General features: G+C 39.7%; 1 protein-coding gene across 1 annotated transcript; it reads right to left on the minus strand.

Annotated features, from left to right (window-relative positions):
• Window positions 1-75,732: 75,732 nt before the first annotated feature.
• On the minus strand, window positions 75,733-217,353 carry antxr2 (ANTXR cell adhesion molecule 2). The gene is made up of 17 exons (XM_062981465.1): window positions 216,539-217,353; window positions 209,663-209,734; window positions 204,893-204,964; window positions 198,538-198,619; window positions 197,514-197,621; window positions 197,331-197,399; window positions 195,045-195,125; window positions 171,441-171,501; window positions 169,489-169,584; window positions 166,848-166,917; window positions 147,510-147,588; window positions 145,098-145,193; window positions 140,303-140,350; window positions 137,551-137,646; window positions 133,607-133,777; window positions 132,245-132,325; window positions 75,733-78,937 (listed from the first exon to the last, which is right to left on the minus strand). Exons 1-17 carry the CDS (start codon window positions 216,685-216,687, stop codon window positions 78,899-78,901), a joined length of 1,470 nt encoding a protein of 489 aa, XP_062837535.1. The 5' UTR covers window positions 216,688-217,353; the 3' UTR covers window positions 75,733-78,898.
• Between the last annotated feature and the right edge of the window lie 41,982 nt (window positions 217,354-259,335).

Consider the following 259,335-nt stretch of genomic DNA (forward strand, 5'->3'; position numbering starts at 1 on the left):
GATAGATAATCGAGGGGAAAACAGACAATTTTGCTACTCCGTTTCATACCCATGGGGCTCATGCTGGATAAACTCTTGGCCTGTATTTGTCTCCCATATTCCTTTGAGACTCTCCCAGGAATAGATTGCTCACAAGATGCCTATCATCGGTCTCTAGTGGATTGTGTGTGCTTTTTAAATCAATATTCTCACACCCCAGGGTTGAATCTAAAACCCACAAAGTTGTCCATAGAAACAATATGGAGGCTTATGACCCCAAAACCCTCCAAAGGGGTATAATTCTTTGTTTTATGATTGGGAAATAGAATTGGGGGTGCATGGTGGTTGGCAAGAAGTGTGGTTGTTAGTCCTCTATGTCATCCTCTAGCATTGTTATGATACTACCTATATAGACTCTTTCTCTTCTGCACTGCCCTTCCCCTTTTTCTTAGATGTTTAAATCCCTATGTATGTTAGCTCTATAGGCCCCTTTCCCCTGCATTTGGCTTCCCATAACCTTTTGTAGGTTCCTTTTGATAAGCTGTACAATTAGAGATCGCACAATCTAAACACCTTTGCATCTGCTGCATTGCTGTGTTAAACTCACTACTGAGAAGAAAACTTCTTTCCCCGAGGGAAGAAATCCTCCTTTCTCCTAGTCCCAGAGGCAAGAATTTTTTACCACTCCCAGCCTGTGAGCTTCACTTTAGAAGAACTGTATTATGATGGGGTATATAATCTCCACTATTTTAGGTATTCCTCTATCTTCATGCTAGAGAAAGAGCTGCCTATTCTTGTTGTTCTTCTAGATCCTATGATCCAGAATAGGGTGCCTAGGCAAATCAGGACAGTTGGAGGGGATGCCTTCCCTACCACCTAAAAAACCATGAAATGTGACTGTGGTTCTTTGGCTCTGCAGACTTATATCAGTATGTTTCAACTTCAAGGCAGCAGTCTAGGGAATCCTGAAGTCAGTGGTTTTTGAAGCACTATAGCAATCTGAGTCCAAATGCTTTCCCTAAACTATAAATACTAAGATTATATAGGATGTCACCACAGTAAACACCACAGGTTAAACAAAAGGTTAAACACAGAGGGAATATCACAGGGGTCTTCAAAATGAGGTGGATGTGGCTCCCAAAACCCTTTTGTATTATGACCGAAGTCATACAGAGACACAGAAATACATTTTAGTGGTTAGATACTTTGTATCCACCATCACTGCATCAGAACAATTTGTGGTTAACAACCCTACCCATCACCACTACGATGTCCTAGAGGGCTTTTGAGCTCTGATGTATCCACGAGAGCATCTCCAGCAAGTAGATGTAATATTGCTCTTCTCTGGATGCCAAGAGATACCCGATTGCCAAGTTCTGATGGATAATCTCAGAGATAGTTTCCTCCTTTGATGCCAGTGTTTGAGGTCCAGCTGTTATGTGGCAAATATGCTCTTTTGATCTAGCCTAAAATCAGCAATTATCTAGGACATATTTTAGAGCTTGTATTCAGTGAATGGTGCAATCTTTTTTTCAGAAAGCAAGAGTGGGTTTTGGAATGAAAAGATGGAATTAGGGTGGTTATGTGTCCTATTTCATAGAACCCGGCATTCAATTTGAAGTGCCGTCAGGGTCTAATCCTCTGTTTGAAGATGAGCTTTATTTGAAGAGTTGCCCACTTCAAATTCAATTTAAGCATAATGAACCAAATGAAGACACATCAGAAGCCTTGATGTTGCCTATCAACATCACATGATAGTCTGAATAGACAGGCACATGGGAAATTTGTTACAGGGTTTCCTGAGCAAACTCAATATGGTGCAGAGGTTTGGGCAAATTGCTCGGAATCATCGTTAATCATAATAAAATTGTATTTATTTTGGGTTCTGAACGGGGTTCCGAGGTGGTTTGGCGATTTGGAATTAACCTTCCAAATCAAAGAGTTAGAGCCCATTTATTTAATGGCCTCAGAAAACCTTCGGATATATGAGAAAGAGTTTTTAATTCAACCAAACTTTGTTTGCAGGGAAGAGCAGCCTAGCCTGGGGTTGCCTCCTTGCCCAATCAGTGCTGAGTCTTGGCAGAAAGGGAAGAGCCTTTTCATCCAGGCTTAAAGACAGCTCCATAGAAAGCAACCAAGTTCTGAGCATTTTCCCTCCTGGCTGGGGCTAGCCACGAGCTTAATGGCAGCCCCATAGAAAGCAACCAGGTCCTGAGTGTTTTCCCTCCTGGCTGGGCCTAGCAGCAGTCAGTTTTGAGACAGCATGGTGTAGTGCAGTGGTTTGAGAGTTGGTCTACGATTGTGGCTTGATTCCCCACTCAGCCATGGAAACCCACTGGGTGATCTTGGGCAAGTTACACATTCTCAGCCACAGAAAACCCAATGAAACAGGAAATAACACTTTCAAATCAGGAACAGATTTTTGTTATTATTTTAAAAAATTATAAAAAACTTAGAAAATTCGGCAAAAAACTAAGGATATGTCAAATGTTGTTAGATTTGGTGAGCTAACATTGGTAAATGTGTTCTACCACTGTAGCAAGTTTCATTAGGCTAGCTAAAAATGAGGGAGAGAGAAGCCCTTCAAGTTTCCCAATTGACAATAAGGTTTTCCTTCATGCGCATGCACATCCACCATTAATGAGGTACATACGAAGATTCAGAAGTTTCAGAAAGTTTTGAACTTTTTGCTTCAAATTTCGGAAATGACTTTAGAAACGAAGCGCCAGCACACCCTACTTTCAAAGAGAGTTTAGAACCATTTTTTCCTGGATCGCACATGCCTAGTTTCTATATAACTCTGGGAGACCTGGGTTTAAATCTCCACTTGGCCATGGAAAGTGACTGGTGAACATGGGCAAACCTCAGCCTCAGAAGAAGCTAAGAGCAAACTCCCTCTTAATACATTTTGCAAGAAAACCCTATGATAGAGTTGTCCTACAGTTGCCAAAAGCTAGAACTGATCTGAAGACCACACATTCTGAGAAGAATGGTGAGATATGCTGTATTACTATTTAAAGTATCTGTTTATGATTACATTAATTACATTAATTCACTTCTGCAAAAGTTATGCAAATCTGTTTTCCATTGTTCTCTTTGTTGACGATGCGCTTCTTCTGTTGTAGTGATATTGAAAGCAGTCATAATAGACTGAATAGCATTTGGAACAGAAGATTCCGTTGTATTCTTACAAATGTGCTTGATGGTGCCTTGAATTAGAAAACCTTGAATCAATGACTCTTTCTTCTAGATTTGCAAAATACTATATTGGAAGGTATATGTATTCAGAACGTTTGTTGCAACATTTTGAGCCAGATGAGATACTAAGGATCAGAAGGTCATATAAAATCTCCAAACCATGTTTGCGACCTCTAGGAGACTTTTCTTTTTTTAAAAAAAATGGGATTTAAATGGAAGAATGACTCCTTTAGGGGACACAAGTCCTTTCAGAAACAACTTCTCCTCCCATACCCTATTTTAGCCAAACACAAAAAAACAAACCTAGAAACTTCTGTCCATTTCTGCTTTGATTTCTGTGGGCTTTGGTGTGACAGAATGGTCAAAGTATTGAAAATAGTGTTTCACAATGGTTTGATTTCACAAGGATGTGTACTGACATACCCTGGATATACAAACATGTTCTCCTACTTGGTGCTGCAATTCACAAATCAGGCGATGGTGTACAATTCCATTATGTTCTATTCAGGAGAAAAGTGGAGTATGGATCAAACAAACAAACAAATAGGATGTGAAGTTTCAGTCTGTCTTCTTAGCTACACTTCCCCATCCCAGACAAAATGGGAAAAATTAGGTATGCCCAATGTTTATTTTGATTTCTTGGTTGGAATCCTGTGGATTAGTTTCAACTTAAATTAGACTTATTGAATTAGTTGTTTGATGGTAAATGAATGCAATAGGCATATCCAACTGATTCAATCGTACTACTCTATGAAGACTTACAGTAGTTTGTAAATCCTTTTGTTATGTTTAGGGAATCTAGAGTGGATGGTACAGATCTATTTTGTTTGCCATTGTACCATAATGGGATGGAATATTACCGAGTGGTTGAATATTTCTAGTTTTGCAGTATCATAATTCTCAGGACAATGAATACTGGCTGACACTCTTTGGCTTCTAAATCCCCCCCCCATTGCTGGATAATTACTGAAGCAATAAATGCATGAACCAAAGCTTATTTCTTTCACTCAGATCAGAACAAAGCCTACCAATCAATTTACAATGAGGTCTAGTTAAAGGCTCAGTCTCAGGCTGTCGGAGATGAATATACAAATTTCCCTTCTCAATTCAACAAGAAATGATAAGTTTTTTGAAAATGACAAATGAATCAATAGCTGAAGTTGATAAATGTATCAATTAAGTGAGCATTAATATAGCATATGACTTCATTAGCTCTGTCTTTCCATCTTTCATATAGAATAATATATTCACTTAGCAATAAAAATGAAAGGGGCCACAGAGGTCATCTTATCCAATCTTTTGTGATCTACTGAAACCAAAGGCAGAGTGTTTTCCTCTGAAAGACTAGTTTCTAATCACAGTTCGTAATACTAGTGAAATATACGCAGGTTGATAACATGTCACATGTGCAGTTTCAAACTACACCACAGATAAGAGAAATTGGAAATCTAAAAAGTTGCCATATACTGAATCAGACCATTGCCTGGCCCATCTAGTCACTTCTAGACTGTTTATGTTTTGGGAGGTGCCTAAAACAGACCTGGGGACAAAAGACAAACAGTCTAATCTGGTAAAAAGGAAATTTCTGGTGTTAGAATAATAGAATTAGAAGGAGCCTCATAGACTATTGAGCCCCACCCCCAATCAATGTAGGAGAGCCATCTGGAGCAGCCTGTTATTGAGAGATTGCACCCCAAATTAGGAATTATATAAATTACATGAACTGAGAGGTGCAACTCCATTGGAACATACAATGAGTGCTAATGCCTATGTCATGTAGTAACCCATTTATAAATTGTCTCTGGAATGTTGGCTAGCATACCCTGGATCCAAGGAAACAAACCCTTAAATTATCTTAATCCTGGAAGATAGGAGGGGAATGCACACTGAACTTGCATCAGTGCCCAGGGTCCTTTTTTGTTCTTACCTGATATGATCTGGGAACATTTCCTTTTCCTATACCCTAAGCAAGACCAATTCTTGCAATGCCCATTGAAATGTCATCTCCCTAAAGCACCCATTGTATATCTGGACTAATACTTTCATTTCTACCAAAGACGTTAAGCCCATCATGAGCCCACTGCCAATTGCCACACTGTATTCCTTTCCAATTGCAACCCTCTCAGGGGTGGATCAATAAATGGACAGACACTTCAAAATGCTCCAATGACAGTTTATTAAAATCTCCTGCCAAATCAAGAACCAACCGTGATGATATCAGAGGGAAACCCAGAACAACCACTGTGCGGATTCTAGCTGGATCCTTATTGGACCAATCAGAAGTCAGTGCAGGAATCTTGAATAGTTGTCAAATGTCATAAATATACTCTGTTTTTGCAATTGCAGTGTCAGTTCTTTGGAGTATTTTCTGTGCTGATATCTTCTTTGGCCATTGGGAATAAATCTCTGATTTTGCCTTCTACAAAGACTGTGTCTCACTAAGCTTATTGGGAAGCTAGACATGCCAGGACACAAAACCCACAGTTTTAGTGAAGCTGAAATCACATATCAATCCTCACCCTCTTTTTAAAGTTGCCCAGAAAAAGACACCTTGCTACCTTTATAGGGAATTGGTTTCTTTGCTGAACTGCTCTTACTGTTAAGTTCTTTCTAATATTAAATCCTATAACTTAAAATAATTATTCCTGGACCTAGTCTCCGGGGCAGCAGAGAACAAACCTGCACCAGTTTCCCTTGATGTGTTTAAAGAACGCAATCAACCTATATCAGGATGAACATGTCCAATTTCCTCAAGCTTTCCTCATGTTTTCTTTGCTATGTCTCTTATCATCCTTGTTGCCCTTATAAAACACAGGGGTTTCTGGGCTCCATTTTCCTTAAGAGACATCAGAGTATTGTCATATAATGTGTCAATGGTTTCTAAGATCAGCTCCTCCAGTAGTCTAGCCATGAGGCAAAACAGGAACAAAAAGTGTTGTCAGTGAAAAGGACGCTAGTATGGTTTAGCTTGAAAAATGGTTATATCCCTTTAGGAAAACAAACTGATTCAGCACATGAAGGATTTTCAGACAGTGAGGAATGAGGACTGGGTTATTTATATGACAGGAGACCACGGATGGCCAACATGATGCTTGGTCTGAATGTTAACTAAAACCTCGATCAGAAATATTACCTTGATAGACATTTACTGACACATGCACTTTACAGGAGGGACTTCACAGCTTTTGGAATACTACGTTAGAGTATATGAGCTGTAAACTTGAGGTCTCATTGTGTTCAGATTCTGGTTTTCAGGAAGTGAAACATGAATGTATTTCTTTCAATCAAGTTGGATCTTTGACTCAACAGCATGACTTTTTAATTTGTCCTGGTATGGCCAGAAGAATCAAGTCTCCTTCATCAGTACATAGAAAGGGTGTTTTATGTTATCCATCAAGGAAAAAAGAAGTGACCTACTGAGTCAGAATAGGGTCACATATATTGCATACAACATGACCAATAATTTTGTACTGGTGCAAGGCTCTTTGTACCTGACCCATCTCCATTTTGAGCCTCCCCCCATTTCATGTCTACACCTCTTTCTTTGCTTGCTTAAAAAATCCTAGGTATTTAGAAAGGCAAATACAGTTCTTCCTTCCATGATAAATTCTGAAGTATGATTATTATATCTCTGGTTTAATCACTATTGAGTGGCTACAACTTACCCAGCTATAAACAGAATTCTGTTGGCTTCTAGGTGACAAAACTCATCATTTGAAAGTAGGGAAGATAAAAATCTAAGGGTGGTAAATTGATTTAACTCATAGCTCTCAAATTTCATGCAGCTGCATGTGTGACATTTAATGCAAATTATACTGGGGAACTGGTTTGCCTTTGCAATTTATTTTCAGGGGAGCATAAATTTCTGTGTGCTACTAAGCCATCACTTGATATTTGTGCTTGAAGTCACATTTAAGGCTTTGATCTTAACATGCTTCAGTGGCATTAATTCCAAATCTCTAAAACAATACAGACTTTGTATTTCACTTTAACACACTCTGGAATGAACTATTAGTTAAGTGATTAAAACGACAACAGAGAAGTCATGCCATCACACGCCCAACTGCATTTATTTTTTTATATGATAGTGTTCGAGTTAGAAGCTTTGTATACCTATACTCACAAAATGCTTGCAGATATTTTTTGCTTTATCACATTTACTCATTTCCTATATCACTCTTTCCTCTCCCTTTACTATTAGATAATGTATTTGTAAGTAGTTTTTAAGCAATGTTACTTTCATATTTTTTATGAAAAGACTAAACTCATTTCTTTTCTTTGCTAGGTCCTACATCTACGCACACAGTGGCAGATTGTTCATTGTTCAGCTTCTGCTTTGCCAAGCAGGTAGTAAGAAATCTCAGTACAAGGAAAATTCAAATCTTAATATCTCATCCATATAACATAGACTCTTTGTCAATATATTGGACAATTACTAGCTTCCCTAACTCTAAATCATAGGTATGAGGTACATGTGATAAAAATATGAATATATTATGTGTGGGTATGAATGAATTGAATGAAAGATGAATGAATGAGATCTAAATTTTTAAGACACCATTCAAACTATCTGCTTGCTGAATTGTAATTAAAACCTGCTAATGATAGCTGAAATAGTTGACCTGCCTGGTAAACTGTGATAAGAACTGTGACAGTGATAAGAGAAATGTTTACATCAAGTTAAGGAAATGTTTACAACTGTTAAGAAGGAAGTCTACACAAGGCCAACACCAATCAAGAAGAATCAACATCTGGTCCAGGAAATTGAGATGAAGCCAGGATATTTCAGGATGGAAGACATCTATCATTCATTTACAGCTTTGGGACAACATCAGCAAAATATTGCTATATAAGTGACCTTATGGCAATCCAGAAAGTGTGACAGACAGTAATGCTGTTCACCCACCATGTTCAGTGGAGATAGTGTATGGGAAAGTGTAAGATTTGCAGGGAAGCAGTCTGGTCACTGGGTCTCCTTTTCTCAAGGGAAGAGGAAGGAGTGCATTTTGGAGGGTCATTCATCTCCGCTTTAAGAAAGAAAGCAAATTATTTGCCAAGCTGCTTTCTTAGCTCTTTTGCTTGCTATGAGGTGTACGATACATCTGAGTCCAGCCAACCAAATAGCATTTTAAAAAATAATAGGTAATATATGTTTTAGACCACAGAGACCAAAGGGTTGATAAGACCATGGAGACCCAAAGTTTTCTAAAACTAATGAGAACCAAATTTCAAACATCAAGTCTCCCTTATATTTTTTGTGTATAAATGACAAATACGTTCATATTTGGAACAACTAACCAACTGAACCCAAATGACCTGTGCAGTGAAGAATCCCAGTTTATCCCTTTTTTCCACCAGATGTGAGAAGACATTTAGCCTCACAACTAAGTCCTTTTCCACACAGTTGTATAAAATCCACATTGAACTGGATTATATGGCAGTGTGGATTCAGATAATCTAATTCAAAGCAGATTATCTGCCTTGATATTTTGGGTAGTATGGCTGTGTGGAAGGGCCCTAAGTTTCAAACTCTTCACACAGCTCTTTGGGGTCATGTGGATTTTATACAACTGGTGTGTCCCCCCAAAAAACTCTGGGAGGAGTGTGGGTGGGGCCTTCCATGCGTCGTATGATGGTGTATACCAGGCCTCGTCCAAGCCACAAAACAAAGTGGCAAAATGGGGCTAAAATGCCTCTTGTGAAGAGGTCCTTAGTTCCTCAGTAATCTCAAGTGAGGGGGAAAGGATTTGAGATCCAAACAAACACATAGTTTTCCCAATACAATAAAACAGATGGCACCAATAAGGGGCATTGAACATACTAACAGTGGGCACCATTTTAATACACTTGAAGGTTAAGTACTGGCAGAAAGAAGGAAATAAAGAAAGAAATTAAAGGAGGAGGGGATCCTGGCTGCAAGCAAAATTTGAAAGTAAAATGCTTGGACTCGGTTAAAAGTGAGGGATGAGTTTTTGGAGGAGACTATTCAGCCTTTCAAGAAGGTGGCTTTCCCCTCTCAAACACCATCTTAGACCTATCTTGTTGCGTGGATGTTCAAGTCAGATGTTTGAACATCTGTGTTTATTTTGCATGACAAAATTGTTCTTGGGTTTAGACAAAGCCTGTGCTGATGTGGGACTTGCCAGTTTGCAGCTCTTCCACAGGCTTCTGCAAAAGCTCCTGCGGCTGGCCTTTCTCTCTCAATATAATACATATTACATGATCCCCATCCATATTTAATGACAAGTGAGCAATAGTTTTTTAATCTTTATAGCTTTAATGTGAGCGAGCGGTTTTAATAATTGGCGCTGCCATAGTGGCCTCTTCCCAGAAATACCCAGCAAAACTGCTATGTTTTCAAACCTCCCTCAGTGGTGGAAGGGTGGGAGGAAATGTAATAGAGTTGGCAGCTGTTCTTTGCTCTCTGAACATGCCAACCTGTAGCAATAATGAAAGACAGATGTGTCGACAGTTTACAACAAACTTTTGCAAAGAGTAGAATCCAGTCTTCCAGCTCAGGAAGAGTAGACAGGAGCACATGGTCAAAGAAGATTACTCATATGTACTGTGTTGTGTTATTTTTTTAAAATTACAGTAGAGTCTCACTTATCCAACACTCGCTTATCCAACATTCTGGATTATCCAACGCATTTTTGTAGTCAATGTTTTCAATACATCGTGATATTTTGGTGCTAAATTCATAAATACAGTAATTACTACATAGCATTGATGTCGACCGCGTTTCTAGGGGATCGGGCCCCTTAAGGAGAGAGCCGATCCGGTCCTGAGAGAACGGACCTTGGCGGAGCCAATAGGAGAATATGAGCCGCAATACAACCTGGAGCCGAAATGAAGAAGGTCCGCCAAAGTTGAAGGAAAATCCGCCAAGGAGTCTTTATTGAGCGATTCAGCTGAAAAGGACACTAGTAGCGATCATTCAGTCTACTAGCGTATCATATATTCAAAATAAAGCCATATTTATACAATGTTTCGGTCTGACAGCCCCTTGAATTTCCCGCCCCGCTCCCCCGCCCATCTGATCGCGGATAGGCTAGAAGGTTGAACGAGGCGGGCTTTCGTTTCCCGCCTTGCTCTGCTGGCCCAATGGGGAGCCGCTTTTTGTCCCCACTCGGGCCAATCAGAGAGGAGAAGGCGGGAGCTATTGAAACAATGAAGTGACTGAGCAGGAAGGATCGGATTAGTTCTTGTCCGGCCGAATTCTAAAGGGATTAATGACAGCCATCAGGGGTTCCTGTCATGTACACTGATTTCAGATATGCCTTGAGGTGTCGGGGGGGGGGGAAGTAAGGATGGGTGGCAATGGGCTCAGCAGGGCGTCTTCCTGAGACGTCCTGGTTTTCCCTTTGGAGGAGATATGACAATGTTTGCCTTGAGGGCGAATCACCTTTTATTCGGCGACTCAAGCCCTATATTGTCCATGCAATCTGATTCTGATTAGGTTATGCGGCAGCGGATTAACCTTTTGTTTTGGGGAAGGTAAACCTGGGTCATAGGAGCTGGGGTTCATGTTGGGGTCAAAATATTTCCCATTTGATTTCATGATTTGACAATTATATGAAATAAAATGAAAAATAAAATAAAGTTGGAGCGTAAACCCAGCTGGGAAAAACACATATTTTCCGGGGATCCCAAAGAGTACAAATACATATGGGCAGATAGATAGATTTCAAGGAAGTAAGGGAGAATCCATAGAGGTGGGTTACATTGCATAAAGGGGAATCATGGATGATATAAACAATTGAAAACATTTGATAAGAACGAGGTTTACAACATCTGGGGAACCCAATATGGAAAGTCATAGAAGTGGAGTTCTAGCAGCATGATTTCACAATTCATGAAGTTAGCCCAACGATTAGAAATTCATACAACAGTGGGTCATGAGGGTGTCCAGGTACATAGAATATGAAAATTCACGGATACATGAGGAAAAGAGTTCATCTGTTGGTGGAAGGAATTCGTAGAGATGGCATGGGGAAGAGGCACATGTGGGTTGCAGTCTTTTGAAGTATAAGATTTCATAAGTTCAGGGGTAGGTCTGGGGAAGAGTGTTCTTCTCCTTCATAAAATTATGAAGGTATGAATGAGACGTGGAGGGCACCCGTCCGGGCACCCCCTGGCAGCTGTAGAGAGGGTGAGGGTCCTTGGAGAACTATGTCTCCCCAGCGGGAGAGTGATCCCCCCATCCCCAGTTCACAGAAAGGGGCTAGGGATCTCCTAGAACCATTCCGCGGGTCACGGGGAGAGGAAAGTCCGGGATAAGGCTGGAGGAGAGCAGTCCGGCTTGAAAAGAGCAGTCGGTCCCGTTTGACAGTCAGCTGTTGAGGTGCCGAGAACCGGACCGATTTTGGTTCCGCTGGTGGTCCTTGAGTCAGGGGCCTTAGAAAGGGTTAGGACTAAAAGATGAGTGTGCTAGGGGTAATTTTGATAAAGATATGAGCCAATTTGTACCGTCCGCTGTATTAATCTATGGCGGAGAAGCCTCCGCCAGGGTTTAAAGATCAGACGGGTTAGTGAGAGGGAGAGGGAGAGAGAGATTGCATGCAAAGGAAGGAGTCAGAGAAAGACACAAAATAACCAGATAGAGAGTGTTACTGTTAAAATAAATGCTACTTTTATTGGGGGATTTGTTACATAGTTCAGGGAAGGGGAAAGTGAAGAAAAAAAATCTTTTAATAATAGTCTGCTGCGGTCCCGCTCCGTTCCTTTGGTGATGGATCTGCGGAACTCTCCGCTGCGGGTTCAAATTAATTTGAAAGCCGGGGTGACGGTCATCAGCATTACTGTGCATTGAACTACTTTTTCTGTCAAATTTGTTGTATAACATGATGTTTTGGTGCTCAATTTGTAAAATCATAACCTAATTTGATGTTTAATAGGCGTTTCCTGAATGCCTCCTTATTATCCAACATATTCTCTTATCCAACGTTCTGCCGGCCCGTTTATGTTGGATAAGTGAGAATCTACTGTACATGCAAAAATCTACAAAATGTCAACACAAGGGCCTAGTTTTCATTGAATTGCTTGTTTTAAACCTACTGAATCAATTTCTGAATGGTTAGTTAACACTTACAAAAATCCCATTGAGTTTACTCCAGTTGGAGCTATCAATATGTTTCAGCTTAAGATCTGTATCTGTTGTTAAAATGGAATATAAATTGAAGCAAAAATCTTGCATTGAGGAGGTTCTGAAAGGTTCTATTGCCTTTGTTCTAATTAAAGTCATGCTATCCTTGAGGAATGTTCATACAACTCAGTTCTCACAAGTCCTTGAGATGCCACCAGAATACAGGCAACCCTTGAGTGACATTCGATTTAATAATGACTCCTAGTTGAGAATGGGGGTGAGACAACAAGAAGGTAGAGACATCTGCCCCGCAGAAGGGAAATTCACTCCTGAAAGAGTTATTATGGGGAAAGGAGTCTCTACTGAAACTTTATCACCAATCCTTGTTTCCACAACAAGATAATTTTTTCAAAATCCAGTAATCACAGGGACAGAAAGTGAGGTGAAATCTTCTGACTGGGGGCACAGATAGCAAAACAAACACCACAGAGGTGTTAACCCTTCTCTATGCCATCCAAAGTTTATATGTAGGCCCTCCAGGTGTTTTGAGTCCCCTTCGAGGGAGCTAAAGCAGAGTAAAAATAAATATAAATACAGTTTTGGACTTCAATTTTCAGAAATCCCACCCAGCTAACTGGCTGTTAGAAATTGTGGAAGTTGATGTCCAAAACACCTGGAGGGCCAGAATTCGCCCATGCCTGCTGTACATGCTGCATATTAACTTTTGACTTTAACACTAGTTTTGTCTTATAATATAATCCCATTATACAAAGCCTATGTCATTCCTCCTTCAGGTTAACCTGCTTCTTGAAACTGATATGTACGGAGGTAATTATAATGCCTATGTCCATCTAGCCAGGCATGGGCAAATTTTGGCCCTCCAAGTGTTTTGGACTTCAACTCCCACATTCCGAATAACCTACTGGCTGTTAGGAATTGTGGGAGTTGAAGTCCAAAACACCTGGTGGGCTGAAGTTTACTCATGTCTGGTCTAGTGGGACATCAAAAGAATAAATGGGAAGGTCCTTGAAAAATTGGGACATTTGGAGGCTATGATTTCCTGATTCACAAGTGGCTAACTCGTTAAGAAGAATAACTGGCAGGTAGCAGGGAAAGATCAAGTGAAATGAATAATATGAAACTGGCGGATTCCATTGAAAGATGATTTGCTGAACATGTAAAAATTGTCCATTCAGCAGAATCTGCCATCTTCTGCACTTCATTACTGAAACCCTCAGAGGTATTCCTTTAAAGACACTGTCCTTTTTCAAACCGTAATAGACCCCAAGAATAAGGAAGGTATATTTTAATCAGGATTTCATTACACAAGGGAGAGAAGGAGAGAAGCAACTGAAGGGGGAAATTGGGGAAAAGGCATTTCCATGATAAGAAGGTAAATTATCATCCAATGTTTTGAAACAGGTTTTTAAGTGGTTAACAGGGACATAATGGAGGGAAATGGAATGTCTCTCCTGATTCTGAACATCCATTGTTGCAAAGCACCACCACCACTGAGAAAAAGGAAAATACTGTCGCTAGTTAATCAACTAGATAACCAAGAAGGTGAACTGCACACATTGCCCTTTCTTAAAAAGAGAAAAAATGTGCTTAACGTTCCACCTCAAAACTGGAAAAGCATGGCATTTCCCTAAAAGAAATCACCTGATTTTAGCACCTGGAGTCTAAGACCACATTTTCTGTTGTAAAAGCCACCCAATGGATTTCCATGAGGAAATGAGGATTCAAGTCTTGGTATTTCAGAATCCTATTCCAACACTCAATTCAGTAATTTTGCATAAAACCACGGGGGATGCATGCACATCTAAGAACCTGTTTATTTTGCAAAAACAGTAGTACAAAACAAATGATCTGTGCAAAATTATTCCCAGTCTTTCTGAAAATTTCCTCGCAGCTTGACAGAAATATTATATTTAGCTAAGAGCAGGAGGAATAGCTTTCTATTCATTGCCGCAGCTGAATGAACCAAACTATTTTTGGGTTACTTTTGTACTTGTTTCACAAACTATTTGATCAAGTTTTTAAAAACTACACAGGAATTAAAAATTACTTATGCAAATATGCATTCCTAATATATTTTGTAGAATCACAGAGTTGGAAGAGACCTCCTGGGTCATCCAGTCCAACCCCCTGCCAAGAAGCAGGAAAACCGCATTCAAAGCACCTCCAGTAGATGACCATCCAGCCTCTGCTTAAAAGCCTATGCTTATTTTTTTTGTTAAACTATGCATTCTAAATTGTGTTTTTATTTTTGAAATGCAACTGTCTACATTTATTCGTATTTCTTTTTCTAAAAAATCCTAGGAAAGATGGGAAAACTAAACTAATCTAGTCCCCGCAGGGTCAAGTCTAGTATTTTCCAATTCTCCTTTAATGCAAATAACTCAGTATATGCATAGGATTGTCATATTTGTTGGGATAGTTTATAGACCTCTCTGTACTAATTAGTCATGACATTTGAGAAAGCCGTATATAAGTAATTTTTAACTTCTACCAGCTCTGCTCTTTACCAACCGAAACCCATTTAATAGATTATATGACAGCGACTCCATTTAATGAGGAGAAATTAAAGGTTAACTAAAACACCACCAGTCTTCGGGAAAATCAGTACCATGGCAAAATGGACCATGGATGTTCCTCCTCATTAAAAACTAATTTGGCTAAAGTAGTCATTATATTTTACCATGAATACAAAACTCCATTTTCTCCAAGAAAGAAGTTGAGGGTAGAGTAATGCTGTATTTCAAGAGTAATGCTGTCAGAATGTAAAACTCGCTCAGCATTGCCACACTGGGATTGTACACTCCCCAGCAGCAGAATGCAGCTTTGATGGTGCTGGGATGTTTCCCTTTGGACAATTATGGCATCATGGAGAGAGGTATTTGGGCACCATCTGGCTTCAGTAGTCCTCTAAAATGTCCTGTTGTGCTGTGTGCATAGCAGTTAATGCCCAGGAAGATAACATTTCTCTCCTTTACTCATGGATGCCCAACTGCAGCAAGGTGGTACCCCAGTGTATCTCCTTCTCCAGATACTAATTAACAATGAATGCACATGGTACCACCATCAGCCTACATTTCACTGGGGGCATTGCACAAGCAGATAATAGCTATCTTCCTACACAACATTCATCAAAGTACATTCAACAGTAAAGCCAAGGGTTATACCAGTGTATGTCATCAATAGCATCTTTGTTCATTTACAGCCGTGGTTCTCAACCTGTGGGTCCCCAGATGTTTTGACCTTCAACTCCCAGAAATCCTAACAGTTGGTAACTTGGTTAGTATTTCTGGGCACTGTAGGCCAAAACATCTGGGAACTCACAGGTTGAGAACCACTGATTTACAGTGAGAACTTATAGCATCTGTGTTAGTAGGGCAGTAAATCTACTCTGAATTTTGCCTGCATTTCAGTGTAGTTATTCAAACTAATGAACTATTTGAAGGATATGATTTTGCACCTGGGATAGTTCCTTTGAGGTTTTGTTTAAGATCTGGAGCAGATTAAACACCTCACAGAGAATAAACCATTCTGTTCCATATATTTAGGACTTTATCACATCAAACCGCTATTCCATTACAGCCATATTGTTACAGCTAATGGATACATACTGGAATGAGCATGTTCAATATCACACCTCTCTTCAAGAGCGCAATTGCACTGATTTGCCATTCTGTAATCCTGCAATCACACTTCCACACATCGTCATAACCTTGCCTTCCTGCACTACTGCAGTTCCTTAACTTATTATTTATGTTAATGTGATTGCACAATTTCAACATTTATAAAGGCAAATATATGTATTTTAAAGGCAGTTTTAAACATGAATTTTAAACATGTGTCTTTTGTTTAATCTCTATTTTATGTATTTTAATATCTATTTTATAGAAATACAGTATGTTTTAACGTGTATATTTATAGAAATACATTTTAATATGTGTATTTTATAATGCTTGTGTGTTTTAATTATTCTGTAACCTCCCTTGAGCCACAAGGAGAGGCAGATAAAAATAAAATTATTATTATTATTATTATTATTATTATTATTATTAAAAGCTAGTTTGGAGGTAGCAGGAGGAAAAGGAGTAGAATCTCACTTATTGATGTCACATTGCTACTGGAATGCTGGCACAGAAGCAAAGAGACTCATTGCACTAAGGTAGGTAAGAGAAGCATTACAGGATTGGGAGCTATTGGTAGGTTTTTATTCATAAGTAGCTAGGAATGGAAGAATCATGGGGTGAGGGGAAGTCAAACCGGTATTAGGATGCACACAATGTTGTCCATCTGCAATGCCAGTTTTCCCATAGACTTAAAATTCTTTATCCATATAATCTCCATTTGGTACTGCTTAACCCATTGAAATACACACAGAAAAATAGCTTCAGATATGAACCATCAGGCAAATATATATCCACAGGACAGGATGATAAACATGTAGGAATCAATACTTGAATATCAAGTTTTATAAGCCACAAAAGTCAAGAAGAACCAAAACCAGGCTACAGCATATGTGTTCAGTGGGAACGGGAGGAAATGAAAGCAAACATCACTGTCAATTTCAGGAAGTCTTGAGCAGTTGATATATTTACCCCCAAAGATGTGCTGGTTCCCCAGAAGAGAAGCTGAAGTAGACAAAATTGCCTCAGGTAATGATAGCTGCTTTTGAAGATGCATATTGCCTTCAGCTTCTGGCTTCTGGCTGTTTTCTTGCCTTCTCAGAAACTATTATTTTCCTCGCTGGGGAAAATGTTATGACTATTGTTCTCAAAAGGCAGTCCACATCTGTCTGATATCCTAAACCTGATTGCTAACATAGCCTGCAGGAATATTAGAAACCTAGAATTTCTTATCTTTGCTACTTTCCTTCTGCTATGGCTGGACTCTTTGTGGAAAAGATGTCTAAATTTTATTTTATTTTATTTGAAGAAATCCTCAAATTATTTCCATCTTGAATAGAAAACCAATTTTGATATGTTTTTGGGGAAAAAAGCCTAAATCTGAACATTTCAAAGATTCAGTGAGATGGGAGGGGGGAATGACTAGAATGGTGTTAATGATACATGTGTCCATGGCCTTATGGTTGTACTACTTACTCTTGGTATTTGGGAAGCAGACATATTTCATTCATGGCTGTATCAACAAAGGACCTCATCATATGCAGCAAGAAGAACTTCTTCTACCTGCTTCTTTCCACTGCCAGCAGAGTCTCCTGGAGCCCATCACATGACACAGGGCTACTTCCAGGCAAACTCTGTGGGGCTCCACGCCAGCATTGTTGAGATAGCATTTCAGAAATTGAGTCCAGATAAATAAAATAAAGCGAGGAGCCAAAGAGGATATAGGGACAGACAGAGAAACATCCCAGGAAGGGAGACTATGGACCCCGATGGTAGGGAACAGAGCATGAACTGTGGTTGTGTCTGTTGCCCCACAATTTCCCCTGCTGTCCCCTGACCACATGATAAGTGTTGCCATTTCACATGGGCCTGATTGTAAGAACTGATTAGTATAGATCCATTAAATCAAATGGATTTATCTATCTCTTAACTCTCCAAGAGGATTTTAGCCTTGTATTTGCATTCTTGGGTGATTCTTACCCCCTTTTCAGTGCTTTTAAATGTGCTACTTGATCCACTGAGATTTCAAAAACAGCCACTGAATAATGGAAAATGAATATGGCAGAGACACCATTCATTGCAGAATATCATTGTTCTACAGAAGAGTGTAGTAGTGCAGCCGCTATGTAAATACAGGAATGCTAATTTATACAATTGTCCTTCCATATCCACAGATTCAGTTATCCATGGCTTGAATACACACACACACACACACACACACACACAGAGTAGAGTCTCACTTATCCAAGCCTCGCTTATCCAAGTTTCTGGATTATCCAAGCCATTTTTGTAGTCAATGTTTTCAATATATCATGACATTTTGGTGCTAGATTCGTAAATACAGTAATTACAGCATGACATTACTGCATATTGAACTGCTTTTTCTGTCAAATTTGTTGTAAAACATGATGTTTTGGTGCTTAATTTGTAAAATCTTAACCTAATTTGATGTTTGATGGCTTTTCCTTAATCCCTCCTTATTATCCAAGATATTTGCTTATCCAAGCTTCTGCTGGCCTGTTTACCTTGGATAAGTGAGACTCTACTGTATGTATGTGTGTGTATATATATATAAAAACAAATCTTGCCTATCCCTTGTTATATTCTTTGCTTCCATACAGCCATATAACCCAAAATAGCAGGAAATCCCGCAATATCTGCTTGGAACTGGGTTATCTGAGTCCACACTGCCATATATTCCAATTCAAAGCCGATACTGTGGGATTTCCAGCCTTGATATTCTGGGTTATATGGCTGTGTGGAAGGGCCCTGAGAAGCATTCCTGAGTAATAGCTCTGTGGCTTGAGTCAAGTGGTTTAGTCAGAAAGGAACAAATATTTTATATTGAAGAAAAGTAAAGTCTATGCATTTCAGACTTGGGAAATAGATACATTTTATAACAGGATAAAAATTATATAGCAAGGAATTGATATAGTTTTTGGATGTCTAAGCAGGATTATGCCTTTTTCCAGGCCAGCCAGATAAAGGATGTTGCAATAACCGAAAGTCTCTTTTTGTTTCTAAACCACACCCAAGGCTGTTTCTCAAGGTGAAACAATAGTTGGAGAATTTGCTTCCTGACCTAGATCACGGAAGTAAAATAGAAATGTTTAATAAAATATAGTTTATAGAGTGTAGAGAGTGGTCTGAGGTGATGGGGAAGTCTGGGAGCTTTATGCAAAAGAGAGGATGCCACTTTACCTCGTTCCGGCTTGTTGCCCTTGCAAAACTATAAATCCTGAACTATAAATCCTCTTTTATTAAGAGTGCGGGTAGTAGTGTTTGATTACATTTTGGGTCTAATTTTTAATAAGGCAAATATTTATTTATTTATTTATTTATTTATTACAAACATTTATATCCTGCCCTTCTCACCCCCGAGGGGGGCTCAAAGTTGATTCCTGTTGTCATCATTTGTGAGAGATCTGAAGCTTTTAGTTTAATGGAGTAAATAGGGATATATATATATATGGGACAATCCCTAATATTTAATATAATCAAGCTGTGAAGAGGTAAGGCCATTTCACTCTTAATAATAATAATAATAATAATAATAATAATAATAATAATAGTAGCAGTAGTAGTAATTTATTTTTATATCCTGCCTCCATCTCCCCGAAGGGACTCGGAGTGGCATATATGGGGCCAAGCCCAGATAGAAATGGCAAACCAAAAAATATATAACATCAGAGAATACAAACACAGACATTAAAATTAACACTCTAACCATAGTAAACATATAAAATAATAATCATAGTAAAAACATGGATTTGGCACCCAAGTAAAAGGATAGACTGAACTGGGTAAAGTGCAGCGAGTTAGTATTGTAAACTAGATAGTTAATTAAGTGCTACTGTCAATGGGAGAGCAACTTGAGGTGGGGTGGACCCTTATTCAGATATACTTATGAAAATATAATAGGATTCAACCTGTCCTCTTTACAATCTGACTTTGGTTTAACTGTAGTGCTGTATTAAAAGGTAAAGGTTTCCCCTGACGTTAAGTCCAGTCATGTCTGACTCTGGGGGTTGGTGCTCATCTCCATTTCTAAGCCGAAGAGCCGGCGTTGTCCGTAGACACCTCCAAGGTCATGTGGCCGGCATGACTGCATGGAGTGCTGTTACCTTCCCGCCGGAGCAGTACCTATTGATCTATCACATTGGCATGTTTTCGAACTGCTAGGTTGGCAGGAGCTGGAGCTAACAGCGGCTGCTCACGCCGCTTACGAGATTTGAATTTGGGACCTTTCGGTCTGCAAGTTTAGCAGCTCAGTGCTTTAACCACTTTGCCACCGGGCCTGTATTAAAGGTATACCCAAACACCTGTGCTAGTTAATGGGTGAAATGAACTGATAATGCATCCATTTAATTATTTTGTCCCATTCACACACAAAAAAACTTATAAAAGGGTATTTCATAATCCATCATAGGGCTGGGCTGTGAGATGGGGTGTTTATTATTTTTCAAGAAATATGAAGCTGCTTGAAATTGGTTTATCTGCAAATACTTAAATGAAAATGCTTCCTTCTATTTTGAGCCTACTAATTCTTAATCTTTTATCTGAAATGTAAATACTGTGTGCGTTCCTGTCATCTTCAAGATGCCAATTGACTTAATTATGTTTTTTTTGTTGTTTGCTGGTTTCTAAAACACATTCTTTTTCCCCTGAATAAAATAACAAAGATTTATCTTTACATTATTTCCCTGTAATCACCCCACCCCCAATCTAGTTTTACCACCAAAAGCGTCCTAGTTGTTGTTTCCTAAGGACCTGCTCGTATCACTCAAGGAGGGGGCTTTCTTTATCAAGAAATGTTAAGTTGTATTTCTTTATTGTTATTTTTAAAATAAATTCTTATAACTCCCTGTCTATAAAAGGTTCATCACAACCCAAACACCATTCTAACCATTTAAGCATCCACAGTAAAAACTGTCTTTTTTATTTATATAAGGTGGGGAAAAGATACAAATGTAATCATAACCCCCAAGGAAAATTTTTATGGCAGTTTTCAGAACTCCTCACTATAAAAAGTGCTCAAGCCTACTCGCATAAAAGTTTCCAATAAAATTTGTTTTAGATACAAGTCGTAAAGCATAAATTTATTTCCCTTTCCCTCACTCATTGGATTTGAAGGCATGGTTGTCCAAGTGCTCGAGGTGGATGCTACAAGCCTTGCTCATCTAGTGTTCAAATCATCAGCCGCTGAACACAAAATTCATGTTCTACATGCCAGGAACCCCCTGACCTTTCCACATTCTTATCCACAATTTTGATGTTCAAGTAAAAAAAGGATGTGCACACAAGCATCTATTTCCATGACTGTGGTGGACATTTAAAAAGCTCTCCCCAAATATACCAGAGGAATAGCAGTCATTCCATCACCCATTTACTGCCAATATGAGAGTCAACTTCAGCTTTAATTCTCTTGTCCATTTAATAGCAAGGATACTGTTTTGGAGAGAAACAAGTGTTTGCAGTCAAGAATGGGCTGGATATGGACAAAGAAACTGAAAAAATAGTAGTAAAGATAGAGGCAGATCATGGAATTGGTATTCGATTTGTGCTGGGAGGGTCTCCAAAGACCATCAGAAAAAAAAATATTTCTTATGGTTGTAGGAACCCAAACCCCTCCAGTATTTTCTGTTGGTCATGGGAGTTCTGTATGGGAAGTTTGGCCCAATTTGATCGTTGGTATGGTTCAAGGGGTTCTTTGATTGTAGGTAAACTATAAATCCCAGTAACTACAACTCCCAAATATCAAGGTCTATTTTCCTAAACTCCACCAGTGTTCAAAATTGGGCATATTGAGTATTCATGCCAAGTTTGGTCCAGATCCATCATTGTTTGGAGTCCACAGAGCTCTTTGGATGTAGATGAACTACAACTCCAAAACTCAAGGTCATTGCCCACCAAACACTTCCAGTATCTTCTGTTGATTATGGGAGCTCTGTGTGCCACATTTGGTTCAATGTCATTGTTGGTGGAGTTCAGAATGCTCTTTGATTGTAGGTGAACTATAAATTCCAGAAACAACTCCCAAATGACAAAATCAATCCTCCTCAACCCTACCAGTATTCAAATTTGGGCGTATCAGTGAGTGAAAATACGTTCTGCATATCAAATATTTACATCGAGGAGATAGGGTGAAATACAAATAAAGTATCATTATTATTATTATTATTATTATTATTATTATTATTATTATTATTATTATAACAGTAGCAAAATTACAGTAGCAACGAAAATAATTTTATGGTTGGGGGTCACCACAACATGAGGAACTGTATTAAGGGGTCGCGGCATTAGGAAGGTTGAGAACCACTGGCCTATCACATTATTTTCATTAGCACAAATTGTGCCAATTCACCCATCCATGATCCCACAGTTGTATCTCTGTACACCCTCATAACCCCACTTCCTATACTACTGCTGTTCCTTAATTTATTATTATTTTAGTGTGATTGCACAATTCCAGCCTTTAAAAACAAAATAAAAGCCCCCTGACATCACATTACTTTTGGTTAGTGGAAGGGACCCATCACTCCGAAATAGGTGATGGGAAAATTGTGGGATAGGGATGTGCTTTACCCATTAATAGACATGGATGTGAGAGTCACACTGGGATGAAAGCAGAGTAGCAGGATGCACATGGTGTTGGGCAATGCTGGCTTGCTTGCCTTGTGTAATAAAGTCCTAAGATGATCAGCACTACACCCACTTTTGTAGATAAATATTCACCGAACATGATTATGATATTGATTCATGAGGTATTTTGCTCCTGTTTATCTTAAAGTAGGCTGTAATTACCACTGGGCCTCCCTATTTGTGTCTTATGTAAGAAATTGGCTCTCAGAGTATTAACAAGCCAGCTGTTAGCACTCCTTTAATATTTCCCTGTCTCCTGCTCCATTAGACGAAGGCCGCAGCTTTAGTACCTGCTCGATTTGTTAATTATTAGTAGGCCCTGTGTATGGGGGGCTGTCCAATAGGAAAATTTCTCACTTGTGCCTGTCACTATTTATCACTGGGGATCTTTTCTTGCAACGTTAATGGATGCCAATTAAAGGAGAGGTGAAAAAAATAATCATTTCAAACTTCTTTTAAAGGAAAAGAGGGGGAAGGAAAGCTACAAAACTTTTAAATGTCTACTGCATCGTGTTCCTGGAGTGACTCTAGGAGAACTCATCTGAGAAGCAAAGGAATGGAAAGACCACTTTGCTGCTGCCAACTACTGCAGAGACTAATTGATTCGATTGAGATTACAATGGGAATGTGTTTACTTAGGCAATACCCACAGGATGTGCCCGCATTTGTGTATAACAGCAAACCTGTCAACTCTTCTCAGATCTCCTAAATGAGGCAGCTTTTCTCCAAAAGCCAGAAGTGAGGATTGCTTTTTCCACTTAGTTGTTCTCATGGACTCTTTTGGCTGTTGACAGCATGATGTATGACTCTCACTTGGCAGCACATTGAAGAAGACTGTTCACAACAATCTGCACAATGGCCGATATCTGGTACGAGTCAATGTAGTGCAATAGTTTCATAACTATGCTATTACTATCTATTCAACATTCCTCCAACCCACCATTGTATGAGGGTTATCCAGAAAGTAGATTATGTTTTGGAATTAAAAATGAACAAAGTATAGGAGAAAACATTTACCATAAAGCCACACCCAAATGCCACTTCTCAACATAGTCGCCATTCAAATCTAGGCACTTATCATAGCGATGAATGAGCTTGGCAACTCCTTCACCACAAAACTCTGCCACTTGCCTCCTCAACCAGCCGGTCACCTCTTTCCACAGCTGCGCATCATCGCCAAAACGCTGCGTTGAGGATGCAAGCGGCAGAGTTTTGTGGGGGAGGAGTTTCCAAGCTCATTCATTGCTATAATAAGTGCCTAGATTTCAATGGCAACTATGTTGAAAAGTGGTATTTGGGTGTGGCTTTCAACTGCATATGGTAAATGTTTTCTCCTACAGTATACTTTGTTCATTTTTAATTCCAAAACGTAATCTATTTTCTGGATAACCCTCATACTTCTCCATGGACATCCCAGTAGAGAGATAGTAGAGAGATGTCTTCCAACAATTCACAGATAAACCAGGACATATGTGGCTAAGCAACATCAGAGTATGACCAGTTTCTAATGTAGGAAACAGGAGAAGCTGCAACAGTTTGCTTTGTCTGGCTATGTCCCTGTAGCCAGATGCAGAATGATTACTTCAGCCACTGAAGGGTGCCAGAGTACTATGGAGTGGATGAGGCAATCATTTTGCATCTGGCTACAGAGATATAGCCAGATGCTTCTCCAGCCTCTTGCTGTCCACTAATCACAGAATGAGTATGTGGGTAAACAGTGGCTTTCATCATAGCAGAAAAAGAATTCCAACCCCAGCTATGACCAAAAACACACATATCCAGGTGTAAAGTTTACATTTGTATGTGCCAGTAACAGAATGCCTAACATAGAATGTATTTCAAGAAAGACAGGTACATATTTTTCAAAAATGAACTAAATAAGAACTTCTTTTATACTCAAAGAAATTAAAAAGAAGTTTTGGTTCCCGCCCCCTCCCCAGAGGCTGGAGTACACTAATATGTGAACTTGCAAGATGCAAATGGTAAGGAAAAATTCACTAGTCAGTTTCACTTTTTCCAACTTGCAGTTTACATATCCTCACTTGGAATATATCAACTCCATCATTCAGGGACATATTAGACATATATAAAATGTTTCCATAACTAGGAAAAGATGGAAGTATTGTTTTTGCTTTCTCACATTCAATATTTTTACCCTTTCAAGTCCTTTCTAGCAAAAATTCCAACTAATGTCCTACCAAAAAAACCCTTAACTAAACAAACAAAAATCTGATCCATATGGTCAATATGGTCCACATTCCATAGGTACAGCGGAACTGACAAGGTGACAATGGCATTTCCCCTTTCCACAAAATGGCCACATCAAAATCCATTCTTTTGGCCCTCAAACTTGCCATCATCTTTTACATATGGTCAACTTATGTATAAATATATACAGTAAATTAATAACATTTCAAGAGAGAGAGAGAGAAATAACTTTATTCCACCTCATTCCAGCTGATAACTATTTTGGTTTTCAAGGAACACCCCCTTCCCACCTTTTGATTGTGGATACAATTGATAGTTGATAACAAGTGTGTTTAGATTGCTGTGGCGTGTCTGGGGAGCTCTGTGTGAAATCTGTTGGCAGTGGGTGGGTTTTTGATGTGCCGTATCTTGTAAACAAAGAGATTACCTTACCGAGAAGTGAGGGCCTGCTGTAAATCCAGGTGGTTTCATTATGCTATCAAAATCTTAACAGTGGCATTATAATAAGATCAGCATTTCTTTTGCCAAGAGCAATGAATAATACAAACAGTGCCTGCTAAAATCATTACTATTTCATTTTGATGGGATGCTGAGAAGCCACCCTCTGATGCGATGCCAAAATTAAAAGGAGACAGAAACATGGCTGGTGGTGGCACATGTATTGGTTGCGGGAAGGCGGATGGCGAGAAGCACACAGCTGGAGAAAGCGAACTCGGGAGTCAACCTGACAGCGGGTGTTATGTAAAAACCTGAAGAGCCAACATTCCTCTCTACAAGTAAACTCCAACTATTATTCAGATTTGATAACATGCCACCAGTCTTAATTATCATTATTTATCATATTCTGTATTTTACCTCCAAAGAGCACTGAGCAGCTTACCTATGGATCCCAGGTGGTCTTCCATCCAGACAATTTCTAGGAGTAGATCTGCTTTGTTGCCAGAGGAAAATTGTATCATTTGCCTTTAGATTGTTCTCTAGGTCATTCGCTCTTATGAGAAGAGTTTTGTTAGATTTGGTTACCATCTTATCTTTCCTATTATTCTTTCTGTCATATAGGCAAGCCAAATGACTTTGGTCACCACAAAGAAGACATTGTACTTCCTTCCAACATTCAAATGGTATGTGCATGTCATTTAGCTGTGACAATTCACTGTTGGTATATTATTGATTTTATTTTTTGATTCAGGTATCTCTATTCCACCTTATGATAAAAGACTGAAAGTCAGTGCATGAGTCACATGCATGCACAAGCTCCCCAAAGAAGTGACTGAACTGCCTGAAGATTCAAATCCACAGTGATGTTCAAGTGGACATCTGAGGAAAGTCAGGCGGCTTATCACTCTGTTCATCACAAAGAGGGAACCTGGTAAGTCACACTTTCCCAGCTTCAGAGAAAGGCGATGGCAAAGCCAATCTGAACTAGAATTGTTAGGTGTCCCCCCCCCCTTTTTTTTCTTTTCTTTCTTTCTTTTTCTTTTTTTTTTTTTTTTTTACAAAGGATTGTACCTTATTTGAAGGCCAGAAAGTTTGTCCTTTATTGGGCTGGCAGGTATATCTACAGTGTAGATATACCTTTTGATGTGTCAGTGGGGAACATCCTCAACATCCATAAAAAGGCTTTCTTTCTTTATTTAGATTGACTAAAATGTACCCATATTTCAGAGTGTGGACCCTCAAAAAGACAACAATGTGTGCAATGTGTATGAACATCAACACTATATTAATTTTACAGAGAAATATATGGCTAAGCTAACTGAAATCCATACTTTCATTTAGTTAGAACTCAAACTTGTTAATATTTATAAGCCCTGGAGTCACTGAACTCCTTTAGATCAGCAAACTTTTTGGCAACTAAACTTCTCCCCATCCTCTTGGTCAATCCAGCTCTTAGAATGAAATAGGATGGGTGGGTGGGTAGGAAGGTATCAACCATGGGAGACATTCATCAGAGGAAATTTTTTTCTTATTGTTCACAACAATGCATTTTAGCCTTCCAAAATAGCACCCTTGAATAACCAAGTTTAATCTGACAGATGCTCACTGGTGTAGTCTGACCATTGCAGATCCCAGGTTGGATGAAGTTGTGTACAAAGGTTGGAAATGCTACTTTTATTAGACAATGACTTCCAGAATGCCATGGCCAGTTGCAATGTTTGTTGAGGGTGCCATCCAAAAAGTGACTATTTCTCAGAGCATGTCTTTTTCTCATTGTTCAAGAATGCTCTGACAAAGAATACTGCTTGAAATCCCCTGGGGTCACATCCTCCTCCTGTTCCATGTACCTGAAAGTTTCTATCCTTTGTTTTTTCTTTCTTTCTCTCTTACAGGAGAAATGACACATCAAACTGTGGGAGGAAAAAGGACCTGTCAAATTCATCCAATCAAGCACAGCATGCAAATAAGGACAGCAATTAATAACAGTAAACAGTGGAGAAACAGAGCCCAGGCAAGCGGTGGCAGAAATTCCAGAAGCACTGTAAACCAATTATTTTAGCAGGAGATGAGGGAAATAGTAAAAGCAAGAGTGAGCACAAAATAAAGCTAATCAGGAAGGTTCTCCTTTGCATCCAAATGAGGCAATGTCCTTGCCCAGCTGCTGAGAGTAAGCGGAACTTTTGGGTAATAAATATTAGTTGTTCCAGATACGGAAGATGCAGCTTCAGCTAAGTGCTTGGCTTCAAGCAGAAAGAGGTTCTCTGTTTGCTCCTTCTCAAAAGCACTGATCCAAAAACTCTATCATTAGTAACAATAATTAAAAGGGGCTCTAAGATGGAGTGTATGGATGATTGCCGCTAAAAGGAACATTCTCATTAATTTATTACAGAATTTTAACTTGGCTTCATTAGGGCATGTCTGCTGAAGGCCATTCGGGACTCCGGGGACTTTCCAGCATACACTTTAGATTCCATCCGTGTTGACAGCAGAAAGGAGAAGTGGGCTTTGTTGTCCTTTGTGTTGCCTAGGAAAGTGTGGTCTTGTGCATTGCCTTCAGAGACACAACAGGGAAAAGCACACTGGTTTATTTATTTATTTTATATCCCACCCACCCCCAGTACTCAAAGCAGCTCAAAATATAAATTCCAATCCAAAACAGTGAAAACTATGTATAATACAAAATTGTACAAGCAACTGAAGAAACAACCATATTAAGAATTACAACTTTTGAGAAGGCACTTTAAACATAATCAAAATGGGGGAATACAGCAAACTCTGCTTAAAAGCATTTCCATAATGGTCAGTTAACAAGATAAGTCATGAAGAGGTGCCAGTTTTGTGATGGTATGGGCCACTACAAGCTACTGTTCAGGTCCCATCTACACTGCCATACAAAATCCAGATCATCTGCTTTGAACTGGATTATAGGGCAGTATAGACTCATATAATCTAGTTCAAAGGAGATAATGTGGATTATCTGCTTTGATAATCTGGATTATATGGCAGTGTAGAAGGGGCCCCAGCTTCAGATGCATTAAAAACATCTCTACTGTGTGGCAGTGGTCCTCAAAGGTCCATATGTATTGGATTTCACTTCCCAGAAGTACCAAGCCACATCTACGGGCCCTTCCACACAGCCATATCACTCAAAACATCAAGGCAGATAACCCCCAGTGGCGGAATGGGCTAAACCCTTGTGCCGGCAGGACTGCTGACCAAAAGTTTGGCGGTTCTAATCCGGGGAAAGCAGGTGAGCTCACTCTGTCAGCTCCAGCTTCCCATTTGGGGACATGAGAGAAGCTTCCCACAAGGATGGCAAAACATCAAACATCCGGGCATTCCCTGGGCAACGTCCTTGCAGACAACCGGAAGTGACTTGCAGTTTCTCAAGTTGCCCCTGACATGAACCTGGCCCCCTCAACAATATCTGCTTTGAACTGGGTTATCTGACTCCACACTGCCATATAATCCAGTTCAATGTGGATTTTATACAGCTGTGTGGAAGTGGCCTAGACTGCCATATAAAATCCAGATTATCCCATTTGATATATATAGGGCAAAGGTAAAGGTTTCCCCTGACATTAAGTCCAGTTGTATCCGACTCTGGGGGTTGGTGCTCATCTCCATTTCTAAGCTGAAGAGCCGCCGTTGTCCGTAGACACCTCCAAGGTCATGTGGTCGGCATGACTGCATGGAACACCATTACCTTCCTGCCAGAGCGGTACCTATTGATCTACTCACATTTGCATGTTTTTGAACTGCTAGGTTGGCAGAAGCTGGAGCTAACAGCAGGTGCTCACTCCGCTCCCCGGGTTTGAACCTGGGACCTTTTGGTCTGCAAGTTCAGCAGCTCAGCGCTTTAACACACTGAGCCACCGGAGGCTCCATTTGATATATATAATGCAAGTGTAAATGTGATATCACAGACATAAATTTTACTCAGATCATTCAAAAGCTGAAATATTAAATAAGATTGCATGTGTGTGTGTGTGTGTGTGTGTGTGTGTGTGTGTGTGTGTGTGTGTATGAATCAGACCTAAATCAGAAGATATCCGTGTGCCCCTCAGTGTTCCCCAGAATATGTTCTTGTTCCTCTTTAGGTTCTTTTGTTCTCATTTAAAGGGTGCTAATGGGGTCTTTTCTCCACTCTTTCATTTCACATTCTCTTTGACTGTGGGCATTATTGATTTCCCCAGGATGCCATCTAATCCCTGTGCGATCCCTCTAGAAGTGATCCCAGCATTGTGCCTCCAGCTGTGGTTAGCAGGTGCACATCTCCCTTCTGCACTAACACCCATGCTGCTTCGTAATCCCTTCTGCCAAGACAGCTCTTTTACCGTTCCAGCTGGGACCTGTATTCCCAGGTGCAGGGCACTTTCCTCTTGAGTGTCCATATTATGTGCTCAATCATTGCAGAGGCATACAAGCTACAGTCCTTCATTCCTTTCCCAAATGACATGAACCACTGAGATAGCTCTGTGATCTACTGGGGCAGAAAGAAATGTGGCTGTTCCTAAATGGAGGGAAAACAACAACAATGGTGTCATTCTGTACTGAAGTTATGGATTGGCAACTCAGAGTTACAGATGTGTAGCTTCTCTATATTCAGTAATATTTCATAATCACGATTGTGGTGCAATTGCCATGATCATAAATACTCCCCAACTCATCTTAAGGGCCAGCAGTTGCATTGAGCAAAGGAGGCCTGTTCAGCTGCCAATTAAGATACAAGGAGGAGGAGGAGGATGTTTCTATCTCCTCTACCACTAGCAAGCAAGGCTGCAACAATCAGAAACAAGTTCCCTGTCAAAGTTCTTACAACATTTTTGATCTTGAGGTAGGCTTGTTGAGGAGCAATCCAGGAGACAGTATTTACCGTAGTAGGTAAAGGTTTTCCCCTGACGATAAGTCCAGTCATGTTTGACTCTGGGGGTTGGTGCTCATCTCTATTTCTAAGCCGAAGAGCCAGTGTTGTCCGTAGACACCTCCAAGGTCATGTGGCCGGCATGACTGCATGGAGCGCCGTTACCTTCCCGCCGGAGCGGTACCTATTGATCTACTCACATTGGCACGTTTTCGAACTGCTAGGTTGGCAGAAGCTGGAGCAACAGCAGGCGCTCACTCCGCTCCCGGAATTTGAACCTGGGACCTTTCGGTCTGCAAATTCAGCAGCTCAGTGCTTTAACACACTTCGCCACCGAGGTTCCTCATTTACTGTAGTATTTACCCTTAACTAAGGACGTAGCCACACTGCAGAATTATCACAGGTTGACACCGCTTTAACGGCCATGGCTTAATGATATAGAATTCTGGGATTGGTAGTTTGTTGTTGCACCAGAGCTGTATGTTAAAAAAGGCTAAAATATCTCACAAAACTACACAATTCTGTAGCTCAAATCATGGCTATTGAAGTGGTATCAAGCTGCTGTAATTTTGCAGTGTGTCTACATTTTAAGTGGCTAATGTAGGACATAGGCTCTTTGTTATGGCGATTTGATTGTTTGTTGCTTTTATATCCTACTTTTCACCCAAAAAGGTGACCAGAAGCAGCTCGCTGTGATATTAAATAAAATAATGCAATTAAAGTGGAGATATTTTTATACAATATTTTAATAATTTTGAGCATGAAACAAGGTTTGTGTACATTGAACCATCAGGAAGCAAGGTGTCACTACTACAATGTGGACAGTTAGAGATTTTAGAAGATTTAGGATTTCAGAAACCCGAATAAGTGATGTTCAGCCTTTGATATACCGGTAAATGTATTCAGTTGTTTGAATGACATTTCCTTTTGATTTATTGCCACGTTTCCTTTTTAACCACCAGTAGCAAAGAAAGTTGCTTTGCAAAGCCATGTTAAATACTTCTATTGTGCATGATGGGAAGGGAACTGAAATGGAACCGAAACACTCAAACTTGGAAACTTGCAGGTGGGGGCCGGCAAGAGGGGGCCAAATCTGAGCAAGCCCTCAATCTGTCTCCTGCATGTCACTGAAGCATCTGTTTGATCGGTGAGGAGAAGACAAGTTGGGAATAAACACTGAAGCTCCTTCTGTCCTTCCTTCCTTTTCCTATCTCCCTGCCCCAGTTGGTTGGCTCTTTCCTTCTTTCCACTGCCATCATAACATAAACACAATAAACTAGGCCACAGGTTTGGCCCAGTTCTGGAACAACCATATTCTCATTTCCCCTTGCTGTTACTTTTTTCTACTTGAAAGACAGCAAGAGAGAGAGGAGGGAGACTGGGTAGCTGAAACACACTATTCAAATGTCTAGAGCTCAAGCACAAGTCAAACCAAGCAACTCGTGAGTCTCTTGGTTCCTCAGGTGCTGTGCTGAATTTCATCCATCTACGCTTCAGTAAAATATCAAGAAACCCATCTTAGAATTCCCAGCATGCCACGTGAAAGTGCTCTGTGTCAGGAATATGGGATGCCACTGAAGATTTGCATCATGTGGGATCAGTTTGCTCACATTCAATGGCAACTTTTAATTTTTAAAATATGTTTCATGGCATTTCTTAAGTTTCAAAAAAGCTTCTGGCACCGGCACCGGCATAATGGTTATGCAAATACTTAGCAATGTGGCGTAGATCTGGACGGCAAACTTGCCCTATGTGAAGGATATCAATGTATAAAGTCTCATGTGAAAGGTGTTTGGGGTGAAGAGGGGCATTAGATAGCCTGGAACAGTTATGTTTTTTGGACACAACTCTCAGAATACTCCACTCACACAAACAGTGATTGAACAGACTTGACAATTGTACTGCAATTTTAAAAGTAGCATAGTTATGTACTAACAGTCTTCATCTATTCCTTATGAGGTTTATTGTCACATATGGTTGACCAGGATGGAGAATAGATTGTCCATAAATAGGGAAATTTTTCATTGGCATTATAGAGAAAATTTGAGAGATCACAGAGCTGGCCCTAGGTATTTTTCAAGTGTAGGCGAACAGAATCCCCCCCCCCCCCAAACCAATCACTGAAAAATAAAAGCGTTGGATAAGTAAAAATGTTGGATAATAAGGAGGGATTAAGGGAAAGCCTATTAAACATCAAATTACATTAAGATTTTACAAATTAAGCACCAAAACATCATGTTTTACAACAAATCAACAGAAAAAGCAGTCTCAACTGCGCCCCCGTATGTTTTGCGCCCCAAGCGACTGCTTAATTTGCCTTATTGTTGGACCGGCTCTGAGAGAGCACATAGGATGAAGAGAAATGTGAGGAGTGGAGGGATTTACTTTTGTCAGCTGCAACATCAGCATCATGTTTCTTTTATATCATGATGATATAAAATGATAGATCAGTGGTTCTCAACCTATGGGTCCCCCATGGCGTACAACTCCCAGAAATCCCAGCCAGTTTACCAGCTGTAAGGACTTTTGGGAGTTGAAGGCCAATACATCTAGGGATCCATGGATTGAGAACCACTTTGCTAGATGATCAACCTTCTATATCTGTAAGATATTATTAACGAGTATAGCGGAATCCAGCAGCGTCCAGTTAACACCATGTGCAAAAGACTCACACCAGGCAGAGGAATTGAAAGAACAAAAGAACTTTACTCTTGCTTGTTGAGTTGAAATATAAAACAGTTCTGCAATCGTACAATGTCCATGTAGTTGCATAAGATCAATAACATCAGCATTCTATTTGCAGCATAGCATATTCAAACTGCTACTTGACCGTAGCTAGAGAGCTTCTCCATTTCTGTGCTCTCCTCGCAAGCTCAGATTACCAACTGACAAACCCAGCCATCTGCCAGCAAACCGATACATTGTTTGAGGCGTGGCATGCCTCTGCAAAAGTTCAGCTCCCTTTTTGCAGAGATCTTTTGCAAGCAACTTTGCAAGGATTTCTTTACACACACACACACACATAGCAATTTGGCGCAATAGATCTCTCACCAGGATCTTGTTACCAAAAAACCCCCATGTTTTTAGCTATTTTCCAAATATTATAAAATAGTCTTCAAGCTGGACCTATGAGTTACCCAAAAGGTTGAGTGGTCTCGGTCATTTCCACTTGCAGCAACCATCACACTATTAAGAAGGAAAAAATGCCCTTTGAATTATACTCCTATCCTCCAATAAACACACACATGCAAACTATGTCTAGCAAGAAAAGAGGCAGCACAGATGTATGTAAATTCCATCCATAGGCACTGGGACATTAGCCTGGGAACCTGACATGTAAATTAATTTCTCAGTTCATTTTACTTTAAAATTGCTGTTGCATATGTGGGCTACAACCCTGTTTCGTGTTACCTTTTGGGTATGGCTTGAAAGAGGCATGCATGCAGAATAAATGCAAAATGCACATATGTTGTCAAGATCTGAACATCAGGGATGCTAAATAAAAACCTCTTAGGGGGTTGGTTGTTTTGCTTTTTTATTTTGACTTTCTACCTGGAGAACAGAAGAGGCAGGAATTGTGTCTGAAAACACCCACCGGGACTGTCATGTCACGCAGAGGCAAATCCTCACCGGGAGCCCGCTGCCTGGCAAGGCGTCTCAGGGGCGTACGCTTCCCTTCCTTCCTGTTAACCAAGGAGACTTTTAATGCCTACCTTTCTGGTTTTTTTTTAAGACAAGAAAGACAGTTAATTATAGCTTAAGCTTCATATGCAGAGTTAATGAATTTTAACATGCACCAATTAATAGCTAATTGAGTTTTGTGTCTCTCTCGCAAGTGGAAGTGGAGGGGTATTCAGGGGGAAAAATTGGGAAAGGTTGTCTGCTTTAATTGTGATACCATAGTATCCATCTGCAACGCAAAATGCCTTCCTTTTGTATTTAATAAATTATAATATTGATAATTCGCCTCCCGCACAGAGGGAAACATACACTAATACAGGGCAGAGCTGGGAAGGACTTGATTGCAAGCAACAGCCTACACGTTACAAAAATAAGTTATGTTACAAGTGTGGCATAATGTGAGATGCCTTCACTTCTTTTTCCAGTGAAATTGTTTTAATTATGTTTATATACGTGGCTTATGGCTATATGTGTGATTATGTGGCTCTTTTTAGTTGTTTCTATCATTATATATATGACCTCATTACTTAGGTGTTTTTTTTTCAATCCAATGGTTTCTCAAAAAGTAACTATGGGTGCATCCAGACTGATTGAAAACTCCTTATACTTTCTGATTTTATATTGTATTATTTTTAGTTATATATTGTATTATTTTAGCACTATTCACTGCTTTGAGTCTCATTTCAAGAGAAAAAAGTAGCATATAAAATAACAACAACAACAACAACAACAACAACAACTGCAGCTGCAACTGCAAAAGGCCACCTTACTGGGATCTGCGTGCATCATCTGAAAATACATCACACAGTCCTAAAGGCTTGGGAAGTGTTCGACTTGTGATTTTGTGATACGAAATCCAGCATATCTTTCTTGTTTGTTGTGTCATACTATGTCATTGTGTCAATAATAATAATAATAATAATAATAATAATAATAATAATAACAACAACAACAGGTTAGGTAAAGGTTTTCCCCTGACATTAAGTCCGGTCTTGTCTGACTCTGAGGGTTGGTGCTCATCTCCATTTCTATGCCGAAGAGCCGGCGTTGTCCATAGACACTTCCAAAGTCATGTGGCTGGCATGACTACATAGAGCGCCGTTACCTTCTCACTGGAACGGTACCTATTGATCTCCTCACATTTGCATGTTTTCGAACTGCTAGGTTGGCAGAAGCTGGGGCTAACAGCAGGAGCTCACCCTTCTCCATGGATTCAAACTGCTGACCTTTTTGTCAGCAAGTTCAGCAGCTCAGCAGTTTAACCTGCTGCGCCACCACATAATAATAATAAACAGGGTTAAAACAAACCAATGGAGAGAGGTGTGTCAAGAAAAAAAGAGGAGGAATTTGGCAGAGCTCTCTATAAAATCTGCTCAAATGTAGGTGAAAACGTATGTTGTGGGACCACTATGAGTCCCATAGTAGCAGGAAGGTGGCATAATTAATTAATTATTAATTAATGATTAATTATCATGCAGAAAAGGGCAGATGCAAAAAAAAAAAGGTCGTTTATATACTACCAAAACAGAGGAAATCCATCACTAGAAAATATGACAAAAACACATCAAAGATCTGCATAAACTCTGCATGTGCTAATCATCATCCATCCATGTAGATGCAAATGTAGAAATAATTGTTCTAATTTAAATAGAAAAACAATGCATCTCACCCAGTGGAAAAAGCTCATCAGACAAATAAGGCTTATTGCTCTTTATCGATCTGTATGCTATTATCTTTCTGCTCCAGAGTTTGAAAAAAGCTTCCTCTGGAGAAGAATTACTCCCAAAATTTCCCAGCCATGGCCATGCTAGTCAGGGGATTCTGGGAGTTGCAATCCAAGATGTGCTTTCCAGGTGGTATTATTGGCAAGGGAGCTCAAGGCTGTCTTTTGGTGGCTATTTCTCTTCCTATCAGACATGGACTGGAAGGCCGATCAAAGAGTGGATGCCTTCAAAGAGAAGATTGTCCAGGGGTAATTCTTCAAACAAAAGACTATAAAGGAGAACATGTGGCTATCTTTTAAATTATTTTTTTTCATGCCTCTGATGAACACACAACAAAGAGAGCACATCTGTGTGATAAACTGTAAAAACATGTCAACTCCATCCCCCAAAATGATATAAACAGTACTAAGATCTTCCCATAGCAGGCAGTTTCCGGCAGCCTTTTCCAGATCTGACTGTTTAATATAACAAGAGCCAAGAGGGAAGGGAGGGAAGCATGATAGTGACAATTTCAGATGATAATAAAGTCAGAATAACGGTATATATCAAAGACCTGCTTAGTCAGACATCGGAGGGTTTAGATCATTCCAAATCCCTCGGTTTAAAGATGGCAAATGTCAGAAATAAATGTGGAATTCTAAAGATTTCTTTAAAGGAATATACATAGTCTAAGGTAGATAGGCATAGGGGTGCAAACATCAGGGAAGCAATTTTGGAATTTCAAAAGGAATGCCCCTGCCTGAAGTCAGGAATTTCATCACCTTTACTCATGAATTGCACACAGAATAGAGTGCAATTTGTAAGTAAAGGTGATTAAATTCTTTACAGGGCAAAGTTGTTTTCTTATAAGTTAAATTTTATTGAGTTCAACAGATGAGTGAGTGAGGGCTGCAACATTAACTGAGCAACCTACCTTACAAGAAAATATCCATAAAACTCTTGTCTAGTGTTGCATTTCAACTGAGCAGATTTCTTTATTCTCAGTTTTCTTCATTCTCCAACTTTCTCAACCATACATATAAATGGGAAATATGATAGCATAGGCAATCCTGTCTTTAGTATTCACTTCTCTGCACTTTCAGGAAGTTTTCTTTTTATTGCTTGACTGCAGTCTCTATTCTTATTAATGACTAAGTCAAGTTATGGAAAAATGTCTTCCTCTGATGGAAATGGAAACTGCTCAACATGATTTGTTGATAAACAAGCTCTTAGCTACCTGAGTGTTTGGATCCTCCTTGTGAATGTGGCTATATAATATGTCATTAGGCTTGTGCATTTTGGCTGAACCTCGATTTGTTTCTGCTGGCTGGATACCGATAGACCACCATATCTGTTTTTGTGTGCCTCCCAAATACAGGCGCACAGCTGGGCAGAGTTTTTGGACCTCAGCCAATTATTACAGCTAGATCCGGCACATTGGCTGCAATGAGGAGACTCTGGGCTCCCCTTCCTGTCATTTTACTCTAGAGGAGACAGACGGCAGTGCAAGAGCTCTCTCCCTGCACTCGGCTTTCCATTAAGGCATCTTAAGGAAACTTCCCACTGGGAAGGAAGAGCAATGACCTGGAGTTATCCTCTGGGCTTCCTTAAAAATGCCCTCTTTTCTCTTGATTTGCTTTTGCACTTCAGGCCCTGCCTGCCTTTCTCCCTCTCATGCCTTTTTGCTTTGAGTTTAATGCTTCCTTAAAGCTATTTCTATTCTAGAGGAGAGGGAACTAAATACACTGAAACCCTGACACAACTGTGATGCTGAATGGGGAGGAGGAGCCGTGATCGGCTGCTACGTGGCCCATTACGAATAGGAAAACATGATGGCTGGGCCCTTGCTGTCACACCCACTGTGTACAGCTGAAGAAGCCAGTTTGGCCAAAGTAAAATTACTAAAATGGATCCGTGCACACATCTATATGTCATTACAAGCACCTGAACTTTAATATTCACCACTATACCATTGTTTAGATTTCCCACATTGCAGGTGGTATCTCCAACTTGCTCTACTAACTGAACATCTATACTGAAAAACCTTCCACAGTTAAACTCTGGTGAACTTCAGGAGGCATGTCCACTATATCCTAGGAGCCTTTAGCCAGGTTACAACTAGCAAAATCATTACATCGATTATTTTAAAGACAGAAAAATCACCTAGGCTATGATTTGCAATTTCTGTATATGAGAACGAAATCTGGACAATAAAGAAAATGAAGAGAAAGATAATCAACTCATTTGAAATGTTGTGATTGAGGAACTTTTGTGGATCCCATTGACTTCTTAAAGGTAAATGAGTCTTTAAAAATCAAGATAGAACCTTCACCAAAAATTAAGATTACTAAACTAAAGCTGATGTACTTTAGATATTCCCCATTAAGACAACTTCAACTTAAGGTGATTCTATGAATGAGAGGCCCCCAAGATCCTTTGTCATCACCTCCCTTGCTCAGGTCTTGCAAACTCAGGGTTGTTGCTTCTTTGACTGAATAATCCATCTTTCCATCTCTTTTCCTAATGTGTTCCACTTTATCTAACATTATGGTCTTTTACAATGAGTTACATCATCTCATGTGAGAGTAAAGCTTGATTTGCTCTAAGACATACATACTCATTTGTCTTTTCTGCAATATATAGTATATATGTTTTCATGTCAACTTCCTTCACTATCCAGCTTTTGCAACTATACAAAGAGGTCAGACAATTGCAATGGTTATCCTGAGCTGAAAACAACAAGGAACTTTGGGCAAACTTTATTGCTCATGCTGTTGCCATCCTGATATAAATATACACACAGACTGCAATTTTCTTGTAACAAATGGTAAAAGATATGTAAGTGACAAGTTGGGTAGTTGTGGAGCAACACAACTTTATTGCCTCCCTATGAGGACGCTGGCTAAGGCACATCCCCACCAATCACAGGGCAAGGGCAGTCATTAATTTTTGCACATGGCAGCCGTGAAGTTGTCTCTCAAGGTAAATCACCTGGAGATTTTTATAATCTGAGATAAAATTTTCACACATTTCCCCCCCAAGTTCTCCTGGTTTAAGGTTTTAATCTTTGATTATTTATTGTACAGTCATTTTGAAGATCATGATGGAAAGAACAATATACACAGCAGTTACCGGTGGCAAAGCTCTGCATGACAATATTGTATTTTTTCCCAAATAAAAATAAAGGCCTTTAGTGGGTTTTGTTCGACAACAATGATCTTTTGCCTGTGAGGCCGTCAGGACAAATAAAAAGCAGACACATTGTCCAATGTGTATTTCAGTAGCCCACCCGTTAAGCCTGCAGATAAATATCCCTTTGAAGCCGATTCTGGAGAAAGAGCATAAAGATATAAATCCTCTCCATTTCCTGACAAGACTTCAAATGCATTTTATTCAAAAGAACATATTTTCTAGTGTTCTCAGTGATTGCAAGAGACAGAAAGCTATGTTAAGTTTCTGCCAGGATTAAATGTTGTTTTAAACTGTTACACATAAGATTTACCTTTTTTACTTAGGGCTGCTACTGAAAGTGGGAGGTCGGATTGAATCCTGCCATGCATCCCGTTAAGAATATTGCTCCATAAAAAGACTCACAAGGTGCTTAAGGCATGCTAATGCATGTTGTTTAATCTCTAGTCAAAATATTCATTTTAAACTGCCAGCACCTTTTCTGAAAACCACCATACTTCTGTAAAAATCTGCATCACTGATTGACAAAAAAGTGCCATCCGTTCAAGCCTCTATTTGACACAAGTGCAATAGAAAATTCAACTTTGGATAGAGTTGCAAAAACTTTTTCAAGTTAGGGTCCAACTCTAATTTCCAGTTGTTAGCAGTGGTCAAGGCACTCAAGCAGAGCCAAAGCAAAGTAGTGGACCAGATGTCATTCTAACCAGTTTGGACCAAGCATATGAAGCAGAGCTCAAAACCATACTGTACATATCTGGTCTGCAGGAAGCCTCAGTGCATCACCATCCTTGGCTGTGTAAGGCCCAATTCTATTCCATGAAACAACTTTCTGGATTGCAAAGCTGAGCTCAGTTTCATACAACATGCTGCAAAGTTGAGTTCAGGTCCATGCAGTAGTTTGCCACTTTTAAGTAGCTTCTTAACTTTCAAAAAAGCAGAAGAACCTTGTGGGATAGATGGGAGGTTGTTGTGGGTCACATTCAACCTTCAGCCTAGAGATTCCCCAAACCTAATATGGAATGGTGCTCCATGCAGTCATGCCAGCCACATGACCTTGGAGGTGTCTACGGACAACGCCGGCTCTTTGGCTTAGAAATGGAGATGAGCACCAACCCCCAGAGTCAGACATGACTGGACTTAACGTCAGGGGAAACCTTTACCTTTAATATGGAACATTGGAGAGTGCTTTTCCTCATTTGCTTCTCAGTACAGTAGTCCAATTGAGGAGGAGGAGGATAGCACCATCTCTGTGCATGGCACTTTACAAGAAAAAACTACACCAAAAAACCAGATCCTTCAGACTTATAATATAATGAAAAGATACATAAGGAAAGGAAATGACAGTGCGGATGGGGTTAAGTCCTCTCTCTGAGGCCAGGACAGTGGCTGTTGGGATGGAAGGAAGGCCTGTTCCTTGCTTCACTTGCTTTGCAAGACATTTCTAACTCATTTCTCTGATCCTGCTTTACCTCTGCATGCACTCTCATCATGTTATAAGAAAACAAAATATGACTGTGATTTGTAAAAGAAGACTATACATGCCAGAAGATACCAATGGCTGGCATTCCATATTATCACCAAAGATTTATTTATTTATTTTGTGTCAAAAGCACTGCATAATGAATAAGTTTAAAAGTTATAAAATAAAGGAATCACAAACAGCTAAATAGTTTTGGATAATAACTACTCCATATTCAGTAGGACTGCATAGACTAACTATGACACTATATACATATTCTTACTGTGAGACTATATAGCTATATCTACCTATATTATCTATATATACAGTAGAGTCTCACTTATCCAAGCCTCGCTTATCCAAGCCTCTGGATAATCCAAGCCATTTTTGTAGTCAATGTTTTCAATATATCGTGATATTTTGGTGCTAAATTTGTAAATACAGTAATTACAACATAGCATTACTGCGTATTGAACTACTTTTTCTGTCAAATTTGTTGTATAACATGATGTTTTGGTGCTTAATTTGTAAAATCATAACCTAATTTGATGTTTAATAGGCTTTTCCTTAATCCCTCCTTATTATCCAAGATATTTGCTTATCCAAGCTTCTGCCGACCCATTTAGCTTGGATAAGTGAGACTCTACTGTAATTGTAAATTGCCTTTCTTCCCAGCCCATCTTAACAGCCAGCAGCAGTCTTGGACAACAAAAGTCTGGTCCATAGCAGGACCTCTGTCACACTTCTTTATGGCAGCCTCACTGATTTGCTGGTGGAAAGAGGCAGGAAGCTGCCAATCAGGCAACAAAGAGAATACTCTCTATGCCCTGATTGGCAGCTGAACAGATCTCCTTCCTCTGATGCAGCCACTGGTTTTTGAGGTGGTCACAGGGGATTTGGTCAGCTGGTGTAACTTAGTTATAAACACATATTGGTGGCTATTTCATAGATTGTATATGACTGAATAAGCATTGGCCAAGGATCCTGATAACGATTGTATGATATAAATCTCTACATGTGGATTTCTGCATTGATTATGCTGTGCGACCCTTTGTGTTGAATAGGTATGGGTAATCAATTGCACAAACAATGTATATCTGCAGGTACAGTTTCAGGCATGAGGACAATGCATGCAGAATTCTTCTTCCACAAACTTGAAATGAATGCAGACATTACACATCAGAAGAAAATATCCAATTGCTTCTATGGGGGAATTTATGTATGCAAGACACACCAACAGGATTTTTTGTCAAGAAGTTGCATTGCTGTTTCGCATCGAAAACGTGCCTGGGCATCCGGTTGTGACATCATCAAAAGTGACGTAATTAACAAGGGTCTGTTGGGGAACCTGTTCTGACTGGTGAAATAGTAATGGCAAACTCCAGAAGGTCAGGCCACTGTTGCACAATATGACTTAGGAGAGTGTCTTTCCCAGTAACTTTGATGGTGTAACTGGGGCAGCTCCAAAGCAGATCACTCTGGATTCTTTCACTTGATGTAGATGGAGTTTAAGAGACATTTAGGATACAGAAAACTAACTTTCTCCCAGGTTGTACTTCTAAGACTGATAAGTTCCAAGTCATGCATTTGAATTTCTTGAAAATGTCATCCACACAACTCCTGGCATGGCTGTCTCCCTGGTGCTCATACTTCTGATAACTCAGCTTGAATATTTGCAAACAATTAAATGCACAATTGAGACTCTTCATTCCAAGCCTTTTATGATCAAACGCCCCTTGTTCCCTCTTTGAAGTACATGCCTTTAAAACCTAAATTAACAATTAAAACATGGCAGATTTGTTTTTGTTGCTCTGGTTTGTTGTTGTTTTTTTCCTACTGGAGGCCCATACATTTACAGAGAAACCTTTGTAAACATATTTTGGAAAAAATGTTTTGAAAGCTCACTTGGGCAGATAAAAAAGAATTTATGCATGGTTTTCTGTCTTTACAATATGTACATCAGTATCATGGAACAATAGAGTCCTGTCCCTCTTTCCTAGGCACTGCTGGGCAGGATTTCATGTGCCTTGTATTGGTGCAAACTGTTCAAAATGTATTTATTTTTTTAATGTATTTATGCATGTTTTTTCAGTCATTCAAAATACATTTTTGCTTATTGTGACTTCTGGCTATTGTGGTAGGCTTGGGGTCTGGGGTGTGTGTATCTGACTAATGCATGTCTACACAGTGCCAGAAAAAGTGAATGGAAGCAGTTCCCTCTGTGTCTAGTGGACACGTCTAAATCAGGCTTGATCTTGCTATCCACTCTGCCCTGAAACCATGGGGTTACTCTGAAGTTTCATGCAAAGTGGAGTGTCCCCCAATTTTTACTAATATGGGTCTAAACTGGATTAACCTTGTGGGGACAATCAGGAGCCAACCCAGGATGTGTCAAGTTTACAATGTTAATGTGGGATTTGTGTATTGATAGTGTTTAAATGCAATTTGTGCCATGCTTGTATTGCAACTGATTGCATCATCCAGAATGTACCATAGTGTGGAAAGAGTTAATTTGACCTCTTGATGTGTGGCTGGAACTAGGGAGCATTCAGACACAAGTGTTTGTGCATAACGATTGCATCAGTTCAGTTGAGTTCTGTCTGCCTAGAGTTCGAGTCAAGTTCTGTTGGAGAACAGAACAGTCCTGTGTTCGTCTGTCGTCTGCAAGTCTGTTTGTGTTGATTACTGCTGCATACAGTAAAACTTTGTAAATAGTTTTACCAACGTCTCTGAGTGTCTCTTCGTTCTGCGCTCCACTGCTTCCATCCAACTACTGCTGCGCTGCAAATACTCTGACAATGCCTATACAAATGAGTCCTTGGTTACATATTCATAACTAAGTTTAAACCATCATATGTCATTAGCAACATGCTGGACTTTACAGTAAATATGTGACAACAGGGTTTGCATTCAACTTATGGAGCTGTAATTAGAATCCAAGAAGACATAGACAAAAATCAGATGCCCTAAACTTCTGAGTCCTTGCTTGGGTCTTTGACCAAAATTCCCTCTTTGCTGCATATGCACGTCTCAGCATGAAATGGAAACTCAAAAACATTTGGCTCAGCCCCCATCATTGCTAACTGAACTTGAAGCCTTCACTTGTGGTAGAATTCAATTTCACAGTTGTTGAGCAAGTTCTGAGAGCCTCCACGCATCTGTACATAAGCAAGAAGCTCAGGCATACTCCAGGAATAATGGCTGCGTTATCGCCTTGCTCGCACTCCGTCCAACACCCCTAACAATTCTATTATGAATCATCCCATTTACAAGATGGCCATAATTAGCTCGGAATAGTGGTGGTGCAGGTGTGCTCCGTGCAGCAAATTTGCCACATATTTAATTGGCTTCTTTATGGGAGCAGTGAACACATGGCATTCGGGTTATTGCACTTCTTTAGAGGGTAATTTCCTCAAATGCTTTGTCTAAACATCATTTTTATTCCGTTACATATTTTCAGTTGTGGCGGTGGTGGCCTTGGCTGGAAAAGGTAGGGAAGAGAAAGGAATCATATTCAGGGATAGCTGGTTGGCTCCCATATTATTGGAGGGGGACGGGGGGATCTATTCCAAATTCTAGCCCTATCCAAGGTGCTAAAATCTGTATTAAGATATAGGGTTCACCACCCAGGATGGTTACTTTTCTGTTAGGAATAAGAATGAATGCACTATTGTGATAATTGTGAATTTTGTTGGTAGGGTATACATAGCACATTGAGCAGCTTTGATATCACACCTCTTTTCATTAATGCCAATTCTCCAATTTGTGTTCCCACGATTATACTTCCACACACCTTCATAACTCAGGCTTTCCTTTAATTTTTTATTTAGTGCAATTCCTCATTTTTTAAAAAAATTAAGTAAGATATTCAGCTTCAGAATTAGTGAGGAAGAATGGGGAGAGAAAGATTAGGACAATCCCATTTCTTGATGACATTTTGCTGCCTGCATGCCTTTGAATTGCCATACATTGGAAATGATTTGGAGGTAAACAATGAAAACAACAGCAGTAACAACAATAACACAGCAATTTATTTGGGGAGTAAAGAGTAGACAGTAAGAAAAGAGTTCAGTTTTTAAAGAGACTTTCAAAACACCTTTAAGGTGCTGATCTGAAACTCAAACATCAGTTCAAAAGCACTAAAAGAAATTGAACATCAGCATCTACACTTAATCAAGACTCAGTGAGTTCTGAATAGATAAAAAACAAATCTGCGAAAGAACGATGTGAGCTATGATATTTTTATTATCTGGGGGTTTTTTTCTTCATATTCAGCATTCAAAATATATTAAACACAGCTACAATGCTGGAAAGGGGCTTTCATTGCAGGCCTGTAATCTGACTCAGTGTAAGGCAGATTGGTTTGACCTGCTGCATCCATATGCAAAGACATTACTTAGCTAAGGTTGCTCATCATCTATGTGCACTGTATATTCACACCTGAGCAAAATGAATCTATTTAGGCATTCTGAAAAAGGAAAAAAACACTTTTATTGACACCAAAATATTTTCCTTCATCCAATTTTCATCTGAAACCAGACTTCTGTATTATCAGCACAGTTACTTGATCTGAAGGCAACCTACCTTAGCCACAGAATCAGAGACAGGTTTTATATACCTTATTTTTTGCATTTAAAAGTATTTTTTTTAATAATAATAATAATAATAAACAGAATAGTACAGTTTCCATTTCTGCTTGCATGATTGAATCTTTAAATCCAAAATGTGTTCAGGCTCTGCTATGGAGGCTGTAGTTAAGAGAGCTGTTTGGAAGTGGCTGAGTAATAACATGAACCAACTGTCTGAAAGAGTTTAATGCAGATTGGCACTGATGGGCACCTTGCCTGAACACTTTATAAGCACAAACCCAAGCCCTACTCATATAATAAATGTAGAGGGACTGAACATGCAATGTTAAATACATAATTAAAAATAATGTACTGCACTCCTTTTTTGATATTAATGAAGGTACACTACATACTCTGAGCCATGGATATGTTGACCCAGGTTTATGGGGTCAATTCTTTTTACTTTAATTTATAGGCTTATATATATATATACACACACACATATACATACATACATACATACATACATACATACATACATACATACACACACACACACACAGTACATTTTGTCTCTGAGTTGAACAGCCTCAGGAGAGATGTTTGCACAACAAGCATGAAGAAAATCTTTTTAGGTAAGCCACAAATGAGCCATAACTGTTCACAACTGAAAATCCAACAACTATATGTCCAAACATGTTCATTCTTCGCCTATAATTAATCATTTTAGAAAACTTTATCAGACAATCACACCTGTAAGATGAAACAACACATTTTACTACTTTTTTACCTTGATGAAATGATACATGAATTTGCAACCTTTTTGTTGTTGTAGCTGTTGAAATTAGCACACTGCAGTGTAGTTAGAATTTCCAATAAAAATAAAAGACACCACAGTTATAATGAGATGTTCATGCATGGTGGCGCTGGAATATAAACTCTGGTTTTTATTGTATATGTTAGCCATGGCAAATGAAGTGAGGCAAGGGCTAGATTCATTATATACAAGCTCCTCAGCTGCATCTCGCAAATAACAGGCCTTAAACATTTCCATCAGAAAAATCTATTTCCTTGCATTGCTAACAGCCATTAACCAGCAATGAATGATCACTATGGCTGAGCTGGTGAAACCTGCAGGTAATTTAACAACATTGCAAACATTTTAGGAAGGTACAGCCATTATAAACTGTATAGTATCAGCCATGGCTGGTGGTTGCCATGCTTGTGAATCTGCCTTGGGTTTTAGTCTGAACTTTTAGTCTGTGTCATAACTCAACCTCTGGAATCTGAAGAACCAGATACAGAGGGATCAGTTTATTTATTTATTTATTTTCCAGCATTTATGCCCCGCCCTTCTCAGCCGGGGGGACTCAGGGTGGCTTACAACAGTTGGCAACATTTAATGCCAAGAACATAATAATAAAACAAAAACAGTACATATCATCAATTAAAACTATAAAAACACATCATTAAAATACATTATAACATTTAAAACATATGCAAATTAGATCCATTTGTCTAAAAACCTCATGCTTCAGCCTTCAATCAGAGTTTATGATTATTGGTAACAATGGCATCTCCAAATCCAAACTGAGGGCTGAAATAGTTGAAGGAGATGGTAGCTATTGAGTACATACTCCCTCAGTTTGAAGTCCACCAAAAAGATAAAGAGGGGCTTTGTAAGTCCCATCATCTGTGGAACAAAAAGCACTGACTCCTTAAGCTCTTGTACGTCAGAGGAAGCTGCTTCTAGATCCCCCACTAACTATGGGGTCATATACTCCAAAATGGGTATGATATCATTCCTGGGCATCCACATGATGCACAGAACCTTCCCAAAATGCTGGTTTGCACATATTAGGTAAAGTCAAGGAATCCTTCTTGAAGCTCTGAAGCAGCTCTGCACTTTGCTATGCGTCTGGAGATCTGGGCCAGTTCTAATTTGGACCTGACCCTATTATTCACACAGGCCAGTGTAGGCACACTACTTTCCACACAAGTTGGCTATTCTATGTTTTCTGTACTTCCACAAACTACCACCTGAAGAAGACTCTACACAGTCGAAACCGGTTGTTTGTTTAATAACTGTCGACGGTTATAAACTTTGGATTTGTTTAAAGCTTTGGATTGATATTTATACATTGAATTGATTTACTCAAAGAACTTGCTACATTGGAAAATTGGCTATTCTATTATTTATTTATTTATTTATTTATTTACAACATTTATACCTTGCCCTTCTCACCTGAGGGGACTCAGGGCGGCTTACAAAAATTGGCAAAATTTAATGCCCAAAATGCAATCATAAAAACAACACAATATAGACAAATCCATTAATAACATTGTTAAAACACATTATAAAAACCTTAAAAACGTATATATAATTAATTCAATTCGTCTGAGATCCTCATGCTTCATCCTTAAATCAGGCCATGTCAACTTTGTCATTTACTCATCAAAAGCTTGGGCACATAACCATGTTTTCACGGCCCTTCTGAATCCCAGCAGGGTAGGAGCTGTCGGATATCTCCAGGGAGGGCGTTCCACAGCCGGGGAGCCACCACCGAGAAGGCCCTGTCCCTCGTTCCCACCAGCTGCGCCTGTGAGGCTGGTGGGACCGAGAGCAGGGCCTCTTCAGATGATCTTAGTGATCTTACTGGTTCATAGGAGGAGATACGTTCGGACAAGTAGATTGGGCCAGAACCGTTTAGGGCTTTATAGGTCAAAACCAGCACTTTGAATTGGGCTCGGTAGCATATCGGCAGCCAGTGGAGCTGGCTTAACAGGGAGTTGGTGAACTCCCTGTACACTGTCCCGGTTATTAATCTGGCTGCCGCCCGTTGTACTAATTGGAGCTTCTGGGCCGTCTTCAAAGGCAACCCTACGTAGAGCGCGTTGCAGTAGTCCAAATGAGATGTAACCAGAGTGTGGACCACCGTGGCCAAGTCAGACCTCCCAAGAAATGGCCGCAGCAGGTGCACAAGTCTGAGTTGTGAGAATGCTCCCCAAGACCTGGGGCTCCAAGCTTAGCGATGAGTCCAGGATCACACCCAGACTGCGAACCTGTGTCTTCAGGGGGAGTGCGACCAAATCCAGCACAGGCTGTAACCCTATTCCCTGTTCAGCCCTACGACTGACCAGAAGGACCTCTGTCTTGTCTGGATTCAATTTCAATTTGTTTGCCCTCATCCAGTCCGACACAGCGGCCAGACACCAGTTCAGGACCTGAACAGCCTCCTTAGTGACAGGTGGGAAGGAGTGACAGAGCTGGACAACATCTATTTTTCTGTACTTCCATAAACGACCACCTGAAGAAGACTCTACACAGTCGAAACTGGTCGTTTTTTTAATAACTGTGGACAGTTATAAACTTTGGATTTGTTTAAAACTTTGGAATCAAAAGGATTTACAAACTTGGACATATAGGATTGGATTTACAATCTTTGATTTACACAGTCCCCCATGTGGAACATGAACTCTGGATGTCATTGGACTCACAAACTCTGATTATAAGAGTGATGCCCCATGCCTGTGGATTACCTTTCCCAGTGGTTTCATATAAATATTAAATGGTATTGGGGATAGAATGGCACCTTGTGGGATGCCACAAAACATCTCCTTTTTTTGAGGAACAGCTATCCTCAAGTGCCACCATCTGGAACTTGCCTGAGAAGTACAACCAGAACCACTGTAGCACAGTGCCTCTGATACCCAACCCCCCCCCCCCCCCCCAGGCATTCCAGAAGGATACTTTGGTTGGTCATATCAAAAGCCACTGAGAGGTCTAGAAGCACCAACAGGGACACAAACCCCTTGTCAGTGTTGAGATGGAGATCATCCACTAAGGCGACCATAGCAGTCTCAACTCCGTATCCTGTTCTGAGTTATGCTTGGTACTTGCATCCCTTTTGGGCAAACTGTAATAAATCTCTGTAGTTTGCTTTCAACCTGGAGGGCTTGTTCTATGTCCTGGCTAATCTGGTTTAGCAGAAGGCCACAGAAACGGACCTTCTTTTCTGCGGCCCTAGCTAAAATCACTTCAGTGGTTCAATGCTATGAAGTTTGTTGCGACCTACTATCTGGAAGAGAAGGCAAAAGAGCTTATAAAACTACAACTCCCATGATTCCATAGTATTGATCCACGGCAATTAAAGTGGTAGTACATTGCATTGCTTCTATAGTGTAGATGCACCCTTAGCTTCATGGGGTTCAAAAGGTGTACATCTGCATGGCCTCTTGGAGCATTGTTTAAAGCAATGTTCAACTACTTGGATGATTAACCCAATAAATAATTACCGCCTTGTCACACCTTTGAATATTTAGCAAAGTCTTTGAGGTGTTTCCCCATCCTTCAATCTTTCTTTTTTCCCTTCAGAGTGTGTTCTGTTCTATTGTGATCCCTTACAAATTACAGGTGACTTAACAGAAGGCCAAACACAATCTGACTCCAATTCCATTAGGTAAAGCTAACCATGTGTTCCACTGCTAGTTAGCATGTTTGTGAATTCTGAATTAATCATAGCATAATAAAATCAGCTAAGCTTTGGTTGTTAATTCTGTATTGAGTCTGCATTCCGTTGTTTATTCTCATTCCTTCTGATAAGGTCCATTGTCTCTAATATTGCTTTGCAAAGTGGGCGAGATAAATCAATGGTATTTAGGTTGTTCAACCATCTGGTCTGGCATCTATCCCAAAATCAATTTTTAAACTTGGGCACAGTTCATGTATTTTGCTTTGTAATCGAGTGCTTCTCAGCAAGGGGTGGGGAGATAGAGATTTTTAAAAAATAAAAATAAAACTCATTTAGGGAATTAATCATTTTATAGATATTGTACTATAAACACTACACACTTTCATTATTGGCAGGCTCAGCTGTTATTTGGTGAATGTTGAAAGGGCTACATGAGAGCTCTGATTTTTTTTTTAAAAAAAGATTTTTGACATGAAATTTGAGTACAACACATTGAAAATTTACCCTTCAATGAAACATGTGGGCAGGCTTTGTTTTAGCCATACTCTTCTCTTGCTTTGTTAGCCCCGAGAAGCTGTTCATCTCTGACTCATGTATCCATTAAGTACCCTTCTTCTCTCATTATAAAACTGTCCTGCAGAGCCAAGGCAATTGTTTTTAAGAGGTGCTGTTATAATAATGAAATTGAATGCAGTTGGGAGCCAGGGCACTATAGACACAGATGGGGGGGAGGGGGTATATCCATTGTCTACTATCAATGTCTTAAATTATTCAGCGCACTCACTGCTAAGATGGCAACACAGCCTTAAGCATAAAAACTATTCAATCTTTTCTTTTCTTTTTTTAAAGGGTAAGAGCACCAAAATGTCATACCCCGTAAATAATACTTTTCATCTACAGTGGTGCAATTTTGGATGGAGAATGTGAAATTATCAAAATTGCAAAAATCTCAGTCACATGCCACATCTATGAATGCCATGTCTGATGGAGTCTGTGTTCTAAGCAGTTTGAAGTCGGAAGCATCTCATGACTAAAGCATTTATTTTGTTCTATAACCGAGTCTCAGCTCCCAGCAGTCTCAGATCTGATCACGTGGTCTGCAGCCCCTCCCACAACCTCAAGAAACATAGAGTAATGTGATGCCTCATGGGCCTTGTAGTCCTGCTCCTAGTGCCATCGTGACAGATGAAGACAAAAACATAGGGTTTTCACGGGTTCAACAAGAGCCGGAGTCTTTCCAGCTGCCGGATGTTGATGTTTTCGCCCAAGAACCCAGTAAAACAGACCTTGGGCATTCCTCACCCCCGTTCCCTAGGAGACAGTCCTATTCTGCAGACAGGGGAGTGAGAGAACAGACTCGCAGGAGCTTACGGATTGCAGCTAAACAACAGGCTGATTAGCCATGCTTCCCTTGGGAAATTCTAAGGAGTTTCACATCTGGACAAAGTTGGGTTTCGTTTCCCGTTCTCTAGAGAAAGAGGTCGTTGGCGGGAAAATGAGACCCCAATATAGGTGCCTGGCACGTTAGAATTGTTGCAGAGTCAACAGAGCAGCTCCAGGAGCAACTTCGTGTTTCCAGCCTTGTGTGGACTTCGCAAAGTCCGCAACCCCAGTTCCTTGCTTTCCGGATCAAGTATTCAAGCTTTGTTTTTAGCCACGGACCTTGTTCTTAGAATCTCTGTTTCGCCTTGTTCCTAGTCACGGACCTTGTTTAATGATTCAAGTTTGTTTCCAGCCTTGTTCTCAAGCTACCTTGGACTTCAAAGACTCTGGGCATTTTCCCCACACTATTGCTTGGCAATAGTGTGTGTTTCGGTTATTGGATTAAAAACTTTGAACTCTAATATCATTTATTGGACAATACATTTTTGGACTATATTTGACCTCATTTGATAGGTCTGCTTCTGAACTATATTCTTCACTTGTTTTATTACTTTTATATATTTACTTAATAAAGATATTAGATAGATATTGGTCTCTGCATCTGGTTCTTGGTGCTCCGTTGCCACGGGCGTGACAAGTAAAGGGAAAGCTGCATACCAAAGCATACATATACAATGCAGTAATCAAACAGATTCATATACAAACAAATTACTCGTGGAGGCTTGAAGAAGCTTACTATTTCCAACAGCCCTTCTAAACTGATCAAGCTAATCACTAGTCCCATCTTGACACGTAGGTTTTCAAATGTTTTCTTGGTTGAGGTTCAATAAGAGTCCATGTTTCATTTTTGTGCTTGGATAATAAATAATCTTGATCATTGCTTCTTCTAAAAGTTCACCTTTGGACAAAAGCAAACAGGCTAAAGAGAGAGATATACAGAAACAAGCAAGTAAAAAGTTCTAGTTGAAAATGAGTAAATGCAATGTATATAATTTCAGGTTTCAATGGCTGGAATGTGACGATATTTTACAGTGTGTCCGAATGTGTGACTTTAAAGCCTTTGAAGCAAGCCTTAAAAGACTTCTTTCAGGTAGAGTCAGAATAAAATTGCAATAATGAGAGAGACAATATGTAATACCAAAAATAACCTTCTATGTGGTTTCTTTTGATGTTTCCCAAAAAAACAAAACAGAAGAGTCCCTTAGACTAGAAATCCATGTGCACTACTGAGTTATAGCACTATTGTTCCAGTTTAACTGCTACAAGGGTGCTTTGAATGTGATTTTCCTGCTTCTTGGCAGGGGGTTTGACTGAATGGCCCATGAGGTCTCTTCCAACTCTATGATTCTATGGTTCCATCTTTTGAAATCATCATTAAATCATGAAAGAGACCATAAGAGCCATCCAGCCCTACATCCTGTCATCTAGGAACACAATTAAAGCAATCCCAATAAATGGTCAATGATCCTTTTTTAATCATTCAGTGAAGGAGACTCCACCAGACTCTTAGAAGATTCTTCTCAACATTTAGGTGGAATTTCCTTTCCTGTAATTTGAATCAATTGCTCCAAATCCTAATCTCTGGAGCAGCAAAACACAAGCTTCCTCTTTCCTCAATATGATATCTTTTCAAATATCTAAACATGACTGGATATCATGTCATTCCTTAAATAAAGTCCATATACTAATGGAAGTCCTCCACCACCATAGCCTACAGTCAACCTATGCCAGGCTAAGTTGTGGGAAGGAAGGCCAGCAAGAAGAGCACCATCCTGGACTTGGTAGGTCTCTCAATATTTTTTGTACATCTGTCTTTGGTGGAAAATGGTGGAAGTCTATGGAAATCCATGTCTCTCTGGAATAACATTGCTGCAGAAAGTATTGTAAGACACTCTGAATCCCATTTTAAGAGAAAGACTGGATTCAAATCAAATGAAATCAATCAATAAGTAAGAAGTTACATTTTCTTAGAACCACCAATTCCTTAGAAAATTTCTAGGTGACTTTAGACTGTTACATGGCCACAATACATCATCTGGTAAGCAAATTTGCCAAGAGGAACAGGCTATAATAAGGTGTTTTGTCTACAATAAAATACTGAATTCCTGAAAAAAGCTAATGTTGGACAAAAGAGAAAACTGGAAATGAGCTGTATGTTTATAGTGGGAATCAGAACCGATTAACTTCAGCAACTTTAGATGCAATAAAGTAGACCAACAGAAGCGTAGCTGTTTCTGCATGAACTATTTGTCCTTTGCTCATTCCAGCCTGGGCACTCAGCCACACTTGCGACCCATGGCATAAAGGGTCATCAGAAGCCGGCGATCTGCCTCGGTGTGTTGCAACTCTTTCAGCCACGCTTGTTCACTTCATTTGGGCTCTCTGTTGAATGCTGACCTAAATTGTGAAGCCGAAAGGGGAGAGAAAGCAGCTGCCCCGGCACCGTTGTTCCATTTCCAGCATGGATCGAGCCTCCATAATCCCCTTGGATTTTATAGCTACCAAAACAGCTTGGGCCCATCAACAAATTGCAGTGGCATATGGTCCAGGTTTATGAGTAATCTGGCACATGCTTAGGGCAAGATGAGACGTCATCCTTTCTCAAATATAGAAAATATTGTTCTGTGTGCGCGCGTGTATTTTATATCTTTGCTTAATGTAGCCTATGCAAAAAGGCACCTGACATGTTTACATTTTGACAAGATGCATTTAAAAATTGTCCATGTTTTAAAAAAAGGAAGTTATAATTATATTTATAATTCAAAGAGGATTACACTGTTTTAATTTGCAATTTATATCTATGGTAAGGCAGAAATGATCAAAGGAAAAATCCCATGTTTCTATTAAAGATGGAATATAAGAAAATATAAACTCCAAAACCAATAAACATACAAAATCCATCAAGGAATCAAGAATCTTAAAGTGTCTTAATGTTTTGGACTGTAACATCCATAATTCCTTACTATCAGCAATAGTGTCTGGAGCTTCAGAGAGATGAAATTCAAAACAATAGGACACTGGATGAATTATAATATTAAAACACAATTGAAATGAAGTTATGTAAAAGTGCATTAATAAAATGTACAGCAACAGTCTTCAAATTGAATTAATATTTGCATACTCACAAGTATGTAGAATGAAAGTTGCTTAGGGTTTCATAACCAAATGAACTTGTGATTTACTTAGAATTTCTCGTAAGGGCAGCAGCAGATGTAATATACTGCCAGCGATTTATTCCCAAGAGGCTGCCAGAACCTGTGGCAGCTGATGCTGTGTAAAATTATGCTACAGTTATACATTTATTTTAATGAAATTAAATAAATAAATGATGATCGAGTCAAAGGCTGAATGAAAAGATGCCTGTCGCTCACAGTGGCTGCTGCTCATTAAGTCTGGAATGGGACAGTGGCTACATAGCTACATAGCTAAGGTAGTGAATGCAGAATTCTGCCTCAATTCTTTAACTAATGAATTGGGAAAATCCTATTTAAAGCTCCACCTTTCCATGTAGGCCCTGGTTTTCTGCCCTCTTGGACATTTAGGCCTTTGAGCGGCTGGAAAAACATCCTTTGGCCTCACAGAAGTTGCCTGTCCCTGAATCATGCAACAAGAAATATAAAACAAAACTAAATCAGCCCTACAACAAAATGTTGCAGAATACAATAGCGTTGCTTATTATTCCAGAAAATTACCCCTTCTTCCATTTCTTAACAACCAAGAATGCCTTGGATAGCTCTGGGGTGAAGCGGCATGTTCTTCTTGACATGGGATTTATTTCTCCATAATTTCTGCAAACTTTGAGTTTCTGCTAGGTCGGCTGATACCTCACTCTTTTGTATGGATGACACCATTTTGCTGACATAAGCAATAATACACACAACCTTTACAATGGAAAAATTGGGATTTTATAACATTGAACCACTGATCAGCTTGACAGATTTTAGAAGCTAAGCAGAATGGCAGTTCACCAAAGATCTCCAAGTGGGGCTGGGAACTGATTCTGGAAATGCACTGCTGGTTAAGAATCTCCCATTTTGGACTAGAAGGACCAATGATCTGACTTTCTTTGAGACAGCTTGCCATGTTCCTCTTGAATTATGTCAAATCAGTATCAGAAAATCATAGCTGGCATTCAAGAAGATTAATAGATTGTCCACTTTCCTGAGTCTGCAGGGCTATAAGATGGGAACGTTCTTTATATTTATATCCCACCTTTCCCCCAGTTAGTGACTAAAAGTGGCTGACAACAAATTTGGACAGTATACAAAGGCTAAAAAGCAATTAAACTCTGAAAATTTTAAACCGGTTTAAAACATAAAACATTAAAAGTAACAACAAAATAAGTCATGATAATAATACAATTTATTTATATTCCGCTTTATTTCCCCGGAGGGATTCAGAGTAGATTACAGTACATATAACGTAAACATTCAATGCCTTTTTATATGAACAACAACATACAATAACACAGATAAGGTAAAGGGCTTCCCTTTTCCCATGCTCAACTTCTGGCCATGGGGAGTTGCTGTTATTTTATTTTCCATGCCAAAGAAGCCTGCTGTCCATAGACATCTCTGATCCTTTTGCTGGCATATCTGCATGGGGAGCCCTTTTACCTTCCCATCGAGGCGGTACCTATTGATCCACTCACATCACATGCTTTTGGACTGCTAGGTTGGCAGAAGCTAGAACTGACAGTCGAGAGCTCACCCCGACTTGCGACTTTGAACTCTTGATCCTCTGGTCAGCAGCCTTTTCCTGCAGGTAGCCGCTATCCACAGTCCCTAGTATATGATGCAAAATCTCACAGCCTCTGAGGATGTCTGCCATAGATGTGAGCGAAACATCAGGAGAGAATGCTTCTGGAACATGACCATACAGCCCAGAAAACTCTCAGCAACCCAAAGTCTGTTTCCTTTAAGAAAAAATCCATTCTCATAGGCCTGCTAGAATATAAATGCTGTCACCAGTCTGTGGAATGATGATAATGATGGTCTCAATGGGAAGAAAGTTTCAGAGATTGGGGCCTTGAGAAGTCCCTCTCCTATGAACCTGAGATGGTGCTGAGACAGAAAGTAGGGCCTCCCCAGAAGGTCTCAAAAATAAGCAGGTTCGAATGTGGTCCTTCAAGTAACCTGGATCTGAGCCATATTGTTGGATGGAGTTATCCAGCATAATTTATGGTAAGGACTTCTGGGAGCTGCAGTTCAATAAATCTAGAGGGCCACATGATCCCCACTCCTGCTGTATTTCTACTGACTTAAACAAGAAAGATGATGACTGAGTGGTGATTCAGAATCTCACTCTGAATAGCTGCAGAGCTATGAAGTAGTTGGGTGGTTTCAGCTGGCAGCCATGCACTTCTCTCTCTCTCTCTCTCTCTCTCTCTTCCTCCCCCCACCCACCTCTCTCTGTCCATCCCAACTACAGGAAATATAAGGCAGTGACCTTTTGACTTATGCTGAGCTTTTCGGAAAATAAATCACACCACTCTTTTAAAGATGCTTGTCATCATCACGAGTTTTTGCTCTCCCCCTTGGCCTGGAAAAAATGACCATGAACCAATGGTGCATTTTAAAGGAATGACAGAGCATCTCTTTGCGACAGAAGAGGAAGCAAAGAGTAACCTGATCTATGCTGAATTTCCTTAGGAGCAGGGGAGGCAGGTGCTGCTGACCCAAGTGATTGAGATCAAGAGAGGAGGAGGCATTGATGAGCTTCAGGTGGCAGTGTGAGCAGCAAATGGACAGCAAAGATATTTCAGATGTTTGTGTTGCTGAGCCAAACAAAAAGAGCAAAAAGAACCAGTGAGGGACAAGAGGGTGTGAATATTACCTTGTCATCGCTCATTTAAAATAAGAACAGTGAGATCACATTGCATAGGGATGAACTGCTGAACTCTTTCACTGGCATTAAAGGAAGCTGCTCAGGAAGTCAAAGCCAGGTGCATTGCTGCAACACAAACAGAAAGCCTTCCTTCCTGGTAATGCAGGGGTCCATGGTTGGGGCACAGAAGCAGTTTATACTGGAAAAAATGTTTGGGCAAAATAGGGACATAAAAGACTGATTTTTGCAAGTTATTTACCACTAGCAATCTAAACCCATTGCCATTCTTTTCACCCACTGTCAATGTAGGCTGAGATGCTACACTGAGAGTCTTACCATAAATTCCACCCTGGTACAACTATGCCTCCTATCCCACAACAGGCTCTGTCTTCCTTAAGGTTCTCCTCTATAATTATTTAATGGCAAATGGAGAGAGGTATGCATCCAAGAATAATAAATAATATTTTTTATTGATACCTGGCCAGCATCTCCCTTAGGGACTCAGGTGGCTTACAAATAGCACACAATGGTGCCATACAACAGATACAGTATATCAAGCTTCTTCAATGTCCCTATAGCCAGATGCAGAATTACATGATCCTGTAGGTCCCACAAAATCTCTTTGTTGTTCTTTGATTGGCTGTAGGGTGCTTTTCCATCACATCTCCACTCTCCTCTTGTCAGTCAATGGGCCATTGGAACAAAGCAAGCTGCAAGCGAAACATGTAGGAAGAATTTTGAAAATCAGAATTCATCCCAAAAGGGTCCAATCATGTAGAAGGCTGGACTTTAGTGTTCCTGTAACCCAAGGTGCACATTCAGGGTCTCTAGAAGACAGTTCTTCAACCCTTCCTGTCAAAGGAATACCTGCCCAAATTCAAATGATAATGGTCAGAAGTCCACTTCTGGTTTATTAAAGAAACCTCATTCCTTTGGCAGGTAGGAAGCTTTTTTTAAAAAAAAGATGAATGCAATTTCCTGCAAAGTTGATATAAAAGGAGTGGAAATATCCTTTTTCTATAAAAAAAATTGTATGATGTAGAGTTACAAGTGGAGACAAAACTGTACAAAGTACATGTGGCTCACAAGTCACACATTCTTTCTACCCTTCTTATCATCCCACCTGATGCCATTATAACTATGTCACAAAAACCTGATACATATCTTCATACTGATAACTGCCTGTCCACCAACATAACATTAACTCAAAATCTCCCTTGATTTCTCATTGTTATAGCATATGTTTGAGATCTGTGACTATTAAGACAAAAGCTTAAACAAGAACCAAAAACTATCTATTGTATGATGGAAAATATGTAGGAGGGAAATCTATTTATAGATTGAAAGATAATACTTTGTTGTAAGATAATACTGAAATCCTGTAGGTGATTCATGCGGACACCAATTCCCATTACACCTTGATATGTTTTAAAGGTTATTGCACAAGGTCTTCAATACTTCTGTGTACAATGCCTCCCTGACCTGTTTGATGCTGGAATTGACCTGTTTGATTGTTGTGACTGCGCCTTCGGGGATTATGGTTGATGGTGATGGAATTCGAAGAGGAAGAAAAAACCCTCGTGATGAGGGTTCACTGGAGGAGTTGCGCAGGAAGCGACTTAGAGAGCTATATGGGGGATCTTCTGAGGAAGATTCAGATGGGGAGATGGATGCTGAGGAACAGGTGGTGGCTGGGGAAGCGGGCACTGAATGGGCACAGCCACCGGAGATGTCTGGGGATTTGGGGTCTATGGATACTTCTGAACCTGGGGTTTCTGCAGGAGCTGATCCCAATTGGGATGCTTGGAGAAGGGAGGATGGTTCTTTAAGTGTTCATGGGGCTAAGTGTGGGCAGGATTGGGACTCCGACGAATTGCTAGGTACTCCAGATCCACGAGCTCTAGCTGTGTGGAGTTCAGACTCTGAGTAGATTTGGGACACCTGGTGTTTGGGTGTGAGTGTTTGGTCACCCAGGAGGAAGGGGAATAAAATGGGAATGTTTGGCCACTGCACTTTGCGTATGGCAAGGTGTTGCTGAGGCGCCATTGGGATCTCTGTGCTTTCGTGAAGACTGGACTTGGACTGTGATTCGGATCTGCTGATACCATCTTTGTGCCTTTTCGTGGACCTGGTTTGGATGACTGCACCCTCTTCGGACTCTGGATTGGTATTTGACCAGGCTTCTGTCTTCGCCCTATGACTGACTACTTTTCCCGGCTTCTGACTACTGGTTTGTCTTTCGGAATTTCTGCTGCCTCCTGACCTGACCTTGGATTCTTCTGACGATGGCTATTCATCATCCCTTTGAGGCTCTCGGCTTAGCTGCACCGCGGAAGCAGTTTTACTGCTTTTCTAGTTTGTTTATTTTCCAGCAATTAACTCTATTTGTTTTCCAAAGCTGAATTGAAGTGTTATTTAGTTTTTTATTGAATGCCAGCATGGGAAATTAGCATGGCTCGTTTTTGAGTTACTATTGTCCAATCTACTCTCGAAACACTGATAAGTGAAGTGTTTCAAGGATATTTCCTGTGTTTGTTATTTTTTGGCTTATCTTCGGAATAAACTCTGTTTTGTAACTGGCATCTGACTCTTGACATTGATGCTGGAATGCACCTCAAAATCCAATTTGTGGCCAGAGAGATCAGGAGGTGTCAGGGCAGCATGCAGTCCACAAGTTACAAACATCCAATTTACAAATGGCTCTTAGTTACAAACAGAAGTGAGACAACAGGAAATGAGAGAAATCTACCCCTTGGAAGGGAAATTAACTCCTGAAAGAGTTATCATGGGGAAAAGGTGTCTCCACTGAAGCTTTATCAGCAATCCTTTTTGCCACAACAAGCTAACATTTTCAAAATCCACTATAACAGGGACAGAAAGTGAGGTGAAATCTTCTGAACAGGGGCACAGACAGCAAAACAAACACCATGTGGGGTGTTAACCCTTCTCTTTGCTATCCAAAGCTTAAAAAAATTGCCTGGTGTTATACTGGAAAAAATTACAAACAAATTCAGCTTAAGAACAAACCTACAGAACCTATCTTGTTCGTAACTTGGGGACTGCCTGTATTTCAATGTTACCTATTGGTTTTCCTGAACCTCTTCTTCAAGGAGCCCTGGTGGCAAAGTGAGTTAAAGCACTAAGCTGCCGAATTTGCAGACTGAAAGGTCCCAGGTTCAAATCCCGGGAGCGGAGTGCGCGCCCGCTGTTAGCTCCAGCTTCTGCCAACCTAGCAGTTCAAAAACATGCAAATGTGAGTCGATCAATAGGTACCGCTCTAGCGGGAAGGTAACAGCACTCCATACAGTCATGCCGGCCACATGACCTTGGAGGTGTCTAGGGACAATGCTGACTCTTCGGCTTAGAAATGGAGATGAGCACCAACCCCCAGAGCCAGACATGACTGGACTTAACGTCAGGGGAAACCTTTACATTACCTTCTTTATAGGCTAATCTTGAGACATAAACTAAGATCACATATCTTACGTAGTGTAAATCTACATTCATGTAATTTAATTATTGTGCTATAATATTCCCTTGATGAATACCAATATAGTGTAATCAACTGCACACCTGGAAAAATGCTTGTTGTTTTCTCAATTACCATGAATCAAGTTGTACATGTACACTGAAGGTGATGTAATGAATACGTCACCCAAAAATGTGCAACTGCATATGGAGCAGTTACATTTACAGGACTCTACTCAACAGTAAACTGAATGTTATGTAAGACCAAGAAAATGTGACTGGCCAACGGAGAGTGGTATGTATCCCAGAAGCTTCTTCAATGTCCCTGTAGCCAGATGTAGAATGATGACATGATCCTGTAGGTCCTACAAAATGTCTTTGTTGTTCTGTGTATTTTTCATTCAAGTTGCCTTCAAGCTGCCTAATGATTTTTGAATTTCAGAAGATTTTTGTAGGCAAGGAATACTCAGAGGTAGTTTCAGCACTTCCTTACTCTGAAGTATAGCCCACATACCTGGTATTTGTTAGCAGAGTCCCATTCAAGTAGTAACCAGAGCTCGCTTTGCTTAGCTTCCAAGATCAGATGGGATCTAGTGCCTTTAGAGAAACATATATGTGCATAAAGCCACCAATAGGATCCTTTCCATAGTGTATATTTTGAGATAAAGAATATTAGACCACTTGCTAGAATTGTATGATCTGCCACATTTGTGACATTCCTCATTTTACTGTGTATAGGACCCATGATGAGAACACTAAACTTCTGTTCTGATGAGCCCACAGCCTAGAAGTTTGTCGTGTCAACTTTTCTAGGTAAACCAGTGACAGAAATTAGAACTTTATCCTTCTATTAAAATTGAATGACAAGAAAAGAAGGCCTGGATGTTATATTTGCTTACCTGGAATTCACTGCTACCTTCTCAGCAGGGTAAGAAAAACTCCACCTGAACTTCCAAATGGATATGGTGTGAAAAATTGACCTCCTCAAATATCTGCCTTTTATCTTCTAAAGGGGGAGGTGGCTCATGTGCCAAGAGCATAGATTAGTTTTACAGCAAAACATCCCAGCTCATTTGTTATATTCCAGTTGAAAAGTACTCCAGCAGAGAAGGTGTGCACACCATTGTCATTGGTTCCCCATAATGAAGGCAGTTATATAAATCAATCAGGAAAGGATTGCTTTCCTTTCTTGTCATCCTGCTCTTTATTAAAATGCTTATATATTACTCTTGTCATTTTACTTTCACTCACTTACAACTCAGGTGAATTATTTTTATTGCTTCATCTTCCGTGTTATATTTCATGAATACGGCGAAAGAAAATAGAGATTGATAGGAGCAAAATTAAAATATATTTTAAGCAAGGGATTCACAGAGAGAACACAGTGAACTTTCAAATAAGTATTTGGGAAATGGATGTCCATAGCTTATTCTGTTTTTTTCTGTGCTGCTGTTACAGCTTTTTTTCCTCCCTGTTGTCCCCTTCCATGAATGACTCTCTGAAAATATGCACATTGGGTCTTTGCCTTTTTTTCCCTTCCATCTCTGAAGGATTAGATCAGTGGTTCTCAACCTGTGGGTTCCAAGGTGTTTTGACCTACAACTCCCAGAAATCCCAGCCAGTTTAATAGCTGTGAAGATTTCTGGGAGTTGAAGGCCAAAACATCTGGGAACCCACAGGCTGAGAACCACTGGATTAGAAGATCTTTGAGGCCCTCCAGAGCTGTAGTTCTATTGGTCCCAAATCCATATGCTACTTTCCTAATGCACGGGGCTTTAGTTTTTTGTCCATGATGCAATGAATGTATTCATATGCTCCACCTGTTCCGATTTAGCAGGGACTGTCCCAATTAATCCTAAAAGTTCCCACTTTTTCAGCTGCTTTTAAAATGTTCCAGTTTCTTTCTCCTACTTTTACCTTCCGTCCTTGACCACAGCTTAATTCAAGCATTTAATTATTGAAATTGTTTATTTACTTTTAAAGTTTAAACTCGCTTTAGGCTACTTCAGTTGATTTTACTTATACACTGGCTTGAGGTGTACTTACTTACACTGACTTAAGGCCGGATAGAAATATCTCAGTAAACCATTGAGTCATCAATGGTTTGTTGTGATGGTAGTGCAACAACACATTACTCTGAAAAGTTCTGAAGTAGGAACTGCCATCCCGTTAGTGGTATACAGAGACACTCAGGGAAATGAAATGGGAAGGACAAAAGCTGGAGTGCAGATGGTGGAAAACTAGACTTTTATGTGACGAGGCACAATATAAAGAACACTTTCGCTCCTATAAGGTGTCACTTATTGCAGAATCGGAGACAGAAATGGCAATAAATGACCTGCCAGAGCCACCAAAGGGGAACTGGGTGAGTTGCAATTGGATGAAACCATTCCAAGCTTTGACTATAGCTTTGAAGAGCTAGACCATCTAGCAGTATGTCTAGAATTTCTCAGAAAGTGTGGAAACAGGAACCTCTTGTTTCCTATTTCTACTGTGTGTATAAACTACCACTGTATTTATCTATCTTTATTTCTTGAGAATTGCTTCAAAGTGCTGGGTAATGATAGAATGCATCAAGGCCAAAGCTGTAATAAGACTCCCAATTTTCAAGATCAGATTAGTACAATAATGAATTTTACACAGTTGTTTCATAATTTGCCTAATCAAATAAAATCAGACCAACCATTACATTAGCAAAGCCCAGCCTCCCTGTTCTAACGTGGAAAATGGAAAGCCCTCTAGCATCGCAATTCAACTAATTCGCCTTATGCAGTTACGTTGGCCAATGTATTTAATTTGATCAGTTAAATGTAGCTCTCCTACTAATAGATAAGCAGATTCAGAATTCTGAATGATTGAAATACCTCCCAAAGGCAGGAATGTAATTGCTCTTCTCAGTGCAACTGCAGCTCAGACTGAATGTTATGGTTAGAAGGTTATTCTTGAGTGAGCTTAAAGATATCTGGCTATTTGTCTGGTAACATAAATACCAGTGTCTATTAATTATGGCTGGTATTCTGGTGATGTTTGATGCACAAGTAAGTTCCATTAGGCAGCTGATTGAACTTTTTGGGCTATGGGGTAACATCTGTATTCAGTTCTCAGATGCATAAGCAGAGTTCTGCAAGTGTGATTGTGGCTCATTGAGTCTGTTAATGTGGGATTTGTGTATAGATAGTGTTTAAATGCAATTTGTGTCTGGGTTTGTGTTGCATGCTGATTGCATCATCCAGAATGTACTATAGTCTGTAAAGAGTTAATTACTGAGAAGCTGTGATGACCTTGATGTGTGGCTGGAACTGGGGAGTATCCAGACACAAGTATGTATGCTTTACTGATTACATCAGTTCTGTTCTGTTCTGTCTGCCTAGAGTGAGAGTCCTGTGTCCATTGTCTTCAAGTCTGTTTGTCTTTATTACTACTTTCAGTAAAACTTGTATATAGTTTTACCATCGTCTCTGATGTCTCTTCGTTCTGCGTTCCGTTGACTCCATCCAACTACTGCTGTGCTGCGTAAATTACTCTGACAAAGTCACACTTTCCTGGCTGGTGCATAACTTCACATCTTCTTTGGACATTTTAAAAGGAGATTAGATAGCCAGGAGTGCTTTTACTGTATTCCTGCGTAGCAGAATGGAGTTAAACTGGATAAGTCTTGAGGTCTCTTCCATCTCCATGATTCTAATGCCCCACTTGATTCAATGGGATTGCAGAAACAGGAATCATATTCAGAGATACACAACTGGCTTTACAATGTGGGCATTCAGTAGAAGGTTATTGCACTGCAATCACCACATAGTTATGAGAGAATGGTTTTACATGATGTGGAATGATGTTGCTATTATCTGCAGTTTCATGTATTCATATGAAGTACAGGAATGTATCATCTAGGACTACAGTGGTTTTGTTATCCATCATTTCAATGCTATAAAATTACATTTGGGGACTTATTTAAATTGTTAATGTGCAGTATATGTCATTACAAGTAAATTAATGTTGCCTGTTTACAGAAGTCTTGGCAGATTGTGATATGTGTGTCCATGAGAAGCTTGAGGCTTCCTCTGTCATTGGGATGGTGGATCCAACATGAGTTTTGGTCTGGATTTTAAAGAAACCATCCATGGTGCTGGTCCTACCTTTGCAGATAGGGTTCAGCTCCTTGAATAATGCTTTAAAAGATCTGGCAAACTCTGCCCTCTTATCTCTCTTTGTTTGTATGACTATATAATATCCCAAACTGTTCAGAAATTTAAAAAGTAAAAGTAAAAAAAGGAAATAAATACCAGAAACAACATTGTGTGTCTCTGTGCCTGTTGTTGAAATGCTCGCATCTTTCCATAATTGCCAAGTTCTGAGTCAGCCACAGATTTTTCTAAAAGCAGCTATAATCCTTAAAACAGGAGTGTGCCTAAGGATCCCTACTCTTAATTCTGCAATTCCACAGTCATCTATCCTCAATACCTTAGAAAAGTGTTGCAAAAGCTGCTATACAAGGTTTCAAAAGCAAGTGTTCGTGACCTTTTCGATCTCTCATTTCATTTCTGTGGAGGGAAAATTAATGTTCCTTGCACTGGAATGCAAGCCAGTTCATTGTGTGTGTTCCTCGCCTCTGCCTCCTAAATAAAGAAGCTACCAGAAGGTCGTGATGCCTTCACAAACAGAGTAATTTGTTCACATACAGAAATAACCTGTCCTGAGCCCAGTTTTCACTGCAGCTGTATTTGTCTTTGGAGTCTCTCACTTATTGCTGGACCCAGGGCTAAATGGAGAGATTGTACAGCACAAACTGTGTGGCTGGTATATAACAAGTTGTATCCATTCCAAATGATCTGGGAAAGGGTGAAATTGGTGTTTGTCACTAGCTAATATAAAGTCAAGTGAGATCACCACTTTTATTTTATTATACAGACAGCACAATCCTTCCTGATGTGTACTTAAGAAGGAAAGCTTAGGAAAACTGCTTATTTTGTGTATATTTCCCTAAATCTCTCGGTCACCATTGCCAATAATCATGCTGTCTGAGAGAAAATGGGAAAAATACTTCAAAATTATTATTTTTCCCAAGGTCTGCTTTGGTAGTTTGTTATGTTGAAATGAACTGGATGTCACTTCTTTGCAAATATGCTTGGGAAGTTAGTTGTCTCTTTCACACAACATGATTTAAAATTCACAACATGATAACTATCATGACTCTATCCCAGACATGGGCAAACTTCAGTCCTCCAGGTGTTGTGAACTTCAACTCCCACAATTGGAAATTGAAGTCCAATACACCTGAAGGGCCAAAGTTTGCCCATGCCTGGTTTATCCTATGGAATTCTAGAGTTTGAGATTTCGTGACATATTCACAATTTTCTGCCAGAGAACAGTTGTTGTAAACTGCCATCAAGTCAACTTCAACTTGTTGTGATGCTATGAATGAGAGGCCTCCAAGTCATCTAAGCATCAGCTGCTCTTACAGTTTCAGGCAGGTATATTCCTAGATTAAGTCTATCCATCTCTAATATGTTGGTGCTCGGGGATACCTACTCCTCAAAAATGGAGCTGTTATATGGCATCCCATTCTATCCCCATTGCTTTTTAATATATACATCAAGCTGCTGGGAAAGATCATCCAGAGACATGGAGTGGGATGTTATCAATATGCTGAGGACACCCAAATATATTTCTCCATGTCTCAGCTGAGGATAGCATGTCTCCTCTGAATGAATGCCTGAAGGAGGTAATGAACTGGATGAAGAAAAGCAAACTGAAACTGAATCCAGACAAAATAGAGATGCTTGCCATCAAAGGTCCTACTCTGAGGATGGAAGTGTGTCAATGAGTTCTGGGTGGGGTTATACTCCTGCTGAAAGACTGTGTTTGCAGCTTGGGAATGCTCCTGGATCCATCCCTCCAAATGTCAGCCCAGGTAGATTCGACAGTCAGGAGTGCTTACTATCAGCTTTGGTTGAGAGACCAACTGCATCCCGCCCTAGATTTGGAGGACTGGTAACCTCAAGGTTGGACTTCTCTCTGTACTAAGTTCTGAAACTCAAAACACAGCAGCCAGACTAGTTCAGGAGTGAGCATGTTACACCTATACTATGGTCACCCAGAGAACCTTTTCACTGGATGCTCCATAACTGTAGAATCCAACACTTAAATGAGCTGTTGAAATTCAAAACACAATTGAAGATCCATCTTTTCTGGCAGGCCTACAGAGTCAACTTTCAATCATGACTTTTAATTCACATTCTATTACTACTATATGTCAGTTCGGCATCTATGCTTAGTGCAAGTTTTTTTATATTTTATTTTCTATCTATGCAATTGATTGTATATATTTTATATTCATATGGGAGCCTCTGATGGCCTAGGGGATAAAAGCCTCATGACTTGAAGGTTGGGTTGCTGACCTGAAGGCTGCCAGGTTCGAATCCCACCTGGGGAGAGCGCAGATGAGCTCCCTCTATCAGCTCCAGCTCCATGCGTGGACATGAGAGAAGCCTCCCACAAGGATGGCAAAACATCAAAACATCCGGGCGTCCCCTGGGCAACATCTTTGCAGACGGCCAATTCTCTCACTCCAGAAGCAACTTCTATTGCTCCTGACACGAAAAAAACAAAACAAAAAACGTTCATATGTTTTGAGCTTTCTTGTACTCTTACTTGAGCCATCAGGAGAGGCAGGTAATGAATAAATTATTATTATTATTATTATTATTATTATTATTATTATTATTATCTTCCTTTTTTTCTTCTGCCTTTGATCTTACCAAGCATTATTGTCAATAATGTCTCATAAAACCTCAGATCCTATAATTCAGTAATATGGGGTCATGGCAGTTAAAGTAGTACTAAATGCTAAAATTGCATTCTGTAAGAGATCACAATACCATCTAAGTTCATTAGATTGGGAATAAAGACTATTTGCTTCAGTGCCTTGACAGCAACCTCGAATACTTGTGAAAACATCCAAGGAGTAATCTTTGACTTTCGACTTAAGAGGATCAGACAGAATCATGGTGTTGGAAGAGACACCAAGGGCCATCAAGTCAATCTACATTCTGTCATGCAATCAAAACACTCCAAACAGATGGCCAACCAGCCTCTGTTTGAAAACCTCCAGAGAAGTAGACTCCACCACACTGCAATGTAGCATAATTTCACTGCCAAACACTCTTACCATCAGGAAGTTCTTCTTAATGTTTGGGTGGAATCTCTTTTCCTGTATTTGAACCTGTTGCTTCATCTCAATATTTGGAGAGAACAAGCTTGCTCCATTTCCATTATGACATCCTCATTTAATCTTCTTGAATCCATGCTAAACATTATCCAGCTCTCTAAGCCACTCTTCACAGGGCATGGCTTACAGGCCTTTTACCATTTTGTTGCCCTTCTCTGCACATGGGAAATGTTTAAAAAAGGATTGATAGTTATTTTTGAACAGATTTTGAAATGAGTATGTTCAATGTCTCAAATTTTGTAATTGTGGAATAAATATGATATTGTTTTCATGTTTCAGAAACTGGGGCTTCATTCCTACATTTTTTTCAGGCTGACACCTTAGTTCATTTGGTGGAGGACACGTAGTTGCTTCAAGAGTAATAAAGCAAGCTATTTTTAAAAAAAAATTCTTCTTGGACACATGGCAATAAAAACTATCTTGATAATCATCTGCACATCAGAATTTGCTTCCACATCACTGGCCAAACCCATGTAATCAGTTTTGGTTTCATAATCATCAATACTTCATTTTGAATTATTTTTCTGGAGAGTCTTCACTAACTTGGTTCGTATCCATACAGAAATGGTGAAGTCAGCTATAAACATTCTCTAATGCATTTATTTGATTTGATTTGTTGCTTGTCTTCTTCATTAAAACATCACAGCCAAGGTGGCTAATGATAAAATCAAATGAAACTATTAAAATCATTAGAACATGAAAGAGATTAATTCAAACATAAGGTGAATTAGAAAGCAATGAAAACTCGCTACTGAAAAACTCCACCCTGTTAAAAGCTCCTTCTAAAACCACTCAGTTCAAAGAGTAGCGGAAATGTAATTTCTTGGCTGTTAAATTATTGCATGTAAGTATGAAAAATCTCAAGTGTTTTCTTTCTACATAGTATGATTACTAAAATCTCTTCATATTTTCCAGAGGTCTTATTTTATTTCTTCTTCTTTTTTCACATTTTAGGATGTCATCTTTTTCATTAACATTTCATCTCCCCTCTCTTCCGCAAAAGAAAAAATAGTTGATTTTTGCGCACAAAAGTGTCATTTTAAGAAATGCACAAAGAGAAATTAAAGGTGAAAATGTTCCCAAAAAAATCTCACAGCAGTTTTCTCTAGAAATACAACAATTTTTCAAGTGATACAAAATCTCCTTATCTCTTATCTACCTAGCTTGACATCTCTGTCATGTAAAACTGATTCTTTTTAGGCATCTTTGAATCCTTCTGTTCCTGCCTCTTCTCTTTCTTCCATTCTTCCCAATTATTGGCATACTAAAGAACTCTCCTATATTAAAATCGAGGCCCTTTTTATTTATTTTGTGTCAAAAGCATTGCATAAATAGATGAGTTTTAAACTGATAAAATAAAGGGATCGCAAGCTGCTAAATAGTTTTAGATCAAAAACGGGCAACAGTGACTGCATAGTTTGTAGCATTTATTTATTTATTTATTTATTTATTTATGATATTTCTATCCCACCTTTCTCAACCCTGAAGGGGACTCAAGGTGGCTTTACATATTTAAGGCAGCTATTTGATGCCTTAAAAGCAATACAAAATTAAAATAGTAATTTAAAATAGAATAATAAAATACAATTTAAACAATTAGAGACATTTAAAACCATACAATCACAGTTCTTCCCCTGTGCATGAGGCAAGGCATGGTGGGCAAGCATGCAGATGCTGAGTTGTCTGCAAATCTTGTGTACAAGACAGTTCACAAATACAGTAGAGTCTCACTTATCCAACACTCGCTTATCCAACGTTCTGGATTATCCAACGCATTTTTGTAGTCAATGTTTTCAATACATCATGATATTTTGGTTCTAAATTCATAAATACAGTAATTACTACATAGCATTACTGCATATTGAACTACTTTTTCTGTCAAATTTGTTGTATAACATGATGTTTTGCTGCTTAATTTGTAAAGTCATAACCCAATTTGATGTTTAATAGGCTTTTCCTTAATCCCTCCTTATTATCCAACATATTTGCTTATCCAACATTCTGCTGGCCCATTTATGTTGGATAAGTGAGACTCTACTGTATATAGTTAGTTCAGTGTAAACTGAACCCAGATAAGGTTCTTATTGAGAAAACTCTTAGTTATCTTCCCTTTATAGACTCTGTGTAAGATCTCAACCAGCCCTTCTGTTTATGAGTTGGGATGAGACCAGTATCTAAATAGGTCTTGTTTCTAAATTATGGAATTGCTCTTGTATTTTATCCTGTGATCTTGGTTGTTCATGTCTCAGGAGCCTTAAAAATGTCCTGTAGTGGATTTTGCAAAGCTGCTGTGAGTAAAACTTCAGCTAAATAAACTTTTTCTGCATTGTTTTACAGAGTTTACAAATTACTTTTTCACATGTCAATGGAAAAATGAAAATTCATTTAGTGGAAATAGAAAGCTAATATTCTCTTTGACAACACATTCTCTGAAATACTTTGAAGGCAACAAGATTAAGGGCATAGTCAAGCCTAACTAGCTAAATCCCATTGATTAGGTACATCTATTTTTTCCCTGGATTGTACCCAAATTATTGCACAATAATATTGACAACAGTTAATAAAGGGACCCCTGGTATTATTAAACAGATGGTACCTCCGGAGGATCAAAAATATATAACAATTTTAATTGAGCCAATGCAAAACAGATTTGCAAAATAAAATAGGGCATGCCAGGTCTAATAAGTATCTTGTTGGAAATTATGACAAATTGTATAACTGCACAATAGATATTAAGGAAATGTTCATTAGCAAATGTAGCATTAACAGGCTTTGTGTAAGCATTTGAATAATTTTTGATACATACCTTTCTACCTGATTTAATTCTCTTTGGTTGCTACCATTTTTTTCCATGCTCCATTTTGACATTTCATGTCACCTTGATCATATCATTGTCAATTTTCTGTTATTCCGAGTCTGAACCTTCTATTTCCTTTTAAATGAGTAGAGCAGGGATATGGAGCTTGGTGCTGCCATGACAATCAAATCACCATCTGCAGTTGCCCTTGGGGGCAGGAAGAGGAAATGAGGTGGCCCACCCCATCCTTGTTATGTGCCTTCTTAAAGAAATAAGCACCTCGATTGGCTGAGCGGAGCTGCCATTTGAAGTGGATGTTGAATGTTAACAACAACACGCTGGGAGATGGGAGGGGAAAGTGGATCATTCCTCTTGCTTTTGTGCTTTTTGTGCCATGTCCAAAGTGGAGATTCACACATCACATCATTGCTCTGAAAGAAAGCAAGAAGGTTGGGGAGTATTTAAGTGATGAATAGGCAACATGCCATCCTGGAGCCAAATAGCAGTCATCAAAGCTGCTGTTGTGGCCACCAGCTTATCAAAGACTTCCATAGACCAAGGAACTATGCGTTGTTGAAGGCTTTCATGGCCAGGATCACAGGGTTGTTGTATGTCTTTCGGGCTGTGTGGCCATGTTCCAGAAGTATTCTCTCCTGACGTTTCGCCCACATCTATGGCAGGCATCCTCAAAGGTTGTGAGGTTATCCATACCTCACAACCTCTGAGGATGCCTGCCATAGATGTGGGCAAAACGTCAGGAGATAATACTTCTGGAACATGGCCACACAGCCCGAAAGACATACAACAAGGAACTATGGTCTTTCCAATCTTTGAGACTCCAGCTTCTTTTTGCTGAGTTGAGCAGGATTTTGGGGAGCTGAAGTTCAAAACCCCTGGAGGACCAACAATTTAGAACCACTGTCCCAGACCATAGATCTCAAGCTTTGGTCCTCCTTTTATAACTGTTTATTGATGTTATGTTTTTATTGATGCAACATTGTTTTATTGCTGATCTTGTTTTATTGTTTTATTGCTGTTATTGTATTGTTGTCAGGCATGGCCCAATGTAAGCCGCTCCGAGTCCCTCCGGGGAGATGGGGCAGGATATAAAAATAAAGTTGTTGTTGTTGTTGTTGTTGTTGTTATTATTATTATTATTATTATAGCTGTTTTGGACTTCACCTTCAGAAAGCCCAGTGAGCCTATCCAATTACCACGAATCCTGAGAGCTGCAATCCAAAAGGACTAAAGTTTGGGAACTACTGTGACCATTCTTTCATTAAAAGAAAGAGTGGTAGTCTCTTTGGGAAAACTCCAAATCTTTTTAATAAGTTTTGCTAAACCTATTTGAAAGCAGCACTCCATACATATCCTATTGTTTCACATTTAATAAAAAAAACTATATTTATTTACTTATTTATTGCATTTTAGTTTGCTTTGTTCCCTCTGAAGTAGAGTTCCAGGGACAGAAAATTCTAATCTCAAAGTGCTTTGACCAATTTCCTTTAAAATCTGTAAATTTTGGAAAGTTTTATCAAAAAGAAAGGAGGAGGAAATAACATGAAATTCTCGGCCTTTTCTAGTGTTTAAGAGAAGCCACATTCTTCTCCAATATAAGCATAATCTGTAATCATATAAAGCTACACTCTACTTTGCACACATAATCTGGAATTCTGTTGGTATCCGATGTATGAATATGTTCCTTTATGCATGTGGCTGAGCATTTTTGCTTTTCATCTGAAAAAAGACAGATCACACCATTTGTAAAGATATGGATTTTTGAATATAACAGTGATGTTTTCAATATGTACAGTCAGAGTACATGCAGGCACACTCAAAACTTTTGTAAGGTGTCTGCTGAAATGTTTTATTTATTTATTTATTGAACTTATATCTCACTTTTCTCCCAAAATAGAATTTGAGACAGTTTATAATGATTTTAAAAAGATCCAGCTGAAATGTTAATTTTAAAAAGTTAAAAAGAATTTAATAACAAATGTTAGAACTATGATTAAAAATTAAATCATTTAACATGCATTTAAAAGCAGCAATGTGATGGAAAGACTATCAGTATACTATCAAATATAACTGTTTTCATAGCACTAACTTACTATTCAATATATAGAATTCCTTTATCATTTAAATTAGGTACTTGCATTCTTATTTGTGACATGCCTGCTATTTGTGGAAGCATTAACCACAGTTGCTTTAAGGTAAACATTTGAGGGTATTTTGGATTCACTGTATCTACAGAAGATATAAGCACTGAGATCTTTTATGTCAATTCCACTGAAAGGAGTAAAGGGTTTGCTCAAAGTCAGTCATTTGTTTCTATTGGGCTTTTGTTTGAAACAAAATGCTTTTGTGGCTCTATTTGGAGACACGTTTAAACCTGTTTGCGAAGGATTCACCTTCTACCTCTATGTATTCCACTTTTCAATGTTGTCGCTGCCACCACCTTTGAAAGATGCTTTGCTCAAATAATAAGCAACATTTGAAGAAACAGTAACTTGTTTATTTATAGCACAAAGCTTGATGGTTGCAAGAATGATATATCTTGAGGTGAACGATGTTACTTCTGTACAGTAAGTGTTGCAAGATTTCTCAATAGTTTCACTGAGCTTAGTATGGTATCAGCTTTATATTACTTGTTCCTTTCAGTTAGGAATACTGTCCTTCTTTAAACTTAGTTGACCTGTACCCGATCAAACTTGGATTGGGGAGTTTAACTGGTTAACCCTAGTCTTCCTTGACTTAGGGATATAGCCTCAGCTCTTTAGTTATTCCTACTAAAGGCTCAGCAACTTTAATTTTAGCCCTTCTCCGCTAAAACTCTCTAGCTGCTCAACTTTTTCCCACAATCTCTTTTTTTTCGATTACACTCCTTTCTCACTGAACAGAACCAACTGCTCTGCTCAACCGACAAACTCCAACTGCCGAATTCCAACTGCTAAATTTTGAATTCTAAGGCTTCCACCAGCAAGGTGAAGCCACGCCCCTTTTCCTGGCCATGCCTTAGAGGCTCCCAGCTCCTGTATAAGAATAGCTGAAATATATAACCTTAAACAGTCAACCCTAACATAGCAATCATGAGTAAAACACAATGATCATGACATCTTTACACTGTTGATGCATACATAGAAAATGTTCTACCTCTGGCCCTGCTGGGTCTACTCCCCATGGTAAATTACTAAAACATTGAGAAAATGTATCTGATTACTTGGCTTTGTTTCATTCCTAAAGTTTGTAGGATATATCTTTAATAGTATGCAATTTCACTTCTGTTTAATGAGACACAATTGGGTTAGCTATTACCATGCCCATATTGAATTAAGAATGGGTCATATTACAGAAACAGGTGGGAAAAATGTCAGATAATATCCAGGCGGCTTCAAAATAGCATGACCATTATATCTGCAGAGGATATGTTCTTTCACTTTAAGTCAGTAGGTTAAATTGTGGATAACAGTTATTTTAATCTGCTGCTATATAGCAGTTGTGAAATCCCAGTGAGAATAATTTATCCTTTAATGCATTATTTTAAACCATTTTGTTAAAAAAATTAACTAAAAAGAATAATTTTGAAAGTCACAATGCTGTTGTCATAGAATCAGGGAGTTGGAAGGGACTCTAAGGCCAACAAATTGAATCCCTTGTCAGTGCATGTAACAATTAAAATAAGAAATTCCAATACTGTGTTATAATTAAAAATTTGAACAAATTAAGAAAAAAAAAATTCCAACAAATTATGCCTCGTAGCGTCTGTCATGGTAGTTTCCTTCAGGACCTTGATCATATAATAGACACACAAAGCTAAAGCAAATTATTCTGATAGTCTGTGTATGATTTCTGGGCCAGTTGATACCTATTTGACAAGACCAAAGAGCATGGTTTTGTACTTTTCCTAACCTTTTTACATCATAGAACAAACACATAGAGCTAAGGTTTGTCAATAAAAACCTTCAATTTATCAAATAATACTCACATGCCTTTGGCTTAAATAATAAGCCTGAACTGTCTCCTTTGTTTACATTTATGAGATCAAAATGCTGGGAAAATGCAACCACTTCTGGTTAATTTAAACATAAGGTGTAACAAAATACTTACAAAATTATGACTTATATAACCTGAAATGAAATGCACCAACCAATGATATTATCACAATGAGTAAATAAATATGTATAAATAGGATGCAGCTGAGATTTTTGAAGCAGGCCTTGTTCTCCCAACATTGTTGTCATTGCTAGTTATTGCTGTGCCATAAAGCCAGCCTTACAATCCCTATTTACCTTATTAAAATGTACTCGTAATTAACAACTTTGTTAATTTTTAATTAACAATTGCTAATTTGATAATTAACAATAATGAATAACTATTGTTGTTGAACACTTCTGGCACTCCCTTCCCCTTTCTAATTTGTGAAGGTGGATGCATCTAATTCTGATATTACTTCTAAGGAGTACAACCCACGCTTTCAAACACAATACTAAAGGATTGGGCTGTCAGAGCTTTTTCAAAGATGATTAATGAATTAGAGCACTTTTAGCACTGCTAATGGAAAGTAGGTGAGTCACAACTGACTGAAGTTGCAATGCTTTCAATGGGTTTACAGCAGGTGTTTATAACTAGGGATCCAACTACACAGATTTGATTAGAGAATCAAGAATGTGATTCATTATCTTCCATTAAAATAAAAACATGGTCCAGATCATAATTGTTCATAATCTATTTTTTTTAAAGACAATAAGTTCACCAAACGGAGAATAACCTAATGGAATAACTTTCCATAACGTTATTCTATGGGTTTAACAAAAAATATCCAATCTATACCCAAAACCAACTTTCTCCTGCTTAGTTAAAACATTTCATCTATTGTGCAGAATACCAATAGTACTCATATTAAAAAAAAAAGATTTTGTTGAAACTTTTGTGTTCATTGTAGGATATTTATAGGGATCTCTATTTTATTTTATTTTTGCAGAAGGTTTTATAACCAATAGGTCACTAAGATCAAATCATAAAGCATGAAACTAAATGCCTCTCTTCTGCAATTATAATGAAGGCACAGTTATATGTATACATTGTAGGTTATATCTGGCATGAAAAATATCACAATGTGCTCATCTTAGAATATTAATGGGATTTCCCGAGGCCGAGAGTATATTAATGCAAGAGACAATGCAGTACTTGAAATGCTTTGATAAGTTTTGATGTTATATTTCAAGTCTGTATATTACAATGAAATGGAGAAGTAAAAATGTGTTTAAGGGTAAGGAATGTGATTGAGGACATTTCCTTTATGAAGAATCAGTGCTATGTATGTAGGAGATACTGACATAACACTGTTTTGTGTTTGTGTTTATGTTGCAAACTGATATTTTATTGATTCCAATGATATTTAAGAAAGAGAGATATTCAGCTCCTTTGTGGCCATTACATTTACATAGCTAGGATGAGACTGCCATGTTCTTACATTTCATTATAAAAGATATTACAGGAAGCCAGTGCATAAAATGGGTTTGTTTTGCAGACAGGAATATTCATTAAATGATTTTTGGAATATCTGGATGGAGACGATCACAGAGCTTTTCTAGTTGTCATACTTGTAAAAGAAGGAAGGAAGGATGGAATCAGTGTGCAAGTGTATACAAATATACACAAATACAAACCCATCTTAGCAAAGGACAAAACTCTTAAATATGTCATCTTAAAAAGTCCTATTGTCCCACTGTACTTTGAAAATGTTTTTAAAGACTCACACATGTTTATTTCTTCAAAATTGTAGTTCCCATGTGAATATAGGGTGTTACTGAAATCAATTGTTCCTCCAGAATTAAAGCTATAATTCCCAGTGTGTATTTTATGAAAACGTATTCAAAGAATAAGACAAATGACTCACAATGTTATAAACATATAAATTTAATACATTTAATAGACTCTATTAAATTAATACTGCTTTGGTTCACTTACATTGAAGCTCAGTGGACATGAAATTGTTAAACGCTCTTTGTTGTGCTGCTATTTTACCAGGGGCTTTTTCAAATAGATCTTAAATAATACTGTGCCGCGTTCAGCATTCAAATATATGTATTTGAGCAATTACTTACCACATGAGTTATGTTTCAAATGAATAGCAAATAAGGGTTCCATAAAATTATGAAGTCAATGCAATGGTAAACCCTGAGAAACATTTGATATTGTTTTGCATAAAGGGTTGTTGCAATAAATATCCAAATGGTTATGTTTCATTTCTGGGAAGTAGAAATTTACAAAATGGATCTACATGGTCACTTTAAACATGATTCTTCTCAAAGCCACAAATGTATTACCAATGTTTTTGATTTAAATATTCATGTCTGAATTATTTTCAACCCAGAGGTTTTATTTTAGCTTTTTAAAAAAAGTAAGGAAGGAACATCCTTAAATGTGCTGTTTTACAAGAAGATTTAATTTAATGTTTTTGTTTTTCTAAACATTTGTTTAAATTATTTGTTTTTCTAAATACTTAGGTTCAAATGCAACAAACATTTAGATGTAAAATGTGAATTTATTTCAAATCCGTAAAGGACAATTGAATACCTTCACTCAAATCTTTAGCACCATTTAGCAGACAAATTCGGAGTAGCAATTGAGAAGAAGCACATGGTTTGCTTGTTACTGTAGGCAGAGAAAACATAATTTTACAAAGACATGACCAATGGGTTCTAGTAAATGAAACATTTGCTTGTAAAGAAAATGTATATATTAGTATCTTGTACACAAAATGGACCACCTTATCACACTGCCTGGAAGGTCTGCAGATCTGGTCTTAAAGCTAGGAAAGGGTTTCCTAGAGGTTGCAGAAAGTGATTGTAAAAACTCCTTTTCCTGTTTTGTGTGCATTGCTAACACCACATCCTACACATGCCGTAGCATCAGACAAATTTAAATAATTGGACAAGCATGCGTCCCCTGAGTTAGCCTGTGACATCCCTTCTCAGAACTCATGTGATGACAGCAGAAGGTGAGTCTATTGGTTGAAGCCAGCAGCTGGAGATGAAGGCAACCCCAGTCAAAGCATGCACCGAGGATAGAAAACAGGGTTTAAATGAAAGAGAAATGAGCTGTAGTACAATCGTAGGTACATGATTTTTTTATCCATGTGAGCACAAAATGGGGTGTTCGCAATGCTACGGGTGGCCCAAATAATCTCCAGCCAATTCGACACACATGCGAGGCATCGTGGTGGACATCTTGGTTTGGGAAGAATTGTAAATTTGGCCATCAACCAAGAAAAATTATTTTACATCCCTAGAGATTTCAATGAGAAACAACAAAGGGGGATAATTAGACCGGCACGCATCCCCCCTCGCTCTTTCCCGTCTTGCGCACATACATGCCCACCAAACGTGAAATGTTCGCCTTTTCCCCTCCAACGTGATGGTTGTTGAACTTATTTTTAGTGTCATTTGATAAGCTTCCTTGCTCGCAGAGAGACATCCCACTGACCCAGCCACTGGTCATTGTCTATACCGGTTCCCATCAAAGTAGGCGCACTTTGTCAGGTTTCGACTCGAATATCCATTTTGCATCTGAAGTACAGTATCGAAAGTGACTGGATCATTTGAGCCTTTTTCTTCAGCTGCTGCCTCCTTCCTCCCCCACAGTGTTTCCACTCACGCTAACATAATTTGGCACCGCCGACGTGACACAACGCTGGTTTTTCTAAAAAAATTATAATACATACTTTGTCAATGTTTTTTGATGGCCCGCACTCCTGTATTTTTTAATTGAGAAATGGAGAAAAGGAGGTCTCCTGATTTATCTCCCTCCTTCCTCCTCCTCTCCTATCTCTTTTTTAAAAATTATTTTTGGCCCCAATGTTCATTCTCCACCAAGGCATGGTACCCCCTCGAAAATGGAGTAATGTGCATACAGTAATAGGTCATTCAATGTCAAAAGGCATAAAAAAAGATGAGCAAAACCTTCACAGGCTGCTGCTTGCTGTTGCCTTTAATTATATTAATTAAACTTTGAAATTCTCATGCAAAGAGAGTTGCTGGCTTGTGACGCTGAAGAGCCCTTGGAGATTTGGAGGGTGGGGGGAGATGGACCCTGAGATACCTGCTTTGTGGCAACTGCCTCTTCCCACCACATCGTAGTATAGTAACAATGCATAAGCCTAAAATTCATGTCTATGAGGGATAATATTTTTTATGTGCTACCGAGTGCCGGGCGCAGAGGGGAGGGAAAGAAAAATATCAGCCACCGTGCCAAGGCCTTGAAGCATTGGTCCTTCAATCTCCATGCAAGATCTTTGGTTACAGGCTGTCTTCCTGTAGAATAACGCTCTATTAATTTTTCTTCCTGTCCTGGGTGCATAATGAAAGAAAGGTGTCTTCGGAAACGAAAGGGCAAAGCCTTGCTTGCCACCAATACCTTGAGGCACTGTGTCTACATTTTGTCATGCATGTGCATTGCTCAGTGTTAAAGTGACAAGATCTTCAGTCAGAAGGTTCCCGTAAGGCACAATCCGATGGGGGCGGTGGGCGGATGGGGCTCGGAAGGATTTTGTGATATGACATCGCTGCAAGGCAATGAACTCTTACATTTTTCCAGGCCTGGTGGGAATTTCTCTCTTCTGCCTGTGGCAAATAGTTTCCTGCTTAAATAACACGTGCCATCATCACATCCAAGAAACAATAAAGCTCCTGGTTGAGGCACACAAAGGCTCAAGTTATATACAGTTCAACTACGATAAAGACAATGGAAGCCAAGGCACTGGCAGTTTGCTTGCAATTCCTATGCTTGATTTCTGGTGGGACTGTAGTCATGCTAAGCCAATGTTTCTTTGCATCACCATCGCAAATCATATAATACTGTAATGAATGCTGTACGAGGTAAGAAGCTTAAAAGAAAATGGTGGAGAGAAGAGCTTTGTGCAGCAGCAGTAGGTGACTTGTGCAGGAACCAAATGGAGCGATTGTCCATGCTGAGAGGCTGAAGTTCTGAGGATCTTCGTATAAGTGCTTCATTGTCTTCCTTTGGTTACAATACAAAAGTGATGGCTTTTCACTCCTTGGTCTTCCTTTACTGAGACTGAACCCGGGTGAAGTTCATGCACCGACCCTAAAAAGATAGAAAATAATTCAATGGTTAGGTTCTGTGATTGTAATAAGTACACCGAAAAATCAGATTGCTGAGATGATGGCTACAAACTAGCTGATTGTCAACAGGCATTACTAAGCTATACTACTATGGGAACAGGAACCAAAGATATTTGTTGTCTTTGAAATTAACAGGAATCATATATTAGTCCCTAACACGACACATATAAAAAAATTAACAGAGTATCTTGTCGCTTTAAAATTGCAATATTTATTGTGACCTTAGTTTTCACTGATTACTGTTCTCCATCAGTTGTATGAAATGGACCTATTAATAAACCTATTAGTCTTTAGGGCAGTGGCTCTCAACCAGATGTTTTGGCCTTCAATTTTCAGTAATCCTAACAGCTGGTAAACTGGCTTCTGGGAGTTGTAGGCCAAAACACCTGGGGACCCACAGGTTGAGAACCACTGCTTTAGAGTGTCACACAGTCAGCTACACCTCTGAAAATTAAAGCAAGAGAGACTTCTTAAAGTAGCTGTTACTTCTTATTGGTTTCCCATACAATTTTTAATCATTTCATTCATTAACAACACCTACTGAAATCCTGTATAAAATCTTAAACCTGTATAAAAGGTCACTCACATTGGTGTAAGGCACCTTTTTGACTGGGGTGTAACAGTGCCCAAAAAACAGTAGCAAATGCCATCCAGGTGAACTTGGTAGTTGGCTTAACAGTTTTCTCTCCTACCAGAGATAGGAGATAAAACCTACTCCCTCCATTATCCCAACACCCGTGGCATTTTCTCTTCTGCTACCACACCATGGTGTCTTCCTCTGTCAGTATAGCTATGTCAGTATATAGGATCTTGTCCAACGTCTCCAAATGACACCAATGATTTACTGGAATAAGAGAAACCACCTTGCTAAAGCACAACTTTGCGACTTCAATACAGCAAATGACTAACAATGGGATGCTGTCCTAGTCATACCTCGGGTGTTCAACATCTTGACTTTTGGATATCCAGACAGAGCAAAGACCCAACAATTGTGCAATTATGATTCCACTTTAGCTGCCATGGAAACATCTTAGGAAAGCCTGCTATATGCCATTTACAGAGAGGAATGTAGAATGCTTCTCCAAACCACAAGCCCCAAGATGTTATAGGATACAGCCATAATGGTTAAAGTGGAAGCAAACCCTTATAACTATGCAGTATGAAAGGATCCCATGATGTATTACTATGATTTTGGTTCTGAAAAATTAAAACAAAATATGTCAAATAATAGCTGCTGTTGAGTTCATGTAATCATTGTCTATATCAATTTTATTTGATACAGATATTGCAAATCTCTTTGTTTCTCACACCTAGGATGATGCAACTAGCTTGAATATTAAGTGAACTGATGAAGTAAGTACTTGCCTACAATGGTGACATGAATGTGTCCTCTAAAGAAACATAATGATTTTGAGACATTTGGCTACAACAGGCAAAAATGTCTGCCTTTATAGGCCTGCAATCCCTCCCACCACATATCAGACATCAACTCTAAAACATATTTTTAGCATGGTAAGCCAAATGCATAAGTCTCTTTAAACACATCTTCCAGAGTGGACAGATTAATGTAATCATGATTTGCATCATCACCCAGCAGAAGGCCTTGATTAAAATCAAGGGGATGAGCAGCTTGCTCAGCAGCAAAGGCCACATTGAGCATGCATCATGTGCTGAAGAAATGTAGCTGATTTACATATATTAGTAGCATACAATTAACATAATTTGCACATCACTTTCTGCAACACGGCTAGTGCCAACCTCCAGTCAGAACTGCTGCACTTTGTCTATGACTTTAAAAAAGATCCTAAGAAACTATTGCTCTAAGTTTTGTAGAAACTTTAAATTACTTTTTAGCTAAATGTAATAATATTGAAAGTCAATATTAAATAAAATAAATTTATATAATAAACACCCAAATTTAATTTTTAATAGAGAAAAGCTTTGACTCGCTCCACCACTTAGAAAGTCACATTTTTGGACCATACCTTCCAAAATCCAGCTGAGAAATTTTCAAAAAAGGTATTTTTTTTCTAAGATCTGGTAGTTTCCTAGCACATGTGGATGTGAACATACCATTTACACATGCACATAATTGCTTTATTTTCATATGAAGACCCTAATATTAGCTCTTACCCTACATGATTAATCCATATGGTTGAGCAAAGTACTGTATATACTCAAGTATAAGCCTAGTTTTTCAGTCCTTTTTTAGGGCTGAAAAAGCTCCCCTCAGCTTATACTCAAGTGAGGGTCCTGGCCGGCTTCTATTCAGGTCAGCTTATACTTGAGCATAAAGGTATTCAGAGTTGGACAGTCTTATCTTATTAAAGTATTATTATTATTATTATTATTATTATTATTATTATTATTATTATTATTATTATTATCTTAAATTACAGTTTTATATAAATATTCAAAAACACTTAACCTACTGATGCCTCAAATAATGCAATTTTATTAATATCTATTTTAATTTTTGAATTTGACCTGTAGCTGCTGCATTTCCCACTCTCGTCTTATACTCAAGTCAATATGTTTTCGCAGTTTTTGTGGTAAAATTAGGTGCCTCGGCTTATATTCGGGTCGGCTTATACTCGAGTATATATGGTATATTTTTTTCAGTTGTAGATGAACAAGATCTTGCATATGCTGAACATTCAAGTACAGCTGAAGTGGATTATCTCAGAAATGCTAATACTAGGACTAATATGTTGTTAAACAATTGAAATTAATGTCTTGATATTGAACCATCAATAGTAAATAATAAGCTAATATGTTACATCACTGTGTCCCTAACTTCAGAGAATGTAGAGAGATGACTATACTAAAAATGGCCTCCCTGATGAACAAATGGACTAAAATAACACAATGGGAATTGTAGTTCATGTCATCTGGAATGTGCCATGTTGGGGATGTCCTTCATGAACCATCAGAATCTCGTAGGTTGTCCTCCTACTCAGCTTTTCAGTTTGTCACACAGCATATATCTGTGTTCATTCATTTCCACAGCCAACAACTATACAGCGCTTGGACGGAAATGCCCTCTTCCATTTTCACACGTTAACTGGGGATGTATAACATTAAACTGAAATGAGTAGGGCTTTCCAAATTAGCAAATCAAATGTATCATGAATATTCAGCTATGAATACACATATGCTTGGTTCATATTTACTGGAAGTCAGAGAACCTAATCCAATCTGAAGTTTGATATTGAATAGCATGTGCAGCAAGTGAAGGAGACGAAGTCCATGATAAACTCCTTCTGAGTTGGATTCTGAGTTGCCTGGGCTGCAGTGAAGGTTTGAAATTTTGGCAGCGCTTGACGTTTACATGCGAATGCTGACAATCTCAGAATCCTGCCGAGGCCTTGAAAAAGCAGAGATCCCAAAGCTAATGTTGACAGTCCCCTAAATGTGATTGTCAGCATTCACTTACGGATGTCATAAGAGCAGGGACAACACATATATGCCTCATCTATTTTCAGGCATTCATAAAATTCATCTCAGACTGCCAGCATTTACAGGAAACTGTAGACAGACACCAAATGGCAGACATTCAGAAATAATATACAGCTGTTCTTGCTAATATTAATACTAAAATAACCTAACTTCAAATCTATGGGGAATCTATAGAATGGCTATGTCCAAGTACAATGGCAAATCGTGATTTGCTATTTTTTCTTCTCTCCCACTATATGTATTCATTTATTTGTTACATTTATATTGCACAATTCCTCCAAAATGCTATAGGCAGCATACACAGCTCTCCTTCTTCCCACTTTTGCTCACAACAACCACCTTGTGACCATGGCCCAAAATCACCTAGTGAGCTTCACAGTTAAGTGCTGAATTCACAAATGTTCCTCCTAAGTTCCAGTATATCATATAGTTCCATCAACTGTAGGAATGTTTACTTTTACTGACAATACTGTACTTGTAAAACGTCAAAACAGAATTGTTTACTGTTCTTGCCTGATAATATAATTCACATTCTTGATGTCTTCTAACTCACAGAAATCATAGGGTAATACTTTATGATTTCCACTTTGCAAGTCATTTGAAACAAAGCATTTAATATAGTCATACCCATTATGTAGCACAGCCTATCTGATGTCGGGGGGACCAGTATTTCTTCCTACATATGATGGGAAATAGTATTTGTTCCCATTGGCTACAACGGTTCCTTGTAAATTCATAGCAGAACATGAGCCAATGGCTTGCAGACCAGCCATGGTCTATGGATCCCCCATTTTGAGAGTCATTGATGTAGAATATTCCTCCCCCAATATTAGATATGTGCCAACACATTTTTATTTTCAAGTACATGTTGAAGACATATTTATTTTTTTCTACCCCAATCCATAATTTCTAGATGCATTTCTATTCATGCATTCTCAACTTTTATCCTTCTTCCCCCTATTGATGGGCTTGAGGATGAAAGACATTATATCAAAATGTGCATAGATGAGGCTGTTGAGCCCATTCAGCAGGAAGCAGAATGTTGGGAAACATGCTGAAAAGTGCTAATTAATTTTGAAGGTAGGGGTTAACATATCCCCATGGATGTAACAGCAAAGATTCCATGCCAGCACAGTAAAGAACAAGTTACATGTGTAGGTAATATAATGTGACAAGGTGTGCAGCTCTCTAATGCATGCATGCAGAGGACACATTAAAAGTTGCCACATACAGGCAAGGCTACTTTGGTAAATATATTTCACCAAATATTCTCCAGAATCCATTGTTTCAAGTTTTATTGGCCATAAGCATATGAAACATGAGGCATTCAAAATTACTTGCTGACATCTCCCCTTATATTTAAAATACTGGAACATAGTAAGGATCAGTCTAGTTAACATCCTCTTTCCTATGATATGGGGCAGCTGTGGCACAAGCTTATCATCTCTTATTATTTTATTACTTTATTTATTTGAGTCGACTCAAATGTATTTATTTGAGTGAGACTCAAAGTGGCTAACAATACAATAAGAACAAACATAGGATTAAAACAGATTAAAACCCAATAAATTCCTTATAGCAAATCTTATATGATGATGATGATGATTAAGTGGAGAATATATAAATAGAAAATGTTGCTTTGTCCTAATTGAGCAGCACCAACCCTCAATTTTGCAGGTCGGTAACAGCGCTCCATGCAGTCATGCCGGCCACATGACCTTGGAGGTGTCTACGGACAACGCCGGCTCTTTGGTTTAGAAATGGAGATGAGCACCAACCCCCAGAGTCAGACATGACTGGACTTAACGTCAGGGGAAACCTTTACCTTTTATGTCATAATAAGGCATGGAAATAAGTCATTACCTACCCGAATTCTAGAAAACTGGACAGCTCATTATTCTGTGCAATTTTGGTTGATCTTAATTATGTTACTGCCAAAATTCTGGTAGTATTGTTTTGTTTTAAATGAAGTATTTAATTTTTTAATGTCTCATTTTGTAATTTTCTTTCCAGAGATATTCACCTAGTGATGCTTTTCTTCCATTACTCATCCAATAGATGAGTATTAGAAGGACCAAACCATTGACATGTCCGGCCCATCCTCTGTTCGGATATCAGCCAGCATGCCAATGCCTTAAATCAAGAAACAACTTCCTAAGATCTACTGACATACTCGCAGGAACACCTCAGCAAGCAAGAGTCAGCAAGTGGCAGGCTAAAATCCGGAATCTCAATCCATGGCTTATATCGGACAAAGAACTCCCTCCTAGGCATACAGAAAAGACTTGGAAGGTGTTGAACAGACTGCGCTCTGGGACCATGAGATGCAAAGCCAATTTTAGGAGTGAGTGGAGTCTACAACATGCGGGTGTGGAGAAGAGTAAACCACACACCACTTACTACAATGCAGCCTGAGCCCTGCCACATACACAATGGGGGACTTTCTTATAGCAACAACAGAGGTACTATACTCCAAGTGGCCAGCTTCTGGTCAAAGGAAATCTCGTTCAATGCCAAGTTTTAAACTTTGTTTGTGTTTTTAAATACATTATAACTGTATCCTCCATTTGCTTCTGACTCGATAAATAAATAATCCAGTAGATTAGATTTTGCTTGCTTCCTCTGATCTTTCTGCTAAAGTCTACCCTGTATAAGCTGATTTGGCAACTATTCAAAACTACTATTTTGAATAAGTAAATAGTTTTTTTAGAAACTGATAGATTGTCATATCTGAAATTTCATTTCTGCAGAAAAAGAAACCTGAACAGAAACACATGAGGAGAATAGAGTTATCATCCTATTTACTTCAACACTATCAGTCAATGTGGTTGCTTAGTGTTACATCCATGCCCTTGTACTCGATTAAACAATCAATACATCCAATTTGAATTCAGATGTATTATGCCTTGTAAATCATTGGGTCATAAACCTTAACTATACCAACATGCACTTGGTATAAAATTGAACTAAATTAGTGTCTTAGGGCTACAGTAATTAAAACATGAGTTATGCAAGCATCCCATGATAGTCTTGTGAATGATCAGATAATATCTTAGAAGAACCAAATATGTTTTGCAGGAGCTGCCTCTTGTCTGGGGGCTTAAACATGTCATTAGAAAACATTATCCTACAAATGCACAGAAGGCAAAAAAAGACAAAATAATACAACTTATTTGATGTGTTTCACAACCTTTTAATTTTGAGATTTGTTGTAAACAAAAGAGCATTGTTTACAACAAATCTCAAAATCTGGAAACACCTCCAAACTTGTGCCAAAGTTTTGCAATTGTTTTGAAATGTTTCACAACAAAAACCCTGTGTTTGGAACAGCTCCAAATGTGAGATACAGACACCTCAACTCAGGGTTGAGATGAGATCAGAGCTTGGAAAGCTTATATTATCAGAGTTTATTTTCAGCTGACAACTCTGAGAATTGTTGTAACGATGATAGTAGTAGTAGTAATAGTAGTAGTAATATGGGTATTTTGCGTGGTGTGGTGTAGACCTTGCAAACATACAGTGCTATCTTATACAATTTAGCACAGAAGAAAGTCTCACTAAACTCAATGCATGTTAAGAGTCAAACCAGGCATCTGAAGTGCAATATTCATGAGTAAAATTACTTGCAACTGTTTCTCTCAAGCCTGCTAACAATACCACATTTCCGGATCCAAAGTTTTTCAGTACAGTTGAGCTATAAAGCACAAGGTGTTGAAAGCATTACAAAAACCTGTTGTTGTTTTTTAAGATTTAGTAGCCAACGTTTCCGCCTAGATGTGTTACATTTAGAAACTGACATCACCAACCCACTCCTGAACTTAAGTATGTGTCATTTTTTCCCAGCCTTGGAGGTGTTAACATTCTAGAAGCATTAACATTCCCCCTGCTCCTTGGCTGGCTACATACACAGGATGTATTTCACTGCTATAACTGTGTGAATATTGGGTTTGCCTCATAAATATCCACAGACACCTGCAGTTCCATTTAAATGAAAGTTCTCTCTCTCTCTATGTGTGTGTGTATGTGTTTAAAACAGGGAGCGGATTGATATATTTACTTTGGAACTGGATTAATAAACGGCAACATTCTAAGTGACTTTGAAACATGCCCAAAGTTTTGAATGGATACTTCCTCATACACATCCTCTGGCTGACAAAATTCTCTTGGGCATAAAAAGGCCTAGGCAGCCGTTTTGTGTCCTTAAGAGCTGGGTTGTGCAGTAAATAGCCAGTAAATATTTCCAGAATTTGGAAAGGTTGGGAGGTAGGACTGAACTACAAACTTCAGATTCCCCAAGCCAACATGTTGAGGGGCTCAATTGGTGATGGATGCTATTATTATTATTATTATTATTATTATTATTATTATTATTATTATTGTTGACACAAAGACACAGTATGACACAGCAAACGAGATATATATTCTGGATTTCGTATCACAAAATCACAAGTCGAACACTTCCCAAGTGTCTCGAACTGTGTGATGTATTTTCGGATGATGCACGCAGATCCCAGCAGGGTGGCCTTTTGCAGTTGGCAGATCGTAATTTTGTCAATGTCTATTGTTTCCAAATGCCAGCTGAGATCTTTTGGCATGGCACCCAATGTGCCAATCACCAGCGGGACCACCTGTACTGGTTTCTGCCAGAGTCTTTGCAGTTCAATCTTGAGGTCCTGATAGCGGCTGAGTTTTTCCTGTTGTTTTTCGTCAATGCGACTGTCACCTGGGATGGCAACATCAATGATCCAAACCTTTTTCTTTTCCACAACTGTGACGTCTGGTGTGTTGTGTTCCAGAACTTTTTCATCCTGGATTCGGAAGTCCCAAAGTATCTATGTATCTATACTTTTGCAGGTTTGTGATCCCACCAGTTCTTTGCTGCTGGGAGGTGGTACTTGAGGCATAAGTTCCAATGAATCTTTTGGGCCACATAGTTGTGCCTCTGTTTGTAGTCAGTCTGTGCAATTTTCTTACAGCAGCTGAGGATATGATCAATGGTTTCGTCAGCTTCCCTGCACAGTCTACATTTTGGGTCATCAGCTGATTTTTCGATCTTGACCTTAATTGCATTTGTTCTGATGGCTTGCTCCTGGGCTGCAAGGATCAGGCCTTCTGTCTCCTTCTTCAGTGTCCCATTCATGCGCCATAGCTTATCAGCTTTTCCTTCAATTTTGTCAAGGAACTTTCCATGCAATGTTTTGTTGTGCCAGCTGTCAGCTCTAGTTTGTAGTGCGGTTTTCTTGTACTGGTTTTTTGTCTGCTGTGCTTTGAGGAGTTTCTGATTTTTGACTTCAATCAAAGCAGGTTCTTCACTTTGCTTTACATATTAATATTATTATTATTTACATATTATTATTATTATTATTGACACAAAGACACAGTATGACACAGTGAACGAGATATATATGTTGGATTTCATATCACAAAATCACAAGTCGAACACTTCCCAAGCATCATCATCATTCCTTGTTTTATCTCAGAAGGAAAAATTCCAGTAAACTTTATTTATATTGATTATTACAGATTATCTCAAGAGTGGAAGCATGGTACTGCTTACTGACACATCTGAAAGTAGCAGGCCAGTTTTATAGTGTGCCAGATGCCAAGAATTGTGCCACAATTCAATAGAGGAACGGTGTGGTGGGAGGAACAGTTGGGTAAGTGTTGTTGAGGCCCCCCATATTTGAATTCTAAAATGATTGCTTTACCAGTCAATAACAGTATGGTTGGCTCTACAAGCTGAAAAATGTTCATTTTTCCAAACTCCTCCACTTGTCATAATTGGTTCATGGGAGCTCAGTACCACTGGAGCCTATTAGTAATGTACAGAAGATTAATTTCAGCTTACTTTGCATATGTGCTTTTTTGGTTGTTGTATAGGTTGGCATTCCCTTCCTCTCATAGGACTCACACATTGCTGTGGCTGAGAAAGGTATGGCTATTTCCGTATAGTCAAAAGCAAGCCAATAGAATCATCTGACTTGATGGCCCCAGTAGATTTTGAAGAATGATATCCTTCATCTGGGTTGGGCTTTAGGACAATTACCAGATGCTTCTCCACTTTCTGCCACAGAATGGGCATTGGAAATATGCCACTGCAATGATAAAGTGATTCTTGGGGTTGGGGGGTATGTTAATACTTATGTTAATATGTGACCACTGGAGCCTCCGGTGGCCTAGGGGATAAAAGCCTTGTGACTTGAAGGTTGGGTTGCTGACCTGAAGGCTGCCAGGTTTGAATCCCACCCGGGGAGAGCGTGGATGAGCTCCCTCTATCAGCTCCAGCTCCATGCAGGGACATGAGAGAAGCCTCCCACAAGGATGGTAAAACATCAAAACATCCGGGCGTCCCCTGGGCAACGTCCTTGCAGACGGCCAATTCTCTCACTACAGAAGCAACTCCAGTTGCTCCTGACATGAAAAAAAGTGTGACCATTGTTATGGGATTAAAAGAGTTTTTAAGATATGTATTCCTCTTAATATATGTTATTTTTGGATGCTTGATAGCATCTTAGAAGCATCAAACCAGCCTGTACTGCAACAGGGTATCTTTTAGGTTCTCCCTTCAAGGCTTTTTAATGATAGACGAACAAGGGTACAAACAAGAGGAAAAATGTGCCCAATGATTAATATCTCAAAAGTGTATGCCCACTTGTCAAGGTTTATTTAACAACCTAGGGCTAGGTTTCAAGAGTGTAACATTTTTATTCACACTGGCTGAAGGATTCTAAGCGCTATAGTCCAAAAAGAAAGTTTCTCAACCCTGGAGTAGATGATCCCAGGAATCTGAGACAGATACAGCTATTTTGGAATACAAAATAACCCAAATGATAAAAGCAGCAATGCTCTGATTTTTAGAGCTGGCCCAAGAGAACCGACCGACTACTGTCGCCAAGGTTTTCAGTTCACAGCCTGCTTTCAGAAAATGCTATTAAGGGCAGCTCTTTGATCCCTGCTAATAGTGCTTATTTTGTAACTGGACATATGGACGAATCAACCCTGTTGCCACTGAGCACAAAGCCCTCAAGTACATCTTTATTGGTGGTTTAACCTTGTGAATGCCAGGCCTGCAGAGGCAGCATGGGCAGCGTATAATGAACATCCTTTGCCAAGCTCTCTCATCATGGAAAAGAACAAAGAACAAAATAAACAGAATTGTTTTAAATGGAAGTCTCTACACATGAATACCCATACTGCTTCACTGGGAAAACAGGGTTGAGAACCCCCAGCATGTATCATACCGAGGGTAAAGTAACTAGGGCATATGGACTCCTCTTCTGCAAATAATATAACGACTGGTAACATCATTATGGTTTCCTGTGCAGGGAGCAATGTTTACTTTTCTTATTAATTTTGAAAGATGAAAACATTGGGAGTTTTTTGGTTTTGCTTTTTTGAAAGCATTTGAGGAAAAACTTTCAAGTTTTAGCCATTCTCTTCCTTTTTGCGTTGAGTTTTTAAAAGTTACAACAAATGGTATTTGTGATGTTAGGGCTCTGTGCTGAGTTTTACAACAAATTCCTTTTTGATTTTTTCCAAGATCTAATTTATATTGCATGTTTCTGCCATTCGAGTTTAATCAAGTTTGAGTTTGCAACAGCTCCAACAGTGGCTATAGTAAGAGTAACGGCACAACTACATAAGAGGAGTAGCAACACTAATACACAATAACAGCAGAAGGATATTGTCTCACCTTTGAGACTGAGAGGAAGAAATTTGTAGCACAACCTACTGATACTATATTGTTGCTATTTATACCACTGTAAACAGTGGAATCCTATATCAACAATATCAGTTGATGCCAAGTAAAGTAGGTTTGTAGGGAAGTTATGATTGTTGCAATAGTATCACAATCATGATTAAGTAGCAACCATGAATTCAAAACAGTTACAGTAGAGTCTCACTTATCCAACACTTGCTTATCCAATGTTCTGGATTATCCAATGCATTTTTGTAGTCAATGTTTTCAATACATCCGGGCTGTGGCGTAGGCTGGAAAGCAAGCCAGCTGCAACAAATCACTCTGACCAAGAGGTCATGAGTTCGAGGCCAGACCGTGCCTGCGTCTGTCTCTGTCTCTGTTCTATGTTATCGCATTGAATGTTTGCCTTATATGTGTGCAATGTGATCCACCCTGAGTCCCCTTCGGGGTGAGAAAGGTAGAATATAAATGCTGTAAATAAAATAAATAATACATCGGAATATTTTGGTGCTAAATTTGTAAATATAGTAATTACTACATAGCATTACTGCCTATTGAACTACTTTTTCTGTCAAATTTGTTGTATAACATGATGTTTTGGTGTTTAATTTGTAAAATCATAACCTAATTTGATGTTTAATAGGCTTTTCCTTAATCTCTCCTTATTATCCAACACATTCGCTTATCCAACGTTCTGCCGACCCGTTTACATTGGATAAGCGAGACTCTACTGTATCTAGATTTACCCATCTGTAACTGTTTTGTTTTCATTATCATTACTCATAAATGTAGCACTACTGCTATGCAAACAACTCTCTGCACAACCTACATTACCAGGCGTGGTTGCATGGGAAGAAGGAGATCCATTCTGTTGGTGATTGGAGCATGAGTGAATGACATTTCCACCATGTTTGATGGTCTGGGCTAAGAGTGGTTACTGAGTTAAGTATTAGTTGAATATAGTGAAGTAGATAATGTAGAACTCCAGTCAATCATCATAGGCTGAGTCTGATTGTCTTCCAGGCATAGAGTATCGGTGGTGGGTCCGTAAGTGACTGTGGAGACCTATTCTGGATCTGCATGGTCTTTTGCAGTGAGAGAATACATTTCCAGATTGTCACTGATACTACCAGCAGTAACAGTGATGAATCCATAAGTCAAGATTCAGAGATAGAAGTGTTACAGGACTGATAATACTTGCACCAATTAGAAGGAGAAGGAGAATAGCTACCACAGAAACGAGACAAAGTACTTTGGAGGGAGAAGCTCATCTATCTTTAATATGTATGGCAGGTATAAGACAGCAACTTCCTTCTACTATTCACCAGTAATTGTGTTAGCTAGTGCTCCTGAGAGTTTCACTTAAACAACATCTAGAAAGCAATGTGATGCACAAACTTGATAATATCTGCTTATCTTAAGTACCTTAAGTCTGAGCCCATGTGATATTCTCCTATGACCTGGAGAGCATGTGGGAATTCAACTATACAGATGACGATAATAACACATATCTTTCTCACTCTATAACCCAAGAATGGGCAAACTCTGACCCTCCAGATGTTTTGGACTTCAACTCCCACAATTCCTAACAGCCGGTAGGCTGTTAGGAATTGTGGGAGTTGAAGTCCAAAACACCTGGAGGGTCGAAGTTTGCCCATGCCTTCCCAGTGATACAGCAATGAAAAATGGCATGATTCATTCCTTTTGCTAAACCTTATCAATAGGAAACAAAATTACTCTGTTACTTAATTAACATCACTTCATTGGCATACAATAACTATTGTAAATAAATGAAATTTAATAGACCCCATTTAAATCTCCATTACCTTTCTTCTGATCCATTACCTTTTCTAGAAATAGCAATTGCTTTGGGAACTTGCTGTGCTTTACCGTGTCTGCAAACTAGCAAGTCCACGGGAATCATTCTTTTTCTAAATACAATGAAAAGGGTTGTTGGATGTCATAACAGTAACTATCAAAATAGCCCTGGATTTTGGTAAAGGAATCAAGGAAGAATGATTTAGACTGCTCTGAACATAAGAAGAAAGCAGCAGAGAGCTGAATACAACAGCCCTCTAGATGCCACTGTCATACAGCTGTCACTTCAAGAATGAAAGTAAGAGATCGCTGGATTCAGATGGACTGTCTCTGGAATCCTCACTTTCCACCCCAGGCAGTAGGCATAACATCGCTTTTCTCTTACTTAAACATCAGATATTTCCTGTTCTTGCTGTTCTTCTATTTTTCCTTGTTATAGCAAACAAGATTTTAGTAAAGTTACTTTTTTTTGGATTACAACTTCCAGAACTTCCTGTGGCTGGGTGCAGTTTCTGGAAGATAAAGTGCAAAAAGCTCACTTTCCCAAGTTCTGGATAAAACACATATTTAGAATTTTTGAAAAATCCTCGAAGAAGATTTATAAGCAACCCCACAAATCTATTGCAAATTATGAAGGCATAGGCTAAGAATTTCTATCTGTACAGAAAGGCCATAATTTGTTAGGAAAAGCTTCCAGGAAATTATTTTTTGCAAATATAGATATATCAATATATATACACATACACATACACATACACACACACACACAGAGAGAGAGAGAGAGAGAGAGAGAGAGAGAGAGAGAGAGCTAGACTAGATATATAGAAAAATATTTTTGATTTGAAGTTTTCAAGTACACTAACATTCCACAAATACACAACAAAGGGAGGGGAGAGAAAAGAGACAAAAGAGGAAAATAATAAAAGATAAAGCATAAAGGTTTTAAATTTAGGAAGTCAACTAGCATACAAAAGTCAAACTATTTAAACCACTAAAAATAAAAACTCAATAGTTCTTTTCTTTCCATCCTCTACTGTATCATTTCTCAACAATCAAAATATTTTTCTTCTTCCTATGCATTAATATATCAACCATTATCTTTCTATATTCCTATCACACATAGGAGTCATTACATCATATTATGTCATAATAATTTGTATTCAGTTGTCTAACCTTTAACACTAACCGCAACTTATTATCATAATTACATAAAACCCTTACTAATTAAAACCATAAATAATATTGTGTAGCATTACCAAATCTATTCTGTCTTTAAACTCCTTTATTGTTATGAAATTTCCCAATAATTCTATCAAATTTAATCTTATAAAAACCTTTTTTGAAATCATGTCTACACCCAATTCTCATTGTCTTGCATCTCTTACCAAACCGCTTAACTGAATTGCACTCAAACATTATTGCTTCCATTTCATTTTTAAATGTAACTCTTGCCTTTTTCTTCTCCATCGTTTCTAACCACAACTTTTCCCCCAATCTTCTCAGATCCCCTTCTTTACACCATAATGTTATTTCCTGCAATTTCCTGTTTTAAAGTAATTATTCCTTTTTTATCTTTCTTACAGGTGAATCCTTTCCTTGAATCAACAAGGGCTGTCTGTAGATTTCTTACACATCCATTGCAGATCACTCTTCTGCTCCCACTGCTCTCACCCAGAATTTCTTGTACCCTCTTTCAATTTTACAAGCCAATCTCTCCATTAGATCAAACTGAATTTGTCTATTCAATTTTCCCTATCCATCATTTCCAGTTTAGCCCCACTTTTCTCCCCACTTTGCATTACATTGGATATCTATGCCCTACACCACTGGAGAAATTATTCTGTTTAACTGGTATTGGACCACCTGATATCTATCGGGAAGTAGCAGCCTGTAATGGAAAGACCAAGGCATTGACATCGCTGGCCTATCCTCTGTTCGGATATCAGCCAGCAAGCCAATGTTTTAAATCAATAAATAGCTTCCTACGATCTACAGAGATACTTCCAGAAACACCTCAGCAAGCCAAATCCCAGAAACCCCTCTTGTGGTTTTTAAAAAAATATGCTATTGGTAAAAAACTTTTAAAATTTCCTGAAAATAAGTGGATTAGTGAAATGATTTTAAACTTAGTAGGCTTGCATTTGTAAATGAGTCCTATAAATGTGGCAAGTTTCATACTGATAGCCATAAACATGACAGAAAGATGAGCTCCTAAAGTTCCCCCATTGGCACCAATGGACTGAATTTTATTGAAATAAAAACAGAAAACCGGGTTCTGAGTTACAAATCCAACCCCCACTTCTGAATCTGCCAAATTTCCCCAAAAATGGAATGGGGGGCATCCGAAAATGGAACAAAAATCAGAACAGATTTCTGCTATTTTGCATAATCTGAGTATTTGCATCATTTGCAGTCTCATTTCATTACCACTTTGGAGTTCTAATGGAAGGAATATAACAGGAAATGTTTTCTAAATGTCTAAGCAACCGACACGAACAGAAAAGTCCTACTGAAAAGAATGCAATGGTCAATGGTGAGAGAAGAATAAAATGTGCTCATCAAACAAAGGACAGGAATTAATGTTCTCCCCCTTCTTCCTTGAGGCAGCATATCAAGGCAATAGATATGTAGTCTATCTCTGTACATGAAGCCTCTGGCATGCCCTATTTTTATATATATATGGGAAAGAGTCGTGTCAGCACCTCGTCAATTACAACTGTGGACACAGCACAATGCTGCAGCAACAGCTGAACTGACCCATCACACCAATCTGCAATCTTAGTAGAGTGGACAGTTGAAGAAGAGATCAGAAACGACAATGAAATGTGCTCTCCTTGCCTTCTGTTGACATTCTTGACAAACAACCTTTAAATTTTGGCATTCCAGATATTGTTTGCAATCACTGGCAGTTGCATTTCTTCAACAAAGCAGGGACTTCCTCGAATACGTCTCACTCTTCCTTCCAAGGATGTCTAGGGAGCCAGATGTTTTTAAAGGCAACACTATTTTCAAAGCTGAATCAAACAGGAAGCTGCTTCCTCCAAAGTCATCTGACTTTATTATGGTGCACATCAGAGCTTGTGTGTTTTGGGGGGCATCTGTCTGGGGGATTCTGAGAGTTTTCATCAAATAGAGTACCCTTTCCAAGATGTAGTCCACACTAGAGTTGGAAAACTTTGGGCTGAAAGGATTGATCATTCATTTGTTGATTCATCATTATACTAGACCTATCAACAGAAGCCAGATTTAAAGATATATATAGTACTTTGAATTAAAAAATTGTGAATCCATGGATTTGCTTAGAGTACCAGAACTGAAGAGCATGAATGCTTATAGTGGTCTGATTATTGGGTTAGATTTCCAGTATAACAGGGATCAAATCCCCATTGAGCCACTGGGTGACTTTTGGGCAAGTTATATAATGTGAACTCCCAAAAGGACAATGGCAAACTTCCAAAAAATGGGTTGTTGTGAGTTTTCCAGGATGTATGGCCATGTTTCAGAAGCATTCTCTCCTGATGTTTCACACACATCCATGGCAGGCATCCTCAGAGGTTGTGATGTCTGTTGGAAACTAGGCAAGTGGGGTTTATATATCTGTGGAAGGTCCAGGGTGGGAGAAAGAACTCTTGTCTGTTGGAGGCCAGTGTGAATCTTGTAATTAATCACCTTGATTAGCATTAATGGCCTTGCCAGCTTCAAGGCCTGGCTTCTTCCTGCCTGGAGATAATGCTTTTAGAACATGGTCGTACAGCCCGGAAAACCCACAACAACCCAGTGATTCCAGCCATGAAAGCTTTGACATTCCAAAAAATTTATTGTCAACAATATCCTGGGACATGGTTGCCAGATCTTGGAATTGACTTTCAGAGTAATAACCAGAAGAGTAGTTTCTTACTAATACCAACTCCTATGTACTCTTCTACCTTTTCTTCATTTAGTGGGCAAACAGGCTTACATGAGCCTATTATGAGGCCTCGAAAGGCCATAATCCCATTGGATCTTTACAAAGTCAACAAAAATTACCCCAATAGAAATAAAATGTAATAAAGTGTTGGTTTAAGTGACTTCGTATCATTACAAGTGCCCTAAGCATAGCACTACCCATTTTGGAGTTGATTCCTGAAGCTATCATCTTTATAGCAGCATGATAGGCAGAAAAGAGCAGACAGTAAGCCTTTGGCTGATTTCTGAAGATCATGTTGTTGTTAAGGGCAAAACAATAGGCCAGGTTATTTTATCAGGTCAGTTGGTCATCACAGAAATTAAACAGATTGAACTGTATTGGTAAACTGGAATTGTCGTTGCAAGTTTCATTTTCTTTGTAGCTATTAAAAGCTTTGCGAGTTCTTGGGTGTTTTAAAGGGATTTTTACATCTATAATTCCTTGACAAGATTCCTCCCCTCCTTTTTTTGCCGAGTAGATGAGGACATGGCAGCTTTCAATAATGAAGAAAACATATTTTGATGGTTGATTTTTTTGGTACGTTGCTAGTTTTAAATATACAGCATAGCATATGTTTAACACAGAGCATATGGGAAAAGAAGAAGCAAGTCTTGATTCTCAGGCAAAATATTCTTAGTGCTGTAGCTGCCACTGTGCAAAAAGTGTCAGTATAACATAAGGGGTTAGACAGTTTCAGCAGCCATGAGTCACAGTAGGTATATGGAGCCTGCATGTTCAGAAGCAGTATGGCTTCTACTGCCAGTCACAGGTGATCTACAGCAAGAGAGAGCTGTCACTTATGTTGGGGGTGGGTTTCCCAAGGGCATTGGGTTGGCTAAGGTTAGAAAGCAGGAAGGTTGGCTAGTCAGGTGGATCTCTGACCCTATCACTTAGCAGGCCTCTTTTTATGGGAATCCTGAGCCAAAGAACCATCAAGTTCAGCATTTACTTTCCATTGGCAAACCAAGTGTCTAGAAGAAGCCCACAAGCAGGAACAGGATGCTATATCATCCTACCACTTGTGATACCCAGCAACTAACATACAGAAACATATTCACCAAATACTGCATGTTTGTACTTCTCTATCATGAAAAGCCAGAGACAAAAGCAGATTCTTGCCATGGTTGTGTGAATCATGCCACTTTGCACAATAGCAGAATGACATAAAAGGAGAATTCGCACAGCTTTGGCTCTAGGAACAGCTAACTGACAGGAAGTGAATGCCTGCAAGGTGCCCTGCAAAGCAATGTGCTGACTTGCACAGCAGGGGAAATGCTTGCCAGTGCAGATGTGGACACATGAACACTGAGGAGCAGATGTCACTCATGGGGATGAAGATGGAAGGCTTTAAGGATCAATCCTGATGTAGAAATCATGAGCCATTTCTCCCTCTGGTTCAAGGTCATCAGTTCAGAAGGCTGGGAATGGTGCACACAGTGACGAGTTCATTATTGCAGGTTTTGTCAGAATTCCAGCTTTGCCAGAAGGCACAGTTGTGAGGATGCCCTCATTTCAGAGAGAGGCAACTCAAGTGGCAGAAACAACTTGCAAAGAATCAGAGAAGGCCTCATCAAATCCAGGCATCAAACTTGAAGATGGACCATAATTATGATCATGGAGACTTCCAGGAGCTGGCCATTGAAGAAAGTCAATTTAATTCTAGGATCAAAAGATCCTTCAGGTTAAGATTAGAGCTGTGCTCCAGAGAGCAGTGAAACTTTGCATTAAGGTACCTTGCCTTAATCCTTATGCCATGTAAGTGGTAAGCATATTCTATAGTCCCCAACATTATTGTGTTTCCTTACAACCAAGCCCCATCCACCTGGCTTTTCTTGTGATCCTTCACACTCTCCTCAGGAGGTTTTCAGAATTAAAAGGTATTTTACAGTTCCTCCATTTGGTCTCCCAAGAATGCCATGATGTTCTTGGTTCATACTCATTTTGTTGGCAAGAACAGCCTGGAGGGACATACGGATCAAAGATAGGAACAGTAATTTTGGGGCGACTATAACTCTTAGAATTTTGTATCCAGCACTTAATTTCAGTTGTCCTCAGTTGAACTTATTTTGTAGGAAGGTAATAGAAATGTTGTAAGACTGGGAGGCATTGACAGGTTTTACTCATCAATAGCTAAGAATAGAAGCATCAAAGGGAAGATACATACTAGCAGTTGGATGTCCATGGCATCATGCTATAGAGACAGTCATCAATTGCAATGTCAATTTGTCAGCCTTGTTATACACTGACTTTTTACTTTTCTGAGTGTTTAAATGTAGTGTCCAGACTAAAAAATACATTAAAGTGCCCTTTGCAATGTGTGTGTTGAGAAAACATGTATTTAAGAATCACCATCATCATAGGCGATCCGTTCTGGCTGAGTATAATGATTGTCTTGGTGCTGGGTTCATAACGGACTGTAGAGATCTATTCTGCATCCACATGGTCTTTCACATTGAGGACATACATTCCCAGATGGAAGGCAATCCCGACAAGGCTTTGATTGAATACGCATTTGAAGGAAATGTTTCAGAAATGAGTAACTGAAGATATATTTTAATGCAAATATGTGTGCAGATATTTTACTTGTAACTTAATGTGAAAATAAAATGGGATGTTATCATGCAAAAACACAAAAATGTGGTGGACTGGAAATAAACAAATTTACCTATCCCTAGTATTTTCGGCAGTTTCTATTGCAACTGCTTAAACTGCTCTAGAGGGAAGCTATTTTTCACCCTAAAACTATATTTTGAATATTCTGGTTAGCCCCTTTAGCAATGCATCATTAAGAAAAAATATATTATTCTTCAGCATTTCTCTTTGCCACTTGCACTCTTCTCCAAGGAAACTAAGGTCCAGGATATATGGATCATATCCCCCTATTTGACCTTAGAGCTCCAATATATTTGGAAGATAGCCTTTTCAGTGGCTGCTCCCTCAAGAGACTATGATGACTCCCTTTTTGCTCTTCTTGCTCCAGAAAGTGAAAAATTCCCTGTTCTACCAGGGCTTTAGGAACTGACTGTGATGTGGTTTTAATGGTATGCTGTTTTGTTTTGATTTAATTAATTTTAAATGGTTCTTATTATATAGATAGCTCATTTGTTTTTAAATATATGCCGTTTTATTAAATTTTCAATCTGTACTAGTCTAAATAATTTGTTTAACATCGATGAATAAAACAGGAACGGTTTTGTTCATTCACTGACTCATTCTTTATGATAAGAAGAATAAGCGGACAAGGACCACCAGTGATTTCTCAACACACTGACTTGGGCCCTTGCCTTTGTTATCCCTTCAAGAAATATACAAGGCGTAAGAGGAGATGACTACAGACTTCGTTAGCATCATATTAAAAATAAATAGCGTATGATCTTCTGAGTATACTGACACACAATGGCAAAGTGCAACTAAAGTGTGGGACACCAGCTGCAGATGTTTTGCGCTCACCAACACACGCTTTCCCCGAGATCCATTAAGTGCCAGCAGACAGACAGCAAGCTTTTTTGAAAAAAAGAAAAAAAGACTCTAGGTACTTTGGTTCCTCTCCCCCTCCTCTTTTATTTGAAGTGCACTTCCAGATAAATGCCAGTCATTTGGCCAGGGCTGACTCACAGAAGGTGCAGCAGGCACAGATGGTACTAATGCATAAATGTAATCTAGCAAAAGGATGCCAACGCCAACCCAGAAGAGCTTCCAAATTGCTGCAGTGCATTTGCAGGAATATGTAGCGTGATTGGCAAGGTTAACGCTGAGACTTGCCTGAGCTGACGGTTCCCAAATCAACAATCCGAATTCTAAGATTAAATTGGCATCTTTATTATGAGCCTTGTATACAAACCTAAAAAAGTTGCTAACCTGCAACCTTTTTGTAGTCGTTGGTTGGGCACTGGCAGAGAACAGACGGAGATCTGTATTTCTACACAATGCAAAGAAACACACTATACTTGGTCCCCTATGGTTGGATTCAGAAGTGAGAACGATCACTCCATCCTTTCTGGGATAGACCACTGGATCATCTACATGAAATTCCAACCACTCACCTGCATATAGTTCCTGATGACCAAGAATATTTTTAAATATAAGATTAGTTCATTTACTTAGAAGAAATCCCTTCTAATACCAAGGTCAGCAAGTATACACTGAAGATGACAGCAGTTAAGAGGAAACATGGAAGGAAAACGTTAGCAGGCTTATCCTTCAACAGAATAACAAACCATAAAAGGCTTTTGATATATCGGTAAAGACTGCCTCAAAATCTATGTTGGAAATGTGAAATGCATCAAGATATCATATATAGTGGACATGCGGTAGACAAAAGGATACTTATGAACAAAGAATTTAAATTTTAGGTTATTACATCATATCATTCTAGCTGTAGGAGTCCCCAGTGGAACAATGGGTTAAACCCTTGTGCCAGCAGGACTGCTGACCGAGAGATAGCGGGGAGAGTGGATGAGCTCCCTCTGTCAGCTCCAGCTCCCCATGTGGGGGACATGAGAGAAGCCTCCCACAGGATGGTAAAAACATCAAACACCTGGGCATCCCCTGGGCAATGTCCTTGCAGACAGCCAATTCTCTCAAGACGTTCCTGACATAAAAAAAAGTCTAGTTGCAAGAATATTATATGTGCAAAAATGGAAAAACAAAGAACTACCTCCAAGAGAAAACTGGATTATAAAAATTTTGGAATTGGTATACATGAACAAGTTATCTTGTCATTTGTTCTTCAGCAAAGATGCACTCTATGACAGCTGTCATACAAGTCACATTAAAAACCTAAAGTGCCCTATGCCTCATCAGCCACCACTGAAGGATTTATTCTTTGATTCAAATCATAGTCTGGGTCTCAGAAAAAATAAAACTCTGGAGTAACACAGGTGAGCATAACCAGCCACAAGGGTTTGAAGCCTGACCTAAGGAACCCCAAATTTTAATAATATCACTAATGGATGCCAGTGTAAAAACTTACTGAGTGGAAAACCAGAGAGAGCTGAACCAGAAGGAACCCTACTGTTCCTCTTCCTTAGCTCCCCTCTTGAGCCTAGGTACAGAGAAATGGTCTCACAGCAGAGCCCGATGCAGCCTACCATATGCGCCGCAATACCTAAGCACAGGGGGGAACGAGTTAAGGAAAGGATGATCAGCTTTAATTGGAGTAAACTGTCAGGACAGGGATGGGCTCGCTTGCTTGAAAGCCTGCCATTTGGACATTAAAACAGCCACGCGCCAGACACCCCTGCCCTCCCCAAAGGACAGCGCAGATTAAACTCAGAATGATGAGGTTAATGTAGAAAGAAATGTTTTTGATGATGCCTGCAAGACTCAAGCTGTTTGGAAAGACTTGCCCCCCTGCCAGCTGTTTGAACTCCTGCTTTGCCATTTATTTATTTATTTACATTTGTTGTGGATTGTACATGGAATTAGCTCAATAGTTTTTATTGTGTAGACTGTAGGTGGAATTTTAATTCTGTAACCCACCTTGAAGGTACTGCTAGGGAACTTTTGTTTTACAGTAAATGTCTGGTTTCCACTGACAAATATTTCATGCTTCTGTTGCCATTTTCACAAAGCAAACAGTATTTGCATGACTCTTACTATGAGGCAAATATTTCAATATTGGAATTCCTTTGGTTCAGAAAGAATAAACTGTTTTTACCTTTCTAAAAAATAGGCCGGTATACTGCTAATGTTTTTATGCACATCTGAGCTCCCTTATACATGTGCTTGCACTTTTGTTTGTTTTTGCTATGGTGTGATATCCGTATTCAGTTCATAGATATACAGGCAGAGTTCTGTTGCTTTGGATTATACTTTGAGAGAAAAGTAAAATAAATGAAATAATGACGTTTATTTGTTGTACATGTAGTTGCACATTTTTGGATGGTGTGTAACTACTCTGCTGAGTAGTTACATGGTGTGTAACTACTCAGCAGTGCATCATCTGATTTACTGGAATTGTGGAAATAGAAGGCACACTGACAGATATACACCTACGTAGTTGTGCAATGCTGGTATTTAGCAGAATGCTGGCCTAACACAGCCATCACATAACTCCATGAATATAGATTTAAATTACACAAACACAATATAAGATCCTAACCAAAGGTACAATGGTATAAACCTATTTCCTGGCTAAATGTTAAAAGGAGATGCTCCTCTCATCATTAGCCAGGATCTGCCTAAATTGCCTAAATCACACATTTCAGGCATCTCAAAGCTCATGGCTCCTAACTTCAAGAGGCCATGAGAACATGGAAATCTATCAAGTTGATGTGGTTTAGTAGCTAAAAGTATTGAGATATGACATCTCCAGAGGTTGTAAAAACTGGATTTCAGCCAATATGAAGTGGGGACTTTCAGAGCTTGGAAAAGTAACTTTTGGACAACAGATCTCAGTATCCACTAACATGGCAGACATTTTGGCTAGGAAGTGTGGTCGCTGTAATCCAAAATTACCTTTTTCAGTTTCTGAAAGTCCCCATTTAAATACAAACTCTGCTATAAACCCAAGTGAGAGCCAGTACTGTCTTATAATCACACACGAGTGGTAGAGAATGATCTACTTAACAGGATGAAAATAATACCATTATTTTAGCTACAAAACATGTGGAAAACACACGAGAACAGGCTCTGTGTATCAGACTCTGCAAAGGAAATGGGAAACAACCACACATTTATTCTACCTAAAAGGTTTCTGTGGAACTGAATGGGTTTGCTAGATTTAGCACCATACAGGAATAATTACTTCTACTGCAGTCATTAAAAAGGAAGGATGATTAAATTACAAGAACATTAAAATAATGCTAGAGCATGAGAAAAAGTTCAGGTATGAAACAATACTGCATTGCAACTTTCTCCCAGCAGAATAATGGTGTCCCTAGGGTCAGTCAGTTCAGAAGCAAATGTAATACTTTCTCGTCCCCTTTGCTGGTTGGGGAAAGGGTTATTTAGCAATTTAAAACCATTTGCAATCTATTGAATGTCACAAAGACAGGAGTACAAAGGGGCTTGAAAAGCCAGCTTTCATGACTTATCAGCGACCGTAAATAAGACCTTTCAGCCACAATGAAGGGATCCCTATGCAATTTGATATCAATAGGGCTGTTAAGCTCTTAAACACATTAAGCATAACCATGGCTCTGGACAGAATCCGTCAAGGCTTCGATTTTGCTGCTTTCTTACCGCACACTCCTCTCTACCCCTCTCCATCTTTCTCTCTCAACTTTTTAGCCTGGAAAGCAAATTTTGGTCTGGAGAGTTGCTAGTTTATATACAGACTCATTGTAGGGTTGTTGTGAGTTTTCCAGGCTGTATGCAGAAGCATTCTCTCCTGACGTTTTTGCCCACATTTATGAAACGCATCCTCAGAGCTCGTAAGGTCTGTTGGAAACTAGGCAAGTGGGGTTTATTTATCTGTGGAATAATGCCCAGGGTGGGAGAAAGAACTCTTGTCTGCTTGAGGCAAGTGTGAATGTTGCAACTGGCCACCTTGATTAGCACTGAATGGCCTTCCAGCTTCAAAGCCTGTTTGCTTCCTGCCTGAGGGAATCCTTTGCAATTATTTCTCCAACAAGTATGGTCAATTTTCTTTCTTCATTCTTTTAGGATTCACCATCAAAAGCAAACTCTGCCATCCCAAGACCCAATTTTGGTGGGAAACTGAGATATGAAAATGGTTTCTTCCACTGAAAGTTTTGCTTTTTCCTTTGTGATATACACATCAGGAGGCACAGGGTGGATCACATGGGGAAATAATGGTTACCAGCTTTGGATGATCCAGCATATAAAGCTGAGATGTTAACTAGTTTAATCCTGGATGGATGATACTAGGGTTTGCAGTCTCCCTAACCAGTGAATAAATACAAGATTTAATCTAATATAACATGGGCTTATTCACAGCAACTTCACATTCAAGGGTTGTGCAAAGTCCAGGGATGCCAAACAGAACAGAAAAACAGACTCTCCCAAGCAACTTGTATGAAAGAAGTTCTCAACAGGGTTATAAAACTAAAAGCTATTTGTTACTTTAGTTATATTCTTTAAAAATGTGGGTCTAATCCCAATAGTTTGGCCTAATGGAATCAATGAACATTCACAAATGGATTGATTTGTCAGGATTGTATTGCTTCACAATGAGTTTAGTCTGTAAAACTAAGATCTTGGTTTTGATACCAAACAAAAAAACTTGGGAAGGATTTTCCCCCATTCCTTACAAGACAGAATTTAAACGAATAGTGGGAGAAGGTTAAAAGACACCTGAATGAATGAAGCCAAGAAGGTTAACCTCAAATCAAATAGTTGAATTTCAGAGGAAGGAAGTTTGTGCACCATCTGCATTATTCTTTTGGCACCTGCTGGAACAATCGCAGGATGCTAAGTCTTCTATTAAGTGCTTTCCGTTTCCACTCTAACACTGTGATAGCTTCTCATGAACTGTTCATACTATGTTATGAACTATGATTGCCAACAGATGAACAGGGGAAAGGTAGTCAAAAGATCAAGCTTTGGGCTCCATCTGTACTGTTATATAATGTAGTTTCAGAATGCAGATTTTTTTTATCAGAAGCGACTTGAGAAACTGCAAGTCGCTTCTGGTGTGAGAGAATTGGCCGTCTGCAAGGACGTTGCCCAGGGGACGCCCGGATGTTTTGATGTTTTTACCATCCTTGTGAGAGGCTTCTCTCATGTCCCCACATGGAGCTGGAGCTGATAGAGGGAGCTCATCCATGCTCTCCCCGGGTGGGATTCGAACCTGGCAGCTTTCAGATCAGCAACCCAACCTTCAAGTCGCAAGGCTTTAATCCACTACGCCACCGGGAGCTCCAGAATGCAGATAATCAGCATTGAGCTGGATTATATGGCAGTGTAGACTCATACAATCCAGTTCAATCTGCATTACATGAGTCAACACTGACCATGGCAGTGTAGATGGGATCTTGGATGCATCTAGAATTAATGCAGTTTTATCCCACTTCAATTGGAATGGCTCAATGTTATAGAGTAATCGGAGTTGTAGTTTATACAAGGTCTGTAACCTTCTTGGCCAAAGAGCGCTGGTACCTCACTAAATTACGTATCTCAGAACTCCATAACATTGAGCCATGCCAGTTAAAGTGATGTCAAACCACATCAATTCTACCAGTGTAGACCAGGCATGGGCAAACTTCAACTCCCACAATTCCAAAACACCTGGAGGGCCGAAATTTGCCCATTCCTGGTATAGACACACTGTACATCTCTTGTGGGCATCCTGGCAGTGATTATATCTTCTCTGTTTTAACATAATAGAAAAGAGATGCAGTTTGGTACAGACAAGATTGTATTATGTAGCAATGCTACCAAGTCCTCTATGTACTGGTAACAGTGGAAAACTTGAAAGTTTTCCATTATTAAATGAAAATTTGGATCTTTCTACTCAATTTTGTTCTCTCTCTTCCAGTTCCCCCCTCCAACTATTCTATTTGTTTTCATGTATCTCTCCTTTTTCTTTCAGGGAAAGCTGCATAGAATTGAGCATCTGACTGGAATAAGTCCACCCAGCAATGTTTTGTTACAAATACCTTTTATGTCCCCTGTTATTACAGACCTATCAAATTTGCCGTTACCACCTCCTTCTGTTTACAAAACATGAGCAACAGCCTTCCCACTTGTACAATAGAAACCGAAGAAATGATCTGATTTTCCCCCTTGCTTGTTTGTAAATCAGTGTTTCCCAAAGGTAGCGCTTTACAACTTTATCAAAATGGGGGTGATGGAGGGATAAGGATGTACCTGAACTTCCATGACAGCATAAACAACTGGATGGGCCTTGGGATGTGGCTAGTTCAATTGCATTTTCAGCATAATTAACTGCTTAATTGCATGTCTAAATTTAGAAGGGAGCTGCATGTGTTAAGTAATTAGGATACATTTTGAAGCTCTCTTCCTATACTCCAAATTATACAGTTACTTAACCAAAACTGTATTTACTCCTTTAACCATCTTTTAAATATTTATTGATGTTTAGCTTGAATTTCTCAGGTTTTTGCAGTTCTTCCAAGTAACCATGAGCAGTAAGACTTAAAACTACTATCCCACGGAAGGAAGTGTGTAAGGATTGAGGATTTCTATGAACAGTAATTTAAAGATGGTTACTTTTTCAAACTGTGTTAGAAACTTCCAAACAGTATAAAATGGTAGCTGAAATGGCACGGGCAATACTTGTACTGATCACCAACTTAGCATCTGGGATGGGAGACGAGGAGATAAGAAACTGGCATCTGCTGGGTATTTAGTACCCTTTTGCTTTGTGCCTTTGCTGGCCGTAATTTTGTTTGTTACTCTGCAAAGGCCATTGCATGCTAAGAGTGCTTTATAAATAATGTATTATTATATGAGTAGTGCCATGATAATTTATTATGAACCCTTTTAAACTCACAAGTAATAGATCCATTATATTTCCAATTTCACTTGCAGCATTGCAAGGCAGCAGATCCCAAGAACACTTTCGAGGGAAATAGACCCATTGTCTACAACTTAATTCTGAGTAGGTACTCTTGGCATCAAACAATTAATCCCCTTACATCCTGAATATTTCATGTTTTCGTTTAGTGATCCAGCAGTCTAAAATTGCAACAGTATGTTAGGTAAGGTAAAGGTTTCCCCTGACGTTAAGTCCAGTCGTGTCCAACTCTGGGGGTTGGTGCTCATCTCCATTTCTAAGCCGAAGAGCCAGCGTTGTCCGTAGACACCTCCAAGGTCATGTGGCTGGCATGACTGCATGTTATGACATTTCAAATTCCAACCTGAAAGACCGCTGTTGTTGCGTGCCTTATGGAGAACCTAAGGTGAAACTGGTTTAGGTTTTTCTTTGAAAGATTTATACAAAGTTGCTATGCCTTTTCCTCTTTATATGACTGAGAGAGTGAGAGTTATGCAACTACATCATCCGGAGAGGCCCTGTTATCACCATTGCCTATATCCCAGGCTCGCCTTGTAAGTACAAGGGAGAGGGCCTTCTCTGCTGTGGCCCCCCGATTGTGGAACTCACTTCCCACTGAAATAAGGCAAGCTCCCACTCTGTTAGCTTTTAGGAGAGAATTAAAAACATGGCTCTTCCATTGTGCTTTCGGTGAGTAATGTCTGTCATATATCTCCGTATTACTCCCCTCCGAACTTCTATCCTCCAGATTACCCCTTCCAAATGTCCCTGCCCATAGTGGAGTACTTCTCTGTCCCTCTCACTCCGGGTTTTATCTTTGTGTTCAAGTGGCCTGCCCTTGATTTATAGTTTTTTTGTTTTTGTTTTTTTCTTGATTTCTTGATGTTCTGTTTATTATTATTTATTGTATTTTAAATGGTGTTATGATATGTTGTTCTTATATTTTATTATGTTGTATTGCTCTGGGCATGGCCCCATGTTAGCCGCCCCGAGTCCCCATTGGGGAGATGGTGGCGGGGTATAAATAAAGTTTTTATTATTATTTATTATTTACATCCAGTGGGTTTCTACAGGTGAGCAGAGATTCACATGCTGTTCTCCAGAGTTGTAGTCCAATGCTCAAACCACTACACCATCCTGGTTCTCACACAGCTACCTTTTAATTCTTTAATTTTATTGCACATAAAAGATTTAACACTTATGTACACATATATAGAACATAAGTTCACCATTCTTATGACTATACATTTTTCTCCTCTTTTATTTTCTTTCACCTCTGTGCTCCCCTTCTCCTGAGCACAGCTACCTTTTAATTAAAGTCCAAGGTAAAGACATTAAGTCCAGTTGAGTCCGACTCTAGGGAGTGGTGCTCATCTCCATTTCTAAGCCAGAGAGCCGGCATTTTCCATAGATTCCTCCTAGGTCATGTGGCTGGAATGACTGCATGGAGCGCCGTTACTTTCCCGCCAAAGCGGTACCTATTGATCTACTCACATATGCATGTTTTCGAATTGCTAGGTTGGCAAAAGCTGGAGCTAACAACGGGAGCTCACCCTGTCCCGCAGATTTGAACCACCAACCTTCCAGTCAGCAAATTCTGCAGCTTAGCAGTGTAATCCACTGCACCACCGCAGCCCAATTAAAGACTAAACTACTTATTATATTATACAACATAGAGTATTCCCCACCTTAATTAAAGGTAGCCATAAGATTATCCAGACATGAATTGCATTCCATGTCCTTTTCCAAATATCAATGAGGTGAAAAGATTTTCATTGGTACCAACAGACATTTTCAAACCACAACTGGAATGTATAGAGGGGATTGATTTTTATCAGGATTGTGGCAAAGAATTCAATTAGTCCCAGTCCACACTACTATCCTGTTTCCCCTAAAATAAGACATCCCCAGAAAATAAGACCTAGTAGAGGTTTTGCTGAATTTCTAAATATAAGGCCTCCCCCAAAAATAAGACCTAGCAAAGTTTTTGTTTGGAAGCATGCCCGCCAAACAGAACACCAGAGCATGCAGGATCGGTAAATGCACGTACCATAAAGTGTTGTACATGGAAACATTGGTAGTAACAAGAAATTCTTGATAGGATTCACAGTTTGTCTGGTTATGCTGGTTTATGATGACAACTACTATACTGTATATAATAAATGTTCATTTTTTTGGTTCAACAATAAATGTGAATTCTTCTTCATGGAAAAATAAGACATCCCCTGAAAATAAGACCTAGAGCATCTTTGGGAGCAAAAATTAATGTAAGACACTGTCTTATTTTTGGGGAAACACGGTATATTAATGTTAAGTAAGGGAAGAAGAAAGGAACAACCTAACATAACTATTGGTGATGAATTTACAATAATAGAATCCCATAGCTATGAAACTCTTCACTTGGATCTACGCAGACCCAACTTCATCCCCTTTTAAGGCTATTTTGGCCATTCATTCAGTTTAATTATTAGCTGCATTCTTGTCTTTGTGTGTGTGTGTGTGTGTGTGTGTGTGTAATCTTTGCTTTAATCTGGATAGTTTTGAGATGTGAATTCTACTGTAATTTGGATTGAAAGATAATATAAAAAAACAACAACCAACAATCCACCAAATAAACAAAAATGAAATTTTCTGGTCTCAAGACTCAAAGCAGAAAGATAATCCCAAACTTAGGATCAATATATGACGATATTATTTTCTCTCAGCCAAACAGTTTATAACCCACAGTATCCAATCATTCTTTGAAGCATATGATGTCAAAAACACTTATTGCACAAGCAGAGATCTGTGTTTCTTTTGCCACAGACAATAAATCTTTAGTGGCTTCTCCTGATACGCATCACTCCACTTGATCTCAAGAGGCACCAAATGTCTCTCTCCATCTCCCCCGTTCCCCCTCTTTTCAGCAAGGTCACTTTCTAGTATCTCTATACAACTTTGCCAGGCTGAATGGAATGCTAAATAATTAATACGCTGGTAATTTCCTTTTCAAACATCTTTGAATAGATCTGGATGAGTACGCTCCCCAAATATCAGTAGGATCAATGTCTATAAGGCTCCGCCATGATGCTCTTCTCCGTCGAAGCAGGCCAGGGAAGCCTTTCCTTCCAAAACTGAACACCACGTTGAAGTCTTCATTATTTATTTAAAACACAAAAGTAGAATCACATCACAAAGCTTCCTCTGTCTTTATCAGTGATCACAGATAAGAGGCTATTTAAAGGCTTTGGGAGGTTTCCCATTGACATGTGTTTTGAGCCACAGAAAAAGGTTCCCCACTTGTGAATTAAACAGATAAACTGCTCCATCTTAAAGGGTTGGCAACCTCATCAATCAGTGAAACACAATGTCTAGGGTACACCATAGTGATTATCATCTAACTTATTACTTATTTACAGTATTTATATTCTGCCCTTCTCACCCTGAACGGGACTCAGGGCAGATCACAATACATGGCAAACATTCAATGCCATATGAACATAGAGACAAAGACAGAGACAGAGACAATTTAAACTTCTCCAGTTTCCAGCTTCCTGAGGGTATGCTCGGTTCCGGCCACAAGGGGAGCAGCTGCTTCATCCACTGTGACACCGAGTCCTTGAATACTTCCTCATTCCAAATGCTACTGGACGATTTTTATGGTGTCGTAAATTAGTTAAATTAGCCTCCCCACAAAAGTGGTACCTAAATTTCCTACTTGATAGATGCAACTATCTTTTGGGTTGCTTAGGTCAACAACGAGCAGGGCTATATTTTTTATTTTAATGGTTGGGTGCTCACTCTGATATGGGCTGGCCTCGAACTCATGACCTCTTGGTCATAGTGATTTATTGCAGCTGGCTACTAACCAGCCTGCACCACAGCCCAGCCTTATGTACTGTTTGATGATGATGCTATTGATTCATATCCTGCTTTCTTCTCTAAAATGAGATGCAAAGCAGCTATAAAACACTCTTGATATGAAACACTCTCAATTTTTTTTTTCATGTCAGGAGTGACTTGAGAAACAGCCACCGGTGGCACAGTGGATTAAACCCTTGTGCTGGCAGGACTGATGGCTTGAAGGATGGGTTGCTGACCTGAAGGCTGCCAGTTTGAATCCAACCCGGGAAGAGCACGGATGAGCTCCCTCTATCAGCTCCAGCTCCATGAGGGGACATGAGAGAAGGCTCCCACAAGGATAGTAAAAACATCCGGGCGTTCCCTGGGCAATATCCTTGCAGACGGCCAATTCTGTCACACCAGAAGTGACTCTCAAAATGATATGTCACTATAGCTACCACCTAATGTCTTGGTAGATAGATACTCTAGACCAGTAGTTCCCAAGCACTAATCCTCTAGGTGTTTTGGGACTTCAGCCTCTTGAAGTTTCAGGTGCATTGGCCAACTATCAAGGAGCTAAAGTCCAAAACACCTTGAAGTTTGGGAAGCATCCTTAGACAACTGCTTGGCTCTTGCAGTAGATGAAACATTGCACAGAGAACTGGATGCAGATGCTTCCCATTGAGCTGTTCATAATCACAAACACTATCTCTCAGCTTTCACACCTGTCTACAAAATCATATGGGTCTGCTATTTAAAAAGAAGTTTGTACATAACCATTAATAGGAAGCAAGAGTTCCTACCACCATGAATGACCAAGTGAAAATTCATTCTGCTAAGTTAGCTGACATTACTCTAGCTGCCATCGCATGTCACTTACATGTCCGGACTGACTAAGAGGAGAATGTCCGTTAAATGGAGGATGACAGGTAGTAATTATTGGAAAGCAGTAGATCGTACGTGAAACAAGGACGGTTGGGATGAGGTGTCAAAAACAGGTCATTAATGCTGACAAGGCTGGAGTCAGCTCTAACAGCTGTCTCTCTCCCAGGTGCACTGACCCTGCCTGCCATAATCCCATCTCCACCGAGGCCTAACCAGGCATAGCTTAGGCCCAGGACAGCCACGAAGAAAGACGTTGCATAATATTAATTGCCGTTTTGACAAAAAAACAAGCACAAAACCCTTCATGCCTTGCGAGCCTACCCTGGGAGGCCGAATTTTCCTTTATAGCACATATGGACACCCAGTATGATATATCTCCAGTTCCAGCTGTCCCATAATATAAGACATTATAGAAGGCACTCCCTGGGTTTTCTGCCAGAACAAAACCCTAATCAGGGCTGAATGAATATCTGCACATTTTCTTATCCTTTGACAAAAAAATGTAGAATCATTTGCCCAGGATTTTGTTAAAAATAAAATAAAACATCAGATTTTTGTGCAAAATAACCTTCACTGCTTTTAGACAAGTTTTTCGGCACTGTGTTTCATTAATAGCACAAAATACCATGTTTTGCTACATAACCCCCAATGAAAGTTATTGCAAGGAAGTCCCAAAGCACACAAAAATATCCCAAACTGTGCAAACTGCTGTAATTTCACCAAACAAATAGGATTGTCTTTTATTTATACTTTCATTGCTGTATTAGGAAATGCAATAAGGAATTCTCTGCTGCACCCTTGCTCCCAGTTTTCTTATTTTTCTTTATTCTGGCTTCAGACAACAAAGACTGCATTTCTTCAAAGACTGAATTTCTTCAAGTTGTTAATTCAATACAGTGGTTTGGAGTAGCAATATTGTTCTAGGCTTTAGACTGGGCATGGGCAAACTTTGCCCCTCTAGGTGTTTTGGACTTCAACTCCCACAATTCCTAACATCCAAGTAGGCTGTTAGGAATTGTGGGAGTTGAAGTCCAAAACATTTGGAGGGCCAAAGTTTTCCCATGCCTGCATTAGTCTAAACTTTAGAGATGCTATCCGTGGGGCTGAGCCCTATTCTCATAATAAGCCCAGCATCTTGGATATCTCCTAAAAGTTTGCACTAAAATCCAAAGCAGACTCATTGCTGCAGTGACCTAGGAGGAATAAAGGCCATCTTTGCAATAATCATGGTCTGAACTTCTAGAAAGTGAGGCTATTGTTTCATGAATTGCTATGACTGATCTCAATTTTATTATGTGTTATTTCACAGTAATTCTTCATACCACCTTCTAAGTAATTTAGTTCTTCAACGCAGTCTACAAACATCATAAACTTAGAAATAAAAGTTGAGAGGTCAATCTTTCTATGAAAACTGTAAACGGAATAAAATAACACAGGTAGGTAACTAAAATGTTTTCATTCAATATCTTCAAAGTATTGATCTAAAACATTCTGAAAAAACAATCCAACATTTGTGAGATGTTGTAGAAACTGATTTCAGGTCACTATGAATATGTTCACAGTTTCACATTCTGAAGGTATTTCTTACCACTTCTAGGAACCACAAGCCAGTAGTACATTTGTGAAATCAATGAACAGCTTTTGAAATTTTAAGACAATATCTTTAATGAAAAGCAATTCAGGTAAAGAGTCAGTGTTCCAGGATCTCCAAATAAAACCCATAATCAAAATTAGTTAAAGGAAGGAAACACAGCAGAAACTGCCAGGACTCAAACACAGATTTTCTTTACAAATCTGCTGTGGGATGTTTGGCAAGTGGATATAGTTTGCCCGAGAGTTTTACAAACAACTACTTCTAAACATCCCACCACTATCCTCACCATGTAGCTATGAATTACAAAATGGGAAAAATATATCCATTTATATCATGGGTCATATAAGCGCATCTTTTTTGCTTCCACTTAGTTTCTTTGCGTTCTCTCTGTAAAAAAGGGAATCTGAAAACAGCTATCTGAACTAATCAGCTTCTCTTCTAAGATTTTGTTCATAAATGCTTCCTTTCCTCGTCCATGGCATCCTCTCCTGGTTCTTCATTAGTTGGTGTTTGCATCATTTTTTCAAAAACGTCAGATGCCATCACTGGCTTCATTCCTTATCACTTCCCCCCATTCAGACAATGCAAACCTAAGAAACCTGCTGCCTCTTCCTTTTGTGTCTTAATTGCTAGTGCTGTCACTTTAGGAAAGCCGGGCTCTTTGGATGGGGTGGGGTGAGGCACGGGAGATGCTTGCATTCACTCAACCTGCAAATGCCTAGCTGGAGCTTGGGTCCAGCTGTTGGGAGATGGTTGTGCAGAGCCAAAAATAGCTTTCACAGCAACTAGTACAGTGGTTGTCATTTCTGACAGCAAGGTGTATCATATTGTCCATTGCTTTGCTTTTCAGCAGCCTCTCAAAAAGTGCAAAAGGTATTCAGCAACGGACATCAAAAGTCTATACACAATTACCATTCTGCCTTAATTCATAAACTACAGACAAACCACAATTAGGGCTATTGCTCCAGTTTAGGAAGCTACTACACAATGGAGATAGGAGTAAGCTTATTGAGATGAGTCCAGAACAGATTCAATAAAAGGAAATCAGCCAGGTTTGCCTGTTATATGCAGAGCTAATTGGATGTTACTTTTTGTAGCAACAATTTCCAGATCTTGAGTGAAGTAGTTCAAAAAGAATTGGCCCAAACTCTTGTATGTTTAGAAGGATAATCCATAGTCTGGGTTCTTCACTAACCATGATTTCGCATATGACATCTAAATCATAACATCAGTCTTGTGGCACCTGATAGACTACTGACAAATGTATCTAAAAGGGGTGTCCTACTTTGTTGATTGCATGCCACTGCATCACATTGGATCAAGCTTATAATGAACATTGGTAGAGAAATGGAGAAAGGTATTATGTATTTTTGCTCACTGCACATTGGGACAGAGGGGGCAAACTGGTAGTAGCTGATGGGGAAATGAATGTGTTCCAGGTTTATTTTTTAAAAGGAGCTTTCCAAGGTGCTGAACCCTATCCCCACAGAGTTTCAGCAGAAATACTGCCATGCTGCTTTTGCAACCACTAGCAGCCACTGGCCCAGACCTTAAGAAATGCAAAAGGCAGGTCTCTTATGTTTTATAAGATGGAATAAAAAGCACACAATTTCTCCCTGACTATAGAAATCTCAGTGGTATTTTGCTAATGGTTGCACCCACCAAGGCAATCATTTTGTGACTCAATAGTCATCCACCATGGAAGCCATTTTGCAAAAGCACCCATGACATTTACTCCAAATTCCAGACATTCTCAACAATTCAAAAAAGGCTACGAAGTGCTGGTGTAGACAGTATTGAGCCAGATATTAGGTCAGCTTCTCTGCTTCTAGATATCGAACAACTCTAACATTTGGTTTCGAAATACCATTTGCTTCCTTGCCTGTATGCAAGATCTCTTGCTTGTTATGCTGCCAGTCTTAAAATGTAGAGTATTATTAGCTAACCCTGAGGAAAGCAATACAGAATCACTAGTTCACAAGTGCCTCAGCCACACTTCAGCTGCCCTTTCTAAAAGTTTGTGCACTCTACACATTTTCCGTAGCAGAAAACATGACAAGATGCTACTCCAACATCTCTCATCAGTCATAGGTAACCTCTCCTCATCTGTTCAATTGTCACATTATCAGTGGGGCCTGGTGTCTATTAACACACTGACCCAATGCTGTTAACTCTGACCTCTGAACAGAGTGAAAATGGTGGCACTAACAATTACCTGCCCATCAACCATTCTCCTGTGGCCGAAGGAAATGGCAACCTGTTCTCATGATCCATGTAAATCAAGGAAGATAACACACAACCATTTACTACTGGTGAACCAAGATTAAAAGCTCATTAATTCTATGGGAAGAATCATGCAATTGAGCCATGCAAGTGATGTTTGTTAGAGACAAAAGAATCACACAAGGCAAATGACTCTACACAAAGATGGGAATAAAATACTGTGGTACACTGTATTAATACTGGATCATCTTATATCTGAAAATTATATTAATTTCATAAAACTAAATAATATAGTTCATGTCACATTTTCAACACAAACAGGTAATCCATCTATTAGATATAAACATCATTAAATCCCACCTTAAGACGGCACCATTCCAGTAGGATTGCATTAGACTGTTAGGAATCTTAAAAACATCTTACTGAAATGAATACCATCAGAGCGCAGAGCATGACTGCTGCAGAAATTATATGTTCAGAAATTACACAGAAATCCAGTCACAATTTGAGAACATTTATCAGTACTTCTGTGCTCTTACCCATCAGTTTATTATCCTTCCAACCCAGAGCTTGTTTTATGTTGGCCTATAATCACACATAAAAATGCTTCCCTTGTACATCGGGGGATCATGATATAAACTTGTCTACTGCTACTTTGCTTTGCATGTGTCATTTCCCAACAGCTTTAGCAGGTTTTGCATATATGCAGTTAACATTTTACATTTAACCATTTCAATTCCACAACATAAATGTTAATTTTTTTAAAAAAAATACTAGCCATTTTTATGCCTGTGTCAAAATCAAGAATGTATTCGCTCATAAGGAATTTTGTGACAACTTTAAGACTAATTGATTTATTTCATCATAGGCTTTGGTGCACTACTGCCCATATCTTCAAATGTAGACTTGTGCCCTTGAAAAATGGACTGTACTCAATAACAGAGTATGCTGAAATAAATAGGCTAACCTAAAAGAGACCTCATTTCCACAAATTATACTCTAATTCTTCACATAATGATGGTCTGAAGTGGAACAAACTTTCACGGCCTTTTCACTTCCTTTTAATCTTTAGTGACATTAAAACATTTCCCAATGGGAAAATCTAGAAAATCTCAGAAATCACTGTCATCGCTTTGAGAGTTTTGAGCGACTGAATATTACAATAAAGAGAGAAAGGGACTTTTTAGGACTTCTGAATGGCATGGTGATGCACATCAGCTGTCACAACTAATGCAAAAAGTTACTTTATACAAAGTCAGACCACTGGCCATATGTCTCAGAATGATCTGCACCAAAGATGGGCAACACATGACATGTGTGAAGCAAACACGTTGATTTAAAACCAAAATGCACTGCTGTGAGCTTCCTGGGAGCACAAATTTGGATGAAAAGCAAGGCAAATGCCCTCTTTTGAAATGAAACTGTATGGATTATTGCCAGCATCCCCTTGAAGAAATTTGGTGGCAGCCCTCAGGAGCTGCGAGGAAGGGGCCCATATGGCTCTCCTGCTACACGGCATGAAGTTCCCCATTGACGGAAGGGACCTGTTCAGGGTTTCAGATAAGAGTCTTTCCCTGCTTAATGTCAGGATTCAGCACAGAACTCTCCATGCCAGTTTTTGCATAGATGTGATGCACAAATAAGTTTGTGAAGGGGTGTCTTTATTTGCTGATGTATTAATTTGTTGTGATTAGAATGCATTTTATATTGTTTGTATATGATTGTATATTGTTGGGCTTGGTCCCCATGTAAGCTGCCCTGAGTCTCCTCGGGGAGATGGGAGTGGGATACAAAAATAAAGTTGTTGTTATTATTATTATAATTATTATTATAAGTTACCGTATATACTCGAGTATAAGCCGACCCGAATATAAGCCGAGGCACATAATTTTACCGCAAAAAAACTGGGAAAACATTGACTCCAGTATAAGCCGAAGGTGGTATATTTCAGAAATAAAAATAGATACCAAATCAGACATTGTTATGTTGCTGCTATCATAATTTTAAAGAGCTAGTTTTAATTTCTGAATAAGTGTTAATGTTTTTATTGGAAAGTATTTATAAAGGTTGTATACTACTGATGTCATGGCCTATGGCTAGTACAATAAACAATTCATTCATTCATTCATTCATTCATTCAGAAATAAAAATAGATACCAATAAAATTACATTAATTGAGGCATCAGTAGGTTAAATGTTTTTGAATATTTACATAAAGCTCAAATTTAAGATAAGACTGTCCAACTCTGATCAAATCATTATTCTCATCTTCTTCAATGTAAATGTGCTTATGTATCCTTTTAATAATGATAGAGTAAAGTAATACCTGTAATAATAACAATAATAAATACAGGAAAATAATACATATAATAAAAATAATAATAAATAGAGTAAAATAATAAATGCAATAATAATAATAAGATCAGAGTGAAAAAATAAATGTATTAGTAATAATAATAAAAATAGAGTAAAATAAATGTAACAGTAGCAACAATAATAGCGTAAAATAATAAATGTAATAATAATAGAGTAAAATAATAAATGTAATAATAATAGAGTAAAATAATAAATGTAATAATACCAATAATAATAGAGAAAAATAATAAATGTACCATATATTCTCAAGTATAAGCTGACCCAAATATAAGCCAACCAGGACCCTCACCCGAGTATAAGCCGAGGGGGGCTTTTTCAGTCCTAAAGAAAGGGCTGAAAAACTAGGCTTATACTCGAGTATATACAGTAGTCGTTCCCTGACTTGATGAGTCTTCCTTCATTGACCCCTGGGCTATGGATGAAAATATTCCTACAATGAATTGTTGGTCAGCAGAAATAAGCAGTGGTAGTTGTGGTGGTGTGTATGTATGTGCCGATATATATATATATATATATATATATATATATATATATATATATATATATATATCTTATTTCAGATCCCACCTCTCAAGAACATCTACAGCCAGGTGATTGACACCATCAAAGTAGGGAGCACCATCATACCAAATTTAATTATGTGATTGACTTCACATTGTATTTAATTGTTTTTGCCAGTTTTAAATTGTTTTGTTTTAATTTCTCAGACTGTTAAATTTGTTTTAGCTTATTTAAATTACCATCTTTTAAATTATTTTAAACAGCTAAAATATGGCATGTTATCTTGCAGTGCTTGACTATAGGGATATATACTATATTGAACTGGGTCCAAAAATATTGGTTTCCAGAAGACAAAGGAACTCATCCACAACTATAGGGCTACCACTTAATTTGTATAATAAATATACATTAGGTTTGGAGAATACCAAGGTTTGTAATCCAACTATTATGGGATGTCTCACTGCAGGGCTGTCATTTTCAAAGGTGAGGAATATTGGGAATATTGGGAATTGCAGTGCAACAGCTTCAGGGCCATTCCTTGTCCATCCAAGATAGTCCCAACAACTCTCTCCTCTTTGTGTTGTCGAAGGCTTTCATGGCTGGAATCACTGGGTTGCTGTGAGTTTTCCAGGCTGTATGGCCATATTCCTGAAGCATTCTCTCCTGGTGTTTCACCTACATCTATGGCAGGCATTCACACTTGCTTCCGACAAGAGTTCTTTCTCCCACAGATATATAAACCTCCCTTGCTTAGTTTCCAATATACCTCACAATCTCTGAGGATGCATGCCATAGATGTGGGCAAAATGTCAGGAGAGAATGCTTCTCAAACATGGCCATACAGCCCAGAAAACTCACAGCAACCCTCTGTACTCTATTTTTTTTATATTATTTCTTTTTTTCAAAAGAGTGAAATTATTTATTGCATTGCGCACACACAATTATATATTTTAAATTCTCTCCTTTAATCTGCCTCACTCTGTAAGTTTCACAGAAATGTTTAGCATTTAAAGAAAACATCACAAAATCCATTTTTCACAGGAAGTAGCCTCACTCTGTAAGTTTCACAGTCGCCTCACTCTGTAAGTTTCACAGAAATGTTTAGCATTTAAAGTATTTAGGTAACTGCAAGGAAACATCACAAAATCCATTTTTCACAGGAAGTTGCTCTTTGGTGTTTGGTATTAAGAACACAGACTTTACACAAGTAAGAATAATGAGCCAACCGTCATCAGAGGGTTATGTTAAACAGCAGTATGAGGCTAAAGGTTAAGCTACTCCTTATCATTAGGTTAGCTATCTGCCACAGACTATTTAATAAAGACGGTGAGGTTCACCCAGTTAAATGGAAGTGATTGATTTTCATTTAGCATTTGTTCACCACTGCCAATCCATCGCTGAAAAATCCATTTCAGGGTGACCCAACACAAGACAAGTCATACATATCTCGATATAGATACATTGAGTGACATGAGGCAGCAACATTAATGCCGCACTACCTGTAATTGAATTAATATGTTCGTTCCTACCTCTCCCTCCACCCATCTTCTGTTGTTTAAATAAAATGCATACCTTATATTTAAATTGCATTAAGGTTGTGACACAAACTGTCAAATAGGAGCACCATTTGCATTCGGATTGTAAAAAGAGTGACATGGCTAAATAAAGATAAAAAGAGGGATAGCAAGACCTGTCAGACCCCATTCTTCATGCAGACCTGTCCTTTGCTGCCATCACCGATGCTGTGTGTATGCATTGTACATCAATAGGCAAGGCTTGCATTTGACGCAGTCACTATCAATAGCCTCCCGGGAGTATGAAATATGGCTACAGGCCGTTAATGGGAAGATCGATCAAATTAAAATGTCAGATCATTAATCAATGGGAGCTAATTTAAATTGTCAATGGCTGATTTTTAATCAGCAGGGATGCTTGATTCAAGCCTGTGTACCACCAAAAGTTACATCAAAACTGGAATTTGAGGATTTTACATTTTTGTAACATTCAGAATCTAAAGGAATCTACAGCTTTCAAAACTGTAGTCCAAAAAAGAAACTGCTGAAAATCAGAAAAGGTCAGAAAAGTCAGGAAAATAGCGTAATAACTTCTCAAGAAACATTAAGGTTGTGACACAACCTTAATGGTGGCGGGATATAAATAAAGTTTTATTATTACAGTAGAGTCTCACTTATCCAACACTCACTTATCCAACGTTCTGGATTATCCAACGCATTTTTGTAGTCAATGCTTTCAATATATCATGATATTTTGGTGCTAAATTTGTAAATACAGTAATTACTACATAGCATTACTGCGTATTGAACTACTTTTTCTGTCAAATTTGTTGTATAACATGATGTTTTGATGCTTAATTTGTAAAATCATAACCTAATTTGATGTTTAATAGGCTTTTCCTTAATGTCTCCTTATTATCCAACGTATTCGCTTATCCAACATTCTGCCGGCCCGTTTATGTTGGATAAGTGAGACTCTAGTGTATTATTATTATTATTATTATTATTATTCCCTCCTAAAGTGCTTTCCACAATTTTGGCACAATCTAGGGAAGTTTTTTTAAAAAATGTAATTATGTTTACAAAAGCTTGCCTACAAAAATATCGCAGCTGACCCTAGAAGAGAATAGAGAAATACCTGTGGGAGTGCCCAACGATGAAGCCTCAAGACGTTAAAACAAGATTGTGTGATTTTGAAAAAAAAAAATCCCCACTTAATGAGCTCATCCAGTAATTTTAAAATGTTAATAACTCAACTCTTTTAATATTTCCCTTTCCCCCTCCCAAGTTTTAATATCTTAATGGAACCGCAGTTCATTAATAAGGGCTATAAGCATGCAAAAATTAATTGTGAAAATAATAAAATCAAGTAGAGTTATAGGAGTACAATAAAAGGGATGAGAAGGGGTAAAATTGGATTTTTTTTTAAAAAAAGAAAGAAAATGTAAAGTGCCTACCTGAAACAAACTACTTCTCTTTGCTGCACTTGTAAAGTATTCTTTATGAACTCTGTCCCTAGGCCAAGGAAGGGAAGGCTGTGGCTGTTCAGATGTTGTTGGACTACAGCTCCCATGATCATTTACCATTGGTTATGCCAGTGGTTCTCAACCTGTGGGTCCCCAGGTGTTTTGGCCTAAAACTCCCAGAAATCCCAGCCACTTTATTTGCTGTTAGGATTTCTGGGAGTTGAAGACCAAAACATCTGGGGATCCACAGGTTGAGAACCACTGGGCTATACAGGTCAACATCTGGAGACTCAAATTTGCCAGTCCGTACCATAGGATCTCCTTCTATCCTGCCACACTACTGACCACTACCTTTTTGTTAGTAAACACCCTTCTTTGCCAAAAATATTTGCCCCTTCCAACATTGAGAAGCTATCTTACCAGGCCTGAAACCGTTTCCTGCTCCTAATAATACTGTTTACTATAATTACTGAAAGGCTGTCTCAGTCCTAATTTGACACACTGATCTACTTTACTACAACAGCTCTGGCCTCAAATGATCCAGAAAGAGATTAAAGGTTGGGGTTTTGTGAGTTTTCCGGGCTGTATGGCCATGTTCGAGAAGCATTCTCTCCTGACATTTTGCCCACATCTATGGCAGGCACTCTACTCTGAACTCAAGAATGGGAAACGTAATGTTGATGGACAGGAAAAGAGATTTAAAGATGGGCTGAAAGCCAGCCTTAAAAATTGTGGCATAGACACTGAGAACTGGGAAGCCCTGGCCCTTGAGCGCTCTAATTGGAGGTCAGCTGTGACCAGCAGTGCTGCGGAGTTCGAAGAGGACTTAAGGGAGGAACGTGCCAAGAGGAAGGCCCGTCAAGCCAACCCTGACTGGGACCGCCTTCCACCTGGAAACCGATGTCCTCACTGCGGGAGAATATGCGGATCAAGAATAGGTCTCTTCAGCCATCTATGGACACACCCCCAAGACACCAAAGATGGAAGACAATCCTCCTCGAACTACGAGGGATCGCCTAAGTAAAGTAATGGCAGGCATCCTCGGAGGTTGTGAGGTATATTGGAAACTAAGCAAGGGAGGTTTATGTATCTGTGGAAGGTCCAGGGTAGGAGAAAGAACTCTTGTCTGTTGGAGGCCAGTATGAATGTTGCAATTAATCACCTTGATTAGCATTAATAGCCTTGCCAGGTTCAAGGCCTGGCTTATTCCTGCCTGGGAGAATCCTTTGTTTGGAGATGTTAGGAGAGAATGCTTCTGGAGCATGGCCATACAGCCGAGAAAACTCACAATAATCCAGTGATTCTGGTCATGAAAGCCTTCGACAACAGATTAAAGGTTATCCCTACATCCCAACTGACACTGCTTTGGCCTTAAGGGAACAGAAGACGCAGGCTCATCTCTATTATGCCTTGTTCCAGAAATAGATTATGGGTCTTCCCTACATCCCAACTGCCACTGCCCTGGTCTCAGAAAGAGAGAACAAGAGCCAGTATTTGCAGGACAATCACACACACTGCCATTGCCTGTGCCATGTCTCTATTAGACTGTACATGGTGATCTAATGTCTTGGTGTTCTTTTACTTTCAAAGCACTATGTACAATAATTGTGTTAAATAACTAATATAACTCCAATTTTGTTGACTTCTAGAACCAAAGGAGTGGCTCAAGCACCGTTTTGTGTTTTGCATTGTTCTTCTACCTAACACTCTATTACGAGGATCGAAGTAACAAGGTGAATATGTTTACAGTATGCAGTGACTTCTATAATCGATACATTTTTTTCAAAATAAGCAACTATTTTATTCACATTTGAGTAGAAAAAAGGATATTGTAGTATTTAAATAAGTAATAAGTACAGTAGAGTCACTTATCCAACATTCGCTTATCCAACGTTCTGGATTATCCAACGCATTTTTGTAGTCAATGTTTTCAATATATCGTGATATTTTGGTGCTAAATTCATAAATACAGTAATTATTACATAGCATTACTGCATATTAAACTACTTTTTCTGCCAAATTTGTTGTCTAACATGATGTTTTGGTGCTTCATTTGTAAAATCATAACCTAATTTGATGTTTAATAGGCTTTTCCTTAATGCCTCCTTATTATCCAACATATTCGCTTATCCAACATTCTGTCAGCCTGTTTATGTTGGATAAGTGAGACTCTACTGTATTTCAATCACATTTGAGCAGAAAAAAAGGATATTGTAGTATTTTAATAAGTAATAAGTACAGTAGAGTCTCAATTATCCAACATTTGCTTATCCAATGTTCTGGATTATCCAACGCATTTTTGTAGTCAATGTTTTCAAAACATCGTGATATTTTGGTGCTAAATTCGTAAATGCAGTAATTACTACGTACGTAGCATTACTGCCTATTGAACTACTTTTTCTGTCAAGTTTGTTGTATAGCATGATGTTTTGGTGCTTAATTTGTAAATCATAAACTAATTTGATGTTTAATAGGCTGCTCCTTAATCTCTCCTTATTATCCAACATATTCGCTTATCCAACGTTCTGCCGGCCCGTTTATGTTGGATAAGTGAGACTCTATTGTAACTACATTTGTGGTCTAATGTAACACGATAATCACCCTTTTAATGTAATATTTGAATTTCTGGATTTTTTCATTCATAAGGAATGAAATGTTTAAGTTTACAGCAATATGAAACAATAATCAGCTAATTTGAAATAAGCCTGATCCTGAAAGAAAAAAATATATGCCAAGACATTGCAACAGAACATTCTGAATTACCAAAACTGATGTGTCCAATCTGGGATTCAAGATGCTACATGCATTGCTCTGTATACCAGAAACTGTGCCAAGTTATGTTACGGAGAGCTACTGACAGAGAGAAATAAATATGGATATTTATGTAAATGACTATATTGCACAGGGGGCTGTTGATAGCTTTGCAAATATATGTGTTCTCTGCCATACATACATAAAGAGATACACATTTCTTACAAAAACAGTGTGCATTTGTGAGTTAGAGAGCACACGAGAGAAAGAAAATAATGCTTCGTATGCTCCCTTAAAATAGCAAGATTTTATTTATCATTATTAGCACATATGACATGCTTTAAAGAAACATTTTGCTACAATTCCTCTTCCGCTGTGACAGAACAGCTTTGCATGGCGTCTGTGAGTGTCTGGAATTTGGTCGATCCCAAAATCCCAAACAAATTATTTATACAGCCCTATCAGTGTGTATCCTGCGTTACAACTCTACAACAACTCAATGAATGTAAACAACTGCAATCTGATATACTGTTAACTTTAACTTGGAATGTGTCCCAAAAGCAAGGAAACAGTATTTATTTCCAAACCTTCATGAAATTCATTTGGGATGGCCGGCATTCATATCTGAATGGCATTGTTCACCCAATTTGACTTTCACTATTTGTGTGTCTGCATTATGCTATGTGCATGCAAGGTTTCGCCTGACTATAATCAACAAGAAAAACCCTCATGTAACATGAGCTTTTAATATATTGTCTGTCAATAAATCCTGTGTCTACACAAACACATCATAATTCACAAAAGAGCATCTGATGTTCCTATACGGACAGTGCGTTAAGGACTTTCCTAATTAATAGCCCAGATTAAAACCTCTTGGCAATCAATTAAGATTAATGGCAGAAGTCGCTCTCCATTCTCCGTATTCAGAGTCTTCCTCTTCTGCCTCAGCCCCCACCCCTGGGCCTGGTACCCCCATCTCAGGCTGTGAAAACCCCGGGTCGTGAAACTTTAATCCTGTTATCTGTTGCCTTCTCCATCTGAAAAGCTTAGAGATTAACACAGCAGACATTATCGAATTTACAACCAGCCGCTCGGACAGCTGCCCTATTTTCCACAGTTAATGGAAAAGGAACTAATCTGGTTAAGAGCGTAGGACTAGTTCATAAATCTGGGTGCACAAGACAGTTAAAGCTGTCACGTCTCCTCTGGAGAGGAGCAACTGAATTAAACTGTCAGTTTTCTACTTGCTGTTTCTGGAAGGGTAACAGGCCCTTCTGTAAACTGGACTAATGAGATACTTGGCATTAACATAAACCACATCAGTTCCCAACAGGTCATAATCGCTGTGTTGGAATCGAGGAGTTTGCATTTTATGATGGAGCATAGTTATATATAGATACAGAAGGCGTTTCGTTCCCTGGAAGCCTCGTTCCAATTACATGCAACTGTTTTGTCCCAATCTACCACCTTGTGGGGTGTCCTGATGAAAACGAGAGGCTGAGAAACAGATAAATAGCTCTATCAAATATTGGGTATAGAAATGCTACTGCAATAGGAGTTGATGTGAAATATAAAATAAATGGGGTGCTCTAATGCTTTCCAGTGCATCCAGGTCAGTAGCTGACAGTTACAAGTAGAAATTAAAGATGTAGGCAGAGAGGGAAAGTGGCATCGTTGTCCTCATTCCACTTGTACTGTATTATGCAAAGATATCATATCCCACATATTCACAAAATTAGTAGTTGTGGACTTAAATCCAACCCTGCATTGAATCAATGAAACTAAGTATTGACTTACTTAGTTCTAATAGTTCTGGTGAATTCGCTCTAACTGGGACTAGATTTAGGCTAGTATTTTTAACCACTTTCTACTAATCCTACATTTGCAAAGAATGGCTTCCTTTTCCATGCCTAACCACAATCTCACACTCTACTCCCATTAGGGACAGAATAATGCCACAATCTTAAAAAGAGTGCAGATGTGCCACATTCAATAAACAACTGTGAACAGAGAAAAACTTTCTGATAACTGTGGTAGGGTTTATATTTGTTAGCACTATAATGAGCATGTCTCAGTAAATACTCCCAGGAAACAAACACAGAGCTGGGATGCAGAAAGATTGTTCTCAAGGACAACACACTTCACAAAATTCAGCACACAAAATCACAGCACTGTGATTCTTCTGGTTAAGACTGAAAGCCATTCTAGTATAGTTGAGTGGAAAGGTCTGAATGTATTATTGCATATACTGTGTTATCAGCCACTCTGTCCTAGCTCAATCACAACTCATAATTGTTGTGTGGATAAAATATTCACATACTGTGTAGGTAAATTATGAAATTCACAACCAAAAGATGGGTGCCATTTTGAGAAATTCATGGAAGATGAGGCTATCAACAACAGCATATACCCTGTTTCCCAGGAAATAAGACATCCCCTGAAAATAAGACCTAGCAGAGGTTTTGCTGAATTGCTGAATATAAGACCTCATCTGAAAGTAAGACCTAGCAAAGTTTTTGTTTAGAAGCATGCTCTAAAGAGAACCCCAGAGCATGCAGGATTGGTATATGCAGGTACCATAGGTTGTTGTACATGAAAATAATGGTAGTAACAAGAAAATCTTGATAGGATTCACAGTTTGTCTGGTCATGCTGGTTTGTGACGACAACTATTGTACAGTTCAACAATAAATGTGAATTCTTCTTCATGGAAAAATAAGACACCCCCTGAAAATAAGACCTAGTGCATCTTTGGGAGGAAAAATTAATATAAGACACTGTCTTATTTTCAGGAAAACACAGTATAATCCTTCCAGTATCATAGACAGCATGTCTCTGTATATCTACTACTGAGAGCAGAAGCAGGTAAGGGCTATTACACAGAAAGTTTGGAGCCTTCCCATACGCAACTAGCTGGGCACTGAGAGAATAAAATGCAGGATTACACAGAGTATGGTTTGATCCACCATGGCTTATCTGACTTCCCCAGAAGATTCTCTGAGGTGTAACTACAGGAATTTTTCTTGTTTTGATATTTCCAAGAATGAACTCTTACATAATCCTAATTCTGATAGTGCTCATTATGAACCTAATTCTGCACACAGTGGTCCTGGCAAAGCAGTGACTCCTAGTCTACTCTGAGCAAAATCCAACATTAACATTTTTTTAAAGCTATAAAATGTTCTCATATAGATTCAGGATTGAAAGTGGCAATAACTTTCAAACAGAGGTAAAGCCAAATGGAAAAAAATAACAAAGGTTCTGAAGGGGCTTGAGTAATTTATGAGTCTGGATGCCAATCCTGACTTGTAAATCAAAATGCATGAGCCAGCTTAGATAAAGAGCAAAGGAACCGGATGTGCACAATGAACTGTATGCCAAGTTTCTGTCTTCTGCTGCCTCAAGTCCCTTGAAAAAGCTATGAAATAAAGGGAAAAAAGAAAAGCCAATACCGTCTTCTTCAACAGCGTTGCCGTGACTGCGTTTAAGCACTCCAGCGTCTGCCTTGGTGTACCAATGTGGTCTGAAGGTTAACATAACCTCAATTAAATTCAAGAAGCACTTCTGAGGATTAACTGGCTTTTTAATAGAGCAACCCCAGAAGTATTGCCGTTCTTTCTTCTTCCCTCTATCTCTCTCAACTTTAAACAAAACAGCAAGGGCTCGTGGTGATGCATCATTTATAAATTACCTTGTTAGTTCAACCAAAAAACCCCATCCAACACCCATCCCAAAACACTGCTTTGAAAAAAAAAAGAAAACAAAAACGAAACTCCTGCTGAGGACTCCAACACGTTTGATGGAAGGCCTTCAAAAGAGTTCATGGCTTAATGCGGGCTGTTTATTTGGGGACTCCGATCTATACCTGCTGTCCCCTGTCACTCCCTGGAAACTTGGTGGCAGATGTTGCCACGTTAAGTTGTCTCTGAAGTGGCTCTCTCTCCTCATCTCCCCACCACAACAGAGTCAAACTACATTAGATCTCTTCTCTTTGTGCCTGAGGCATATTTGGGAGTGCAGCTGTGTCCACCCCCTTTCTACCTTTCGTGTTTCAGCCCTGCCTCAGGCAGCAAATGTGAGACCAAAAACACTGTTCTCCCATCCTTAACTACATCTGCTGACAATCCAGAAGCCTCGCTGCAGGCTGGGGTGGAGTTGGGCCTCTGCTCGGAACAGATGTCTGGGACAACCTGCTCGCTCACACCTGGACAAGCCTCCCTCACCTTGCTGACTGCCAGCTGAAAAATTGATGGCTCCAAGGGGATCCATCCACAATCAAAGCTTCTCCAGTCAACAGCAGGAGGTCCTCAAACTGGGCCAGCCTCGCCATTAGTATCTGGTGATTATCAGAAAAGTAGTGCAAAAGGAAAAAGAGGAGGAAGGGGTTGATTTCTCTTTTTGCTTCAGCCTCAATCGCTTGATCAATATCTCAGATTCAAATGTGAACACAATGGAATGTATGAACTACCTGGTTAGAAACTGGCTATGTAAAATAATAACATGTATGTGTCGTTTGGAGCCCCAGTGGTGGAGTGTGTAAAAGCACTGAGCTGGAGACCAAAAGGTCCCAGGTTCAAACCCCGGGAGCAGAGTGAGCGCCCGCTGTTAGCTCCAGCTCCTGCCAACCTAGCAGTTCGAAAACATGCCAATGTGAGTAGATCAATAGGTACCGCTCTGGCGGGAAGGTAACGGCGCTCCATGCAGTCATGCTGGCCACATGACCTTGGAGGTGTCTACAGACAACGCCGGCTCTTCGGCTTAGTAATGGAGATGAGCACCAACCCCCAGAGTCAGACATGACTGGACTTAATGTCAGGGGAAAACCTTTACCTTTACCTTTTATGTATTGTTTATTTGACTCATACAAACAAGGTTCTGGAGCTTTAAAGCAATAAGTAAATTTCCCCTCTGGGTATAAAACATGCTTTATTCTTAGACAGAAACTGTGTTCTACCAATACTACACCTCAGCTCGAACATGAGAGATGTCTTTAGCACATTGGTCAACAGCAAAATCATTGAGCCAGTTTTCAATGATATGTGAAGTACAACACTCATATCTACGAAACCAATATCCACAGTTTCATTTATCCAGATACAGTAGAGTCTCACTTATCCAACATAAACAGGCCAGCAGAACATTGGATAAGCGAATAAGTTGAATAATAAGGAGGGATTAAGGAAAAGCCTATTAAACATCAAATTAGGTTATGATTTTACAAATTAAGCACCAAAACATCATGTTGTACAACAAATTTGACAGAAAAAATAGTTCAATACGCAGTAATGCTACGTAGTAATTACTGTATTTACGAATTTAGCACCAAAATATCATGATGTATTGAAAACATTGACTACAAAAATGTGTTGGATAATCCAGAACGTTGGATAGGCCCGGGCTGTGGCGCAGGAGGGAGAGCAAGCCAGCTGCAATTAACTGCAATGAATCACTTTGACTAGGAGGTCATGAGTTCGAAGCCCCTCGGAGCCTATGTTTGTTTGTCTTGTTCTATGTTAAAAGGCATTGAATGTTTGCCTATATGTGTAATGTGATCCACCCTGAGTCCCCTTTGGGGTGAGAAGGGCGGAATATAAATGCTGTAAATAAATAAATAAATAAATAAATAAATAAGCAAGTGTTGGATAAGTGAGATTCTACTGTATGACAAAATATATCCTTTCTGGTCATTAAAGGTCCCATTTATATTATTGACATGCCAATATAGTATGTTCCTTTGTTAAGGCTCTCTGTTTAATGAGATTTCCACAATCCTCTTATTGATCTTGACCTGATCAATACACAGGCTTTGAGTGATGAGCAGCGTATCCACTTTGAGACCAACACAAGTGTTCTACAGAGTGAACAAGACTGACAAAGCCTGATTCATACTTGCAAGAACATGCATACAGGCAACTGTTCAAAATGGCAAGCATCTCATAAGAACTCCAGGCTTGATAAGCTCCCAGTGGTTCTCAGGGAGCAAGAAGGAGAAGGAAGAGTGTGTTATAAAAGTGGTTTGGAGTGTGGGTTGTATGTCTTTTGGGCTGTGTGGCCATTAGGCTTGATCGATCCACGAAAAATTTGATTCTAAACTCGTTTCAAAACTAGAGGGGGGCAGCGTTTCGTTTCTGAAGGTATTTCCGAATTTTGCCCCCCAAAAAATTCGAAATTAACGAAAATTCGTTATCTTCAAAATTAATTCGTTAATGGCGGATGCGCATGCGCAGTCGCCCAAAAACAGCCCCAGAGGGAGAGGACTTTACAGGACTCTCCCACCCTCATTTTTTGAGTGATCTTCTTCAAACTTGGTACAGTGGTAGAACACATTTAACACTGATAGCTCACCAAAATTTGGAACGTTTCCCTTATCCTCTGATTTTTGGCGAATTTTCATAGCTTTTATAATAAACCATTTTTTAATAATTGCAGAAATCTGTTCCTGCTTTGAAAGTCTTATTTCCTGTTAAATTGGGTTGTCTTTACTGTGAAAGTCATAGTTCTACTTCAGAAACTTTGTTTTTGTGGCTGAAACTTTGTTAAATTGGTGTGTGTGTGATATATACTGTGTATATATATATAGTCCCTGCATATGTGTGTGTGTGTTTGTGTGTGTGTGTATATAGGTAAAGGTAAAGGTATCCCTTGACGTTAAGTTCAGTCATGTCTGACTCTGGGGGTTGGTGCTCATCTCCATTTCTAAGCCCAAGAGCCAGTGTTGTCCATAGACACCTCCAAGGTCATGTGGCCGGCATGACTACATGGAGTGCCATTACCTTCCCGCCAGAGCGGTACCTATTGATCTACTCACATTGGCATGTTTTCAAGCTGCTAGGTTGGCAGAAGCTGGAGCTAACAGTGGGCACTCACTCTGCTCCCGGGATTTGAACCTGGGACCTTTCGGTCTGCAAGTTCAGCAGCTCAGTGCTTTAACACACTTCGCCATCGGGGCTCATGTATATATAATATACATACACATACACACAATGTGGAGAATATGTGGAAAGGTAGATAGATAGATAAGTTGGGAGCCACAGCGAAGGCACCTTCCTGGGAGCAAGGTCTAATAATAATAATAATAATAATAATAATAATAATAATAATAATAATAAAAAAAAATCCCTTACAATATCCAAGATGGGTCACTGCTACAGAATCTTGGGAGGTTTAGTTGGTATGGTACCATTATTGGCAGAGAAAGCCAAGCTGTAGGAGTTGAAATCCAATCATTTATCCTCCCTATAGAATCAATTTTATATGCATTTTTAGCTACAGAAAAGCTAAAATCAGGACAGTAAAAGAACAACACCCAGAAAATGGGAATTCCAGACAGGAAACAATCAGGGCCAGCTAATACCTCCCAACAAAGGATTCCCCCAGGTAGGAAGCAGCCAGGCTTTGAAGCTGCAAGGCTATTCAATGCTAATCAAGGTGACCAATTGCAACATTCACACTTGCCTCCCACAGACAAGAGTTCTTTCTCCCACCCTGGACCTTCCACAGATATATAAACCCCACTTGCCTAGCTTCGCACAGACGTCAAAACCTCACCACCGGGCCCCTCTCTGTCTCTCTCGGTCTCTCCATTCCCGGCTCCATCTGCCGCCTTCCCGCCTCACAGAGAGACACCAGGCCTGAGCTGAGGCGAGGCGGCGGCGGCGGCCATTTCCCCCCTCCGTCTTCCTCCTCCTCCTCGGCCTCCTTCCCCCTCGCCCCCTCCCATTGGCTGAGCCCGTGATGCCCCTTTTGCTGAGGGGCAAAAGGAAAGGGCCTGAATGGTGGGAGTTTGGGTGATTTGCAAAAGCTTTTTTTTCCTAACGAAAAAAACGACGAAATAAGAAAAAACGGCCTCTCGCGATTCGAAACCGCGATATCCAGACGTGTGGACAATCAAGGCCGTATATTGCTTCAAAACAAACGAAAATAACGAATTAATAACGGGTAACGGGGAAATCGAATTATTTGAGCAAGCCTAGTGGCCATGCTCCAGAAGTATTCTCTCCTGACGTTTCGCCCCCATCTATGGCAGGCATCCTCAGAGGTTGTCTGCCATAGATGTGGGCGAAACGTCAGAAGAGAATACTTCTGGAACATGGCCACACAGCCCAAAAGACATACAACAACCCTGTGATCCCGGCCATGAAAGCCTTCGACAACCCGGTTTGGAGTGTGTAGGACAAGGAACTGCTGTTGGAGGGTGGGAGAAGAAAGCTACAGCAAGTTAGAAATTCATTCCCCAGGTGAATATGTGTAGACTTGACTATAGGAAGAGGTTTCTCTCATCCCTACTTCTCAGTACCACAGTGACAAAGCAATGAAACATATGCTGCAGTGCTCTAGGTAGATACCCAGTCAAAACATTGACTATCACAGATGTCACTTTCCTTCAAAAGAAGGAAAAAAGAAAAGATAGGAGAAATGTGACAATTTGACATCTAATCCAAAGATTGGTTGGGATCTTGCTGGGGATTTATATGTGCCATAATCAGAAGGGTTATATAAACACAAGTCATTTCTAACTATTTGTACAATGAGACATCCAACCCTTGACATGAGGTCGACTTACACATGACTATACATGGTATGTATCCCATAACATCTGGTAGGACCTTCCAGTGCCTTCATGGTGAACACTCTGAAAGAATCTTCCCATTGTAGTCAATACCTTAAAACATTTCATGAAAGTTGACTGTTTATGTGTGCACATTCAAGTGGACATTCTATGTACCATATACAGACCTATGGATCATGAGAAGTCATTCTTAAACCTATCAAATACCCCTCTCCACAAACCTCATCTCCTTGCTGCGGTCGCATCAAAGACACTCTGTCATACTGCCGCCTCAGCAAAGCCCACAGTGCATCGAGTCGACCCTATTCAAAGGAGACCCAAAAGACTTTTGATTAGCTGGCATATACGGCAGCAGTTCTCAACACCATTAACCGTCCCTGGCTATATCTTGGGGATTATCTTCAGCCAAATGACACTGTAGGACAATGAGCGCTCCTTAAACGGGATGCTATTAGGCATAAATTTTGCTTAATGGGAACACATTGAGCCAGCGATGTGTGATTAAATAAATGGTTCTTAACAATGTGTTAAATGAGTGGGAAATTCCAAGTTCTGGTCTTTTACTATTTTAAGTTGACAAGGGGTTTTTACAAAGACACACAGAAACACAAACTGCAAAAGATTAAATAAATATTATGGCCTCAATCCTATAAATTAGTTCCAACTAAAGCAGGCCTTTTCAATCAATTTTTCACTGGATAAGTCCCACTGATTCAAAAAGCCTTACTAGCTGGGGCTAATAATAGGCGTTAGGTCCAAGTGTCTTCAGGCTTTTGTCAAGGAATGGCAAGAATATTCATTTGTCATCCACAACAGGGATCTCCTGATGCTAAGGAAACCTTTGTGCAGACATACATATGTGGTTTTGTGGTGGTGGTGGTGGTGGTGGGGGGGGGGGGGGGGGTTGGCTTTATAGCAATGTTTTCTTAATAGGAAAAGCAAATTCATGTTTTCTGATTAGAACACAAATATGTTTTCAGCATGTAAGAAACTCTTGTATTTCTCCACAGAAAGGGAAGAAAATATGCCTTCTGCACAGAAAAAGCCCATGTGTATTTTTCCACAGAAGTTGTATTTGTGCACAGAAAAACCATGCCAAGTTCTGCACAGAGAGTTGGTTTTGTGTAGAGAAAATGTATTTCTGCAATTTAAAAGATCCCTGAGTTGTTATCAAAAAGAGGCAAGTTCACTGAATAAAATTAAAAAAACAAAAGACTTCCAGTTCTCAAGTGCTATGTTCAGAATTGATTGGGATTCCAATCATCTTGCCTCCATTCCATGCTATTTCTCCTGGTGGCTTTCAATGCATGCAGATGCGACTGGTTCTTCAGCTATTTTAAGATCAACTCCAATTTGCCTCATAAAACCCAGAAAGCCAACATAGTGTGGGGGCTTGTGGCTTTAACATCACTGAGTCATGGAATACATTCTCAAATATCACCCCAAATGTCATGGATTTAAGGTTCAATCTACTGGATAATTATGTTAGAGGTAGGTCTAAAACCTTTAGCAAATTCACTACTCTATTGACATGGAAAGCAGCATCAAGCAGTGATTCAATGACAAAAGAATAAATAAAGTACCTTAATTGGTGTATACCACTTCTCCTGAGGAGGAGGAGGTGAGGTAGGCTTTGGTTTTGGTGGTCTAGGTTGAAATGGCTCTTCTGTCTCTTCAGGCACTGTTACCACGGCATTTTTGGCTTTCTCTAGCCGAGCCCCTTCTTCAGTCGATCCTTTATCTCCCCAACGAACCTAAAGTAAGCAAGATTTGTGATCAAAGAGAGTTTGTATCTTTAAATTCCAGGGGCTCAATCCACATGTCACACCAAAAATATATATATGAAAAGGTAGAGGGAGGATCTAGGGTCAACTCTGACACCAATTGCTATATTTAAGTATAAACTTTTAAAAGTACATCTGATAAGATGGACCTGCGTTTACAAACACTTGTTCACTACCGTCTCAAAGTTACTCTCTAAGGTACTGCTAGATCCTTCCCCACCTGCCTTTCTTTTTTATGCTGGAAGTGATTCTAACAGAGCTATGTATTTGAAAAGTGTCACATCATGTTAATACTATAACTCAGCTGATTTGTCTGGGTCAAGTACAATTCTTTACAGCATTATAAAATTACTGCACCAGCCGATGCATGTCTATTCAGATGTCCATTCCAATCAGACATATTCCCAGGTAGGTGCATATAGAGCTTCAGCTTTAACTTTTCTGTTGAGTAAAACAGTTGACTCTGATTGCAGTTTGTAAACATTAGGATAGGCTCACCTTGAGGCATGTTATTATCATTTTACCTTCAACCAAACTATTATGAAACGGTAGAAAACCCCTTTCTTAAAATGTGTTTGAAAATTGGAAGTGCCAGAATGTGTTAATCTAGACTAAATCTGGGAAACTATCACCAATGATTACTAAGAGCTTCTTTCTTTAAAAAGTGGTGGCAAACCCAGAGTCTCCATACAGCCTGTTTCACAGACAAATTCAATAGCAAGTTTGTTTCAAAGTAGTACATGTATGAGTTGCCATACCATCCCTCAGTGTACAGGAGCTAGAAAAACCTATCAGACATGGTGGTTGAGACTCTGCGAAAATAAGTTATATAGGAGTCCCTGATGGCACAGCAGGTTAAAGCACTGAACTGCTGAACGTGCAGACTGAAAGGTCGCAGGTTTGAATCTGGGGAGCGGAGTGAGCACCCACTGTTAGCCCCAGCTTCTTTCAATCTAGCAGTTCGAAAACATGTAAATGTGAGTAGATCAATAAGTACTGCTCTGGTGAAAAGGTAACAGCCTCCATGCAGTCATGCAGGCCACATGACCTTAGAGGTGTCTACGAACAACACCGGCTCTTTGGCTTAGAAATGGAGATGAGCACCAACCCTCAGAATTGGTCATGACTGGACTTAACGTCAGGGGAAAACCTTTACCTTTACCTTTACCTTTTCATGCAACAGGTTTGAGGTTGTGCCACCCTTAAAAAAAATCCCACAGTTCTATCTACATCAAAGGTCAATGACTTCCGAAGTCCCTAGGGCTTCATCCAGTTCTGGGACAAAGGATTTTCTCTACAGAGATTCTTCTGTGAACTTTATTTTATCTGAAGTGGCTGGTTGCTATCTTTAGAAGGTATGATTACTCAATTAACCCAACTTCTTTTCCCTTTGCCTTTTTATTTATGGATATATGTTTTTGTCCAGGAGGGCCATATTCTTAACCAAGAAGAAATAGAATATTCATTAACTAGAAAAAAAGATTTCTGCAGACCTCACGCAGAATGTGTGTGTGTGTTTGTGTGCTTTCGAATTGCCAGCTATGGCAACCACATGAATTCCATAGGAAAGGAAAATACATAGGCATAAATGGAGCAAAATGCCTCCATGAGGAGTGAGATTGGCCATTTTGTGGCCACATTTTATAGCAATGGGTGCATAACAAGGTCATCTGTGGTCATGGGTCACCCCTCCCCATTTGCACATACAAATAAGGGAAGGCAGAAACTGAGAGACCATGGCTTATGACCATTATATTTCAACAAGGAACTCTTATCCAGGACATGCTTTTAACCCCAACACTACACCAGCTGCAAAAGAAGCAAAACATTCACTATAAATGTCCGCCTTGTAAGAATATTTGGCTGAGTCACAATGAGAATATTCATGTTAAACTATAATTTTTCCCAACAGGACATTTTAAAAATGTAATTAAAAGCCTTGTCCTCCTCTCTCTTTCAGTTGTTGAACCAAACTTCTGTTTTTTCCCCAGAGGTCTGATGAAATAGAACTGATTAAATCAGTTTGTCTCTATTCTATGGGGAAGTGTCTGCAACTGTTCTATAGATAGAAAAGAAAAAAATCACAGAAGGCTGAAATCACAGTGAAGTAGGTCATCCTAGTAATTTTAGGAATCGGTACTGAAATTTATTGAAATAAAAGCCATATTAGCATTGAAGCTATTGATCAAGTTCTTATCAAATTGAATGAGAATTGACCTCTGTGATGTTAAAGCAAGTCTATAATTCATTTTTGAACATACATATCAAGGGTGAAGGAATGACAGTCATAAGCTATATGTGGTTCCAACCCCATTTTGCACATGCAGTCTTGGTTTTGAGAGCTAGGGTTAGGGGTTTGAGCATTGAACTTAGACTCTGGGGACAAAGATTCAATTCCTTGGGGTTATTGTAAGTTGAAAATGACACAAAAGCACACAACAACAGCAAACGCCCTTGATTTTGACCAGATTTCTCAAAGTCCTGCACACACTCAAAAAAATATGAATACCCTGAATAGGATCACCCAAAATGTCTGTCTGTCTTCAGGAGTAAAAGATTAGCTGAAAACATAGATCATCTTAACATACTATCACAGAACAGTTTAAAACATCAACACAAACCACTCAAACTCCCAGAAATTGCAACCTAAGGTCACTTACAGTTGAAAGGTTTCTCTGATTTGAGGGCAAAAATACAGAAAGTGAACATGGACCTCAACTACTATTGTTCAACTATAAAACTTTGAATCCCAAGAAAACAGATGATGGAACTCACCAAAGTCCATGCATCTGTTTCCAGTCATGGCCAGTTAAATGTGCCTATTAAATCAACAGGTAGGACATAAAAGTAATAGTTCATTTGTGGTGGTAAGCACCAACAATTAAGAAAATAATATTTTTGTGTCCTACCCGTCTACTAATAAAATCATAATATGTATAATGAAACATATTTATGCTTTCAATGGCATGGACCCAGATCCCATATTCAATAACTAATTTAGTCAATCTACTCTAGTTGGGACTAACTGAAAATGCACTATGTGAAGTTTCAGAGATTACAATGGCTCTACTCTATTATTAATGTCTGGATTCTACCAGTAGTCCCAACTACAACAAATCCACTTAACCAACAGAATTTACATAAAATTGAAACAATATTTCATGGGTTTATTCTACTGGGAACTGAATTGAGGCCAAAGTAAATTGAGGCTATAATTTTGTCCCACAGCCTCTCTTGGGCTTATCTAGTCCTTATGCAAACTGTGCACTTTTTCACAAGAGAAATCTCGTCATCAGAGTAGGACAGAGAAGAGGTTTTATGTCTCTCGTTGAAAGGAGAATAACAGCGGGTGACTTTATAATCCTTCACAAAGACAAGACAGTTTTACTGCTAGTCAGGCCATAACATCTGCACTTCCATGACTTTCTGTGGTGCCAAAAATGAGGTTACACATAATTGTGTACAGAAACATGGTTTGAAATGATTTGCAGAATTCAGTATTATGATCAAACCCAAAAGCATGTTCCTATCTATTGCATAAATTGAGCAACATTCCAGTTATGGTGGCTTATTCTCTTAATACGCAATATTGCACTGATGTAGTGCCATATGTTAATATGAAGCCAAGACATTACTTTCATAGTTTACAACGAGCTTGGGAAAACTGCTTTTCAGAAAAAGTTATTAAGTTCTGGCATTAAACTTCATACTGAAGCAGTTGTAGGGGACTTGACAATACTCACCTCCATCCTCTTAATTCCTCCAACTCCTCGTCCACCATAATAAGAAGCATCCACTGTTGGCCACTTCTTATTAGGCAAAGAATCTTCTTCTTCTTCCTGGGCAAAAATCCAACACAGGTTCAGGTTTGTTTATTGGTTGCAGTGCATTTTAAAAAAGAGAATAAAACAACTCACACATTAGATATCAAGAACTAAGTTACTTGTAACTGACTTTTATTTCTTAAAAGGGAGATTATGGAACAAAACATAGGACACTGTTTTTACACATGCTGTAAAATTATGGAAACTGAGCATTGTTTTCATTACCATGGAAGAAGAGACTATAGTCAGCCCTACACACCTGCTAGTGTTAGGAGCACAGGACCACTATGAAAGTTAAAAAAAAACATGAAAAAGGAAATTGCTACTCTTTTCCTGGGAAAACAACTCTATGGGAATTTCCAAATCTTCCAGCATGACTATGATCAATTTCCACCAGAAGCTGAACAAAGAATCATATTGCAAGACTTTGAGATTCTTAGTGGTGTGAATTCCTAGGTCCTCCAGCAGGACTAGAGAAAGTTGCCCATGGAGTCACACTGAAGAACCTAGATAATCCTAGAGCAGGCATGGGCAAACTTCGGCCCTCCAGGTGTTTTGGTCTTCAACTCTCACAATTCCTAACAGCCTACCGGCTGTTAGGAATTGTGGGAGTTGAAGTCCAAAACACCTGGAGGGCCAAAGTTTTCCCATGCCTGTCCCAGAGAGATCATTTTAACCAAATCCACAAGTCAAAACAAAACATGTGGAAGGATGACTGTATGTTGTATCAGAGAACATACTTGTTTCTCCCCCTTTCTTAAAGAGTTGAGTGCAGCTGCTACTTTATGATTAGAAGTGCTTTTTCACCTCCCCACCAGTAAGCAGCAAATCAAGTCCTCCTAGAGCTTGATAGTGTTAATGTGGGATTTGTCTATTGAGGGGAGAAGGATGCTATACTACAATGCAGCCAATGAGTGCTACAGTCGAACACATCTGGAACATGCCAGTTTGAAGAAGGCTATCATGGGGCCGGGCTGTGGCACAGGCTGGTAAACAGCTGCTGCAATAAATCACTCTGACCATAAGGTCATGAGTTCGAGGCCAGCCCGTGGCCAGGGTGAGCACCCATCAATTAAAAATAAAATATAGCCCCTGCTCATTGCTGACCTAGCAACCCGAAAGATAGTTGCATCTATCAAGTAGGAAATAAGGTACCACTTATAAAAGTGGGGAGGCAAATTTAACTAATGTAAAACGTTAGAATGAGGAAGTCAGGAAGTGCCATCAGAGTGGATGATGAAGCAGCTGCTCCCCCCTGTGGCCAGAATCGAACATCCCCTCAGGAGAAGGTTAAATTGCCTCTGCGTCTGTCTGTCTGTTGTCTCTGTCTCAATGTGTTTATGGGCATTGAATGTTTGCCCTATATGTACATAATGTGATCTGCCCTGAGTCCCCTTCGGGGTGAGAAGGGCGGAATATAAATACTGTAAATAAATAAATAAATAAATAAATAAATGGTCCTTTCAGTTTCAGGGCACCAAAAAGAACACTGTCTGTACATGAGTAACCCGTGCCATTTCAAAACAAGTTGTTTATTATTATTATTATTATTTTAAAACCACTTAAAGAAAATTGATGTGAAATATATTTGATATGATCAGATGGTTCCATGTTTAAATCTCTGCTTCTGGAGAGATAGTTGGGAGAGAGAGAATAAGATATTCTTTGAATTAGAAAGTAATTTCCCATCCCTTCCTACTGTCACCTTCATCCACCAAACACATAAAGCCAGCTTTTTGGTTATGTGCAAGGAAAATCAATTTGCTGAGGAATGTGTTTTGAAGTGTCTATTACAATTCAATTCCTGTCTGATCAACACAGCCACTTTACTTGCACAGTTCTGAAAAAACAAACTGTCTAATAGATAATGCCATATAGAGGATGCAGCAATGTTGTACCCACTCCCAGCTATCAATTTTTGCTGTATTTATTGCCATGTGTTTGCATACCCAAGGTACATGTTTATACAAATTTCCGAGAGAACCCAAATAATATCAGACCTCTAGAAGTCAACTACTTCTATCATTCCCTTTGGCAAATGAGAATTGAACTAATCCATAATGGTCTTCCTTGGGTAAAGGAAAACTATTCTGTATATACCAAAGTCCCAGATAAAAACCCCAATACAGTAAAGCAGACTTCCCCAGCTGTACCTACTCCAGATGTATGTAACTAGTAACTACTAGTAGTAGTCTCATTATTCTAGTCAATGTGGAATTGACATGAATAATGGCATCCCTGAACTGAATTATATGTTGCTCCAGTAAAAACAAATAATTGGACATTGCCATCATTTTTCAATCTTTCACCCAAACTTCACAACTGGATGTAGCAGGAAAATGGTATGACACTAGTGACATCAAGGTAGATAATTTTGCTCCTAACCTATCTGCATCTCTGAGTCGCTGAATATAATATGAAGAGATGTGTCCATATAATTATAGCATTATTATTCCACTTTGATAATTATGGATCCATCCTACAAAATACTGGTACTAGTAGTATGGTGAAGCACTAGAGCTCTCTGGCATAGAGATCCAAATGCCCCTCCCTAAATTGCCAATTCCATAGGACACCACCACAGAAGTCAAATTGGAGTGATAGCACTACAATTCTGAAGTGTGAATGGGCCTTATGTAATATCTTCTACAATTTGAAAAGATGAACAAACCTCTACTGGAGCTGCTGGTGGGGGTGGTGGAGGAGGATCTTTAATAACCTGTTGAGGAAAAACAGATCAGGGGTAAGGAACTGACAGTCAAGATTTTTCAGAGTCACAAAACACAACATCAATGGTAGTACAGATTTCCTCCTACAAGCTTGTTTTCCTGAAAGCATCAACCAGTTACATAGGGATATAAAGGATACTCAGAAATTCTCTCATCCTTGACAAGAAAGTGTCTCGTGATGTGTCCAAAGTACAATAAACTCAGTGTAGTCCTCTTGACATCTAGAAAAAGCTCAGACGTTATTTGCTCTATGACATATTTATTTGACTTTTGGAATCTGGGGAGTGGGGTGAGCACCCACTGTTAGCCCCAGCTTCTGCCAATTTAGCAGTTTGAAAATATGTAAATATGAGTATATCAATAGGTACCGCTCCGGCAGGAAGGTAACGGTGCTCCATGCAGTCATACCGGCCACATGATCTTGGAGGTGTCTGAGGACAACATCGGCTCTCTGGCTTGGAAATGGAGATGAGCATCAAACCCCAAAGTCCGAAGCGACTAGACTTAATGTCAGAGGAAAACCTTTATCTTTACCTATCTTGATATCAGAAATGATACAAACAATCCTGACTTTGTATTCAGTGGTGTATTCTTATACATGACTATCTTATCCAGTTTCTTCATAGCTGCCCTTCCAGTTCTTTGTCTTCTGATTTCATAACTGCCTTCTTTGTTTTGTATAATGATTTTCACTATTTTGATATCTTCTAACTCAATCTGAAACTATGTATATCAACTGTAGTCATTTTTTTTCTTCCCATTCAACAATGTGGCAATACTGGATGTATATTACACCCAATCAGGCATGATAGAAATAAAAATCTTCCCAATAATAATACGTTATTTCATTTATTCTAAGATACTTTCAATGCTAATTTTAGTAGCACCAACAGAGAAAAGCCATATGTGTGTGTAAAGGTAAAGGTAAAGATTTTCCCTTGACATTAAGTGTACTTATGTCTGACTCTGGTGGGTGGTGCTCATCTCCATTTCTAAGCTGAAGAGATAGATGTCTCCATAGATGTCTCCAACCAAGGTCATGTGGCTGGCATGACTGCATGGAGAGCTACCTTCCCGCCGGAGAGGGATCTATTGATCTACTCACATTTGCATGTTTTTGAATTGCTAGGTTGGCAGAAGCTGGGGCTAATAGCACGAGCTCACCCTGCTCCCTGGATTTGAACCGCCAGTCTTTCAGTCAGCAAGTTCAGAGAGAAAGAGAGTATCTGCAACTTTAGCAGCCTGAAAACTTGCAGATGTTAAAAGACATAATATTGCAAGGCAGCCAGCATTTCTGTTTAATTCAGATTTCTTAAATACTGTCCCAAGAGCTCAGGAGACTAAATCTCCATTTTGTTTACCATATGCAGACTTTGAGTTTTCTCCAATTTTATTTAGTCTGGCTTCATTATCCTCATTTCAGCAATGGGCTGCTTGTCAAAATTTCTTTAAAAAAAAAAAAAGCAGCAACCTGGGCTTTGATTTTGGAAGACAGCCGATTTTTTTTCCTCCTTCATTTTTCATATATATATATATATATGTATGTATCTTGAATTTAATTTCTAAAAAAACACAAAAACAAGTTGCTTCAGGCAACAGTCCCTTTGATCTGCTCATTAACACTTATCAAATGTTTGAACGAGGTGGGCATTAAGAAATGTCAGCACCAGAGCCTACAGCCAGCTTGATGCCGTCACATGTTCAAACGTTTGGGGAAGAGCGAAAGAACTGTCAACAGCGAACTCTTTTAAAAAAGAGAGAGAGAGTAGAGAAATGAAAAACCAACAACCTGGTGGTGTGTATGGACTGCAGATCAAGTAAAAAAAAAATCCACCAACTGGCTCCTGCCAACAATTAAACAGCATGCCCAATTCATTTGACATACTAGATGCCAAATGGTTGCTGCCAGAAAGGATGGCTGAATGGTGAGGGGCAATATTACCCTTTTAACTTTAATGTTGTTATTGTTGTTCAAAGTAAATCTTGGAAAAGTTCCCTTTTGGGCTACAAGTCCCATAAGAGTGGCTGGAAGATTTTATCCAAAAGTAACTTTCCCAACCTCGTCTATAGCTAATTTTATTTGTTTCTGCTTTGCAAATATAGGGTAACAAGTGGCTTCCTCACCAAATCAAATGCAATGCAAGCTTGTTTGTTTCACATTTCAGTGAGAATGAACTAAAAGCATGAAGGCTTTCATATAACATTTCCTGAGTGTTTACACAAATGCGTGCTTTGCACAAATAATCTTTAGGCCAAAAAGAAATCTCCTACTTTTCACAACTACAGTAGACCCATTGAATCGATTGCTCAATGATAAAACAACATTTATGTAAGGGTCTAGTTAAGACTAGCAATTGAATTGAGGCCATAGTACAAATATTAGATATGGGAAGAGAAGACATGCCTAATAGACAATAGCTTTCCTATTGAATAAACATGAATGACAGCAAGACTCTGCATGCATGGAATTCATATCTGTCATTGCACTTCCCCATGCCCAGTTTCTCTAGAGGTTAAACCCTTGTGCTGGCTGAACTGCTGACCTGAAGGTTGGGTTGCTGACCTGAAGGTTGCTAGTTCAAATCTGCAAGATGGGGTGAGCTCCAGTCTGTCAGCTCTAGCTTGCAAGGACATTGACAGAAGCCTCCCGGCTAACACATCCGGGCATCTCCTGGGCAATGTCTCTGTAGATGGCCAATTCTCTCACACCAGAAGCAACTTGCAGTATGTTCTCAAGTCACTTCTGACACTATTAAAAAAGTTTCTCTAGGAATTTGCTGGATCCTCCTGGTAAACCTATAGAACATTTCATTCAGAAGTTACCATACAGTTGTGTTGAAGGACTTCTCTGGGAATCTCCAGGTTCTCCAAGGCAACTCTATGATATGTTATGACCAGAAATGAAGTAACTTAATGACATGGTCATATTGATGGTTTTAGGTAACTGTGGTCTGGCAATAAACATATGCCCTCCAGAAACAGGGGTCTTACTGTAGACTATACTGGTTACATCCTGATGTAGAGCACACAAATGTTGTATTACCCTGCATTATCTTCTTGCTGCCTGCCTTCTGTACAGCAACAAAGGCAAGATGGGGATATTTAATGAAGAAATGAAAAACCCACCTAAACCAGAAGAGCAGTGTCATAAAAATGGAGATATTCAAACATCTCCCTTTTTTCATCCCAGTTTTACTGATTTCATGTTGTTTGAAATTTATCTTTGCATTTAGACTTTGTGTTATTATATCAGTCCTTTATAGCAAGTTTTTTCCATGTTGCATGCTGGTCTGCAAATACTAATTTGCACGCTCACACATATACAAGAATGATATAATTAAGCCCAACACCAAAAGAATTTAGTGAAAGTAAACTGAGGCACTTCTAATCTGTTTCAACCAGCTTTCCTTTACAACGCGACATATTGATTTGCATTCATCTGCATATCAAGACACCTCAAGTGCAGGCTTCCCGAACACAATGCTGTCATCCACGGTCTACAGTTCCCATCATCCCTACAATCTAGGGCTCATGTCCAGATTAAAACAGACCTCAGGCTTGTGTTTGAGCATGTAGACTTCTGGAATCAGGTAGCTACATATTATATTTCAATGAAAGGAGGCAGGGACAGAAAATAAAAGTCCACTTCTGTGTCTCAGCCAAGTGAAATACAGTGTAATGCAGATGAACACAAATTGAGATATCCCAATGGGTGAGATATATAGAAGAGACTCTCCAGATGTTATCCAGAACACAATAGATGGCTTGTAACAAGGGAAATCTAATTCTGCCCAGAATGTTGACAAAGATGTCTACAATGCCATTCATTGAGATCACAGATCCATTCTTAGATTCACACATCATCATCATCATCATCATCATCATCATCATCATCATCATCATCATCATCATTATAAAGATACTGTGGGACTTCCGAATCCAGACTGATCAAGTTCTGGAAAACAACACACCAGACATTACAGTTGTGGAAAAGAAAAAGGTATGGATCATTGATGTTGCCATCCCAGGTGACAGTCACATTGACGAAAAACAACAGGAAAAACTCAGCCGCTATCAGGACCTCAAGATTGATCTTCAAAGACTCTGGCAGAAACCAGTGCAGGTGGTCCCGGTGGTGATGGGCACACTGTGTGCCGTGCCAAAAGATCTCAGCTGGCATTTGGAAACAATAGGCATTGACAAAATGACGATCTGCCAACTGCAAAAGGCCACCCTACTGGGATCTGCACACATCATCCGAAAATACATCACACAGTCCTAGACACTTGGGAAGTGTTCGACTTGTGATTTTTTGATACGAAATCCAGCATATCTATCTTGTTTGCTGTGTCATAACAATAATAATAATAATAATAATAATAATAATAATAATAATAATACCTTTATTGTACCCCGCCTTCATCACCCATAGGGACTTGGGGCGGCCTACACAATGACACACAATACTGCCATAACATATACAATAAAATACGGCAATCCAAACCCATATGGAAAGTGAAGATTGAGAACCTTTACCTAGATTATGGTTCTCAACCTTTTGGAAGTCCAGGAGTTTTGGCCTTTAGCTCTCAGAATACAGTACCATTATCCAAGCTTGCTAGGGTTTGGGAAAATAGAAGTTCCAGTTCCCAGAGCAGCAAATGTTGACAACCTTTTAACTCACATTATCACCATTTAGAAATTTTAAAATAAAAAAGAGCTGTCAATGTCACTCACCACTTTGCAACACAAGGGCCAGAACCACCACATGAGACCGAGTGCCAGCAAGAGTAACAATACAAGGATTGCTATCAATGCAGCAATGCCACTTGTCTAGGGGAAAGGGAGACGAAAAGGTCATAAGTACTTTCTCATTCACAGAAATCATGTTAGCAATTTCTCTATACATATGTTCATAAAACAGATGTGTCCCTGGACAATAGATCTCATACCAGAGGCAGAGATAACATGCAAAAAGTAGGAGTAGGTTCTTACACCACAAGAAGAGCAATTCAGCATGTTTCAGCAAAAATGTTATTCAAAACCTAACAATATGCACCTAGAATCATAGAGTTGGAAGAGATCACAAGGGCCATCCAGTCCAACCCCCTGCCATGCAAAGCCCACCCGACAGATGGCCATCTAACCTCTGTTTAAAAATGTCCAGAGAAGGAGATCTGTATGTAAAGATATATTGTAGCACCTCAGAATCTAATTAAGAAAACAAAATTGGTAGTATAAGCTTTTGTAGTGTAAAATCTACACTGAAAAACCCTACTTTAACTTCCATGATTCAATGCTATGGAATCCTGGGATTTGTAGTTTGGTCAGGAACCAGCACTCTTTGGCAGAGAAGACTAAGACCTTAATAATAATAATAATAATAATAATAATAATAATAATAATAATAATAATAATATATTTATATACTGCCCTATCTCCTGGATGGGACTCAGGTCGGTTTCCAATCATAAAAACAGCACATACATTACACAGCAACATAATAACATATTATTAAGACACGTAAAACAATACAATTATATAGCAATAAATAACACTTACACGACCTGATCAAGGGGACAGGAACCATAAACCCAATACAGTAGAGTCTCACTTATCCAACATAAATGGGCCGGCAGAACGTTGGATAAGCGAATATGTTGGATAATAAGGAGAGATTAAGGAGAAGCCTAATAAACATCGAATTAGGTTATGATTTTACAAATTAAGCACCAAAACATCATGTTATACAACAAATTTGACAGAAAAAGTAGTTCAATATGCAGTAATGCTACGTAGTAATTACTGTATTTACGAATTTAGCACCAAAATATCACGATGTATTGAAAAGATTGACTACAAAAATGTGTTGGATAATCCAGAACGTTGGATAAATGAATGTTAGATAAGTGAGACTCTACTGTATATTAAAATATATCATTTTAGGCTAGATAAATCTTGTGCAATATATTCAGGCCCAGAAATCGGCGGTATTCCAATGTAATTACTCAAAAACCTGCCGACACCACCAGGTCTTCAGTTCCTTGTGAAACTACAACCATTCCTGAGCTATGCCAGGCAAAGTGGTGTCAAAAATTCTAGAGTGTAAATCCATCCTAAGCCTACTTCCTCAGACGCATGGAGTGAAGTGCCATTGAACAGACCTTTATAAGCAGACCACATATGCAACTAGTCAGAGAAATGCAAGACTTGTGGGTATGGTGATGAGGTGACAATATTAACAAAAGACACTGGGAGACAAAGACAGAAGGGAAGATGATGCCAAAAAGCAATGTGAGTAGATGACCATATGAATAGTGGAGGGAGTTGTTGGAATATAGCGTGATGCTAGCTGAGAAGCAGAAAAAGACATGATAAACTAGCCAAGGGGATTCCTCATGAAACTGAGATGTGAGGTGCTGTTATAACAGCTACACATATTATAGCACTAGTGTTATAACACCAACACATGTTATAGCACCGGTGTTATAATAGCTACACATGTTATAACACTAAGTTATAACATGAGGCTTGCCTCATGAAGTCCCTTATCTCATTCCATGCATTTGAGGAAGTAGACTTAATTTACAAATGCTAATGCTACCAACTTCATTCTCTTAGGGCTCTTCCAGACAGGCCCTATATCCCAGGAGATGATCCCAGGTTTTCTGTTTATCCAAGATTATCTGGTAATGGAGACTAATATAATCCAGATTAAAGCATAAAACCTGGGATCAGATCATGGGATATAGGACCTGTCTGGAAGGACTCTTTTCTTACTGATATTCCAGACTGACATGGCTAGGTCTTTGAATTATATTAATACACACCTCTGAAACAAACAAAATTCTTCTCCCCAAATGCCCCTAATGACTTCTTTTACCAGCATTTTATAATTTGTAATCTGAAGATCAAAATCTTAGTCTATGCTTTGCTAAAATGGTGGTAGCTGGTGAGGCAGGCCAAAACTGACCAAAACCCAATTTTTTTAAAAAATGGAAGACTATGGGGCTGCAAGGGTTCCGGAATAATAAAAGTAGAGCCCAGGGGCCAGAACTGACTCAAAAATATACCAAGCCATTCCCACCTCTAGACTATACATTAAAAAAACAACATAGATTCCTTGGCTCTTGTCAAACATATACTTACACATTCTGTTGCAGTAATTGTTAAGGAGCTGGTGATGGGGGACTGCCCATGGTTGAGACTGACAAAAACATCGAGTGTTCTGAAAAAAGAAACCAGGGGAAAAATCATATTCAGAAAATGTAACAGTGGTCTGGCCAGATGCAGTTAAAGTAAAACAAGGAAAACAGCAAGGGAGCCAAAGTTTGTGGGTGTTGCTGATTTGCTAAACAGCTTAAGTGGAAGGCCTTGCAGCCAAGTAATGTGGGGTGGGTGGTAATGGTTAAGGTGTAGCTATCATTGTCCATGGAGAGCAAGATTCAAACCTCTGTTCAGCTACTGAACAACACAGTGCTGTCCTTGTACTATGTAACGCATTGCACCGAACTACAAGTGGGAGGATTATTTTGAAGTGAAATACTTCCTGCATGGTGAAAAATCTCCACATTTTTAAAAAAATAAAGTGTCTCAAAATGCTGGCCTCAACATGTTACAATTACACAAAAAGTTACAAATAGTTTAATGAGTTTTCAAGTTTTGCTAACCATTTTGAGTCAGAAACAAATCTACAAAATAACTCCACAAATGCAGAATAGCTTATTAGCTCTTATGTTGTGGGATTGTCATCTTGTGAATGATTGGGTCTGTGAGCTAGAAGAGATATCTTGTGGTCATCATTTGACATTCGATGTCCCTCCCTTTCAAGTGGCAAAGGTTTCATTCATGAGTGGTTCATGGTTGCCCATAAATGAAACCCTTACCAAGCTGTGGAGCTTGAGGATTTTGTAGATTTTGAATCATCTTTCTGAAGCACCCTGTAGTACATCAAGCTCAATTTCTTCTTTTGACATCTTAGGTTTATCTATACCAGGGATCCCCAAACTTTTTAAACCAAGCAATAATTAATAATAATGATAATAATTAATAATAGTAACAGCAATAATAATAAAAAGAGGGTTGGAAGAGACCCTTTGGGCCATTGAGTCCAATCCCCTTCTGCCTTTGTGCACCGAAAACACAAACAAAGCACCCCTGACAGATGGCCACCCAGCCTCAATATTATTAATATTATTAATATTATTATTATTATTATTATTATTATTATTATTAATAATAATAAAGAGGGTTGAAAGAGACCCCTTGGACCATTAAGTCCAACCCCCGTCTGCACCAAAAGCACAAGCAAAGCACCCTTGACAGGGCCACCCAGCCTTAATAATAATAATAATAATAATAATAATAATAATAATAACAACAACAATAATAATAATAGGGGTGGTAAGAGAAAAAGAGACCCCTTGGGTCATTTAGTCCAACCCCCTTATGCCCTTGTGCCATGGGGGCTGGATAAATGGCTTTGATGGGCCGCATCCGGCCCCCGGGCCTTAGTTTGGGGACCCCTGATCTATACTGTAGTATTTTAGTGCACTTTGACACCACTTTAAAAGCCATGGCTCAGTGCTATGGTCTTCAGCCTTCTCTGTCAAATAACGCTGGTGCATCACCAAACTACAAATCTCATAGCAATTTTTTTTTTAAGTCAGGAGCAACTTGAGAATCTGCAAGTCACTTCTGGTGTAAGAGAATTGGCCATCTGCAAGGACGTTGCCCAAGGGACACCCGGATGTTTTCATATTTTTACCATTCTTGGGGATGCTTCTCTCATGTCCCCGCATGGAGCTGGAGCTGATAGAGGGAGCTCATCCGCACTCTCCCGGGTTGGAGTCAAACCGGCAACCTTCAAGTCAGCAACCCAACCTTCAAGTCATCAGTCCTGCCAGCACAAGGGTTTAACCACTGTGCCACCGGGAGCTCCTTAGCATTATTTCACAGCATTGAGTCATGGCATTTAAAGTGGTGTCAAACTGCATCAATTCTACAGTGTAGCTGCACTCTGACTCTGGAGACCAGGGTTTGAATCCTTAACTGAGCAACTTTTTCTCTGCCTTCAAGGAAGGCAAAATCAAACCCCCTCTGAACAAATCTTGCTAGGAAAACCAACTAATTGGTTCACCGAAGGATTGTCATAAATGGGAAATTACTCGGTAAACAACTTCATTCAAGGACATTATGGTGGTACACACTCAACAACACATGCAAAACAGCCTTAGATATGCTGCCACATCTTAGCATCTGCAAGAGATTTATTTTGCCCATCCCTTTTTGCCCACAGCCAAATAAGAGCTGGGGAGTGGAGTGTGCGGGACAGTTTATAAATGGCAGATTGGCCAAATGGTGCAACTATAATTAGAAGAAAACCAAACCACTGAAACAGCATTGCAGGCAGGAAGCTATAAAGTTTGTAAAAATAGCCAGTTGACATGAGACAGACCCATTTCAACGTGGGAGCTTTTTCATGCCAGTGGGTAGAATTGATCAAGCTACAGCCATCCATCTCAGAGAGATGTTTTATCATTTTAAATTATTTAATCCAAATGTGAGCTCCCAGGAAGTAATGAACTATATGTAACTGTGAAGCATTCTCCCCTTTACAGAAGGATGTCAGGATTTGCAATACACACACTAATTACCATGCTGACAACATACACGCAACACCAAAAACCCTAATTATAGATGGTTGAGGTTTTCAGCAAAGAGCAGGCAGGAATCAGAGAAACGTAAATAGTAAAGTGTTTCCTCTTTCTTCAAATAACCTCGGGAAACTTCAAACACATGGCCAAGATTATAGATCAGTCGTTCCTAGTCTCTCCAGCTTTCACATGAGATTCAGCAAGTTTTCTCTGGAACTTAACTTTGAGTTACAAGGAGTAGATTACATATTTCCACACTTTGGTCACTTTAGCCATCACATTATTCTTTCTGGCAGCAGAAGACAGTGCCATAGAAAGTTCTCCCAATTTTATCCTAAGATCAGTTTTATGAATCACATCAGACTGGAATAAGTTTAAGAATTACCATAAAGCTTGTCTGGATAAATGGAAAATTAAATAAAAGGATCCTTTCACACTGTACAATTATTACACTATGATTCGACTTTAACTAACATGGCCCCATCTCCATGAATTCTGGGATTTGCAATTAGGGAGGGTATTCAAGCAGAAAGCTTCAGTGCCTAGCCACACTACAAATCCCAAGGTTTCATAGGTTGTACATACAGTAGTTAAAATGGAATCATAGTGTTGTAATTGTTGAATATGAATATGTCCCTGGTTTCATTACAAAAATCTATCCACTCTTGGCTCTGAATTTGAAGCACTCCATATGAAGATGAACTACACCTCCCAGTTACAATGTCAATGGAGAGGAATGCTGGGAGTTGCAGTTCAGGAATATCTGGAGTGCCACATAACTTTCTCTTTTTAATTGCACCCACAACTAACACAATTTTGAATCCTATTTATACTCATGGCTAGAGGCTCAAAACTTGAAAACCCACAGCCACTGGTCATGTTACTCGGACAATTTGGGGAGTTGTAGCCTAAAAAAGTAACTTCTCTGAGCTCCAGAGATTTTTCCCAAGTCTCCCAGCTTCTCCTCCTGCTAGTTTCCCAAACATGATGCTGCCTGTTTGAATCTCTCTGTCAGCCTTCAGCTGCCAGGCTGTCTGACAAACATCACACGAAACAAACTCATTGAGCGCATCAAGCCAAACAGAGATAAAAAATCCAAAAGAGAACCATTCAACATATCAGCTTGTTTTTTTGATACACTGAGGCAGGAATTACAAAATGGGGGATTTGACAGAGAGGTTTCCAGTCAAGTCATCCAGATCATCTTCTTGAAGATAAACATTTCAGGACTCAACCTAATCATATCATCTCTGCAAATGTCATGTTGAGAAACTCAAGCAACCTTCTTATTTGTTTAGATCTTCTTAGGACATATCTATGACATATTTCAAGTTACATTCAGACAGGCTTTGGGTTGTTCAGCTGTCTTGTTTGCTGGTTTTAACCACTTGGTGCTATTTCTTCTTCTCCTTCATGAGTTATCACTGATTTACTTTAATGTATTCTTGTAATTTTGCATGGCCCCAACCCTGTCTGCCTTTATCAAACAGCTGAAGACATGGCTATTTCAGTGTGCGTTTGAACAATCACCAACATGATAGACTCTTTTACCGAGACATTACTTCTTAACACTTTGCGTTGTAATGCATATTATCATTTATTGTATTGTTCAATGTGTTATGATTTGTTGTTCTTTTTATATTCTATTATATTGTATTGTTCTGGGCATGGCCCCATGTAAGCCGCCCCGAGTCCCCGTTGGGGAGATGGTGGCGGGGTATAAATAAAGTTTATTATTATTAACACTTTACTTCCTACCTTACCTTATCCCATATTACCCCAGTTAACTCTCTGACACTTGATTACACACTTTATTAAAAGCTCTGGATATTGTGTTTTTATATGCCCGACTCCTTTTATCGTTAGTGGTTGATGTTGTATCATTACCCATTTTTTCTGGTTTTATGTGTTTTATTGTATTTAAAATGTTAGATTGTTTATTTTATTTGATTGATGTCATCATTGTTTTTGTTTTGATATTCATTGTAATTGTTTTATTCTGCTTTTGTTTTGGGCATTGCCCCATGTTAGCCGCCCTGAGTCCCTTCGGAGAGATGGTGGCAGGATATAAAAATAAAGTATTATTATTATTATTATTATTATTATTATTATTATTATTATTATTATTCCTTGTTGATATTAGCCTTGAACATTATCTCTAGCACTATGTGTAGTAGAAAGCGGGATATACATTTAATTGATAAACAAGTTTGATAAAATACATTTTAAAATGTATAAATAAGTTCACCTGATCAAGAAGGAAGGGTAGGGGACTTTAGCTGTATTTGGCAAATCCTCAAAGCCTGGGATGAAACCGCATAGCAGATTAATGCAGTTCAACTATTCAAAGCTGGGAAAGATTCACAAGAAATTGAAATCTGATCTTTTTTTTTGGGGGGGGGGGGTGTTTAGTCCATAGAGTGAGATCACTGAACAAAACATAACTACTGCCAATCACATCCCAATGTGTCTATCATCCATAAAAAGCCATTATACCGCCAGTAAGAAAGGCATTATACCATCCACAAGAAGTCATTGCATTCCCCCTCCCCAATTGCCCAACTCTTCCAGAAAAATATACCTGCCAAAAAAGAGAGTATGGAGAAAGTGCTTTTTTGGATAACACCTCTCAGACTCCCTTAGCCAGCATGTAATCATGCCGGCTGAGGAATTCTGGTAGCTGTTATCCATCTTTGGTAAACAGGTTAGTGGTAAAATCTATACAAAACCAAATATATGACTCCCCAGATGTCATTAGAATACAACTCCCATAGAATTATATAGTTGGAAGGTACCAGAAGGACTACCTAGTAGTCCAACCCTCAACCAGAGATGAATGCATGCACAAAGCACTACCAAAAGTTGCCCACCTGTTAAAAACCTTTTAATTCAAACAGATATTTAAAGATGATGGCGTTTAAGATCTAGTCAAGGGACCGTATGGTTTTTAACTTTGAATATGTTTGATGGATTTTAACTGAATTTTTAAAATATGGGTTGTGTTTAATTCTGTTTTAATGTTTGTAGGTTTTAAATTGGATACTAATGTTTTTATGTCAAGCCACTTTCAGTCCCTTTTAGGGAGATAAAGCAGGGCATAAATAAATAAATAAGGTATGCCAAAAAAAAAGTCACCATGGTCTGAAGCAATCTATTCTACTGTCCAACAGCTCTACAATTAAGAGGTTCTAACAAATGTTTAGATAAATTTTATTTTCTTGTATTTGAATTCAATGGTTAGTGTTCCAATCTCTGGAACAGCCTCTACATGTTGTCCTTTCAGACATTCAAACATGACTATCATACGAACTCTCAGACTTCCCTTCTCATAGGTAAACATGTCTAGGTATCTAAGTCATGCTTCAAGGGGCTTGGTTTCCAGACTATTTATGAGGGTTGAATGAAAAGTAATTCCTCCACCTTTGTAATTCCTCAATAGATGGCAGTACTGGTATGTGGCAAGTACTGGCTTGTTCAGTAGACTCTCCTCTACAGTTCCATTTAGCGGGAAGCCTTAGCATTGAACGGTTGTGTTGTTAAAGTGCGAAGTATGGAACCCTACGCAGACGGTCAGTCAATGTGACTTAAGCAATGTGCAGTCATTGAATTCTTGATGGCAGAAGGTGTCATCCCAAAGGAGATTCATCAGAGAATACAAGCTGTTTATGGGGATTGTGTTGATGTGAGTACTGTGCATCGTTGGGCGAGTAAATTTAAAAATTGTGGTGGGAACATCTGACTTGCATGACAAACAAAGAGTTGGACGTCCTGTGACAGCAACCACCAAGTTTCACAAGCAAAAGGTTGACATTGATACAGGATGATTGTCGTATCACTCAGAGAGAAATTTCAAGCATAACTGGCATTTCACAAGAATGTGTGGGTAACATTATTGCTTTGCTTGGCTATCGGAAGATCTGTCCGCGATGGGAACTGTGAGACGCTGGTTGCGGAAACAGAGTGTCGACTTCTTCTGTGACGGCTTCAGAAAACTTGTTCATCATTGGCAGAAATGTATCCAATTGTCTGGTGATTATGTCGAAAAGTGAATAGTGGTAGTTAAAGAGCACATTCTAAGGATTATTTCTGCGATTGATGTATTAAAATATTCCCATCCAAACCCAAGTAACGAAGGTGGAGGCATTACTTTTCATTCAACCCTGTACTATCTTGATCACCCCGAGTATGTTTTAACTTGTCAATATCTATGGATCCCCTGCACCACCAGATATGTTGACATAGGGCCCTTCCATATAACCCAGAATATCAAGGCAGAAAATCCCACAATATCTGCTTTGAACTGGGTTATCTGAGTCCACACTGCCATATATTCCAGTTCAAAGCAGATAATGTAGGATTCTATTCAGCTGCATGGAAGTGGCCTAAGACTGATGGGTGCAACAGTCCAACTTTTGGAAGGCCAACTTCTTTCCACTCCTCTTCTAGAACTAAGCAATGGTGAACTTCTTTTAAAAGGAGCAAGAACTGCTTATGACTGTCAATTAATCTTGGCCACAAGAAAAAAACATTTTATTTCTTTGTGTCTGGAGTGGTCTTTTAAAATAAAAAGTAAAAGAGAAAGAGACGACCCACTCCCACCTGTCTCTTCTTCTTTGGACTGAAAAGGGCTTCACCATCTCATGAAATACAGCTGACATTTCAATCCACTGTAACCTATTTGCAAAGTATTCATTTGCGCCTTTCTTTATGAGCATCCAATAAAAGATTGCCATTTTATTACCCATTAAAAAAAGATAGGGAAAAAATTAAATAAAAACGATGAAAGACATTTTGCTGGAAGTAATAAATAATTTACCTCCAATTTCTACGCACTGAAGATTAAACTGGCAACTGCTCAAAAAGTTATTAAAGTGAGGGTGACTAAAGAAGTTCTTTTGGAACTGAGGTGCCAGCATTTTTTAAAAAGAGCAAGGAAATAATTGGGCACTTTCTCAGCATGTCTACTCAGAAGTAAGCCCCACAATTTAATAGGACTTATTCCCACATATTTGCATAATAAGGTTCCATCTTAAAATACTATAAGGGAGTTTTCAGATTTGTGGCAATCCAAACTTTTTGTAAAAGAAGATTAGATTAAGTTGCTTTAGCAAAAATACCATAGTACTCTATGGTATTATGTGGAATTTTGTGGCAATCTAACCTTGTCAACAGCCATGAACATGCATAAAAACACAGGCTCCACAATGAAACATTCATTAGCCATAAGGCTAGCTTGGATGTCAGGTTAAAATGAGCTCATGCATTGAGCTGGCAAGCTACTTCTCAATCGCACTGACTCATCAGGTGCCATTTGGTCATTGAACAAGGGACTTTCCACCCATTGAGTCTTCTGTTTGATTTCAAAAACAAGTCCACAGAAATTATTAGCTTATAAAAATGCTTACTTAGTTCACCAGCTTGCCATGTTCATGCATATATATATCTCTTAGGGGTAATCCAGGGAAATCCGTCATTGTGAAATTGATCACAGAGTTTTCACAGGAGTCTCAGGCTGGATGTACACTGCCAAATAATAGACCCATATAATGAATTTAGCTGCATTATATGGGTCTATAGGAGCCCCCAATGGTGCAGTGGGTTAAACCACTGAGCTGCTGAACTTCCTGACCAAAAGGTCAGCTGTTAAAATGTGGGGAGCGGAGCTCCCACTGTTAGCCCCAGCTTCTGCCAACCTAGCAGTTCAAAAACATGCAAATATGAGCAGATCAATAGGTGGGAAGGTAATGGCGCTCCATGCAGTCATGCCGGCCACATGACCTTGGAGGTGTCTATGGACAACACCAGCTCTTTGGCTTAGAAATAGAGATGAGCACCAACCCCAAGTTGGACACGGCTAGACTTAATGTCAAGGGAAAACCTTTACCTTTACCTTTCTTTACCTATATGGCCATATAATGCCATTCAAAGTGTACTATTTGATAAAGTTCTCTTCAAGTGTTAACCCTCCCAAGAGTTCCATTTACCATCTTTTCCCTTATCCCAAAATTTCTTACCGTGCATGCATATACATCCAAAAGGAAGAGAAATATGGAATAACTGCACAATTAGTGGCAACTGGTAGGTTCCATGTCAGTGGACTGGAAAATCTGTGACTACTTTTAATCTGAATTTCATAAAGCCTTCCAAACTGCTGAATCCTATGACCAACTGTGCTAAAGATCATAATCTCCTATAAAATTTGCACTAAAATCACCATTGGATTCATCTTCTCACCAATATGGAAAATCTTTTTTCTGTTTACCTTTACAAATTCAATCAATCAGATGTGCAACAGTGTTTAATTTTGAAAAGGAAAATTTGCATTTATTCTCCTCTTTTTATTGGTTTCCAAAGGCTGGGATGGACAACTTTGTCTACATCAAATTTCAGAATCCTTTGAAATCCTGAAAAGATTAGTTCAGAACACTGAAAGGAGGAGAGCTGTTTTATCTACGACAGGTGTCCCCAAACTAAGGCCCATGGGCTGGATGCAGCCCTCTAAGGCCATGCCCATATCCTTAGACTGAGGGTTGTCCTAAGTCTGAAACGACTTAAAGGCAATGTGTTGTCGAAAGCTTTCATGGCCGGGATCACAGGATTGTTGTATGTTTTCCAGGCTGTGGGCAAAATGTCATGAGTGAATACTTCTGGAACATGTCCATACAGCCCGGAAAACATACAACAACCCTGACTTAAAGGCACACCACAACAACAACAATCCTAATTAGCTTGATTATCTCATCAGCCAAAAGCAGGAAATGTATGTTGGTTAAAATTGTTCTTCCTTTAATATATTGTATTCTTCTTTCATGTTGTTCTTTCATGCAGTGTGCATAGGAATTCATTCATTTTTTCCCCCAAACTTTCCAAACCATTTTTAGTCCAGCCCTCCAACTGTCTGGGGAATTGTGAACTGACCCTCTGCTTAAAATGTTTGAGGACCTCTAATCTATGGCAACCACTGGAGAATGGGAAGAGGCTTGTGGTATGAAGAGAGAAAATTGCATGGCCCCATGTATCACTGCATCTGGATGTATCCTCTCTTCAAGGGATACATTCCAAGATGTCCTATGGATACCTGAAGTTTGGATAATAATGAATCCCATATTTTGACAATACTTGGCCTGAAAGAAGACCTTAACGTTGAAATGGAAAACCTTGACAGGTCCACAAACATTTTTGGAGCATGGATTAAGTGAAACTTTGGATATCAAGTCTATGGATAAAGGGGGGTGGGGAATTGTACCCAAAGTTGGCTTTGGCCCAGCTTGCCAGTCTACTTCTCAACAGATTGATGCTGAAAAGCAAAGGGTTTCCCATTCCTGCTTTGAGAAAATAAATATGTAGGATTCTCAAAGAAAGCCAGAATGATGTAGTGGCTTGAGAATTGTGCTATGATTCTGGAGACTCGCTTCTGAATCAGTGCTGTGATAGAAGCCCAGTAGGTAATCTGGGGAAGAGACACTCTCTCAGCCTCAAAGGAAAGCAAAAGCAAACACCTTCTGAACAAATCTCCCCAAGAAAACCCCATGATAGATTCATCTTAGAGTTGCCATAAATCAAAAATGATTTGAAGGCACACAACTGATACTCAAACCCTCAGGCCAATCTTCAATATGTCTTCTGCAAATAGCAATGGGAGGGGGAAAACTCTATACTTAGTAAAAATTATTGCTGGAAGTCTCTTTGTAACTCTGCCAACTTTGTCCTGGATTATCAAGGGAATTTGGAAGGGGAAAATGTAAGCATGTGTCAACCGCAACTTCCCAAACAAAATTTCCAAAAGTAAACCTCTTCCTCTTTTCAAGCAATGAAGGAGTCATAGTTCCCTCTTTAATTTCAAATAACTTTTTTTGAAAGCTCACTGAAAGAAGAAGCAGGCCAATGTGTTTGAAAGCATGCTTCACTATACCATATGCCTGCTTAAATCATTTCTATCAAACAAGTTGCAGAGTTCAATTCAGTCTGTTTTTTTCTTTCCTTTTTTGCAACATGCTTACTGGTATTTATCCAATTTGTTCTGTTCCTCTTGCCAAATTGCAGGTTTGAGATCTCAACGAGGCAGAAGGACAGCTGTGCTATTGTTGACCGTCAAGCAAAAATGGGGCAAAAGGTTGCAAATGCATCCCAGATCTTCAGGACACCAATGACATTCGCTTCAGCAATTCTTATGAAGGAGCCAAGGCTTTGAGCTCTTCGGAAGTAAACGTTAGGTATGCTTTTATTTTGTGCCCCCTTCTTTTTCTTTACTCTGCTCTTTCAGCAGCACAAATGTAAACCTCATTTCAAGTTCTCTCCTTCTCATAAAGTAATACTTCCCATCCCATAAACTCTCACTCACTCCAGGCCAGAACATCCAAAACAAAACAAAACTCAAATCTCAGACAAAGGCATAAACAAACAGAGATGCCCTACCAATGTATCAAAGGGTAGAAATGACTTAAATCCTTGGTCTTCTGTTCTGTTGTTGTTCTCCTTCTCTTATTTTCTCTCCTCTTCCCCCTCCCTCTTGCCAGTGCCATTAACAGCAATTTCCCAGCTGTTCCAGCCCCAGCAGCCATACATCACCCAAAGAAACAAGTCTTAAGACAAGATGCCACCATCTTCTGAAGAGGGATGCTTCCAATCTCATCCCAGCACCTCCAAAGAATGAAACATCTGGGTGGCACTTGCTGAAATGCCCTTTGTTTGGGAGAAGAGATCAATCTCCCCTGCTAATGGGCACTTGGCTCCCTTTCCCACACGGGTGGTCTGCTCTATATTCCTCCCCCAACTGCCTTTTCAAACCCAAGAAGCCAAGAGTCCACAGTTATTTCAAAGAATGCCATCTATTTTGTCATCTCCGCCTTGACGAAAACACCATTGTTGAAACAGCACAGAGATGAGGCTGCACTAGATGGAGCAGACTAATGAGCATGGGGCACATGTCCACCGATAACTGCTCTGAGACAATGCAGCTGGCTTGGAGGGCTCGTCCACCAGCATGCTGTTAATTATTTAAAGCAGAGGACAGAGGGAACCATCGTCACATCTGTCACCCACACCCAGGCAGAAGCATCACTGTGCGCAGGACCAGATGTGTTTATTCGGGACGTATACTAACTAGCTTCTTAATGGTTCGGCATCCTTAGCCAAAAGTTAATTAGGAAACTATACTAAACATCCATCACTTTGAATGGCAGCCCCTTTCCTGCCTGTCTTAAAAAATAATAAAAGTAAACTTGGATTGTTTCTCAAAGGCAATTTTTCATCACCAACAGCAATGTGAATTTGAATATATATACACACACACACACACACACACACACATGCAATTTACATATACCTTGGAAAAGCAAATCAAAGTCACTCCACAGTACAAAGGAAAACGTCATTTTAACTTTAGCTGTCAATAATTCAAGGGTACTGTATTTCAACAATTGGCAAATATATACCCAGGTTGTTGTATATGCTCTATATGTCTAAACAATTTAGTCAAAGAATTGAATCCAAAACTCTGGGTCAACTTTTCCATGGGCCAATATAAGAAACCGGAGCCTCGGTGGCACTGTGGGTTAAACCTTTGTGCGGACAGGACTGCTGACCAAAAGTCGGTAGTTTGAATCCAGGATGTGGGGTAAGCTCCCACCTGTCAGCTCCAGCTTCCTATGTGGAGACATGAGAGAGGCCTTCCACAGAATGGTAAAACATCCAGGCACCCCCTGATAAATGTCCTTGCAGATGGCCAATTCTCTCACACCAGAAGCGACTTGCAGTTTCTCAATACACACATACACACACACACACACACACATATAGTGTCAGGAGCGGCTTGAGAAACTGCAAGTCTCTTCTGGTGTTCTTCTTTTGGGTTTTCCCAGGATGGACTAAACTTTTGTCTTTTACGACTCTACTCAGAGAAGGTGGTGAGATACACACACACACACCACCCCCTTCTCCAAGTAGAGTTGTAAAAGACAAAATTTCAGTACATCCTGGGAAAACACAAAAGAACAACTGACCCCCACAACTTTCTCAGCTACAATGCCTGGGCAATGGCATCAGTTGTGAGGGGTGACTGTCCTCCTGAGATGGCAGTGGCCCATTCCAATCTCCATGGTGTGGCTCTTGGCATCCATAGGTCATATCAAAATCCAAATTTTGCGCCCAAACCCTGCCATCAACTATTATATGAAGTTAACTGTTAAATGTGTATATATGTGTATAACTTCAATGGAAACTTTAGAAGTTCTTAATCGGATAAGATTATGTACACATTACTCTCCTCTTCTCTTCTACCAGCTGATCGTAAGCAGTAAAGCTGATCTGTTGGGGCACCTCTACTGACAAATCCTAAAATCAACCAGCAGGTGAGGGATGTACTGGCAGGAGGACATTCTACTACCAGAGATTTCTTCCTAATCCTAACCTCCAACAGCTGGGACACCTAGGACTGTGTCCCATTGAATCATTACTTACTTAAATAATTACTTACTTAAGGCATTACTTAAGAGAAGAAATACATAATACTGTGCTGTACTCTGCTTGCATGCAAATCACTCTAGTTACCATTCTATGGGATAGTCTTTTCTGACTCATATGACGACAGCTGTGGACACAAAGCAGATCACATTCCTCAAATATATCTGGTTTGAGGATCTGACAAACTCCTTGACCTCTTTTTAAGACGGTTGCTGCTATGTGCTAGTAATAAAAATCCTAGATTTCAAAATCAGATTAGTGAGTTGTTTTGGTTTTTTTAATCACTCTCACATGTGTTTCTGAGTTTCTTCACTGAAAGAAATGTGTGCTTTGCACAAAGGTAGAACTAAAGAAATTTTTAAAAAAACTTGCTGTGAGAAGAGGTAGAAGCCCAATAAAGCTGAGACTGCAAAACTGTGGGGTTCAGGAGACAGGGAGGAACAAAACCCTGAATCTTGCAGTAATGCATCGTCCTACAAATCATATCCTGTTTAAATAGACTCATAGTGTCTGGATATGAATAAACTGATATGAAACAATGCACAGTGGCAACATAAGGAAAAAAGAAGAAAAGCTTGGCTGCTGAATGTTAGTTATTTGCATTATATGTATACTGTCCAAATGCTTACATGACATTTTCGCATTTTATCCTCCTTCTAATCCTAGGAAGGAGGGAAGACTAATATAGTAAGACCCCAATAACCATGAAACCCATATCTTGGGGAAATGGTCTTTGCTAGGTCCTCAAAGTGATTCTATTGTATGCTTCCTCCAGACATTACCATAGGTTTAGAACTTGCAAATTCTAAGTTTCTAAGAACTCTATGGAATGCTAGAATTGGAAATCAGGTAACTCAATAGGATTTAGTTTCTCTGTGTTTTCAGGTAACCATGGTATGGCAAGGAATGTATCCTCCACGGATATAGGGGTCTTGCTGTATTCAAAATGATGAATTTCAGGATAATATCAATTTCTACCAAAATGGTCTTCAACGCATTGAAAATATGAACAACAACCACTTCTGAGAGCAAAAACTTTTTTCAATGATACATACTGCCCTCTCAATTCATTTAACAGGAACAATATTCTCACAAGCAGGGCATGATAACAAAAAAAAACCCTGAAATTCTTGAGGAAAATTGCTGTCAACAGAGGGCTTATGTCCCTATAACCAATTTTCAGAGTAGCAAAGATAGACAATGTGACTTTTTTGAACCCAACAGTCAGTAGATTGCTAATGTCAACTGCAGCACCCATGTGGCCACTGCACTGATCATTCTAGCTGTAAATGCTAGGAGATATACAGTAGAGTCTCACTTATCCAACATAAACGGGCCGGCAGAATGTTGGATAAGCGAATATGTTGGATAATAAGGAGAAACTAAGGAAAAGCCTATTAAACATCAAATTAGGTTATGATTTTACAAATTAAGCACCAAAACATCATGCTATACAACAAATTTGACAGAAAAAGTAGTTCACTACTCAGTAATGCTATGTAGTAATTACTGTAATTACGAATTTAGCACCAAAATACCATGATGTATTGAAAACATTGACTACAAAAATGCGTTGGATAATCCAGAACGTTGGATAAGCGAGTGTTGGACAAGTGAGACTCTACTGTAATTCCAATAAGTAACATTTAAAAACTCTGGATTTGGTACTCCAAGAGTATTGTTTTATACTGTTTTTTCACACACACACATGGGAAATTTCTTCCTGCCACTAGAGGTTGCAAAATCTATTTTTACTGATTTTTTTTTCCTGATCCCATGGGGATAGGGGAGATGGAGTAGAGAAAGGAGGAGTTTGCAGCTTGTTGCTGAGTGAGTTAGTCAAGTTCACCCCACTTGAGGAGAATTCTTGGGAGATATCCAAACACAGTGGGGGCTGTGCCAACGGAAAGTCAGAAGTTCAAATATGTACATTTGCTTTCATTGCAGTCAGCCTCCTAACTTGCCAGACACTGCTTGGGCCACACTCTGTAATTCTTAAAAGTCCTTCCAAGACTGTTAAAATCCAAACAAAACTGAGATAAATTTTGCAAGCTGAAACCATTATGTAACATCTGTAACCAATCCCCAGTGGGCCTTGGAGTGCATTGTCTAAGGTCAACCCAACAAGAACTGCCCGGCTATCAAGTCCTCTGCCTGCCGTGCCATTACGATTTGGTGCTGTGCCGACTGCAAGCAACACTTTGTGAGGCTGACAGCCACATTCCAACACAATAAAAATACAGCATGTTCTGATAATTTTCACCAAGGTTTAAAAGACACGCAGCAATAAAGATCCAGCACATTTTGTGTTCATTTGGCAGGCTGCGGGGTGGTGATCATTTTGGAACGAAAACAGATGAGCCCACGTGTGGTGTCTATTATTGGGCTTGTACCATTTCAGACTCCAGTGGAAAGGGGAAGGGACTAAACCGTGTCTCAATGATCCTGCATAATATTCTCCACACAATAAAAAATAATTGATCAGAGCACACTATAACTTATACAATTGCACCCTTCATATTCACCAGAGTTAGGGGCACAAGACCGCTTCAAAAGTGAAAGAAAACTTATCTAGGAATCTTTAAGGCCCTTTCTACACTGCAATATAAAATCCAGATAATCTGCTTTGAACTGGATTATATGACAGTGTAGACTATATAATCCAGTTCAAAGAAGTAATGTGGATTATCTGATTTTATAATCTGGATTATGAGGCTCTGTAGAAGGGGCCAAAGTTGTATCAGCTTCTGAGGTGTGTTTGGTAAAAAGGCCTTTCTTGGTGGCTGTTCCCAGGTCTTGGAACTCCCTCCTTCCCTCCTTGGTCTTCTTTTATTGATAAGTGAAAGTTGCATGTTGCATTTGCATTGCTGCTCATCACGATGTATATTTTGTATTGTTTTATCCTGCTTGCATCCTACTTTTAACTGTTGGATTTTACAGTATTTTGTATTGATGTTTGTTCAATGTTGTTTCTGTAAATGCATATCACCATTGGTCAGAGCATCAATAAATTGATTGATTGGCTGACTGATAAGTGAAAAGTCTGCTATTCTGAATAGTTTAAATGTTTCCATGTTGAGTTAGGCACATTTATGGTATGCAACCCTTGCATTTAACTGTACCACTGCACAACTGCATCTACATCTGTATGTGCATGAACACCCATATATACAAAAATAATTGGGCACACAATTCAACTTCCACAATCTTTAGTCCAAATTGTACAAAAACTGACCAATCGTTTCCACAGGGGAACTTACACACCTGTAGGAGACTAACAAGGTTCTTGTTACTACTTCCGACACTGAAGACAGTGGTCCAGGCTGTGGCACAGGCGGGAGAGCAAGTCAGCTGCAATTAACTGCAATGAATCACTCTGACCAGGAGGTCATGAGTTCGAGCCCCGCTCAGAGCCTATGTCTGTTTGTCTTTGTTCTATGTTAAAAGGCATTGAATGTTTGCCTATATGTGTAATGTGATCCGCCCTGAGTCCCCTTCGGGGTGAGAAGGGCGGAATATAAATGCTGTAAATAAATAAATAAATAAATAAATAAAAAAGACAATCTAAATCTATAATGACCTGAACCCAAAGAGAACCAAGTCTTCTTAACCAAGGAATACTCAACGGCTATTTGCTATTGCCTTCCTCTGAAATATAGCCTAAAGCACCTGGTATTCACTGGCAGTCTCCCATCCGAGTACTAAATTGAGCTGATCCTACTTAGCTTCCCAGATCAGATGGGATTTGATGCCTTTAGGCTATTTGGGCCCTACTGAATTTTTCCAATCGACTTACAATGCCTGCTTAAATGCATGTTTCCACTTTCCCCGTAAGCACTGTATCTTTTCTAGCTTGGATAATGTTAAGGATGGGGGGAAAAAAATCTTTTATATAGATATGTAAGAAACTAAGCCTAAGCAAAAGTGATTTCAAAAGCCTAAGGCATGTCTGAATGTGGGAGGAAGAATTAGCTTTCAGGACTATCGACCTGGCATTCAGTCGCAGTCAGTGACACTTAGAATAAGGACTGGACAACACTTCAGCCACAGAGCTGTTAAGATTGTGCTGTAAATGTTAAAACCAGTGCCTTATTTTATCACCGCATGTAGATCTGCAGTACGCATCTTGACACAAAATTGTAATAATAGTTTGCAAGTGTCACTGATAATGTAAGAATTTCAACCACAATCCCAAAGATCATCCAGAAGGAAGTATGTTAACATGCCTGTTTTTTTATCCCTGCATAACTTACGACAAGACAGACCTTCTCAGAGTTTTTTTTAAACTGGCTATGCATTCATTCTTTTTAAGGTGCTGTCCAAATCTGTTTGGTCACACTTGCCTATTTAAAGCTCATTTCATATGCAGTGAATTTCCTTGGAGAACTGGCACAAAGAAAGTGGGTAAGGAGAGGAGGAGGAGGAGGAGGAAGGACAGCTTTTGAAGCTCAACCAACACTCTTAGAGATATGAAAAATGTGGAGGGAAACAAAAAACATATTCTTTCCCCCACAAAAAAAAATCAAAGAAAGTTTTTTTTGTTTTCACAAATATCCTAGGTTTTCATGTAGTACTGTCCCAGCTTTTTTCCCCAAGTCTATTTAAAACACAGAACAAGCTGCAGCTAAATTATCATTTCCAAAACTGCTGAGAGCTTTAACCCATCTTACTTTTACACCTAAACAGTTTTGCTCTCAGAGTATGTAAGACTAAAGTGTTATCCACCTTAAAAAAGTTCATCTTATTTTCCTGTAAGTGACATTGAGTTGTCTATGATGAGAGAAAGAGAAAATCATATACAGAGGCTCTTAAGGTGCATCATTAGCACAGTTCAATACCATTTTAACTGCTGTAGCTCAATGCTAAGGGATCATGGGAGTTGTAGTTTAGCGAGATCTTTCACCTTCCTGTTAAGGAGTACTGGTGCTTCATCAAATTACAACTCGCAGGTTTGGATAGCACTGAGTCATGGAAATCAAGGGTCCGTCTACACAGCTGAATAAAATTCCACATTTTCTGCCTTGAACTGGAATATATAACCCAGTTCAAAGCTGGTATTGTGGGATTTTCTGCCTTGATATTCTGGGATATAGGTCTGTGTGGAAGGGCCCTTAGTATTCCTAAATGTTAACTGATTTGTAAACAACTGATCCAGTTCATCTACTCTATTTGGAACTAACAGGATTCCCAAACATAATGTCTTTTACTGCCTTAGCAAGATAACAAGAAGCCAATATACATTCATTAGCAAATAAAATTATACTATTATTTGGCATCTGCATGAAATTTACAGAGCAATTTTATGACTTTAAATATTTCAAGATGTCTTTATGGTAAAAACAGGCACAAAGTGGCTGACATAAAAATAACTTTGTACACAAATATTCTCAAGTAAAATCTGCTCCGTTTAATAAGGCTCGTTCCCAGCACTTCTTGCCATTTTGAGGGAAAAGGGGAGAAAACCAACATTGAAAATACAAACATATTTCATCAGAAAGCAAAACAAAATGCATTGTTTACATAGACCTCACACAGCACCCACAATTATAATTTAAGACTAGCAATTTAGGCTTTGTAACAACACTGGGAATTATGGCTTCTGCGGCACATCAAAGTATGATCATTCTCCACTGCTGTAGGTTGGCTTACACAAATGTATCATATTGTAGATTTAATTCAATCCAAAAAAGAAAGCTGTCCATTAGAGAGGGGAAGTATGTTTTCCTCTGAGACTTTCCCATAGGATCACAGAATCATAGAGTTGGAAGAGACCACAGGGACCATTCTAGCATGCAGGAATACACAATCAAAGCAATCAGCCATCTAGCCTCTGCTGAATCTACTTCCCTTGATCTCAACACCATTCTCACATTGATGTAACTTAAAATTGCATTGGCTTTTTAAATTGCGACATCACACTGCTGAGTCTTGGGCCCCATCTATAGTATATATAATGTAATTTGAAACAGCAGTCTAGACTCATATAATGCAATGTAACTATATTGAGCTGCATAGGAGTCTACCCTGACCATATATTGCAGTTTCAAACTATATTATATGGCAGTGTAGAACCAGCTTTGTTTAGCTTGTAATCTATTAAACAATGTGCTGCTCCCTTTCTCTGGATTAGGAAAACTCGAATGATCCAATATTTTATAAAGAGAAATTATCAATTCATAATAGATTCTGACAACAGAGTGAACACATGACCAGACCAGTTATTTGCATGCAGAGAAAAGAGGAAAACTGCTTTTACAAATGGCTTATTTGGCCACAAAGGTGCCTCCATCTAACTATGAGCCTCACCATCTGTTTCATTCCTCCACACATACAGATATGTCTTAATAGAATTACAAGGCCAAATACTTACTGGCCAGCTTCATGGAGAATGGGTGCTGGACAGAGCATAAAATCGGATTCCACCTGCCTGGGTTTTTCATCTGGAAAAAAAAGCATCATATTTTCTCAATGCATTCTACACTTTTCCTAGATGAGAAGTTGATCTTTCAAGTTTATGGCATGTACAAGAGGAAGGCATCCTACAAGTATCTGGGCTCCACAGCTATCTCATTTCTCACACCCCAAGAACCTCAAAGAGCACATTGCTGGATATGTGGGAAATGGTTTTGTGTAGGAACCGTTTCTCTGGGAGCTGAAGTCCAACAGTCGGGAGGAATGCTTTGGTAACATTCATACATTTTTCACCCTTTTCCATTATCTAGCAGAAACAAAACAAAATAATATATGCTGGAAAAAATACATGATGTTTTGCTAGAAAAGAAGAAGAGAAGGGAGAGATCAGTTGAAGAACTCTAAGGCCCCTTCCACACAGCTGAATAAAATCCCACATTTTTGCTTTGAACTGGAATATATGGCAGTGCGGACTTGGATAACCCAGTTCAAAGCAGATATTGTGGGATTTTCTACCTTGATATTCTGGGTTGTATGGCTGTGTGGAAGGCTAATAGCTAACATTTTAGCAAATATTTAAAATTCAGTATGGCTCAGTTGGTCATGCTGGGAGTTTCCCTTGGTCCTATGGCTTCCCCTTAAAATGAAGTATCTTCCCTCTTAAAATAAGATTAACCTATCAGTTTCTTTCCCCTAAAATGACAATATCTATCAATCTCCCAAGTGTCTTAAATATAGAGTCTAAGGCCCCATCTACACTGTCATATAAAATCCTGATTATCTGCTTTGAAGTGGATTATATGGCAGTGTAGATAGCCTAAATTTCTAGCTGCCTTCTTGTTTTATTGAACCCTTGCAGGTCAGGCCTATTTTCCTATTGGGATATAGTATGGAAACTATTAGCATCAGTAGCTCTTGGCTTCCATGTTGGTTGGGTGGTGAATTCACTGCATATTTTGTTTGTTCTTTGCACCACTTTAAATGAATTATCCCAGGTGCTGAACCCACTCTCTGAACAACATGAAATATGCTAAGTAAACTGGTGAATATATTTAAGGGATAAAATTCAGTACCATGGGTTGTCCCTTTGAGGTCAAAACCCAGGTCACCACCTCATTGAAAGGAAAGCCATCGGCCTCCACAAGAGGTGAAATGTATGCAGCACATTTTGCATTAAATAATTAGTTCCAGATCGACTACTGGCAAGAACACAGCGGGTTTGCATATGCACATATGCTTTTGTCTTAAATGCCCTCATTTTAGAGAGTAGTGAGGGAGGGAAGGTTGGTCTTCTGCTATTGCCTTTGGCACGTTTCCTTTCTACCATTTGGCAATATTTTTTTCCCTCATTATATGAAGGGAGAAAATAGATCCTAGCCAAGATTTTATAATGATTTAATGAGGAGAAAATAACACCCACACACAATATCTATATCCACAGAAGAATATGTAGAACTTGAACTCTCAGACCAGTTGCTCACTTAACACATTTTGGCTTTCCTCTTCAACATAATAAAATTTAGAATGCTTCACAGCATCCCTTCCCAGTTTAGTGGCTCTGCATATGTACTAGATTATGCTTCCTATCATCCCTAGGTGCATGAGAAAGCTGGATATTATAGCCCAGCATAACAGGAGGATAACAGATTGCAAACGGCTGTTGTGAAGCAAGATTTTCCAAAGCAGGACACCAAGTCCAAAAAGTAGCTTTCCCAAGCGATACTAAAAGTCCCTGTGGCTTTTCTTCCAACCTGTCCCTGCTCATAATGTCCCCATGCTGGCTAGGGGATCTGGGAGTTCTAGTTCAACAGGAGCATATGCTAGTAGTGGGCAGTGTTTACAATGTTTTCCATCGCTTTTCTACCTCTTGAACCCATACACATAGAAAAAGCGTAAGAGAATTCAAGTAGCAGAAAGGGCAGACAACAGAAACAGATTCTGTCTGGAAGGAATAAGAGCTGCATTGCAGTAACATTTGGGCACAAGGGGCACCATCCTCACACTTACATAGAGGTCCAATTGTACTTAAAGGGCTTTGCATATGCCTCAAATTGCAGTGTCAGTCTAAGGCCCCTTCTACACTAACATATAATCCACATTTTTAAAACAGATAATCTGGATTTTATGTGGAAGTGTAGAAAGGGCCTAAATGCTCTCATGAGTTCAGTAAGTTTTTATTAAGCAAGTATTAGTCTGATAGGTAAAGGTTTCCCCTGACATTAAGTCCAGTCATGTCTGACTCTGGGGGTTGGTGCTCATCTCCATTTCCAAGCCGAAGAGCTGGCGTTGTCCGTAGACACCTCCAAGGTCATGTGGCCGGCATGACTGCATGGAGTGCTGTTACCTTCCCACTGGAGCGGTACCTATTGATCTACTCACATTGGCATGTTTTCGAACTGCTAGGTTGGCAGAAGCTGGAACTGACAGCGGGCGCTCACTCCGCTCCCGGGATTTGAACCTGGGACCTTTCGGTCTGAAAATTCAGCAGCTCAGTGCTTTAACACACTTCGCCACCGGGGTTCCAGTTAGTCTGATACTTAGATTGAAAGGTCATTGAGACAAGAGTAAAATTCTGTTTTGTGTTTTTTGTGGATACTTACTCACTGTTGTTCCATTTACAATATAGGAGCAGACAACACTCTCCTTTGTCCTTCCCAAAGTGAAACCACTTCCTCTTAAAACAACGTGAAATTCCTCTGAAAGTAGATGGACAAACGCATAAGTATGTAACCCCAAAAACAAAATGAATTACACCAAGTTTCCTCTGTGGCTTGGAATCTGATTATTGTTGTTTTTAAGTGCTATACAGTGTTTTAATTGCTTTTAACAGTTTTTACTTATTTGTTCAATATAATTTTAATTGACTTGTTTTAATAATTATATGATTAATTCTATTTCAATATTAATATTTTGTAGGTTTTTAATTGTATTGTTTTTAGGGTTTCGAGGTGCTTTGGGTCTTGATCAAAAAAGAAAAGTGGGTTGTTGTTATTGTTGCTGTTGTTGTTGTGATGATGATGATGATGATGATGATGATGATAATGGTGTCACTATGGGCTGGGAATCTACTCTGGGCAATTTAAAGTTAGTGTAAGGCCGAATCCTAGAATCAAAATTAGGTTTCGTTCCCCAGACAGCTGACTGGAGACATCATCTGCCACTGGAAGCAAGAAAGCTTCCACTCCTGTGCTCACAGTCCCTTACAATGGGAAAAAGAAAGAAGTAAACATAACCTCACAACCTCTGAGGATGCCTGCCATAGATGTGGGCAAAATGTCAGGAGAGAATACTTCTGGAACATGGCCACACAGCCCAAAAAACATACAACAACCCAAACATAAAGAAGGATTGGCTATAATTAATGGATACACCAACTCAGCCATCCCACTCACTGTCATTTCAAAACAGCCAGCCATTTTACTACCTTTGCATGAAGTCTGCAAGTGGGGAATAGCCATTTCACTCATTCCTAACAAGTAGCATTGGCAAACAAGAAAAAATTATCAAAAGAAATATTAATAAATGTCCGAGAATAAAAGACAGCAGAAGTGGGAACTTAGGACAACTGTCTTGAAAACTTGGGGTACTTTGTGAATGATCAAATTTCCAGCTGTCATAAAACATAGCATTTGCTGAGGTTTCCTGCTACAGCTCCAAATTACTAGTTTGTTTTACGAATCAAGTCCTTCCAAATAATTACCCTCAATTCACTCTCATTGCCATCATTTTATGGGAAGTTTAGATAACTGGAAAAATGCTTTTAAGAAATGTTTCCAAACAGAACAGCCTGGATCTAAAAGTTTGCCCTAGTGCAAATCAAACAAGGGGAGCTTCTGATTTCCACCAATCTCTTCCTTATTCATGCTACATCATAAGGTATTTAGAAGGATCCTTGAAGAGAGTTTTTTTTTGGGGGGGGGGGGGTTGTGGCTCATGAAGATCTATTACAGGGGAAAGGAGGACAGGTAACTTGAATTCCATGAGCCAAAGTGTGGCTATGATTCATAAAACTCCATCCTACATATTGCTGCCATATTAAAAACTATTTCAGAAAGACCATATTTCTTCAATTGCAAGGCACCATCAATTGTAAGATGCAACGTAATTTCAGTATCATCACCACCAACAAAAATACACAGTATACACCTGTGACTCTAAGGCATACTCCATTTTTAGAGATGATTATATAAGGGAGAAATGTGTCTTAGCATTGAAAAAAAAAACAGTAAGTGATAAATCCCTGCATAAACGTAGCCTTGTGAAGTCACCCTCTCTTTCTAAGCCAACTTCACATGACTTTTCTGCAGGTAGAAGAACAGGATGCTGGTGAAACAAACTATAACTACTTTACAACCCAGCTGCTCTTGGATTTCTTGGAGGGAAACCACAGCAGTTTAAATGTGTAATGCAGAGTCTGGCAAAGGAAGGGAAGCACCTTTAATTGACATCTTCCTACTCAGCATATGGAACTGGGAGCTACACATTTTGCACAAGGAAGTAACAGCAGGATCATCAATATTTGCACATTGTTTTCCAGACCCAGCTAACTCACCTCCTACACAAACGCTCGAGGGCTCCAGATATAAAATCTCTGTGCACGACTGTTTCAATATCTGTTTGGAGAAATTGAAATAATATGTTTAATTGTAATATTTTTGTTGCAGTGTTGAGACACAAAACTGAAGCGGTTTTGATGAGCCACCCTATCAAGCAGCCATAAAAAGCAACAGATGACCTGAGCAAAGGTTATTATGGATAAAATGGCCCTGTCTAGCTCATTGTCACTTATTACAGATTAGCAAGTATGGAAGTCTCTGTAGATCTGAAATGTGGGATTACCTTAGATGACCTTCTCTGGTTTGTTTTCCATGATTTGTGTTACTCAGAATGAATGTCTCAGCCCAAACTCCCCCAATGAAGGGCCAGTCTTTAGACCTCCAAATTCAGCAATAATACAAAGTTTGATAGAAATATGGGAGTTTTCATAATTTTTATTTCTTGGGCTTCAGTGAGTTTGGGCTCCACCTCAGAAAAATAAGTTACATTACATCATTTGATGAGTGTGAGTTTTCTACATTGGTATTTTATTTATGCATTTTTTTAAAAGCACAAAAATTAAGATACTCAATGTAACATGAAAAAATAAATATAGGTTGAGCATTCTTTATCCAGAAAAAAGAAACCTGAAATATTCCAAATGCAAATCTGTCTAAATGAGTGACTGAGATAGTGAAACCTTTGCTTTCTGATGTATAGAAACACAAAATATTGCACAACACTACCTTCAGGCTATGCAAATAAGAGGTATATGAAACATAATGAGTTTCATATTTAATTCTGGTTCCCATCTTTAAGATATCTCATTATGAATGTACATGCAAATCCAGGCATTTCAAAATCAAAAGGGGGGATCTCAGATTTCAGATACTTCTGGTCCTGAAGCATTTCAGATAACTCAACCTGTATCATAAAGGGTTTTTTTTTTACTATAATTAAACAGAATACTCCCCCATTTACCAAAAACATAAAAGCAGAACAGCAACAGAACAAGCAGAAACAAATATAGCAAATGTAACAGCAAAATGAAAGAAACTAATAATCAAGGGAGGTAGTTATCCAATGCTAAAGATGGTTGATTTTCAGTAACTGTCTATACATTATTTTTTTAAAGAAGGGACCAGGTGAGTCTCCTGAAGGAGGAATTTAAAGTCTGATTGAACAGATTGTGGCGAGAAAGTGATAATGAAGGGAAAGCTGCTCTTTAAAATATATTGATCCCATGACATTTATGTCTTTATAAGGTAATAGCCAGATTTAACCCCCAAAAAAAGAAACCAGACTGGCATGCAACCAATGTAGAAAGTCCCAACATGTGGAAATTCATGCCCAAAATTCCAAAAACCTTTGAAACTTTTTGTATTCAATGATGAATTAAGTCAAGAATTACACCCTTAATAACTATAAAGTAGGTCAGAAAATGAAGAGAAATTAATATTGTGAACTCATTCTGCTGCAGATATTCTGATTTTTCACAAGCTGACTACCAATCTGGAAGACTTTAAAAGAGTACTGGATAAATGCATGGGGGAAAATGGGTTCATCAATGGCTTCTATTTAGGATGGCCAAATGTCACCTTCAGTATCAGGAGCAGGGTACTGTGCAATTGAACTTGGGTTTTCCTTTTGGTCAACTGACTGGCCCTTCTATGAACAGAACGCTGAACTAGACAAGCCTTTGGTCTGATCCAACACAGCTGTTCTTATGACCTTCTCCTTGTACAAGTCTCCATTTGTATTTGCAGATGGAGAAGCAAGATTATAGGACTGATTGCCAAAGACTAAGGTCACCAGGAGGAGGAGGAAATCTTTGATTTGAATACTCCCTTTACTTTCTCATAAATGACTTCAGTAATTCACTCTAAGAACATAATAAGAAATCAGAAAATGAAGGGACTTCATCATCTACCACCCTGGCACATAACAAATGGCTCCAAGAAACTCGTTCCAGAGTTTCAAGGAAAAGAGACAGAAAGGAATTCCTTTAAAGTGTTTTGCCCTAGCTAGCATAAAGTGCTGTGCAAGCATCAAACAATCATCCTTGCTGATGAAAATTATCTCTTATTCACAGAGAAAAAAACAAGAATAAGACATTCAGTCCCAGTAGGGAAAGCAGGCCCTTTAATTTTTTGTACATTACTTCACTCTGCTTGCCAATGACCACAGTTCCTGTTGCAACAGTAGAACGCTTGATGCAAATCACAATTATGAAATCCCTTTGGCCTCCTTGTATTTCAGATGCTTTATAAATATACACAGTGCTACCAAAAATGCACATGTGTAGAAGAGAGTATGGTTTGTTGAGGTTTGCAGGATTATTTATTATTATTATTATTATTATTATTATTATTATTATTATTATCAAACTCTCTCTCTCACACACACACATACTTTCTCATTTCTTCCTCAGTGAGACGTATTTTAAGAACTGTTTGACAGCAGGAGCCAAAGCAACAATCATGCACGAAACTATGCCTCCAAAAGCATTTTTCAAATTAGATGTTTATTTCTGAACCAATTTTCTTAATTTAAGGACTAAAAGGGTGCCCGGCCAGGACTGCCTCCAGATAACATGAAGTCTACATGTTTTTCATGAACTGAGTTATCTATGAAGCAACCTCTTTCCTATATATTACATTTCCTTTGAAATGTGACTTTATTACACCCGTATTAGGCAAAGAAGTGACTAGTTTTGATGCAAACTGTGTTCCTTCTGCTCCTGAATTCCACACATTGCTCGAATGTGCACAAGTAAAGACCAGTTCCATCCAGAAAAGATATTTAGAAGCATCACGCTACAAGACAGCCTTTACTTTGAAATCTCATCCTTGACATATACCAGATAGCAACTGAAGCACATCATGTTTGTGCACTGCACATGAAAAATATTAAAATTGATACCATATAAGGCCAACAACAGGAAAATAAAGCTCTCTGAGAACATTATCATAAATCTATGCAGTATTGTAAACTTCCTTGATAAAAGGAAGGTGTAGAGAGGGTAAAGGAACTTATGTAATCTCTTCTTATTTCCTGTGGTTTGCAAGAGAAGCAGGGCTTCCTTTGTCTTTGCAAGGGGGAAGGGTGGCACTTCACAAAAATTTTCCAGATTGCCAACCATATGGCAAAAAAACATTTCTTAAAAAGATATTCCCAAATCTTTGCAATCCAAAACCAGCATGGTGGCAGTTCACACCCCCCCCCCCCCAGTTTCTCTCAAATGTGTTAGAAAACAGCTCCCATCAACCCCAGCCAGCAATTGCTTAAGGGAAAGCAAGCATGATGGAAAGAATCATGAATAAGGACCTTTGAAGATTGCAAGGAGAAATCCCTACTTAATCTCAGTCTAAATTCAAAGTAGTCCCACTGAAATAAGGGAATTTGCATTAAGTGTTAACTTACTACTCCAGTGAGTCTATTATGGTTAACACAAGCAATTAGGTTTAGGTTTCTGAGTTCATACATGTTTTTATTCCCCCTAAGACATGTTTTTATTCCAGCTCTGGGCTGGGCATATCACAGGTTATACATGGAAGAACATTATGATTTCTTCTTTGGAAACATAATACATGTCTCATGCTTATCATTATGTAAAGCCATGTGGAACAAGGCCGAGAAACCACTATGTCAGCCAAAATGCATGTTCATGACTTTTCCCTTCCTTCCCTCCCTTGCATTCCCTCAAACATCTCCTTTTTGTCATTTTAAGTGCAAAATTTGTCATCCGCCCATCCTTTTCCTTGCTCGTTTTTACTTTATCAGTAAAGTTGTGTTAGGAATCATAATCAACCAGAGAGGATCTCTACAGACTTTCCTATCTCTTCTTTGTTGTTGTTGTTGTTGTTGTTGTTGTTGTTGTGTGTCTTCAGGTTATTTCAGCCTGCTGGTTATTCTAAGACAGAGCTATTATGGGGTTTTCTTAGAAAGATTTCTTCAGAGGATGTTTGCTGTTGTCTTTCTCTGAAGCTGAGTGTGATTTGTCAAAGGTCACTCAGTGGATTTTCATGGCTGAGGAGCAATTCAAACCCACATCTCATGGAGTCCTGACCCAACGCTATTGGATCACTCCACTTGATCATTTGTCTTTTTAGCAGCCCATAGAAGGGTACAGAACCCGAATCCCTGAAATCAGTTGGGTACTTTGGATAGCTTCTTTAAATTCGTACTAAAAGCACACCAACTGACATCAGAACCATTATCCTTCACTGCTCAAAAGAGAGCAACATTCAGTGCACTATGGTAAGTCACAATACATTACGTTCAATATAAGGATGCTGCTTTAGATTCAAATTGGGCAGGGGGAACATTTAGAGTAACAGACAAGAAGCTTTCTTAAACTGACTGCTCCTTTCGCACACAGCAGAAGTCAAGCTCAGGCTTCCTGATGCATGTGCCTGTATTTTATGTATGACTGTGAGTTAGTTTACTTCATTCTCTCATTCTGTTTGGTCCTGCACACCTGAGATGTACATTTATACAAAAAGGCTTTGTCGAAAATAAATTCTTTATAGCTTTAAATATCATTTTCTTTCTAGGATCTCCAACATTAGCTAAAATATTCCATCTGGAGTATACCAAAGATTGAACAGAAGGCTCCTGACAGGCAAGGCATGTGCTTTTAACCCTATGGCAACAGGAAGAGAAGATTGACTGTCCCTTTTCCCTATGTTCCCTGTTTGGTTTGGTCTCTCATATCCTATGGCCACTCAGTAATCATGGCCAATTTTGCCGAATAAGAAACATGAAGAAGTGTCATCAGTTGAAATGCGAGTTTGAAAATCTCCAAGGATCCAATTACTAATCCCAACCTTGCTTGGCTTTTGAAATCAGGTAATGCGTAAGATAAAGCAGTGATACTATGGGGTATGTGGCGCTCCAGATACTGTTGATATGTACCGTATTTTTCGCTTTATTGGACGCACCGGATGATAAGACGCATCCAGGAACTAAGGGCAAAATGGGGCGATGTGTGCTGTGCGCGCGCGCGCACGGCACACATCGCCCCATTCTCCCTGCCTGGACGCAGATCCAGATCTGCGTCCAGGCAGGGAGAATGGGCACATTCTCCCTTCCTGGATGTGTCGGCAGACGCATCCAGGAAGGGAGAATGGGGCGATGTGTGCCGTGCGCGCGCGCCATTCTCTCTGCGCGCCCCATTCTCTCTGCGATGTGTGCGTGCGCGCGCCCCATGCCTTGGCTTCCCTTTTTCTGTGTCCGGGCGAAATGAATGAAGGTCCTTAAGTTCGGGGGAGTTCTTCCTCGCTTTGGGAGGAGCCGGAGAAAGAGAAAGAAGGGAAGGAGAGAGGGCAGCGCGGAGGAGATTGTCTGGCAGCCGAAAAGAAAGGAAGCAAGGAAGAGGGAAAGTTGAGGCGAAGGGAGAGGGAGGCTCAGGCTGGGGTTGTTTCCCTCTCCTCCTTCTTCTTCAAGGGTTAAGTTGAGGCTGAAGGAAAAGGACAGACACAGAGAGGCTTCCCTCTCCTCAGGAAGCGATGTGGGGCGATGTGTGCGTGCGCGCGCCCCATTCTCTCTGCCTGGATGCGTCTGACGCATCCAGGAAGGGAGAATGGGCACATTGCGTTTATAAGACGCACTGACTTTTCCCCTCTATTTTTTGGGGGGAAAAAGTGTGTCCTATAAAGCGAAAAATACGGTAATTCCTATTATCCCTCACTATGTTGTCTAAAACATGTTGGACACAAAGCCAACCAACATACCGTATATACTCGAATATAAGCCGACCTGAATATAAGTCGAGGCATCTAATTTTACCACAAAAAATTGGGAAATCATTAACTCAAGTATAAGCCGAGGGTGGGAAATTTCAGAAATAAAAATAGATACCAAATGTTTTTGAATATTTACATCAAGCTCTAATTTAAGATAAGACTGTCTAATTCTGATTAAATCATTATTCTCATCTTCTTCAATGTAAATGTGCTTATGTATCCTTTTAATAATCTATATATATAAATGAGTGATGGCATCACGGCGACCCACAAAACAACAAAACCACAGGCCACCCAACCTTGAAATTTGACAACACAACCCATCATCCACGCCACTAGGTTGATACAACAAAAAGAAAAGAAAAATGAAGTCCTAATTAGAGGGAGAGCAATAATTGTAACTACCACCAATTCCTCAATACTTTAATTCCCATACCACCATACTTCACCACAGCAACGCGTGGCCGGGCACAGCTAGTAATAGAGTAAAATAATACATGTAATAATAATAATAAATACAGGAAAATAATGCATGTAATAATAAATAGAGTAGAATAATAAATGTAATAATAATAATAAGAAGAAGAAGAAGATCAGAGTGAAATAATAAATGTATTAATAATAATAATAAAAATAAAAATAGAGTAAAATAAATGTAATAGTAGCAACAATAATAGAGTACAATAATAAATGTAATAATAATAGAGTAAAATAATAAATGTAACAATACCAATAATAATAGAGAAAAATAATAAATGTACCATATATTCTCGAGTATAAACTGACCCAAAAATAAGCCAACCAGGATCTTCACCGGAGTATAAGTCGAGGGGGGGGGGGTTTAGTCCTAAAAAAGGGGCTGAAAAACTAGGCTTATACTCGAGTATATACAGTATTCCACATCCTTTAAGAATAAGTCTTTGTATTTCTTCAAACAGTAATACAGGTTGCTATAAGATTTACAGCAAGAATGAGCACAAAGTCTTCTAAAAACTCCCGAATTGATCTTATTCGAGCCAAAGAAAATTCAGCTGTGTTGTATGACACACATGGATATGCTTTGGGGTTAATATATACCAAAAAGACATTTTCCATCTACTATCTCTGTTCTTATAAAAACGAGCTTTGGGGAAAATCTGGCAATGCTCCTATTTGAACACATTCCCAGCTCATAACCAAGGGTGAAAGGGCCAGAAATAAAAGAATGTATCCAGAATGGGTGACTTTTTGATCAACACACATGATATACATTGACAATTAGCAAAATATGCTAAGCATCAATTCATTTCACAGCATCATTTGATTTCGCTTAGCCCTCGCATGCAGTTCAAAAGATTTTGGCAGCCACTACTACCATAAATCATAACTCTCCTGGCATCTGTTCCTCCCACGAAACAGCAGAGAGGGTTCAGGATTCTGGGCAGTCCTTCAGAACAGCTGGAACTCTTTTCCTAACCAACTACAAGGATCCGTTTTCATGTGAATTAAATCCCATGAAAACCAAAGATGCAATGTTGCAACTGCTTGAGCATTAAAAAGATATGCATTATTGCGACATATTGTTAGATCTTTAATCCAAGGCATAAGTGAAATATTCAGAACATCGCTACCTTAAAAAGTACATAATTTCTTCTCAATACGGCTGTAGACAGACAAACAGTTGCTACTCCTGCCCAGTTTTTCCCCCAGCATAACATTTTTGTTCCATTTAACCAATGAAAAGTTCTCAAGACCTCAAAAGATTGCTCCGTTTCCATAACGCATGAGCAGTACGAATAAAGGAGTTCCTGAATTCCAAGTAAGACTCCATGAAATGGAGGGTTCATAGAGCAGAGATATCCAATATATACCCTGTTTCCCCTAAAAATAAGACATCCCCAGAAAACAAGACCTAGTAGAGGTTTTGCTGAAATGCTAAATATAAGGCCTCCCCCGAAAGTAAGGCCTAGCAAAGATTTTGTTTGGAAGCATGCTCACTGAACCAGAGTGTGCAGGATCGGTAAATATATGTACCATAGAGAGTTGGACATGGAATTAATGGTAGTAACAAGAAAATCTTGATAGGATTCACAGTTTGTCTGGTTATGCTGGTTTGTGATGACAACTAATGTACAGTATATAATAAATGTTCATTTTTTTTTGTTCAACAATTAATGTGAATTCTTCTTCATGGAAAAATAAGACATCCCCTGAAAATAAGACCTAGAGCATCTTTGGGAGCAAAAATTAATATAAGACACTGTCTTATTTTCAGGGAAACATGGTAGCATACCATCCTTATTAGTATTTATCAAGATTATACCTTTACAGGATTGGAGAAAGTGCAGCATCCAGGAGTCCCCAAAGACCTAGATCACCCTTTCACAGTATTTTTATATAGCTAGGGGTTGTGCAGTCTAGGGGATTCTGGGAGAAATCCAAAGAGTTGCAACCAAATGCTTAGATGGAGTAATTAGAAGATAATAGGATGATGTAGAGTGGAATAGCAAGGGTTTCTGACTTGGAATTTTTCAAACAGAAACAACAAAGTTCCCTTCCCCACTCAGTGAATCTTTTAGAATAACTGATATCTGGTAATTAAAATATAATTTTGCACTTGTTAATACAGATCAGCCCCAATATATGAGGATTGGGAATTAAATGCTTTCATCTCCCACTCATTTTGCACAGGCTGCATTTGATAGATAGATGACAGACTCCAGTAAAAAAAAGAAAAAGAAAGGAAAAGCAGATCTCAAAAACCTGAAATCACCCATATCTGTTGCGCAGACTCATTATATCCCACATCCGTTGCCTAGATCTCATTACCACTGCAATCTAGAGCTTGAAAATGTTACTGTTTTGGACTACGAGTCACAGAATTCCCTAATTGGCTGGAGATTCTGGGAGATATATTTATTTATTTATTTATTTATTTATTTATTTACAGTATTTATATTCCGCCCTTCTCACCCCGAAGGGGACTCAGGGCGGATCACATTATACACACATAGCGCAAACATTCAATGCCCATAAACACATCAAACAAAGACCAAGACAGACAGACGCAGAGGCAATTTAACCTTCTTCTGAGGGGATGTTCGATTCTGGCCACAGGGGGGAGCAGCTGCTACATCATCCACTCTGACGGCACTTCCTCATTCCAGGTCGTAAATTAGTTAAACTTGCCTCCCCACTTTTATAAGTGGTACCTTATTTCTTACTTGATAGATGCAACTATCTTTCAGGTTGCTAGGTCAGCAACGAGCAGGGGCTATTTTTTATTTTTAATTGACGGGTGCTCACCCCGCCACGGGCTGGCCTCGAACTCATGACCTCATGGTCAGAGTGATTTATTGCAGCTGCTCAAGAGCCTGCGCCACAGCCCGGTTCACAAAGGTAATTTTCCCAGGTGAGCTGCAATCTATTACTTCAGTTATCCTGCTTATTCTTCAAAGAGATGTTGAATGGACATCTTTCAGAATTGTGTTGTAGAAGGCTTTCATGTGAGTTGTCCGGGCTGTATGGCCATTTTCCAGAAGAATTATCCCCTGATGTTTCGCCATGTCTATGGCAGGCATCCCCAGACCTCACAATCACTGAGGTTGCCTGCCATAGACGCGGGTAAAACTTCAGGAGAGAATGCTTCTGGAACATGGCCATACAGCCCGGAAAATTCACAGCAACCCAATATTTCAGTTGTATATTCCTGCAGAGTAGGCCTTGGGTGATATGGTCCTTGTGGTCCCTTGCAACTCTACATTTCTAAAGTAAAGCTTAACTGTTAAATGTACCAGAAACATGAGAATCCCTGGAGCCCAGTTATTTCTCCTTGCTTACAGCTTCACTTGAACATGTGGCAACAACTGCCCTGTACAAAGGGGTGTCAGTAAAGCCAAACCACATACAATTACATTAATAGTTTTATCACTATGCACAGTGATTTAAAGACTGGCAAACTCATGAGTCAGAGGGAAAGGGGGCCCATAATATACTCACGCAGATGTTTGGTGTGGCTTTTTTCCCTTCCAACTTGGTTACTATGAATACAAACATTATGCAAAATTCCACCGGGTACTAATGGGATACACATTGCTGGCAAGAGAACGGAATAATATGACGAATAATGGCTGAGCACACAGATAATATATTTCTGATTAAAATGATTCAGATACCATCATTTGTTTCAAATTACAGATTTAGCTGGATATTATCACAAATGATTGGAGAAGGTCATTTTGACAAGAACAAATGACCCAGCAAATGGTAGGATGCTGTAATTCTGTAAAATAAGCAGGTATGTTTTGCTTCGGGAAGTGTAACCTGGAGCAAAAGACCTTCTGGGAACATGCTAAAGGCTAGATTGTTCTCCATATTTGTCTTATTGACAGAAGTGCCCAGAAGTTCATTTCTATACAGTATGCTATAGGACAGGCATGGGCAAACTTTGGCCCTCCAGGTGTTTTGGACTTCAACTCCCACAATTCCTAACAGCCTCAGGCCCTTTCCTTTTCCCCCTCAGCCGCTGTGGGAGTTGAAGTCCAAAATACCTGGAGGGCCAAAGTTTGCCCATGCCTGCTATAGAAGGATATGAGAAACATAGCAACTGAATTCCTAAAAGTCATTAGTTATCCCTAACACTAATAGTTGACCTAATCTGTTATGTGAATATTTTACTTCCTCTTCATATTCCTAATAGTTGTGTTCATTCTTCTGGGAGAGTTGTTTGTCTTGTGTCAATTGGCTTTGCCCACTCCTGGGGTCCAAAATGGGAAGATCAACCATATAGTCTACACTCCTCTTTCCCTATCTATTCCAAGATGGCTTGATCTCTCAGCAGCAACACCATTCCAAAGTATTTGGTATGCAGAAAGTTTTGTCTAAATTGGTAAACAGCTGGTGGGACAACTACATGATTCATGACATGATGGAACAAGAAAGAGCTCAAGTGAAAATGCCTCTCATGGAAAATGCTGGTCCAAGTAAGACAAGAAACATGTGTAGAATTGGATTATACGTAAAATTAATACCACACTCAAAGTCACTTTTAGAAATATAAATTTTAAAAAAGAGAAGACAGAGTTAATATACTAATTGGAAATAACATCTCACTTATGCTTATGTGTTTAGTGTTTCAATGTATTCTACTTAAATCTTTCATTTTCCATTAGTTGTACAACAGTGGTTCTCAACTTGGGGTCCCCAGATGTTTTGGCCTTCAACTCCCAGAAATCCTAAACTGGGTAGGATTTCTGGGAGTTATAGGCCAAAACACCTGGGGACCCACAGGTTGAGAACCACTGGTTTACAAACTTGTGCACTTATTACTCTCTCTGATTCTGTACAGTTTGATTGATGCTCGATGTCTAAAATCTATGTCAAATAATTATTATTTTTAAAATACCCCCCAAAAGACCAGAAACAGACACAGACTGGCATTGTCTCCAGTTTGTTGTGCAGCAAGCGGATCTTAGCCACGTCCCATGCACAAGACACACAGACAAGAGTAGAAATGAAGAGAAAAAATATTTACTCTTAATAGCAGAGATTAAACACAAACTTGCAATGATGTATACAAAACAAGCAGTGCAAGAAACCTTACATAGTCTTTGTAAGTAACACAAAATAAGACATCTTCATCTTAAGTCAAATGAGAAAGCAAAACATAAACCTTGAGCAAACAGCTATTCCACCATAGCCTCCTTTAGAGCAGCATAACGGCTTCTTTCCTACCTGCTCCTCAGAGCAGAGCCTTTGAGCATAGATCTCCTCAGAGGAACAAAAAAGAACCTCTCCAGAACTGTATTCTAAAAACCCATACAGTTATACCCTGTTGGGTGAGGTCCAAGATTGCTGGTTGACCTATATTACCAGCTGCACCTAGTAATTACCATCATAAGGTTTTTCTTCAACACACATACAGTTGGTCCTGCTACAACTTACTGTAATACAGTTTACATCCTCAAGATATGTTTTCCCATTTGTATCAAATCCCAACAGTGAAAGTACTTTGTCTGGAAAATACCCAAGATCAAATCTCACAGTATGTCTATATCGCTTGCATGCTGTGTTTACTGCTTGAGTTACGTGAGCAAAAGGATGAATGGTGTATGCCATTTCCACAACCTTAGTTTAGACAAGGTGCTTTTTGAACTACAAATCCCAGCAGTCTGGCCAGCTAGTTAGGGGGGGGGGTTCTGGGATCTGAAGTCCAAATAAGCAACTTTCCCTAGGTTTGGTTTGTGTGAATTTCAAATCAAAGATTTCAGCACGGTATCAGTGATACACAGAATAAATGGATATGCTGAAAAGATAGGGGAGGGAAAGAAGCAGCCAAGATTTGCATATTCTGTGGAATCTTCCTTTATTTCTCTGAAACATCTGTATTCTCAGAGGAGACCAATACAGCTACTTCCTGGGGTTACGTCAATACAGCACACTAATGAAGAGGAACAACAGAGGGGGAAAGAGGAAGAAAAAATCCCGCCCAATTATTCATTTAACAGGGGAAGCAAGTCAAGAGTCACACCAGGCCTATGCAAGAACAACAGAAGCATCACACAGTCAGGATTGCCAGCTGGCTGGGTTTCTCTTCTCTAAGGCAGGCCATTGTTTTTGCCTATTGGGTGGGAGCTAGCAATTTTGTTGGACAAGCCAGGAATTTTAGAAAGAAAAACTTCTGAATTCACCACACTCCTGCCTCTAGCATTTCAATCCTGCTGGGGTTCAACCCAGGTTCGATCCAGCTTCGGGCCACATGCAATTCTGACAGCTCTGACAGTCTGGAAATATTCTCTTTTTAGACTACAATTTCCAGTGGAGCTTTCTATGAGTTCTAGTTCTAAGAAACACACATTTCCAAATTCTGTAATTTCTGCTTTGACCCATATGATGAGAATGGCAGCCAAACAACATCTCTAGGGTTACAGATCTTAAACAACTGTCAGATAACAGCCATGTATTGTGTGCTTATGCAATTAAAGTAGCCTATATGTGCAACCTCCTGCACCCAGACCCTTCTTGCTGATTCCATTTACAGAAGTGGTTCTCAATTTTTGGGTCCCCAGATGTTTCGGCCTTCAACTCTCAAAAAGCCTAACAGCTGGTAAACTGGCTGGGATTTCTGGGAGTTGCAGGCCCAAACACCTGGGGACCGACAGGTTGAGAACTACTGATCTATAGTATCACAATTTATGAAATCAAAAACTGTCCCACACCATCCATGAACTAAAGCCCAATCACTGCAACACAGCTGTTTAGCTCCATTTGTGTCTTTGCAACTGGGCAGAATACAGAGATAGATTCAACACCTCTTGTGCTTCTACTGTACCAAAAATGACCTCTGTCTATCAGAAGAAGGAAACATTATGGTCAGAATTTAATCATACATTCATGGAATCATAATTGCACGACACAGCCAAATCAACTTCATTTGTTCTGGTCTTCAGTTTTATAAAGAAGATGAAACCTAGCTCCCTTTCCCCCCAAAAAGAGGAAGGATGCCATAAGTCAGAAATAACTTGGAACACACACAATAGCAATACTGTTTTGGAGATGGGAGAAAAAATGAACTGGTAACAGGAAATAGTTTTGCAAAAATGTTCAAAGCAAAACTTCGTGTGCTGCAACACCTTTACAAAATGTATTTCTGTGTAGGATAACAAGGATCTATAATATGTAGGATAACAAAGGACCTATAATGAGCAGGAAAATTAAGTGACTTATTTTCCACCTGCCCATTTAATAACCATGCCCTACTTGGCTTGCTCTAACATCATGAAGCACTAAACTGGTCATAATTTGTCTGATTGCTGAGTAATGAAACAGAAATAATGTAGTCACCATTTGGGCAGCACCACATTAGGGAAGCTGCCTAATTATGAGTTTTAAAAATATATAATTTTCCAACAGGAGTATTTTAAAGAGAATCATACAGACAAGGACTGGTCACGATTATAAGTCCACCAAGTCCATGCATAGACATTGTAAATTAGTAAGATCTTACTGGATTTTTAATTTTACAGGACTGGGTCCCATTGGGAGAGGTGGAGGACTATATGTAGGTAGAAAGTGGAATTAGGTGATGATGAATCCCATGCTCTACATGGTTTAATTCTAACCAACATGGTCGAATCCCATGACAATAAGCTCTACATGGTTTAATTACAACCAACAAAGTCTGTAGACCAAGGAAAGGACAGGAATAGAAGGATACTGCAGTGCAAATTCTGCGCTTCTGAAATAATTACAAAAGTAAGATGGCTAATTCAGAGTTAGTGAACCTTGGGCCCTCCTTATGAATACAATTCAGAAACCCATATAATGCAGTTTCAGAATGCAATTTAACTGCATTGAAATGCATCCTATGGCAGTGAAGACTCATATAATCCCGTTCAATGCAGTTAAACTGCATTATACGGCAGTATAGATGGGGCCCTAGATGAGGTCACAGTAAAGTGGCAACAAATGGGACTGGAATAAAAAGGCTTAAGAAACAGGATTGTTGTATGGATACCTCACAACCTCTGAGGATGCCTGCCATAGATGTGGGCGAAACGTCAGGAGAGAATACTTCTGGAACATGGCCACACAGCCCGAAAGACATACAACAACCCTGTGATCCCGGCCGTGAAAGCCTTCGACAAGGCTTAAGAAAGTTATTATTTTTAACAATTGCTCCTACAATCCATTATGCTCTTGGGGAATTGTGAGAGTTGCTGTCCAGCAAGTTAGCTTCTCCGAGCTCTGCTCCAGAATGAGGTTTTGTTAGGAGTGCTTACTATACCAGTTATGTAATGCAACTGATAGTAATTTGGGGTATCTGACAAGTCAAATCTGCATCACAAAGCAAAACGTGAACACACACACAGGGCAGGCAAGGCAGAGGGAGACAGAACCTGGAACCTGATCAGTTAAGTTGCTCCTTCCCGCTTCTCCCTCTGTGCACCAGAAGATTATATGAGTTGTAATATGTCAGAGGATGTCAAATTAAGCCCTGTACAATGCTGAAGGGTAGGAATGGAGAAATATTCAATTTCCAGGCCATTGAGTCACTTTAACAGATCAACTCGGCAATTCCTGCCCTATCCCCGGCCCCCTCCGCGACTCTCTGTTCCTCCCGCATCTCAGCGGCATGAACAGAAACCTCTAACATGTTTGTTCTAAATCTCACAGCAAGTGCAGCTCAAGCGTTAGGCTATCCATGCGGATTAAAGACCAGAGTGACATAATCGGAATAATTCTCCTCTATGCTCACTTAATGCCTCCTTTTCTCGTCCTTCTTCTGCTTCTAACTTAAGCATTTAATGGCTTGCTGCTGGCTGCCCCAGAACCCAAACTCTAACCATATTTTTTTCCTCCTGCAGCAAACATTCCAATTAAGGAGAAGGTCTATAATTGGTAATCAGATGCTACCTTCATATAGGATTTTGTTTCTCACAAAAAAATAATAACAATCCAAGCAAGGACAAGGTTGCATATGTGGTGACTGGTGTGTCTTTCTCCTGCCCTCTTGCCAAAATCTGTATTTTCTACTTAAATGCACTTAGAGCAGGTGACTAAAGAAAAGAATAGGGGTAAAAGGGCAGGAGCTTCAGCAAAGCATAAAAAGTCATGTGGAAGAGGCCTCCTGGTAGCTGTTCACCTCTATCACTCCTGAGGTAGCCCAGGTGACACTATAACATCTACCCGAACTTCCCTTGGCCTCTCTATCCGCTACGCAGAAAAAAAAAGACCTGAACTTCTATCACATACACAAACAACAAAACTACAATGGGTTATTTTCCTTTAGTCCTCGCCCATATCACCACGAGACATACAGTAATAAAATCTAAGAGTCATAAAGTACTGAGTTCAAGTCCCAACCATGCAAGAATATACAACTCAAGAACTTCTGAAAAATGTCCATCCAACCTCTATTTAAAGGTCTCCAAAGACGGAGGGTCTATCACCCTCCAAATAGTCCATTCCATTATTAAATTATTCTTAAAGTAAAGAAATAGTTTTAATGTTTAGTAGGAGTCTCTTTCCTTTTAATGTGAACTCATGTTCTAGTCTCTGGAACAGCAGAAAAGAAGCTTCTACATGACATCCATTCAGATATTTAAAGATAACTGCTTAGCCTTCTACTTATTTATTTTTTCGTGTCAGGAGCAACCGGAGTTGCTTCTGGAGTGAGAGAATTGGCCGTCTTCAAGAACGTTGCCCAGGGGATGCCCAGATGTTTTGATGTTTTTACCATCCTTGTGGGAGGCTTCTCTCATGTCCCCGCATGGAGCTCATCCGCGCTCTCCCCGGGTAGGATTCGAACCTGGCAGCTTTCAGGTCAGCAACTCAACCTTCAAGTCACAAGGCTTTTATCCCCTAGGCCACCGGAGCCTTCTATTCTCCGAGCTAGACATAAATGTGTATGATTATTACAACCATACCAAGCATATGGCATATATTTGTATTTATTTGATCAATCAATTTTATTTTATTTGCATTCCAGCTTTCTTCCAAAAATGGGACTCCTAAGCAAGGCTACACATCACAAATGTCCTGAGCCATGTGGGTGCCATTCTTCCAGGAATGCCATCCTAGAGCCGGATGTGTGCAAACAGATGAGAGGGGTGCATCATAAGCCAGATGCAAGTCTCACAAGTTTCTGAAGCACATGTACCCACAGCACAATCCAAAAGAGAAAATCTAGTTTCATTTACAGCCAAAGACTTCTGGAAACAAGGTGCACACTTCCTATGTATCTCGTTTTGAAATGAAATTGGAGTAGAGATCAATAGCTGCTGGTCAAAAGTCTTTGCTTAAGAGTAGAAGGAGGAGCAGATACATAGTTTAAGAACAATCTAAGATCCATTTCTGTTACTGGAAGTCCAGATGTACTCTGTGGCTCAGTGTTGATAAATACCATCTTTGTCTGGGGTGTCAGTTATGATTTTACCTGGAAAGAAAAACCCTGGCCACAGAGTCCATGTACTGGTTACCTCTTGAATAGACAACAGCAGTCTACTCAAAGTCTACAATGGTGTTGGAGGTTGTAGATGTAAATAAATAGAAGCTTTACCATGGCTTCTGAACCAAAGTTTTACCTGCAGTTTAATAACGTGCCACTCAGGTTTGTGAAATAAGTAACAGTAACTTTACTTCAGTTCAATAGGTCAAACAGAGCAACAATATATACAGTGGTCTCTCTGGCTTCTGACAGAGAACAGATGGAATAAACAGTCCTTTTAAAACAGTCTTTTAAATATGCCTTGTTTCTTTAAAACTGATCAGGCTTCAGAAAGTCTGCAGTCATTAATTCCCTAGCTGTTACCTCTTCGCTCTCTGAGGTAAAAAAACCTGTTCAGTTTCTTTCAGCAGCAAGCCAGAGACAGTAGCCAATCAGAATGTTGGCTCCTGGCACGCTTAGCCAATCAGCTGCTGACACATGTCTTTCCAGTCAACCAATTACATGATGCTGCCTTTTACAAATCCCCACAAATGGGACTACCAATGTAGAACTTGTAAAAGACCTTGTAAAACTACAACTCCATGGTTAAATGCTATTCCATAATATTGAGCCATGGTTGCTGAAGTGATGTCAAACTGCATTAATTCTACAGTATAGATATATCCAGAGTCTTTTGTTGCTCAGTTGGTTTAATTACTTGTTCAGCATGGGACCCCCAGGGTCTACCTGTCACTGTCTGAATAAATAAACTGCTGAATCTGCTCCTACAAGACTTCATTCATGAGTGTTCAAGAGTTTTTTAAATCCTCTTCACTACTTTATCCTCACAACAACCTCATGAAACGGGGTGAGCTCATGGCACACTAAGCGCACTTCTCTTCAAGCCTCGGAAAGCTGCCTACTTCTGCTCAAAAAGGTCAGTTTATCAGAACAGTGCTTGGCATTTCAATGTTAATAGCCTTTTTGCAAGGAATTAATATCTGCCCTGAAATACTGCTATGCAAGAGGGAAAGAAGGAAATGTATCCACTTGTGAGCCCTGAATGTTCACATTGCCAAAGCATTTATTCCACATACTCATGAAGCCATACTTCCAAATAATTATCAGCCACACTAGATCAGTAAACCATTACTGATCGGATAACTTAAGTCGCCTTCAGCATTTGTTCTTCCACCACTCGGCTTTCCACTCAGATTATTTATTTTGACAAGTCAGTGTTCATTTAAATTCTTTGTAAAGTTGGGAAATGTTAACAACACCAGAAAAGCTTGCAAAAGTTCACTGTCAGAGTTATAATGGCAGATGATTATACACTCATTTTATATATATACTGTTCATCTATTCTGTATAATTTTTTTTAACAGCCAAACCTTGACTGCTCTGCAGGTCTCTCTTATCTTTACACTGAGGAAAGCTTTTGACAATTGGTAGGCTGATGAGATGGGCTTTTCAGCTGAAGCTTTTTGTAATGGAAGCATTATTAATGTGCCTTTTAACTCAGTGGAGATTTGATATTATAATTATTATAATATTATAATTGTGTTTTAACAATATAATTATACAATATTTTAACTACACACCTCTCAGCTTAGAGGAAGATAATCTTGCCAAGAAAAAAAAACATAATAGCTTAACTATAGTATTGCAGACATACAAGAAATCATTTTACATCTCATTTCAGCCTGAAATGTATATTGGCAACTTTTGTACATGTAAATACATTTGCACAATCCCAAGCCAGTGAAACACATTAAAATTCATTTAGCAAGTCAAATATATCAGAAGACATAAATGGATGCCAAGGATATGTTCCCTCATTTCTAAAAAGTTAGTGAGACATTTCAGCAGAAGAGAAAGACAACATTATTCCAAGTTTCTAACAAACAAACAAAACAGTGCTACTGACAGATTGGTCAGCATACCACTTTCCTTGCAAAGTTATCTCTTATGTAAGAACATGTTATATCTTGGGGAAAACAGTGAAAGAGGACTCATTGGGCTGGTCTGAGTAGTACTATAGGCTGAACCAACACAAAAGCCCACCTCCACATCAGGACACCTTATCTGCATGAGCCTATCTTCATAAAATCCTACGTATACAGACCACATTCAAGCTTCCCCAATTTTCATCAGGGAATCAGCCCAACGATTTTGGCTTGCAGACATGCAGATATCATTTATTCTGATTATCACTGTGCAAAAACCCAAGGAGAGGTAAATTAGGGCTCAGACAACAGCCTTGTTCTCTGCTATCTTGGAGAAAGACTCCCAAACAATGTAAGACCACTGATGCTTTACTGGAAGAGTAGGGTCATCATATATGAATGGACTGATATCAAGACACACAACGTCTATCAGCATATCTAGTGTGAGTGGAATCATGCTAAACTATGTGGTACCTGTCAAGATCTTGGACAGGTCACTCTGGAAAATGTGGATCAAAACTCACCTAAGAAAGAGCTGCCCCTGGAACAGCAGTGAAGACTTCTAAGGCACAAACAGGAGCTGTGTGACCCTTGAATTGTTGTGAAATTGTGACCCCCACCATCTTTTAGGCGTTGCAGTTCAACAACATCTGCAGGGTTTCATAGTTTCCACCCCTGCTCTAAACACAGGCTTATTCTGGTTTCCAACAATGACTATCACTTTTCCAATGAACATCAAACATTTAGTGAATACCAGATGTCATGTGAGAGATCAGTCAGAGTAAGTATAATTTCAATACATAGGAATGCCACATATGCATGTTCCTATTTTTAAAGGGTCCAATATTTTAAAAAGAGGTAACACTCAATAACCACCATCAAATATCATGTTTCATGTATATTTTTACCAACCAATGTATTGCTTTAACATATATCATCTGGCTATAATCCTGACAACAATGACAACTTTGGAAGGTGAGACCAAGGGCATAAATGCCCTAAAAGTACCAGAACCCATCTGATGTCTGGAGATATGTTGGGTCAGCATTGGTTAATACTTGGATAGGAGGCCTTCAATGAATGCAAGCTGTTGTAGGCTATATTTCAGAAGAAGTATCCGAGAAAACCATCCTGAGTATCCCTTGCCAAGGAAAACCTATGATATTCATCACTATAAAGTAACAACTAACTGGAAGGCACATACACAAGCTGAGTCCCTCCAATGGTATCTCATGCTGAAAATGGAAATGATGATGCTGACATGTAAGAGGGGGAAAGGGAGAAGGAGAGGAAGGGGGTTGGCTAAGGTAACTCTGCATTTCCAGCAGAGGAAACATTCAAATTGAGACCCTCCACATTCATGGTTCAGTAAGTATAGTGGACCAGGTCCAGAAGGAAAAACAGATTCATATTTGGATCTGAAAAACATGTGTTTTTTGTGTGTCAGCTGAATGACCAGATGTAAACAGTCAGACATATCACTTTAAATCAAACAGTACAGAACAGAAATCCCCACTGACTAACAGAAGCCAAGTACCTTACACAAAGTTCAGCAAAGTTGGGAAGTGTGTGGCCTAGATATTACAAGAATCCAGACCACATCAGGTCTAGAAAGGATACCTAACTAATGAGGAATCCTAAGGACTGCAGTTCAGCAACATTTGGAGATTCACACTTCTCCATTTATGAAATATGTATGTACATGAATTCATGAATTGCTCCCTTTGAATGAATTTATATTCATTACAGAACTCAACTTTTGTTGGAAGAGAATTGTTTATATGTCTTGATACACAACATCCACATCTTCAATGTTCATGTTGCAAATCTTCTTCAAGCAAAGAAATATCCATTATTTCAACATGAAGAGCCTTAAGACATTTGTGCAACTTGCCAAGAGAGTTGGAAGAGATTCCTTGGGCCATTTAGTCCAACCACCTTCTGCCTCTGTGCACCAAAAGCACAAGCAAAGCATCCTTGACAGATGGCCACCCAGCCTCAATGTTAATAATAATAATAATAATAATAATAATAATAATAATAAGAAGAAGAAGAAGAAGAAGAAGGATTGTAAGAGAAGAAGAGACCCCTTGGGTCATTTAGCCCAACCCCCTTCTGTCCTTGTGCTGTGGGGGCCAGATAAATAGCTTCAATGGGCCACATCCAGCCCCCGGGCCTTAGTTTGGGGACCCCTGATGTAATGTATATGTGCATGTATGTCTATGTGTGTATGTATGTGTATATGTGTGTGTGTGTGTATGTATGTGTGTGTGTGTGTATGTATGTGTGTATGTGTGTGTATATATATATATATATGTTGTATATATATATATGGATGAAATTAAACACAGACAACAGGTACTGTCCATAAGAAATACCATATTATGCATCTCTCTTCCTATAGACACGTCACCTCTCTTCATCTTTAAATTGACACATCACAGCGTTTTCAAATTCTTATTACTTTCCTTCTCCTTTGCCCCCTTTCCCACAAGTTTCATCTTCTATTTGATCACATGCACATTCATTTTATCCATGCTACCAGCCCTCTGGAACAGATCCAGGAAGGAGTACCACACAAAACATTGCAGATTTTGCAACTGAAGAGTAAGTCCTTTTTCTGGAGAGTGACATGATTCGATGCAAGCTGAGAGCATAGCAAAGAGTACACAATCAGTTCCTAGCACTGCTTCTCCCTACGGCAAATCTCAACAGCATGGCATGAGAAAACCCCTTCTTTCTCACTCCCAACTTGAACAAGCAGAAAGGATTCAATCAGAGAGTTTTAAAATGGATCTCAGAAGGAATTGCTACCCCTACGGTTATGCTGCACAAAATGCACTATGTGATCCTGTGGCTTTTTTTGTGGGTGCAGTCCAACCTCAACCTTGCTAGAGAAAGAAAACCTAGCAAATAGTACTGTTTCCCAAGCTCTTGGAAGCCTCTAGGAGCAATCAGTTTTTCATGCAAAAGAGCTGTAGGACACAACCCTGCCTCCTAGAAGTTCACATTTCCAAAATCAAAGCCAGATGCAACTTCTGTTTATGTTTAGCATTTATTCATTTCATCTGCTTTCAGTCCTAGTATAGCCCACAGAACAAGGATGGAGGCAGTGAAGTCTCTAAGTCATATGAAGCCTCTGAGCTTGTTACATAGCCCACGAGCTCTTCCCTTGAGTCTCCTACAGCCAGTTGAACCCCTCCCCTTTAAAAATTGGTAATATTTCTACTGTTAGTTTTGGACAAAAACTGCCCCCAAATCTCACCCAACTATATACAAACAATCTTCTTTTCTCAGTCTCACAAAGGCTCCTGTCAAGATACAGTTCCTTCTGTTTCTCTTTCAAAATACTAACAGCCATTTCCAATCACCATTTTGAAAAGACTGGGGAAATGAGATATTCTGGCACATTTGGTAGTGGTGGGGCAGGAAATTAGATGCCAGCGCTACTTTAGTTGGCCAGTTGTACTAAAAAAAGAGGATTCTTTTGCACACAACCTGTTAGGAAAAGCAGGTAGCAAATAAAAAGTGTTGGGTTGTTGTATGTCTTTCGGGCTGTGTGGCCATGTTCCAGAAGCATTCTCTCCTGACGTTTCGCCCACATCTATGGCAGGCATCCTCAGAGGTTGTGAGGTATGGAGAAAACTATGCAAAGAGGTTAATATATATCTGTGGAAAGTCTAGGGTGAGAGAGGTCAGTGTGAATGTTGTGTAGTTAATCACTTTAATTAGCATTGAAAAGCTTATCTACTGTCTTCTTCCTGCCTCTGGGGCATCCTTTGTTTAGAGTCGTTAACTGCCCTTGGTTGATTCATGTCTGGAAATCCTCTGTTTTCAGAGTATTGCTTTTTATTTACTGTTCTGATTTTTGAGTTTTTTAATACTGGTAGCCAGATTTTGTTCATTTTCATGGTTTCTTCCTTTCTGTTGAAGTTGTCCACATGCTTGTGGATTTCAATGGCTTCTCTGTGTAGTCTGACATGATAGTTGTTAGAATGGTCCAGCATTTTTGTGTTCTCAAATAGTATTCTGTGTCCAGGCTGGTTCATCAAATGCTCTGCTATGGCTGATTTCTCTGGTTGAATTAGTCTGCAGTGCCTTTCATGTTCTTTGACTCTTGTTTGGGCGCTGCGTTTGGTGGTCCCTATGTAGACTTGTCCACAGCTGCATGGTATCCGGTAGACTCCTGCAGAAGAGAGAGGATCCCTCTTGTCCTTCGCTGACCGTAGCATTTGTTGGATTTGTTGGACTACACAGAGAAGCCATTGAAATCCACAAGCATGTGGACAACTTCAACAGAAAGGAAGAAACCATGAAAATGAACAAAATCTGGCTACCAGTATTAAAAAACTCAAAAATCAGAACAGTAAATAAAAAGCAATACTCTGAAAACAGAGGATTTCCAGACATGAATCAACCAAGGGCAGTTAACGACTCTAAACAAAGGATGCCCCAGAGGCAGGAAGAAGACAGCAGATAAGCTTTTCAATGCTAATTAAAGTGATTAACTACACAACATTCACACTGACCTCTCTCACCCTAGACTTTCCACAGATATATATTAACCTCTTTGCTTAGTTTTCTCCATACCTCACAACCTCTGAGGATGCCTGCCATAGATGTGGGCGAAACGTCAGGAGAGAATGCTTCTGGAACATGGCCACACAGTCCGAAAGACATACAACAACCCTGTGATCCCGGCCATGAAAGCCTTCGACAACACAATAAAAAGTGTTGTTGTTGTTGTTGCTGCTGCTGCTGCTGCTGTTATCATCATCATCCTCAGAAATTGCCCATCTCACCTTAGCGAGTGAATCTGTAAAGGCTAGAATACCTGAGCAAACCATTTTAATCTACCTAACACACAAGAGCATATTTTGGGAATGACGCTTTCTGGCTAGAGAAAGCTGTAGCAGCTTGTCATCAGCATAAAGGAGAAGGCACAGAAATAGCAATAAAGTAACAAACAAATGAACTCATAACTTCAAAGTTAAGCAAGATGTGCTTTCCCAAATACTCACAGAATTAATTATCCCTCGAAGAGCTTGGAATCCTTCCTTGACTGGGAAAACTTGGTCTCTTGAATCAGCTATACTTTCAAGCTAGGGAAATAAACAAACACATCTGGCAAAGCAATGCAGGCTAATCAACTCGTCTATGCATTTACACAGAAATAAAGAGTGCATATACTCCGGGAACCAGACCTTGGGAAAGTTTTTTTTTTTAATTAAAAGGACTCTCAACTCGGCTAACACACATACTGGGAAATTCAGGGAGTGGTAGTCCAAAAAATGAACTTTTTTCTGAGTTCTGGTTGGATTTCAGAGCAAAGCAATGTACAGCATGGAACCAGACAAGCAGATGGAGCCTGGCTTTCTGCGATCATTGTCACTGTTCTCACAGCACACCAGGCTGCTCAGAATACGGCTCAGAAACAGTATGTCTTTGCAGCCCAAACAACACCAAAGTAAAACAGTGAGGGGAAAAAGGGATGCTGTAATGGCATGTTTTAAGTCTTTCCTTTTCCTGTATCCTGAACAAATAATTTTCCTTTATTCATGTCCCACTTGGGTCCCACCTATATAGACAGACAGAGAGAGAGAGAGTACTTTGTTTAAGGCGCTGCTGTGGGTCAAAAGAGACAATGCTTAATTTGGTTGCCCAATGATCTGATTCAGTTTAAGCAAGCTTGGAGTGTGCCAACAGAATGCACATTGGACTGAATGCAACAGTAATGTCATCATTTTTTCCTTAATTAATTACCAGCATGAGGGAGGCTGATTCTTACCAGGAAAGAAGAGAAAGGGGAGGGGAAGCTTATGTTCTTACTCCTCCACAACCAAAATTTGACAGAAATCACTGCACTACAATGAGAACTTTTTTTCTAAAATTCTTAGCTTGAGACAGGAGTGTGGGATGATTTTCATTCTGACCATACTTGGTGAGTGAAGAAATAAGCTTCTCTTCCTCATATAACTTTTCTTTTTAGAAAACAGCTTTCCCCCCATCATGCCAACAATTGCTTAAGAATAAAACAAAGATGCAGCAAAGGTGGGCAAGTTCTGAAATGTCAAAGCAAATTAGAAGACAAAACTCCACGTTAGGCTCTTTAAAAACAAACAAAACAAATGGCCATCCTTTAGCACATGGAGCTTTGTCTCCTAATTGGCTTTGACATGCTCATTGGTTCTCTTTTTTGGACAATTTCTGAGATGACAGAATGGGCCAAGCACTTCAGCCTGCAGCTAGAGGCCCATAAAGTACAAACCTAGCATAGCAGGAAACAGGTTATATTGGAACAGTGCTGGGGAAAGTGCAGTCTATGGCTCACATATAGACTTTGAGTCTCATCTCAAAGATGCCTGGCTGCCCACCAAAGCTCCCTCCCACTTTTGGTTCAGAGTGATTTTGGGCTGATTTCTCACCTAAAAACCAATAGTAGCCACATACAGATTTAATGGTGTCCTAAATCTACCATGACAAGTCCAAATACCTCTATTGTATTCAATGTCTCTCAAAGCACACATACAAAGACACCCCCAACTTTGTTTCTAAAGGCCTTTTGGAGTCAAATATTTGGTAGAAGTGGAAACCAGAAGTGACAAGATGTTGCTTCCAATGCGCCATCATATGACTTTATGTCCCATGAAAGGGAAAATTGACTCCAATTGCTATGCCATGCCATCCTAAAAAAAATATTTTCTGAAGTACAAAACATTATTTTTAGAGAAGATTTTTTTTCATTTTCAAATAGATAAGCCTCGAAGTTGTGCCAGAAATTATAACTTTTACATGCAGCCTAAAGTTGTACATGCAGGTCTTCTGCCTCAGGATCTGATGCCTCATTCCATTGTGTTTGTCAAGTGTAAGCAATTTTTCACTTCTTGACCTCTTACAGCAGCATCCCAACTACCATAACAAGCTCAAATATCTCTATTTTATTCCATGTCTCTCAATATTGTGATAGAAAGTGACACCACAGCATCTGGGAGTAGTACAGGGTCCTGGGATATTTGCAATAGTGTGGTGTGTTATTTCAATATTATTTTGTGTTTGTGGAGGCGGGATCTCTGCATGATTTTATGGAAGTTACACAAAAACTGTTCAAAAGTGTAGTCAATTTAGGATTGACAGGGGAATTCAGGGCCAAAATGTGGGGTTCTAGGGATCACAAGTACTCTCTGGGCCACATTTTGCCAAACCCAGACTATGTACATCACAAAGTTTGGAAACACACTGAACTGCATATCAATTGCCAATTCTGTTGCTTTGGTACAATAAAATATCCACAGGAAAAAAAATCTTACCTGTTCTTGGTTAAAATTGAGGACACCAACGCAGTAAACTCTCGCGCCCAAACGTCTGGATATATCTGCCTATCCCAGAGAGAGAATGAGAAATAGAAGAAGATTGCATGCAACTGCTATAATATAAGAAATATGTTCCATAACAGAACCTATCAAGAGGCATTGCCACAATTTAACACTTACCTGTTTTTCAGCATACTGTGGTATTAAGCCTTCCAACTTCCCATCTGTTAGAGCAATGATGATGCTATTAGTTCTTTGACCTCCTGCTGTTTCAATTTGTCTATTAGCCTAAAAAACCAAGATCATGGGTTACTACAATTGTCTTGGCAGGGGACATCGCTTAAGTATTACAGTATTCCCTCACTTATCGCTGGCGTTAGGTTCCAGGACCACCTGCAATAAGTGAAAATCCGCAAAGGAGGAACACTATACTTATTTTAATATTTATACATTATTTTAGTAGTTATACACTATTTTAATTGTGTGTTGATAAATTGCATCCTTCTCCTCCTATTGCCACTTGGACTCCTTTTCTCTCCCTTTGGCTTTCCTTCCTCCCTTTCTTAGGCTGTAAATTGTAATTTTTTATGAATTATAATTGTCTTTTAGAGTTTGTTGACAAACTGCAAAACAGCGAATCCACGAAAAGTGAACTGCGAAGTAGTGAGGGAACACTGTAAGTACAAATCCCCAAATGCCCAAGCAAGGATATTCTGGGAGTTGTTATCCAAAAAGTAACTTTTGCAAACCCAAGATTATGGAGAAGGAGAAGGCGATGAAATATTTCAAATGTAATAAGTAGTTGTAAAAAAAACCAGTGTTGATTATTGGCAATAAGCTTTGAAACCTTCAAGCTGAGGCTAAAATAATGCTAGTGGGATTGACAACACAGTCACACTGGATGACATACAGATCAATACAGGAACATCTTTCTCAGAATCTGTAGGTCCTCAGATGCAATTCTATGGCCAGCTCCTGGCACAAGGTGACCATAGAGTTAGACTGGATGACCTAGAGATTTCTAGATAGATATTCCTACAAGTAAAAAAACAAACAGATCTATTATTCACTTTTAACACTTTTGTTTGGGTTCTGTGCCCCTAACCCGGCAAATGTCACGGCTGGATGAGGCGTGTGCGGTACCTTGGACAGTAACAAATATTGCAGCTGATTTATTTAAAAGAAGGTGAGAGACCAAACATACTTCTTTTATGCCTTCATGCATGTACGTTTCACCTCCTGGCTTCACATTGCGTAGCTCCTCCAGTCCTCTTTCAATTTGTGCCCTGAGAACAAGAAAACAAAGGAAAAGATGACTGAATATACTGAAAAGCAGGAGTATTTAATGTGCCCACGATGTAGGATTCTGAGAAGAACTGGTGTGTCTCAGTGATCTCTCATTGGTCTGAGTGTTGCCTCCAGCTCCACTGAATTCAGTTGAAATCTTTGATTTGCTAGCTATATCTGATTCCTGAGTTGTAGCATGTGCTCACCACTGCTACTCATTGTAATGTGGAAACAGATTAAACTCCACAATCCAAACTAACCACTGAAAAAAGGCTCCTCTACCCCTTTCAATCTGCACCAATGTTGGCTGGTGGCTTTCATGTCAGTGGAGAAATGAATGCACTCTCATTTTTGAAGAAGCAGTTCAAGATGCTGAACCTCAGCTCACCCATAGCATCATAGATATCTCCTTTAACCTTTGGAGCTAAACAAAAGTAGATTCTCACTGGGATGGGGAAAAATAAAATAAAATGTGAAAATGTAGTTTTCAAGTATCCAAAATAATCTTTAAAGTTCAGGACTTGTTCTGTGAAATTTTTTTTGTAGAAAACAGAATGTTCTGCATAGAGAAAAGAGGTTTTCTGCACAGAAAATATATTGTGTACAGAATTTTCTGCACAGACAACACAGTTCTATAAGAAAATGAAAACAAATTGCATATGGTGAATTAGCATTGAAAACAGCAAATTCAACATATGAAACAATTTTGGCATACGTAATAATATTACTATACAGAAACATTACATTATGTACAGAAAAATGATGTTTCCTTTGCAAAAATACTGAGATTAGAGACTTACTTTATATAAAATTTGCATATCAATGTTTTGCATAGAAAGCAGAATATTTCTGCATAGAAATAAAATAGGACATGCTATTTTATTTGCAAAACAACCATGTGTAATTTATTTACAGAATAAGTGACTTCAGATGTCATGTGGATTTTGAAGACTTTCTCACAGCAAGAAGAAAATTGTTAATAATACTTGTTGCTTCCTTCAATAAGATATTTAGTGGAGAATAGCATAATTGTTCATCACTTCACCGACCTCAAAGTTATCAGCCACCATTGTGCTAAACAAAAAACTCTCATCTAGCCTATGAATGTGTTTATCAGACAGAAACATGGGAAGCTATTAGTGTTTATACTTGAATATAAGCCAAGTTTTTTGGCCTTTTTATGGCTGAAAAAGCCCCCCTCAGCCTATACTCAAGTGAGGGTCCTGGTCGGCTTATATTCGGGTCAGCTTATACTTGGGTATATATGTATCAGAGTTGGATAGTCTGATTAAATTACAGTTTTATATAAATATTCAAAAATATTTAACATACTGATGCCTCAATTAATGTACTTTTATTGGTATCTATTTTTATTTTTGAAATTTACCAGTAGCTGCTGCATTTCTCACCCTTGTCTTATACTTGAGTCAATACGTTTTCCCAGTTTTTTGTGGTAAAAGTAGGTGCCTCAGCTTATATTCGGGTCAGCTTATACTCAAGTATATACGGTATATAAAATGGCTCTTCAAATCCAAATCACGAAATCAAAAATCTACTTCCCACAAACTAGAAAAATATTAACTGATACAAAGGAAGCCTTCTCATAAATGTATATTTTTCTGTTTTTTATTGTTAATACAAAAGTTCTGTTCTAAAATGTCAATATATTTCAGCTCAGTTCAACTCAATGAAAAAACTTTGATAACACCCTCCACCCAATTTAAAAGGTAAACTCTAAATGCTTGCATTAAGCACCTTATATCCGTACTAGCAGTCCTGGTCGCAATGGAAGACATGCTGTGTGCTATAGATGGCAGCTGAGCAAGTTACGTAAAGTCAATGCAATCTGTTTAATCCAAAATATTTTACACTCGGCGTCTATTGAAAACAACTTGAAACTGATTATGTACGAATGCAGATTACAAAGCAGACACTTTGTGCTTGCCAGGAATGAGTGGCAGCATGTCCACAGGCTCCGGCAGTTCTGCTGCCAAGAAACAAACGACAAATCGAGTTCCAGTTTTCTGAAACAGATTTCACGGTGCAAAAAATAGCTCTCGTACAATCAGTTCAGTTTCAGTTATCCAGCATACAACCACGACCTCCCAGAAATCCCTGCCACCTCCAAACCTATTTTGAGTGAGGGTCCCAATGAAAAGGAAGGAAGAAAGGAAGGAGAACAGAAACCAATTCACTCAACAGCAAAAGACAGCAGGTTACCATCTGCCCACCAATATTCTATAACATGACAAAATGCAGAATGGAAGACTTTGACCTGAGAGAGGAGGAAGAAGGGGAGGGGAGGTGTTCTGTACCAAAGCACATATGGGCTCAACGGGGAGAAGTTTCATCATCCACTGAGGCCCACAAACAACCCTCCTCTCTGGTCAGTTTTCTTTTAATTCTGCCAGTTACTTCTAGTCCAGTGTTGTTCTAATGCATGGGCAGTAGCCCAGGATGCCCCACAACCATATGAGCCCTGTGCTCTTCTAGGCATATACCAGAATTTAACAGTATTTTTCCAATCACCCACCTCAACATTCAAATCTCCTGTAAATTTGGTAGAAGGAGAAAAACTATGACTTGTAGTAGAGAGTTGGCATGACTATACTCACAAGAGAAATCTCACTGTTTTTACTGCTTACAATGTTATGGGAGCAGAATATTGTAACAGATTCGTGGAAGGCAATTAATGGTTGAGGACAATTGCTAACAATGTGCATTTTCATTATTGGAAGCAGAACCTCCACTTTGTGCTCCAAGAATCCCATTTGTGTGGTGAAGAGTTAGAAGAAGTGTAAGAAAGTGAAGTGAGGAAAAAGAAACTGTAGACCTCTTACATGGTACCATATAAGTTGATTTTATCAATATTTTACATTTTTATTTCTGTGTGTGGTTTGCAGCCAGCTGCAATAAATCACTCTGACCAAGAGGTCATGAGTTCAAGGCCAACCCGTGTTGGGGTGAGCACCCGACAATTAAAAATAAAATATAGCCCCTCCTATATAGTAAGAAATTTAGGTACCACTTATATGTGGGGAGGCTAATTTACGACACCATAAAAATAATCCAGCCACTGTTGGAATGAGGAAGTTGCCGTCGCAGTGGATGATGAAGCAGCTGCTCCCCCTGTGGCCGGAATCAAGCATACCCTCAGGAAGCTGGAAGATGGAGAAGGTATAAATTGCCTCTGCGTCTGTCTCTGTCTCTGTTCTATGTTATATGGCATTGAATGTTTGCCTTATATGTGTACAATGTGATCCGCCCTGAGTCCCCTTTGGGGTGAAAAGGGCGGAATATAAATACTTTAAATAAATAAATGCAGACAAGGGCCAGCATACTGCTTTGCCCAGGGGCCTATAATGCTGTTAAGATAGCCCTAGTCTAACCTACTGATTGCAAGAACTTTTTTTGCACTCTCCCTTCAAGTTGATCTGAAAATTGTATGTTCTAATGTCTGTTATCAATTTGATTGTACAATCAGACCTCCTCATTTGCAGGTTTAACATTCACTGATTTCACTATTCACAGATTTGATTAATATATCTAGAACCTCCAGTGCTACTCTATGGCCCAGTTCTACCAGAAGTCATGCTAGATGACTTGGAGATTCCAAGGAAGAAACATTTTCTAGGCATTTGTAGGTGGGATATTATGGCCAATGTCAGGTGGAAGTTGACTATAGAGTTCTGATAGATTACTTACATATTTCTAGAGAAGTGTTCTTTCAGATTAAAAAATAATGTTTTCTTAATTTGCATTTTTCTACTTTCATGGGCGTCTTGTACCGCTGATTCCAGAGAATATGGAGGGGTGAGTATATTACTCTTTGTGAGTTTTAGCATACCTTTTGCTGATCTAATGTAGGCAAGAAGAATAGAATTATCTGATTTTCAACCCATTGTTGTGTAAACAAATTTAGATGTGCAGTCCAGGCTAAAGAATGGGCCGTATTCCCCCATACAACCTTGCCCAAGCTTTTGCTAAGTATTTATGGCCAAGATTTTTTAAAGTCCAAGTGAACATAGTCTACCATACTATCTTGTTCATATGCTTGGTGATATTACTAAAAAAAATCTGAATGATTTGTGAGACAGAATGTAACCTTTGTAACAAGCAATGATGCCTTTCTTCATTATAGTAGACATGCCCTGCTATATGCTTGAAAAATCTATCTTTAGTAAAGCTTTCCACACTTTAGTTAGAAGAGTAATTGAACTAAGTGTTCTGTAATTTTCTAAATCCATATTTTAAAAATTGGCATTACCTTGATCAGGCTAGTTTCAGAGACATTTGTGATGCTTTTGTTAAAAGATGGACAATACATTTGAGTTTTTAAAGAACTTCCTGAGGTATGCCCTTTGGATCCCCAAATTTGTCCAAATTCAATTTGTGAACCAGTTCCCTAACTTCGTCTCTTCGTTTCAGTTAATCAGTTTCTTTTCCTTAAAATATCAGTCTAGGTACACTCATTTGCCTTATATCTTCGGCCATAAAAAAGACACAGATAATTAATCTTGTTTATCTACATCCTTATCTTACTTTCGGACTTCTTGAACTTGTTCATCATGCAGTTATGCAACCAGTGTCTAAGAATTAATTTGTTGTTAATTGCTTGAATGCTATTGTTAGTCACAACAAAAGGAGACCCATTGAATCAGTAGGATTTACCTACCTATTGACTCTTAATTCAATACTGTATTAGATATGCCAATTCTATCTGAAACCAATGATCAGGATTCAGGGCAATGTATTTTTTGTTTAAGTTAATGTCATTAGCCAGATGCTCCTCAAAATCCTCTTTTGCATTCCCTATTTTCTGTTTAAATATCTTTTCTTCAAGTACAAAACCACAGAAAGTGTATTCACAAAGCTTTCATAGGTAACCCAGAACCAGCCATCTATGATGTAATCAGCAATAGAAGAATATCAGCTCAACTCCAAGCCATAATATATGATTTTGACATTGCATATGCATAGCCTGACAGGTTAACACGCTTAACATAGAGCTTTATTATTCAGTCCCAGTCAAGAAAAATATATTAAATGTCATTAAAGGAAGCCAGGACAAGGCTGCTGATAACAGAATGATGGGTGTCTCCCATTCATGGGGTCACCTTAAGTCAAGGTTCACTTAATGCCAATTAACAACAAAAAAACTGTTTTTCCTTCAAAGAGTTCAATACAGTATACATAGCTCTCCTCCATCTCATTTCATCTTCATAAACTTATGTTGGAAGCCAGCTTAATCCATACATTAAGCAAGCCCTCACTTCCGGAGGGACTTGAAGACTTGGATGTTTAAACAAGCCTTTGAGAATGTCTAGCCTCAATGGTCCACAATTAATTGGTGACACAGCACTGCACTTTTATCCCATGCCCTTGTTCCTTGGCTACAGTTTGCACTATCCCATTCCCTTCTTCTTGTTTAGTTTGGTCATGTTTTACGGCAGTTGTCACCATAGGTTACTGGGAATAAAAGACAAAGGTGGGGGCAGGGAGGAGAGCACTACTTGAAGAGAACTTGGTGGCTGTCTGGTTGCTTTGAGTGGTTACAAATAGAACAACTCTTGTCAGTGCAACATATGTGCATGAATCTCACACTTCTGCTGTTCAGAAAGGCAATTCTGTTCCAAAAAGTTATCATGCCCAAGTCTTCCTTCCCAATCCCATTCAATAATTATCACACTTCTGTTGTTCAGAAAGGCACAGTTTTGTTCCAAAAAATTGTCATGCCCAAGTCTTCCTTCTTATTCAGTAATTGTTTCTTCAAGACTGTTTCTTCAGACTGGTAATCAAACATAAGGCTTAGCCCCAGTTAATCCACCAGTATTATGCTAGGCCACATTTATTTAGCACTGATGGATTTGGTTACATTAATCTAATAACACCTGCAACACCACAGAGGAGCTAGCAGGTTCTACATAAGAAGAGCACTTACTGTGATTCATCTTTCTGTCCAAACCTAAAAAAGATCTATACAAACTTCTAAACCTATATGTGGGTCCAGGTTCAGCACCTTGGATAGTTCCATTATAATTTGGACTCAGGCCCTGCCAACATGAACTCCACCACCCACTATTGGGTCTATTATTTGTAAAAGAATGAGTGGACTAACCATACCCTCTGAGGCATCATTTTCCAGTTTGAAAACCACCCACTCCATGTGGTCATTAGTTTCCATAATACGATTAGCCCTGCAAACAACATACTGTAGAATTGTTATCTACTATTTAAGAAAAAAAAAACAAGCAATGTAGCAATTTACTTACCTATTTTCTGTTAACTGCAGGATGACTTTTGCTTGCATGGAAAACACTATGAAGGATAACCGCATCCGAGGGCTTTTTTAAAGACAAAGAGAGAAAGAAAAACATCTGTCTCAGAACACTGCGCCCACATTCATTTTGAATGGAACTGTGCCATAGCCAGACCCTGAGGATCTCACCCTCTTGACCTTCATGACAGGAGCCAAATAAACATAAAACTCACACAGGAAGTATCAAGTCGTCCAGTACGTACATTCTTGCTCAGCCGTTCTTATTTCAGCTGACATAAGACATTCCCCTGAAGTTCAAATTTTTGGAAGAATTAATATGCCTATGTTGTTTACACTCATGTTACTTGTGTGTAACTTGGACCATTTCTCTGCATACCAATGATAGTATCTGCTCTCATTAGCAGGAGCTCTTCCTATAATGAGACAAACCCACATGGAGAGTGGTCAGAAGAGAGAACTACGACAAAGTAGTTTTCACCCCTCAAATGTGGAGCCTCAAACCCTTTCTCTATTTTGGCTTACAGTTTCTATCAACCTCACCCAGTATGACTGTGGGAGTTCTGGTCCAAAATATCTGGAGGACTGAAGATTTTCCACCTCTAATTTATATTAACAGGGCAAACTGGACACACCATGACTCAGACATACAAGTCCAAGTCAGGCTCATTCAATGGTCTGAATATGTCTGTGCATGACATTCTGCAACTTCAACAAGTCTCCATTCAGCACTGTTATGCTGGCTGTGAGACTTGGTGAGTTAGAGCCCAAGAATAAATACCTGGTTGACAAGAATAGGAATGTTAAGAGTGGTAAGTCTTAAACTAAAGACACCAAAGAATGCTGTTAGTCTGTTATTTTATCTCAGCTTTTACCACTCTTATTCAAATAATAATATTTAACACTGTTTTAACTCTCATACTCAACATTGTTTCTTAACACTGCTTTAAAATTTTGTATTTTAATGCCGTACATATCTTTTATGTTTGTCTTAATGCTGGTCATTGGCTGATATATGTGTGTGTGTGTGCGCGCACGCACGAGCATATGTATGTATGTGTATGTATATGTGTGTGTATGTCTATGTATGTGGGTATATGTATATGTGTGTAAAGGTAAAGGTTTCCCCTGATGTTAAGTCCAGTCGTGTCCAACTCTGGGGGTTGGTGCTCATCTCCATTTCTAAGCCGAAGAGCCAGCGTTGTCCGTAGACACCTCCAAGGTCATGTGGCCAGCATGACTGCATGGAGCGCCGTTACCTTCCTGTCGGAGCGGTACCTATTGATCTACTTACATTGGCATGTTTCCGAACTGCTAGGCTGGCAGAAGCTGGAGCTAACAGTGGGCGCTCACTCCGCTCCTGGGATTTGAACCTGCGACCTTTTGGTCTGCAAGTTCAGCAGCTCAGCGCTTTAACACACTGAGCCACCAGAGGCTCATATATATGTGTGTGTGTGCATCATGTGTATATGTATATGTGTGTATGTGAATGTATATGTATGTGTGCATGCGTGTGTATGTGTGTGTGTGTGTGTGTGTGTATATATATATATATACGACTAGAATTTCTAAAAACCTGGTCCAGTAGCCATTATGTTTGTTAACTCTGAAGTTCAGTAACATTCAAAGTCAAGAGTCACTGCTCTATAACAAGTGAATCCTAGTCCCTCCAAACTTTGTATTTAGCTTGTTACTTTGCACAAAAATAGAGTTTACATTAAAAAATATCCAATAGCACCTTAGGAAATGACTTCTTTTCTAATCTGCACCATCACACTTAAGTAGCTTCTTCCAGGTTTTTTTAAAGCTAGATATTGTTGCTAATAAATTCTTTTCACTTTCACCAATTTTTTCTTCATTTCCTCCATAGTGAGTTCAATGAAGATGAAAAAGATCATCGGAACAACTCCTTTCTTTTTAAGGCCCCACTGCAAGTCTGAGCCTCTTAAAAGGGGAAATAAAATGTGTGTTGTGTTGCTACTGCAGACCTACATCTTTCAGATTCAGCAAAATGGGAAACAGATGTACAACTCATACCGGAATGATCTAATTCTTATAATGAAACCTGGTCTGTGTTTTCACCATATGCTGCGCTGAACAGCTTTTGTCAACCATTAAGCTGTCCTCTTTCTCTTAAGGGGAAAAAAGGAGGCTGAGAAGGAAGAAATCTTAATAAGCTGTTAAGAACTGTTTGTCAAATGATTCAGTTCAACCTATTTTATTTCAGCCAATTCAATGACAAAAAAAAAAAGATTTACAAGGGCAGGGAGTCTTGGCTTAAATAAAATGATGACTGAAGGGTTTTGGAATGGACAATCAGATCTTTTTTGGAAGAGATAAATATCTCTCTTGCCAATAACTGTAAGTCTGGGCCATGGCCTCTTTAGAACGGCTGATTTGACTCTTTTCAATAGCTTACATTCATGGGAAGATGACTTCTACTAGATTTCTCTCCTTGTATCTGGTTTTGGAAGAGAGATGCAAGCAAAATGCAATTACGCCTGTCTATTTCACATGACTTTTCACCAGCTGGTCAAGCTCACAATTGCTCACTGTATTACATTTTCCATAGGAAACAATTAACTCCACAGTCTGTGAGGATACTTCCTCTTGTGCTCTCAGTTTCATGATTTTATCCAGGGCTGACTATAGCCTATGTGAAAAATCACCATTATCCTTCAACATCTATACAACTGTTAGGAAGGGTAAGATTATACAGCAGATCATGCTTATGTTATCTTAGATTGCATAATGGACTCTACTTTGGCTGGACCTGGAGAAAAACAAAAGAGCCATATAAGATACTAATGCCCTGACTTCTCAGATATCCTCAAGTACAGTATTCTAAAAAGATCCTTTATTTTGTTTGTTTGCTTTCTTGCTTGCTTATTTGTTTGTTTTGCAAATACAAACTACAAAAAATCTGAGCCAGACATCCAACTCTTTTTTCATACAATGCAAATAGGGATGCATCCCTCCAACCCACAATCACATATGTTAGTTATTGCAACAGAAAAACAAATGGGAGGACCATTGTGGTGTAGTGGTTTGGATGTTGGACTAAGGTTGGATCTACACTGCCATATAATCCAGTTTCTGATCCCAGATTATTTGCAGTGTAGACTCATATAATCCAGTTCAAAGCAGATAAATCTGGGATCAGATACTGATTATTATTATTATTATTATTATTATTATTATTATTATTATTATTATTATGTTTACTTATACACCACTTTCTCCCTTATTCAACGGTTTTATGGTTTAAATTTGAATCAAAAGCTTTTTTTCATGTCAGGAGCAACTTGAGAAACTGCAAGTCGCTTATGGTGTGAGAAAATTGGCCGTCTGCAAGGATATTGCCCAGGGGATGCCTGGATGTTTGATGTTTTACCATCCCTGTGAGAGGCTTCTCTCATGTTCCAACATGGGGAGCTGGAGCTGACAGAGGGAGCTCACCCGCTATCCCCGGATTCAAACTGCCAACCTGTTGCTCAGCAGTCCTACTGGCACAAAGGTTTAACCCATTGCGCCATTGGGAGCTCTGAAATCAAAAGCTCATAAATCCCAATCCAGTACTAAACCACCCCAATAACTGTCTCTCATGAAAAGAGGGTGATAAAAAAGTCAAAAGCACATTAATCTTAAGAGTACTATTGTTATTGTTGTTGTTGCTATTGTCATCGTCGTCATCACCATTATCATCTCATCTTTTTTTCAGTTTGGGACTCAAGGTGGCTTGCAATGGTTAAAAGAGATACATGACAAGAGCAACACCTTTCTGAGCATACAATCTTTATTTCAGGTGGGTAGTAAATGTGAGTTCCTCTTGTTCTTGGAACAGCCTTGACAAAGGAGACTACATTCTATCTAATTTAGCATTTTGTTTTCCAGAAGATGCACACATATTTTCCCAGACTAATAGCTATGTTGTGCATGATGAAAGGGAGGCAAAAAAAGATGGCACGTGTAAGAAACAGAAAGTACAGCCGACTTGCATATTTTCTTTCAAATAATGATCTAGACATCCCACTTGATTGATTTTTAAAAGAATGTTTAAAACATGAATTTCTCAATTTAAATTAGATCAAAATAACAATTACCATGTATGTTTAGATATCTATTTCCTGAAACAAACTACTGCTACTTAACGTAGATAATGCTAGGTTTATGAATAAATTGTTTAATATGGAATAAGATGTTCTTATTAGGTTCCTAGGTCAGGGGGTATCTCTATTTGTTAAGGAACTATATACATTTTGAAAATTGTATTCAAATCAATCCATCCTGAGTAAGATAGGAAACCAAAGGGAAAGAAAAAGGGGCAAGTCCCCCTTCATTTTCTCACTTCAAAATGGCAGGTAATCTAGACAAGAACATTTTTGACTACTACCCATGGTGGAAACAGAATGTAAGATTAGATACTTTGGTCTTAAGAATAACATGATCACAACATTTCCACATATGTTAACAGTAACTTCAGTTTTTAAATGTTCCTATTTCTCTTTTAGTCTGATCCCTAAAAACTGGTCCTTCAAAAAAACTGATCTTGTAACAAAACAAGAAGGTGCAAAGCTGTAAGAAACACACTTCTTGAACAATACATAGCAATCCAAAAGTACATAATAGAATGTGCTATTTAATAACCATCTTACATGGGCAAACTGATGCATGTTTCTAATTCCTTCATGAATTGAAAATCAGAGTCATTTTGAAATAGTTCCCATTTACATTAATCCTGGAGAGCAGGAGGAGGATAACTCACCTTACAAATCTGTCTGTCAGTTGTTTCACAAAGTCAACGATTTCAAACCAGTTGTCTGTGACACTCCCTGATCTGCAGAGAAAGCAAGAGTAAACATTTATCAGTAAAGATGAAATAATATAACATAGTTAACATATTTGTATAGAACAGTTTTCTAAACATTTCATTCTGGGGACACACTTTTTAACTTGCATCATTTTGCAACACAGTAATTCAGTTTCAGGAACAAAGTGAAGATTAAACCAACCCTTTATAAGAGATATGGTTATTCACATAAACTGTAATGTACAAGGACACAACATTTCTCATAGAAGCCTTTCATTTATATATTTAAAATATATGATTTATTGTTTATTTCACATAGACTCAGAGGTTCTTGTTATGTTTCACCTTCACACAGCAGACAACACACAAAACCACTAGCTGCAGGAAAAGCTGCTGACCAGAGGGTTAGCAGTTCAAAGCCACGAGTCAGGGTGAGATTCCGATTGTCAGCCCTAGCTTCTGCCATCCTAGCAGTTTGAAAGCATGCAATGCGAGTAGATCAATAGATACCTCTTTGGTGGGAAGGTAAAAGGGCGTCCCATGCAGACACGCTGGTAAAAAGATCAGAGATGTCTATAGACAGCAGGCTCCTCGTCAAGGAAAATAGAACAAGAGCACCTTCCCATGGTCAGAAGTTTAACAGTGCCTCCAGGCGCCGGAGATGAAATGGCGAAGGCCTTTACCTTATCTGTGTATTGTATGTCATTGTTCATTGTGTAAAAAGGCATTGAATGTTTGCATATATGTGTACTTTAATCCACTCTGAGTCCCTCCCGGAAGATAAAACGGAATATAAATAAAGTGTATTATTGTTGGGTTGCTGTAAGTCATTCAGGCTGTATGGCTATGCTCCAGAAGCTTTCTCTCCTGACATTTCGCCCACATCTGTGGCAGGCATCCTCAGAGGTTATACATTGTATTATTATTATTATTATTATTATTGCACACAATTTGGAAAGCAATGGTGTAGAATGTCTTGGAGACACTAATTAGGCCCCATCTACACTGTCATATAATGCTATTTGACCTGCATTATAATGGCACTGCATTGAAATGAATTATATGAGTTTACACTGCCATATAATCTGCATTCTGAAATTGCATTATAAATCAGTATAGAAGGGGCCTTAGTTTAATAATTAATTTAGAATCCCAGCCATTATTTGTATTGAGACATATATTTAATGCTTAGGCTGTGTTCCTCAGCTCAAAGTGGCTGATGAAAAACAAAGCAAATTTAATACCCATTTTTAAAGACCTTAACTACTAATACAAATATCAAAACAGAACCAAAACAATAGCATCAAATTTCCTACTGAATTTTCTGCGAGAGATTGGCTTTACAAATTGTGACACTGTCATCAGCATTGGACTCCACTTTTGGAGACCATTGGATTCCTCACTTGGCCATGAAAACCCCTTGGATGAGTCACATATTCTCAACCACAGAAAACTATTATTGGATTAGGATTGCTTTAGGATTGCCAAAGGTCAGAAACAACTTGAAGGCTCACCACAATGACAAAAGCCCATTTCAAAAGGTGAATAAAGAACTTATATTCTAGACTTAAAGAGATGATTCTACTTTTGAGCATCTACCAAAAAAGCCCTATTTCTGGCATGTATAGATTGTCCAACGATTGGCTTTTTCAAACATTCCACTAAAATGTATACATTGTAAGACATTTATAATACACCAAAATATGTCTGAATGTGGATGCTAAGCAGGATCAGCCTTACTTAGCACTTGGATGGGTGAACTCCTATTTGGGGAATATGAAATGCCAGAAGCATTACTTCCACCACTTTATTATGGCTTCTTCACTTGCAGCAACCATGCATAAGTTTGGAAAATCACTAAGCTCTCAATGCAGCACATTTTTATGTCATAACACAACTCACTACCCTTATAGCCAGGCATTTCAGGACTCAAACTGGCTTACAACAGTTAAAACAACAAAAGCTAAAAGTTCACAACATACAAAAATTTTAAAAAGGTTTAAAAACTTGATGCAAACTTATACATTGAAACAGAAAGTTATCAATTTAAACATGTGGAACAATAATCTCTCCACAGCAAGCCACATAACCTCTTCTGCGCCTTTTGTATGTACCACATATTCAATGTGGCCAGTTTTACTAAGCACAATTCACAATACCACAACCTCACCTCAGTCTCCACAGAAGATTTCTGACAGAAATGCAAAGTATGGTACTGCATACTGCATTGTATAGAGTGCAACTACACTGTAGAATTATTGCAGTTTGATATTGCATTGAGCTATAGCAGTTAAACTGCTGTCAAACTGCATTAATTATACAGTGTAGATGTATCCAGAATTGCCAGCACTCCTCTGCCTCTTCATACCCTGATCTTCCTTCTCTGACTCTAACTCAACAGGTTCTTTGGCAACACACAACACCAGCTACAAACTAATACAGTTGTTTTCAAACGCTTGTCCTTCAGTTTCTTCAGCAGCTGATCAGGCATTTCTTAGTGAGTCTCAACAGTGTTGCTTCACCTAAAAACAGGTTGCTTCACCGAAAAATATACAGTTTGTTGGTAATATGAGGCACTCTTTCAGCACACATAAAGACAGCAACATGGCCTGAAATGCTAGGCTATTACTTCTGCAAGTTGGCTACATTCCTCCAGATTCTTGGAACATGCCCAGAATCCTCAATATCATATCAGTTTTACTGTCAATACATTTAGAACAGCCTTTGCCCAACCCAGTCCCTCCAGATGTGTTTGAATACAACCACCATTTATCCCAGTTGGTTGGGAACAATAGCAACTGTAGTCCAACACATCTGGGAGATTTCAGATTGGCAAATAAAAAACTTCTAAAACTGTCTTCTTTCAAAGAATCTGCACGAACAATGTGGTGTTCAACCACTGCAAGATAGGATTCATACTGTGACTTTTACCAGTAAATTGGTTTGCTGAAACCACAGAAATGTTCTGAACTGTTGTCAATCAACATTGTCATGTCAGCATGACTCCTAAGGGCACCGTAGTAGCAAGATGCATCAGTTTAATAGGAAAGCATGTCTCAGCAAAGGAGGTCCTTGTCTCCATACAACCAATAGGTCATAGACAGGAATGATGTAGTCTTCCAGATATTGTTGAACTGCAATTCCCAGCTCTGCACCACTGACTATTCTGGCTAGGGCTGATGGAGGCTGCAGTCCAACAACACCTTAAAAGCCACATGATGGCCACTTTGCAAGAGATGGTCAATGCTAAATGAATAAATGTACACAAATGAAGTTTCATGTGCCAACCTTAAAAACAAAGTGGGGGGAGGAATCTAGAAGCACGTCTGAGGCTGAGAGGAAGGAAAAGGCAGGACTGTTTTCTCGTGATCCAAAAAGTAGTAACTTAAAAATTATTTTAAGTTACAGGTGAGTATATTTTGAATGAACATTAGAACAAACTCCTTATCAATAGAAATGGTTCAGCAATGGGGGGAAATGAATACAGGCATGGTAAGTTCTCTTTCTCTGGCCGTCTTCAAAAAGAAGCTGGACAGCTACCTGCTTGGGATGTTTTGACTTCAACTTGTGATGACCCTCAACTCACCCTGTCCTCAGCTTACTCAGCTCTTGCAGACTCAGGTCTGTGACATTCTCGACTGAGTCTATCTGGAAGAACATGGCATTTCTTTTTTCCTATTGCTCCCATTTTGCCAAGCTTTATCACATTTTCTAGTGAATCTTAACTTTTAATTATATGCCCAAAATACGCACAAAAGCCTCAGTTTAGTCATTTTGGTTTCTAGAGAAAGTTTGGACCAGATTTGTTCTAGGATCCATGCAGCGGTTACATACCTATTGGAGTAGAATCATCCTCTAATGAGATATGGAAAGATAGAAATTGTGACCTAGCCATAAACTTTCAAAAAGTTGTGTAAGATGATGCAGGTCTGCCTGTGCCAAACCTCAATGAGCAGGGCCTGGTATAGCAGAAATAGTTATTCTGTACCAGACAAGCCAGGATAGTTAACAGTAGTTAACTCCCTGTAATGAAATGACAGCTATGGTTAAGGAAGGATTCTCACCAATTATGAAAAAGGATGCACTTTATATTTATAGTTTTGCAATGGATGGCAGTGCAAAGGCAAAGCATGTCCTCAGACACCTCAACACACAAAGCATGCTGCAGCAAAATATGCAAAACAGGCCTCTAACATTTTTAAGTAAAGAGTGTTTTCCAAACTCATACAGCTATTGGTGCAAATAGAAACCACAGGAATGCCAACTGAACATGTGACCCAAAGCACATTTGCCTAAATGAATGTTCAAACAAGATCAGTCCAGTCTTCGATAAGCTCTAAAGATAGGAGCAGTTAGGAGGCAAGAGCTCTCAGGGAAACAACAAGGCCGAAATGCAGTATCCAGATCCTCAGACTTGGGAAAGAAACTTTTCTGAGTGCAACTCCCAGGATCCCCCTGCCAGTGACATCTCAAAGAGTAACTTTGCAAAGCTTTGTTCAGCTATAGATTCAAATCCTTCCATCCCCTGCTAAAATACTATCAGGAAGAATAGATCCTTGGAATGTAATACCTCTGGGGGATTCAGAAATATCCTTGTATCTCTATGTTTCTGCCCAGAAATCCATGTATGTAACACTACATATATAAAGACTACCAGAGCTTGGCATTACATACCAAGCAAACAAGAGGGTAAGACAGTAACAGAATATCCTGGACTTTCATTCATTCCAAAGTGATAACCTTCTATGCTGTTGTTGTGTACCTAGGAGTCATGTCCAACATGTGACAACCCTAAGTCAAACCTGTGAAGAAGTTTTCTAGAGCTGAGAGGGTGTGACTTGCCAAAAGATACCCAGTGGGTTTTCCTGGCTGAGCAGAGATTCAAACTCTGATCTCTGGAGTGGCAGACCAAGACACAAACCACTTCAAGGCGGAAGAAAACTTTTTCACAGAAAGGACTGCCACAGAACAGCAGTCACTCCAAACTGATTTGCAAGGCTGCATGGAAGGCTCAGAAACTGGAGTTCAACCCTGGGCGGTCAATCAGGTGCCCACAACTCTACGTAATCTGCAATCAGAACATGGAGAGACGGGACTGAGCCCTAGACCTTCCCCATGGCTTGGCTATATTGCTCCTGCTTTGGGTTGCTGTGAATTTTCTGGGTTGTATAGCCATGTTCCAGAAGCATTCTCTCCTGACGTTTCACTGACATCTATGATAGGCATTCTCAGAGGTTGTGAGGTCTATTGGAAACTAGGCAGGTGGGGTTTATAGATCTGTGGGATAATGTCCAGGATGGGAGAAAGAATTCTTGTCTGTTGGAGGCAAGTGTGAATGTTACAATTTACTCACCTTGATTAGCATTGAAAAGCCTTGCAGCTTCAAGGCCTGGCTGATTCCTGCCTGGGGCCATCCTTTGTTGGGAGGTGTTAGCTGGCCCTGATTGTTTCATGTCTGGAATTCCCATTTTCATAGTGTTGAACTTTATTTACTATCCTGATCTTAGAATTTTGTAATACTTGTAGCCAGATTGTGTTCATTTTCATGGTTTCCTCCTTTCTGTTGAAATTGTCCACATGCTTGTGGATTTCAATGGCTTCTCTGTGTAGCCTGACATGGTGGTTGTTAAGAGTTGGTCCAGCATTTCTGTGTTCTCAAATAAATTGGTGTGTCGAGGTTCTTACATCAAGTGCTCTGCTATGGCTGACTTCTCTGGTTGGATTCATCTGCAGGGCCTTTCCTGTCCCTTGATTCCTGTTTGGGCAATACTGCATTTGATGGTCCCTATATAGACTTGTCCACAGCTACATGGTATACGATAGCACAGTGGTTCTCAACCTGGGGGTCCCCAGATGTTTTTGGCCTTCAACCCCCAGAAATTATAACAGCTGATAAATTGTCTGGGATTTCTGGGAGTTTTAGGCCAAAACTCAAAGGAGCCCCGGTGGCAAAGTGTGTTAAAGCACTGAGCTGCTGAACTTGCAGACTGAAAGGTCCCAGGTTCAAACCCCGGGAGCGGTAGGAGCGGCCGCTGTTAGCTCCAGCTTCTGCCAACCTAGCAGTTCGAAAACATGCCAATGTGAGTAGATCAATAGGTACTGCTCCGGCGGGTAGGTAACGGCGCTCCATGCAGTCATGCCGGCAACATGACCTTGGAGGTGTCTACGGACAACGGCTTAGAAATGGAGATGAGCACCAACCCCCAGAGTCAGACATGACTGGATTTAACGTCAGGGGAAACCTTTACCTTTACTTAGGCCAAAAACATCAGGGGGCCCCAGGTTGAGAACCACTGCGGTAGACTCTTGCCGTAACACCTCCCAACAAAGGATTCCCCCTGGCAGGAAATCAGCCAGGCCTTGAAGCTGCAAGGCTTATCAATACTAATCCATGTGATTAATTGCAACATTCACACTTTGCCTCAAACAGACAAGAGTTCTCTCTCTCCCATCCTGGATATTATCCCACAGATATATAAACCCCACTTGCCTAGTTTCCAACCTCTGAGGATGCCTGCCATAGATGTGGGTGAAACGTCAGGAGAGAATGCTTCTGGAACATGGCCATACAGCTCGGGAAAATTCACAGCAGTGATTCCAGTGAAACTCACAACATTGTTCCTGCCTTGTTTTTGTTCAATCAAGAGTTTGAAGTAGAGCGCTCGGAAGTTGTGGGGAAAATCTGAGAAATGCTGCAGGGAGCGTGGGCTTGGCAGGGAGACCCCCAGCTTCGCCCAGGCCCCGATTTGGAGGTCTCTTCCCTCTCCTTCTCCCGCCCACCCACCACCCTTGCGGGGCCCCTTCCTTCCTTCCTCCCTTCCTTCCACTCACTTGTCGAGGACGAAATAGAGGTCGAAGGCGCCGTGGCAGGAGGGCTGCTGGTCCTGGGCGCAGGCGAGGCGTGGGAGATGGAGCAGGAGGAGCGGCAGAGCCAAGCCCAGCCACGGGGAAGGGGCCTGCCTCGGCCTCGGGGACCCCATGCCTCGCTCTCCCCACCGGCAGCGTCCTCCGTAACAACAGGCTGGCTTTTTCGGCGTCTCTCTTCGTCTCTTCTGCCCAGGAAGCGGGGGGGAGGAGGAGGAGGAGGAAGAAGCGAGGACAAAGGGGCGCCTCACCAACTGCAGGCCAAGCCCCACGGGAGGAGGGGACGGGAGGGGAGGGGTCCCGGGTGCCCCCAACGCGAAGAGGAAGGCGCCGGGAGCACCGGTCCCCCTCGGCCCGCCTCCCGCTCAGCCTCGCCTTCCCTTTTTTGGGCTCTGCAGCCTCTTCTCTTTGTTGCCTCTTCTCTCTCCGCTCCGCTGGCTGCAGCCCAGCTTGGCTCGCTCGCCGCGCACAACTTGCCACGACGGAGCAAACTTCCCGAGGAAAGTTGCGGGTCCTGCTCCTTTCTCCCTTTCCTTCTTTCTCCCTGCGCTTTGGTTCTTCTCACATGCCCCGAACATTCCCAGCCAGTGTGCCTTGTTTTCCCTCTCCTCGTCTGCGTGTGGCTTCTTCCCCCCTTCCCCCTCCGCTTCCTTCCTTCTTTCTCCTCCTTCTGGCAGTCCCTTCCTTGGGCTTGGAAGGCCGGGGCGCGGCTGACTGACTACTAACGCTCAGGGACTTGGGGAGGGAAGCGGGTCGCCCAGAAAAGAGCCCAGGACAACGACCCAAGGCCGCCTGTTGTGGCCAGGCCTGGCTCAGCCTCGCCCGGAGGCGGGGGCTGCAAGGAAAAGACCGTTGCCCTACTTTAAAACAAAATCAGTTAAAGGAGAAAAGTAGAAAAGCGCTACTAGCCAGCCTTCACCCTCTGAAAACATGTTCCTCCGTTTTATTTTGAGGGATTCCACAACTGGGTTGTTGTATGTTTTCCGGGCTGTATAGCCATGTTCTAGAAGTATTCTCTCCTGACGTTTCGCCCACATCTGTGGCAGGCATCCTCAGAGGTTGTGAGGTATGGAAAAACTAAGCAAGGAATGTTTATACCCTGTTTCCCCTAAAATAAGACATCATCAGAAAATAAGACCTAGTAGAGGTTTTGCTGAATTGCTAAATATAAGGCCTCCTCCGAAAGTAAGACCTAGCACCATTTGTGTTTGGAAGCATGCCCGCCAAACAGAACACTAGAGCATGCAGGTTTGGTAAATGTACGTATCATAGATTGTTGTACATGGAAATAATGGTAGTAACAAGAAATTCTTGATAGGATTCACAGTTTGTCTGGTTATGCTGGTTTGTGATGACAACTACTGTACGGTATATATTACATGTGCATTTTTTTTGTTCAACAATAAATGTGAATTATTCTTCATGGAAAAATAAGACATCCCCTGAAAATAAGACCTAGAGCATCTTTAGGAGCAAAAATTAATATAAGACACTGTCTTATTTTCGGGGAAACACAGTATATATCTGTGGAAAGTCCAGGGTGAGAGAATCATAGAATCATAGAATAGTAGAGTTGGAAGAGACCTCATGGGCCATCCAGTCCAACCCCCTGCCAAGAAGCAGGAAAATCACATTTAAAGCACCCCCGACAGATGGCCATCCAGCCTCTGCTTAAAAGCCTCCAAAGAAGGAGCCTCCACCACAGCTCGGGGGAGAGAGTTCCACTGTCGAACTCTTGTCAATTGTAAATGTTGCAGTTAATCACCCTAATTTGCATTGAATGGCTTCATCTACTGGCTACTTTCTCCCTGGGGGAATCCTTTGTTAGCTGCCCCTAGTTCCCATGTCTCAGAGTGTTGCTTCTTATTTACTGTTCTGATTTTTGAGTTTTTTAATACTGGTAGCCAGATTGTGTTCACTTTCATGGTTTCCTCCTTTCTGTTGAAGTTGTCCACATGTTTGTGGATTTCAATGGCTTCTCTGTGTAGTCTGACATGATAGTTGTTGGCGTGGTCAAGCATTATTGTGTTCTCAAATAATATACTGTGTCCAGGTTGGTTCATCAGGTGCTCTGCTATGGCTGATTTCTCTGGTTATGGCTATTTCTCTGCTATGGCTGATTGCTCACAACCTCTGAGGATGCCTGCCATATATGTGGGCGAAACGTCAGGAGAGAATACTTCTAGAACATGGCCATACAGCCCGGAAAACATACAACAACCCTGTGATCCCGGCCATGAAAGCCTCCGACAACACGGTTCCACAACTAGCTGGACAAGATCCTGAAGAAAAAAGATGAATACTAAAGTTGGAAAGATCAAGGCCTTGGTGTTCCTATTTCTATCTATCAGTGGTTCCCAACCTGTGGGCCTCACCCGAATAAAAATCCAGTCCGCAAACCTCCTTCCCCTTTATTTATTTATTTTATTTTATTAATTTTATTTCTGCTCCTTTCCGCAGAGTTGACCATTGCATTGGATAGACCAGTGGTTCCCAAACTTATTTGGCCTACTGCCCCCATTCCAGAAAAAATATTACTCAGCACCCCCTGGAATTTATTTTTTATTTTTTTATAGCAATTAAACAGAAAGATATATGTATTAATGCATATGGCAAATGCACCTGTGGCCATCACCGCCCCCCGGATCTCTGCAACGCCCACCAGGGGGCGATAGCGCCCACTTTGGGAATCACCAGGATAGACCAAAGAGCTGGGCATGTTTAGCCTGCAGAAGAGAAGGCTGAGAGGAGACATGATAGTCATGTACAAATACATGAAGAGAAGTCATAGGGAGGAGGGAGCAAGCTTGTTTTCTGCTGCCCTGCAGACTAGGATGCGGAACAATGGCTTCAAACTACAGGAAGGGAGATTTCACCTGAACATTAGGAAGAACTTCCTCACTGTAAGGGCTGTTCAGCAGTGGAACTCTCTGCCATGGAGTGTGGTGGAGACTCCTTCTTTAGAGGCTTTTAAGCAGAGACTGGATGGCCGTCTGTCAGGGGTGCTTTGAATGCGATTTTCCTGCTTCTTAGCAGGGTGTTGGACTGGATGGCCTGTGAGGTCTCTTCCAATTCTATGATTCTATGACCACATCAGTTTTATGTGGGTGAGCAGATGGCGACTACTGGATGACATAAGTTCTGTATCAGAAACTACGAAACTACAGCTGATGTGGTCTATTCAATGCAATTTTCTGAATCAGCACCCTAAATAGCCAAACTGAATCTAAAGTTGATCAAAAATCGATTCATAACTCTTTTGGTACTAATGTTGGAGAGTGGTCCCCAGTCAAGTGGGCCCTTGTCAAAAAAAGGTTGGGAACCACTGCTATATATGACTCATTGAATCATAGAGTTGGAAGAGGCCATCCAGTCCAACCCCTTTCTGCCAAGAAGCAGGAAAATCACATTCAAAGAACCCCCGACAGATGGCCATCCATCTTCTGTTTAAAAGCCTTCCAAAAAGGAGCCTCCACTACATTCCGGGGCAGAGAGTTCCACTGCTGAACAGCTCTCTCTTACTGTTCTTCCTGATGTTCAGGTAGAATCTCCTTTCCTGTCATTTGAAGCCATTGTTCCTTGTCCTAGTCTCCAGGGCAGCAGAAAACACGCTTATCTCCCTCCTCCCTATGACTTCCCCTCACATATTTATACCAGAGCAGGGTGGGTGATGATATGGTGACTTGGCAATCTCTCTTTCGTATGGTCACCATAACTAGATGCTGATTTGCTGGAAGTTAACAACAGTAAGGTCCAGATCCTGGGGCTAAAATTGTAGGTCACTGGCCCAATGAGTTCCCAAATAACCAACAAAACAAAGATAGGGTTGTTGTGTGTTTTATGGGCAGTATGGCCATATTCCAGAAGTATTCTCTCCTGACGTTTTGCCCACATCTATGGCAAGCATCCTCAGAGGTTGTCATATACCGCACAACCTCTGAGGATGCCTACCATAGATGTGGGCGAAACGTCAGGAAAGAATACTTCTGGAACATGGCTATACTGCCCGGAAAACACACAACAACCATGTGATCCCAGCCATGAAAGCCTTCGACAACACAACAGAGATAGAGGCTGCTAATGAAAAATAGGTTTGGCATCTGGGTTGACATGGTGTATCAAGGGAAACACAGCTCCATGTATTATTGTTTGTTCTTCCAACTGTTTTGAAACACCATCATCATCATGGGCTCGGTCCTCTGGTTAGTCCCAACTAGAATAAGGCCACTGAATCAGTTGTTGGATGTTGAGTTTCACACCTAAGTAAAGCCAATTAAATCAGTGGGTCTACCCAATCATCTTAGTCATACTCAGCCTTAGAGGGGGGGAAACTCATTGAACAAGTCTTGGCAAAAGAAAACTCCATAAAAGGTTCATAAAAGGTGGCCATAACTCAAAAATGACTTGAAGGCACACAACAACAACAACAACAACAATGTGCAAGTTTAGGAACTCTGTTTTAGGCTGCAGTCCTAGACAATACATACACATCAGAAAGTAAGTCTCATTCAATACAATGACACAGCTTGGGAGTAAGTACTTATTTACTGAGCCCCCGATGGCATAGTGAGTTAAAGCCTTGTGATTTAAAGGTTGGGTTGGTGACCTGAAGGCTGCCAGGTTCGAATCCAATCCGGGGAAAGCGTGGATGAGCTCCCTCTATCAGCTCCAGCTCCATGCAGAGACATGAGAGAAGCCTCTCACAAAAATGGTAAAAACATCAAAACATCCGGGCATCCCCTGGGCAATGTCCTTACAGACGGCCAATTCTCTCACACCAGAAGTGACTTTCAGTTTCTCAAGTAGCTCCTGACACAGAAAAAAAGACTTATTTGCTTAACTGGGAGTCATTTAAAACTCTTGAAAGCCAATGCAGTGTAGTGGTTTCAGTATTGAACTACACTCTAGATATCAGGCTCCAATTCTCCTCTCAGCCATGGAAACCTATCAGTGACTGGGTGAGTCACACATTCCCAGCCTCCGAAAACCCCATGATAAGTTCACTTTAGGGTTGCTATAAGTCAGTGGTTCCCAACCTTTGGGTTTCCAGGTGTTTTGGACTTCAAGTCCCAGAAATCCCAGCCCAGCCAGCTTACCAGTTGTTGGGAACTGTGAGAGCTGAAGTCAAAAACACCTGGAGGCCCAAAGGTTGGGAACCACTGCTATAAGCCAAAGCCAACATGATAATAACTTGCCTTTCATAGAGATGAATAAAGCTCAGGTCCAAATCAAGTGGTCAATATTTTTAATCAACTCCAAGATTCCTAAGGAAACATATATGTGCAAATAGTAATTGTGCACATAGCAACAGCTTGAAAAGGTCACTTTTAGATCAATATGCTGGTCATGCTAGATGAGAGATTCTGAGAGTTGTAGTCAGAAAGTAACACCTAATGAATCATTTTTACATGGTGAGAAAGTGACTTTGAAAAGCAAAGACATGGTTAAAACTATTTTTTGTCTGAAGAAAATGAATAAAGGAGCTGATAGCAAAGGCTTTATGAAAGTTTTTATTTATCTAATAATAAAGAGACAAGAAAACCCCAACACTCAAACTACTGAACCACATCGGCTCTCACTATTAGCTCAGGACTCCTTAACAACAAGAAATAATCTTCGAAGTCCAAACAATGAGACATAATTCAAGAGGATTCTGACACTCTAAGATAAATGTCAGCCATAGGTTACTTTGGATAAAAATATTGCTTTACTGTAATAATCTTTTTTTTAAAAAAAATCCTCATTAAACCTCTGCTCTTTGAATTAAGATATTCCTTGTCCATCCATGATAAAACAAGAAGAATCGTACAGCCGTCATGGTGGTGATAAGCTACCAGATTCGATCTCTTGAACATCCATCAGTTCCTTGACACTTCTAACAAACTGTTCTCCCCACACTCTGAGCTGACAAGGTTTTTTTTAAAGAGAGGAGAATACCAGAGGACTTCACACAGAATTGTTAATGCCCTGCTTGTTAGATGGGATCACACAACACCACTTCCACTCTTGTGAGATCAAACACATCATTTCTGTTTTCTCAGATGTAGCCTTATGAGCAAAATCAACTCTTTAGTGAGAAACACACAGTTTAGCATGACTGGTGCCCCCTTGCCTTTAGAACTAGTGATGTGGCAAGAGTTTGGTACATTTTTCCCATTCTATTAGATTGAGAACTGTCACCTCTGTGACAGTGAAAAGCCATGAATAAAATGTTATTTTTAAAGGATTTTCCAGGTCCTCCAGCTCAACTATGGTCAACTTCCACCAGACATTTACCACAGAATCAGACTGGAAGCCCTCGAGATTCATAAAGAGAAATTTTTAATCAAATCCATGAATAATCAAATCCACAATGTAGAAGGCTAACTGTAATAGCTTTCAATGACATTTTTTTTTCCAAAGGAATTTTTCCAAAATTCAGTAAAAAAATTTCTGGTGCATGGCCCTTGTGCTAATTGTAGATAAAAGTTGGTCAAATGTACAGTAGAATCTCACTTATCCAAGCTTTACTTATCCAAAGTTCTGTATTATCCAATGCAATCTGCCTTTTAGTAGTCATTGTTTTTGTAGTCAATGTTGCAATGTTTTGGTGCTAAATTCATAAGTACAGTAATTACAGGAGCAGAATTCAAAACGATCTTGACAGACTAGAGAGATGGGCCAAAACTAACAAAATGAAGTTCAACAGGGACAAATGCAAGATACTTCACTTCGGCAGAAAAAATGGAAATCAAAGATACAGAATGGGGGACGCCTGGCTTGACAGCAGTGTGTGCGAAAAAGACCTTGGAATCCTTGTGGACAACAAGTTAAACATGAGCCAACAATGTGATGCGGCTGCTAAAAAAGCCAATGGGATTTTGGCCTGCATCAATAGGGGAATAGCGTCTAGATCCAGGGAAGTCCTGCTCCCCCTCTATTCTGCCTTGGTCAGACCACACCTGGAATACTGTGTCCAATTTTGGGCACCACAGTTGAAGGGAGATATTGACAAGCTGGAAAGCGTCCAGAGGAGGGCGACTAAAATGATTAAGGGTCTGGAGAACAAGCCTTATGAGGAGCGGCTTAAAGAGCTGGGCATGTTTAGCCTGCAGAAGAGAAGGCTGAGAGGAGACATGATAGCCATGTACAAATACGTGAAGGGAAGTCATAGGGAGGAGGGAGCAAGCTTGTTTTCTGCTGCCCTGCAGACTAGGACACGGAACAATGGCTTCAAACTACAGGAAAGGAGATTCCACCTGAACATCAGGAAGAACTTCCTCACTGTGAGGGCTGTTCGATAGTGGAACTCTCTCCCCGGGGCCATGGTGGAGGCTCCTTCCTTGGAGGCTTTTAAGCAGAGGCTGGATGGCCATCTGTCGGGGGTGCTTTGAATGCGATTTCCTGCTTCTTAGCAGGGGGTTGGACTGGATGGCCCATGTGGTCTCTTCCAACTCTACTATTCTATGATTCTATGATTCTACTACATAACATTACTGTGTATTGAACTGCTCTTTCTGTCAATTTGTTGTAAAACATGATGTTTTGATGCTTAATTTGTAAAATCATAATGTAATTTTATGTTTAATAGGCTTTTTTCTTAATCCCTCCTATTATCCAACATTTTCGCTTATCCAATGTTCTGCTGGCCCATTTATGTTGGATAAGTGAGACTCTGCTGTATGTGTAAATGCTTTTGGCCAGAAGTTTTAAATTTACTTTGTTGAGCTACAATTTTGATCATCTCGCAGCAACCATGAGAATAGAAAACCATTAATAGTGAACAAGTCATCTCCCAAATAACCATTATGTAATTGATTGACTTTCTTTAAAAAAGATCTAATTGTGAAAAGAAACAGTACAGTTTCATTGTTACTTCTTTAGAATGGATATTCTAGATATTCATACTCACCTTAGGTAATTTTGTGACTTCATGAGGACTAGCCCCACTGACTCACTTCCTGTGTTTTAACAAATTTGCAACATCTGTTACTATTACTCATATACAATTACTATTGTTTTTTACTTAACTGGTGAGCCAGTCTGTCCTTTGGGCATGTCAGAGTTTATTTCTCATTTATTATTTATTATTGTTCCTGCAGCATGCATGTCTAGAGTTCCCGCTATCATTGCCTTAATTGTCCTCATATAGAAACATTCTATTCATAACCTTTATTGTTTTGTTTTTACTTTACAGACTGAGGAGGACTGCGTAAAACTGAGGAAACAGTGGCTTAATCATAGCAGTCCAATGTATTCATGCATAGGGGAAAAACTTCATATCTTCCAACATTACACAGGTGACAACTGGGATACATGTGGACAAGCACCAAGAATATGTTCAAGATGGAAAAAAAGTATTTCATAAGGAAAAACAGAGAAATTGGGAAAGACTGCAGCAATTTGCTTTTGCTTGAATCTATGGGGAAAGGCAAGATTTTTCCTCCTCTTCTACTTTTCCCTCATTGAGTTATGAGTGCAAATTTATTTTTCACATTGAATTCACTTTGCAACAGTGGATTAAGCTGATGACAAAAAGAGGAAATGGGAGAAAGTGAAAAAAAACCTGGACATTTAAAAAGCAGCTGAGACAGTAGAATGACAGAGGATTTATTGGGACTGTCTTGCCAAATAAGAGCAGGTAGCAGGCATATAACCTGAACCTTGGCTTTGGACCCTGAAGACCCATTCAGCTCCAATAGTGGTGTTAACTATATGAACAAATGCCTTTAATTTCTCAGAATTCTTATGTCATACAGAAATATTACTGTGAATTAGAACAAGGAAGGGAAACTAAATGAATATCTGGTATCACTGGATTAGTAAAGTAGTTCTATTTTCTTCCTTTTATGGTATATTTCTGCAACACTCCACACTTGTATCTATAGACTCTATAGATTATTTCTTATCTGGGAAAAATAACATCTTCTAGGCCTATAACAAAAATAAATTTGCCTTTTGAGGCTACATGATAGCTATAGGATGTCCCTTGCTCATTCCAGCTGTAGAGCATGGCTTCCAGGTAGTTCAATAGTATCTGCTTAGCTAGCACAATGCATACTTACTAGTTTTGATGCCAGAGACATCAACTACATCATTACATACGCTCGGTTTTTGTAAACCATAGATAATTTAGTGTTCAGGGGTTAGATTTTACATGAGAATATTTTTAGAAAAATGTACAGGTTTGCCATTCATAAATGTAACACAATATAATCTTGAGAAGGTGTCTAAATTGTAGAAAGAACACTATTTGAAACTACATTAACTACCATGGCTCAGTGCTATGGAATCATGGGAGTTGTAGTTTGGGTAGGCACCAGCACTGCTTGGCAGAAAAGGCTAAAGAAGTTGTACTTTTACTAGGTCTTTAGCCTGTTCAATTAAAGACTGATGATGATGTAGTGATTTCAGCCAGGATCACAAATCAAGATATCAGTACTCGGTGAGTGTTCTCTAAACTGGATCACCCAGGAAAGAGTACAGGCGCTCTGGGTTGAAGGCAAAGCTAAAGAGGTTTATTACAATTCAGCCAAAAAGAATGCAAGTACAAGCAATATGCTTCAAAGGATACAATAATAAATTTACAGACCAATACATGACATCTTATAAAGTTCTGACAGCTGTTCAGACTTCCTATGCCCTCCCCTGATTGACTGAAAAGACAGGAAGGCTCAGATCCGTACTGGGATTGGCCAGGGTTTCCTTTAATGTGTGGCCTGTAGGAAGAGATTTTCATGGCAGGATGAAAGACAGTTAGTGGCTGGACATTTTAAAGAGCCAATCCATTGTAAAGACACCACTTGGGAGGGCACAATCCAGGAGGAAATGATGATGTGGACATGCTGATGAGGCCCTGATTAACTCAAATGTCCAGTTTTGTGTGAAACCAAGGGTGCAAGACCCAAAAGACAAAGACGATGATTCGAGACAATCAAGGGCTTGGCTCCCTGTGTAGAGAGTTAATTAATTCATGTTTGCTGAGCCCCTTCTTCCAGGGGAGTGGCGGACTTTCAGCCTCAATCTGAATGAACAACCATTCTAAATTCATCTTGGTGACAAAGAGGATGATATAGCTGCGTATATACATAGTGGTTTTGATTTTTATCTGACTTGGAAAATAGCCGGAGGGACTTTGGCCGTGATCTCTTTTTCCAAGGAATTTTGCAAACTGGGGGCATGGAAAGATACCGCCTAGATACATTGTGATACATTTCATTTGATACAGTTTACACAGTTCATACTTTTAGGAATTAACACATGAAAGATACAAGTTACACAAAAACCATCAAGTTGATACAGTATATTAAATTGTTAGATATGATATAGATTTTAGGGTACAGCTGCTGCTAGGTCAATCCCGGAACCTCTTGTAGCCTCAACATTTTACAATTCTGCAGCCACTGAAAATGTTTTAAAAATAAAGAAAAAAAATCATATATCTTGCTTGGAGTCTCTTAGTGCTCTAAAAATCTTTGAAGTACAGTAGAGTCTCACTTATCCAACATAAACGGGCCAGCAGAATGTTGGATAAGCGAATATGTTGGATAATAAGGAGAGATTAAGGAGAAGCCTATTAAACATCAAATTAGGTTATGATTTTACAAATTAAGCACCAAAACATGTTATACAACAAATTTGACAAAAAAAGTAGTTCAATATGCAGTAATTCTCCGTAGTTATTACTGTAGTTATGAATTTAGCACCAAAATATCACAATATATTGAAAGCATTGACTACAAAAATGTGTTGGATAATCCAGAACGTTGGATAAGCGAGTGTTGGATAAGTGAGACTCTACTGTATATAATATATAGGATGGGAATGTATAAGATAGAGATATAAAGATTGTCTCAAAAAGAAATGAATATGTAAAAGAAAACAATCCTCGTATTAGTGGTGGGAATTGTAAATGTTTTGTATGTGTACGGTATGCATTATTTGTGTTTTAAAAAGTTTTAAAAAAAGAGGGGGTGCCATAGCTTTGCAACAATACCTTGCCAAACTACAAATCACGGTTCCATAGCATTGAACCATTGGCAGTTAAAATGATACCAAGCTGCATTAATTTTACACTGTGCTATGAAGGAGCTGCTCTCTTAACTACTAGACAAAGGAATATGTCCCTACAACAAGATACTGAATGGAAGGAATGGCTGCAGCATCATAATATAACTCTTTTCTTTTGGCTCTCCATAAACTTTGTTCTCTCTTCTAGTATAAAGTCCTTCTAGAAAAACTGAAGTCTATACTCTTCTTAAAATCATATTCTGCCATATAACCTGTGTCCAAATCTTGGGGTTATTCTGTTAGTCCTGACTCAAAAGGAAACCACATTCAGCCAGGATGTGAAGATGACTTCCAGGAAGTGAGGAGAAAAGTTGTTGCATGCATTCATTTCCTCTCCATTTCCTGATGCTGTCACAAACTAACACATGCTGTTTTGATTCAATTCCTCATTGAGCTTACAGACAAACCAGTGAAAATAATGAATATTTGCTTTATCAGCATTACTGAAGCAAAGTAAAAGAGGCGTGCCATTTTCAGATTTTAAAAATATTCTCTGTTTTGAGAATTTAACACAAGTTTGCACATTTCCTTGACCTCCTCACATAATATGTACCCTTTCATGATCACTAGCCACAGAACAGGGAGTCAGGAAGGATCCTACACTAATTTCTTCAAGACTGATTTCATTTTGCAGCCAGATAGGGAAAATAGAATAGCTAGTATTTCACATATTGTTGTGTGCCTTCAAATCCTTCCCAACTTATAACAATCCCAAACTAAACCTATCCCTTTGAGGCTGAGAAAGAGCGACTTACCCACGGTCAATCAATGGGTTTCTACAACTGAGCAGACCATTCAAACTGCCAATAAAACAGAATTAATATCAAAATCATCTTCCATCTTGAAGGTCTGTTAACTGTTTCCTTTTTATTTCACCTGAAAGATGTGGTGTGGCACATCTGGTTACTACTAAACACATGTGTTTAGAATTTCCCGTGTAGGAAAACAATATGAAATAGTGTAAAAAGCATTGCAGAAATAACTGAGGTGCATAAGTGAGGAATTTTGTAACTGTCACAGTTTTTGTTGGACAGACAAAAATATTCATAGGGTTGTTGTATATCTTTCGGGCTGTGTTACCATGTTCCAGAAGTATTCTCTCCTGATGTTTCGCCCACATCTATGGCAGGCATCCTCACAACCTCTGAGGATGCCTGCCATAGATGTGGGCGAAATGTCAGGAGAGAATACTTCTGGAACATGGTCACACTGCTCGAAAGTCATACAACAACCCTGTGATCCCGGCCATGAAAGCCTTCGACAACACAAAAATATTCATGCTTAACATAATCATAAAGGCTGGATCTACATTGCCATGTAAACCAATATCATAATGCAGATTAATTACATTGAACTGGATTTATGACTCAACACTACAGTTCAATGGAGTTAATCTGTAGATCCAGCCTAACTGGGAAGGAGTCTTTTGAGCCATTTAAATCAACTTATTTTTCAGTATAGGAAATGCAGTGTTAGTACATCCTTAAAAATACCACCCCCACTCAAATGTAATGACCTTTAGTGAGATACAGTCCATCCATCATCTGTAGGTAATGTGGTGCATTATCATAGCTGGAAGAGACCACCATGGCCATCCAGTCCCATCTCCTGCCATGTAGGAATACACAATTAAAATCCTCCAAACAGATGACCATCCAGCCTCTGCTTGAAAACCTCAAGAGGATACTACACTATGCTCTGAGGCAGCATATTTTACTTTCAAACAGCTCTTACTATCAGGAAACTCTTCCTAATGTTTAAATTGAATCCCCTTTCCTGCAATTTGAATCCATTGCTCCATGTCCTAGTCTCCAGAGCAGCAGAAAACAAGTTTCCCTTCCCAATGAGACATTGTCCCCTCTCTACTTTTCCCCCCTCAAGTTAAACATGTTCAGCTCTCTAAGCCACTCATAGGGCTTGGATATTTCTTCAAGCAATTTATCCTTATATTCAACTAAAATCTACCTTTATGTAACTTCAGCTCATTTGATACAGTGGGGCAACTGAGGACAAAACATATTCTGTGTGACAGTCATAACCTAAGAGTGGAAGATGCCACAAAACCACATAGTGTGTCCTCCAAATTCATGAAAACACAATATCCCTGCCCCATCACTACAAGTGCCCCAGACCCCCATACTAGCCAAAAGTCTCAATTTTCCTCTGAAGGCTCCCTCCAAATGGCAATAAATTGACAGATCTTAGAATCGCAGAATCATAAAATAAGAAGAGACCACAAGGGCCCTTCAGTCCAACCCCTCCACTTCCTATTGCCATTTCAGAAGGGACTACAAAAAGAAAAAAAGAATGAGCTTGTTGTATGTTTTCTGGGCCATATGGCCATGTTCCAGAAGTATTCTCTCCTGACGTTTCGCCCACATCTATGGCAGGCATCTTCAGAGGGTGTGAAGATGCCTGCCATAGATGTGGGCGAAACGTCAGGAGAGAATACTTCTGGAACATGGCCATACGATCCCAGAAAACATGCAACAACCCTGTGATCCCAGCTATGAAAGCCTTCAACAACACAAAGAATGAGCTTGTTTGTGGGGATGCAGCCCATGGATGGCTGATCCAATCCCTTTCTCCAGGCTCATCCTCTTGTTCTGGCAGCTGTGTTGCATGGAGACAAGGCAGAAGTACTTTCACACCTTGACAATACCTGAATTTGCAGGTGTCTAGAAGTGGAGTTTTAACAGCATGGAAACCTTGACAAAACTGCTAGTTCCTGCCTATTAAAGACCTAGGTAAAAGGGCTCATTGAAAAACTGGCACCCCTTTCCGTATGATTGTCATGAATGGGAGCAAAGCAAACAGAGCTTGGCATCAGTGCTGCATTTCCTGATGTGTTGGTGAGAAAAGGTGGAGTAATAAATGTTCCATAATACATAAAGCTATATATATATAATATTAACTTTTTGCACGGCCAAGACAATGAAAATGGACTAAGGCTGTTTTATGTGAAAAAATCATCAATGATACATGTTCTAGTGAGTAAGTGGAAATAAACCCACTGAACTCAGAAGAAGGGTATCCTTTTGACATAATGTGACTTAAACGTGATCTTGTAAGATTTGTTTTAAAAAAACTAAGCTCTTAAAGCTAAGATCCACCAATGATGTTTAAAACTTAAGACAGAGATAGCAATATTTAAAAAATAATATGTAAAAAAGAAGAAAAGTCTAGAAAAACTAACTTAGCAAAGTACCTTTGTATGGTCCCTTTTACAGGTATATATATACACTCCACTTGCTTCACCGATAATAGAACCTCTGAAAATGACAGCCACAGATGTAGGCAAAATGTTAGGAGAGAATGCTGGTGAAACATGGCCATACAGGTCAAAAACTCATAGCAACTCAGTACCTTTGTATGATCCATAGGAAGCAGAAGGGCAACGAGAATGGTCCTGTACTGTGAAAAGATTAACATATGTTCAAGATTGGTAATTCGCCCTTTTAATTGGCAGGCTATATGGTACCTTTGTACTGGTTAAGATGTTTAAAAGTTAATATTATAAACAATGTTGTCATGTATTATTTCAAAGCCAGAAATGGATTTGTTTTTTTTGTTTTGAGTAGTTTTAAATGTTTCTGCCAGTCTGTGCAGGACCCTTGGGGATATCCCCTAAATTTCTCCTCTGACACAGTGAAGTTTTCCATCTCTTCTGAACAGGGACATAACTGGAGGGCTCTGGTTCCTTTTCCCACACTTTGCAAGAGCCTTTTTTATGGCCTCTTCCTACAATGTGCTGGAACAGCAGCAATATCATTGCCACATGGATCAACATCTGGAGCAGATGCTTAGCATCTGTTGGTAACCTCCTCCAACTATCCCTTTGATGGACTGCACTACAAAATAAGAAGCTCTCTGCTGGATGACATGAAAGGCCAAATCTACTCTAGGATCCCTGTGGCCAGCTAGAAACCCACAAAATGGGCAAGAGCCCTTCTTACAGGGTGGCCTGGTCATTAGACAGAATGAGGTGGCCACCTCAAGGCAGCATTGTGATGTCATGACAAGACAGCAAATTGTTGGTTATATTACTGTTGCTTTTAATTCTTGCTGCTTTCAGGGATGGAGAGAAGTATTTGCTGGATTTTCATGGGCCAGAATAAATCAGCTGGCTATGAGTACTATGTCTTACAAAGGAAGGAGCGCTATGATAGCTCAGCCAGAAAATTTTCTTTTGATAGTCCTGTGCCTTTTTGTTGCTTGTATTTAATGGCATACTACATCTGAATAGGAAGGTTGCATATAGCCATTGTGGTTAGTAGCCAAGTAATACGGTAATTGCTCTGCCTCCAGAAACTTGTCTGGAAAACATTTGTATCAGATTAGTAGAGAGTACAGGACAGGAGTGGATCATGCCTCATGCAGACCCTGAGGATATCCTTACAAATCTCAATCCCCACTCCCCAAATCATGCCAATGAAATTTGGAAGCAAACTGTATCACCCAAATTCAGTAAGGGAGTCATGGTTTGCTATGGAGATTTAACAGCAAGCCAGAGAAAATTTGTCAGTGGCAGCAAAATGTCTTGGATAAATACAGTAGAGTCTCACTTATCCAAGCCTCGCTTATCCAAGCCTCTGGATAATTCAAGCCATTTTTGTAGTCAATGTTTTCAATATATCATGATATTTTGGTGCTAAATTCGTAAATACAGTAATTACAACATAACATCCCTGCGTATTGAACTACTTTTTCTGTCAAATTTGTTGTATAACATGATGTTTTGGTGCTTAATTTGTAAAATCATAACCTAATTTGATATTTAATAGGCTTTTCCTTAATCCCTCCTTATTATCCAAGATATTCGCTTATCCAAGCTTCTGCCAGCCCGTTTAGCTTGGAGAAGTGAGACTCTACTGTACTACAAAAGGCTTGCCTTGAATAACCATTGTCTTTACCATTCTTGAGATATACCAGGGCTACAAAGAGCAAATGGAAATCTAGGCAGGCTCATATGGGAGGAGTCTTTCAGCTATCCTGCCCTCAATTCATTTGAAGATTTTAGAGATAAAAAATTGAACCCTGAACTTGTAACAAGTTGAAAGGCAGTATACTTCTCACAAGGGCAAAGTCTTACGCACAGGAACACCATCCTGGCTTCCAGAGTTCATGCTAGATGTAATCCCTACACTCATGCAGAAGGCTTATATGGTATACTGCCTGTTACAGTAATCAAAATGCTTTGCTTTTCACTATCCTAGTTAAAAATTACCCAATATTTAATTAGTGTAGAAGAGAGGAAAGCGCAGGGGAGAGCAAGGGAACTGAGAGAGAACAGGAGGAAAGACAAACATTGGGACGTCAAGTCAATTTCTCTTTCTCAGGATCAAGGGAGGGGAGAGAAAATTGCACAGGGGGAAAGAAGTGTTAAAAAACAACTGCTTCCAGCACTGCTGCCTGGAGAAAATTATGTAAATATTTATGCAGAAACATCTTTGCTGAGCACATCGAGCTGCAGCTTCTTGCCAGGGTGCACATTCAGCAACGCAGTTGGATCAACAGCCTGAAAAGCAGATGTGCCAATTTCCTTTATTTGATTATGATGATTCCTAATTACACCAGAGCTGTGTGGCAATGTCCTTTACTTGTACAACTCTCTGTTTTCTGTTGTATTGGTAAGAATAGGGACTGTATTGACAAAGAATTGCAGAGTTGAAAGAAATCCCAAAGGCTATCCAGTCCAACCCAATTCTGCCATACAGCAATACACAATCAAAACACTGTCCATCTAGTCTCTGTTTAAAAAAAAACACCAGAGAATAAAACCCTGCTAAACTCTGATGCAGAGTATTCCATTGTTGAACAGCTCTTACCATAAGGAAGTTCTTCCTGATGTTTTAATTAGAGTTTCTCAAACTGTGCTCCTCCAGATGCTTTGGACTTCAGCTCCCACAATTCCTAACAGTTGGTAAACAGGTTGGGATTTATGGGAGCTGATTTATGGGAGTCCAAAACACCTGGAGGAGCACAATTTAAAAAACACAGGTTTTGACAGATTCTCTTTTCTGGCAGTTTGTATCCTTTCCTCCATGACCAAGTCTCTGGAGCAACCAAAAACAAGCTTGCTCCATCTTCAAAATGACATCCCTTCAAATATTTAAACATAGTTACCATGTCACCTCTTCACTCTTTCTTCTCCAGGCTAGTCATATTCAATTCCCTAAATCACTCCTCATAGGGCTTGGCTTTTGAACCTGTGTAGATGGACCCTAAGAATGTAACTTTCAGTAAGCTTTCCAAGGTACTAAAACTATTTGTGGAATGGTCTTTAGCATCATTATTTGCTCCTTTAAAGTCTGACTAAATCCCAAAGTAGTTTCACTGCCCCACTGGATCAGAACCCACCAGCTTCACAGTCCATCATCTTGAACAGATGAATTAGTATGTAAGTGAAAGGCAACCAAGAGGAAGCAAGTTTAAAAGCCAGTAGCCTGGTATGTTGCAGTTGTGGATTCGTTTCATTTTATAGAGTTGTGCTTTTTTGCCCTCCCTTCTTTGACCCCCTACAGCTTCAGAAAGGGAGTACATGACTGAAGAAAGTCAATTAGGTGGATCTTGTGGATTTCTTGATCTTGTTACAACTCAGCAAATGCTGGTCAACATCATACATAGGCTGTCCATCAAGCAAATGGGATTGCGGACAAAGGAGAGAAGCCCAGGATGGATGTGCAGTTGAAGGGAAAGACAAAGGAAGGCAATAACAAAATGAAACAGAGCGATTGAAAAGGAACATAAGGGAAGATACTGGAGGCAAAGGAACATTCAGTCTTGGATTTTCCAGCATTGTGCCTGTGGGCACCACCTCAGTCAGCTTTTCCACGATTATAATGTACTGTAAGAACAATGACTTTGATTTTTATCAGTAGAATAATGTTTGAAATGTTTACAAACTTAGGAAATGGAATTAATTTTCAGAAGATGAAATAAGGCCACAGTTTCAAATATGAACTTTATTTGCTATTATATTTGCTTGTGGGTGGATACGCCACCAATCACACCTACACTACAGCTCTGGCTTTCATAGTTGTTTTCTGTGGGTAGCAATCCCTTTTTCGCAAGAGAAGAACTCCCCCTCCTTCCACAAAAGTTTCAGAACTTATTAGAAAGTTTTGAACCCCCAGATGGTAGTATTACACTAATCTGCTGTTATTTAGCACTCATCACTGATAATCACAGCTATAGCTAAAATTACAATGATAAGTTAAAACCAATGAAAGACAGGAGCCAGAACACTTCTTACAAAACAAGTAAACAAAGAGTCATTGCATATTTTGCCTTAAATCTCCTGTTCTACAAAACTATAGACATTATTATTGACACAACGACGTTGTATGACACAGCAAACAAGATAGATATGCTGGATTTCGTTTCACAAAATCACAAGTCGAACACTTCCCAAGTGTCTAGGACTGTGTGATGTATTTTCGGATGATGCGTGCAGATCCCAGTAGGGTGGCCTTTTGCAGTTGGCAGATCGTAATTTTGTCAATGTCTATTGTTTCCAAATGCCGGCTGAGATCTTTTGGCACGGCACCCAGTGTGCCCATCACCACTGGGACCACCTGCACTAGTTTCTGCCAGAGTCTTTGAAGTTCAATCTTGAGGTCCTGATAGCGGCTGAGTTTTTCCTGTTGTTTTTCTTCAATGCGACTGTCACCTGGGATGGCAACATCAATGATCCAAACTTTGTTCTTTTCCACAACTGTGATGTCTGGTGTGTTGTGTTCCAGAACTTTGTCAGTCTGGATTCGGAAGTCCCACAGTATCTTTGCGTGTTCATTTTCCACAACCTTTGCAGGTTTGTGATCCCACCAGTTCTTAACTGCAGGGAGGTGATACTTGAGGCATAGGTTCCATTGAATCATTTGGGCCACATAGTTGTGCCTCTGTTTGTAGTCTGTCTGTGCAATTTTCTTACAGCAGCTGAGGATATGATCAATGGTTTCATCGGTTTCCTTGCACAGTCTGCACTTTGGGTCATCAGCTGATTTTTCGATCTTGGCCTTGATTGCATTTGTTCTGATGGCTTGCTCCTGGGCTGCAAGGATCAGGCCTTCTGTCTCCTTCTTCAGGGTCCCATTCGTGAGCCAGAGCCAGGTCTTCTCTTTATCAGCTTTTCCTTCAATTTTGTCAAGGAACTTTCCATGCAGTGTTTTGTTGTGCCAGCTGTCAGCTCTAGTTTGTAGTGCAGTTTTCTTGTACTGGTTTTTTGTCTGCTGTGCTTTGAGGAGTTTCTGATTTTTGACTTCAATCAAAGCAGGTTCTTCACTTTGTTTTACATATTCTGCCAGGGCATGTTCTTCTTCTTTGACTGCTTGTTTTACTTGCAAGAGTCCTCTGCCACCAGATCTTCTAGGCAGATACAGCCGGTCAACATCACTGCGAGGGTGCAGTGAATGATGAATGGTCAGAAGTTTTCTTGTTTTTCTGTCCAAATTGTCCAGTTCCATCTGTGTCCAGTTTATAATGCCAGCAGTATATCTTATGACAGGTATGGCCCAGGTGTTTATGGCCTTGATGGTGTTGCCTCCATTGAGCTTGCTTTTGAGAATTTTTCTGACCCTTTGTGTGTATTCTTTACTGACATTATTATTATTATTATTATTATTATTATTATTATTATTATACCTGCTTTATCTCTCCTGCAGAAGACTCAATGTGACTTGACATAAAAGCATGTGCATACAATTTAAAATATACAAATATGCAAACATTAGAAACATGATTAAATATAGAGAGCCAGCTAACAGTGTAACCAGGCACTTGGTGGTATGGCTGGGACTGGTCAATATGGAAACAGATAAATGATTGCTGATCTGTCTCTTTGTTCTGATAATCAAGCTCAGGCATATTATGTTATACAATCAACATTCTGTACTTCTGGATTCAGTATCTGCAAATGTGAAATCCAAGCATGATTTTTTTATTCGAAAGGTAAACTTAGATTTTGCCATTTTATATAAGGGCCAGCATTTTGCTCCATCATTTTATGTAATGGGACTTGTGTGTGAATGTAAGCCATCCCAATAATGAGGTAGCCCATTTATTCTGCAATAAGTGAACAGATAGAATGCTAGTTGGTATTTTTAATAACAGATTACCACACTGCACAGTTGGCTTGACACAAACGTGCAAACGAAACAACATGATGCAGGCTGCAAAAGTCAGTTTACCGGGCTCTCACCTTTCATTATATTTATTTCACCAAGCTCAAGTTTCTATCCCTTGTGGACACATTGAGAAAAGGTCATTTGCATCGATGTGAGAGTTTGGGGTCTGTATGCAGGGGGACAAAGAAAATTATACAGACTTTATAACGGCTAATCAAGACACACTAGCACAACCTAACACATGGAGGAACTTCTGTCCAACTTATCATGGAATTAAAGTGTTATGCCTACATTTCCATTTTTATGGAGCCAGTGCATATCAATTCCCTCCAACACACCAGGGCTCCCAGCTTCCATACACGACATCCCATCTGAGCAGAGAAACTTGACAGGAGGGTGTGGGTGTGCATTCAGGAGTGTGTGGTGGGTGGGGAGGAGTGGGGGGAAGCTTCGCAAAAATAGATTGCCCCCAGTTCTGAGAAATTAATGTGTTGAGTCCCCAGCCTCCTTCCATTTTTCCAATGGTTGCACTATGAATACCAGAACAACATTGGCCTGGGTACTTGTTACTGCCTTAAGATATAATATAATCATCATTATTGTTGTTGTGCACCTTTAAATAATTTCCAACTTATGTTGACCCCAAGGCAACCAATCATGGGATTTTCTTCATAGGATTTGTTGAGAGAGGGTTTGCCTTTGTTTCACTCTGAGGCTGAGGGAGTGTGACTTCTTCAAGGTCAGTTTTCATGGTTGAGCAAGAATTCATCATAGTCATAGTCCAGTGCTTAAATAACTACACCAGGCAGGGTTTCATAGAATCATAAAGTTGGAAGAGGCCTTTTGGTCCATTGACTCCATTCCAGTACAAATCTCCAGTTAAAGCATTGGTTCTCAACCTGTAGGTCCCCAATTGTTTTGGCTTACAACTCCCAGAAATCCCAGCCAGTTTACCAACTGTTAGGATTTCTGGGAGTTGAAGGCCAAAACATCTGGGAACCCACAGGTTAAGAACCACTGAGCTAAAACATCCCCAGCAGGTAGCTGTCCAGAGTCTTTTTGAGGAAGGTCAGAAAAAGAGACCTCTCTAGGCAATCGGTTCCAAGGCCAAATTGGTTTCTGGCATTAGAGAAATCTGCCACCTAGTGACTGAAGATGGTACCACATGCTACAGAAATATGTTTATTGACTTAAATAGATACAGATACTGTTCCGTCCCCCAGGACGATGGTTTGCCTTACCTATTGGTCGTTTGTTTGTTTTCCCTCCTTTGCATTTTGTTTGAGCCTCTGGCTGCAAAAGCCTAGGAAAAGTGGCTTGGAATCTGCAATAGCTGGCTGCAGTTTTCTTTGCAGTGATTGGTCAAAGAGTGCAACATCTTAGGACCGCCCTTTTTACCAGGGTCTAGTCTCCATTTTGGAGCTTCATTCTGGCTATTGTCTTCCAACGTGCTGGAGCTGTGCAAGGCTAACTGGGACAAATCATCCTCAAAACCAGGCCAATCTAAGCCTATCCAAATTAGATAAGTATTGAATTATATTGATCTGGAATAGGAAATCTAGTTAGAGGAGCAAAGTTATTCCATCGCTTCTAGAACTAATCTTTGCTGTAAAGATAGGGAAGGAAAGAGTTTCTCCTTCTAATATAGGCAGCGTGATTAGGGTATAGTGGTTTTATAATCACTTTTGCCTTCTGGAACCAGGGATAATTCTGTGACTAAAACCTATAGAAATTTGTTTCATTTTCTGCAACTTTAAGATCTGTGCCAGGTTTACAACCTTGTATGAATAAACATCCTTTTTTGAAGTTATCCAGACTCAGTCGTTCAATATCTATAGGACAGCTTATAGGGATTTGCAGTTCGCCCGGATAAAGGACAGCACGTTTCAGTTTTATAGTTTTTTATTGTCCGGCGGACGGCACAGTTTTGAGGTCGATCAGCGGTTTTTCCGCTTCAGCTAGCTTGCACGGCTTTATAGTTTTTTATAGTTTAGGAAGTTTTAGTATAGGCTGCGGCTTTTCCGCCTGAGCTCAGTCTGCATACCTAAAGACTCTACCAGCGTCTGAGGCAGTGGAGCCCGCTCTCAGACCTGAAGGAATCAAATAGTGGGGCTCTATTTCCTTGCTATTTGGCTCGCGTGTGCGCACGTGGCCCAGTGGCTTTCTGGGTTTGCACAGGCTGTGCAGTTCCCAGCAACGTCCAGGGCTCCCTCGGCGGTAGACCTCGAGCCGCGGAGCACCAGCGACAGTTCTTTGGCTGGCTCTGAGGCGTGAAGCCCACCAGAACCAGGCTAGAACCTGGACAGGCCTGGCAACGCTGCTGCGAGTTCGGCCGGAGCACTCGGCCGGCTTCGACCTGCCTCATGGTCCGGCGGTGGTGACCTGCCTCATCGTCCTGCGGTGGTGACCTGCCTCATCGTCCTGCGGTGGTGACCTGCCTCATCGTCCTGCGGTGGTGACCTGCCTCATCGTCCTGCGGTGGTGACCTGCCTCATTGACCTGCGGCGGTGACCTGCCTCATCGTCCTGCGGTGGTGACCTGCCTCATCGTCCTGCGGTGGTGACCTGCCTCATCGTCCTGCGGTGGTGACCTGCTTCATCGACCTGCGGTGGTGACCTCCCTTCACAGCGGGGAGGAGGCGTCTCTTCTCTCCTCCTTTCCAAAGCCAGCCTCGGTGCTCCTTCGGCGGCAGGCCTCGAGCCGCAGAGCACGAGGTGCTTGAAAATTTGGCGAAGTCGCCATTTTGGCAGTTTACGTCACTCGGGCAAGGGAGGTATCAAGTGGCAAGTTGCTGTCAGTTGACATTTTGCAGCTTGCCCACCAAAGTCTGGCGCCAAAGGTCACAATCTTTGTAAAGTATAGTTACTTAGTGATATATATTGCTATGGTTAAGTGCTGTGAATTGTATTATATATTGAATTTGCTTTTATTGTAAATTTACTTGCAGGTATATTGCATTTGCCTTTGTTGTAAATTTACTTGCTATTAAGAATACATAATGTCTATGCAATTTCAAGATGATACAAATGGTATATCTCCTTCTGAGGCTGAAATTAGGAATGAAAGGCCCCAAAGGATAAAGCACCCTTCAGCCAAGATGCTAGCCCATCTAATAGATGAAAAGGAGCTCCTCCATGTGAGGTTAGGTTCGGCATGGGAGCGCATTGTAACATTAATGGGCAGAATAGAGAGCTTGGGTATTACAAGGGTGCCATCCATATTACAGACAGACCTTGAAGAGACCTTCGGTCTTTGGAGGGGTTTGGTGTCTAAGATAGTCCAGGTCCTCGAGCGCATTAACGCCAAGGATTCAGAGTTAGAAATAGTGAGTGTTTTAGCTGACACTAATGAGAAAGAAAATAGGGTGAGGGCAATCCTAGCTTCCTTATGCAGCCATGAGACCAATCTTTTAAAATCACCTGCTGTGGCACTTAGTCTTAAGTCCAACCGCTCTAGTCAGGTATCTAAACTAAGGGAGCGTGCATCGTCTAAACACAGCCACTCTAGCAAGTCTTCTGCTGCTGGGAGTGCCATCTCTTCCCTAGCTGCCTTGCACATTAAGGAGGCTGCACGTCTGGAGCTAAAGAGCAAGGTAGCGGGGGCGGAGGCTGATGCTAAGGCAGCTGATCTCACCCTTCCCTTTAAAGAAGAAGAGCAACGACTGCAAATAGAACAGGCCCGTAGACAAAGCGAAATGCAAATAGAACAGGCCCGTAGACAAAGCGAAATGCAAATAGAACAGGCTCGTATAGAGATGCTTAGAATAAAGATGGATGCCGCAGCCAAAAGGGTAAGGGCTGAGACTTTGGCCAAGGCCCTAATTGAGCCACTCACAGAAGAAAATGTAAGCCAGTTACCAATACAGGATCCTTCTGCCAAAGTGTTTGCGCACCTTGGCAGCATGAACAGCCAGTTTTCGGATGAGGAACAGGGAGACTTCTCTCCTTACCCAGAGCAGGGTCCCAAAGTCACTTTTGAGTTTCCTGCAGAGCAGAGCGTCATAGCGGGGAGCTCACCCTTGCTCGAGCTACCTGTGCCTCCTGCTAAAACCCTAGGTCAGTCAATCAGGGCCTCAAGGCCGAGCGCTAGTTGGCCCCTACAGACAGCTGCACAGGGAACCATCGATTCGTCAGTGGTCGATGTCATCCCTCCAAGAGGCCAAAGGTTGACGCAAGGTACACGGTGGGAGTCCACTCCACAACAGCAAACTCCTCAATTGTTCCCTTCGACGCCAGAGTCCCAGCTTGTCTCCATCATCAGAAGCCCCAGAAGAGATCTTAAGGACAAGGGTGTCGAAAGGTTTTCGGACAAGCCTGAGGAATTTCTTCTCTGGAAGGCCACCTTCCAGAGAGCAATCAGAGACTTAAAGTTATTGCCTGAGGAAGAACTGACTCTTCTGGCTGCATGGTTGGGCCCAGCCTCATCCTCACAAGTTAAGAAGATCTACGCAGCCCACGTAGCCGATCCCGACAAAGCCCTGGAAAAGGCCTGGGCCAGGTTGCAGCAGAGGTATGGGGCCAGCACAGAGATTGAAGCATCTCTTATGGACAAGCTCCAAAGGTTCCCAGCTTTAAAACTCAAAGACTTCAAACTCTTGTGGGACCTCAGCGATCTCCTTGCGGAATTAGAGTCGGCCAAGGAGAATCCAGAACTGCCCGGTTTGAAGTGCCTCGATCAGCACCTGTCCCAGAGGCAGATCTTGACCAAGCTGCCCTTCACTTTGCAAGAACGCTGGGGACAGGAGGTCTTCAACTACAAGGAGGCCCACTCCCAGGCATACCCTCCATTTTCTCATTTGGTCCAGTTCATCACCAGGGCAGCCAGAGAAAGGAATGATCCACAGACGGGCCTCCCCACCTTATACCAAGGGACCCAGCCAGAGAAGGCACCTGAAGTGGACAAGAAACCACCTAGAGAGGCCAATAGACCTGTCAGCGTAAAGGCAGTCGAAACTCAACACAAGACTGACGAACCCAGGTCGGAGGTAAAGGAGTTGCTTTGCCCTATTCACCAAAAGCCTCACAGCTTGGCCAACTGCAGGGAGTTTAGTAGAAAGACATACAAAGAAAGGCAACAGCTAGTTCAAAAGCAGGGAATCTGCTTTAGATGCTGTGGAGCAACTCCACACTTTGCATCCAACTGCAAAGAAAACATCAAGTGTGAGAAATGCAACAGCCTCAAGCATTGCACCGCAATGCACAACTCCAATATCATCTCCCACCCCAAAGAGAACGCTTCACCAAAAGAAAAGTCAGCAGTCGAAGACACCGACAAGCCAGCCGCACCAGAGATGCAGGTGGAAGTTTCAGCAGTCGCCTGTACAGAGCTGTGTTCTGACTCGCACCAGTACAGAGTTTGTCATCCTATCTGCCTAGCGGATGTATATCCAGCCAAGAGCCCTTGGCTTAGAAAGAGACTCTATGTGGCCCTGGATTCACAGAGCGACGCCTCCCTGGCTACTCCAGAGTTCTTCCGCATGTTTGACCTTAAAACCAAGATGGTCGACTACACTATGACTACATGTGCAGGAAAAAAGAAGTTGCAGGGTCGCATAGCATCTGGCTTCGTTGTCTCCTCTTGCGACCAGAAGAGACAGTTCAAGTTGCCAGACCTGATTGAGTGTTCCTCTATTCCCCGGAACAAAAGGCAGATTGTCACCAGAGAAGTTGTGGAGGCTCATCCACATTTGCGACGGTTAAAGAATGCTATACCAGCCTTTCGGCCAGATGTGGACATTGCCCTTTTGCTTGGCTCGGACTGCCCGAGCTTGTTCTGTGTGAACGACCAAGTTAAAGGACCTCCAGGTGCACCTATCGCACAACAATTGCCATTAGGCTGGACAGTCATAGGCCCAGTGTGCATAAACAAGATGCACCCACCATCGTCGTTGGACTCCAATCAAGCACAGGTGCTTAAAGGTGGACGTCCTACACTTGTGCGCAGTTGCCTAAGTCATATCTCGGTCTACTGCCAAGCAATAACTCCAGAGTATTCCTCCATCTTCAAAGTCTCTGAGAGAGACGAAGCCACAGCGCTCTCGAAAGATGAGCAAAGGTTTTCGGACATTATGAATGCTCAAGTCTCACGAAGTGCAGAGGTGAAAGCCTGCAAATCAACCACAGAAATCAAGATGGGCCAAAGATCTTGCCTGGAACCACACCGTTTTGAATGTTTTTCGGAGTGGCACAGTCTTCTTAGAGCAGTAGCTAGGCTTATACATCGCTTAGTCTGCAAAGATAGTCAGCCTTTGCAAGTTCAGGACATGCTGAAGGCTAAGGGAGTAATACTCAGGTCAGTTCAGAGGCATGAGTTTAGTCAAGAAACAGCCAGGTTAGAACAAGGGCTTGACACCCCCAGCCGGAGTTTCTTGCGTGAGTTAAACCCATTTCTAGACAAGGAGGGCATTTTAAGAGTGGGAGGGAGGTTAGCTAAGGCTAAACTCAAAGTGTGTATAAAGAACCCCATCATTGTACCCCCCAATAGCCATATTGCTTTGTTGTTGGTTCGTCACTACCATGAGAAGATCCATCATCAGGGTAGAACTCTAACTGAGGCAGCCCTTAGAAATGAAGGTCTGTGGGTAGTTAATGCCAAAAGGTTGGTCAACAGTTGTATTTTCAAATGTGTCAAATGTCGGCGACTCAGACGAAACTGTCAAAGTCAGTTGATGGCAGAACTACCTCAGGATAGGACTTTGACAGACCCACCCTTTTCCCATGTGGGAATCGATGTGTTTGGTCCTTGGGAGGTTGTCACTAGGAAAACCAGGGGTGGTGTTGTAAATAACAAAAGATGGGCGGGTTTGTTTACTTGTTTGTCAAAACGAACTGTCTATATAGAGGTTGCAGAGGGAATGGACACTTCATCATTCATAAACGCATTGAAAAGGTTCATAGCCCTCAGAGGGCCAATTAAGTCAATTTGGTCGGACTGTGGCACCAATTTTGCATGTGCAGACCTTAGCCAACCACTTCTGGAAGAGGTGGAAGGCCGAATACTTAAGCCAGCTTCCAACCAGAAGACTCTGGCAAACCCCAAAGGACAATGCCAAGGTGGGAAACCTTGTGTTGCCAAAGGACAAAGACTTGCCCCGCTATGCCTGGCCTATGGGCATTATACTAAAGACCTTTCCTTGCCCTGACGGTAAGGTTAGAAAAGTTCAAGTAAAGACTCATAGTAAGGACAAAATGTCTGTCCTGGACAGACCAATTAGTGACCTCGTGTTGCTTATTGGAGATGTTTAAAGTTTTATACTGTTGTATTGTTGTGTATACAAAGGTGTTTGTATGTTTTTGATTGGTAAATTCCCACATCCTGGGAATTTAGCGGGGAGTGTTCCGTCCCCCAGGACGATGGTTTGCCTTACCTATTGGTCGTTTGTTTGTTTTCCCTCCTTTGCATTTTGTTTGAGCCTCTGGCTGCAAAAGCCTAGGAAAAGTGGCTTGGAATCTGCAATAGCTGGCTGCAGTTTTCTTTGCAGTGATTGGTCAAAGAGTGCAACATCTTAGGACCGCCCTTTTTACCAGGGTCTAGTCTCCATTTTGGAGCTTCATTCTGGCTATTGTCTTCCAACGTGCTGGAGCTGTGCAAGGCTAACTGGGACAAATCATCCTCAAAACCAGGCCAATCTAAGCCTATCCAAATTAGATAAGTATTGAATTATATTGATCTGGAATAGGAAATCTAGTTAGAGGAGCAAAGTTATTCCATCGCTTCTAGAACTAATCTTTGCTGTAAAGATAGGGAAGGAAAGAGTTTCTCCTTCTAATATAGGCAGCGTGATTAGGGTATAGTGGTTTTATAATCACTTTTGCCTTCTGGAACCAGGGATAATTCTGTGACTAAAACCTATAGAAATTTGTTTCATTTTCTGCAACTTTAAGATCTGTGCCAGGTTTACAACCTTGTATGAATAAACATCCTTTTTTGAAGTTATCCAGACTCAGTCGTTCAATATCTATAGGACAGCTTATAGGGATTTGCAGTTCGCCCGGATAAAGGACAGCACGTTTCAGTTTTATAGTTTTTTATTGTCCGGCGGACGGCACAGATACAGAGAAATATACAGACATTCATTCTCTTTTATTATTACAGATTGTTACAGTGTAATTATAGATTATTAATATACATTCCTGAACAGAAATGTTCTCTGAAAGAGGCAGTTAGATGCTTTTGAGAAGTCCATATGCAAGGCATAATGGGTAGATTTCTATTGGTGACTAACAGCAGAGTTATACAATAGTATGTAGTTTTGGGGAAATTACAGCCTTTGGATTCTCAGTACTGCTATCATCAGTTAATGACTAGTTACAGGGACATAACCAAATGCTTCTCAGATTTTGCCTGCTTTGCATGAGACACAGAATAGCTTTGGAGAGGTGGGCCTTCAGGGAAAATGTCTCCCAAATGAATATGACAAATCATCCAGGTCTGACAAGTGGAAAACAATATTTACTGAATCATAAATATTTACACAATCTCTTGTTGTGTCTCTTGTTTTAGTATAAATAGTAAATTGGATCCAGACTTAGTCATGCTTTGAGTAACACCATTGAAATTAATAGAATGACTAACATATCTCTCATGCATTTCAGTCTGCCGACTCTAAAGCATGACTAAGCCTGGATCCAATCCAGTATGTTGGTTTTCCAGCTTAAATTTTGTAGTAACATTCCTCAAGGTAGTAAGAAGATTTTATTTGAATGCCACATAATGTTATTGGCCTCTTCTCCAAAAATGCTGCAAGCACAAAAATTAAACATCTGGTTAAAATTAAAAGAGGAATCCCCAAAGCTTGGGCATCACCAAGCCTAAAAGCTTGCTTTTTGTGGGAGCTTGAATGAATCAGAGCTTGCAAAAGTTACATCTCTGAGTAAAAACAATTGGGGGTCTAAGAGATCAGACAAAAATGTAGCCTACTGAAACAAATATTTTCTTACATTGCAAACTGGATCCCTGGTAGGAAGAGTTAAGACTACCCATCAGAAGGATATCATTATCTAGCATCCGTCCTGGACTAGTTTTCTAGTCCAGCTCCCTGCATCTTGGTTAACCATTACAAGAGATCCCAGGTTTCATTGCAAACTTATTCCTATGGCTACAGACCAATACACCACTGGGAAATTAGCAATGAACTCCATTCTCATCACATCCAGAACAGACCTTGGACCTTGGGGAACACAATTCTCAGAATCCTCCAGCCATGGGTCAGGATACTTGGGAAAGCTCTGCTCTGAAAAAGCAATGTTTCCAATCTCAGCTCTACAAGTAAAAGATTAAAAATACATCCATGCACACAAAAGCGAGTTACAGCTAGTGGAGCAACAATGCTGATCTTCCCACTGCTTGGTGAGTGTTTCTCTGTTGCTGTTGCTATTGTGTGCCTTCATTCTAACATATGCTAACTCAAAGATGAAGCTGTCATGGATTTTCTTGACATGATTTGCTCAGAGAGAGTTCACCTTTATTTTCCTTTTAGAATACAAAACCCAGTGGGTTTCATGGCCAAGCAGGGATTCAAACCCTGGTCTCCAGAGCTGTAGTCCCATGCTCAAACCACTACATCACAAAAAGATAAAGGTTTTCCCCTGACATTAAGTCTAGTCATGTCCGACTCTGGGGGTTGGTGCTCATCTCCATTTCTAAGCCAAAGAGCTGGCTTTGTCCGTAGACACCTTCAAGGTCATATGGCCATGTGGCCGGCATAATTGCATGGAGCACCGTTACCTTGTTGACGGAGTGGTACCTATTGATCTACTCACATTTGCATGCTTTCAAACTGCTAGGCTGGCAGAAGCTGCGGCTAACAGCATGAGCTCACCCTGCTCCCTGGTTTCGAACCACTGACCTTTTGGTAAGCAAGTTCAGCAGCTCAGCAGTTTAACCAACTGCATCATCGGGGACTCCCCACTGCATCATGCTAACTCTTATTTTATTACTCCGAATGATAACTTAATCACAATGTACTGAAGCTGAAAGTCTGCCAGCAAAGTAGACTCTCCAGCTGTTATTTAAAGGAAGACAAAGAAACCACAAAGCCCAAATACATAGGGAGCCTGATTCCAGCCATTACAAAAACTATCATAGTGGGAAAACATCTTTTAAATGTGCCACATGTTGGCTAGAACAACTTTTCAGCCAATCAGATGTTTGGGATATACTTTCAAACTTTCATCTCACTCCACCTGCTGCTATTTTTAGAGAATTGCATGTAGGAGAAAAAACTATTTTATGCGAACAGTTCTCTTTGTTGTATTGAGCAGAAAGGATAGCTGTTGCTGGTGAACTGTAAAAGCAAATAACAAATGAGTAAACAAACTCCGTGCAGGTAATTTCACAATCTTTGTTTTCTTTGTAGAAGTTAATATATAACTCGACTCCCAAATGACTTAAACAGCCACAGAAAATCACTTCCTGTATAGCAATTAATATGGTATGGGCACTTCCACCCATGCCAATAGGAAGTTTTTTTCTCTTCCTAATGCTCATTTTGTCATTTTGCAGGCAGCAAAATGTTATTTACTGATGTAATGGGAAAACCTGAAACCTTCACATGCAGCAGGAGCTTTTGGCTCTGATATCAGTGAGGTGGCAAAACCTGCTTTGGCTTTTAGTCCAAACTTTAAAGGAAGCATCCAGGGTGCTGGACCTGGTTTGGGGGGGGGGTCAGCATTTGGATAGCCCTTTTCCTGTTCAGACTAATGCCCAGAGCAGATTTTTCAGTCTTTTTATTTTATTATTTATCTGCTTATTTGATTTATATCCCACTTTTTCCTCAAAGGGGGTTCAAAGGCCCCTTCTACATTGCCATATAATCCAGATTGTCAAAGCAGGTAATCCACATTATCTGTTTTGAACTGGTTTATTTGAGTCTACACTGCCAGATAAACCAGTTCAAAGTAGATAATCTGGATTTTGAATGGCAGTGTAGAAGGGACCTTAGTTAGTGTAAATGGGACAGCTCAACACAAAGTGTAAATTGTTTTTCAAGCATTCAATTGAATTAATTCAATATTTCTAAGATAATCACTTGACAACAATTACAAAAACATGAAATACATACAGCATTACTCCCATATCAATGTGGGATATATTTCTATTTGAAATCACAGATAAAGTGAACTCTATAGAAGTGAAAGACATCTGTCTGAAGAATATCATGGAGTCATCCTGGAAGACCTAGAAAATGCTTAGAGGTCATATTTTGTCAGATATGAATAAACAAAGCATGGGTCCTGGTTCCATGGATATGAAGATTTTGATTATTAAAAACAAGATAACTATTATATGTTCTATGCTGGTTAGTTCAGGCTTAAAGCCTCTTTAAACAGGAAGGTCTTTGCCTAATAATATATTGTATATACATATAATATTGATAACAATATTATAAGGTAAAGGTAAAGGTTTCCCCTGACGTTAAGTCCAGACGTGTCCGACTCTGGGGGTTGGTACTCATCTCCATTTCTAAGCCAAAGAGCCGGCGTTGTCCATAGACACCTCCAAGGTCATGTGGCCGGCATGACTGCATGGAGTGCCGTTACCTTCCCGCTGGAGCGGTGCCTATTGATCTACTCACATTGGCATGTTTTCGAACTGCTAGGTTGGCAGAAGCTGGAGCTAACAGCGGGCGCTCACTCTGCTCCCTGGATTTGAACCTGGGACCTTTCGGTCTGTAAGTTCAGCAGCTCAGCGCTTTAACACACTGAGCCACTGGAGGCTCCAACAATATTATAATGAAATACAATATTATACTACTAATAATACAATATAATAATATTAATTATATATTATATATTTAATGTAATATTACTAAAAATATTACCATATAATTATATAGTACAATATAGTAATTTAATGCTTATATTGTGCTATGCTAACAATATATTGTATGTTCATTTGATTTGTAAGCCACTCTGAGTCCCCTTCGGGGTGAGAAGAGCAGGATATAAATGTAGTGAATAAATAAATAAATAATAAATATTGGGAAACAGATAGCAGAAAGGGCATAAATCAAATCTCTAAGGGCAGGGGTATCCATAAACTAGGAGCACCCACCAAAAATACTCTCTCCCATGTCCTCACCAGGTGGGATAGAGAGAAAGCCTTCACCCAAAGATTGTAAAACCAAGGGAATCCATATAGGGAGATACTGGCTTTCAAATCACCTGGACCTTTGCCATATGAGAGACACACACACCTCTGTCCCCACATCCTGTGATGCCAATGACGATCCTCACCCCATCCCTGCCACCAGCTGAACTTGGTCTCTCATTTTAAAATATGCAGTCGCTAATCATCTCGGCCACACCCGGATGGGTGCCTCCATGTATTACCAGTCAAAAGACACAGAGCAGCCCTTTCATCTTTCACCCCTTAACAGATTTTCTGTGGTTAAGAAAACAAATAGAGGAAGGAATGGGGGAGAAACGGGAGGGAAAGGAATAGAAGATAATGATGTCTGGACCCCGCATAAAATCCTGCTAATGAGGCAGGGCAATGGCACAATGACAACCTTATTCGGGGGCTCTCATGGTTAGCATCACAGAGGTTTCATTACAGAGGCTGAAAGGGAATAAAGAATGCTCACTTTGTGGAAGGAGTAAGAGCCAAAGAGAGAGCAAAGCTCACTGGATCTGCTTGCCTCTCTTCTCATGGGGCAAGCTACATCCCATGATATCATGAGCAGTATAGTAATGGCTATTTCTGATGTATAAATAAGTGGTTGGGCCTAGAATGAAGTAGACTTTCACAAAGAGTGAGACAGTAGCTAAAACCATATACTAGCTAAGTTGCTTATGAATTACAATGTCTCTGGTTCAGAAACTACGCCTGCCATAACTAGCTAATGGTTTCTCTGTCTTAAAGTGGTGTGAAATAGCAATACAGTAGAGTCTCACTTATCCAACACTCGCTTATCCAACGTTCTGGATTATCCAACGCATTTTTGTAGTCAATGTTTTCAATGCATCGTGATATTTTGGTGCTAAATTTGTAAATACTGTAATTACTACATAGCATTACTGCGTATTGAACTACTTTTTCTGCCAAATTTGTTGTATAACCTGATGTTTTGGTGCTTAATTTGTAAAATCATAACCTAATCTGATGTTTAATAGGCTTTTCCTTAATCCCTCCTTATTATCCAACATATTCGCTTATCCAACATTCTGCCGGCCCATTTATGTTGGATAAGTGAGACTGTACTGTATTTTAAAACACAGATTTTTAAAAGTTTTTTTAAAACCAAAGACCAATATAATTAATAATCGTATGCTATTGAATGTCAGACAGCCTGCTTTTCTTTGGGAGAGAGGGACGCAATGAAATATTGGCCAAAATCCTACCTGGGAGATGGAGCTATGATGATGAAGTTATGACCGGCATGGGCAAACTTCGGCCCTCCAAATGTTTTGGACTTCAACTCCCAGAATTCCTAACAGCCTACCGACTGTTAGGAATTGTGAAATTTGAAGTCCAAAACATCTAGAGGGTCAAAATTTACCCATGCCTAACCTATGATCTCTCTCCTGATTCAGCCTCCCAAAACCCAACTTAGAACCCAAATGGTTACATCAGTCAAAGGATGATGTGTCCAGTAGCCATCATCATAGCCAATGAGTAGCAGTAGTCACCTTGTGCAATCCTATTGCACACACCCAAGCAACTGTGGCCTTGGGTTGAAAAGAGCAAAGAAAGTGGAAAGTTAAAAAATGTAACACATACCTAGCTAACTTTATGCGCCAGGATTACATCCTTGAAAGGAGAACCAAATATACATCAGGCCGAATCAAGAAGAACTGGGATCTAAAATGTAGAATACTAATAGATTAAGTCAAAGGAAAAGGAAAATATAAAGAACTGAACCATTCTCTCTTTACGATTGATCAATTGAAATAATATCTGAATGAAGGAAAGTACTTTCCCCAGAGAGTGGGGGAGAGGGGAGGGGTGAAATACTGATAGACACAAGTGGGAGATAAAGGCAGAATAGGCAAGGTTAAGAATACTAAGAAAACAACATATTATATATATATATATATTCAAAAAGTGATGGATTTTTGATATTATTCTACCTGTGTTTACATTAAAAATATATTGGGGAATAAAGAAATGGTGGGAGTTGGGGTCCAAAACACCTAGATGGTCAAAGTCTGCTCATGCTGGAGCTATGACCTTTCCTGCTTCAGCTCCCCAAAATCCAACTTAGAACCAATGTGTCTACATCAGTCAAAGGGGTTCCAAGGTGCTGACAAGATAGACATTGAAGGATGATGTGTTCAGTAGCCAACATCATAGCCAATGAGCAGCAGCAGTGACCTTGTGCAATCCTGTTGCCATGCTCATTGCCCTATGGCTCTCTGATGGGAGGTTACTAACAGGAGGTGGATTCCATTGGTTGTTGCTGCTGCCTGGCGTCTAAGAAGGGTTTTGTAGGACCTTTGCCGTCATTGAAATGGTGCCATAACTGTAAATGCAAATCATGAAATGTGCAAAGTATAAGCAATGATGACACAAATACTGATCAGGAATGCGTTGTCGAAGGCTTTCATGGCCGGGATCACAGGGTTGTTGTATGTTTTCCGGGCTGTATGGCCATGTTCCAGAAGTATTCTCTCCTGACGTTTCGCCCACATCTATGGAGGCATCCTCAGAGGTTGTGAAGTACTTCACACTCTCTGAGAATGCCTGCCATAGATGTGGGCGAAACGTCAGGATAGAATACTTCTGGAACATGGCCATACAGCCCGGAAAACATACAACAAACCACTGCTCAGGAAGCCTGCCACTATTGAAATCATGAATATAAATAGACATTACAGATAAGTAAAAACTATAAAAAACAGAACAAATGATTTCTAAGTAGTTTGTATTTTTAAGCCACACACCACTAAAAGTCAGAGAAGTCACCCTCTTTTTAAAAATTGAAGGCTGTGTGTATTAATATAGTCTTAGCTGCCTGCTGGAAGCTCAATAGAGATGAAACCAGCATAACTTCCCTTAAGAAGGAATTCTATACCTGGAATGAAGGGAGCACGGTCACATGTACATATAAATCTACCCTCTCAAAGTGATGGGACACTCAAGTGGATCTCTCCAACACATCATAGATGAAATCCAGGACACACGAGGCCAAGAAACATTAGAGTGGGCCAGCATGGCAAAAGTGATTAATGAAGAACACTGAAACAGTTTGCTGTTGTCTGAAAAAAAAGGCTAAGTTCAATCACTCCTGTCCTCTCCTCCCACTGAGTTAATTAAATGCAAACCACTATTCTGAGCAATGTTTGCAGCAAATGAATTAAACCAGGACAAAAAGTAAAAGGAGGAGGAGAGAGAAACCGGGACATTTTAAAAGCAGATGAAATAAATGGGGTGTCAGAGGATTAATTGGGACTATCCCTACCAAATTAGGACGTGCTAAATATTCTGGTCTGGGACTGAAATAAATCTTTTGTTTATAAAAGGACCTCCATTGAGGATCTCAGTTTTTTGGCATTTTCATATGAAAAAAATATAAAATGCTTTTCAGATTAAAACCAATGCCCTGTTTGTGCTCAGAAGCAAGCTGGAAGCCCGTCATTGGGGCCAGCAATTTGTGATCTTAATGATAAAGTATCTTAAATGCTTTAAATGCTATGCAAACAAACACTGTTTTGATATCTGTTCTTGTCTGCAGCAGTTGACTTCATGGAAGCTCTTTTTGACTGAGGTATATCTAAGATGTGCCTTTCCCCCCTTTTTTAGCATTTAATTTTAAGGGAGATATATCCTTTTTTTAAATAAAAAAGAAAGAAATGTAAATGACAGAAAATAGCAAATGTTTAATCAAAGGAAATCTTCCCAGTCCCTTAGAATCAGAATAGAAGCAACTGTGGTTTAGTAGTGGTACTAGTTACAGAATGGACAGCATATTGTATGTGCTGTGTTAGAGGTATGTCATGAATAACAAAAGCACTGGAGCATTTACATATTTGTTTTCAGCAATGCTGGCAGTTGGATTTCACCATTCCACGCCTCTCTGCCAGAATCGCTAAACAGCTATACATATGGCTTCCAAAGTACCATATGCCCTCAAAAATGTTAGTTAGCTGATGCCTCATGTTGCTGCTGAGGCTGCAGTGGGCCATGGGCTTTATTTAGATTTGTATTTGCCATTTTGAACAAAGACTGTTCCTGAGCAGGCAGCCGAGAGCCAAAGTAGTTGCCGCGTGCGATTGAGAGGACAAAAAAGCAAGGAACATTTTGGCAAATTAGGATGCACAAATGACAGTCACTGAAGTAAAAACTACATGCTCCTGACTAGGAAGAACAGCTCCTTGATGTCACAAAGACCTCCTCAGCTTGCATCTGGTTATAGGAACGTAGCCAAATGCTTCTCCCATCCCTCTGCTCTTCTCCAGCTGTGGAATCATTGTGGGGAGGGAAGCTATTGAAGAAACATGGGGACTCCTGGGGATGCAGATAGTGGAGCCATAGCCATGTTCCATATGCAGAGCATTATATAATGCACACTCCTCTACGATGCCAGCCACTGGGTGTAATTTGGCAGAACCCATTGATACTAGCCTTTCTTTCACAAACATGGGTTATAGGGTGTGTGAGACTCCAAAAAACTGTCTTGTTTTGGGTCCCATTTTCGGCTGCCCCCATTCCACTTACCAAGAAATTCCCAAAATTGGGAGGGGAAAAAATACCATTCCATGATCTGGCAACCGGAGATTCCATTTATGTTCCAGGAAGATCCAGACCATTGGTGACAATGGTGTTGGGAATTGATGAGCCGTTAAGCTCAAATCACCCCCTTTATGAGGTAAATTCCCATTAAAATAGCAGAGTAAAATGCAGCAGTGAGACTTACGCTGTGCAAGTTTAGGAAGGCCTCTGAGTCTTCAGGAAGGCAAAGGAACGCAAAGTTAGCTTTAAAGTTTAAAAGCATTTATTGAGATAAAAAGAAATCCATTGATGGATAGAAAAGGTTTGGAGCTAACTATCTTATCTAATCTAATCTAATACACATAGACGGATAAAAATTAACAAAGATCTAGATAGCTACATCTTGACTACAAGAGCGGACAAAGTGTGTCCTTTCTCTGAAACAAAGCAGGAAGATTGAATGGCGACCAACCTTGTGGGTCTCTTCTTCTCTAGGGCCATAAACATTCCAGAGACCAAATTGGGGAAGTTACGTCAACCCTAGGAGAGATCACATTTCTAAAGCATCAAAGGACGGGGTTGACCTAAACAGGACAGGAAGAAGGAAACAATAGTAAAGCCTATCTAGGCATGCTTTGGAAACGGGGAAAGGATTCCCTCAGTCTAACTTTATCATCTATCTGACTACATTTAGACTTGAGTAATCCAGGGTGATTCCCAACAAATGGAGGAACTTGTGAGGCTCCTCTTTCCATCATTTTTATGGCTATCAGGACAAAAATGGCCACAATTGGAGGACACTTTGACAACTGCAAGCCTCACAAGTTTCATAATGTTTGGCTCATCTACTGATTTTTAGGACAATTTTTAAAGTTTCTACACTATCCCGAGAGTCAAAGAGGTGACCTAGAAGGTAGGGCTTTTTTTTTTTTTTTTTTGGTAATTTTCAAATATTTGGGGTGGAGGGGAAGGCTGCTGGTGCAGGACAGAGTACAGAAGACAGAAGCTCGGACTGGGGAAGGATTGAAATTGAAGCCTATCCCATGTTCAGTCAAGTTAAAGCAAAAAAGGTAAAAAAAATATTTAAACAAACAGACACAAAAATATCCTTTTTAAACTTATAGTGCCCCCCAAGACACACCCATTCACATTTCCCTAGCGAAATTAGTAAAATAAAAGGACTGTAAGGAAGATGTTAACTAAGAAAAGTTAATGATATAACACAGAAGAAAATTCTCAAAAAGCGATCCTAAGCAGCAATGGTATAGAACTAGCTAGCACTGGTTCTCTCTCTCTCTCTCAAACACCAGGACACCAGAGAAAAATAGAGGCGCTCACTCTGGTAGATATAGAAAAGCTTTGTAAAAAGACACGTGATCCACTTTCTTCTGATTGGCTCTGGCAAGGTTAACGGGGGGGGGGGGGGGCACCCTCACGTGGCTGGTCTTGTCAATCATGGAGTAACCAAATCTCCCAAATGTAGCCCAAAGATTGCTCCATTACGGCTCCGCCATCTCCATTTTTGGCTGTCCAGCTGCTAAATTGCCAAAATCCTGTATCACTAAACGTAACTGTGCACAACCCTAATGGGTTATGGAGTCATATCTTGTAAAACAGTGAGTTTATTAACTTGAAAAGAAGTTGTGAAACATGCTTAAAAGCAGAGGGAAAAACACATACTTTAATGAGAAGGGGTGGCAGAAAGATATTATGAGGACTTCTACTGAAGATAGCTCTATTGTCAGGGACCAAGAGATTCTGGACCCCAAAGGCTGAGAATGGCAAAAAGTGGAGATCGTGGTGCAGTAAAGAGATAACAATGCCATGAGATTGGATTGATGAAGTGGAAGAGAGTGCATTTACACTGTAGAATTAATGTAATCTGACACCACTTTAGCTGCCATGGTTCAATGCTATGGAATTCTGGGGTTTGCAGCTTGAAGCATTGTCAAGATGGCAAAATGTATGAATGAGGAAGACCACACAAGCTAAAGAAAGCTGCTGTGGTTTGCTTTTGCTTAAGATTACCAGAAAGACAAGATTCCATCTTCTCCTTATCTCTTTTCTCCCTAAATTAATTGAATGCAAATTCATTCTGCATTTTAAATTCAGTGTGCAGTAAATGAAGTAAGCTGAGGGCAAAAGAGGAAAGTGGGAGGAGCAGGAAGGAACTGAGACATTTTCAAAGCTGCTGAAAAAGTGGGACAACAGAGGGCTAATAGGAACTTTCGCCCCTTGATGGATTGTCACCTTGTTGTGGTGAGGGGGCTTGCGTGTTCCAATGAACCTGCGGGCATAACCACCAGAATCAAGCACTCCATTCATAAAATGATGTCTTCTTTGTCTGGTACTATCAGCCAGCCCCTTGTTAGCCACTGGAGAGCAGAAATTGCATTGGAAGCAAGGAAATCTCTCTGACTGGCCAGTTGAGTCACCATCCTGCCTCATTGGGTTTAGTTTCTTCATCTCGCCACTGTTGGTACCGGCCACCAGCTTAACAGGACTTGGTATTGTGTCCCAGGTTTCACATATCCTGGATCTCACTATCCATGGCTGTTTTAAATTGATCTATTTCATCTTGATCACATTCTAGTGTTGCTTGGCCATATGTGCCCTGGGATTCATCTATGAAATGTTGGAGGCTATGTAGGTTTTCAAGTCATCTGTAGCTGTTATTAATAAGTAAATGTCCATGTTGTGCTTGCCTTGGATCTCTGAACCTTTGCAAGCACGTTTCTTGACTTGCCACCATGTAGTCATCTTCCTCATTGGAAATCCTACCAATGAGCCATCCTTCACAGAAGCCATTTCTTCCCTCACATCCTCATGGGTTGCATCTAGCATCTCCTGTGTTCCCAGAGGTCATGCATGGAAAGAAGCCATCCCCAAATGGATTGGCAGCAAACAAATGATTGGCTTCAGCCATGGCTGTCAGAACTCTGGCGTCTTACCGAGCTGAAAACCTTGGCTAATGAATGCTACCCACACCTAGCAGATGTGTCACTGTGCAACATTCCAAATCTTTGACACACTGGAGCACAGCTGGACACCAGGCAGCTTGAGGAAAAGCCACAGAAGGTTTCCACCCAGAATGCAAAATATAATGTAGTTTAACAACTCTTCAAATCAGGGACGGGAGACCCAGAAGACCAAAGGCAGAGACAACAACAATTAAGTGACACTTCTCTCCTCCACTACTGTCCCTGCCCATAATTCATTGTTCTGTATAAATCAACTTAGTGTACTACAACCATTACATATATTGGTGGAATCTTTACACCAGAAAAGGTTAAAAAAAAAAAAAAAGCACTTGGCTTAACCCAGCAATTCCACAGCAGGCCCTTGTGGAAACCTTGCTGCTATTTCCTTCGTTTTTTTCTCCTGATGGCAAAGCAGTTTTCTCAGACTCTTCCTAAAGCCACATTAGGGCTTTTCAACATTTATAGGGAGTGGCTTTCATGTCAAAAGGGCAGTAGATCAGCTCCAGGTTTTAGTCCAGACTATCAAAGATCTCTTCAAGGTTCTGAGGACAGGATTTGGCACTTTGGATATGCTAGTAGTCCACGTCTGGTAGACTTTCAAGTTGCATTGGATAGATTATTCAGACTAAACTTCAGATAAGGTTAATGGTGACCACTTTGGGTCCTGTTTAGGGAGAAAAGCAGGATACAAATATTTTTTATTATTAATTTTATTATAATTACTGAACAAACATGGAAACCATGAGGATGCCACTGCCAAGGTCGATTTTTTGTGGCCCACCAGTCTAGACACTGCTGCCATAGTCTACACGGCCAAGTTTCTGGGGCAGAGTGTCTAAAAAGCTCCATAGAATATAGGGTTGGTTCAGAGCAGAAATGCTACAGACTGATCCCAGATTTTGCTGACCCCAAAGTGAGTGAATGTGTGTCAATTGTCTCTATTTGACAGGGACAGGGACAATTAGTCCTTTGCCACTCCATGTTCTTGATTGTTTTTGAAATGTTACGGCTCCTCTCTCCTCTTCCCACTTTTCCCTTTGTCACATGATAGCTTCAACTGGTGCACATTTAGTTCAAGATGCAATAGTAGTTTGAGCACAATGAGCTCAATGGACAGGAGAGGAGATAATCTTACCCTTCCCAGTTGGCTTTGATAAAAGCAAATTGCTGCACTCTCTCCAAAGGTGTGTGTTCGTCATTGTGAATAACTTTTGCCATCTTCTTAATGTATTATTGTTGCTTGGTCACATGTATCTTGTTTTTCATCTGTGGACCACTGGAGGATATGGAGAAAGGGAGAGAGAAAGAGAGACTCCATCCAGCTTGAGAAGCTAGTTGAGTAATTTTTATTCCCCTCCCCCTTCCTCCAGTAAACATTAATCAAAATGGATAGTGAATACAAAATATGTCCCTTTGCTATATCTGCCTCTTAATCCTGAGAGTAATTCCAAAAAGCAGCATAATACAAGGCCTCCATTAATCCCTTACAGGAACAAATGCCTTTTCTGACCTACTACATTTATGTTGGCAGGTCTTTTAAGTCTGATTGTCCAGTTGTTAGGGAAATGTTCATATGCAAAATAAGAAGGGGGAGGGGATGCAAAGAAGGACCATTAACATAATCTGATGTGTGTTTTCCACCAAACAATTTTCTCTTATGGAAATCCTGTATAATTACAGTAGGGCAATATTGAGTGTATTGTTTGCATTGTGTCTCCAACGGATGGTGCCTTTGTCTGCAATGGTCTGTTTGGATATACAGAACAGGGATGATGATTGTCTTTTAAGCAAAGCAAGATTAGTTTGAGGGTTTTGAGCACTGCTTGGAGAAGGCACTTTTTGAACTATAGCCTCCATGGTTCAGACTGAGTTGTGTCAATGAGAAGGCAAGAATATCTCACATGTTTTCTTTATGTAGTAAGTATATGGAAGCTGCTTGTCCACCCCTCAAAAAGTAATAAGTCTAGGATCATCCCAAGCTCTACATTTTCCCAGCCAAAACCTGAAAGCTCCTGGTAATTTCCATAAGCTTCATGTGTTAAAATAGTAATCACGGTTGCCCACATGTTTGGGGAAACAGGATAAACAAGACTTAACAAGACTACTTGCTTCTAGCCAGATATTGGATGCAGAGTAGAGTGCAGGATGAACCTTGACACCACAAATAGGAGGGAAGGAGAAAACAAACAAAATATATAGGTAGTAGATGCCCCTGGAGAATCTTTGCAAGTTGCAGCAACAAATTAATGCAGACTTGAAAATCTTGGAAGCCACTGCCTACTTGCCGAAGTCAACATGACTGAACTGTAACAATCATACATTGGACATATCATGAGATAACATGACTTGTTGTCTACATCACTAATGTTAATAAAAGCAAAAAAAAAAGAACAGGACTACATGACAGGTGGGCTGACTTCATGAAAAAAGCCATGGCCTGGATCTTGCAAGTTCTGAGTTGGGATGTTAATAGTAGGACTCCTTGGAGGTCTCTCATGCACAGGGTTGCTATAAATTGAAACTGAATTGATAGCATGTAACAATGTAATTTTTGAAGCTTTGGACCCAAGTACATTCAGCACCTTTACTAATATCTTCCTGCATCTCATGAAATAGACTATTAGTTGTCTCTCCACACTTGGCAGTTTTGATTTTTGTGGATTTGATTATTTAGGGTATTGAATAAAATATTCTCACTGGGAATCTCTATGTCACATGTTAAAAATCCATGGGTCGAATCCGGACTGGCATGTCATTTTATGTGGCTTTCCAGATCCTAGAGCATCACTCCTATATTCCTCATCATTAGACATCATGACTAGAACTGATGTGAGTTGTGTTGCAACAATATCTGGAAAGCTGCAGTTTGTTCTATTTAGTCAGGATAGTGGGGTTTGATTTTATACAAGGCATGTGGATATGATGTCTGAGTTTAAAAATGTCCTTAACCTTTCCA

Source organism: Anolis carolinensis, chromosome 5 (genome assembly GCF_035594765.1).
Source record: "Anolis carolinensis isolate JA03-04 chromosome 5, rAnoCar3.1.pri, whole genome shotgun sequence".
In the NCBI taxonomy this organism is placed as follows: Eukaryota; Metazoa; Chordata; class Lepidosauria; order Squamata; family Dactyloidae; genus Anolis; species Anolis carolinensis.

Coding starts and splice junctions, on each gene's coding strand:
- antxr2 (XM_062981465.1), bottom strand. CDS start 216,687: ATGGGGTCCCCGAGGCCGAGGCAGGCCCCTTCCCCGTGGCTGGGCTTG. Junction 197,400..197,513: donor CACAGTATGCTGAAAAACAG/GTAAGTGTTAAA, acceptor TCTCTGGGATAG/GCAGATATATCCAGACGTTT. Junction 171,502..195,044: donor TTCGAGGGATAATTAATTCT/GTGAGTATTTGG, acceptor TTCTCCAAACAG/ATATTGAAACAGTCGTGCAC.